Source organism: Tiliqua scincoides, chromosome 3, assembly GCF_035046505.1.
Source record: "Tiliqua scincoides isolate rTilSci1 chromosome 3, rTilSci1.hap2, whole genome shotgun sequence".
In the NCBI taxonomy this organism is placed as follows: domain Eukaryota; kingdom Metazoa; phylum Chordata; class Lepidosauria; order Squamata; family Scincidae; genus Tiliqua; species Tiliqua scincoides.
Window position 1 is genome coordinate 39,343,077 of NC_089823.1, and position 287,195 is coordinate 39,630,271.

The 287,195-nt window shown below is 43.3% G+C and overlaps 1 protein-coding gene and 2 pseudogenes across 12 annotated transcripts; 2 read left to right on the plus strand and 1 right to left on the minus strand.

The window, feature by feature from the left end:
• Positions 1–23,130: 23,130 nt before the first annotated feature.
• Positions 23,131–201,504, plus strand: BBX (BBX high mobility group box domain containing). 12 transcript variants are annotated; one of them, XM_066620461.1, is made up of 18 exons: positions 23,131–23,246; positions 26,784–26,856; positions 65,145–65,196; positions 103,706–103,759; positions 126,142–126,312; positions 128,094–128,336; positions 139,572–139,770; positions 144,315–144,382; positions 152,895–152,975; positions 156,270–156,350; positions 165,191–165,271; positions 170,547–170,627; positions 172,422–173,337; positions 174,404–174,542; positions 178,417–178,559; positions 183,933–184,052; positions 186,953–187,145; positions 194,234–201,504. In XM_066620461.1, exons 4-18 carry the CDS (start codon positions 103,751–103,753, stop codon positions 194,319–194,321), a joined length of 2,613 nt encoding a protein of 870 aa, XP_066476558.1. In that variant the 5' UTR covers positions 23,131–23,246; positions 26,784–26,856; positions 65,145–65,196; positions 103,706–103,750; the 3' UTR covers positions 194,322–201,504. The 12 variants fall into 12 exon arrangements, with proteins under 12 accessions (XP_066476558.1, XP_066476566.1, XP_066476567.1 ...); XM_066620462.1 differs by lacking the exon at positions 23,131–23,246 and adding an exon at positions 23,415–23,479; XM_066620465.1 differs by lacking the exon at positions 23,131–23,246 and adding an exon at positions 23,825–23,842.
• On the plus strand, positions 135,093–135,208 carry LOC136646787 (5S ribosomal RNA; annotated as a pseudogene).
• Positions 201,505–240,679: 39,175 nt separating the features above from the next.
• On the minus strand, positions 240,680–240,799 carry LOC136646894 (5S ribosomal RNA; annotated as a pseudogene).
• Positions 240,800–287,195: the final 46,396 nt, after the last annotated feature.

The following is a 287,195-nucleotide window of genomic DNA, read 5'->3' on the forward strand; positions in this document are numbered from 1 at the left end:
CCCATCTAGTCCAGCTTCCTGTATCTCACAGCGGCCCACCAAGCATGCTCTTGGGTAGCATGCGGCACCCCTGGGATAGTGCAGGCCTTCCAACTGGTGCGGCTTACTCACTAGGTGTTGGAAAGCACTTTATGGCTGTGTCGGGGTTCTCCTGCTCCCCACAGACCCTGACTTACCAGGGCAGGGGTCCCAGAAGGCAGAGACCAGCAGCCAGGGCCCCATACTGGGTCAGTGGATACCAGCGGCAGGGCCAGGAATGCCTAAGGGCCAGCAGCTGCCAGCAGGTGCTCCTTTTCAACCCCAGAGTGCCTTAACCCCCTCCCCCTGAAGCAAGTCTGAGCCCTCTTGCTGGGGCACGCCTGCCTCAAACCCCTACAAGCACTTTTACAGCACCCTCCACTGGCACTGTGGCTATAGTGCTGGTGATGCCTGCCAATAGGATCAGACAGCAAGTCTTGGAAAGACTGTCAAAGAGTTAGTAGTATCTATCTATACCTCTATCTAACTACATAGTAAAATGTCATTGGCATCCTTCAGTCTCGGAAGACTATGGTATCGAACTCTGAAAAGTGGTTCTGGGACAGCGTCTGGTGTGGCTAAAAAGGCCAATTCGGGAGTGGCAATCCCTTCCACACTGGGAGCAAATGTAGTCTGTCCCTGGTGTTTCTCAGTAAAATGTGTGTAGATATAATCATATGGAACTCAGGTGGTTGAATGCTGATCAGTTTGAAAACGAACAGAGGCCCCCTACAAACAAGATAGTGGTTTGGACATACCCTAGGCATGCAGAAGTACTGTAGATACTCACCTATAGTACTCACCTATAGTAAAATTTTTGCCAAGCAATCAAGCTCCAATTATCACTTTGCCTTATCTCCAGGTCAATCAGAGGGCAGAGCCTTTCAACTCTGAAAAGTTTCCTTTCTTGCTACAGCAGGCTCATTAGAAGCAATGCAGAGATCATTTGTTTCTATAGTAACTTTCCTGGGAAATTCCAGTCAAAGTTAACCTTTTATTCTCCTTCATTCCCTTTTGCAAATGCTGCTGCAACCTGGATTATTTTTGCAAATGCATGCATTTTGCAGAGGTTTTTTTTTTTTCTTCAACACCAGGATGGGATCCTCCTTTCCATTTGAAATAAAGTCCCAGGCTACAATTCAGTGCACCATTATTTAAGAATAACTCCCATGGCAAGCAGTGGGTCTACTTCTGAGTATAAAGGGTTGCAAATATATGCAGCTGCAACTCTCTGCTGTGAATTGAATTGCACACTCTCAATTATGTGTTATAAGTTGTATGTTGTATGTAGAGCTTCTGGCTTAACGCACCAGACACCTTAAAGGTGGATTTGATTCATGGTTCTCCTGCAGTGGTTCCCACCCTTTTTCACTTGCATATCCCTTGGCAGCCTATTTCCATAAATTGTACCCTTCATAATAGCAAAATGTTTGTAATAATACAAGCCCTCATCTTCTCTCAGACTTCATGTACTCATCACATATTTTCTCTTTTTATCTGTTTGAAGAACAGAAGACTTTGCGCTGTTTTGCACCAGAAGTGTACTGAGAAATTCTGGGTGATTGATCACTTTCCATATTATGTTTCAGCTTTTTACTGTGCTAGTTTTCAATCACTGGTTCATACATGAATTGATAACCAAAAACTAGCTATTGGTGGGGCTTTCACAGCCAACTACCTACCTCCCTTCCTGCCTTGCTGGCCCTTGCAAGGCATTCTGGAGCATGACCTGCCTTTTTCTGCCATTATTCCATTCTTTTTCAAGTACCCTAAAGGTCCTGTTGAGAGTCCCTGGGAGTACATGAATACCAAGCTGGGAACCACTGTTTACTGGTATGTTGCTTACAGTGCACTTACTCTGATAGTGTTTACAAAAAGGTGGTGACCAGAATTTAAAAAGAATAAAAATGTATCTTATGATCTTTTACTATGTTTTTAATAAATTAGAGACCACAGTTCTTAGGTAACAGTTAGTGGTAGGTTATTTTTCAGAATCTGGTCTCTGGTAAAATCAGACAAAACTATAGTCAGTTTAAGTTTAACCTCTGACTTATCCGAGAGTCATAGAAAATTCCATGATTTTTTTTTTGCTCAAAACCTACCCTCAACTTATCTGTGGGGTTGACTTATAGGGGAGTATCTGCAGTGGGTATGTTTGTGAATTAAAAGAAAAGCCAAATCACACTTTCTATGATAATCCATTGATGTAATTTCAAATTGGGAGCATACAGAGTACAATTCCCAGTGAATTGTCATGAAACACTGAAACATTCTCATTAAAATAGAGGACCAGAAGGTAAGGCTGATTGAAATGACAACTTGCTCAACTTTCACTTCAGATGCAGCACTTGAGTTGTAGCGCAAACCAAATTGGAATCATATGTGCTCAGTTTGGTTTTATGGAACAATTATCCAAAAAGACCAGACTAATTAACACAAATAATGGCACTGATCTGTTATGATAATGGAGATTTTTATTTAATTCTGTCCATCTTTACAAGTGTGTTTTTGCCCATTTAGAACTATTATTATTATTATTATTAACAGTATTTATATACCGCTTTTCAACTAAAAGTTCACAAAGCGGTTTACAGAGAAAAATCAAATAACTAAATGGCTCCCTGTCCCAAAAGAGCTCACAATCTAAAACTATAACAACAACATAAGACGTTTGCTTCACTTGTAGGACCAATGATAGGTGATAGGAAGTCCTAATGCATGCGGCATGGGGGGGGGGGGCAACAGAGAGTTCCCCAAGATGCCATTGTGTTATCTTTATACAGCAATTCTGTATCAAAGATTTTGAAAAGGGAAAAAAAATGATAAAATAGCCTAAGTAAAACACCATTCCATCCAAGTTTCCATATCAGCAGTGCATTTGCACAGCTGTGCAACCAAAAACACTGAACAAAAGCCTGTGCTTTGAAATAATGTTAACTCTCCCAACCGTAGCATTCCTCAGCTTTTAAACTGCAAACCAGACAGGTTGAATACCTAGAATGCTAATCATCTGCTAAGTGGGACCAGTGATAAGAATTTATAAACACTTCAAAAAGGGCCACGAGTCAAAACTAACAAGCAAGCATAATGTCACTTTGTCTTTTCCTCGCCCCAGTATTATTAACAATTATTGTAATTAAAATATTGATATACAACTTTTCAACCTAAAAAGTTGAAAGTGATTTACAAAGTGATTTACATAGAAAAAATAATGAAAAAAATGGATCCCTGCCCCAAAGTGTTCCCAATCTATAAAGCAAAAGGATAGAAAAGAGACCCCAGCAGACAACCATTGGAAAAGGTGCTGTGCTTGGATGAATGGATGCAGTTGCTCTATCCCTTCTAACAATAGGAGAACCACTACTAAATGGTACCTCTTAGCCCAGTTAGCAGGGTATGAGGTACACAGATTCGGAGTTCTGGAAGAGATGGCAAAAGATAGTGGATGTGATAGATAACAGCATTCTAGAGGGTTTAGATTTACAGCAAAATCATTGTCAATGTCCATCTTGTCATGTTGACAGGGGCACGGCATGTGAAGGTTATGCTATCAGGAACAGCATAATTGGGAAGGGTAAGATTTTTAGATAAGGACAGGAGTAGGTGCTTTTCAACGTGTGCTAGATCCATCTGTGATACATGGACTCCCTGTGGAGCTCTGCTGTCAAAAGTGCCATGTCAAGCATCTCAACTACACTAGACACCTGTCCCTCATTACACATTAAATATATGTACCAGTTCTCTCAGCTTTACAACTGTGCCAAGTGTGACACAGACAACGGATGCAGAACATTTTATTACAGGGAAAGGCTGAATGTCCAAAGTGAAAAAGTAAGGGGGAAAGGGCTAGGAATCATACAATATGAGTTGTCTTTGCCTTATAATAAGCCAGACATATTCTCCTATGTATTCTACCTGCTAAGAGGTTAATAGCCCAGTCCTATCTGAGATTGGGCTGGTGCACACAGGGGTTTATGACAGTGGAGCAGAGTCAAGCTGCTTTCTTTGCAAACCATAGTGACAACAAACCAGATTTGGATATCACAGCACATCCCAGTTTGATCTAAATCAGGAGCAAACAGTTAAAACTTTCTTCATTCAGACACAAAAAGGATGAGGGCGCACAGGAGCCCATGGACTTTGGACAGAACCTCTGAGTTTTTTGTTCAAAATCACTCCCTCAAACTTTTCTTTCCAAAGGGAGAAAGATGCAGGTGTCCATTCCAAGTGAGAAACTGGAGAGGAAATGGATAAGCATCCCTCCTCCACAGTGAAACAGCCTTTTGTCTATACCAGGGGTGGCCAAACATGCTTAACATAAGAGCCACATATGATAAAATTCAGATGTTCGAGAGCCACATGAGAGATGTTGGAGAGCCGCAATGTTTAAGAAGCATTTACATTTTTAAAAATATGTACTCACCATAAACATTAAACTTACCTTTTAATCCAGTGGACTCTTAGTTTATACCTGGTAAATAATTATAAAGCTTGAAATTTTTTAATTTACCTTTTACGTTACATTTTTTATTTACCTTTTACATTAATTGTCATTAATGTAATGCAAAAAGGAGCTCAGCCATTATATTTCTGAGCGCTGCACACTGTATGTCAAACAGCTGCATAGCTCATGAGCCACAGTTTGGCCACGCCGGTCTATACTAAAAATGAGAGACAGAGGGCGCAATCGTAACCACTTTCCAGCACTGACATAAGGGCAATGCAGCTCCTAGGTAAGGAAACAAGTGTTCTCTTACTTTGTGGAGGCCTCCATGAGTGCCTCCCAACTGCAGGATACAGAACACGTCCCATTGGAACAGCTATGTCAGTGCTGGAAAGTGGATTAGGATTTGGGCCAGAGACATACAAAGTGCCTTGTACTGAGTCAGATCCTTGATCCATCTTGTTCACTGTTGTCTTATCTACTTGGCAGTAGTTCTCCAGGGTTTCTTACTAACCTTCCCTGGAGATACCAGGGATTGACACCTGGGACCTTCCACATGCAAAGCATGCTCTGTACCACTGTGCTATAGCCCCAGTATCTACATACAATTGTGTGTCACCTTTAGTATGGGCTTACAGCTGTCTGAAAACAAGGTATGCAATCATGCACAGTTCAAAGGAGTGGAAGAAAATCAGCAATCAAGCCAACTGAAAATAGAGTGGCAATGAAAAGAGAGTGGCAAAGGAAGGGGGAAGCAATAGGCGAGAGCAAATATTCTGTGTTCTTGTTTGACTTGCTTTCTCTGTGGCATGAAGGGTCCTCTGTTCCAATGTCTGTGTGGGATGACTCAACAGAAACAAAACACAAGGACAAGTCAGCAAGACTTTTCTCACAAGGAATAATGTTTAAACCCATAAATCAAATCCAGTTATAATGAGCAACAGCATGATTAACAGAGAAATCCCTGGATAGGGTGTAATACAGAAGTGTTATGTTAGAAATTTTACCCAAAGGCATTGATTCTCTCACTCCCTGTCTCCATTTCAGGCAGCGAGCACAGAAGGCCAGATCTGCCATCATGGTATCCATAGTAATTCTTCTCCCACCATGCATAAATGTGAGTATCCAAATGAACATCCATACATCTTCCCAAGATCAGCGCATGTGAAGAACTGTTAAATTGTTCATAAATTTGATGTGCGCATAGGTGCGTTATTCCATCAGAAGATTTCCATAGGTGGTGAAAGCATTCTGGGAGGGAGGGTTCTCTGTGTGTATGAATGATTGGATAAGAGAAGGAGAGACCTCAAAGGCAGGTGAATCCAATTGTTAGATGGGCAAAGATTAACGTTGCCTCATTTATAACTGTAAGGCTGTCAGGTAAGACTACTTGCTCAGAAATCTCTGCAATGCCCTCTGTGCCACAGCGATAGAATTACACTGGCAAAATCAGATATAGAACAATGATTGAAATTACCTTCATCAAACTGTCTTCATCTTCCCCCAGCTAGCACATACATTGGTGTTCCAAATGCTCTCTAGAAAGTGGATGTGCACTGCAGGCACCTATTGGATAGTGCTTGTGACATCACCACTGATAAGCAGTAGACACATGTTGCTTTCCTGACCTTCTCTTTCTTGTGAACTTCAGAAAGCAGCAAGGTTTGAGCAAGGTGTATCCGTTTTTCCAATGTTAAAACTGCAGTGCTCATCCTGCCCAGTTTAAAAAAAAAACAAGTGTGAACACCAGCTGAGCTATCCTGCACAGCAAGGCTGTCCACTACCATCAACAGTATTAAGCTGTTGAGGATGGACAAAGGTGCTGGAAGCACAGTGGCAAGGACAAGATCCAGTTGCTGTTTCTATTGTAGTCTGGAGGCTCTCAGAGGTCCTTGTTAGATTTTGGAAGCAATCCTAACCAACCTTCCAACACCAAGGTAAGGGTAATGCAACTCTGAGGAAAGGGAACAAACATTGCCTCACCTTGAGGAGGCCTCTGTGACTGCCCCCCAACTGCAGGATGCAGCACATGCCCCACTGGCACAGCTATGCCAGTGCTGGGAAGTTGGTTAAGACAGTGCCCTTTATCACTAAACTGATTGTTACTAGCAGTCAATATCTGAAAAAGAACAGTGTGGAAAATCTGGAGTCTCCAGGACAAAAGGGACCAACCCCAAGTGGAACAAACTTTCAGGACAAAACACCAGTCCTCAGGACAATTTCATTGTTGGTCATGAACCAGTGTGACGTCACAGTCAGGAGTAGATGGTGGCTCTGCTCTTTCTGATACACAGAGGAGATGCATACAGTGGAAATGAATCTTCGCAGACACGTACTGGAGTAAAAAATCCAAAGATTCCAAGAAAAGTGCAATGCCACACACTGCTCTTTTTCCTCAGAATAAAACCGGCAGTCTTTTGTGGTTGAGACTGGCAGAAGGGTCCTCTGGGTAGAGCTATGGAAGTGGCAGATTGGTTTAAAAACACCATTAAAGAAACATGATAAGAAAAGTGGACCTAATCATTTACTGAAAATAAATGGAAAATAAATAATGCTATTTATAACTCTGAACCGGTCCATCCTAAATAAGTAGAGATTTAAAAATGGAATAATTAGACACAGGCAAAGACTGTAGGCAGAATTACATTGTCAGTTCTGTTTGTTCCCAACCTGAGCAGGGAATTTTTTACTGAATCTACTTATTTAAAATATTCTATTGAAGAATTACGTTGTTTTTATTTCAAGAAACAGAACACCTTTTCCAAAGACTTTGGACTGAGTCTGCAGTTTTTTTTAAAAAAAGGTCATGAATATCTTAAGGTCTGTCATATACTCCCACGGCACACCTGTGGACCACTACAGCCATGGCACACTGGTTGAAAATCGCTGGGGTAGAAGATGGAGTAGCAGCAGAACAGTTAATCAGAAAGTGTGTATGTATGAGGTGGAGAAATGGTTGCTGAATATTAGTCTCCCGTGCAGGTATGGATAAAAGCTGCAAGTCAGGACCATCAGGCAAGGAAAAGAAAGATGGCATTGCAGGAACAGATACTACTAGAATGAATTCTTTTACATTGCACATATTTAAAAACAACAACAAAAAACATTTAGCTCCTTTCTAGTCCCTCTGATATTTGTAAGGTCCCCTTCTTGATTATTAATATTCATCCTACCAAAGCATCATTTATGGATGCTGTTAAAATGGCCATGTCTACTGGGCTAAGTGATCTCACCTCCTAATCTTTTAGAACTATCCATAGATCTTTTGCCAGTGTTCCCCTCATGGTCCTGGAGATGTGGGAGACTCTTTCAGACTTCTCTCCCCAAAGGCAGAAGGAACTATGTCACTTTTGAGCAGGATCATCAGTATGGTGAACACTCTAATAGCATATCAACTGTACAACCCAATATATCCTAGCTCATTTCATATTTTGGGTTTTTATTTTTTTAATGGCTAACATGGTAACCTGAGCTACAATTTCTATAGCTTTTCATGGGTCTGAGCCATAGTTTCTGCATGTTTATTCAGAATTGTCTGAGCAACAGTTCTGAGCACCTTCCCAAAGATGCCACATTAGCACTTACCAATAGGGATGTGCATTTTTAAATTCGTTTGGTTCTAATTTTTCATTTCTATTTAGTGTTTTTCATATTTTTCTTTTCATGTTTATTTTAATTTGTTTACATTCTAAAAAAAAAATAGACAAGTGTAATCTCTTAGTTTAACATGTAGCTCCCCATAGGCAAGCCATCACATAGGTGCTTCCTTGTACAAGATATTTTAATTATTATTATTAATGGCAGGCCCTCTTCCTCCTTTTATTAAACCAATACTGCTCCATGATGACACCATGCCCCAAGGTGTATGGTTAATTTAAATGGCTGCCACAAGGAGGCAACTGTGCAGTGGAGCTACAAGTTAAAGTACCGTAGGTACTAACAGTACGTGAAATTTTTGCCAAGTAATCAAGCTCCAATTCTGATCTCTGGGTCAATCAGAGGGCAGAGCCTTTCAACTCTGAACAGTTTCCTTTCTCAGTGGAGCTGTTGCTCAGCTCAGGCAGGCACTTCCTTAGTTGCAATACTTACTTTCTTGGGACATTCCAGCCAAAGTTCACCTTTTATTCTCCTTCCTTCTGCTGCAGCCTGGTTCTGGTTCTGCTTGGCAAATGCTTGCAAAGCAAGTCTGATTTTGGAAACACCAGGATGGGACCCTCCTTCCCAGGCTACAGTTCAGTGCACCATTACTTAAGAATAACACCCATGGAAAGCAGTGGGTCTACTTCTGAGTAAAAAGGGTTGCAAATATCTCATATTTCTGCTGTGAATTGAATTTCGCACTTTCAGTTATGTGTTATGGGTTGTATGTTGTATGTAGAGCTTCTGGTTTAACACACCAGACACCTTAAAGGTGTCTTTGATTCATGGTTCTCCTCATGTCCACCTTAAAGATGGATTTGATCTCCTGCAGTTGTTCCCAACCCTTTTTCACTTGCATATCCCTTGGCAATAATAAATTGTACCCTTCATATTAGCAAAATGTTTGTAATTAATAATACAAGCCTTCATCTCCTTCATATGAAAGCCCAGACTTCATGTATTCATCACGTATTTTCTCTTTTCATCCGTTTGAAGAACTGCCTTTGCACTGTTTTGCACCAGAAGTGCCCTGAGAAATTCTGGGTGATTGATCACTTTTCATATTATGTTTCAGCTTTTTTACTGTGCTGGTTTTCAGTCACTGGTTCACAGATGAATTGATGACCAAAAACTGGCTATTGGTGGGGCTTTCACAGCCAACTAGCTACCTCCCTTCCTGCCTGCTGGTCCTTGCCATTGCCTCCATTCCTGTCTTGCAAAGCATTCTGGAGCACAGCCTGCCTTTTTCAGCCATTATTTCATTCTTTTTCAATTACCCCTAAAAGTCCTGTTTGAGTGTCCCTGGGAATACATGAATACCAGGTTGGGAACCACTGTTTTACTGGTATGTTGTTTACAGTGCACTTACTCTGCACTTACAGTGCACTTACTCTGATAGTGCTTACAAAAAGGTGATGAAGACCAGAATTTATAACTCTGAAAAGAATAAAAATGTATCTTATGATCTTGTACTATGTTTTTAAAAAATTAGAGACTACAGTTCTTAGGTAACAACTAGTGGTAGGTTATTTTTCAGGATCTGGCCTCTGGTAAAATCAGACAAAACTATAGTCAGACACCCCCCTAAGTTTAATCCCCAACTTATCCGAGGGTCATAGAAAATTCCATGATTGTTGGTTCAAAACCTGCCCTTGACTTATGTGTGGGGTCGACTTATAGGCAAGTGTCTGTGGTGAGTGATGCACTTTTTAAAAAATTAAAAATAACAAATGGGAGCTCTAAAAATGGAGCCCCCATTCATTCCTCAACACATGCGTTTTAGAACTAATACAACTGGATACAAATGGACTCCAATTAAAAAGATTCCATTTGTATCCAGTTCCAATTGTTTGGAAAAAAAAATGCCCGTGCCTACACAACACAATATCAAAGTGATTCTGATAACTGACTCACAGCCCAATCCTGAGTTGCCGGGCGTGCGAGATTGCATGAAAATGGCTGCTGCTGCATCCTGCGCGCTCCAGGCAGCCCCTGCCTCCTCCTTGGGAGAAGGGAACTTTCGTCCCCTTCCCCTGGGTAAATTGAGTAGCCCCGCAATGGGACTACTCAATTCTATGGCGACCAGAAGATCAGCATAGAATCAAGAGCCTCCATGTTGGGCAGCCAACCCAACTTGGAGGCTCTGAATCTGTAAGTGAAGGTCCACTGGTTCTACCTTCCTCCTGCCCTGCCCCCTGCTCCTGGAACACCTCCTCCCCTCCCTCTTCCCACTCTCTGTCTGCCTCCCCCTGCCCCAGAACACCTTCTTCTCGCCTCCCCCCATGCCCCCATCAACCTCTCTGCTGCTCAGCGGTCCGCACGACCCCTGAGCAGCGGAGCTGTGGTGCTCCACTGGCACTAGCCCAGTAGCAGCCAGCGCTGGGCTAGCACCAGTGGAGCACCAGCACTAGTACCCACAAACATGCCTTATGGCACTTTTGCAACAGTGTGAGCCAGCAGTAAGCCAACGCACACTCCTTAGGATTGGGCCCTCAAACACTGTCCTATTCCTAGGTTAGAGAAGTAGAGGGCACCTGAAAGTCAGACTGCATTATTTCATTTAAGAATACTTGACAAAGTTTGAGAAGAATTATACTTTAATCAGTGATGTCATTAGGCTTTCTGTCACTTGGTCAGGAGGCCAACACATCACCTCCATGATGAACCTCCACTTATGCAGTGGGTGGGACAATGCCCCAGGCAGTGGGCGTGGTGATGAACCATTGCCCCATCCCCACTGGTTTTTTGGCTATAACTTTTGATAGAATAGAGATATTTCAACATGGTTTGTTTAATTGCATTCTGCATGAAATTGCACATCAATTGATAAATAACATGATGGCATTATTCAAAAATACCAAGATTTAAAAAATCTTGGCCAGTAGTGGTGTCACCCCCCTGTGCATGCCACCCAGTGCAGCCCATACACCCTGCACCCTCCTGGCAATGTCACTGACGTTAATAACAAAATTTGGCTCTATCAATTTAAATAGGAATGGGAAACAATCCTTCTAATCAATTACTTTGGGCTCTGGACAAGAATTTCTAAGCTTGAAAATTACTTGATCACTATGCAGTATCGACAAGAGGGCAGAGAAAAATATTAGACAGGGCTGAAATTAGCAAAACCATGGTTTCGCCACATAACCAGGAGACAGTATTGCATATATAAAACATGTGTTTCTCTGGCAGCCTCATCATAACCTTCCCTCTCTGAGCACACAATGGCCCTTAATGTAGTTGGCCATAGTAACAACTCATACACAAGGCCTGCAGGCTCTAGCAGCAGCTGGATGGCTAATGCTACACATCTCTCATTGCAAGGCATGCGGCACTACCCAGAAAAATCATGGTACTACACGGCCACCAATGGTCACCACTCCCCCAGGCAATGGGAGAATGGGGTAGGATAATAAAGCATCTCATAAATGTCTCAATGAATTTAATAAGCTTCAACTGGAGAGGAAATATTTTTTAAAGAATCTTCTTTGTTCTAAAGGAAATTGATGTAAAGAAAAGATGACACAGATATTCTCAGCCTCATTCTGCCTTCCGAGGTCTACTCAGACCTGCGCCAGCTATAAAGCTGGCACAGGTCCAAGTAGATCCAGTGGGGCGGCAAGGGCTTATCCTGGGACAATGGAAATGTTCCCTTGCCTGGAGGAGGCTTTCGTGGCTCAAAACTTGCACACTGGTTGCAGTGAGCACTCAGTTGGCACAGCTGTATCAGCATGTGGGGAGTTAGTAGGATTGGGTTGCTCATCACTTTTGCTTAAGAAACTGAAATTTACAACTTTTCTGATTTCTATAGAATGCTATTTATTAGCTATACTAGTATTGTGAGAATGAAAAGGAGTGTACTACAGCTCACTCGTAAGTCACCTGTCCTGAATGTAAAAAAAAAGTTATTTTTCAGTTGCTAAAATATGCAATTAAAAGGCTTCATGCAGTTAGTCTGGCAGACACTTACATAAGAACAGCCCCACTGGATCAGGCCATAGGCCCATCTAGTCCAGCTTCCTGTATCTCACAGCAGCCCACCAAATGCCCCAGGGAGCACACCAGATAACAAGAGACCTCATCCTAGTGCCCTCCCTTGCATCTGGCATTCTGACATAACCCATTTCTAAAATCAGGAGGTTGCACATACACATCATGGCTTGTACCCCATAATGGATTTTTCCTCCAGAAACTTGTCCAATCCCCTTTTAAAGGCATCCAGGTCAGATGCCATCACCACATCCTGTGGCAAGGAGTTCCACAGACCAACCACATGCTGAGTAAAGAAATATTTTCTTTTGTCTGTCCTAACTCTGCCAACACTCAATTTTAGCGAATGTCTCCTGGTTCTGGTGTTATGTGAGAGTGTAAAGAGCATCTCTCTATCCACTCTGTCCATCCCCTGCATAATTTTGTAAGTCTCAATCATGTCCCCCCTCAGGCGCCTCTTTTCTAGGCTGAAGAGGCCCGAACGCCGCAGCCTTTCCTCATAAGGAAGGTGCCCCAGCCCAGTAATCATCTTAGTTGCTCTCTTTTGCTCCTTTTCCATTTCCACTATGTCTTTTTTGAGATGCGGTGACCAGAACTGAACACAATACTCCAGGTGTGGCCTTACCATAGATTTGTACAACAGCATTATAATATTAGCTGTTTTGTTCTCAATACCTTTCCTAATGATCCCAAGCATAGAACTGGCCTTCTTTACTGCCGCCGCACACTGACACTTTCCTCGACCTGTCCACCACCACCCCAAGATCTCTCTCCTGATCTGTCACAGACAGCTCAGAACCCATCAGCCTATATGTAAAGTTTTGATTTTTTGCCCCAATGTGCATGACCTTAAGTTGCTAATTAAGATGGGGAGAGAATGGGAGGAAAAAGGGGGGGGGGAGAAGGGAAAAGATTTCAGATGCAAGATATAGTTACCTGTCCCAGGGAGCAGATGGATGGGGGGGTGGAGAGTCCTATGGAGGACCCTCATAACACCGATGTGCTGTGTCCCTGAAGGGGGGGGGGAAGCCCAGAGAGAGAGACCATGTGGCCGGAGCTTTCTCTTAAAGGGTTGTTGCTGACCTAGAAGCTGGATGTGAATGACCCGGATGTGGCCTCCTGGATGCGCATGCTCACTACACACAGTGGGACACGTGGAGCATGCAAGAAAAGGATGACTGGGTATCAGCCATGACTGGGCTCCTGGAGGAGGGAGGCAGTTTGCATAAGGTGCTTAAGAGTGATAAAGCTACAACAATAGAACAATAGACTTCTTCCTCAGGAGGTGCATGCTTGATTTGCATAACAGTGATTGGATCAGGAGGCATCCCTGCATTGCTAGAGGTTGTGCAAACTTGTGACTTCTACCAGGGCCTTGGAAAAGTGTACTGGGGGGAAGGGTATCCTGTATTCTGAGGTTTGACCTGCATGAGTTTTAGTCCATAATACATACAAAATCACAACTTGGAAGGGAAAAGGAGATTTTCACGTAACACTTACACTTACTGACATTGAAGCGCGTCTGCCATTTTGCTGCCCATTCTGCCAGTCTGGAGAGATCCTTCTGGAACTCCTCACAATCACTTCTGGTCTTCACCACTCGGAAAAGTTTGGTGTCGTCTGCAAACTTTGCCAGACGACACTTCTGCCTGAAGTTCTGGAGAGCCACGACTACTCAAGGTGGATATGGCTAGACTAGATCAGTGTCTCTCAACGTTTGCCTCCCCCCTGCCCGCTATACCACTTTGCATTGTCGACCTATTGGAAGTACAGGATCTCAACTGCCAAGATTTTCTCCCTCCTGCCTAGCCCAATTCCTGCCTCAATTCTCCCCCTACCCACACCCTCTGCCACTGTATCTGCTCCAGTGGGCATCCAGGATCTGCTGGCAGGCAGACAGAGCCTCTGACCATTTGCACCAGTGGCTTTAGAGTGATGACAGCAGTGTGCTTTTGTGCTGCCGTAACAGGACTTATGGCAGCAGATTGCTATATCTGCAGCTGTAGGTTCTGCGTTGGCTATAAGATGTGCCTTCTGGATTCTAGGGAAATGTATGAAGTTAATGTTTTAGAAATTATTTGGCAGGGCATGTCACCAATTTACATGAAGATGGCTCATTTATTTGGCTTGCTCATTATTGGTTATATTTCTTTATCACTAGAGAAATACTTAATTTTCTTCTGTTAATGGTCACAGAGTGTGTTGATTGTGGGTATGTCCATTTCATTAAGAGCTGTTGTTTTAAGGCCCTGATTCTGCTCATGAACAGATGCCTTTTAACTAGCCAGAGCCTACCGAACTACAGTGCACACTTGATTTAATGGATGTCTGTATAATGAAATTTAGGAAATAATGGATGCTCTCTGCTGGGGCTGACAGTGGTCTGGCCATTGAGAAACCATCCCATATCACCTGCTCAACTGTTGGGCAATATCAGATGCTGTCTGCCCATGCCAATGGCTGTCTGGTTGCCAAAATCATTATTGTTTTCTGCTTGATTCCTGTTTGAATTAGTTCTTTGCTGCACATTACTTGGCTTTGGTATTTTATGTGTCATTATACAAAAGTAATTCATAAATATGACATTGGAATTAATTTTTTCATTGTAACAGATTTGCAATAAGTTCTAAAAATTATTTAACTTCTTTTAAAACTAGTTATATATATTTTTGCACTTGCACTGAGTAAGACTAGAAGGCTGTTCACTTATTCCTAGCCAAGTGATATAATTTGTTTCTTCCAGGCAAGTTTTGATATAAAAATAAAAATTTGTTTTTGCAATAGATTTTTTTATAAGTAGTGAACAAAACGAGCAACCGTGGCCTCTAAAGATAACAGTAAAAAAAGAAGAATAAATTTGAGTATTAATCAAAAGCTAATTCATTATCTGGAATCTGATGTTTCTGTTGCCTGTGTATTTCCTAAATATCATCGTTCCCAAGATATTTAGAGATAAAATGTGTGCATTTCCAAGTAGCACCAACAGAGCACCGCAGCCCTGCACCCGGGGCAAAGCTCCGCAATGGTGCCCCCCTGCGGGCTATCGCTGCCCCCCCCACTCACCAGAGGCTCGCGGATCCTCATGCGACTGCTACGTAGAGCTGCATTTTATAGTTCATATATGGTACTTTCATTAACACCTAGGTGTGCAGGTGCTTTTCCAAGTTTTTTTTTTTTTTTTGTATGGCACTTAAAACACCCACTATATTGGCACAATCTTTGCCTTTCTTTGCTGGAGTCATTCCACCTCAATCTGGTTACTTTTTCACACTCTTTGTCTTCAATTCACACATCTTCAGGTGTTACCACATCTAACTCCAGACCAGTAATAATAATAATAATAATAATAATAATAATAATAATAATAATAATAATAATAAGTCAGGTGGACTGGTTTGTTTTATCCAGACATCGAGTCCTTCCTATCATCATCATCATCATCATCATCATAGCATATCAGACATACTGGACTATCATAGCATATCATTTGAACTGGGATTTGAGGGTGCTCACTAGTTCGAAGTCTACCCAAGAGTTTAAGAACTGGTGAGATATCACCATATGTTTGATGTTCCTAGCAGTGTGGCTTTTGCAGTTGTTCAACTGTTATCTTGTCAATGACTATATTGACCGGACATTTCTTAAGGGCCTTGGAGATGGTGCTTAGTGTACCAATGACAATAGGGGGTGGTGGTTGTTTTCTTTCCCCAACAGTAGACATTTAAAAGATAAAATATATAATGTATATTTATATTAGTATTAAGACTATGGCTTAAATAAACAAGCTGCATAGTCACAAGAGCAAGGAAAATCTTTCAACCTGTTGCTGCTTCTTCCAAGTTTCCCTCGCCACAACTCTCTACTAATAAAAATCAGAGGAGGAGGATCCTCCTCAGAGTAAAAGTGACTCAGCACTGTCAGTCACAGCAAAATTAACTCTCCTATTAACCATAACCCATAGGTGACGTTATTTTTTTTTCTTTTTTAAATTTCATATATTTTTAATAATAAAGAAAAAAGGAAGGGAAGACACAATAAGAAAAATAAACAACAATACTGAAGATACATAAAATATATTAAAAAATAAGAAAAAAAGAATACGTCTAATAGTGTAGGATGGGCAAAATCGAATGTTCTAATTACTTACAGCTTTGTATATTAATAATCTAAATTAACATCCATATCTACTTTATATCTCCAACAGCCCTTCTTATCTATTCGTTATAAGTATTCCATTTCAGATTATTATTTCAGATTAATATTCTCTATTCCTTTCATTCTAATCTTCAAATCCACAGCTCATTAACTCATTGTTCTCTCTTTCATGCAGAAAGTTAATAACTGATTTCCAGTTCTTCATAAAATTTTCTGTTGATTTCTCTTTAAGTAAAGTAATAAGTTGTCCATTTGTGCGAAGTTCATAACTTTCATCCACCATTCTCCTATTGATAAAATGTCTGTAGTTTTCCAATATTGTGCATACAGTATTCTAGCCACATTTATCATATATAAAAATAACGTTTCAAATCTTTAATATACTGTTTTTCTGGTGTTTATTTTATTTTCTGTTTCCTTTAGACCAATGGTTCTCACACATTTAGCACTGGGACCCACTTTTTAGAATGAAAATCTGTCAGGGCCCATTGAAAATGATGTCATGACAGGAAGCAACATCATCAAGCAGGAAAATTTCAACAATCCTAGACTGCAATCCTACCAGGAGTAAGACCCATTTCATTGTTAAAAGAATATACATAGTAGCTTGTTAAAAGTACAGGTCTATAGTATTTCCCCAAATACAGTCACATACTATGGTAGCATTAAAAATTGGCATTAAAAAAATAAAATACACTTTTTTACTTAGGCTGCCTGGCCTCCACTGGGTCTCCTCAGATTCACTATATGCCAGAAGGTGTTTGATACGGTCCCTCACCAAAAGCTGTTGAGAAAACTACACAGTCAGGGAATAAGAGGACAGGTCCTCTTGTGGATTGGGAACTGGTTGAGAACCAGGAAAGAGAGTGGGTGCCAATGGGCAATTGACAAAAAAGGTGGAGAGAGGTGGAAAGTGGAGTGCCTCAAGGATCTGTCCTGGGACTGGTACTTTTCAACATCTTTATAAATGACCTGGAAACAGGGATAAGCAGGGAGGTGGACAAGTTTGTGGATGACACTAAGCTTTTCTGAGTGGTGAAGACCAGAAGGGATTGTGAAGTGCTCCACAAGGATCTCTCCAAACCGGGAAAATAGGCAGCCCAATAGCAGTTGTGTTTCAATATAAGTGTAAAGTAATGCACTGGTGATAGGAACCAAAGTGAAAGGACAGTGGCTTCACTATGCACAAGCAACCTCATGTCTCTGACAACTTGGTACATGTCCAGGTACAACTGGCAGCCGGCGCAGGTCTGTCAGCTATGTGCAGTGTGCCCACCTATAAAAACCCTTTCGAGCATGTGCTAGCAGGCATAGGGGAGAGATTGTCACGTCACTTCTTGCTTTTCCAAGATGGGACAAACCAGACAAAACACAGGCCCACAGTATTGCATTCAGTGGGCAACTTACGGAGCGTAAATTAATACTCTGTGCAATGGTTGACGTGGTCAAGATACAACTTACGGAGGTGGTCAATATAGAGAGGTTGGTCTCCCATAGTGTATATGCAGTGTCTGACCATACTGTGAAAATTAGGTCAACTTAAGGAGGTGTTCATTATAGAGAGGTGGTCAACTTTGGAGGTTCTATTGTATTGAAATGAATGGGAACCCACCTAAAATTGGCTTGCTATCCACCTAGTGGGTCCTGACCCACAGTTTGAGAAACATTAGAGTATGGTGTGGTTTATTAGAGTATGGTGTGGTAAACATTAGAGTATGGTGTAAACTCTATTTTACTCCATTAGAGTATGGAGTAAAAAGTATGGTGTGGTAAACATTAGAGTATGGTGTGGCTGTCTGCTGGTACTCATTTGCATTTTTTTTAGATTGTGAGCCCTTTTGGGACAGGGAGCCATTAGTTATTTGATTTTTCTCTGTAAACCGCTTTGTGAACTTTTAGTTGAAAAGTGGTATATAAATACTGTTAATAATAATAATAATAATAATAATAATAATAATAATAATAATAATAATAATAATAATAATAATAATAATAATCTGTGTATAGGTATCTCAACTTTTAGATGTAACAGACTTTTGACATTAATGGACATGCCTTCTCCACAACTGGTTCATTAAATTGAGGGGTCACTGCATAGGCATGTGAAATGGTCTCCATGAAAATCACAGTGGGGTATTTGGCACTTATAAAAAGAAAGTTTTACTAGACCTAACCAAAACTTTGAAACATATTTTAAGTTTGTATTGGTGCAAATATATGTGAATCCCAAAACCTAAAAGAAAAATGCCTTGAGGTTATTTTCCCCACTGCCACTCCCATAACAATCCCATAGCAGTTCCTGGAGCAATGGGGTAGATGTTTAGAATCCCAGTTACTGATTCAAAGAGTCTGTTTGATCTATGGAAATGAAGTAAAAAAAAGTCAAGTAAAAAATTCATGGATCCATGGAAGTAAGGTAAGGAATAAAAACATTTTTTATTGTGATTACTAACATTTCTATGCTACCCAAAGAGTTCAGAGTGGCATACCGGGTCCTCCCCTTTTATCCACACATGCAAAGTAGGTCAGGTTATGTGAGAAAGCAAATGGCCCAAAGTCACCCAGTGAACTTCAGAGAAACATGGGGATTCAAACCTTGACATCCCCATTCTAGTTCAATTTAAAAAGATAAATTAATAAATAGCAAAACGTATACTCCATATGGGCTGAGGACCACAACTAATATTTTCAACAGTGCTTAAAAATTTTTGAATGTCAAAATTTCTGAGTATCCAACCTGCGAATCTTAAAGAGATATGATTTGCAAAATGTAAATGCTCAAATAATAATTCTTATAAAAGTCAAGAATCTAAACATATAATTTTAACAGTCTCAACATATTAGAGCTTTTTGTCATGTGTCCTCTGGGATGAAGCCAGAGTAAATGTCTTGAAATTTATTTCACATAAATAATATAGCAAAAATGCATTGCTATGATGAAGTTTGGTAAAATATGAGAGCCTAAAAAATCTATACAATTATTTGAATGATTATGCTATAGTTAACAAGCCTGAAGAATATAAAAAGAGAGACAAAAAAATAGTGTCACTCTACACACACTCTATCTAAGCATTTTTGCAATGCACATAAAAAAGATACAATTTCAATGAATTTTTAGAACACTTTGTGTTAAACTTTGAGTTTATATATATAACTCATATAACTTTGAGTTTATATATATAACTTGAGTTTATATATATAACTCATATAATTTCTATATGGTCAAAATTATATCTCAGTCCTGAATTATATCCCAGCAATACTGTTTTGTTGTAGAAAGAACAAAAGTATAGTGGCATCCTAAAGACTAAGGATTCTATCTTACTAAACTGGAAGTAAGCCCCACTGAATTTAATGGAGCTTAGTTCTGAATAGACATGCATAGTGTTGTAAAAGATTTACCGATATGTAGCATATGCTTTTGTGAACCATAGCCCAATTTAAGTCTTTTTAAGATGTGATAAGATCCTAGTTTTGATCAAGAGAAGAACTGTATACCTTCAATATGTATATGAAGGTATACACCCCTTAGAAATTCCCTTACACATGGAACTTGCCATGTCCAATATTCTGCATAAGTGTGATCAAAAGGAACACACTAAGATAAATATATGAACGGAGAATTGCCATTTTAATTATTTTTACTGCTTCTAACACACAGAAATTTAGCAGGTTACATTTTTCTCACCACTTATCTCCCTACCAGGGAAAACTTCACTTGCCACATTTCTGTGGGTCATTAGTTTTTTATTTTATAATGCCACTAGAACACATCATATTACCACCCCCAAAACAAATGAACTAAAAACATTCTTTGCCCCAAAGTGCTTATAATCGAAACAGCTGTGTTATATAAGACATGCTTGTGAAAATGGTAGCTCATAGGTCTTAATCAGCTTTAATGTGACATGGGCTCACTTGTGTAATCTCTGTTTGCCTGTCTCTCTGTGGCCCTCATTGTATGTTGATAAAAGAGGAAAATCAGCTGACATGCTAAAAGCAGAAGGCTTGGATGAGACTTTCCCTTGGACAGAAGGATGGGGCTAATATTTTCATAATTCATTTTACAGAACAAGAGGTTCTGTCCTTCTAGGAATACCAAAACAGAAGATCCACAGATTTAGCTTCTCCTCTGACAGGTGCCTCACAAGTGAAATAATACATTTTTTAAAGGTTACAAACATATGCATGTAGGCTAGGATCCAAATGGCTGCTTTAGACATCCTCCAGGCATACCCAGGTTGAGTAGTGAGTTTATTTTTTATTTAAACTCCTGCGTCACATCACAAACTGCTTTTGATAGCCCTCTAGTTTCAAAAGCAGCTTGCAGCATGGCAAAATTCTGTCTGAGAAACAGAAGTCCAATGTTCCCTTGGTATGTGATTCTTTGGATGCCTGCCATAGAACATGCATGTTTTCCATCATGTATGTCATATAGGTATGCATGCTAGGGAGCTGGGATTAGTTGGAATCCTCTATTACTGTACAAACAGAATCAAACAATTCTTTGCTGGCACACAATTTGTTGCAGTTATGAGAAAAGTCCTGAATATAGGGCCTTGCATTTAGCCTAGGTATAAGCTCTTCCAGTCTTCCAATCTCTGTCTTCCTATCTCCGTCTTCCTATCCTTAGCTGCCTATTCCCCTCTGGCACTACTTTCTTCCTCTGCTGGTGAAAAAAAGAAAAAGGGGGGGGGGAACCTCAACACAAAATTATATATTCTGAAAAAGTACCCTATAACAAACATTGAGACTGGGCAAATCGCATAAGGCATGCAAATCAAGTAAATAAATACAATGCTATGCAGTATACATTTATTCCCTTTTCATGCTGTGTGACTGGAGAATTGAGTTTTCACATGGAAAGAAGTTGCTTCTCACATATTTTGTAAAGTCTTGGATGCACTTTTGTAAACAGAAAGTATGGGAAAATTGAATGGGAAGATCAGAATATCAAAATATGCATATATTTTCGAGGAACTGCTCAGAGCTTCTTGAAGTTGATTTGGACACTTGCTCTTCCTAGGTCTTTTCCTGGTGTGTGTTTTACCAGTTACACTCCTTCTTTTGTAAACCTTCAGATAAGAAGTGTGACTTTGGAGTACATGCCATCTTTAAAATGTGCAGTGAGAGAAGGCCTCACATGTTGAGATCAATGCTGGTAACTGATGAAGAACTGCTTCATATTCTCTTATATATATATATATATATATTCTCATTGTTAGCCTCAACTGTCATGCTAAATTTACAGTTCGACCATCTACGTTAACATTTTGTTTTCAACATTTCAATAAAGATAAGAAAATGTGATGCCCAAGCATGCATCTGTGGCAGGGGTGTCAAACATAAGGCCCTTGGGCCGAATGTGGTCCCTGGAACCAATTTATCTGCCCCCTCCCAGTTATAATTGGGCTCTCCCACCTTTCTCTCACATCTCAAAAATGTGAACAAGATTTGCACATTTTCTCTCCTGTCATTGGCAGCTAATGAGTTTCTATGTGAGAACCAAGTGCTTCTCTCAGGCCATCATCTGCTTAATGATGCCACTTTCTGCTTAATGATGTCACTTTCTGCTTAATGATGTCACTTCACTTCCGGCCCTCAGCAGGCAGCATGAACACTAACTTGGGTACTCTCTTTGAAATGAGTTTGACATCCCTGATCTATGGCACATGACCACACTGTAAAGTTGAACTCCGAAACACCCAATGTATGTCATGCTGTGCAACTGTGCCATGGTTATAATCTACTGTTTTATTATTACAGCCACCACCCAGATATAATAATAATAATAATAATAATAATAATAATAATAATAATAATAATAATAGGTAGTTGGCAACCTTCAGTCTCGAAAGACTATGGTATCGCGCTCTGAAAGGTGGTTCTGGAACAGCATCTAGTGTGACTGAAAAGGCCGATTCGGGAGTGACAATCCCTTCCACACTGGGAGCAAGTATAATAATAATAATAATAATAATAATAATAATAATAATAATAATAATAATAATAAGTGAATGAATGACTGAATGGAGTATTTCTGTTGAGATCATATGGGTCCTTCAAACGCACGTTTGCTCCATTTAGTGGATCACCAGTCTTTCCTAGGATCACTAGGAAGCTTTTGGACACACCAGTGAGTAAAGGAGCAGCATTTCCCCAAAGTGCTGGCATCCTCATCCCCTCCCTCTCTCCGGTCTGCATTCAGTGGCCCTGTAAGCAAGTGGGAAAGGAGAGCCAACTAGGCAGTGCCCAGTGTGGAGGCGGTTCAGGCTCGGTGAACTTCTCCGGGCGGCCTCCCCGTGGGCTCAGCCCAGCTCGGCGGCGGCAGCCACTGAAACGCCGCTCCGTGGCACTGCTCGCCCAGCTCTCCCCCCCGGGCAAGTCGTCACACAAAGCCCAGCTCTCCCGCGGGGCGCTGCAAGGCGGCGGCCCCCAGACCCCACTCCGGTGTGCGGCCACCCAGAGCCCTCCAGTGTCAGCCACTGGGCGCCCCCAAGCCAGCCTCCGGCACATATGTGCGCATGTGGCTTTGCAACCGGAGTTGGCTTTCTGTGCGCCACCTGCCCTGCCCAAGTCCAGCGAGAGAGAGCGAGGGGGCAAGATGCGCGACGAGAGTTGGAGACATAGATCTGCGTGTGCAAGGGAGTGTGTGCACGCGCGTCGAGGGCTCTCCGAGTGTGTGTGTGGTGCTGTGCATTGACTTGAGGGTGTAACAGGCGAGCTGTATGGCTGGCCGAGCCGTCCTTCAGCCCTGCGAGCCAATGGCAGGCCGTCTTCTATGGCAATGAAATGTTTTCAGTGCCTCTCCGGCTTTTGGCGTGCGTACTGTACAGTATGGGGAGCAGTGTACAGTGAGTGTGCGCTCCGCTCCGCTCCGCTGTGGCTGCCTCGGTCTCTCTCCTTCACTTTGCACATAAAGAAACACTGTGTGTGAGTGTGGGGGGCTGGCAGCCGCACACACTCCAGCACCACAACACACACAGGCGCAGCCGGAGAGGTAAGTGCAGAAGCAGGCAGCCTTCCTGGAGCTGCGCTTCCTCCACTTCCCTTCCTAGAGCCACTCACTTGAAAGCTTGGGGGCAGCCCCCAAGGACTCCACTGGCAGGCTGGGCTGGGGGAGGAAGGCGCAGAGCAATCGGCGTCCCCTCCTGCTGCTGCCCGTCCACTTTTCTCTCCTGCCTCCACCGTTCGGCTGAAACTTTGGCTGGGGGAGGAGGAGGAAGAGAGAAGGTCAGTGTGGGGCTTGCAACCTCCCCGGGAGTGGAGACAGTGGGCAGCAGCAGGGGCAGGCGGGGGGGGGGAGAGAGAGGCGGAGGCAAGAGGTGAGTTGCAATGCAATGCAATGCATGAGAGGAGGGGAGAGGGAGGGAGCCAAGCACCACCACCAACCCCAGGGTAGGCCAGCCAGTGCCAGGCTGCGTTGGAAAGCAGCACATCTCCCCGCACACACGCAGAGGCAGGAGCGGCAGCAGCGGCGAAGCTGGGGAGGGCAGAGCTGGAAGCAGCACCCGGGAGGAGGCATGAAAACAACTCGGCAGCCCCCTGCCCGGGCGCCCTCCTCTTGACAGGGGCGGCGGAAAGCGAAACTTCATTGTAAGACTGGACGTTGGAGGGAGCTGGGGGAGGGATGTTGTAGTGCGTTGATTTATTTGCGTTGTGTCACACGGTGGACGTGGGGGGGGGGAGGAAGGTAGGGTGTGCGGGGTGGAGAGGGACCCCGGGGAGTTGGGGGTGGGTAGGTGGGTGGAGAGTCTTTCCAAAGGGGCTCAGTGGTTCTCACTGGAGAGTTGGGGATCGGCATTTTTTCCTCCCGGTGGGGAAGATCAGGTCTTGCAAGGCACTTTCCCTCCCCTCCTCCCAGCTCTTCACACAAGACAACAACAAAATGTGCAATTATTAGAGGGGGGGGGGAGAGAGAGGGGGATAAAAAAGTGGTGATAGTGCGAGGAAGGAAGAATAAAAGAGGAGGGGGAAGGGAAGGGACGGAGGAGGAGAGAGGCTGTGTCAGGATTTTGCATGAATGTGGGATTATGTTGTGTCAATAAGTTTAAGGTGGGGAGAGAGGGGGGAAGGCCTTGGCACTTTAAAGTCCTATTTCTGAAGGTAAGTTGTGACATTGGGTGGTCGCGATGACAGAAAACTTGCAGCTCCTTTGCCCAGGGAGGGGGATGTGCGTCTTCCGGGTGGGGGCGACTGAGTCCCCGGCAAGCAGATGGGTGCTCCACTGTTATTTGCTGGCTGCGAGATCGGGTCGCTGCTAAATTACAGAAATCAGACTCTCCTCCTCCTGCTGCTGCTGCTCCTCTTCCTCTAACCCTCTCCTCCTCCTCCTCCTCCTCCTCTCTTCTTCCTCTCTGGGTTTTATTTGCAAATGTATGAAACTTACATGGCTGGATCCGGCTTATTTCTTTATTTGTTGCTCCCCCCCCACCAGAAAAAGAATCCACTACCACCACAACAACAAAAAAAGCCACCCCCCGGAATAATTTAGCCAGGAAAGGGGGGGGAGGGAGGGGAAAGAAACCTCATTAATCCTGGGATCTGGAAAGCGGTGGGTTTGTGCGTTAGGAATCTATATCTCTGTAACAATCCGCTGCCGCTGAATGAGGAAGGTAAAATGAAACGATGCAAAAAGAAGCTGAGACAACATGTACGACAGACCAGGGGGGGGGGGCGAGAGGCACACAGACTACTATCTGTTTTTTCCCCCCTTTCCTTTTCTGTCGGGGGAAAAAAAGAAGTGGGGGGTAATCAAGTGCCACTCTTGTTGCAATCAGCGTCTGGCTTCTTGATGTATGTGTATATATGTATATGTATGTATGTATTTAGCCCTCCCCTTTTTCCCCTGAAAAGTGTAAGGGGGCAAATGAGGGACTTCTCGCCGGTGGATCTTGTTGGAAAGTTTGTCAGAGAGAGGCGACTGTGGGGGGAGAGCGTGGGGGGGGGGAGCCCAGGCGGCTGCTGAGGATGGTCACTTGGCCTGGGGCTTTGAAACCATTGCCTGCCCTGCTGCTGACACGTTCAGAGAGCCCTTGGGCCACGCCAGAGAGAGGGCACAGCCTGACACCCCCAACCCAGATCCCTGTTCTCTTGGCCGGGGGATTGTTTCTCTCCCCCCCCCCCCAAGCTAGAGATGGAGCAGCCACAAGGATTCTGGGCTTCCATGTGGCTCCAACATAAGCAGAGAGCAGCACCTCCTCCTCTTCCCCGGTGGCAGCAGCAGCGGGATCATCGCTCGGGCCCGCGGGGAGGAGGAGGGGAACCGCGGCAGCAGGGAGGTGTTTGCTGCCGGTCTGATTCACCAAATCTCGCTGGGGAGGCAAAGGGTGTGGAGGAGGAGTGGGGCAGATCCTGCTTCCCCCCCTCCGCCTTCCGTGTCCCCTCTTCCTCCCTGCCTGCTTTCTCCTGCTCGTGGCTCTCCTACAAGGTGTTGTGCAGACTTTTCCCCCGGGGAGGTTGAGATTTGCACATTGCATTATTGCTCCTCTCCTCCCACTAACCCCCCCTCCAAGCAAGATGGACTCTCTCTCTCTCTCTCTCTCTCTCTCTCTCTCTCTCTCTCTCTCTCTCTCTGTGTGTGTATGTGTCTTGTCAGCCTCTAAGATCGACATTTTGTAACTAAGATGCAAACTTGATGGTGACCAGAACAGAGAAAAAACCCAAAGGAAAAGCTCTGGGCTGATCTTCCTAGCTGCACTCCATGTTTAATAACCTTCGCTTTCACCCCCAGACCCTGGTGGCCCTGCCTACACTTTGCATCGTGGGGTAGGTGGCTGGCCGGGTGGGGGTGGCTTGCAAGCCACTATGCTTCCTTCTCTGTGTGCTGGAGGGAGTCAGGTCTCTCTAATGTCTTTTTTTCCCTCTCTGGATTGTGATGGCGGGGGAGGGGGACCTCAGCCAGGAAGGATCTGCCAATGGGGATAACCTGGAACTGCGCTGCTACAATGTTTCAGCCTCTCCTGTACAGAGAGAGAGAGAGAGAACCTCTTATTTGCAGTCTGGGGCTCAGATTTTATGTGGAGGGGAGAGTGATGTTGCTTAAATTTGTCCCTGCGAGGGATCGGCCGATTACATGTGCTTAGCATCGAGGGGGCTTCCGGTTTTGATTCCCATTTGCAATTTCAGTCCAACTTTCTGTTTATTTGCCATCTTGAATGCCTTATATATGGAGGGGAGAGAGAGAGAGAGAGAGAGAGAGAGAGAGAGAGAGAGAGAGAAACCCACCCTGCTGATGCACCCTCATATGATTTGTTCCAATTGCTCAGCCCCAGTGTCCTTTTATAAACATGATGCATCTTTCCTTAGGGGTGTCAACTTGTCAGTGTGTTTTGTTTGTTTGCATGCTTGTTTTTTTTTTCTGACAAGGCACAAACTTGCTCACGTTTTAACAAGTTATTGTTGGGTAGGTGGGAGATGGGAAGCAAAATTAAGTTGCACGTTTGGGATCACCTCCAGCCTTGCTGCGGTTGTGGGTCAGTGGCAATATTGTAAAATCAAGATGTGCTGATGATATATCTTATTTGATACTTTATAGGTCACTATCACATGACAAAGACTTGGAGACAGCTTCATTTTCCTCTGCCTGTAATTTCCATTTGCTTTCCTGGGTAAGTATGTAAACTATGCACACAGGAAAAGAGGGTCATTGTTGATAATAAGATATAGGCTGCTTCCATTCTTTTCAGATGGAAGGCGTTTTCCTCAGGTTTTAGTCCTCTCAGAGAATATGTCTCCTTTGGGTGCTATTAACACATGTGCTATGGCAGCATACAGTGTTTGTGGGGAAGGGGTTGTCCTGTTGAAAAGTGGTGCTTATTGATTCAGAAATTTGGAGGTTCAAAACCATTTTAAGAAGAATAACTCCATAATTGTAAGCAAAAAAAAATGATTAACATGTTGGGGCAGACAATGTAGTTTAGGAAAGATGCAGCAGAGCTGATGAAATATGTGAAACCCTGTCAAACAGTGGCTAGCTGAAGATCTGAGAATAATAGAAGATTGTGAATATTTTTAAAATAGATAATCTAGAGAAACCTTGAGAAGTTTGGAACAAGTCCATCTAACTTTAAAGTTCAAAATACTCAATGGTCAGTTTTCCTCAAAAAATTTCCTTTCCATGCATTTATTTTTCTGCAAATAGTTAATATTGGTCAGTTAAATAATAATTAATGTTTACAATATGTCTATAATTTTTTTAATAATGTAGATAATTCAGGGAAGGTTTGAACTATGTGGAGATATTTTGTTCAAAAACAAGCTACTATAATCTGTGAAATCTAGATTCAGAATTAGTGAGTGATGGCCCAGAGGTTATTTTATTTTACCCTAATGAGTATGTCTGTGTACTTCCTTTGTTATGGTGCACAACAATCAAAATTCACCATGTCTTATGCAAATGATGGGGGAACGAATCATGGTTTATATTCAATGTTCATAAACATTAATGATTAAGTATAACCATCACCCAGTGGTAGAATCACTAGGGTCTTTTAGAAGTTTGTAGAACTGCCCAAAATAAGTTTGACCATTATGTTCTTTAACATGAGGGCATAGAATGGTTAATTGTGTCGTACTGAGGCCACTGCAGCCTCTGTGTCTTGGCGTTCCATTCTGGACTGCATACCTTGCTAGAAGTTTGAAGAAAGGACCGCCTTGCCCTTCTTCTCTGGGTTTCACACTTTTCAGCAAAACTGTGTCTCCAAATCTCAGTTATGAAGCTAGTTAGTTGCTGCTTGACTTCTGTCTTTCACTTTTGAAAATGTTCTCAGTTTAAAACTACTTTATATATTATGGACCATTTGTATCAGAGGTATGCATTTTCCTGGGTGTAAGTCCCACTGAACACAGTGGGACTTTTTTCTGAGTAGACACTTGTAAGACTGCACTGTTAAAACAGGAAAACTTCATAGTTTTAAGGACACATTGGAACAGACAATAGAGACCCAGCAGCTTGCTGATTGCAACCTGTGGGGCAGGGGGGGACACGACGACTAAAGAGTTTAATCTGTACCCCAGTCCCCATATTTGCAGAACTATACCTTCACTTCCCATGTTTTTATATCCTATGATGTAGTACAGTGGCTCAGAGCCCTAAGTTATGCATCAGGAAGTTCCTGATTCAAATCTTGCCTCTGCTATGAACTCACTGAGTGACGTTAGGCATGCTACTATCATTCAGCCTCGGCCTTGATTTGCAGTATAGAGGTGTTAAGCTCACCTACTGCACAAGGGGGTTGTAAGGACTGCAAGAAGGTAATAATGCATGTGAAGTGTTTTGAACACTTTAAAGTGCTGTATAAATGCTGTAATTGCTATCAACAGTAAATTAGATTGTGACTGTCTAATTGTCTGTGACTGATAAATCAGATTGTAACTGATTGTGGCTATATGATTGTGACTATAACATTCTAAAATAAATATTAAATAATCCTTCAGTATACCACTGAAGTTAAGTTCAACACTTGAGGTTGTGGAACTTATATATATGGTATATGGGGAAATATTTCTTTTTTTCTTCCTGTCATATTTGTGGAGAATTTCAAGAGAAGACTGAGTATTGAAAAAGTTATTATTGCCAATAGTGTTGTACAGGCTGGATCTAGAGTTCAGTACTAAAGGGATACATATACTTCTGATTATTGTGTGCAATAAACTGCAGATTGTGAGTGACTGCCATAAAGCCTTACAAAGAGGAGCGTTCTAATTTTGCCCATCATTGTAGAACAAGCCTGAGTTTGGCTCAGCTCTGGGTAACACTAAAGTGGTACCAATGATCATGAAGCAATGACATGTTAAAATGCCCTGTTGAAAAGGAAGAAACCATGAAATTCAAAGAAAGCAGTTAAGTAATTCGCTTTCAAACTGAAAAAGTCATAGACATAGATGTGTCCAAAAATTGTCAAATAAGAGTTTCATTTAATTTCAGTTTTGATCAGAGTTTTTGTGTATACTTTGTAGAACTGTGATTTTTTAAAGTTGAAATTTTGAATATAGTATTTCCATAGATATATTTGACTAATAAATTTGGTTTTAAGTAGACTTTAATGACAAAACCTTGAGATGAATCCCAGGATTGGATCTTGTCCTGACAACTTTAACATGCTGTTCTAGTTGGATAAATGGACATGAAACTGTAGGTTTGGAGCCACTGGCCTCAATTCCAGTGGCATGCCTGAAACTTTAGGAAAGTTAGGCATGCCTAAAACCTTAGTCCTGTGAACGCTTATCTAGTAAACACACTACATCTGAGTAAACATGTTTAGGATTGTACTGCATGCTACCTAAATTAATGGGCTCTGAGACCATACTTCAGAGATGGGCAGATTTCATGGAATTTCTTTGGCTTAATGCCACTTAAGTGTACATAAGATTGTGGCTTTTAAGCATTAGTTTCATTGGTACTTAAAAGCACCCTGATCTTGTTTCCATTGTGCCCAAGCAAAATCTGTTATTTTTTATATAGCTATAAAATCCACCATATGAAACCTAATATAAAATCTAAGTTAAGTTGTGTTGTTTTCATGTTAGTATTCCAAAAATGTTTAAAAGATTGGACCTGGTATATGAACATTATTCTGACACCACTGAGTAATGAACATCTTTAGGGGTTATGTCATTGCAGCCTTGTCGCAATTTACTCGCACTGACCAAAAGAATTCTCTTCTAGCTCTTCCTAACCAGAGTAGGAAAAAACTGTTGGGCTCAAAGACGTTTGATGGTATGATCCATAGTTCAATTCAAGAATTATAAGTGAAAATCCAGACATATTTTGGGACAATGTAAAACAGAAACAAATTGCACAGTCCTTATTGGGAATTTTTTGTCCTGTTTTTGTTTTCTTTTCAGTACTATAGCAAACCTGTTGTTTGTGAACCTATGTGAACTTATGACATCTGTAAAGTTCAAGGAGTCTCAAACCAGAGGCTTGAGCAACTAGATCTAGATGCTTTAATTTCTGTGCTACTGTTGCGGCTTGAAAAGGATGGAAGCTGCTAGCTTGTAGAACCACCAGTGTTGCATGCCAGAAAGTGGTAGGTGCAGTGAATAGCTCAGCAGTCGTCCAGCGACACATGAAGCCAATGGGGTTCCTCCTAACTTGGTAACATCTTGGACTTGAGCCTGATTCCTCAGTCTGAGCAACTTGTTGCTTGAGTCAGTAGTAATAGCCTGAGATAAATGTGCTCATGCTATACCTGTTTCTTTGTGTAATTGTGTGCTTGCTAGGGACTTGCTTTCCCTTCCTATCAGTACCTTGTTATGTATCATGGTAGCTTCTTTCACTGACAGGTGGTAATGCAGGGCCATACATTTAGGGATTTCATGATTGATTTTGGGCAGAGAAAAGAGTATGTAAAGAGTAAAACATGGGATTGATGATGCCAAGTGCAATCCAGTCCATGTAATTGGAACTAAGTCCTTCTTTGACCCAGTAAAATGTCATAGTCATACTAAATGGATATTAACTTAAAAAAAGTAGGAGCAAGTCTTAGGTTAAAACCGCCCCATAGAGCAAAAATAGACATACAGGTGACTGTGCTATGCAATTCACTAATTTTACAACTGACTGTCCTAATTGGACATAGACTCACAGATACCGTTGTATCCAGGAACAGAACAAGAGGATTTGCCTGAAAACTACCTTGTCCTAGTGCAGCAACTGGTTTTGGTGGGCAGCTATGGGATTGGACTGTGAATGTCTTTGTATAAAATGTCTTTTAGATAAATTGGTTCTATTCAATTACAATTGTTCATTTTTGGGCTGTTTATAGTGTACCTGTACTCTAAAAGGATTTTCAGGTAGTTTACAAAATGTGTTTTTAATTTAGCTTGTTTGTAAACTCAAATTGGGTATAACACTCCAACTAAAACGTAGATGATAAACTTCCATATTACACTTAAGGCATCTTTGGGCAACATCCCCTGAGTTCACGTATTATACTCTTGTCAGAATTCTTAGACAATTTCATGTACCTGCTGTGTTTTGTTCTTGTGTTCCATATCACCAAAGATCTATAAATTATAGTTTTGGAACTTTACAGTTTATGAACTTCCACTAACAGTGCAATCCTAAATAGTTTAGGATTATAACCTAAGCAACTTTTCACTGCTGATACAGCCTCAGTGAAGCTCTGAGTTATCTTATAGAGGCTTCAGTGACTGCCCCCCACCACAGAATGCAGCATACATCCATTGGCATGGCTGCATCGGTGCTGTAAAGTTGGTTAGGATTGGGCTGTAAGCATATTAGTTTGTAAGCTATTGATCTTTCTTAGTTTACTTTTCTATAATATACATTGTGATCTTGTATATATTATAATGGTTTCTGAGAGCCATCATTCAGATATATTTGAAATTTTCCCTTATAGAATAATTTAGTTCTTTGCACTATATCATTTTTCTACCTTTTGACTTTTGTACGCTTGCAAGTAGTTATCCTGGCAAGGAGCAATCAACCTGCTATGGGAGAAGTAACTTATTCTTTTTCTGTGGTGACAGAGGCACACTTTCAGCATGTCTGCTATTACTCCTAGATGCCAGAGGCAGTCAGAACCTCAAGGGGTCTCTCCTCTTCCCCAAACAGAAACAGGTTTGCATACTTTAAAGTAGTCTATTTTGATCCATTTTTAAAAGCAGTGCAATAGTTTTCATTTTTCCTAATGTAGGGATGCCATTGCATTTAATCTGCATTTGATTTTAATTTATTGTGCCATGGTTACAAAGTGCTTTGAGCATGTTAGCATTAGGACAATGTGAAAATAAAGCTACTGCCGCTATAGGTGATAGTCATACAGATCTCCCAATAGTTTACATTTAATTTATAGCTTTAAGAAAAACTGGTGAATCTGGAGCAAAACACCCAATTTAACCTTTCCTTTGGTGGAAGGAAAGTAACAGACTGCAATAAGCTTCAAGCTAATGTGAAGAAGAGTATGTTAATGAAGCACCCCCCCCCCCCCCAGTTATGAAGAATTTCAGTGGTGTCCCTGGCATTAAAACCAGGGGACCATTTGGTACTGGGCGTTGGGGTGCTGTATACCGGAATGTTTGGAAAGCCTTCTGAGCCTCTGGAGGGCCCTTTAAACAGTACTTTTGGCTTTCTGGAAGTACTGTAAGGGTCTTTCGGAGGCTCAGGAGGATTTCCGAGTGCTCTGGGGTGCCACACAAGGCTCCGGAGTGCTTAGATAAGCGAGGGGGACACCAGCCTTGGGGGCAGGCGTCAGCTGGGGGGGCGCACTCTGCAGTCATGGCCCTGGGTATGACGTCTCCCAGGGTTGCCGCTGAAGAATTTGAAGAAGAAACTGACTGCAGGGCACAGTAGTCAGATTTCTATCCTCCTCTATACCACTTATATCCTCTGCTATTTGGTTAAGATTTTTAAATTATATATATTATTTATATATATTTATATATAACATATATTATACGTTATTATTATTATTATTATATAAATTTTTTTTAAATTTTTAAATTTTATATTTTCTCCTTTACTCTTAGCGTGGAAAGCAACGTTTCCTATTTATCCCATTAAAATGTTACTTCCTGTAGCTATTGCTGGTGTCTGCCTTGTTTCTCCTTTTAAACTGTGAATCCTTTTGAGACAAGGAACCATTTTGTCATTTCTTTGCCATGTAAACTTCTATGAGAATGTTGTTGCTGAAAAGCAGTATATGTAGATGCTCTGAATAGGTAATAAATGTACCCTGTGGATAGAATCCAGAGCAAATGTGACTTCCCTAAGCCCCACTAAAATAATGCAGTTCCGCACAAGCCTAACCAGGTCTACTCAGAAGTAAGTCCTATTTTGTTCAAGGGGACTTACTCTCAGGAAAGTGTGGTTAGGATTGCAGTCTTAATAAGAAAAACCCTGCTAGATCAGGCCAAAGGCTCATCTGGTCCAGCAACCTGTTTTACCCATACTAGCCTACCAGCTGCCTCTGCGAAACCCACATGCAGGAGAGAAGGGCATATTTTTCTCTTACTATTTCTCCCCTGCAACAGGTATTCAAAGCACACTGAATATCTGAACCTGAACATAGTCATTACGACTAGGAGCTGTTGGTAGACATCTCCTCCATGAATTTGTCTATCCCTTTTAAAGCCACCCAAACTAGTGGCCATCACTCCTATTCCCAATTAAGTTAATAAGACTGAAATCCTAAGTACATTTCCTTGGAAATAAATCTCATAAAAGTCTGTGGGATTCAGGTATGCCTAAGTTTCTCAGGCATCTGTCCTGTGTATAAATACATAAATTGCACCTAATTGAGGCACAGGTGTAGGTGTGAATTGCTACATGTGAATTATTGTTCCCACACAGGTGTTTTTGATGCATAACTATTTAAGTAAAATATATCGTAAATATTCAGCCTAGAAAGTGGTTAGATTTCAGAGTACATAAGATCTGGATCCAGCCCCTGTTGTTGCTGTCAGGGATTCACTTCATGAAATAATTCTGAAAGTTACAAAAGTTTGTTCTGCTAACAACTAACTTAACTTTCATTAGCCTGCTATATTGTGAATTGTTAGTAATTTCAGCAAGTTGCATTGCTAGTCTCATATCTAAGTTGCCCGAGGACAGTGGTTCTCAAACTCTCTGGGAGAGTTTGAGAGCCACTAAGTTCTTGCGTGGGTGGGAGGGAGGAGGCAGCAGGGGCGGGGAAAGGCAACGGTGCGATCCCCAAGATTGCGCCACTCAGGGGGGCTGCAGGGGCTTGGGTACACGTACCCAAGCCCCTGCAGCCTCCCGGGAGTGCGGGGAGCCCGGCGCGACCTGCAGCAGGGCTCCCCGCAGCAGTGAAATTAGATGCCCCTCCAGCCCCCCTGAATGGCGCGATCCTGGGGATCGCGCCGCTTCCTCCTCCCTGCCTCCAGGCTGTCCGCCGCCCCTTAAGGGGGCAGGGGCTAGGGCCCGCAGGCTGGGGCGTCGCGATGCCCCAGTTTGAAAAACCCTGCCTAGGAGTTTACAAGTAAAGAGTAGCTACTTAAGTGGCTACTGTCCTGTTCTAACCATGTGGAATTAGATGGTTATGTATAATAACCTCTGTGTATAATGAAAATGTGAGTAGTTTTAGAAATAGTGGCAGTGATCCCTTCATATTTAGGATATTTTTCCAGATGTCAGAAAGACATCCATTCATTTTTAGGACCACCGAAGCCCAGGTGGATGTATCTTTTTGGGAGTATGGCAGAGGTTCCCAAACTGGGGTATTGCAGCACCCCAGCCAGTGGGAACTGGTCGCTGCCCCCTTAAGGGAAGTCATAACAGAGGTGACAGCACTTCCCATATTTTGCTGCTGCTGAGAGAAAAAGGGGTTTTCCTACATACCTGGGGGTTGTGCTGGCCTGATGGAGGGTGCAGGGGGTGTGGCCCCTTCTGTGGGCATTTCTGTGCCTCAGAACAGCACCCTGACACAATTGTGACCCACTTCCAGTTTTCATTGCGAAACCAGACGTGGGTTGCAATCACAACGGGGAGCCACTCAGAGGTGCAGGGAGGCCTGCAGAGCTCCCCACGCACCCTCCAAAGGGCCAGCATGACTCCCAAGCAAGTGGAAAATCCCCTTTTTTTCTTGGCAGCGATAGGGTTCTGTAAGTGCTGTTGCCACTGTCGCCCCCCACAACTACTTACAGTGGTCCCAAGTCTCCTGTAAAGTTTGGGAACCTCTGGACTATGGGCTGGACGATTTCAGGTGGCAGGCCGCATCTGGCCTGTGGGCCAAACGTTGCTGACCCCTGCCTTTCTCTCTCTGTATTATGGATTGCCATGAGTAGCAGGGAGCATTGGTTTCCAAACTGGTAGGTCGTGACCCACCAGTTTGTGTAAAGGGTTCCCCATTCCTTTAAGAAGTGGGGGAAGGGGTGAGGCCAGCGACATGATCCCCAGGATCACATTGCTAAGGGGGACGAGGGGGTGTGCGCCTTCACCTACTTTTACTAGTTCCTGGCTGCTGGAAGCTGTAGGAGGTGTGGGGAGTTCCGCGTAGCCCTCTACAGGGCTCCCTGATGCTTGGAATGTTGAGAAATAAGTGGGTGAGAAAAACTTCCTCTTTGGATTGCAACCTCTGCATTGTGACCTCATCTAGGGGCTTCTCCGGACCTCAGAATGCCTTATATGGCATAAAAACGTCATTTCCAGTTTCCCTTGGGAAATTGGAAATTGCGTTCTTTAGGTCAGGGGTGTCCAAAGTTTCTGGCAGGAGGGCCACATGGTCTCTTTGACACTGTGTCTGGGGCTGGGAAAAAAAAAAGTAATTTACATTTAAAATTTGAATAAATTTACATAAGTTTACATAAATGAATATCTTGAAGATGGAACTTATATGAATGAATGAGGGTCTTGCAATAGCTCAAGGCCTATAAAAGGCCTTGCACAAAGCAAGGCTGGCCTTTCCTTTGCTGCTGCTACTGCATCACAGACGTGAAACAACAAGCAGGGGAGGGAGCCCTTATCCCACAGCTCACACGAGATGTCAAAGAGTCGCCCTAATGCTGAGAGCAGTTGTGTTGGGCCAATGTGGGCTCCAACAAAACGCCAGAGGGCCAGAGGCTCATTGGAGACTGGGGGCTCTCTGAGGGCCGCATTGAGAGGCCTTGAGGGCCGCAAGTGGCCCCAGGGCCAGGGTTTGGGCACCCCTGCTTTAGGCCAAAACAGCCATTCTGAAGCCCGCAGAGGCAGCAGGTGGACGAGTGCTGCCTCTGCGGACTTCAGAAAGCACAGCTGTGATTGCCGCCAGAGCAGTGTTTCTCAAACTGTGGGTCGGGACCCACTAGGTGGGTCGTGAGCCAATTTCAGTGGGTTCCCATTCATTTCAATATTTTCTTTTTAATATATTAGACTTGATGCTACCATGGTATGTAACTGCATTTGTGGAAATGTTACAGACCTGTACTGTTAGCAAGCTACTATGTATGTTCTTTTTATAATAATAGCCAATGGGACTTACTCCTGAGTAAGTGTGGGTATGATTGCAGCCTAGAATTGTTAAAAATTTTCCTGCTAGATAATGTCACTTCCGGTTATGACATCACTTCTGGTGGGTCCTGACAGATTCTCATTCTAAAAAGTGGGTCCCGGTGCTAAATGTGTGCGAACCACTGCTCCAGAGGGTTCAGGTAAAGCAAAATCTGGCTCCACACAGGTCCAGGGGACATGGAGGCTCCACCTATACAGCGTTATCATGCCCTGTCAAACTGTGTAAGAATTCTTTATAATTGATTTTCCTGTGCTCCTTAATTATACTTAAATAAGTGCATGATAGTACTATGTTCCTTATAAATATATAACTTCAGCTGCTTTATAATGCCACTTACCTTGTTTTTTAAAAGTATAGTTAAATTGCATATTTGAAAATTTCTCTAGAATGCAAAGGTTAAATGTTTTCATTTAAGCTAGGTTATTAATTTAGCCCCTTTAGTGCTGTGAACAGTTTTTCTTGTATGTGATCTCTTTTTAAAAAATCATTTAAAGATTTTTATGATAAAACAGTAGGTTTATTAGATGTCGCATAAGGTTTTATTTCCTCTTAACCCCATGGTGAAGCGAATACATCTGTTAAAAGAACCTACATCAGTCTTAAATGGTTAATGAGTACCGTCAGTAGTTAAGTACAATTATTGGTGAGCATGAAAGCATTATTTTTTTTTTCTTTATGTACAGATGAAAAACAGCAAAACAACATAACAGGTCACCAGTAGAGTACTGGAGAAAGTTGCAGAATGCTGCTTGTACTTTATTTCCAAACACTTGCACAAGAAAAGGTACTTACAGTGTACCATCATGATTTCTGACACTGTACTGGTGTTATAGGTATGTTCTACCTGACTTGTAATTTATTTTAAATTTTAGTTGGTAAAATTAAACTTGTAGTTTAAATTTATTAATGCCCTGTTAGTTCCTAGAGCATGGTCTGAAGGCACGTATTATATCACCCTTGGTAAAGCTAAGCAGCACTGGCCAGTTTCTAGATGGGAAACACTCTGTCTGGAACAGTTGAATTCCACTGGAAAAAAAGAAAGGATGCAAATAGTTAGAGCCCAATCTTATGGATCCCACCCACCAACGCAACAACACCAAGCTGGTGAATGTTGCATCCATAGAGTAGGGGCAGGGCGAACCAGGAAGCTTCAGCAGGGAAAGGGGATTATAAAATCTCCTCACCTCCACATGAGCCTCCCAACCCACAGTGGGTCTCCTCAGACCTGCACTGGGAAGTTTGCACTGTTGGAGCGCCTTGTGTAGCAGGCGCTGGCTGCTTTATGGCATTCAGCACCGTCTGGGGAGCATCGTCACCATTGGGCGGCAAGGGAAGAATTGAGCCATTAGTTTTATTTATTAGTTTGCTCTTCCTTCTGCAAACCAGTAACACCAGTGTTCATGGTTGATTTGTTCCCAGTGACACCCGTGGAAATACTCAGGCTTAAGTGTAACTACTCCAGGGAAGCACTAGTGGTAACCCTTAGATATGTTTGCTGAAACTATTTTAACCCTGTGCCCACCACCACTGGTGTGGTGTGATAAAAAATCAAGGTGTGATAAAAATTAGTGATCACTGTTTAATTTTAAAGAAAAGAAAGTTGAACTGTTAGCCCTGAATAATTTACTGGAGAATAGAACAGCCTCCAAGATACAGAAGTTAGCCATCTCTATTCTCATTGTTCTCTATAACTGGTGTGTGTATCCTGATAGTCTGTAGTCTGGAACAGATTATTTTTGTACTATAGTCACCTGGACAGTCACCGAAATTCTCACTTTCTCACTTGCTTCTGGCAACCAAACAAGTGGCTGTTTGTCAGCCTGCATTAATTATGTAGTACTTTCAGTATAAAGTGCTTTCTGATCTTTATTTATTCTCATTATAGTCATGTAAGGTGGAATCTTAGCATTCACATTTTACTAATAGGGAATCGCGGCAGAGAGAGAGAGAGAGGCATCCCTAGGATTCTGCCAGTAAACTGGAATTTGAACGCAGGACCAGGCCTATAGGCCTCCTATAACTGACCAGATGAACAGGTCTCCTATAACAGATGTTTACTCACTGAATAATGTCCAGTTGTTATATTCAGATATTTAATATTTTAATTTGAAAAGTGTGTGTTTGTGTGTATGTACCCAACATACATACAATATGGAACAATTCCGTTTTTGTTAGAAGTAGAGTTACTGAGCTAAAAAATGTTACCAACCTATTAATACATATGAATACGACTATGTATGCATGCCCTTTTTGACTGGATTTTTACATACAGATTTTTTAAAAAGTTAATTACTGAATATGTTATTGTGCAGTACTTAAGCTACACTAACATTATCAGTTATTTTAAAATAATTTGCAATTTAGAATGAATCAAATGTAAAGTTTCCTTTAGAATTTATTTTGTATAAAATTAGAGTTATATTCATTCAGAATTTCTGAGATACTGAGACACGTTTTGTCATAAAAAATTCAGATGTCTGGTTAGTTTGTTATGAAAATGTGCATTGATTTGAATTTAAAATAGAGCTAATTGGAAAAATACACTGTTAAGTAGCTATAGGAATAACGCATAATTACAGAGATCGTATATTATTACTTTTGGTATTTGTAAACTCAGATATAGACAATAGAAATCAAGTAATCAGTATACTTTGTTGGGATTTTTCAACATTATTGCACATGCTGTGAAAAAAATATGCATACTGTAAGGGCAACTGCATTTTATGAACAAACATCTTTAATAATAATGCATGTATCCATACATTGATGGACAGCCCAATCCTATTCCCTGCAGCGCTGCCAGGTGCAGTGGAACCAAAATGGCTATCACTGTATCTAGTGGTGCTATTGGAGCTCTCCTCGGGGAAAGGGGACTTTCGTTCCCTTCCCCCAAGGAAAGCCAGTAGAAAGATGCCTAGGCAGAGCTCATGGACGTATTATATTTTCACAGTGGCATCTGAGCCATGTGGTTTTCAAACTGTTTGATATCATAGTTGAGGGATATCACAGGCAAATTCAGAGGGAGCAGATGGCCCTTAAGGTAACTCAGTCCCAGACTGAGAGGCCTTTAACAGCCTATGTCAACTCTTTGAATTGAGTTTGAAAATATTTGATGCAGTTGGGCAAGAACAGATGCAATATGGTCCAATTGGCCTTCCTTAACCAGTGCCTTGGCTGCTGTGTTTTGTGCCAGTTGAAGCTTCTGAACTCACTCTAAAGGCAGCCCAATGTACAGTGCATTGCAATAACCTAGCCTATATCTGACCAATGCAAAGATAACTGAAGTGTCTGTTCTTGATAGAGCCACTACTGGTATGCCAGCCAGAGCTGAAAAATGGTGCCCTTGACTAGCCGCAGGAATCGCCCAAATCTCATGTTTCTATTATTTTTCTTCTTATTCTTCTACTTGCAGGCATTCTATGTTGCAAATCCATGAGGGCTAGAAATGTACTTAAAAATGGCCCACCACAAACCCAATCTAGCATTTCCAAAATTCCAGAAACATTCAGTCTTGCTTTATGCTGGTCACATTCTATTAGAAACAGTGCATTTTAAAACTGCTTGTGGTGAGTTGCAAAAAAAAGGTGATGGCCAGTATTAAATTGGTACCCCAAACATGTTGGTTTAGCAATCTACTATATTTTAGGTGGCAGATAAAAGCTGTTTTGTTTGCTCAAGTTTTTAATGGAATATAATTGTCCATATGACTTATGTAGATGCTGTTCTACTGTGGATTTTTAATTTTCTGTAATGGTTTGGTATTTTATTCTCATATTGCTCATAATTTGTGTTAAACTATTTTGGTGGTAATTAGATCAAAAGGTGTGATATGAATCTCCAAAATAGAAAAGTTAAATCAGTGTTTCCCAAACAGTGGATTGGGACCCACCAGTGGATCGCAACCTGATTGTTGATGGGTCATGAAACTGAAATTGACAAGCAGATAACTGACAAGGAAAATGTATTGAGCCCTATGGAAAGTGAAACTGAACTGTGCATGTGTGTTTACTCATGAGTGGCTGTTATCGAAGACCAGGTGAAGGGGAATGCAAGGCCACTAGAATGGTCTTGATCCTATGTATGTGGAGCTCAATATATGCTCCAGAGGGTGGTCCATCCACCATACTAAAAAGAATAGAAAAGAGACTTTTTGTCTTGTAAAGCTAGGTGGAGTCCGATAGAGTGTTGTTTTAAAAAGTGGGTCTTGGTGCTAAAAAGTTTGGGTTATATGGTTTTTCAGTTGTTAGTCACGTGACCTTCCAGATAAGGTTCATATGCAGATTTTTATAGCATTGCTCTGCAGTTACAGAAATGGTGTGTTGATCTGTTTTTTCAGTCTTGTGTCACTTGACCATGACTTTCCTCAGCCCTTCCATATGTTGGTTCCCTGTCTGTTCCAACATGAACTATGGTTATTGCAAAACAGTGTTTACTAATCATGTAAAATCTCTACCCAGTTTTGATTCCTGTGACTTTCATGAGCCTTGTCTGTGGTTATGGACTGGCTTTTGCTATATCTGCACCTGTCCCTGAAAGCTTACTTCATACGTCTCCCCAAAGGGCTTTTGATTCCACCATTTGAATTAACCTGAAGCCATGCAGTCCCATGCCCTACTGTCCTTTTATTGGTGGCAGTGGGTGGGGAGTTAGATAGGATTGGGCTATTAGTGTATCAAGAAAAGATGCAGTATTAGTATCTCTTTTCTGCAGGGGGGTTTGAAAATGGTTTTATTTTTTCAAAGATTTTGTGATTTGAAAAAAATGTAAAAGGCAGAAAGCGGTGTTCTATGTTTTTAGTCTAAGTTCTTTTTCGAAGTTCTCATTTTTAAATTTTTTTTAACACTTTAAAAATGTACTAGGTAGGCGATATTGGTGATATAGGGTCAGGAATTGCAGCCACAACATTATTTCCAACAGGAAAAGTAATCTATTTTAATTTCTGCAAAACATCTCAAACACCAAAATGAGGTGTTCTATATTTTTATTTGGATATTTTAAACACAAAATGCAGTTGAGCACACACACTTCTGCCTTTTTGGTTGTAGAACAGTGGTTCCCAATGTTTTTTCACTTGCATACCCCTTGGCAGCCTGTTTCCATAAATTGTACCCCTCATAATAGCAAAATATTTGTAACTAATATAGATGCTGTTATTTCAAATTTATGTTTTCAACTACTGATCCATATCTGATAATACACATTTTGATGAACAAAAACTAGCAGTTGGTGGGGATTTCGCAGCAAGCTAGGTGCCTTCCTTTCTGCCTTGCCAGCCCTGCAGGGCATTCTAATACAGTCCTACCTTCCCCCCCCCATTATTCAATTCTTTTTGAAGTACCCCTAAAGGTCCTGGTAAGTACCCCCAGGGGTACAGGTACCCCAGGTTGGGAACCACTGGTGTAGAGGAATTTGCCCAGGCACAAGCTTATCAATCCTCTAATAGCCATTTTCAGCCAATGTGCCGTGGCCCCCTGGTGTGCCGAGAATGGTCCCCAGGTGTGCCACGGGAACTTGGGAGAGGCTCATTCATTCATAGGACCATTGGAGCATGTGAGCTACCCATTGATAGCACAATGTTCATTGTCCATTATAAAAAAAACTGATGGTGTGTCTTGACCATTTTATTGCCTTACCAGTGTGCCGTGAGGTGAAAAAGGTTGAAAATCACTACTCTAGCTGCAGTAGCAGTTTCTGAGGTAAAACCATTCCCCCCTGATGTTGGGAGTCTTAGCACCTAATTAAGTACATGGGGGAGAGAGGCAGAGACCTTTCTTTGGTGGAAAAGGTCACAAAATAACTTTAAAACAGTACTCACTTCCTGAGGGAAAGGGAGCAACGCAACCTGTGAAACCTTGAGGAACATCCTGTGGTGTATGTCAAGGGTGCTCTGCGCTTTTTGAGAAGTAGTACAGTGGCCACTTGAGGACTTGGGCTTCTTGTTAGGAGTTTCCTCCTGCTCCTCAGGTGTGGACCGGGCAGGGATGGGGGGGGGCTGAACCAGGATTGCAGCAGCTGACCTTTGTCTTTTGAATGGACTCTAGGGCAGCTGCTATGTTGGAGGAGATGCTAGCCTGAGCAATACTTTTGATAGTGCTGGTTAGCTCCTCTCAATCAATGGCACCAGAATCAGGTGCAGGGACAGGTGCATCAGTGAACTCCCCTGCAGGGTTGGCCAATATGGAGAGACAGAGCTGAAGAAAAAATGGACTGAGGGAGACCGCCTGGCTGACTCAAGACTCCTGTGCTGCACATTGTGTGAAACTGTGGGCTTGGATCCTGAACCTGGCACTGACGAGGATCGAGTGATGGCTGTGCATTCTATCAGGCTTGTGCTAAGGCACTTCTGTTTGGCGGGCTAAGGCTGTGGCGAAAGGTGGTGAACCCTGGCACCTGTCTGAGTATGGAGACGGTCAGGGACTTTAAAATAAACCGATTCTGGTAGGACCAGGCAATCTCCGTCTCCAGCCTCAACTGAGAGGGAGATTAGGATGCCTTACAGACCAACAAAATGGCCACCACTAAAGGCTGTCTGAGGGAGCGAGCTGCTGAAGGCCATCCAGCCAAAAAGGAAAGCATCACGCATCTCCATGCCCATTCTAGGCTGTCAAGGGAGACACAGACCGAGGACTGCTTCCAGTAGCTAAGGAGCCAGGCTTCCTTGTCTTGTTTGTGTTGTAAGTAGGTCAGCTGTGAGTTGAGTGAAGACTAGTGGCTTACCTGAGGGGGGTAGGGGAGACAAACGCCCCGGGCGCCAGGCTAGGGGAGCGCTGCCATGCCACCATCCACCCCTCCTTGCGCCGCCTTCCTTGCGCCACACAGGGCAAAAGACCAGAGGTGTTCTGAGGGCTGGGGTGGCAGTGTGCTGCCTCCTTGGGCCTCTGAAAGGGAGGCAGGGGCGTGGCAGCCTACCAGTGTGGGGCAGCAGCTCGGCGCGGGCATGGGGCGGTAACCTACAGTCCTGGCGCTTCCGGGGCCAGGATCGCCACTGCTTGAAGACTCCCAACTTTTCTGCCCAGAGGCAAGGTCAGTCTGGGGAATCGAGGCAGCCCCCACCTCAGGAAGACTTTATAACCTGATCTGCCTGCCTGAGAGGGAGGAGCTGCCTGGACAAGGACTGACCCTGCCATGGAGACTACCAAAAAGGGGGATTCACCCGTACACCCAAATCTCCCTGTTTTTATTCCAAGTTCTTATTCCAAGTTCTCAGTTTTATTAAACACTTTAAAAGTGTACTAGGTATATGATATAGATGATTTAGGGTCAGCACATGCAACCACAGTATTATTTCAAGCTAGAAAAGTCATCTATTTTAATTTCTGGAAAATATCTTAAACACCAAAATGGTGTGTGTGTGTGTGTGTGTGTGTGTGTGTGTGTGTGTGTGTGTTTTAAATCTCTGTACTTCTCTGGCTTTCCACTTGAAAATATGAAAAATGAAAAGGACACAGTATAAATTAAGAGTTGGGCTCAAATTATGCAAATCTACCTACTTGCAACATTTAGTGCTGAAAAACTTTATATATCTTTTTTCCAAATGGCCTAGGACAGGGGTATCCAAACTTTTTGGCAGGAAGCCCTCATCATCTAAGGGACACTGTATTGGGGACTGGGAAAAAAAGTATTAATTTACATTTAAAATTTGAATACATTTACATAAATGAATATAATAGAGATGAAACATATGAATGAATGAAGGTCTCACAATAGCTCAAGGCCTATAAAAGGTCTTGCGCAAAGCAAGGCCAGCCTTTCCTTCACTGCCACTGCTGCTTCACAGATGTGAAACAGCAAGCAGCAGAGGGAGCCCTTGGCCTGCTGCTCGCATGAGAAGTTGAACAGTCAGCCCTCGCACTGAGAGCAGTCATGTTGGGTCAGCATGGGCTCCAGCATGTCTCCAGTTGGGGCTCTTTGGAGACTGGAGGTTCTTCATTGGCCAGACTAGGGGTCCCTGAGGGCTGCGAATGGCCCCCAGGCTGAGGTGTGGGCACCCCCGGCCTAGGATACAAGATCCAGTAAAATTTAAGTTGCAGTTATGCCAGCAGTCATTTACAGTTACAGATAGTTTCCTAACCCTGGTAAATGAGGCCAGTCTACTGATACTGACCTTCCAAAAGAGCTATGCACAATCTTCAATGCTTATTTGGTTGCTAAGATCGTTAATTTTCTAATATCATCAAAATTAGAATACTCATAGTGTGGTCTACTTAAGGCTAAGCTTGAAGAGATCTAAGTTTGGAAACAGAAATTGATTTAAAACACAGCCCCAAGGAGTTTGTTGGACAGAACATTCAACTTCAATACTGTATCCATCTTAGTTGCTAGCTAGCTACTTCTAAGCTCAATTAAAAGTGCTGATTTTGACCTTTAAAGCTATGTAAATAGTCTGGGATCCAAACTGCTAACAAGTCACAAATTATCTCTTCTCATATGTACCTTAGTGCACAGGTAAAGTGAGTGTACAGTAAGTACAACAGCATTTTCTTTTTTGACCCACTGCAATGAGAGCTACAATAGCTGCATACACAAAGCAGGGCCTTCTTGGTTCTGAGATCTCAGCTGTGCAATGCCCTTCTTTGTGGGACCCACCTGGTGCCAAGACTGTCATATGTTGAGCAGTTAGATAACTTTCCAGAAGGGCTTTGTGGGTAATGGAGGTTTGCCACTGGAATTGTGTGTTTTTGCTGCTGTTTTGGCTGTGCTTCGCTTTTGCTTGTTGAATTCTTCTGTAATATATTTTCATTATTTTATCCTGCTTTGATTATCACTGGACGCCTTCACTATCCTCTGTGACAGAATGGCAAAGAAAAAATATTTAAGTTAATATTTAATAGATAAACTACTACAAAAGAGTCATCCGTTTCCCGGCTTCATATATATCATGCAAGTAGCATTCATACTCTGTAGCAAGAGGAAAAGATCAGCACACTAGTAGTGAAGGTTTTTAAGTACTAGATTTGTGTTGAGGCACCCAGTGAACAATGAATCATATTGCTAGGGAACATGGTGAACTGTTCATACGAACACTTGGTTATTATTGTTGTTGTGGTAATTAGAGGGGGGGGGCTTTTCAACAAAATGTAGTTCACATGGCAGTTTGTGCCATATTGCTAGTGAACAAGGTGAACTGTTCATATGAACACTTCGTTTTATTGTTGTGGTAATTAGAGAGAGAGAGAGAGCTTTTCAACAAAATGTAGTTCACATGGCAGTTTGCACCTTATTGCTAGTGAACATGGTGAACTGTTCATATGAACACTTCGTTATTATTGTTGTGGTAATTAGAGAGAGAGAGAGAGAGAGAGAGAGAGAGTTTTCCAACAAAAAGGAGTTCAGTTGGCAGTTTGCATAGCTAAATAAAGCAATGAATGATTCCCTATCCCCAAAGGGATCACAATCTTTAAGGAGAAGCAATCCCCCCACAAACAAACAAACAAACAAACAAACAAACAAACTAGCAGCAGTCACTGAAAAACACACTTTTTTCCCAGTGAGCAGTGGTATCTGGTTTGTTTTGAAATATATTGGTATCATGCAACATTAGAATGTGCTTAATAGCTTTTATTTTACAAATTGGAGCATAATGGAATACTGATTTGAGGCAGTGATAAAAATTAGAGAGCAACTTTAAAATGGGATATCAGTTTTCAGTTCTTGTATAGGAAGTAGTATGTGTTGGAAAAGGAATGTAAAGTTTGTAAGTGGAAAGTGTCAGAAGGTAAAAGAGGGAAATTGTGGCTATGATACCTGGCAGTGTGCAGCTATTGTCAGGTTCCTTGCAAGGCTTCCATTCCTAAGTGTTTGACACAATTAAAAGAAAATTTGCACTTGCAAAGCTTCTCTCAGCCACTTGGCTATTAAAAATACAAGCAAACTGGCTGTAATGGAAGCAAGCAGGAAGTTCTTCATTGGCAATCCCGCTTGCCCATAGGTGTTTCTCAGAGCATACATTTTAACTACAAAAATGGAAGAAGACTCTGCCATAGCAGACAAAGGGTTTTTGTCTAGCTCATTATTCTGTTTCCAACACTGGCCAGCCAGATGCTCTGGGGAAACCTATAAGCAGGGCATTTAAATACAAGACTATGAAACTTAGGTCTGGTAATTCAGATCATACTCAGTTATTTTGTGTTTGCCAAGCTGTAATTCTTATTTATGGTATACAGTCATTCCCTCCCTGTCCGTATCTGCAGGGCATATGTTCTTGCTATTACTGTGGATATCCAAAATCACAGATAGTGAACCCTGAGCTTGCTATTGCTCTGTGTAAGCCCTCCAGGTGGCTTCCTCTTTGTGGCTGCTTGTTATTTGCGCTTACGCTCCAAACTACTTTCTCTTTGCGCTTGGTGGCCAAGTGCCAGCAAGTGTTAACAAGCAAGCATAAAGAGGAAGCAGTTTGGAGGGCAAGCACTAAGAATGAGGCACAAAGAAAAAGTTTGGAGGGCTGCAAACTGACAAACAAAGCAAAAACAGATAAGTGCGATGAGGGATTTGTAAACCGTAGATATCTGAAACTGCAGAAACAGAGTTTGCGGATACAGGGGGGACTGTATTTGTGTAAATTCACGTGCTGTTTAACTACGTATATCATATCCTGATTATTATTACTGGTATGTCATTGGTGATGTTCAGTGGCACTGGGCACTTAACAGTGCAACTGGTTGAGTTTCTTTACAATTCCCGATGGTTTGATAGGTAGCTTAGTATGTCCATACAGCATTTTTAACCTCTGTGGAGGACTGAATGTACTTTTAAGATGCCCTTGTTTAAGGGCTCATTCTTGCCCTTGTTTGAGGACCTAGGACTCTTCCTGTTTCTTGGTGCAGCACTTGGTGCAATGCTGTCTCAGTTACAGTAGAATATTCTGAGATTCACTAGTGCAGAAATTATGTAATGAAGCATAAATATAATGATAATCTCAGAAATACTAAGGAATAAAAAGAGCAGATGCACCTCCAATTCAGTAAACAATATGAAGACTATTATAATATCGATGATGCATACTTACATGCTGCTTTTCAACAAAAAAACTGGTTTACAAAATGGTTTATATAGCAATCGAAATGAGGAGGTGGTTCCCTATCAGAAAGGAGCTCATAACCTATGCATAAGTACAGTGGAAAAATCAGCAAGTGGCAGCTGGTAGGGGCACTGTCAACGTTCCCTCTATTTTTTTACCGATTGTATGGAGCCCTACAGTGGCTATGTGGCATGGCTGTTGTCGTCAAAGGTGCTTGGCAGTCACATCATCATCATCATCATCATCATCGCTGTGCTCTGTGGCCATTGAGTTGTGGGTGATGCAAGGCAACATTGTTGAACTTTCCAGGTGTGCAACCACATTGTCTTGCAGCTTGCAAAGAGGCCTGAACGCGGTACCCTGGAATCAGGGGTGTAGTTGCATGGGAGCAAAACTCTGAGGCTTCTTCTACAGCAGGAGGTGCAACATCATCAGCAGAACTGATCTTGTGCTACCTTTGAACATTTTTTTCAAATGACCATAAGGAGTGATGGTGTCATGGTGAGCTCCTACACTTTAAAATTTACCATTACACCACTGCCTCAGATGAATAGGGTTGTTCTTCTCCTGCTTAATGTGATAGCCATCACTTTAAAAGGTATCGTTCTGTCCAATTATCAGGATTTATCAGCTTCATTGTAGAACTAGTCTATCCACGAGGGTTTTGGAATGTTTTAATCCCTAGAGTAGTGTCTAGGGAGGGGACACTAGGGGCAGGAGGTCTGGTCTAGAGGGTAGAGCCTCCATTTGCCTGAAGATTAACATCCACAAGGTCGCCAGTTCGAGGCCACCGGCACCGTGCGACCTTGAAGCAGCTGGCAAGCTGCAGCTGAGCTGTTCCATCTGCTCGGAGCGTGGGAGGATGAAGGCCAGAATGTTAAACCAGATCGGAGTGTAACACCTTGAATGTGGTGGTTCTTGAAAGAGAGAACCTTCTTTCAATTTGTAAAAATCCCTGCGTGGATTTAATAAGCCTGCCTGTGTAAACCGCCTTGAATAAAGTCTTGAATAAAGACCAAGAAAGGCGGTATATAAATACTGTATATTATTATAAATACTGTATATTATATTAAGGAAAATAGTGGCTCCTACAAATAGGAAAGATGATACCAGATATAGTTAAATGCTACATGCATACGGTATATTTCCTGTAATAGCCAATGCAGTATAGAGGGATTGGGGAAGTATGCAGTATATTAATGTCAGGACACCAGTCAGTTTGTACTAAACAGTACAGAACAGGAGGATAGAATTCTTCACAGGGATTTCCATTTGTTGCTGCAAATACATTCACTTGTAGTCTTCCCTCCGAACCAAAATTATGAGTGCCAGCCACCTAACATTTCCTGACTTTTGAAATAAATTTACATCTGTTTTCCTAAAAGTATCACCTGAAAATATATCTCATTGAACTCAACAGAATGGAAATTATTGGTTTTGTAGTTGAAGTATTATTCATACAATGTGTGTGTTCATGGTACGAATTTGATTGACAAGTCTGAGCCAACTTTATGGATTTGAGCTAATGCCAAATTGCAACTTGCCCTCGGTCAAGCTTAATCTCTGTAAACCAGACTCTGGGACACTTTGCACTGGAGAAATGATTCTTGACTACATTGTCCATGCAAACAGTGTCATTTGTAATGAGAACAGCACATACCTAATAATTTTGATTCACAAGATATACACACAAGCAGGTGCCCTATCCTTGTATGTAAAATCCAGAGATTGTGTGCACAATCTTGCTGGTGCTGTGTTGCATTCCTTTAAAATACCATACTGTTGTTGTAAAATCTGGATTTCTCTGTGTTGTGTATCCCATGTACAGGAAGCATTGTAAATTTTTTCCTGTTCCGGTGCAGTGCGAACTCTACGCTAAACAGAGTTTAAAAGAGCATTGTTAGAAGATTATATATGTATATAAGGCTAAAATCATAACCAAATCAGAAACATAGGTGGTAATTTTGCAGATCATCCAGCTCAGCCATTTTCAACCACTGTGCTGTGGCACACTAGTGTCTTGTGGATGGTTTGCAGGTGTGCTGTGGGAGTTTGGGGGAGGGTCATTTTTTAGTAGGGTCACTGGGGTATGCGAGCCCCTGCTGTCAGTGCAGTGTGCCTTGTCAATTGTAAAAAAACCGATGGTGTGTCTTGATGATTTTAGTGTCTTGTCACTGTGTCATGAGATAAAAAGGGTGAAAATCCCTTGCTCTGCCTAAGGCAAAATGCACACCAGAGCACAAAACCAAAACTAAAAGCCAAAACCAGATCCCCCCGGCTCCCCCCCCCCGGTCAAACAAAGCATTGAAATGAGCTGAATAAATTTGTGGAAGTTTTGTATAGTTAAGTTTAGTTCTGATGTTAGTTGTGGTCTTCCTCTGAAATTTATGAAACAGGGTGGTCTAGTTGTTTAGGTGTTCACCGCTGTGTAAAATTCTGTTTCAAAGGGCTTTGTTGATGGAACTTTTTTGCATACTTTTTGCATACTATGCATACTTTTGCATACTTTTTTGCATACTTGTCTTGCTAGCCTTATTTATGGTCCAGGATTTTTTTTCCTCTTAGCTTTGATTGGCTTATGACTCAGAGGTACTCGCCTTTCCCAGTCACTTGCTTGAGACGTTTATGTTTATCTAGCTAAGATTATTTCTTGTTCTACATGATCCTGTGATATGTGACGCGTTATTCAGTTTCACTTTTGGATTATAGTATTCGTTTTACCACAGAACCAGACACTGAATAAAAAAGATGATGTCCTATTATTTGCTGTACCTATATAGAATGGAACTAATTATACCAGTAATCTTAGGAAATGATGTCTGAAATTTAAACATTAAGCAAACCCCTTAAAATATTAAACAATTTAAAAACATTTGCAGATCACTTTAAAGTAAATTCTCCTTCTCTCCTTCTCACTGCTTCTATAATAGCAGTTGGTTTATTTACGTAGTAGTTACAGCAGTAGTCATTAATTTGCAGGACCATTATTGAATTGAATCCAAGTCCTCACTTGCACAGGCTTTGGAAGGTTGCCCCAACCCCCCAAATGAGGTTTTGCAACCTCACTGGGGTCACGACTCACAGGTTGAAGAGCACTGTTCTAACTTATAGTCAGTCTTGAACAGGCTTGCAGAGACCAGTAGGTTAGGTACTAGTCTTCCTGGAGCAAGTGACATAAAACTTTAAATAACAGCATAAGTCAAATGCATTAAGGCTGCAATTCTGTACACTCTTACGTAGACATAGGTCAGTTCAAAACATTGGGACTTACTTTAAGTAAACATATATAAGATTGCACTATAAATCTAATGTTTTGGATAAGTTGTAGAGATTCACACTGATTTTTATAGCTGCTGTTCAATTCGATAATACCTGCTCATTTTCCTGAACATTTTAAATGATTTTTTCTTCCTTTCATACTCATTCAAGTTCATATTCTAACAGCTTTTGTGATACATTTTGAAATTATAAAATAGACCTCAGTTCATTCATGTTCATTTCTTCAAAGTTAGATAGCAAAAAACTGTAAAAAGTTCCCACGACAAACCTGTTTTGATGCGCAGTGTACATTCCAAACAACGCACCTTCTTTGAGTGAAATTTTCCATGCTAGTTCCTGTTTGAAAGTCACTTTATCAACAGGAATGAGTATTAAATCTTCCCAGATTTCCTTAAGTGCTATTGAATTGTTTAAATACTCCCCAAATCATGCCTTCATGAAACAATTCATGAGCATTGCAGTTTGTGGCTGTAGATGTGTACAAGGAAATTTATTTCAGTACACAAAATTAATATGCTTCCTGTGGAAGTTGTATTGATCGTGCTTTGTATTAATACTAAATATGTTGATTAAGAATCTGAGTGTGTAGTTACATTAATTTGGTCAGATCTGTATTCCTGCAGCTATATTGTGGAAGCATCAGTGGTGGCTAACTACTGCAGAGGAATTGGGGGCCGAAGTCTTCAGTAGTCACTGCAGTTTCAGATCTATCCTTCCTTCTCCAGGTATTATGGAATGCTGGATATTCTCTTTTCATAGAGAGCATTTGTATCTTTGGACAAATTCTTCCCACAAGGAGAACACGAATCAGAGTGTGGTGATGGGGTGGGGTTTTCTGGAACACTTGTTGATGCTATAGCCTTGGATGTACAGTCACAATTACAGGTTTGCCTAAACAGGGTTAAGGTCCGTGATTTCTAAAATGTACACTAGTAGATACCTCCTATTCATCAAAGGGCACAATCCTAACCCCTTATGTCAGTGCTTTCCAGCACTGGCATAGTGGTGCCAATGGGACATATGCTGCATCCTGCTGTTGGGTGTCACTCATGGAGGCCTCCTCAAAGTAAGGGAATGTTTGTTCCCTTACCTCAGAGCTGCATTACCCTTATGTCAGTGCTGGAAAGCACTGACATAAGGGGTTAGGATTGCACTCAAAGTCTAATATATTTTAAATGTATAAAGACAGTATATTTAGAGAATGAACTTACCTCTTTACTTAGCATTTTTAGTAGCTCTTATAATATTGTGCCCTGTTTAAGAAGACATGTAAAATAGATGGGGGGGGGGGGTCCCATGGAGAAGTCCACAAACCTGTCACAAACCTCTGATAAGAAGAGATACAGAAAGAGGAAGTGGCAGCATAAACTCAGTCTAGCCAAAAATGTTGACAAGCTATACATTATTCTGAGACAAAATAATGCTTCAAAAATCACTTTTTCTTTAAATTGTTTGTTTTATTTTAAAGTTAATAATGTAAAAATATTTTTAAAGCCTGGAAGATCAAAGTTCAATACTGACACATAAATACTGTATTTGCAATCCAAATTACTGAAGAGTTAAAAGAGGCTGGAGAAAGTGAAGAAAATATTTTGATAGAGCTGTCAGCTGACTAAATAATATTTAGCTGATTAATCTTTCCCAGTTCTAAGTGATGTAATTGATAAATTACAACTGAAGTGACAACTTTTTAAAATACTGAAGAGTTTTTAATAGGAAAAAACCCTCATAATTTTTCCAAAAACATTTAAAGAAATGTTAAGTTTCATTTTAAAAAATCAACATGAAAGAATGAACTTTTAGAACTAATAATTGGAATTCCTAAGCTATAAACCACTAGCAATATTTGTTTGTAGGGTACAAGTTCTGGTTTTCACCTATGTATGTGCAGAATGGTATGCTGGGAGGAAAACCCCAGTACCTAGCACCTAAGGTTTTATGTTGCCATTCAAGATGTGATTGAAAAGTCTGAGAACCCAATCCTATGCATGTCTGCTCAGAAGTAAGTCCCATTATAGTCAATGGGGACTATAGAAGCGGGGAGGGAGGGAGGTGAGTTGTGGAGCTCTGCTCCTCCGGATCCAAGGCATTCATATGGGGCTCGGCACCCTACATGAACACCTTTACTTTACCGCCGATCTTTTGGTTGGTGGTAAAGTGAGTAGCCCCATTGCGGGGCTGCTTCCCTTACCTGGGAGAAGGGGACAAAAGTCCCCTTCTCCCAAGGTGCTGCTTGCATTAGCCCAAGGCACGCAGGATCTGGTGGCAGCTGTTCTCGGTGCCACCGAGGCTGGGTGCCCCGGGCAGCTCAGGATTGGGTTGCCCTGCTTTTAATAGTGGGATAATAGACAAAAACTAAGCTGCAAGACTGAAATCTTTGGGACAGGATCAGAATTTGTCTGGAAGAATCACTGACCTGCAAATTTGTCTTGGAACTTAATAAAAACATCATAATACAGTAAGAGCAAGCTGAACAAATGACTGCTCAGTTAAACAGAGTGTATTTAGAAAAGTATTTTGCTGGAAATTAATGAAGTTCAAAAACTTGAATTCTGCTATTAGCAGGCATAAAAGTTAAGCATTTTAATATGGTTAGCCATGGGACTTAATATTAAAAAAATACTTAAGTAGAATTTGGAAATTATGAGTTCTGGTCTACTGTGTGTCTACTTCATGCTTCTTGCTGAAGTCTGCAGCTCACTTACTCCCTCCAGTCCATTTAGATCTAAACCAGTGTTTGTCAAAATTTGTCCTGCGGCTATACCACTTCACATGGTCCACCTATTCAAAGTACCACCAGAAGTAACTGGCGATGACATCATACGACAAACACCAGTAAGCCATTAGTTATTTGATTTTCTCTGTAAACTGTTTTACATAACTGCTACACATTGATAAGAATAGGAATTTTAGCTTGTACTAACTGATGCTAAGCAGGGATGGGAACTCAAGTCAGGTGACTTGAGACTGAGTCACGAATAAGCACGTTTTTCACTGCCTCATTTACACTTGTGTCATGTGCATCGAAGACTTGGTAAAGCACTTGAGAAGGGCCCCTTGACTCAGCACTCGTCCCCATGCACGCAGCAGACTCAGGACTGGGCTCTGAGTTCGCTGGAACTTAGAAGTATGTGTTCAAGGATTGTAATCTTCACTTCTTTCCGGGGCAATTACCTATCCCAGAATCACATTTTTGTCAAAACCTCACATTTTAGTAGCAATCTCACTTTGTACTTTTAGGACATTATCAGTGGTGGACTGATGTATGATATATATATTTAAAAAAATTAATTACCAGTAACAATTTCCCCCATATATTACCCTTGAAAAACAGAATAACTTTGTATCTCAGCTACCTTTCATTAGTTTAGTACTGCTAACCCTAATTTCTCCCATCAAACTAATTTTTCAACCCCAGCCATACCATTCTATGTGCCAGAAAAGTACAGGATTCTAAATTGCTCATGGCTGTGTTTCTTTCAGACACAAACAATATGAATATGGATAAATAATCCAAAATGAACTATGTAAAGAGGGAGAATAGCTCTGATTTTTAGCCTTGCTGAACTTAGGCCTCCTTAGAGCCCAATCCTGAATGGCTTAGTAAGGATTGTAAGGCACGTTTGTGAGCCTTACCACTGGGCCAGCACCCGTGCTAGTCCAGTGCTGGCCATGCTAGTCCAGCATTGGGCTGGGCGGGCGCCCAGCCTCTGTCGCCCGGCGGTCGCATAGTCTGCCAAGCCGCGGCACGGTAAATGGGGGCGGGGAGGAGGCGTTCTAGGAGGGGGGAGGTAGGCAGAGGGCGGAGAGAGGGTGGGGAGGCGGGGAGAGGGCAGGTGTGAGGTGTGCCGGAGCTCAGGATTGGGCTGTTAGTTCTGTGTACACTTACCTTGGTGTAAGTCCAGCTAAAATCCATAGGACATTTCTGAGTATTGCACTGTGAGCGTACAGTACTTACGGAGTACAAATGTATGCCACAAGACATCTTTGTATGCATGTGTTTGTATATGTTTAAGTTTACAGAACATGTGATGATGTAGTGTGTATTGTGACACATACTGAGTCTACGGACAAATGCAATTGAATTTTCTTGGAGGTCATTTGTAAACACCACAAATCTAGCTAAGGTAACCAGTTATCCCACTAAACATTTTTTTCCCCTATTTCCAAATCAGGGTTATGATTGCAAGCCTAGCTTTAAACTGAGTAATAGGATAGCCATAAGACTTGGTCTAGCAAAGTTAGCCATAACTTACTTGTTCCTTTTGGTTTCAGCATGACTAACAATGCAGTCCTTTGCTAGAAGTAAGTCTTACTGAGTTTAGTGGGGTTGGTCTCTTGTATGTGTGGATAGAATTGTTCTGTTAATTATGACAAACATTAGTTGAATCATGGCTATAGTATGTCAGTGAATATTTCTTTGAATACTTACATAGTCACTGAGTGAGAGAAACACTTTTCCAAGGAAAAAATAAAGCTCATTATCTTAGTTTTTTTTAATGTATGCAGATACAGTATTTTTAAAATATGGTATTTGATGTTATCTCTACTTGAATTTGGGGGAAAAAAACTAGTGTTAAACAGCCCACAGATGCTCCATAATTAATGTTATTTTGATTTATCGAACCTGCTGACCTGGTGTGATTCTTACAAGGAGTCATACCTGAGTATGAAAAACAACTTATGATATAAGGAGTAAGGGAAGACCGTTTGATTGATATAGAATTTTGACACTTCTCAAGGGTGTTGTCCTGCAAACAAAAATGTGGAGTGATGTTGAAGTTTCCATTTTAATGTGCTTAGCTATGCATTTTAAGTCCCAATGAAGTTAATGGGCTTAAATAAACAAGTACAAGTTGGAACAGGATTACATCCTGAAAAAAATGTATGATCATTTTCAATATCCTATACAAGCCTTTGTCAGATATGTGGTCAACATGATTATTATTATTAAGAATATTTATATACCTGTAAGTGGTATGTAAAATGTTAAGAATCAGAAAAAAATAAGTGGAGATTTTTATTATTATTATTTGAATATTTATATACTGTTTTTCAACAGGAATAGTTCACAAAGCAATTTACATAGATTTTTGGATAGTTGGGAGGGGAAATAGTACACATGACAAAGTGTCATTTGAAACTGTTCTTCTTGTACAATTCCTATCGCTCAGCATAATGGAGTGGCAAGTGTTCATACAAAAATATATGAATTCCTTTCTGCGTGAAACGTGTTTTGACTTGGGTTCCCTTAAGTGAACCTATGAAATTGTCATATTACCATGTTTTAAGAATGCTTTAGTATCTACAAGAATTATTTTGGCATCCACAGTTTTCTTGATACAAACATGGCAAGTGTAGTTGACCCTACTATACACTGCAGAAACATTTTATGCATCCATAACATCAGGCATTGTCAGAGATAAGCAGTAGGTGAGCTCAGGACATGGCTTAACTTCTGAATCCAATAGAAATAGTAGTGCATCTAGCAAAGGTAGATCAGTTTGTACTTTTTTGTCTATAGGACTTGAATATAAAGTACTAATTTCTCATTTAAAATCTATTTTGACATGAAGCTGCCTTCAGAGCATAAATAAAATGTGTGAATCGGTAGCTGTTGTTTTCCTTCCATTCATTTATTCATGAATAAATACTTTGAAGTCTAATTATGTGCTTAATTCTTATTTGTGCAAGAACTTAATGTAGGAGCTGCCTCACTAGATGACACTAGTGGTTTATCCAGCCTGATATCCTGTCCAGGACAGCAGCAGGTACTTAATGCTTTTCAGAAGGAAACCAAGGCAATTTAGAAATTACTCATGCCTTGTTGTTCACTTCCAGATTCTAGGTGTCAGCTGTTTGGGGATACCTTGAGTATGAGCAGACAGCCTCCATCTATGATAACAGATAGCTGTTAGTGTCTTTCATGAACCTGTCTAATCCCTTCTGGATTTCAGCAATATTTTACAGCCCAATCCTGAGCTGCGTGGGGTGCGTGCCTGCAGCGGTGCCGAGAACAGCTCCTGCTGCACCCTATCTGCTTCAGTCTGCTGCAGGCAGTGCCTCGGGAGAAGGGAACTTTTGTCCCCTTCTAGGTAAGGGAAGCAGCCCCGCAATGGGGCTACTCACTTTACCGCTGAATTAGCAATACCTATTGATCTAGCGATCTATCTTCGAATTCCATTTATTTACCCAGTTTATTGTTTTATATTAAGCTGTCATAATATTTAAAATCTTCCATACAGAATCAGTTGCATGAAATTAATAATCAAATGCAACTAGAAAAAGCAAAACAATAAACGTTGTTTTTTTTCCACACTGGACAGAGGAATTGCCTTTTTATTATTATTCACCTCACTTTCCTTTACCATTTTAACTGGTATTTTTTATAATTAAAAATAACAGAAACATAAGAAGATCAACAAAAGTGAATCTTACACACTGGCGTAGGTTGAGGGGGGGTGCACTAATTTTTGCAGGGAGCCTCCCGCAGCATGCAAGCGGTTCCTCCCCTCCCTTTGGAGCCATGTGGGTGAGGGGGGGGGGAAACAGAGGCGAATAGTTCCCAAGGGAAGGGGGGAGGAGCTGCTTGCACGCTGCAGGGAGGCTACCTGCAAAACATAGTACGCCAACCCCCCTCTAGCTACGCTAGTGATCTTACAAGGTACAAAACTCCCTGCAATAGTAGTAATAAAAATTATAAATCCTCCCTTAATAGTAAAAGGGTGTCAAAATCACAGCAACAGCCCATCAATTACAGTTTTATTGTCAAAGATCAATTATAGAGCAAGATTAGCCAAAAGCTTTTCAGTTTTTCTTTTGATGCCTGAAGGAAAGCAGTGTTGCTGCCTGCTGTCCCTTTCCAGGAAGGGCGTTCAGTAATACGGTGGCCACTGGGGAGGTTTAAAATGTGAAGATATTTGATTTACGGATGGCATTTTTATCTCTTTAATAATGGTGCAACAGTAATCTGGAATTTTCACAGAGAGTTTTCACTGTTTTACTATAGACCTATAAGTTTCTGTTTGAAATATTTTACTAGAATAATAGTGTAACATGCAGGCATATTCCTTCGTTCATTCAGGCATATTATGAACCTGAATGAATAAATCTAAAATATTACTTTGGGCCCAATCCTTTCCAACTTCCCAGCACTCATACAGCTGTGCCAACAGGGCATGCATTGCATCCTGTGGTGATGGGGGGCAGTCATGGAGGCCTCTTCAAGGTAATGGAATATTTGTTCCCTTATCTCCATTCTGCATTGCGACTGCATCAGCACTGGAAAGTTGGAGAGGATTGGGCCCTTTGTTGACTTCCTGTGTACATTTTCTGAATGAAGAATGAGTATGTTGACCTAGACAAAATGGAATAGTGAACTGAAGTGAATATAGATGATGTTCAACAGGGAGAAATGCAAGGTTCTGCATTTAGGCAAAATAACCAAAGACTCAGGTATAAAACTGGAGATAACCTGGCTTGGCATCACAACATGTGAGCGGGATCTTGTAGTTGCAGTGGATCACAGAATGAACATGAATCAGCAATGTGATGTGGCTGCAAAGAAGGTGAATGCAGTTTTAGTCTGCATTAGCAGAACCGTAGCTTTCAAGTTGCAAGAAGTTGTGGTTCCGCTTTATTCTGCACTGGTTAGGTCTCACCTGGAGTACTGTGTCAAGTTCTGGGCACCTCACTTTAAGAAACTTGCAGCCAAACTTGAGTGGATTCAGAGGAGAGCAACGAAGATGGTCAGAGGGCAAGAGGACAAGCCCTACAAAGAAAGGTTGAGGAACTTGGTATGTTCAGCCTGGAGAAGAGAAGGCTGAGTGGGAATGTGATAGTGCTCTTCAAATACCTAAAGGGTTGTCATATGGAGGAAGGAACAAATTTGTTCTCAACTGCCTCTGAAAGTGGAACTAGAATCAATGGGTACAAACTGCAAGAGAAGATATTCTGATTAGATCAGTGGCATAGCTAGGGGGGTGCAGAAGGAAGCAGTTGCACCGGGCATCAAGATTTAGGGGGTTAACAAGCTGAGCTTGACACTAGTGACCAAAATTGTGAAAATCTTGGTATGTATGAATAATACCATCATGTTATATATCATTGGAAAGGTAATTTAATGCAGAGTGCAGTGAAACAAAATGCACTGGAATATCTGTTTTCTATCAAAAGTTATGGCCAATTAACCACAAAATGAAAACTCAACTGCCTTGTGGAACAAAAAGTGGATTTGCTTAACTCCAAACTGACCTATGAGACTGTTTGTTCTGAGTGCCAATGAGATGTTACGACACAGCATGGAATCAATAACTTTTTATTTATTTACTTAATTAAACTTGATTTTGTCATGTGGGGGGAGGGGGCTACAAAATGTTCTTTGACCCCAGGTTGTAGATAGATGTCTTAGGTATGCCACTGACTGGGGGGAGGAGGTGGGATCCTCCCAACTTTCACTTTTTAAAAAGCCTGGGTGTGATGTCACTTCTGGTTGTGAGGAAACTTTTGGGGCAACATTTTGAGCTTGGCACCGGGTTACCCAATCATTAGCTATGCCACTGGATTAAATATCAGGAAAAAATTCCTGATGGTAAGGGCGGTTCGGAAGTGGAACAGATTGCAGAGGGAGGTAGTGGACTCTCCCTCACTGGAGATCTTCAAGCAGAGGCTTGAAGAGGCTATCTATCTCCAGGAGCATGTGCAGCCAGCTAGTGTCTGGCAGGGAGTGTTTGTTTACACAACAAAGGCAAGATTGGGCTGAATGTTCATTTAATGACCTAATCGCATAACAACGGGAATTGGAGAACGTGTCTCCATCGTTAAGTGATGCACACTTGTATAGTTTCAATACTGGTGCATTCAGCCACTAGATGAGGTGAATAATGGAATCTAATGGAATAAAATTATTCCATTAGGAGCAGTGGAGGGGCAATAAAACTGGAAGTGGGTCTTTAAAGCTATCCACTGATTTTGTTTTTTTTTAAATCCCCTGGATTTCCAGAGTGGAACCCTAGTGGATAATGAGGCACGACCTGTACTAAAACATCAGTACTTCTCTGGGTCATCTGCGCTGCTTACCTTTTGGTATAGGTCTTGGAAAATTTGATATTGAAGCTTGCAATGATGATGATAGGTAGTGGTCAGACATTCAGTGGGGTGAGGTTATGTCATTGAGCATTCCCTCAGATAGGAGTGTTGTACTCTCTCCTTGCATGCTTGGGATACTCTTTTGGTTCACAGAGGAAGCTTTTAATAATAGAGCCTGCTGAGGGCCTGTGTGCTGTCCAATAAATATAGTGGCTCAGAGATAAAACTTATCATTACAGGGTTATTGGAAGGACTTAGTGGTGTTCCGGGGGGGGGGGCAAATCACTAAGCCCTGCGAAGTGCCTCAACATGCTCTGTATGTTGCTTTCCCCCTTGGCGGCAGTCCGAGCAGCAAGTACAATGTGGAGAGGTTGCTCTTGCCATTTGGAAAGGCTCCAGTGGCTAGGTGGAAGGACAGCTTTCAGGGCACATTGAGGCGCCTTGCAAAACAGTGTTTTGCCCCTCCTCTGGGAACTCCACTGGAAGGACTAGGGGCCCAATCCTATCCAATTTTCCAGTGCCGGTGCAGCCGTGCCAATGGGGTGTGCACTGCATCCTGTGGTAGGGAGGCAGTAACAGAGGCCTCCTCAAGGTATAGGGACATTTGTTCCCTTACGTCAGGGCTGTATTGTGGTTGCACCAGTGCTGGAAAGATGGATAGGATTGGAGCCTCAGTCAAGAAAAATACATATAGAATGATTTGCACATTGAGAAAGTGCTATATGAATGCCAGCTATCATTAAGAGACTAAGCCTTGAGTTGTAAAGTATCTGTTTGAATACTTTGCACAATCATGAACTCAACTGCTCACTTTTTTTATATCTGTATTATCAGTCTTTCACTTGTAATATGTAATATGAGGAAAACAATACTGGTGTATCTTACTGGGTTGTATCTTAACCAACTGTTAAAAGAATGTACATAAAGTGCTTTGTTATATTCAAGAGAGAACAAGAGAGGTGAACTGCCTTCAATTTGCAGGAAAAGTCTAAATTGTTCAGTAACTGTTATGTGGTTCATAGCAAATGAAAGAATGGAGTCAGATATCTTAATTTTGTCATACAGATTACATGCATGTTTGACTTTTGGCAGGGGTGGCCAACCTTTCAACTTTAGGGCTCCTAGACCTTTAACAGTTGTATAGAGGAGGGGATTTCAGCAGGGGCACCTGCTGAAATTTTCTCTTCATGCATGGAGGTGGCAGCTGACAGCTTGTGGTGGTGGCCAGATTATGCAGACTGATGCGTAGCATTTTGGGACAGCCATAAAGGGTCTTATGGCATAAGCATCATAAAGAGTTTAAACTGTGTATTCTCTCTCTCTCTCTCTCTCTCTTTCTCTCTCTCTCTCTCTCTCAAATGCACATGCACGCACACACCTTCTGAAAACAATGTTAATTCCCATAGAAGCAAAACTGGGCAAAAGGTTTACCTTGTCTTGATTCATATTTGACAGGACTGCCTGAGAACCAAATGCATGGTGGGCTTCAATGGGTGATGGCTGAACTGGACAATAAGTTCAGCATTGTCACTGCAATGAATCATATGTTAACCTGAATAAAGAATGAAGAATTTTATTGTTAAAAGGGAAAACCTCTAATTTTTTAAAAATCAATTTAAAATTGAATTTAATTGAATTAAAATCAATTTAAAAATTGAGAAAAGAGATGTCTATCTCTGTTCTCTTAATTAAAATCAAGCTCTCTCCTTCAATCACTTCTGTCAATCAAGTTCTCTCTATGTCTATAAAGAGAAATTTAGAAATATGGATTAGAATTCCGGGCTGTGTCCTGCTGTTTCGTACTGCTGATGACTCAGAGAATATAAGAAAAGCTCTGTTGTATCAGGCCAATGATCTATAAAGCCAGCGGATCACTTCCAAAGTGAGCAGTCAGATGACTCCAGGAAGCCCACAAGCAGAGTATGAAGGTGAAAACTTTCCCTCATTGATTGTTCCCAACATCTGGTATTCAGAGACAGGACCAGCCCACGACCTCAAAGCACCTGAGGCAACATTGCAATTGCTGACCTTGTGATATGCCAGCCTCTGCTTCTTTCACACTCTAGCTCACTATTCTCTTCTCCTTCTACTTTTTTCTTCTTCCTTTTCTAAGAGAGGATCAGTGGAAGCAAGCAGGTAGAAAAAAGTGGGCCAAACTGCTGCCAGTTTCAGTTGGCTTCATTGATTGGTTACTTATGAGTAACCTCTAAACCAGTGATTCTCACAGATTTCGCACTGGGACCCACTTTTTAGAATGAGAATCTGTCAGGACCCACTGGAAATGATGTCATGACTGGAAGTGACATCATCATGCAGGAACATTTTTAACAATCCTAGGCTGCAATACTACCCACACATACCCAGGAGTCTCATTGACTATCATTGTTAAAAGAATATTCATAGTAGCTTGTTAAAAGAACAGGTCTGTAACATTTCCCCAAATGCAGTCACATCCCATGGTAGCATCAAGTCTAACAGATTAAAAATAAAATATTGAAATGAATGGGGACCCACCTGAAATTGGCTCGTGACCCACCAAGTGGGTCCTGACACACAGTTTGAGAAACACTGCTCTAAACTATCCTCTGAACATACATTCCATTTATCAGATTTAGCCACTGATAAATCTATACTCCATGCATTTGTCTAATATTTTTAAAAGTTTTATCTAAAGCTAGTGGCCATCACCAAATCTTATAGCTATAAATTACATAAGTCAGGGTTGACATCCACTGGTTACATCCCAAAAGCTGGTGCAGGTCCGAGGTGACTCACTGCAGAGTAGAAGGCTTACAGTTGTATAAGGGGAATTCCCTTTTCCCCTCCGAAGCTTTCCAGCCCCCCCAATTGATACAGTGCATTCCTTTTTGACACAGCTGCATCGGTGGTGGTGGGGGGGAAGGATACCATTGGATTCTTACTTAGATCCCCTTCACTCCTTTTATTTTTTTTCTTCTAATGAATGTAGGGAGACGTATATGCACTTTCTAGATACGTATATATGGCATAGCAGACAGCAGCAAGATTTTCAGATGACATTGTACATAGATATACAAGATTATGTCTCTCTATATTTTGAACTCTATATAGGAAGATTGTTGTGAAAAATCGCACTTAAGGATCCTATATAATTTGCTGTTTCTCAGCTGCAGTTTGTTCTGTAAAATTTAAGTAGCTGTAACAGCATTGTTATAAAGATGAGTAAGATACAGATTATGAAGCGCTTTGTACATTTAGAAGTACTACATATATTATTCACATTACTCATAAGTTCATATAATGAATGTGTGTGGGACAGGAATAGAAGAGTTGCTCAGCATTGAAATGAAACATTGGGCATTATTAGCATATCATCTCTACACCATTTATTAATGATATTATAATTAACAGAATATATCTATGGTTATTGTAAATCCACACCTTCTTCTTTAATGTTTGTCCTGCTGCTCTGTTTTACCATTTGTAAAATATCTAGCATGTGGTAGAACCAACATGTCCTTTTTGAAAATGATCATGAGTTTGAGGCTTCAATTCTCAAAAAAGTTGGGAGAATTTTGTTCATAGGCATGCTGCCAAAAGAGTTTTCTACAATTTTTAATATTTTAGTCTCACCTAGTATTGGTAACTCAACTTTTACAGCAGTGGCTTCCAAACTGTGCTCCACGGTTCCCTCAGTGTCCTTGTAAACTCACAAGGGCACTGCTGGATGTCCATCTTGGATTGTGCGAGATCTTGTATTGATCTAGGTCTGGTCAGTGACTGGATTAGTGACTATCTGGGAATCCCATGTATGTTATCTTGAGTTCTGTGTTGGAAGAACACTATAATGTACAGGTGGGACCTCGGTACCCACTGATTCGACTCTCCACTGATATCAGGGTCCACCTTTAAATGCCTTGTAAGAAGGAAAACAGCACCAAATTTCCTATCTTTGTGCTGTTAAACTGCATCGGTTCAAGCTTCTCAGGGTTAAAGATAACTTTAAAGATCCACATCCTGGTTTCTTGCTCCTCCATTGTCACCCCAGAATGCATCCATATAGATGCTGTACTGCATTCAGCCACTAGATGGAGTGAATAATGAATCTAATAGACTCTAATGGAATCTAATGGAATTATTCATCTCATCTAGTGGCTGAATGTGGAAAAGCATCTATACCATGTTACAAGGCATTAAGGGGGGACCCTGGTATCCACTGATTTTGGTATCCACTGGGGTTTCTGGATCAGAACCCCAGTGGACTTTGAGCTCCTACTGTAAATGCAGAAATAAATAAATGTAACAAATGTAACAAAGAATGCTAACTCAAACTGGATTATGCTGAATTCAGTGAGCCCTTGTTCAAAAATAAGATAGCAGATTGACTCAGCATTCATCCATTACCACATACTGAGCTTCAAAATTTGTGAGTGAGTTCTCTGGTGTTAAGTTTCCTGCCACATTATTTTCTGCTTTGCCTTCATTACTCGTGTTTTTAGTGAAGTAGACATACTTTAAATTTCATTTTTAAAAAATTCTTTGTCTCATATGCTGTGGTAGATTTAACTAACACTGGGAGCTATCCATCAGGACATTTTCCTGGGCAGGCGTTGAAATGGAGAAAATTATGTAAAAACATCACTGTAAACTCTGCGAGGTTCAAAATCCTGGAATCATGAGAGAGGCGAGAGTTCAGATTTCCTCTGTGAAAGTGAAAATGACAACTGGAAGATTCTGATCCTCTGAGAGACTCAGAAAGGCCTCTGGAGGTGAGAGGAGCAGAGCTCCTCTCAGCTTTGGAGACTTGGGGGGTCCGACCTCCTGACCAGTGGTGGCCGTCACATATGTGACCTGTCACTGGCCGGAAGGTTGTTAAGGGGTGCACATCTGTACATAAAATGTAATCAGTAGGTTGTTCCCTAAGGGCTTCTTGTGTGGAAGGCATTTCCAATTATGCAAAGTGGGGAATTTTTGCCAGTCTTCCCATAGTCTTCTGCAGGGCTCTGCACCCCATACAATTTTGTGGCAGGGTTACTTGACACTCAGGGACAGATTTTCAGGGTGTACAGGAGCTACTGGGCTAACAAAGGGGCAAAGAAGTTTACTTGTACTTTTACCTGTTGTTCTTGTTACAGTACAACCCAGTATTTACATTATATGTTTGATAAATTGGAAAAAAGCCTATTCGTTTATATTTTCCAAATAATTGTGATATTTAACACTGATTAATAAACATTTAAGAAAATTTTAATAAACAAATCTTTTACTTTTTGAAAATGCTAGCTTAGTTTTTAGGTAGCTTTGTACCTGTTTTAAAATGAATGTTAACAAAAAATTATATCAGTGAAATGTGCTGGTATATTTAAAAACAATTATAGATACTATGTACTAAATTTCAGCAAATGTTCGCTATGATTTTATATAGCCTATATGATCTTTGACCAGAAATAAATGTTAAATGTGTCAATAGTGTTATAGAAATAGCTGTCTTTAAAATGGGAATTTAAGAAAAGAGCAGAGAGACATTATTGATTTTTGAATATATTTTTGCAAATTTTAGGAGGCGAAATTAAAGATGTGTAGAAAGGCTCTGCCAATCTGGTGAGGTGATGGTAAGTGATAAGTGATAAAGTACTGTACAGCAGTGAGGAACTGAATGTATTTAATAATCGTTTTTGTAGGAACTGATGAATAAATTTTTCCCTCCTTTTTAACATACCTGTTTTTACCTTTTTACTCTCCCCACTCCTATGCTATTTGCTGTCCCTCTTAGTCTGAACCCTTCAGTTGCCACTTTATTTTATGTCACCTTCTCTATTTCACTGTTCATGAAAAGTAACAGATTAGCATTCCCAAGAGAATTCAGGCCTGTTAGAATTCCGTCAAGCAGTTTTCGTTGTCCTACTTTTGATATTAATACTGAGACATTTTAGTAACTTCATAAAATCTTTGGGAGAAAAACCACTGGTGAGACTTTTATATTCCTTTCTCTCTCTTTACTTTTCCATAGCATTCTCTGTCCACACTAAGCAAATTTTGACCATTACTCATTAAGTGAAAATTTCCTACAATTGGTATTTTTGTAGCTCAACCCAGAAAGTAAGAGCCTAGTCCTATTTAACTTCAGCGCTGGCACTGAGCTCCAGTGCCAATACTGGGTATTACAAACGTGCCGTAAGACCCTTCTGCTACATCCAGTGAGGAGTCAACGCCGGCCCAGCACCAGTCAGCACTGAGCTCGGTGCCAGACAGATGCTGCCCAGAGCACAGTAGACGTTCTAGGCAGCAGTGAGGGCTTTAGGGGTGGGGGGAGGCATTCTGGGGTAGGGGGAGGGCAGGGCGGGGAGGAACCAGGGCGGGAGGGGGGTGGGATCAGCGGAGCCTTGCTCTGCTGGATCCTATGCTCTGTGTCAGGCTGAAAAGTCAGACACGGAGCTCCTTCAGTCTGCACCAGCAAAATAGCCGACGCAGCACGGAAGAGACTCATTGTGGCCCCTGTGCTCTTACTTGGGGGAAGGGGATGAAATTCCTCTTCCCCAAAGGAGACCTCCAGCAGCCTGGTGGTAGCCATTTTGGCGCCACTGCACCTGGTGGAGGCGCTGGGGATAGGATTGGGCTGCCCAGCAAATTGTTTAGAAGCTTCCTTCTTTCAAGGATTTCTGGTCACGTAGAGATGTAGTGGACCCTCATTTTACAGTGGGTTCACTTTACAATTGAACTCTCCATAGTAAAACAAGATTCACTATACAATGCTATTCACTTTACAGTGGTCTCAAGATTGTCATTGGGAGCATCTCAGACAATAGGTTTTTAGCATCATAGCTGTGGGTATAGAGAGAAGGATAAGGCTGATGCGAACACAAGCCTTTTAGGTAGTCTCAGCTGAGAGTAGCATTTTTAACATTGTGACTGTGTATTGTGGGAAGGATACAGTCGAACCCTTCCCCTTCTGGGCCCGACCTGCCCACCTTCATCCATCTTGTCCCCATTCCACCCACCCTGCCCGGTTCCAACCCCTCCCTCCTGACCTCTTTACCTGCTATGGTGGGAAGGCCTGGTCTGTCTTTGTGTGGACCTGGCCACCTGTGGTGGTGGTGAGGTCCGGTGTGCCAGCAGTGTCACGTTTACAACAGCCTCAAAGCATGTTATGCTAGCAGAACACACATTACGCTGGCCTAATGCACTCATTACGCATGGCCTAATGACTGGCCATCAGTCAGTGAATCTGTAATAGGGTGGCAGATTTACCTATTCATATATCTATGAACAGAAAATAGAATGTTTGCATGCCAGTGCTGGCTGGGCAATGTTAAAAAGTGAATATTCCATATGTTTAAACCAGCATAAGTCATAGGGACATTTAAACATTACTGTTGGCAACACGGATCACCTATGTAAGCAGAAAGGGTTTCGGTGGCAGCTGTTGTCATGAAGCAATGTCTGTATCAGCTCATAACAGGCCAATTAGAGATTTACAGCCCAATCCTGAGCTTCCTGGCACTCCCTGGAGCAGCAGCGCCAAAGTAGCTATCCCTGTATCCAGCAGGTGCTGGGAAGCAGCCGGAGGTCTCCTGGGGGGGAAGGGGACTTTTGTTCCCTTCTCCCAGGGAAAACCCCAAGTCCTGCAATTGGGCTTCTCCAATCTGCACTGGTTATTTTGCCATGCAGACTTCAGAGAGACTGTGTCACTCTTTGAGCCCAACACGGAGTTCAGGATCCGGCAGAGCCAGCACATTTTTCTCTGCTTTGGTAGCAGCAAGCTTGCTGTGTAGATCCTATGGTTTTTGCTGACACAGGATTGCATACTTCCTATGGTGTGAGGAAGGACTGCAGTAGCACTAAGTGTCTTTGTGTTTGTGGCAGCAGGTATAAAAAAAGAACGAAATACACTTAAAAGTTTTTTTCCCCACTTTTAAGACCTCTAGGCTTTTTGCATTTTGCTGCCAGCAGGATGGGAGTCTATTTGAATTGTCTTGAACTTAAAGCTGTTCATTTTGAACTTTAAAAAAAAAATCCTTTTAAAGGAATGTATAGTCAAGGTTTAGAAATGTTGAAAAATTTAGGGAAGAAGACTATTTCTTTTGAGAAATAGTCCTGTAGAAGTATGTTCAAAAATACTAAGACTCCTTTGTGTTTGTCTTTGTAAGACACGGGCCTTCTTGATTCTGCACCAGCAAAATAGCTGGTGCATCTCCAAGGAGACCCATCAGGGCCACCGGGTAAAGGGGGTACCTGGGGTAAGGGAACAAATGTTCCCTTACCCCAGTGGTTTTCAAACTCTCGGGGATTTTTGAGCCGCTCTAAGTTCTTGCAGGGGCGGGGAGGGGAGAGGCGGCTGGGGCAGGGGGGAAGGCTCAGGAAGCTGCAGGGGCCTGGCTGTATTTACCAGAACCTCCTGCAGCCTCCCTGGGGTGTGGGGAGCCCTGTGCAACTGTCTGCAGGGCTCCCTGAAGCTTCAAAAGTGAAAGTGGAGTGATCGCGCTCCACTTCCAGTTTTGTGGAGGTGGGTCGCGATTGCTCCACTTTCCCTTCTTAACCTTCTGGAAGCCCTGCAGTCTGTCGCGTAGCGCTCCCCGTACCCTCAGAGCAGGAGGCTCTGGTAAGTACAGCCAAGCCTCTGCAGCCCCCTGAGTGACGTGATCCTGGGGATCGTGTCGCTGCCTCCTTACTGCCCCTGCCCCTTAAGGGGGCGGAGGCCAGGACCATCAGTCTGGGGCGTCACGATGCCCCAGTTTGAAAAGCCCTACCTTACCCCAAGGAGCCCTCTTCCATCAAGTTGTTGGAAAACTGGCATAACCTCATGATTTTATTCTATCATAGCTTTGGGAACATTTTATTGTTAAGACTTATCCACTGTGCTACTAGACCTTTAAAAACAAGAAGATTTTAATGGAAATTTTGCAAAAGCATTTGTGGTATTTATTGTTGATATGAAACTTGGTTCCATAATTTCAAGTATGAAATAATATACGATGATAATAAATTAAATGCATTGATTCTGATATTCTTATGCAGATACCAGAGAAAATTGTGTTTGTAGCGAAACAGGTGTATGTATTTTATATGCTGATATGAATTTCTTTTCCTTCCTCAGTGTCTGTACCATATATGTTATTTTGACTTGGTACAGATGAAACTTTTATAATTTCCTTTTCATAAATAGGAGGATGGTTAGTCTTCCAAGGACTCCCATGCAGCCCTCTGCCTACTTTTTTCTGTATTCCACATGCTCCCCATCATAGTTTCATTTAACCAAAGTGTAGCATTACGTCACTATAATCATTAGCCATGGTTGATGCTAGCAGGATTCTGTCATAACAAGAGTTTCCAAATCTACTTTAAGACCTGATTTCAGACTGTGGTTATGAGGGCTATCGTGGTCCACGTTAACTGCAACTGGAAATATAGCAGTCTCTGCTATACAGTCTGCTTAAGGCAAACCTTAGGAAATTTGTGCAATTATGAACCTATGATGTACTCAGTCTGTCCTAAACATTGTTAGAAGATTCCAAGTGTTTCATTGTTAGAAGATTCCAAGTGTTTTTTTTCTGCATTGGGCCTTTGTTATAACTCTGTAGAGCATGTAGCTGGAAAATAGAGACTACTAAGGCCATCCAGTGAACTTAATGGGTGACCAGGAATTTCATCCAACATCTAGTAAAAGTACTATTGAGCCTTTTTTCTGCTCCTTGAAAAACTTAATCTGAGTTTTCTGGCAAAAGTAGCTCATACAAGTAAGAGTATCAAAACTTTTAAAAAGGAAGGAATTACTCAAATCTTGTTTTCTTTATCCAAAATATGTCTGAAGAATTAGAATTGAACCTTCATGATTCTTCATTTTCACTGTGCTCTTGTAATACTATTGATTTTAAGTAGGGACTTGGTTTAAGTAATTATGGGCACAATCCTAACCTTGCATTAGGCTGGCGCATGTCCCTTGCACCAGCCTAGGAGGATCGCAAACGGGACATAAAGCATGTTTGCACCTCCTTGGGACCAAGCCATGGCAGCGCATGGAGGTACACTGGAGCACAGAGGTTGCATCCATCCTCTGTTGTGGCTTGCGCCAGGTAGGTTGAGTCAACCAAGCTCGGCCGATGCAGGGATTTGAGGAGGAGGCAGGAGGGAGACAGGGAGAGGGCGGGTGGGGAGCAGGAAGCGGGGCTGGGACCCGGCAGTTATGCTGTATCCCAACCATGTTCCCCGATCAGCACGAAGTGGCTGAGCAGCACAGAGTGCCTCCTGAGGGGGCACAAGTCTGAGGAGACCCATTGGGGCTGTGATGGCTTCCTCGGGGGTAAGGGGAAGAGTTTCCCCTTGCCTCCAACTGAGTCACTTCTGTCCCCAATGTTGCTCCTGGCCTGCCTGTTCCAGCGCAAGATAGGATTGCACTGCAAAAGTGTTAACAACCTTCTAAAAGGCAGTAGAATTACTGTTTGAAACAGGTGTAGCCAGCTGGACTTCTGTGAAACTGTACCTGTGCCGCAAAGCGGTTTCATCAGAGTCCCGTTGGACTGCCTCAGCAAATTTTAATCAAGAGGTCTTGGTCAAATTTTCCCACAGTCTGCTTGTGAGAAATGCGTGTTTTGAAAGTATCACTTCTTGCATTGACTACATTTGAACACTTGTGCTCTTAGCTGTGAAGTTTTTCTGCCCAATCCTGTTCAAGTGTTCTGGTGGCATAAGACCCTTTAGTGTTGCCTGAAAGCATGACACGCGAGTCCACATGAACATGTTATAGAGCTGGTGCAGGTCTGAGCAGAACAGTAGGCCAGCATGGGCTTAGTCTGGGGCAAGGGAAGAAATGTCATCACCCCAAGGATGCCTCCAGAGGCTGAAACTCCCCCATGGGATATAGTTTAGCGTAGCTGCATTGCTGTGCAGGGAGTTGCGTTAAATTGGGCTGTTATTTTTGACCAAATGTCAAAGAGATGATTATGTGACATACATTTGGTCCCCAAGGCACAAAGTAGCCCCCAAGGATTCAGTAGTTCTTTTCTGACTTAAGACATTATTTTACTCTTACTAGTGAAATAAAATATTTTATTAAGCTTTATTTTATTTGTTTGCTCATCCTCATGAGAAAAACACTTGAAAGGCTAAAACTGAAAAATATTTTTCACAAGTCTTGTTTTCCCATGTCTTTACATGTAGTAAGTTGTCGGGCCAGGATATCTTTTTCCATTTTGCCTGACCACAAATTTAACCATTTGTGGATTACAGAGCTTTCTGTTTTCTCTGATATGAACAGGAAAAATAATGAACTATATACTATATTACGAACTTGACAAGGCTCAGAATTTGATCTGCATGTCATGTTGTCGTATTTGATGTTGGAAATGGCTTCTTGCTCATATGTGGTAGGGAAACTAGATTGGTTGTGTTAGTAATGAACCACTTTATCACTCCAAAACTGCATGGAATTTCTAGTGTTTGCCTTGAGTTATAACCAGTACAGTAGTCCATTTTTCTGCTGACATTTATGTTATGCAGTCAACCAGGATGGCACTAGCAGTCTCCACATAAGATGTGGAGGCACCAAGCCCTCCACAAATGGACAGGATCTGGTGGAGCTCCACCAGACCCACCTCCTGTCTCCCCGCTCCCCCCAGCACGCCTCCCGCCTGCCCTCTCCCTGCCCCCGCCTCCCCATTACACCTCCCATCCGCCCTCCCCACGCCTCCCCCCTCCCCGGAACGCCTCCTCCCCGCCCCCGCTTACCGTGCCGCGGCTTGGCAGTCTGTAAGACAGCCAAACAGCGGAGGCTGAGCGCCCACCCTGTGCTAGCCTAGTGCTAGCCCACCACCAGCACCATGGGCTAACATGGGCGGTAGCCTGGTGGTGAGGCTTGCAAACGTGCCTTACGGCACATTTGCGACAGTGTGTAGCGGCACAAAGCCACGGCACTGAGCCCAGGATTGGGCTCTTAGACTCTGCTGTATAACTAATGATTTCTTTTTTCTTTTTTCTTGTTGTCTATAGACAAATAGATAGTAATATAAATAATAAATAATATAAATATAAGCAATAAATTATTATTTACTAAACAATAATGGCATTATAGAAATTACCTTTAACAGATTTGCCAGACTTGGACTACCACCTGTGGTTTGGTGGCTCTGCTCTTTATATTCTTACTCTGCCCTTCTGCTATTTGCAATTGCTTCAGAATCTTTTCCCCCATTGTCTGCTCCTCAATTCTTGTCTCTGTTAGCCTCCACTCTTTGTAGCTATTTACTCACCTCCTTTGCTCCTCCTCTCAGCCTGTCTTTCTTGCTGGGCTCTTTCCTGCTACTCCTACTCTCCATTCATCAAACTCCTTCCTCTTTGCTGTCTTCTGTCTCCTCTTGCCCCAGTTCCTTCTGTTCCCACTTTGTTTTTATACTTAGTCCAGCCCTTCTTAAGTGCTGGGACCAGTATCCTGGCTCCTTGTTAGTACAGTGATGATCACAAAGTGTCATTGCACTGCAGTGGCTGCTGACACCTTCCTCCTGCAGTCTCCTGGTGCATTGGGGGTCTGCAGATTATTTCGGTATAATAATCTTGCTTGCCAAAGGACCTGTGCATTTGGGGGATAAGTGACAGTAAGATTGGAGATTGCAAACTAATGCCCGAGGCAAAGAATTGTTTCGATTGAATTGTTTGTGGCCCAACTGGAATTCTGCAAAACCGAACTGAGAACTTTTCTTTACTTATTTTGGCTATCTGGTATGGTCAGACAGTGTTTCAAGTCCCTATAACCCATTTGTAATGAGTACTTTCAGCTTCTCCTGGCCTCCTGCCCATAACATGGGTATTCACAAAATCAAAGTGGGAAGTGCAGCCTGCGCAGCCAACTTCCCTATTAACAGTGTAAAAATGCTTCTGTGGAAAATGTACTGTCTCTTTCAGAGATGCGTCCTTCTACATCATTTCATTGTGATTCATGGCTTAGGATCTGGATGGAAAACTCTGGTTCAGAATTCCTGTTTATCCCTGGATTTCATGGGGAAGTCACTGCTTCACTAACAGGGTTGTGGTATGCTTAAATGCCACTCTGAGCCCCTGAGAAGAAGGGCAGGATATCAATGTAATATATCAATTTTATTACTTGTTATCGAACCAAGAGTATGGAGAGCTGTGCCCTATGGTCATGTAGGCTAGAGACATACAATAGTTATTTCAGAGAGCTGGTGATTATATGAAACAGGCATCAATACCTGTGGTGTGTACCCTAATTTTCCTTTCTTGCTGGCTCTAGTCAAACAGGCTTTGTAGGTTTTGGCATACTACAAAAACCCAGTGAAACCAGTCTACGAGCAATAACAATGTAGTTCTTATCATCTTTAACTTTTCTGAAACAACTGTAATCTGTCTTCAGTACCCGAAAACAGCTATATTGGAAAACTACGTTATCTGTGGCACAAGCCATTCTCAGAACAGCCAGACTGCCTTCAGAAACTGTGTTGATGGTACAGCAATCTCAGGCCTCAGATTTGAAGTCATGTTTTCATGAGCACTGAAAATTCACGGCCGTGTGAAAGAGCGGGTAGGTTATTATTGTTTATGTTACCAGTATTACTGGTATGCCAGTTATGCAGTGCTGTTTGACTGCACAGCTAAGCACAGATGTCGAGCACCAAGTCGTGTTCCTGCTTCATTCTTCCTCTGCTCAATTTCTTCTGGCTCCGCCCCATTCTTCTCTACTGCTGAGATCATTTTCCTGTGTTTCATGAAAGTTGTTGTCGGAAGCTAATTTCGTAGCCTCTGAAATGATTATTTTCCTAGCTCTAGCAACCCTTTTTTAGTGTTGGAAACCAGGTGTTTTTTTTTTCTCCTTGGAGAAGCTAATACAAGAGACAGAGAGTGTAGTTATAATAATTAGTTTGAAAGGAATATCCTAATTATCACATTTACAATCTGAGCGGTAGAATGCTACACCAAAACAGTTCTAAGAGATGTGCAGCTGAAAGATTGACAGGTGGATGTTGGTTGCAGGTAATTTATGTCAGAGTATTTACTTAGAGATGGATATACAGGGTGACCCAAAAGTAGGTGGACAGTAGGTGGAATAAATGTTATCATTTACTATCCACCTACTTTTGGGTCACCCTGTATATTTAGCACTAGGAAGTTAGTTAGCAATTAGTAAATTTATGCAATGTATGTAAACATCAGCAGCAACTGTTAACCTGCACATGTCTGATCTCGTCTGATCTTAGAAGCTAAGCAGGGTCAGGCCTGGTTAGTACTTGGATGGGAGACTGCTTGGGAATACTGGGTGCTGTAGGCTTACACCATAGTCTTTCGAGACTGAAGGTCGCCAACCATGTAAACATCTTCAACATTCAGTGCTGCTTTGTTCAAATGTACTTATGGAAGTTCATAAGTCTTCTGTTATTATTTTGCTTTGTTTTTATCAGTGTTCACCACTGTTTGTGCACACATTCCTGTGCTAACGGAATTGGTAACTATTTTTGCAAATGTTCATAGTATAGAGCTTTTCCCGTTCATTTTCTCAAGCAGTACATCCCAACCAATGTTCTAGTGCAGTCTGCTTTTAAATACAGAAGAGTCACAAAGCTGTTTTTTGACAACTCAATCTATTTGCTTCTGCGGACTTCAGAATGGCTTGCAGAAGCAATTGGAAGCAACTTCCAGTTTGCAGGTGCAACTTCTAGTTGCACAAGAGGCAGCTTCTGTGGGCCATTCTGAGGCCAGTGGATTCCTGTAGAGTTGGTTCTGGTGCAACCCAGAAGAGACCTCCAGGGCCTCCCAAGAAGGCCTTTTAGTTCTAGAAGAAGCATTGCATCATGACTCACCGCAGAGGATGAGGTGGGTCGTGGCACTTTAAAGTTTGGGAACCACTGCCCTAGTTCAAATCTCACCTCCATTGTGAGCTCATTAGGCAGGCATTATTGTCCTCAAGTCTCCATCTGTAATATTGGGTAATATTGCTAAGTGAGATACTAACACTGTCCTGTTTTCCAGCCTTGTTGCAGTAGTAGTTGCTGAGGAAATGAATATCAAGGGCTTTGACCCCTGAAATATGCTATATGAGTAGTGCTAATTATTATTAAGTGCCATTTTTAGGGAATCCATTTATTTCAGCATGAAGTGTCCAAAGGAAGCAAATAAAGAAAAGAAAGGGAGAATCAGTGAAGTAGCTAAGAAAAAAGGAGCATGCATCTAGTAAAGTGCTAATTAGCCTAAAGTTAGTGCTGGAGTGGAAACTAGTGTTGTTAATAGGATTTAAAAAACAAAAACTGAAATGTGAACATGCTGTAACTAATTGTGAAGTAGGCAAACATTTATAGTTATATAATACATATAATTACATAATTAATTTATATTTATGAAATTATTTTTTTTGATTCAAATAATAAATTGGTAACTGCACCAGGATTCTGTGACCTTACTTATGACACTATCTTGTCCATCAGTATGTCATCAGAAATCTTGTCCAAAGCCTTATGGAAATCTGGTAAGCAAAGACGTGGTTGGATGAGGCAGGAGGAATTGGTCTCTCACAGTTCTGACTACCAGTTTCCAGATGCAACATCATTGATTCCAGAGGTAGGGAGGTGGAATTGCAGTGGTCTGTCATGATAATATTCCCTTGTCTAGGCATCCTGTCCAGCAGTTCTTTCAATCTGAGTGTTTGTTCCTCACAGTGGTGAAAGATTCCCTTTGATTCTGTTGATGTACTGAACTGTTTTACCCTGCCACTCTGTGAGAGCTGGCTGGGGCAAACTAAGGTGACGGGTTGTCTTTTGGTGCTGAAGAATTTCTGTGCCCATACCAAGTTGCCTGTTCTGGGAGCAGCTCAGAAATTCATGGTTGTCATATGGTCCAGGATTTGGTAACAAGTTGGATGGAAGGTTAAACATCTGAAATCAAATACAGATGAGACAGAGGTGCTCTTAGTTCGCATACCTGTGATCCAAGTTATGGATTTCTCTTCTGTATTGCTTTATATCTCCCTTGAAGAACTAGGTTTGCAGTTTTGAGGGTGCTCCTGGATACAGCATTGCTCCTAGATGTGCAGGAGGCAGCTGTGTCCTGGGGGAAGGGCACCATAAGTTGGTGCACCAACGGCATCCTTTCCTGTCTTGAGAAGACCTGGCTGTGGTTACTCATGCATTGGTTATATCAGAAAAGTAATTAGATTACTGTAACATGAACTTTGCGGGGCTGCCCTTGAAAACTATTAAGAAACTATAATAGGTGTAAAATGCTGCCACGTGATTCTTGACGAGTGTCAGGAAGTAATTGTTTTACCACCAGTCAGTATTCAAGTGGCAGTGGCAAAGGAAAGGATCTTTTCTGTTATTGCATCTCTCACGCAAGACTCCCTACCAGTGGAGATTGCAATGTCTCCCTCTCTCCCATCATTCTGACAGTAATGAAAGCCCTACATTTTAGAACTGCGTTTGAGGCTTAATTTCTTTCTTAGTTTGCTTACTTTTGTTAAGGATGCTGTTTTTGGAATATATTAATATCATATGTTCATTTTACAACCATTGTATCTTTATAAAACTGGAGTATATAGTATTCTGTGCTCGCATTTCAAAATGCTTTTATTCTGCTTAGCCTTTGATTGATGAGCTGTCTTTTTTGTTGTAGTGGTTTTGTTGATTTTTTGTTCTAGTTCTGTGATGCTATTACTATTTTTGTTTTCAATTTTTTTTTTTTGGTATTGTGTGCATTTTTGTTGTATAGTGAGCTTCCCATTGGAAAGGCAGGATACGATTTAAAAAAAACAAACATATTCTTGTTTTAAAAACCCAAGGCAACTCGGACTTGCCCTATTCCCCTGAGGAGCCACTGGCAGCTGCTGTGTTGCATGTCGGATGTTGTGGCAGCTGTTTCAGCCCCACAGCAGCCCCAGCGCAATGGTCAGCTCAGGATTGGGCTGTTAGGCATTTCACTAGACCAGCACTTTGTGGTAGGTGTCGGGCTTCTGGCATGCACACTAATTTTCACCATTACTACAAGGTCTGAAAGATAGTGCCATATTTGTGGTAAGGCATCTGCTGGAAGGAAGTCAGACATAGTATTAACTCTCCCGTTCAAGTTAGTGAAACTTTAGTGATTATCTTTGAGGTTCTTTTTCCTCTCTAGTTCTGTTTTCAATATATAGACCAGCGATTTTTAATCTTTTTCATCTCATGGCACACTGACAAGGTGCTAAAATTGTCAAGGCACACCATCAGTTTTTTTTAAAATTACCCTTGACAAGGCACACCAACTGCTGGTACGGGGCTCAAATCCCCCAAATGCCTTACAAATAAAAGACCGTCCCCAAACTCCTGTGGCACACCTGCAGACCATTCATGGCAAACCAGTGTGCCACGGCACAGTGGTTGAAAATTGCTGATATAGACAGTGAATTGTACGAAGGTGGTGTTCTTTGAAGCAGCCCACATTGGGAGATGATTTTTGCCAATTTTCCCCATGCCCATCCTTCATGCCATCTTGTTCCCAACTGTTTTGAGGTGGGCACAGGGAGTTTCAGAGAGAATGAGTAATTGGCAAAACAAAATATTTCTCTCCCCCTTTTGTGAATGGAATGGTGCAGGATGTTCATGTGACAGCATATAGGCACAGCCCATTACAATGTGAATGTCAGCTTTAATGAATGCCCTGTTTATATTGTTGCTAATGCCCCTTTGCTCCTGCTGTGTTTTAGTTTGCATTTAAAAAATAATAATGATGAGTTGTTTTACTTTTCTATTGTTTAAATTGTTTTTGAGTAATTGTAATGTGTGGTGTATACACTGTATGTATAGATCAGGGGTGTCCAAAGTTTTTGGCAGGAGGGCCATATCATCTTTCAGACACTGTGTCGGGGTCCAGGGGAAAAAAAGAATTAATTTACATTTAAAATTTGAATAAATTTACATAAGTTTACATAAGTGAATATATTAAAAATGAACTTAGATGAATGAATGAATGAAGGTCGTGAAATAGCTCAAGGCCTATAAAAGGCCTTGCACGAAGCAAGGCTGGCCTTTCCTTTGCTGCCGCTACTGAATCACAGTTGTGAAACAGCAAGCATTGGAGGAAGCCCTCATCCCACAGCTCACATGAGAGGTCAAACAGTCGCCCTCACGCTGAGAGAAGTTGCATTGTGCCAGTGCGGGCTCCAACAATTCTCTGTAGGGCCAGAGGCTCATTGGAGACTGGGGGCTCCCTGAGGGCCACATTGAGAGGCCTTGAGGGCCGCAAGTGGCCCCAGGGCCGGGGTTTGGGCACCCCTGGTGTAGATAAATGAATATGAACGAGAACTAGATAAATATGCATGGAACAGAATTACAGTACAATCCTGTGCAGTAGTGGCCCCCCGTGGGCTATCGCCACCCCCCCATGCAGAAATACGGCCCCCCTACTCACCTGAGCCTCACGGAGCCTAGCATGACCCAGGAGTGCAACAGGGAAACCTCTGTGAGGTTCCCCGACGCTTTAAACCAGGGGTGTCAAACATAAGGCCCAGGGACCAGTTCCGGCCCTTGGAAACTTTTTATCTAGCCCTCAGCTGCTGAGCAGTGCTGAGGTGTTATTTACTGCTGAAAGGGCAGCCCACACAAAAATTGGGCTCTCCCATCTTGAAATGTGATCAAGATTTGTGTATTTTCTCTTCTGTCATTTGTAGCTAATGAGTTCCTAAGTTCTAAAAATGCTTAATTTTGGTTATGACCTGTTTAATGACATCACTTCCTGCCTAATGACATCACTTCTGACCCACAGCACGCATCACAAATGCTGCTCGGCCCTTTGTATGAAACAAGTTTGACACCCCTGCTTTAAAGCGTGCTTCTGGAAAACCGGAAGCACAGTTTCCACCCCTATTGGGAGCCTCAGAGAGGCTTCCGCAGGGTCCTGGTGCCTCGCGCCTGGGGCTTTTGCCCCATCGGACCTGATGGTAGGTCTGCAACTGATCCTGTGCATGTCTACTCAGAAGTAATCCCCACTGAGTTCAGTGGAACTTTCTTCTAAGGTAAGTGTGCATAGGATTTCAGTATTACAGCCCAATCCTATCCAACTTCTCAGTGCTGATGCAGCAGCAATGTTCCCTTACCTCATGACTGCTCCCCCATCCCTGCAGGATGTAGGTGCGCACCCTGTCGGCACAGTTACATTAGCACAAGAAAATTTAGTTAGGATTAGGCTGTTAAATTCTGAAACCTTGCTCCTTTATTTAAAACATTTAGATTTTACCTTTTCTTACCCAATCTAGGCCTCCAAGATGGCTAACAACGATTATAAAACAGTCGATTGCAACAAAAAAGCAGATAATCAGTTGTAACAAAAGAAATAAGTGTAACAAGTTAGTTGTGATTAACTTGAGTCCCGTTAATGTCTGTGAGGGTGAAGTAATGACAAGCTGTCTTTGGATATAATTCAGTAAAAACAAGAGCCAGCTGCTAAAAGCAATAAAACTACAAACTTAAATACCAATCAAGAGCCACCAAAAGTTCTGCAAAGAGAATTTTTTTACTTGGGCATCTGAAAGCTTATTGTAGCTTATAGGCATAGCTGGCAAGGGTATTCCAAAGTCTGGGCATCAGGATGAGAAAATAATTCAGAAGAAGATAATACCGGTGCCCTGGCTTGCTGGAACTTACCAGTGCAATGGAGTGTCATTGAAACCATCAATTTATATGCAATTTATATGCAATTTAAAATGTTTTAAAGTAGTATTTGAATGGCTTGTATTTGAATCATGTCTAAAGATATGGTACAGATGATCAGTCCCGTCCCCCCTGCAGTTAGCAGTAAGTCAGCACATGGGGCAGAGAGCGGTCATGCATGGCTGTGTTCTTCTAGCATGTGAAAGTAAAGCTGGTTTTTGTTCAGTCTTGACTACATATCCTTGTTTTCTTACTTACACGCTGTTTTTCCAAGTATCTCTTTTTTCAATCATGTCAACAAGATAAATAGGATTTTGCATTTCAAGGCTGAAGTAGGATAATTTGTTTTCAAAGCTTCATATTGGGGAGCAGCATATTTGCTACTGCTTTTATGCTGCCCTTTTTCAGGGGAGGGGAATCTGTTTGCAAGCATGATGCTTGTAAAACCACTTTAGAAACAAATGTTTAGATCACTGGGCTCTCTTTGGAAATGTATATATTGTAGATCTTGTGATGTACAATGACAAGTAACTATTGTGTGAACTGAGGCAGATAAACAGAAGGTTCTTAACTTTTAAAGCAGCTTTAAAAAAAATGTTAAAGATTAAATGACACCTACTGCAACATGCAGACTGTAGAGTTGCCTAATACAGGATTTCTGCGGAAATATGAATTGCGTATACACAGATTCACTTATCCACAGATCAGGTCTGCGCCCCTCCCCCCCACCTCCAGAAGATCCTTTGAGCACAGCAATTTTGAAAATCACTACTTTTAAAGTGACATTAAAATGTAACTTTAAAATGGACAGACTGCACTTGCTCCCGGTGTGGAAGGGATTGTCACTCCCGGATTGGCCTTTTCAGCCACACTAGACGCTGTGCCAGAACCACCTTTCAGAGCGCGATACCATAGTCTTTCGAGACTGAAGGTTGCCAATACAATAAAATGTAACTTCCGGTTTCACAGAGAAACCAGAAGCGCTTTTTTTAACTGTCAGGCTCAGTCTGAGCCTGGAAGAGACCATGGACATCTGTCCCTGGCGTCTGCTGGCCTCCAGAGGATGGGGGGCATTCCCTGGTATCCACGGTTTTGGTTAACTGTGGGGAAGTTCCGTTTCAGAACCCCGACAGATCCCGGGGCAAACCTGTATATGCAACTCCTTTTTCGTGTTCTAGAGATAGAACATTCTTTAGAAGAGAATCCATGTTAGTCTACAGACAGAAAAAAAATTGTGGTACCTTTGAGAGTAGGCAATATATTGAGATAAGAGGTTTTATAGGCCCAGCTGTTTATGAGTTTTTACAAGATCAGAAGCCTTTAAAAAAAAATGTGACTGCTGGTACTGTGTATGGCCACTGGAGGTCTCCTCCTCCCTTCTATTGAAAACTACAGAATTGCAGAACATAATTCAGCTTTTTGTCCCTCCTGAGAAGGAATGACACAGATAAAGTGTGATGTCTCTGCTTTCCTGAATGATTCTGTTCAGGCATTCATGATTCATGTAGCATTGCTACAATGCCTCTCCTTTGCATCTTTTAAATAAATAAATAAATCTTGGCTGGAGCACTTGCTTCTTTCTCTCTCTCCAGCTTGCTGGCCCTGTATACCAGTAGAACTGACTTCAGCAATCTTGCTTCTCTGTCCTATCCACTTAATACTGGTAGGCTCTTTTACACATAGAAATATGCCAGTCAAATCTCTTGAGTGTGTTGATCACACATAAATTTAGTGGTGCTCAACCTCATTAATGGATATTTATGAAAGGTGGTTGACCTGTAGGAAGAGTAGATGTTACTCACTTTGGCCTGTCAGTTTCAGCTCATCCACACCAGATGCAAAGCTACTGTAAAGTGGTTTTCTCATGTTGGCACTTCATTATTCTTGAAGGTCCTGTTTCTTTCCTCTGAATTTTTTGTAACTTTTCTTCTCTTCCTTCATTGCCTCTTTCACTTTTGAGAGTCAGATTCTAAAGGCCTCTAACTTTTTGCCTTTATTGCTCTCCAATGCATCATATACATGCTGCATAAATAAATAATAATGATGCTGACATCCACTGGCTGCTAAGTTATATTTAAATTTTTGTGCCCTGCCAACTTAAAATACTCCTTTTTCTTCTCTAAGAGTTGCCAGATCTTTATTGTTCATGTCTTATTTCTTTCCACTTATAGACTTGCACACGGTTCAATACTATTGAAGTCAGTGTTGTTTAAGCAGCCTAATTTTACAACATTGTGTGTGTGTGACAATGAAACTCAGAATGCAGTAAATATTATTTTTAATTCAGTTGCCATGCTTATAGCACAATCTTGTGCATGATTACTGAGAAGTAAATTTAACTGTTATCAGTAGGGCCTGGGGCCTGACCCTATCCAACATTCTAGTGCTGCTGCTGCTGCAGTGCAGCCCTGACATAAGGGAACAAACATTCCCTTCCCTTCCCTGGAGGAGGCATCTGTGACTGCCTCCCCACCTCTGGATGCAGCACTCACTGCCTTGATATGGCTGCATCAGTGCTGGAAATTTGGATAGGATTGGCCCTTACTCCCTAGTAAAAGTGTATAGGACTGTAGCCTTAATTTTGTTCATGAAGAACTGATGGGAATGGTTAAGCATAAGTCTCAAATAAGGCACGTTACTTAAGGCACATTTGCGAGTCCTAGTGCCAGTGCTCTGCAAGGAGCCGCCAGCAGCTCCCTGAAGCATGCTGGATGCGGCAGCACCATTTTCGGTGCTGCTGCAGCCGCACGCCCTGGGCAGCTCAGGATTGGGCTGTTAGTAACTAAAGACCACTGAACTCTTGTTTCTGTGTTTCAGATCATGTACAGTGAAACTCAGATCCTATGCAAATGTACTTAGGAGTATGTCCCATTGAACTCAGAGGGACTTACTTTTGAGTGTGTAGGCACAGGAATGTGCTGCATGGATATATGTACACAGGTGAATCTTGTACTCCTATCAAAAACTGGAAAAAGAATGATTTCCTATCTTAGACTTATATCCAAAAAGTATGAAGTAACCATCTTATAATTAATCTTTCAGAGAAACATGTGGCAGGTTTGTAGAAACTGAAACAATTCCCAGGATGTTTTATAAAACAGCACACCTTCATTCCCTATAGCAGCATAACTCAGTGGTTCTCACATATTTAGCACCATGACCCACTTTTTAGAATGAGAATCTGACAGGACCCACTGGAAGTGATGTCATGACTGGAAGTGACATCATCAAACAGGAACATTTTCAACAATCCTGGACTGCAATCCTACCCACATTTACCCAGGATTAAATCCCATTGACTATCATTGTTAAAAAAAATATACATAGTTGCTTGTTGAAAGTACAGGTCTGTAACTTTTCCCCGAATGCAGTCACATACCATGGTAGCATCAAGTCTGATATTAAAAATAAAATATTGAAATGAATGGGGACCCACCTGAAATTGGGTCGCAACCACCTAGTGGATCCTGGCGCACAGTTTGAGAAACACTGGCATAATTTCCTATGAATTATTTTTAAAACTGGATTCTTTTTTAAATACATCAGTATTTTTTTTTTCCTTTTGGTGTAGTTAGAAGTTATGTATTGCCTGGTGTTGAACCTGTGTTAGTGAGAAAAAATGTTTAACGATTAAGTTTTCTTCGTCGTTTTCATTAAGGCTCAGTGGAAGTGCCTTACAGCCCAATCCTATGCATGTCTACTCAGAAGTAAGTTCCATTATAGTCAATAAGGCTTATTACCAGGTAAGTGAGGATAGGATTGCAACCATAGGCTGCAATCCTGTATACATTTACCTGGGATTAAGTGTCATGACCTCAGTGGAACTTACTTCTGAGTAAGTTCAGCACTGAGGATTGTACTGAAAGGTCCTCTCTAGACCTTTTTAAAAAAATGATTTGAACTTGTGCAGTTTTCACAATTTATGAATTGGAAAGTTTGAACAGGCCTCCTGTTCTGGGGCAGTGGTCAGCCGTGTCACAGTGCATTCAGTTCACCTGACTAAGCAATAAAAGGGAAATTAAAGGACTTGCTTGAGCCCTATGGAAATCCTCTCCCACACATACAAAGGGACTAAATTATGCCCTAACAAGGTTCTGAATCTAGTTTTCTGTCATTAATGTGGGAATTTTAAAGTAAGATTTTGCACATTCAAACATGGTAGTTTCATATTGTTGAAAAGTGATTAAATAAATATTCTTAATAATAAATTTGGTTTTGATAGTGGTGGAAAGTAGAGAGTCACTCATGATGAGTGTGAACTATTTCAGTGCAACTCCTTGAAGATTGCAAGAACGGGGCTTTAACTCAGTGGCAGAACATAAGCTTTGTGTTCAACCTGCTGCATCTTGAGGTAGAGCAGGGAATGACTGCTATGGCCAGGGAGCTGCTGCAGTAAAGGTCAACAACACTGAGCTAAGTGGGCTTTACAAGCTTATTGTCTTATACTGCATTGTGAAATGTAAGTTCACCATTATTGTTTTGGTTTGTTTTGGTAGTTGTAATAGCACCCACTAGCCCAATAATAAAGATCATTATGCTTGTTGGCAACCTTCAGTCTCGAAAGACTATGGTATTGCACTCTGAATGGTGGTCTGGCACAGCATCTAGTGTGGCTGAAAAGGCCGACTTGGGAGTGACAGTCCCTTCCACACTGGGAGCAAGTATAGTGTGTCCCTGGTCTGTCTCCCTGGCTATGGGCCTTCCTTCTTTGCCTCTTTGCTTCAGTTTGTTGGCCAAGTGTCTCTTCAAACTGGGAAAGGCCATGCTGCCTGCCTCCAAGTGGGCCGCTCAGAGGCCAGGGTTTCCCACTTGTTGAGGTTCACTCCTAAGGCCTTCCCTCTTGCAGATGTCCTTGTATCGCAGCTATGGTCTACCCGTAGGGCGCTTTCCCTGCACAAGTTCTCTGTAGAGGAGATCCTTTGGGATCCGACCATCGCTCATTCTCATGACATGACCAAGCAAACGCAGGCGTCTCTGTTTCAGCAGTGTATACACACAAGGGATTTCAGCTCATTCCAGGACTGTGTTGTTTGGAACTTTGTCCTGCCAGGTGATGTCGAGGATGTGTTGGAGGCAGCGCATGTGGAAAACGTTCAACTTCTTCTCCTGTTGTGAACGAAGAGTCCATGACTTGCTGCAGTACAGAAGTGTACTCAAGACGCAAGCTCTGTAGACCTGGATCTTGGTATGTTCTATCAGCTTCTTGTTAGACCAGACTCTCTTTGTGAGTCTGGAAAATGTGGTAGCTGCTTTACCAATGCGTTTGTATAGCTCGGTATCCAGAGAAAAAGTGTCGGAGATCGTTGAGCCAAGGTACACAAAGTCATGGACAACCTCCCGCTCATGCGCTGAGATTGCAATGCAGGGAGGTGAGTCCACATCCTGAACCATGACCTGTGTTTTCTTCAGGCTGATTGTCAGTCCCAGGTCTTGGCAGGCCTTGCTAAAACAGTTCATGAGCTGCTGGAGATCTTTGGCAGAGTGGGTGGTGACAGCTGCATCATCTGCAAAGAGGAAGTCGTGCAGACATTTCAGCTGGACTTTGGACTTTGCTCTCAGTCTGGAGAGGTTGAAGAGCTTTCCGTCTGATCTGGTCCGGAGATAGATGCCTTCTGTTGCAGTTCCAAAGGCATGCTTCAGCAGGACAGCAAAGAAAATCCCAAACAGCCCTGCTTCACTCCGCTTCGGATGTCAAAGGGTTCTGATGTGAAGCCATCAAAGACTACAGTGCCCTTCATGTCCTCGTGGAAAGTCCTGATGATGCTGAGGAGCCTGGGTAGACATCCGATCTTGGGGAGAATCTTGAAGAGGCCGTCCCTGCTGACCAGGGCGAAAGCCTTCGTGAGATCTACGAAGGCTATAAAGAGTGGCTGTCGTTGTTCTCTGCATTTCTCTTGCAGCTGTCTAAGGGAGACTACCATATCAGTGGTGGACCTGTTGGTTCAGAATCCGCACTGCGATTCTGGATAGACACTCTTTGCAAGTACCTGGAGCCTCTTCAGTGCAACTCAGGCAAACAGCTTTCCTATAGTGCTAAGGAGAGAGATGCCGCGGTAGTTATTGCAGTCACCCCGTTGCCTTTGTTCTTGTACAGCATGACGATGTTTGCATCCCTCATGTCCTGTGGTACTCCCCCTTGTCTCCAGCAGAGGCAGAGAATTTCATGCAGCTCAGTGGCGATGATCTCTTTGCAGCACTTTAGAACTTCAGCAGGGATGCTGTCTTTCCCAGGTGCCTTGCCAGAGGTGAGGGAGTCCAGGGCCACGTTAAGTTCTGCTAAGGTTGGTTCACTATCAAGCTCCTCCAACACAGGCAGGCACTCGATGTTGTTCAGTGCTTCCTTGGTTACTGCATTTTCTCGGGAATATAGCTCAGAGTAGTGCTGCACCCAGCGTCACATCTGCTGCGCCCGGTCCTGGATGACCTCGCCTGTGGCAGACTTCAGAGAGGCAGTTTTCTTCTGTGTTGGACCTAGGGCCTGCTTGATACCGTCATACATCTTGATGTTGCCCATGTCAGCTGCTATCTGTATCTGGGAACAGAGTTGGAGCCAGTAGTCATTAGCATATCTCCTGGCAGTCTTTGCTATGAGCAGCTCAGAGGACCTGCAGGTTGCGCTCACTGGGACAGGCCTTGTATGCTGCTAGAGCTCTCCTCTTTTCCTCAATGACTGGTGTCAACTCCTCAGAGTGGGCTTCAAACCAGTCTGCTGCCTTGTTGGTCTTCTTGCCGAATATGGACAAGGCGATGTTGTTAACAGCATTTTTGAAATGTTCCCATCTGTTGGATGCATCTGCATCAGCCAGGCCTGGAAGAGATTCCTCAAGCACTCGTGCAAATTCCTCCACTTTTCCCTGGTCCCAGGTCTTGCTGGTGTCAATGCGAGGTCTTCCTTCCTTTTTCATGTGATACAGTCGCTTAGTTAGCAGTTTCACTCTGCTGCACACCAGGGAGTGGTCAGTGTCGCAGGCAGCACCCTGATAACTGCGTGTGATCTTGATGCTGGGAAGGCTGGAGCGTCTGGTGAGAATCAGGTCGATCTGGTGCCAGTGCTTTGATCTTGGATGTCTCCAAGAGACTCTATGTTGGGGCTTCATGTTGAAGAAGGTGTTGCTGACGCAGAGACCGTGATGACAGCAAAGCTCTAGCAGGTGTTGGCCATTTTCGTTCATCCTCCCAGTGCCGAACTGGCCTAAGCAAGTGGGCCACGAACTGTGATCAGCACCAACTCTAGCATTGAAATCGCCGAGGGTGAACAATGGCTCTTTTTCGAGGATTTTCTTGATAGTGGTGGCCAGGGCATTGTAGAATTTGTCTTTAGCTTCTGCTGAAGATGACAGAATCAGTGCATATGCACTGATGAGAGTGACAAGTACTGCTGATGAGTGGAGCTGCAGGGACAAAATTCTTTCACTTCCTGCAGAGGGTGGGATGATGGATTTCATCACGGTAGTTCTGACCGCAAAGCCAACACCGGTCTTGTTTAGTGGTTTTCCCTGCCAGAAAAATGAGAAATTTCTCTCCCTGACAGATTCTGAATCCAGCAGCCTCGTCTCTTGAAGGGTGACAATGTCCATCTGTAGTCTACTCAGCTCCATGCTGATGACAGCTGTTTTGCGGGCATCGTCTATTTCTTGCAGGTCGTCAGAGAAGCCAGGTGTATTGTCCTTACGTTCCAGGTGCCCAGCTTTAGGGCAGGAGTTTTCTGTTTTCTGTTGCCTGGTGCAGAGTTGTCGATCCGCTTGTCGGTTTTCACCCTAAACCCCGCACACCCTGTGACGTTAACGGACCGTGGCGAGGCAACACCTTACTGGCTGGGGACTGCCCAGCTTAAGACGGGCGGTAGCTGCCCAATGAGATACAATGATCTCTCCCACCGTCGGAAGCAGCCCTGGCGTCACGCTCTACGCCAATCAAGCAAAGACTTATAACCGGTAAACTGCTGCTTCCCATGTTGTGCTGATGCTGTATAGCGAAGTAGGAGTGTCCTCTCCAGTGCGCGAGGCCTGGGTAAAGTGGGTATGGAGGATAGACTGTTACCCATGCAGCAAATCCCCCCTCTCCACGTTGCTGGAATAGTCCAATGGAAAGGTAGCAGCCAGTACGGTTGGTTCCAGCGGCGTCGCAGGAGTTGCCAGAGCGTGACTGTGTTCAGCCGCGAACTGCCTCAGGGACTCCAGCTCCGGATTTTGCCTCGAGGTTGACTCCTGAAGCCTTTGCCATAACTGGATGTAGCCACAAGGCAGTGGAGGTTTGAGGTCAGAGTTTCCTTCTCTTAGATGAGCTGCCTTCCCAGGCTGACGAGCCTCATCTACCCGGTGGCTGTTTAGTCGCCTCTTATGACAAGCACAATCCAGCCTGACCCCTCCCTCCTCCTTGTCCCACAACCCTGTCCTCCCTCTGCTTTCTGTATCCAGCACAATTCAGCCTGTGGGTGAGCTGGATTGTGCTGGATAGAGAAAGCAGAGAGAGGAGAAGACTGTGGGACATGGAGGAGGGAGGAGTCAGGCTGGATTGTGCATTATACTAGGCACTGCACAAACTGATAGTACTCTTCCCCGTTTTTAACCAAAAACAATAATGGTTTCTCTTTTTTCAGTGGTAAGTGAACATTTCTCATTTTACATGTGCCTTTTAAAATGATTCTGTGCACATTATTCTTGTTGTGAGTTTGGGTGTTTGTCCTGATGCTCTGTTTGATTGTCCTTTCTGGCCGGGGACAGCAACCGGTGTTGCTGTAATTTGATACAGCTGCTTCTCAGTTGGGTTTTGAACTAATTTTTGTCAGATCTGAGTTGTAGTAATTGGGATTGTAAAACATTTGTTTTTACCATAAATTGTCTTGGGAACATTTGTAACTGAAAGGTGCTATACATGCACATAGTAACCTAAATAATATTCTGATGTAGTCTAGAAGGCAAACTTGCTTCAAAACAATCTCTTAAGTTCACCTGTTAAAAGTACTTTCAACTCTAGTATAAATAGGAACAACTCCAGTCAAGAAAAACATTGGTTTGGTACAATTATTTTTCAATGAATTTAAAATCCTGGACTAATTCTGGTTCATTCAAATGTCATCAGTGCTCTTGCAGACCTGAACCTTTGGGTTCCCTTTTTTACCTCCAGGATTCAATGAAAATGGGTGAAAGAAGCTGAGAGAAACTGAAATGTTGTAGCTACAGCATCACAATGAAAACAAAATGATGTCAGAAAACCCTTTCAGGGCTCTTGCACCCATTTAGTTGGATGGAATGTATTGGTTAAACATTTTAGCATCAAATTCAGTGTTACACATAATGAAGAACATGACCCTGTGGGTTTTTGTTTTTATTTAAAAAAAATCAGCAGCTGGAGGGGAGGCACAGAACTGAACTGTTGTGGGAGGTAGTTCTGCTCCACTGGATCCAGAGCCCCATGTTGGGCCTTGTTGCGCACACTGGGAAGTTTAGGATTGGGCTGTTACTCAGTTTAATTTTCATTTTTATTGACTTAGTAATGGTTGCACAAAGTAAATAATAAGACAAAAGACTTGGGGAAAGGCATATGAGATCTCTAAAACTTTGGTTTAGCATTTAGTTTGAACTAGGACAGAGAGATTGTTTTGCTCATAGGTAGAAGTGTTTGTTTCCAGTGAGTAAGACAGGATTACAACCTAAGTCTTACTGATCATAGTGGGCTTACTTCTGAGTAAAGAACATCATTTTCAAACACCTCTACTCATAGGAAACTATCTTTTCCATAATGGTCTCTGTGTAGGCAAAATATTTTGAGGCTGAACTAAAATACAACTATCATTCTAGTGATGTGTAAAGCATGACATTATTTTGGGCCAATTAAGATGATGGTCGGATAACTACTATATCAAAATCCCATTTTTTTCCTTGGAATTTGCAGTGCATGCTATTATTTTTATTTTTACAAAAGACAGCATTATTCTCAAAATGAAGAAAAAGACCCAAGTCAAATACAATTCTGTGATGGCTGTTTAAGCTGTGAGTAAGCCCTACTGAAAATCTGTGGGACTTACTCCTTACTGAGTAAACATAGAATTGAGATGTGCTAGGGTTGAAAATTAGAACACTAGAGGGCAGACTGAAACTTAATAATTTAGGTTAATTATGAACTAGAAAAATAGTGGAATTAACGTGAGCCATGAAATATATTGTTATAAGTCTACCATAGGCAATCTTTTATATTTTTTATGTGCTTAGTTAAATAGAACACAAGTTCTTTTTAATAAAGTGAAAACTTTTTCCCTGTCTGTAAAGGCTTTTAATTGAAAATTATAATTTTATGTTTAAAATATATATTTTCAAATTCTTGGTTCTGTAACAGTCCTATTCTATTGGGCTTTAGCACTGATGGAACAAGCATCCAAGCCTACATGCACCAATGACTTTGCTAGGGCAGGTTCAAGTAGACCCCTCCATGCTGCAAAGGCTTACTCCCAGGTAAGGGAATGAATGATCCCTTACCCAGAGGAGACTTCTGAGACTGCTCCACCCTACAGGACACAGCCGTAGCCATTTTGGTGTCACAACTTCAGTGAGGGGAAACCATAGGATTGGGCTGTAAGTATCCAGGGGAGACATTAAACCAGTAAAGAATATTAAGGCTACCTTTTAAAATATACTTAACTAGAGCATAAATCCTAATGAATCAGTTGGACTTGCTTTTAAGTAAACATAGGGAGAAATGCACTACACATAGGGGTCCTAGGTCAAATTAAATAGACTTTGGTTAGTGTATACATAGTTTTCTTGGCTTATTTCAACATTATCTGTGTGCATGTTGGGATTTCTTCTGCAGCCCAACTGAATTGTGGATTGGGCTGTTTAGCACAGCCATTTACCACAAGGAAGAGGTTTGCTGTTGTAAAATGTCTAGCGGTGGGGCGCACGTTGCTCAGTCAACAGCCGTTTTGATATCACTGCCATAAGAGGCAGCAGCGCTCCTGAGATGTCGCCAGACCTGCTTGAACCCACCAGACCAGCAGAGACAAGAAGGGGGCAAAACAGTGTGGCTGCCCCAGTGGGGTGGGGAGGGGAAAGGATAGTAGTGGGTTCCTAATGTTGAAATCCATACCTACCTTTTGTTTAGACCCATGTAGTTGGTTCTAAGATGGCTGGAAATAAATCAGTTGAACGTCAAGTAGTAGGAGCTTGATTTTTCACTCTCCCTTTCTTAAACATCTTTTCAAAAGTTGGAAATGAAGTTTTAGGGAATTGTAAAATAACTAGCTGAGAGAGGCTAAGTTTCCAGAACTCATCTAGCAGTTGTAGTGTGGGATGACAGTGTCCAAATATCAAGTATCAATTTAGAAAGAAACAGCAGGAATTAGAGAATAAAACTTAAGATACAGTGCACTGAAAATTGTATTAGGGGCTTACAGCCCAGTTCTATCCAGGGCCGGTTTGCTCAGTGCAAGGAGCAAGCTGTCTGGGAGAGCTAAGTAAAGAAAATCTGCTATTGGCCCACTCAAATCTACACCAGTTCTTTTGCTGGCATAGATCTGTCACTGAAGAGGGGGAGTGTAAAGCCAGGGAAAAGGACTCCAGAACTCACAGGTCTCAACCAGCCTCCTGCCCAATGCAATCCCTGCCCCACTTCACGGCCAGTCTACTTGTGTTGATGACTGTTCTGTGGCCTGATGCAGGCTTACTGGCTGCTGCACTGTTAGCAGAAATCTCCATACCATTGGAGTAGCTGCAGCATGGCCACCCAAGTGATACAATACTGAACCACAAGATCCACCAGCGTATCATGCAGATAGGATTGGGCTGTTAGTCTCTCCTTTGAAACTTGTTGAAGGACTTCCTGTGACTTCAGTAAATTGCCAGGCTTAGACTTGGTTACAAATTGTAAAATGTTGGAATAGCCTGATAACCTGAAACATTTGTTTTTAAATCTTTTTTCTTTTAATTTAAGCATCTAACTTGCTGAAATACCTCACCCAGTCTATCATTTGATTTCTGAAACTGAAAGTTGTAAAAATCTAAAAGTGAATATTAAACTTTCCACAGTTCTAAAACCAACGTCACCTCTAAAACCAGCCTCACTTTGGAGTGCGCACAGCCGGCAATAATCTAATCAAAACAATATTTTTTTCTGTCTTCTCTGAAGACTTACAAAGTGATTGATGAATAATCACTCAAACTTAGTCTTAGAATTTCCACGACTATCTATGTGTTTCAAAGCGATGTTTTGTTTTTTCTTAGAAACAGACTTATTAATAAAATATGATAATGGAAATTGATCTTCCTAACTGTGTTCCAGGATCATAAAAGGGAACACTGATTTATTGTATATCACTTCAGAATATTAAAAGCAGACCAGCTGGTACTTGTATGAACAGAGAATGTGTTTAGCAAAATTAGACTTATACAGGGAAACATCTGATTAAGTTGATGAAAATAACAAATGATTGTAGTGGCTTTTAGCATAGCTGGTACTCAGAAATTATTAGCGAGTTGTGACACATTACATTTTAGTCACTGAAACTCTGAAATAAGCTTTGCAAGGGATACTGTTAATTTGGTTTTTGATAACTCTTTCTTACAGAATTATGTCTTTATTTGCTCTTTGTCAGGGGCTCGCTGCCGGACCAGCCCCTGTCTTACCCGGAGAGGCTGGGGGGGGGAGCAGAAGACAGACAGGCAAAGCCCCCGGAGGGAGGTGGGTGAGCCCCACCAGGTGCCTTGGCAGGCAAGCAGGGCTGCCAGGGAGGCAAGAGCAGGGGAAGGAGCAACCCCCGGCAAGGTGCCACTCCCTGCGGCAGCAGCCCCATGGCCAAAGCAGCCCCGCCGCCGGCTGCATCCTGCCTCGCCCGCAGAGACCCCGGAGGCGACACCCCTCCCCACGGCTGCAACGACGTGGGCAGAGTGACTCTGCCAGCCGGTGCGCCGCCCCCCAGCTACAGTGACTCCTGGGGCGGCTCCTCTCCCCGCGGCTGCGACAGGGTGGTCGGGGTGGCTTGGCCGGTAGCCAAGTCACCCCCTGCCGACAGCAACCCAGGAAGGGTGAAGGGATGCTTTGTGGCCAGCTCCAGCAGGGGAGGGCAAGCAGGGGAGTACCCAGTGAGCCAAGGCTGTCCCCAGGGAGGACGCCACCGGCCACAGCCACCACAGGGGCATCTCGCCCTGCAGCGGGGACCAGCAGGGCACTGGGCAGCAGCGAGCCTGGAAGCGGGGAGGAGCAAGAGGCAGGAAAGGCAGCAGATCCGTTCAAGCTGGTTGCAAGCTCCAACCAACACCTGCAGCAGGGCAGGGGCGGCCCCAGGACCAGCTGGGCTAATGGGCCAGGTGTGGCTGCCCTGAGAGAGAGGTGGGGCCAGGAGCTCCATAAAGGCAGGGGAGGCAAATGATGAGGGGGAAGCCTGCCGTGGCTAAAAGCCGGGGAGGAAGGCTGCACGCACGTGAGTCGAAGGCTGCCTTGGAAACCAAAGAGAGGGACCTGGGTGAATCTAACCACCCCTTTCTGACCGGAGACCCTTCAACCCCCCCTCCCCCCCGGGGTTTGACACTCTTCAAATAGTTATTTGTTTAGTAAATACTTTTTAAGCTTGCTGTTTGTCTTGTGGAGCGGGGGGAACTCTCTCTCTCTCTCTCGCCCCCTCTCTCTGCCATTATACTTACAACAACAGTGTTTGGTACGTTGGGCAGAAAGAATACGTCTGGCTCACAGTCATTCAGAAAACTTTGTGGCTGAGCAAGGATTTTAACCCAGTTCTATGCATTCTGAAACCAGCACTCTAGCAGGTATAGCCTGGGAAACCTTGTCGGTGTGGGAAAAGCGGGATTGAAATATTATAAATAAATAGTTTAGTAGTTAGTGTTAGATTTACCTGCAGTCTTATACACACTTACACTTACCCACTGAATACAATGGGATTTACTTCTGAATAAACATGTATAGGATTGCGCTGTTAGTCTGGGTGATTTCAGGCTTGTCACTGTGTCTCAGTTTAATCTACATTGCAGGAGTGTTGTGAGAATAGATTGGGGGGGTCCAGCAAACAATGCCGTACATATATATGCACGTGTGCTCACGTGTGTGAATACATACATACTTGCATGCACATATTGCAGCACTATACCTGAAACCTGCTTTGAACTATGCATTACCTGTAGTTATTATAGTAAATTCATCTAGGACAGCGCATCTCAGTGTTTGTCCCTCACTGTACCACTTCGCATGGTTTGCCTATTAGAAGTACCACTGGAAGTAACTGACAATGATGTCATCGCCAGTTAGTTCTCGATTGGGAGGCCAGATGCAACACAACAAACATTGTCCACCAGGTTTCTAGGTGTTGCAGCAACCAAGATTGCAGGGACAGGGACGGGGACCTGCAATGGTCTATCGTGAGTCCATCTCCCTTACCAGGTGCCCTGTCCAGCAGTTTGCTGGGTTCGAGTGCCTGCATGTTGTGTTGACAGGACCGGACAGGATTGGGATTCTGTTGGTGTACCGCCTGCCCTGCTGCCCAATAGTCTCCCTGCCTGAGCTGACTGGGGTGATCTCGGGGGTAGCATTGGAGTCCCCCCGCCTACTAGTGCTGGGGAACTTCAATGTTCATGCCGAGGCCCCTGTAGCAGGTGCAGCTCAGGATTTCATGGCCGCCATGACAACCATGGACCTGTCCCAGAAGGTCTTGGCCCCAACACATACTGCAGGACACGTGCTGGACCTGGTGTTTACAGCTGGGCACGGGGGTAGTGATCTGGATGTAGAGGAGATCAAGATCACTCCGTTGTCATGGACAGATCACTTCCTGGTAAGGTTTAGGCTTGTTGCAACTTCCTACCTCCGCAGAGGCGGGGGACCGTTTTCTATGGTCTGCACCCGGAGGCTAATGGATCCTGAAGGTTTCCTGAGGGCTCTGGGGGATTTCCCCACTGCCAAGACTGGCATCTCATCTGAGGCCCTGGTTGACCTCTGGAATGGGGAAATGACCAGGGCAGTGGATGAGATTGCTCCGGAGCGACCTCTGCCATGTCGCAGACTCGGAGCGGCTCCTTGGTTCACTGAGGAGCTGCGAATGATGAAGTGGCAGGGCAGACGTCTAGAGCGACGGTGGCAGAAAACTTGGAATGAATCCGATCGGACACGGAGTAGAGCTCATTACAGAGCCTATTCCGTGGCGGTGGTAGCAGCGAAGAGATCGTTCTTCTCTGCTACCATTGTGTCTGCTGACAACCGTCCGGCAGAGGTGTTCCGTGTGGTGCGGGGCCTCCTCCATCAGGCCCCTCCAGTAGACCAGGAGGAACACACGGTCAGCCGCTGTGACATGTTTGCACAACATTTTGCAGATAAAATCAATCATATTCATCACAACTTGGATGCCACATTGACAATGTCTGACGATGTCCCCTTGGCAACTGCTTGTCCAGTGTTGTGGGATTCTTTTCAGCTTGTACAGCCTGAGGATGTGGACAGACTCCTTTGAAGTGTGAGGCCATCTGCCTGCCTGCTTGACCCTTGCCCAGCTTGGCTGATAAGAGCTGCCCGGGGTGGACTGGCTGAGTGGACAGGGAGGGTGGTCAACTCTTCCTTGATGGAGGGGACGTTGCCATGTGCTTTGAAACAGGTGGTGGTTCGCCCCCTCCTGAAGAAGCCTTCCCTGGATTCCACTGTGTTAGACAACTACCGGCCAGTCTCCAACATCCTGTTTCTGGGCAAGGTAATTGAACGGGTGGTGGCGTCTCAACTCCAGAGGGTCTTGGATGAAGCGGATTATCTGGATCCTATTCAATCTGGTTTCTAGGCTTTGGAACGGAAACTGCCTTGGTCGCCTTGGTGGATGACCTACGCCGGGGACTGGACAGGGGGAGTGCATCCCTGTTGGTCCTGCTGGACCTCTCAGTGGCTTTTGATACTATCGACCATGGTATCCTTCTGGGCTGATTGGCCGAGTTGGGAGTTGGAGGCACTGTTTTGCGGTGGTTCCGCTCCTACTTGGAGGGTCGCTCCCAGATCGTGGTGCTGGGGGATGCCTGTTCGACACCCTGGCCCTTGAGGTGCGGGGTGCCACAGGGTTCAATTCTGTCCCCCAAGCTATTTAACATCTAAATGAAACCACTGGGAGAGGTCATCCGGGGGTTTGGAGTGGGGTGCCATCAATACGCCGATGATACCCAGCTCTATCTCTCCTTTCCTCCAGACTCCGGGGTGGCAGTTGAGGGCTTAGAGCACTGTCTGGAGGCAGTGAGGATCTGGATGGGGGCTAACAAGCTGAAATTAAATCTGGATAAGACAGAGGCTCTCCTGATTCGGAAATCCTCGATGCAGGTGCTGGACTATCTGCAGGTGCTAGCGCTGGTGCTTGCGCTGAATGGGGTTGCACTCCCCCTGAAGGAGCAGGTCCGCAGCTTGGGGGTCCACCTGGACTTGCAGTTGCTCCTGGATTCCCAGGTGGCGGCTGAGGCTAGGGGGGCCTTTGCTCAGCTTCGGCTGGTGTGCCAGCTGCGGCCGTACTTGGATCGTGCAGACCTGGCCACGGTGATCCATGCTACAGTGTCATCGAGGTTAGATTATTGTAACGCCCTCTATGTGGGGCTGCCCTTGAAGACAGTTCGGAAACTGCAACTAGTGCAGAATGCGGCGGCCCGTGTGGTTACTGGAGGTAGGCGGTTCGACTCTGTCAGTCCGCTTCTGCAGCAGCTGCACTGGCTGCCCATTTGTTTCCGGGCCCAATTCAAGGTGCTGGTTTTGACCTTTAAAGCCCTATACTGCTCTGGGCCAGGGTATCTTAGAGATTGCCTACTCTTGTACAATACGGCTAGTCCTCTTAGGTCTTCAGAGAAGGCCTTTTTACAAGTGCCACCGCCTAGGGAGGTACGTGGGGCAGTGGCAAGAAATAGGGCCTTCTCAGTAGTGGCACCACCGCTATCGAATTCCCTTCCTCTTGACTTAAGAATGGCTCCCTCTCTTGAGACATTTTGGCGAGGCTTGAAGACCCTTCTGTTTAAACAAGCCTTCTGAGTTTTCGGCCTTTTTAACATCTCTTCAACATCTTTTAATATTTTTTTAATACTTGGTTACAGGCCTGATTCTTTTATGATTTGTTGCTTTATGCTCTTTTTACCTGACTACTTTTTATCTGACTACTGTTTTTATGATATGTGTTAATATGCTTTTATCTGTTTTTAAATTATGTTTTTAATCTGTTTTAACCTGTTGTAAGCCGCCTTGAGTCCCTTTGGGGAGAAAGGCGGAATAAAAATAAAGTTGTTGTTGTTGTTATTCAGGGTGGACAGGAGTTTTTTTGAGTGGGTAAAATGCACACGCTGGAGCTCTGCCTGCCGAGCTGAAGCTTCTCCTGCCACTTGTCATGCTACTACATTGCTGGTCTTGCTGTCAGGCGGCAGGGTGACAGCAAGTGATGGTACAAGTGATGGTATGAATACCCCTGGTTGAGAAACACTGGTTTAGGGTTGTGAGTTTGAGTGCTTTTTAGTTAAAAGGGTTATGGATAAAAATGATTGAATCTTCAGCGAATACTTTTTTTTAACAAAGCAGCAGTCTTTTTTTCCCTAACAAGTAGAAAAGTGTTCTAGAACACTGAACATTAAATATTCTAGATCACAATGTACAGGGTACCAAGGGTTCCTGTACCTGACTGAATTCCTCCAGATAGCAACAGATCAAGGCCTGATGGTCATGATTTCGTCAGTACTGATGTGATCTGCTGAGGGGCAGATTCAGTAAGTTAAACCAAATACACTAGAAGATAGGAGTTATTTACATTTTATAGCATTAGTATTTGTAGGCATAGTTGCCAGTTTCTTGGAGTATTAACCATCAGATAGCTGTGAGTGTCTAATGCTCTTGTCATGGACAGTCTTGTCAGACATTCTTAACTGCTGGGAGTCCACTATCTGTCCATTGAAATATTTGAAATGGAAGATTTAAGACTGTCATTCACTAATTTAAATTTACAAATATGCAACTATATGTGTTTGATGTTTTCTAAGAGAATATCTAAGGTATTAATAACCCCCCTTAAACTGTCATTCATAATATGTGTGTGTCCAGAGTGGGTGCCCATGTTATTAAAAGTGTGTTCACAACAAAGTAACTCCAAATGTTGAGTGCATGAGAAAGAGAGAGAGAGGAGGAGGAGAAGAATTAGTACATAGAATTAGTACATAGAGATTATCTACAGAAATGATTGTTGCAGCTGACAGGAGAATTCTGAAAAAAGACAAAATTGTACTAGAATTTGTACTAATGAATTTGTACTAAAATTCTAGTACTAAGAGTGCTAGAATTTGTACTAAAATTGTACTAATGAGGAATTAGTACATAGAGAGTATCAACAGAAATGATTGTTTCAGCTGACAGGAGAATTCTGAAAAAAAGACAAAATTCCATTGCTAAGTTTCTCTAGCTCTTGGAACCATCAACAGAAACTATTTCTACATTGTTGACACAGATTGGTAGGAAGCTAAAATTAGAACTGTGTTTAAATGGAACCTATCACAGAAAAATGATAGGAATATTTGGTAATTAAAAAATGCCCCTTATGTATTTATTGTCAGTTTATGCATTCAGAATAGCACCTTGATGTATAACATTTAAGATTAAGCTTCGAAAAAGGTGAAGGTAAGGTTGTAGTGCTTGGCCAGACCAGATTATTCATTTGACTCAAATATTTTTGAGGCAGGAATAGGCTAACAAATGCATTGTTTCCTAAAGGTTTTTTTCCCCAATTTTATCAGATACAACTGGCAGAGTGAAATTTTGCTCACGAAGGCTTATACTTTTATACATTTTTAATTATTAAAGTGCCATAGGACTCTTTATTTTTACTAACAGCCCAACCCTACTAACAGCCCAACCCTACTTAACTTCTCACATTTTCCTATGTAGCTGAGCCAACATGGTTCATACTGAATCCTGCAGGTGCATTTTGGCCACTGGAGGTCGCCTCGGAGTAAGGGAACATTTGTTCCCTTACTCCAGGTTAGGCCTGTGCCCACGTACTGAATCTACTTGGCCCTGCACCAGCTCTATAGTCCACATGGGGGTTAGGGAATTGAAGCCAGGAAGTGGGATAGGATATTGTGTGTGCAGCTGCCACCAATACATCCCATAACATCTTTTTTAAGATCTTGAGGATCAAGTACGTTTTTTAGGGCTCACAGATTTAGGATCATGTTTTGCTCTGTGAACATGCAAATATGTCATACTTTCTACAAATACAAATCTACAAATCTATACAAACACAAATACAAATACAAATCTACAATCTTTCTACAAATACAAATCAACAAATCTATACAAATACAAATACAAACCATACAAATCTATGGTAAGGCCACACCTTGTGGCCTTTCTACAATCTTTCTACAATCTTTCTACAAATACAAATCAACAAATCTATACAAATACAAATACAAACCATACAAATCTATGGTAAGGCCACACCTTGTGTCCAGTTCTGGTCGCCGCATCTCAAAAAAGACATAGTGGAAATGGAAAAGGTGCAAAAGAGAGTGACTAAGATGACTACTTGGCTGGGGCACCTTCCTTATGAGGAAAGGCTACGGCGTTTGGGCCTCTTCAGCCTAGAAAAGAGACGCCTGAGGGGGGACATGATTAAGACATACAAAATTATGCAGGGGATGGACAGAGTGGATAGGGAGATGCTCTTTACACTCTCACATAATACCAGACCCAGGGGACATCCACTAAAATTGAGTGTTGGGCAGGTTAGGACAGACAAAAGAAAATATTTCTTTACTCAGCGTGTGGTCAGTCTGTGGAACTCCTTGCCACAGGATGTGGTGCTGGCGTCTAGCCTAGACGCCTTTAAAAGGAGATTGGACAAGTTTCTGGAGGAAAAATCCATTATGGGGTACAAGCCATGATGTGTATGCGCAACCTCCTGATTTTAGAAATGGGTTATGTCAGAATGCCAGATGCAAGGGAGGACACCAGGATGAGGTCTCTTGTTATCTGGTGTGCTCCATGGGGCATTTGGTGGGCCGCTGTGAGATACAGGAAACTGGACTAGATGGGCCTATGGCCTCATCCAGTGGGGCTGTTCTTATGTTCTTATGTTTCTGTAAAATGTCTTGGAAAGCAGTGCTGAGACAATTGTAACCATTCACCTGGCTCCCTGCATTAACTTTCAGACATCTTGAATACCCATTTTAGGTATGGTATCCTCCTGAATATTTTGACAGTGAACATTATTTGTATTCTTCTGTATGGATAATTTACTATAAAAACCTTTATAACCCATTGTGTTGCTTTCAGCTGGTATACCACATGGCACAGGTGGTACTTCTGCTTTCCGTCTGCCCTTTTGAACACATGGATGATATTCTGCAATAGTAATTTGCAGACATCTTTTAACCTATTTGCAGATAACAACAACAACAACAACAACAACAACTCCTCGGTATTTATATACCGCCTTTCTGGTCATCGGATTACTCCTCTGACTTTATTCAAGGCGGTTTACATAGGCAGGCATTTCTAAATCCCTCAAGGGGATTTTTACAATCATAGAGGTTCTCTCTTTCAAGAACCAACAAATGGATCTTAAGAACATAAGAACATAAGAACATAAGAACAGCCCCACTGGATCAGGCCATAGGCCCATCTAGTCCAGCTTCCTGTATCTCACAGCGGCCCACCAAATGCCCCAGGGAGCACGCCAGATAACAAGAGACCTCGTCCTGGTGCTCTCCCCTACATCTGGCATTCTGACTTAACCCATTCCTAAAATCAGGAGGTTGCGCATACACATCATGGCTTGTACCCCATAATGGATTTTTCCTCCAGAAACTCGTCCAATCCCCTTTTAAAGGCGTCTAGGCTAGACGCCAGCACCACATCCTGTGGCAAGGAGTTCCACAGACTGACCACGCGCTGAGTAAAGAAATATTTTCTTTTGTCTGTCCTAACCCGCCCAACACTCAATTTTAGTGGATGTCCCCTGGTTCTGGTATTATGTGAGAGTGTAAAGAGCATCTCCCTATCCACTCTGTCCATCCCCTGCATAATTTTGTATGTCTCAATCATGTCCCCCCTCAAGCGTCTCTTTTCTAGGCTGAAGAGGCCCAAACGCCGTAGCCTTTCCTCATAAGATCTTCCTGGTTTGGTCTCACTTCTGGCCTCCAGTTCTCCCGCGCAGGCTGACAAGCAGTTCCATCTCTCACATGGAGTGCAGCCAAGATGCTTCTTGCTCACACCAAGAGCAGGTAGAATCACTCAGCTCAGCTTGTCAGCAGCTTCAAGGTCTTGCCATTCTCAGTCGTGCAGGGAGCTGCCGTTGTCCTCTAACTGGCGACTTTCTAATGTTATCTTCGGGCTAACAGAGGCTCTATCCTCTAGACCAGACCTCCTGACCTGATGTGCCACTGAACTTCCCATTCTTGCAGGTTTATTTTGATTTGTCATGACATGGAATTTGAGGCTGCAGAGTGCATTTGTGTAGATATTGCCGTTACTTCTTGTGTACTCCATGGCTTGTGCCCTCTCTTTTTGGTCAAGCAAAATGTAGCTTGCCAATTCAGCTTTTTCTTTTTCTTTATTTAATATATCTCTCTTGGTCATTAAGATAGAGCCATGAAACTTGATGTGTGCATTTGGGACAACATTCTACCTTTCAAATTCAAAAAATAGTGTGATCCATCTGTCTATTTTTTTAAAGGAACAGGAATCATAAATGTACCCATGTACCCATGTACAATGAACCCTCAATTTAACAGACCAATGGAGGAAAGGATGTCCATTCATGCCTGAAGTCCATTAAATGTATTTATGACAATGCATATGGCATGAGCAAAACATATATGAATAGCTTTTAATGTAGACAATATCCATTATTTGTGAAGTCTGATAAATCAAGGGTTCACTGTATTATTGCTCAAACTGTCCTGCTTGCATAAAAATATTGCAGCCCTGTTAGAAAGAGAAATTAAAAGGAATGCAGTCAAACAATAGACACTAGAACAGAATTCTTTCCCCAAATTGTAAAAGAACTACACGGATGCTAGCTTTGGTGTCGCCTGCAGCACTGAACACTTGCAAACAAAAAGGACTGGGGTTGAATGATCAAGTAGAGAGTATGAAACCTGTTTTGTGAGCCATCACAATATGCAGGACTCTTTATTACTTGTGTGGAGCATAAATTAAGGCATGAGACTTAATTTAAAATTTCAGTGCTTTTTCAAATGAATGAATTGTAAGAACCTTTACTGTCACACCAAAGGTTTTTATCCTTGAATGTGTTCTGTTCAGATGAATCAGGAATGTTCAGAGTTCATTTATGCATTTGAACATAATAGCGTGATATCCTCTGCACAGAAAAAGTGCTTTTTGGAGTGGTCGTGTGGGTGGATGTCTACTGCTACTTGCTTTCAGTGATTTTCTGCTCAGCTTTTTTAGCCTTTATTATTGTCACTATTATTATGTTGTCATTTGTAGTTAACAGAGAAATTCACTCTGAGAATTTAATAGCATATTATGTCAAGTTTATTATTAATATTAAGTGTCTACAGTTGCTGTAGAAGTGTCTGCTGGATACTCATTTTCTGACTGGCAAAAGTTTTTAGACGGTTCTTGTTTTAATTCACTTTGTTAAGTAAGTTTGGATTCTTTGAAGGTAAATTGCTTTATATATTTCTTACATCTTTATTCTGTGATTCAGCCTGCCAGAGGTACTCAAAGCAATTAAAATCAAATTATACAGTAGAACAGCCATAAAAACGATATGATCAATTGCATTAAATAGTAATAAAAACAGCACATAAAGTCAGCATGAGATTTTTTGTGCTATCCCAGAAGTCTAGGAGACTGGGAACACAGACTCTTTCACCAGCTATCTTCAGAATCCCATTAGATCCCGTGAACTTCTGTATGGAGGGAGTTCCATGAGAAAGGGGCAATCACTAAAAATGTCCTGTACTTTGTGGTCACCACACTTGCCTCTGATGACACAGATGTTTGGAGCAAGACCTCACAAAGATCTTTAAAACAGGGGCATTTATATAGAAAGACATAATCCTTGAAATCTTACTATCTAATAAATTTTTTGTCCACTTTCCTATGAGACCGTAATTAAAGCTTCAGACAAGAATTTTCTGTTGTATTAATACCTCACTATCCCATGAGTCCAGGAAGGCTTACAGCAATTTCATCAGAACCCATGGGTTTTTCAGGTACATACCAGATATTAGAAGAATATTCTCTAATGTGGCCTGCTGCCCTTTGAGGCCAATTTGGTGGTGATGCATGAGAGGTCTTTCTTGGCAGGGCTCCCATGGAGAAGTGTTCCCATTGAGAGGCTCCCATTGAAGGGTGCTTCCCACACAGTGTGCATTTATCCCTCTCGTATTTATCCCTCTCCTTGTTGGTATTTTGTGAGAGGTTGAAGACTTGTCTCTTTCATTAACCTTTCCTGAATTCTCCTGATTTTTATTAGTTATCCCAAGTTGTTATTTGTTCCTCTGATTCTTATATTTTTGTTTTGCGCGCTCTCTCTCTCTCTCTCTCTCTCTCTCTCTCTCTCTCTCTCTCTCTCTCTCTCTTCTGTGTGTGTGTGTGTGTGTGTGTTATTCTGGCTGTCAATATCTGTAAGCCTGTAAGTTGGTCAATATCTGTAAGCCTTCTTGAATTCAGGAGGAAGATGGGATACAAATGTTCATTTATACATAAATACATTTCAGAACAAATATCTAAGGACCCTTTCTTATTTTTTAAATTCTTATCTTATATAAAGTTCCCTGTCCCCCTTCCTGTTTCAACGTGCCAGTCAAATCTGCTTTGATTTCTATTTTATTTTTTGAAGAAATGTTTGGTGAGAATCCTGTAATGAAATTAATTATTCCTGTGAACTCAGACTCACACCATTAAAACTCATGGAAATGTATTAGAAGGATCCTATGCACATTTGCCAGGCTCTGTTGAATATACCAACTGTATTGGCCTGGAACCAACCATATTGGCCTGTGCCTTTCAATTGGACCATTTCAGCGACGTGGAGAGGGGGGATTTGCTGCATGGGAAACAATCTATCCTCCATATCTACTTTACCCAGGCTTCATGCACTGGAGAGGACACTGTTCCAGAACCACCATTCAGAACGCGATACCATAGTCTTCCGAGACTGAAGGATGCCAACATGGATGGATGGTTGAATATAATGGGACCTATTTCAATGGTTTTCCTGAACAGCTCATCTAAGATGACTATGCACAGGAATGTTTTTAAACTATATTTACATATTTTAAAACAAGCTCATCTGAACATTCTGATTCAAGGTTTACAAATGCTTAAATTCTTACTGTACAGCTTATTCATTTTTGCTTTTAAAATTACTTTTTCCTATAAAACTTACCACTAGGTGTCACCTGATAGTTGTAAAATGAAATGGGTATTGTCTGCTATCTTTCTTACTAGTAGTATTTGCAGTTAATAAAGGAATTTCATGTTGTTTTGAATAACTGTAGGGGAGAAAATTCTTTTTTAATAAGCATTTCATGTTTTTCAGTGCTTCCTTATTGCTGTAACCAATTTGCAACTCTGAATCAACAGCATGAAAAATGTGAGTAGATTGATTTGCTGGCTCCTAAAAAAAGAAAAGAAAAATGTAGGAGTTTCACACAGGTGATGCTATTATTTCTGCAGTCAAATAAAGAATGAGTATAATTGATACAAATTACGTTAATATGTCATGCTTAATGAGGGTGCAGTTGTACCAAATGACTGTTCAGTCTTTGTAATGCTGAAGAATTTCATTGAGTAGTGGAATGGAGAATGGAGCAGTGGTCTGCCCCTTGATTCTGGGAGACTGTTTACAAGATTTCTATTCTGTTGTTCATAGTCTCTCGTTTGCACACTCACCAGTGCTCAGAGCTGCTCAGTGAATATACTGCTTTAGTGTGTTGCCTGTCTGCAAGTGTGTAGGATCCTGCCTCTCTATTTTGCCAAAGGCCATGTGGTATTATATGGCGCATACGCTTTTTGGCATTCATTAATTGCTGTTAGCATTTTTCTTGGTGCCATGTGTCCTTGCTTAATTTTCCTAGATTGCACGTACATGACTTTGTTGCTTCATTGTGTCTATGTATTGCAGACCGTCATGAGTATTCAGGCTGTGAGACATTTCAGGGCATGGTTGCTGGAACTAAAACTATTTTTTTATAATACAGTCTTCTGGAAATCAGAGATAGCACACAACATTATTTCTTACAGGCCTAAGGCATGCTCTTTTTGTCAGTGACCTCTGCCAACCTTCACTACTCCCATAGAAGAACATGTTAATGGAGGGATTAGGCAATCTGTCTCTGTGGGACAAGTGAAGCAAGCCCTCCAGAGCCATCAACCCAATTCTGTATCTTAAACTAGGAGATAAGCCATGTTATCATCAAAAACATAACAGTGATGACTTACAAACAACACTAGTATTGTAGGCAAACACTGGGTTCCATTTAGATATAACAGAGAATGGAAACTTATTATAAAGTTTGGTTTTATCTTGGATTTCAACAATCTGCCTTCCATCAGGCCTTACAGTTGTTCATGGTCCATGTCTCCCTCAACTGGTTTTCCCCAGAAGTAAGCATCTCAACAACAGGGGTGTGTGTGTGTGTGTGTGTGTGTGTGTGTGTGTGTGTGTAAGAGAGAGAGACAGAGAGAGGTGGGTCTATCAAGGAGTGCCTGTGCCTCAGACATTCTGTGATTAAACTGAAGTAACTGAATTCCCATGAAATTCAAGACATGATTAGGTTTTGGGAAATAATATTATTGACGGTGGGCCTGGCTACTGTCTTGTTGGGAAACTATCTGGAAGTCCCACTACGTTGTTTTCATTATGTTATTTAGTGGAATAAAAATTAAATGCACATTTCCAAACAATTAATTAGCTATTTGTTCACCACTTTTCCAAAACAGCACACTGAGAATCCAATAGTAGCAGGCCTCAGCAGTGGGATTATTAGATCGCCAGCTGAGATCTTGGACCCTTTAGGAAAGAAGTTAGAATACCTAATGAGCAAATCAGTCTTCTTTATATTTCAGCCATATGATGGTATGAGAGCAGTAGCGTTCTGTGTGTGGAAATAAGAAACAAGATTTTTACTACCCTCAAGGAAAAAAATCAAGAAAGGCTTGTTCCTTGCCTCTTAGTTACTTGTGGCAGCATAACTTATCATAAATTTCTGCTTGCAAACTGTACTCCATTTGCTCACAGCATGTTCCCCATTAGACCACTAATTCTGTGAAACTTAGAAATACTCATTACTAGTTCTCTGCTGTGAAACAGTACAGAATTGATTCACTGTCTGGCCAGTAATTAGTGCCAAGTAAATGAGCTATTTTTCTTTCTTCATTACATAGGCCAAAATTCCATAAAACCAGTTATCCAAGAGTTAAGAACCCAATTAAAATTCTTAACTATTTTTTTAAAGTTTAAATATTTTTCTGTTCACCAGTCAAAACAGTAGGGGGGAAAAGCCTCCTACATCAGTCTATTAATTCCAAAAGAAGTGCAGGTCAGAGGGCTTTGCGTTTTACCTCTGCCATATTATTCTCAATAGCTCTTATTTCCATTCAAAACAAACTTAAGTATGTGTAACTGCATTTCTTCACATTGATCCCTTTTAACCAGAGATGGGCAAGCTGGCCTTGTCTTGCAAGCGTTGCCTAATGAATAAGTTTCCCCACCTTTTCCCCACTGAAAAGGAACTTATTTCTGAGGCACATCAAAATTCAGCTCTTCCAGTGCCCCTCCCAGTGCCCTGCACCCAAAACTTCTTCTCACAAGCAAAACTTAGCTGCCTAGAGATGAGACAGCCATGAAAAGGAGGAACAAACCTCGTACTGTGTCTGATAATTGATGCAGGTAACTCAGTCTTGTTTACACTGATTGGCCAGGGTTCTCCAGAGGTTCAGACAGGAGTCTTTCCAAAACCTTCCTAGAGATGCATTTTGGGACCTTCTGCTTACAAAGCACATGCTCTACCACTGAGCTGTCTCTTGCCCTATCTGACATATTGCATGAGTCCCAGGAAGAAGAAGAATACCTAATGGCTCTAGGGCAGTGATGGTGAATTTTTGGGGTTCAGCATTCAGAAATTCAAAAAATGCTTAACTTTACTTTGCTGGTGTGTCACCCCCCTCCATGAACAACAGAGAAATTTTTTTTAACATACTCATTTTTTTTTTAAATAATACAGTCCAGTCATGTGTGATTCTATGTATTATTTAAAGAAATGATAACTAATTACAAAAATGACAAGTAAAACAAACTCTGTTGTGTTTGGATGTTGGTGAATGCTGGTCATAGGGTAATGTCACCATTGCTATAGGGCAGGGGTGCCCAAACCCCGGCCCTGGGGCCACTTGCGGCCCTCGAGGCTTCTCAATGCGGCCCTCAGGGAGCCTCCAGTCTCCAATGAGCCTCTGGCCCTCCAGAGATTTGTTGGAGCCCACATTTACCCGATGCAACTGCTCTCAGTATGAGGGTGACTGTTTGACCTCTTGCATGAGCTGTGGGATGAGGGCTCCCTCCACTGTTTGCTGTTTCACGCCTGTGATGCAGTAGCGGCAGCAAAGGAAAGGCCAGCTTTACTTTGTGCAAAGCCTTTTTATAGGCCTGGAGCTATTGCAAGACCTTCATTCATTCATATAAGTTCATCTTTAATATATTCATTTTTGTAAACTTATGTAAATTTATTCAAATTTTAAATGCAAATCAATTCTTTTTTCCCCGGCCCCTGACACAGTGTCAGAGAGTTGATGTGGCCCTCCTGCCAAAAGCTTTGGACACCCCTGCTCTAGGGTAGTGCCATCAGTGCTCTAGGCTAGAGTAGTATATTCTTTTCAACAGCTATTGCTGCTACTGCAGCCCTTGCCCTAAATAGGTAAGTTTGCTTGAAGTGAAGGATGGCTGAGGAACTGGAGGAGAGTGGTTGGCAACCTTCAGTCTTGAAAGACTATGGTATAAGCCTACAGCACCCGGTATTCCCAGGCGGTCTCCCATCCAAGTACTAACCAGGCCTGACCCTGCTTAGCTTCTGAGATCAGACGAGATCGGGCATGTGCAGGGTACCTGAGAAACCAGAACTCATTCTCTTAATTATGGGATTATGGCAACAGTTCCCAAACTTGCTGGGGCTGCAACGCCCCCAGAATTAGGAAGTAAATGCCGGTGATGTGTACCATGTCACACAGTTACGTCACCGCCATTCACTTCCAGGTTTGGAGGCCTAAGGCGAGCCTCCAAACAGTGGTAGCAGGGTCAGGGTGAACAGGAGGGCTTTTTCTGTGATGCAGCTCTGCCTGCTGCATTAAACCACCTACCACTGTTGGAGGCTCCTGCCACAGCTAGCCCACGATGCCCCGGCAAGTGTCTTATGATGCATAAATTGGGAACCTCTGGATTATGGTGTTTGCAGTTCTTGCACAAAACACATTTCTAGGCCCAAGCGTGACAAACATCACCATGATCTTTTCCTCTTGCTCTCTTCCCACTATAAAAATATAAATTCCATGTCCAGTGTGAGTTGGGAGGTATAAAGCATGGTAATGTCCATCAGTGTGGTTGGAAACTCCTGATGTTTTCCACATATTAACTGTCATAATATCATTTTTTAATTAGTTGTATAATTCTAAGCTTCAGCAAAGGTGAGTCTGTGTTATTATTATGTGAGCCATTCACGTCCTGTTGCAATCAATCGTAAACTCCAGTTGTATGGGCCTGGATTGCCTCTGAGAACAGAGTGGGTTCAAGCACATGGTTTATCTGTTTGATATTCATTGATGTAATTTTTTGTCATGTGTGATCTGTGTATTTTAAAAGAATACATAAAACATCACATTGAGATTATCTTTCTCAATGAATCAAGAATATCAGTCTTGACAAGAATATGCTGGTGATGTTGCACTTTGGTTCATTATAATGTCGAGTCTGCTTTTTTAAAAAAATAGGGAACGATGTAACAAGAACACAAAAGAAAAAGCAGAAAACTAATTTGACAGAACTTGAATTACACACTTCTGATTTAAGTAATGCAATAGGCTTGAAAATTTAATAAACGGCACCCTGTTTGTTTTGAATACTTTTATCCATACTTCTATTTGGTGGAACAGTTTTTCTTTCCGTGTTGTATATATTACTTATTGTGTATGCCCTTGACAGTTCCTTGATCTTTAATAAGATTCTAGGGGAAAATATGCTGTTTCTAATTTCCTCTCAGTGAACATATCAAAATGTCTTATGTATCTGATCAGGTTTTTGCAAAATTCATGTTTAGGAAGAACGGCAGGAATTTTGTTGTGGCTTTAGCTATAGATGTTTATCTTTTCTTCATTTGCATATATTATTGTAATTTATATTTTCTGCCTCATATGCACAATTTACAGCCCAATCCTATCTCCCCTTCCTGTTACTGGAAGTAGCCATCTTCAAAAGACCTTACAGAAGCAAGCATAACTATGTGCTTCCAACACACTGCTGGAGAGGCTGTGGAGACCTCATGTGTGACAGCAAGATCAGAAGTGGCTATAGCTGGCAGGAGTGGGGGCAGGGGTTGGGTGAGGAAGGTGTGGACCGGGGGTGTCACTTGTCAGGGGGTGGTGGTGAAAGGGGGTGGATCCGGTGGCAGTGGCACATGCAAGTTCCTATGCCCTTTTGTGGCTGCCCACCCCTTTCCTCTCTTTGGTGGCATATGTCCAAGCGGTGGCATATGTCCAAGGAGACCAATAGGCACACCAGGGCTTACTGAGAGGTATGTGTAAATGTTTTATACTTATCTCCCATAAGCATTCAGGTTGTCCCTCTCACTGTAGGATGCAGGACAGGCCTCTTTTGAGAGGCTGCATGGGAGGTGGATAGGATTGGGCTGTTTTTTGTTTGTTTGTTTGTTTGTTTGGTCAGTTGACAGACTGACATTGTCATTCATGTTTACCCAAGTGTCTCTGGTTGATATGTACCCAGCTTAGTCCTGAGTACAGTGCAGTATGGTAGTTTGGCAGTGCTGCTTCTCATTACAGATGAGCTCTCAGTTTGTATAATAAAAACCTTTCACAGAACTAGAGAAGGGATCATTGTCTTTGATCATTGAGAAACAAAGTATTATTCCATAAGACATTAGATTGAAAAAGATTATCCTTTGGATTGCTTCTACTTCTATGGGAGGAGGAAGTATGATATAGTAGTTAGACTTGGACTCTGGACAACCTCCAGCTTACTGATGGCCCAATACTATGGGCCTGCTACACCTCCGGAATTCATGTTCCAGTGGCATAGCATGCTTTAAAGTAATTGCAAAGTTCACCCTCCCATTCTGTGTAGCTGGCCTGCCGCTGGTAGCAGCAAACTGCCTGTGACTGAAAGCAGGGCAGGAGGGAGAAATTGGCCAAGGATGGATATATGCTCTGAAGCCAATTTATTTCCCATAAGAACATAAGAACAGCCCCACTGTATCAGGCCATAGGCCCATCTAGTCCAGCTTCCTGTATCTCACAGCGGCCCACCAAATGCCCCAGGGAGCACACCAGATAACAAGAGACCTCATCCTGGTGCCCTCCCTTACATCTGGCATTCTGACATAGCCCATTTCTAAAATCAGGAGGTTGCACATACACATCATGGCTTGTAACCCGTAATGGATTTTTCCTCCAGAAACTTGTCCATTTCCCTTTTAAAGGCACCCAGGCCAGGTGCCATCACCACACCCTGTGGCAAGGAGTTCCACAGACCAACCACATGCTGAATAAAGAAATATTTTCTTTTGTGTGTTCTAACTCCCCCAACACTCAATTTTAGCAGATGTCCCCTGGTTCTGGTGTTATTTGAGAGTGTAAAGAGCATCTGTCTATCCACTCTGTCCATCCCCTGCATAATTTTGTATGTTTCAATGACGTCCCCCCTCAGGCGTCTCTTTTCTAGGCTGAAGAGGCCCAAACGCCATAGCCTTTCCTCATAAGGAAGGTGCCCCAGCCCATCTTAGTCGCTCTCTTTTGCACCTTTTCCATTTCCACTATGTCTTTTTTGAGATGTGGCGACCAGAACTGCGATCCGTTTCGACATGCACGTCGAAGGAGTTAACTTGGCTGGTTAGCCATGCGGGCACCCTCCTGGATTTAGTGGAGCCCTTCTTTCTTTGTGGTATACACCTCTACTGGGCCTCTATTACTGTTGTTTTAAGCAGCCTCCATGCACTCTGGAGAGATTGAACTCTTTTTACCTTCCCTTTCAACCTCCTTCTAACAAACCTTCTCATTTGAGGGAAGTCCGCCCATTGGAAGTCAAGGGTTTTTGTGAGAGATTTGCCCGGTATTCTTCCCCCGACGTGCATGTCGAAACGGATCACAGCATGATCACTGTTCCCCAATGGCTCCATAACATTGATATCTCTAACCAGGTCCTGAGTACTGCACAATATTAAATCCAGAGTCACCTGTCCTCTGGTGGGCTTAAAAGTTTAAAAGTTGCTCTACCACCTTTTTAATGTTATGCGCCAGCAGTCTGGTTCCATTCTGGTTCAAGTGAAGCCCATCCCTCTTGTACAGGCCCCGCTTGTCCCAAAACGTTTCCCAGTGCCTAACGAATCTAAACCCCTTGTCCCTACTCCACTGACACATCCACGCAATGAGACCCCTGATCTCCGCCTGCCTAGCTGGCCCTGCGCGTGGAACAGGTAGCACTTCATAGAATGCTACCTTTGAGGTCCTGGCTTTCAGCTTCCTACCTAATAGCCTAAATTTGACCTCCAGGACCTCCCGGCTACACTTGTCCACGTCATTGGTGCCAACATGCACTACAACCGCTTCCTCCTCCCCAGCACTGTCTACCAGCCTGTCTAGACGAGAAGTGATGTCCGCAACCTTCGCACCAGGCAGGCAAGTCACCATGCGGTCCTTACATCCGTCGCAAACCCCCTCTCTATGTTTCTAATAATCAAATTCCCCACTACAAGAAGCCCCTGACCCCCCTCCCGCCAAGGAGTATCCTGAGTGCGTTCAGATATGAGCCCATCCCCTGGAGAAGAGGTTCCCCCTAGGGGATTGTTTCCCTCCTCTCCAGGATGACGTCCTCCAGCCCCGAGACTTCCCACCTGGGCAGCTGAGGAGCTGCACGCCTGAGGTTGGGACGAAGCCTGATCGTCCCCGGAAGTCTCTCCACGGTCCTTCTCTGCCTGCCTCTGCTTCTCCAGGTCGGCCACCAGGGCTTTAAGGGAGCGAATGCGTTCCCTGAGACCCTGGAACTCCTTGCACCTAGGACACACCCATGACTTATGCCCCAGAGACAAATAGTCATACATGTGGCACTCGATGCAGAACACTTGATAGCCCCCTCCCTGCTGCTGGCTGTCTGACTGCATAGCTTTTTTTGTTGTTTTTATTTAGGGGTACTTAAAAAACCCTACACTGGTTTGCTGCCCTCTTCTCAAAGGAAGAGAGGGCGGTGTCTGGGGTCCTGGCTTCCTCACCCTGCTGTTGAACTCACCCAGATGCTAAACTTGCGGTGCCTTACCTGGCACTTTGTCCCAGAGGCACTTGGTGTCCCAGAGGCCATGCGCGCTTCTGCAGAGAGGCTCACGCAGTGGCAGGCACTAGCTTTATACCCCTAGCTAGCTCCTCCTTCCTCCCTCCCTGCTGATTGAAAGGGGGGCTGGTCTTCCCAGGTGAGATCACAAAAACTCAGGAAGACAAAAGGCTGTTGATGGGCTTAATCCACTCTGCAGGCCCTGAATGGGTTGCTTGGATTAGCCTAATGGGGATCTTATCACCTCCAACAGGTCAATGACTATGCTAAAATTGCCCTGGCTGGGTGGGAACTGGCCCTTTCTAGGTTCTTACCTAGGTTCTAGTTCAGTTCTCTTAGGCTGGACTGTTTTTTAAGCATAAACTAGTTTTTATTTGAGTTTGTTTATTTATTTATTTATCTATTTATTTATTTATTTATTGTTCTCACCTAGATCCTGTGTCCCAATTTACTGAACTGTTTAGATTATGTTCTGGTCACGATAAGGAAACCGGATTTCCTGACGTGCTAAATGACTGTGGCTTAGATCAGCTAGTCACAGAGCCCACCAGAGGACAGGTGACTCTGGATTTAATATTGTGTGGTACGCAGGACCTGGTTAGAGATGTAAACGTTACTGAGCCATTGGGGAACAGTGATCATACTGCGATCCGTTTTGACGTGCACGTTGGGGGAAGAATACCAGGCAAATCTCTAACAAAAACCCTTGACTTCCAACAGGCGGACTTCCCTCAAATGAGGAGGCTGGTTAGAAGGAGGTTGAAAGGGAGGGTAAAAAGAGTCCAATCTCTCCAGAGTGCATGGAGGCTGCTTAAAACAACAGTAATAGAGGCCCAGCAGAGGTGTATACCACAAAGAAAGAAGGGTTCCACTAAATCCAGGAGGGTGCCCGCATGGCTAACCAGCCAAGTTAGAGAGGCTGTGAAGGGCAAGGAAGCTTCCTTCCGTAAATGGAAGTCTTGCCCTAACGAGGAGAATAAAAAGTAACATAAACTGTGGCAAAAGAAATGTAAGAAGGTGATATGGGAGGCCAAGAGAGACTATGAGGAACGCATGGCCAGCAACATTAAGGGGAATAATAAAAGCTTCTTCAAATATGTTAGAAGCAGGAAACCCACCAGAGAAGCGGTTGGCCCTCTGGATGGTGAGGGAGGGAAAGGGGAGATAAAAGGAGACTTAGAGATGGCAGAGAAATTAAATGAGTTCTTTGCATCTGTCTTCATGGCAGAAGACCATGGGCAAATACCGCTGCCCAAACGGCCCCTCCTGACCGAGGAGTTAAGTCAGATAGAGGTTAAAAGAGAAGACGTTTCAGACCTCATTGATAAATTAAAGATCAATAAGTCACCGGGCCCTGATGGCATCCACCCAAGGGTTATTAAGGAATTGAAGAATGAAGTTGCAGATCTCTTGACTAAGGTATGCAACTTGTCCCTCAAAACGGCCACGGTGCCAGAAGATTGGAGGATAGCAAATGTCACGCCTATTTTTAAAAAGGGAAAGAGGGGGGACCCGGGAAACTATAGGCCGGTCAGCCTAACATCCATACCGGGTAAGATGGTGGAATGCCTCATCAAAGATAGGATCTCAAAACACATAGACGAACAGGCCTTGCTGAGGGAGAGTCAGCATGGCTTCTGTAAGGGTAAGTCTTGCCTCACGAACCTTATAGAATTCTTTGAAAAGGTCAACAGGCATGTGGATGCGGGAGAACCCGTGGACATTATATATCTGGACTTTCAGAAGGCGTTTGACACGGTCCCTCACCAAAGGCTACTGAAAAAACTCCACAGTCAGGGAATTAGAGGACAGGTCCTCTCGTGGATTGAGAACTGGTTGGAGGCCAGGAAGCAGAGAGTGGGTGTCAATGGGCAATTTTCACAATGGAGAGAGGTGAAAAGCGGTGTGCCCCAAGGATCTGTCCTGGGACCGGTGCTTTTCAACCTCTTCATAAATGACCTGGAGACAGGGTTGAGCAGTGAAGTGGCTAAGTTTGCAGACGACACCAAACTTTTCCGAGTGGTAAAGACCAGAAGTGATTGTGAGGAGCTCCAGAAGGATCTCTCCAGACTGGCAGAATGGGCAGCAAAATGGCAGATGCGCTTCAATGTCAGTAAGTGTAAAGTCATGCACATTGGGGCAAAAAATCAAAACTTTAGATATAGGCTGATGGGGTCTGAGCTGTCTGTGACAGATCAGGAGAGAGATCTTGGGGTGGTGGTGGACAGGTCGATGAAAGTGTCGACCCAAAGTGCAGCAGCAGTGAAGAAGGCCAATTCTATGCTTGGGATCATTAGGAAGGGTATTGAGAACAAAACGGCTAGTATTATAATGCCGTTGTACAAATCTATGGTAAGGCCACACCTGGAGTATTGTGTCCAGTTCTGGTGGAAAGACATAGTGGAAATGGAATAGGTGCAAAAGAGAGCGACTAAGATGATTACGGGGCTGTGGCACCTTCCTTATGAGGAAAGACTACGGCGTTTGGGCCTCTTCAGCCTAGAAAAGAGACGCTTGAGGGGGGACATGATTGAGACATACAAAATTATGCAGGGAATGGACAGAGTGGATAGGGAGATGCTCTTTACACTCTCACATAATACCAGAACCAGGGGACATCCACTAAAATTGAGTGTTGGGCGGGTTAGGACAGACAAAAGAAAATATTTCTTTACTCAGCGTGGGGTCGGTCTGTGGAACTCCTTGCTGCAGGATGTGGTGCTGGCGTCTAGCCTAGACGCCTTTAAAAGGGGATTGGACAAGTTTCTGGAGGAAAAATCCATTATGGGGTACAAGCCATGATGTGTATGCACAACCTCCTGATTTTAGAAATGGGTTAAGTCAGAATGCCAGATGTAGGGGAGGGCACCAGGATGAGGTCTCTTGTTATCTGGTGTGCTCCCTGGGGCATTTGGTGGGCCGCTGTGAGATACAGGAAGCTGGACTAGATGGGCCTATGGCCTGATCCAGTGGGGCTGTTCTTATGTTCTTATGTTCTTATGTTCTAGCTTAGATTAGGTTTAACTTGGGTTAGGTATAGGGTTGATTTAAAACAAAGTAGAAAAACTTGCTTTCCACTTTATCCTCCTTTGTTTTATTTATTTTTCCAAGTGCCTGACCCTTGGGCTCTTACTCACGAGTAGGAGTCTGCTCCTGCCCAGAGTAGACCTATGTACATACCTACGTATTTAATTTCTATTGCCCTCACCTAGCTCCTGTGCCCCACCTCGCTGGTCCTTAGATTCCCTCCCTTAGGTTAGATTAGGTGCTAACTTAGCTAAAGCTTAGGTAAAGCTAAATTTCAAAGTTGATTTAAGGTTGATTTAAAGTTAGAAGACAAGCAGTTAGAAAGACAAAGAGAAAGAGTACACTTACCTTCCCCTTCTCGTCCTCCTCCTCCCCTTCTCCAAAACTCAGAGGTCCACTTGCCTTCTCCTCACCCAGATGCTAAACTCGCGGTGCCTTACCTGGCACTTTGTTCTCAGAGGCACTTGGTGTCCCAGAGGCCACGCACACTTCTGCAGAGAGAATAGGATCCTGTAAGTTATATGGGATGTCCGCCTTCCATTACCTACTCCCCCAGTATGTCTCCTAAACTGCTACCATAGGGACTCCTCTGACAGTGCAAGAAGTTGCAGTGCAGTTCCCTGTTTCCTGACCATTGGAGGAACTGGACTTGGAGAACCTACATTTTCCAAGTCCTCACCCACAACTTTAGTGAAAATGGCATGGGACTTTTCTCACTCCTCTTTTCCTCCTCAGTCTCATGCATCAATACCATGGAGGCTTGAGTACGTGGTTATGGAGATGAATGGGCCAAGGTCTTGGCCAAGGTTCTATGTAAGTCAAAGAACTGGGGGTGATCCAACCCATCACATGGAGTGGAACAAGGACATACTTTCCCTAGTCTAGTACATTGGCTCTACCCTACTAAGCCTGCACACCTACAAAATGCTAACCTATCTAAAGTCTGCCTGTGTACATAAAATGCAACATGTATAGGACTCAGTTGCACCATTGATGCCCCAGAAAATATTGGCCATGTACCTGAGGCCTACATGCTTTTACATGCTTAGGCTAACTTCAGACTTGCTGCATATGGCAAATGCATAGACTAACTTCAGAGTCTGCATGGATTGCAAATGTGGAGAGAACAGGCACACCTGCATTCACACAGTGGACTGGATTGGCTCAGTAGCGTAGCTAAAGGAGGGCCCCAAAAAGTAAGTACTGCAAGCAGCACAACGTGCCGTGTAAGTGCCCCTCCCACTCACTGAGCCATTTCAGGCAGCAACAGCTTTGATGGCGAGTGGGAGAAACCACTTACACGGTGTGTTGCAGTGCCTACGGTACTTACTGTACCCCCCACCAGCTACGCTACTGGATTGATTGGAAAATACCTTTGAACCAACCCAAAGACAAGCCTCTGCAATGACCACAAGCCAAGTTCTGGTCCCTGTGTTTTCCCAAAAGTCTTGTTTAATGGTTTCCGTAGGTGCAAACAGACCCTTAATTTGAGTTGGGGGTGGTGACTAATAGATTATGTAAGTCTTCCTGGAGAAGGATGATTGCAAAGGAAGAAAGAGAGGTGGGCAGGAGGTCTGGTCTAGAGGGTAGAGCCTCCATTTGCCTGAAGATAACATCCGCAGGTCACCAGTTCGAGGCCACCGGCACCGTGCGACCTTGAAGCAGCTGACAAGCTGAGCTGAGTTATTTCATCTGCTCTGAGTGTGGGAGGATGGAGGCCAGAATGTTGTGACCAGATCAGAACGAAACATCTGAATGTTGTGATTTCTTGAAAGATAGAACCTTCTTTCAAATTGTAAAAATCCCTATTTTTACAATTAGGGGATTTAATTAGCCTGCCTATGTAAACCGCCTTGAATAAAGTCCGAGGAGAAATCTGAGGACCAAGAAAGGCGGTATAGAAATACCTGTATTATTATTATTATTATTATTATTATTATTATTATTATTATTATTATTATGTATGTACTATTGTAGCCATAGTGCGCAGCATGGGAGAGCAGACTTTAGAGAGAAGGGGGAGGATTCGACAGTACAGGACAATAGATCTGAAGAATGAAGGTCACCAGCAGGGATATGACAGGAAGGAAGGATAAAAGAACAGAGTTTGGCAAAACCTTGGAGACAGTTGAATGTAAGATGAGTTCGTGATGGATACAAGTGTTGGAAAAAGGGCTACAGGTGTAATTTAAGAATCAGGAAGACCCTTTTTCTGATCACTTCCCACCACCCCCTTCTAGTTTGCTGCAAATGATAAAACAGAAGAGGAAGTGAAAGGGTTAAAAGAAAACACTTGATTTACTGTTTAAAATCATGTCAGTGTTCTAGACTTATGTTTAGACTTAGGAACATGGAACCCTAAAGGAGTGCCTCTTGCATTAGTGTGTGAGATCCAGGGTTGGCCTTCATTGCAGTGATCTGGGCAAGTTACAGTGATCTGGGCAAGATACAGTTGCATGGGCAAGATGGACTTTGAAAGAAGGGATAGGATCCCACACAAGTCATTGCTACTGGGATCAACCCTCTCCCACCCTAAAACAGGACAAATAAGGGAGAGGGGTAGGATGCAGCCACTCATGAGTACCACCAATCTCACCTCCTCCTGCCTCCCTCCTCGTCAAATGAATTAGATGGTGTGTCGTTTTTTCCAGTATTCGTATAAGAGAGCCCGTCAAAAATAGGAACGTTGTTAATCCTCATACATAGTGATAGAAATGTTAAAATACCCCAACTTCTCAAAATGAGCAGAGTAATATGTATGGGTAAGAAAACAAATGATTAGCCATACATTGCTGGAAGTGGAAGAACTGTTGCATCAGGATGGACCTACACATTATCCTAGTAAATGGGATTTGCTGTTTGCTGAAATAACATGGAGGCTGAGGGAATGTTTGCAGAAGAGAATAAGCATGACAGAGGAGTGTATAACCCTTCCCACACCTGTCGGTTCTTCCCTGCAAATGCCACCTTTAAGCCATTTCTCCCCAATCAACTTATTTTTAGTTTCAGAGCCTAGAGGGTGGAAAGGAGAATCATTTTAATTTGGCTGAAGCAGTGCTTACAGGGAAGAACTGACAATCTCTCACCCAACCGATTCTCGCTCCTGCAAAAGCTCCCCCTCCTGAGAAAAACATGGGATCCCTGTGTTTCTCCCCCATAACCTACAGTTCTTTACATTCACATCTAATGCAACAATATCATGTAAGTCAAATCTGTTTCTTAGGACCTTATAAGTGAGTCCATTGTTTTCCATTTTGCATGGAGACCTCCTTCTACGTTAACTATCAAACTGGCATGGACAGGACTTGCTGTTAGGCCCCACCTGCCTTGGTCAGTGATGGGCTTTCACTGCCGTATTATGTAATAACTTCTGTCTCAGAGTGTAGCCATGGTTTTTACTGGGGGGTGTGTGTGTAAAAACAGGGTAGTAGTCTTGTCTTTTTCCCCATCCCTGTTACAGATCATGACTGTGTTACAAACAATGTGTGTGGAACTTATAGCCGGAATTCCCATATTGGAACCTCAGTTGTAAGTTTCTTAGTTCCCATTGCAACATTCTTCTACTTCCAAAAGCAGTTTTCACAGAAGCAGTTTATTTTTTCTTCCTTTTGTCCAAAAAGCTGAAGAGAGCATAGTGACTAAGAGGCTAATACACAAATCAGAAAGTTACTGACTTAAATCTTTGCTCACAAGGGTACCTGAAAGATGGCCTTAGTAGGTCACTTTCTGTCAACTTTTCTTTACAGGATTGCTATAATCCTTGCAACAAGGTTACATCCAGTAGTTTGAACCTTCAAATGTACTGCATAAATGGCAAGTATTATATTATATGCAGTCAAACTCCTGACATTCATCAAGATATGTAGACTGCCACACTGACTCCAGAATTTATTTTCCTATATTTTTTTTGGGAAAAGATGTTCCCTGCCTTTCTAGATACCGAAGGCAGCTTCCAAATCAAAATATCTGCAACCATAAAAATGAAATAAAACGCTCACCATATCAAAAGTGCATGGCAAATACTTCAGTAGTAAAACATGAAAGCACCTTGAGAAAAGTTTTCTGACACAAAAAAGAATTCATGGTCTTTCCTAAATCTGAGTAAGAAGCTTGTCATTCTAAATTCATCACTATGGCATGCATTCCTGTGTCTCAGAGTTGCTGGAAAAGAGTTCCTGCTTCACTCTTCAGCTATCCATTGTCCAGACAACTGGAACATGCTGCTTTCTCTCACTGTCTCAACATTCTTTTGTCCCATTTTATTCTTGACTTGAGTCTGGTTTCTAACCACTGTACTCTACTGGGACTGCCTTCCCCAAAATTATCAATAATGTTCTCACTGCCAAATCAAACAGTCTCTATCTTGTCCTTCTTGACCTCTATATTGCCTTCTGTACCATTGATCCTTCTCTCTTGCTGAACTCCATCTGTGCCTTAGGTATCTGTAACACCATCCCAACTAGTTGTCTTCTTACCTGTCCAATTGTTCTTTGAGGTTCTTTCATGGGAAAGTTCTTTTCTTTCCCCCTCTCTTTTAGTCTTCTGGGGTTCTGTTCTTGTACCCTTGCTATTCTCCCATTACACACTGTCCCTGATCCTAAATGATTTACAGCCCAATCCTGAACGCCTCAGTGGCCAGGGCTGCAGTGGTGCCAAAATGGCAACCACTGCATCCTGTGGGTGCCAAGGCTACTGCTGGGGGACTCTTTGCGGTAAGGGAACATTTGTTCCCTTATCCCAGGTAACGCCCCTGAGGTGCCAATAGATCTCCTTACCTCTGTGCCTGCATTTGAGAGGGTGCCAAGCCAAGAAGATCTGTGTCTGTTCGCCAGGCTCAGGAGGGGGTTCAGGTTTCAGCAACAGATGCTGCCGTCTTCTCCACCCCCCTTTGCGGGCCCAGTCCTCTGCCCTCCCTTGCACTGTTCCGCCCACTTCCCACCCCCGAGCCCAAAAATATTCAGTGCAAGCCGGTAAAGGAGTGCATCGTCCATACAACACTGAGGCTCAGTGCCTACTAGTGCTGGCCCAGCTCTCTCCTCCCCCGGTGCCATAAGCGTGCCTTATGGGATGTTTGTGACCAGTTAGAGCCAGTGGTACATGTGTACTGCTGGTGCCCTGGACTTCAGAATTGGGCCCTTAATAAAGTTATGTGGTTTTCAGTGTTATTTCTCTACACTGACAATACACTGTCCCAATTGTGGACCTGGCTTCTCTGTGCTGCCCCAGGGCATAGGACTGTGCATGACCCCATGCACAACACGACCCCCCCCAGTATACTTACCCAGTCATACAGATCCTCATGCAATATTCCCAAGTGCTCTGAAAGCCTTCTGAGGCCTCCAAAGCACCATTAAACAGTACTTCCAATTTTCCGACAAAAACCAGAAGTATTTTTAAGGGTGCTCCGGGAGGCCTCAGAAGGCTTTTGGAGCTTCCGGGGACACATAGCAGGGCTTTGCCTGCCCATGAAATGGATCCAGAGGGTGGGCGGGGGTGGTGGGAACTGTGCCGCCCCCGTTCTCCACAGGACCACCTATTTCTCCTATTAATGCCCGTCCTATTTCTCTACCACAGAATTTTCTCCCTCCATCCAAACTCACATCTCCAATTGCCTGCCTTTCAGTTTGAATGCTTCATTGCCATCGCAAGCTCAAAATGTCCAAGACTGAACTTCTTAACTCTTGTTCCAAACTTTCCTCATCTTGTGCTCTGTCCCTACCTATTTAATATGTCACAATTCACCATGTTGAATAGACTTTAAGCTTTAGCTTCACCTATGATTTTGGCTCCCAAACCCCTTTTTCCAGGACCCTGGACCTCTTTTTGGGGTGCAGGATGTGCCCCCTGCACCCCCCGTCTCAGAGGCCCTGTCTTTATCTACTGTCACAAAGCTTAAGAATGTGTAACTGAAAGAACTGTGTATTTTAGTGTTGCAGCATTTTACTTCCTTGTGACTGAGCTGCCTTATTAAAACACTCTGAATTCATGTACCATCAGAGTAACATCTTTCACACTTTTGTCAAACAAATACGCTTAATAGACTCTAAGAAATATAATCTGCATTTTTTTGTCCATTCAGTAAGATATTTGACTCAAATGATTTGGCTAATTAGGTAATTAGCATTGAATCAACCTGTAGACAAAATGATAAACAATCATTTGCAAGTTAAAAAGAGTAACAAATATTTTAAAAACAAAACCGTGTCATTGTAAATATCTTTCTTTTGGATTTGAGATGTCCTATTAAAGTTCTGTTTTCTCTTGGTTTTAAGCTGCATGTCACTTTAGAAATTCTCTGTTACAACAGAGTGCTTAGAATCATGCTGTGGGATTATTTATATTCCTCGAAGATTTTCTTAATCCTGTTAAAGCTGTGGGGAACAGAATGGTGCCAGTTCTACTTGGTTGTGGAATAATAACAATTCTACAGTGATTTTTTTTGTGCCCTTTATGCGCCACTTTGAAAAAAACTTTCTTAAAGCCTCTGAATATTTCTTCATTGTGATTTGGGTACTTATAATTTCTGAATTAACTGAACAGAGCAATGAAACTGAACAAAGCAATCAAACAAGGAATATGAGCTACTGAACAAGTAGCGAGTATTGGATCTCTAGTTCAGCAATCATCTAATTGCTTCACCATGCATTCAGGCAGTGTTGTTCTAGAAGTTCTTCCATTTCATAACAAGACATGATAAACCATGGCACAGTTTAAAAAAAGAAAAACCACAGCCACATGACACAGCAATTGTTTGTCCTGTGTCAAAATCATCAATGGAAAAAGAGTCCTGGAGTCTTTTGTAAATATAGACATCCTCCCTAATGTTTTATGTAGAGAGTTGTGCCCTATTAAAAAAAAGCACATACTATGGTTCTAAACATCTTTTCTTGAACATAAAGTTATATTCTTAAGTTACAGCTGTGGTAATACTTGTTTCCACACAACCCTGTGTGACCAAAAAAAATTCTTGTTTTTTTTCTTACCTCTTGTCCAACTCTCCTTCATTGTGACCTGACTCTGGGACTCGGCAAAGAAGTGTGAAGGGCAGCTATTGCCCAGTTAGCAATCACCAACCAACGCAACCATTATCATCTCTCCTCCACCATGCCACAGTGCACTTTAGTTTGAGTAGTTGTATTCCACCCTGTACGTAGCTCGTAACTCCCACATTGAGGGAGAAACTGCACCTGGAGTTTGAAAAACACAGTATCCAAGTTGGTGTAATCTTCCTAACTTTTGAAAATCACATTACATTACTACTTGATTTCAATTAATAATATTGTGTATTTCCTCTTTAAAATGCCAAAAAAAAAAGAAAGAAAAAAAGAATGCAGTCTTGTAGTTTCAACATTCAATTTTCAAAGACAGGAGAATGAGTTATAGATAATTAACAGGCATATGGTAGTATAATGTTGATGTGTCAGAAGGATTACATTTAAATCACAGACAATGAAATGGTACAGTAATAAAGGTGGTGACACAAGTTAAAAGCAGCTCCTAGGTAACAGGAACGAGAGTCTTTCATGTGTTTTTATCTGGGAGTGAAAACCGTCATTCTGATGTGCACATATGGAAGTGCGAGCTTTCTGTATTCATCATGCTAGCATTTTGCAAGTTGCTGTCTCCATACTGGAACATTTCCCTCTTCATTGAAAGCTAAGACAGGAATATTTGTTCAGGTACTCCAGTGTTAATTACATGTTTACACTTAGCACTGGAGGTTTTTAAACCTGAAAGACCATGAACTAGACCAGGAAATCCCCAGTGCCATTATCAAGTTCAATAGGGAACTGAAGCTCTTTGCTTCATAGGGGTGAATTATAACTTAGCCAAGAAAGTAATGAGTAATTACAAAATTAATAGTCAACTATGCTTACAAGTCACCTGTGTATTTGTATGCTTGAGTAAATAACTTGGGGAATGTTCGATATTAAAAGATTTCATCGCAGTTCTGTTGGCCTCTAAGGCTGGGGGAATTAGCGTTCTGCCAGTGTCAACTGCCTTACAGCAGTCGTAAAACACATTCTGGCAGTGTGCAGAGTAACACAGTACTGGAGCCCTGGTGGGAAGGCCAAAGTCTTCCCCATGCACTGGAGAATTGTTGAAGACCCACTGACCCAGGTAGGACGGCAGGGAAGGCAGGAAGAGATTGGGGAAAGATGGAATGGGAGGGGGGGAGAACAGGGAGACAGCAGGATGGCCATGGGGTATAGATCAGGTCTGGGAAGGGGCTGGTTTGGCAGCAGTGATGGCTGCCAAATCCAAGTCCCCTTCCTGGATCCGAAGCCACAGCCTTGATCCATGTGGACCTGTGCCTGCAATTTTGCTTGCACAACTCTGAGACAACTCTGTGCCACAGAGACTACCCCTGGGTAAGGGAACAAATGTTCCCAAAGGAGGTCTCTGTGACAGCTCCCCCCCCCCCCCAGAATGCAACTCAATCCATTTCAGCATGGCTACATTGGTTGGAGATAGAATTGAGCTGTTAGGGTTGTATTGGGTATATTATTTGCACATAAACATTTAGTGCATTAGAACTTTATTGAGGGTGATTTTGCAGTGTCTGCATGGTGATATTTGACTGTAATTGTCATTTGGGGTTCATTTCTTAGGGCCGGGTAATTTTTCCAGCTACCTGACAATAAAGAAAGATCACACCAATGTAGCAATTCCTGGTCACTATCAAATGTACTGTTTTGGGGCAGAATGATTGAGCATGAGGTGGCACCTCAATTCCAGGCTTTCCTGGACAATACTATTGCCTTGATCCTTTTCAGTCTGATTTCAGTTTTAGAACTGAAACATCCTTGGTTACTGTTTGGCAACCTGCACTCACGACTTAACAGGACAAGTGTGATCTTGTTGGTTCTGCTGGGCCCTTCATCAGCTTTTGTTACCATTGATGATCATATCTATCCAGGCACCCTTCCTGAATCATTATCTGGGCCCAATCCAGCTCACGTTTCTGTCTCTCTTGAAATAAGCTAAGATAAACTATTCTCTTCATGAAGTAAAGAAAGATAAGCCTCAGGAAAGCCATGGGTGCTTCTTCTCAACGTCACATCTTTGACCTTCACCCATTGTCACTACTGCTCTTGGACATTATAGATAGGTGGAAGGTCTGTCACTAGAACTGGACTCCAGATGAGAGTGGAGGATCCACCATGTCTTGGCTTCCACAAACTAGTATCATCAGGAGAAGCAGAATCTGGTTGTTTCTGAGGACCTTGCAACTGTTCCACAAACTTCTACTGTTATAAAAATTGGTTGACCGGAGTACTTGCTAGGGCCTACTTATCAGAATGCATCTTTCTGGTTCTTTATCATCTTCTCTGGCTACAAGTGTGTTTCTGATCTCAATTCAAGGGGCTCATTATGGCTTTTAAAGTCCTGTGTGCCTTGGGATTTGGTCACTTAAAAGATTGTCTTTTCCCACATGAACCTGTCTGCTCACTGCAATGAGGTTTGTTATTTTATAAAAATGTTGTAAATCACTAACAGCCTGATCCTATGGGCTTGTAGCACTGGCAGAACTTGTATTCTGCCAATGCTATCATCTTTATAGCGGCTGCAAAAGGCACTTTGTCTGCACCAGCAGGAAGGCTAGAGCCTTCCCATGCCTGCTGGAGGAGCGCACTGGTCCCACTGAGGTAGGTCGATGTTGGGGGAGGGCAGAACAAGCAGAGAGGGACAAAACCAGGTCAAGAGGAGGAAGAACAAGAGGCAGGAACCTGTGTGAGGCTCCCTGACCTCTTTCTATCCTCAGATATGTGTCCTATCCTAATTTTCGACTCCTGCCGACTACGCCAATTTGTCCCGTCCAAATATCCCAACTCCCTTCTAATGCCCGCTTTTTGGCTAATTAACACCCTCCTTTTCCAAGAAACAACAGCTGTGGTGTGCAAAGGAATGAACACAGAGCTCCTTATCTATAGCAATTAACAAGAATTTATTGCTACAAACACAGACACTCCCTGCAAGTCCTCTTGTCCAGAGGCTTTCCCTCCCCAAAACTCCACTTAACTCAGTGGGTGAAGGTTTGATGCCTCCAGTCCAAGTCCACAGTTCAATCTCCAAAACAGTCCAAACTTCCCAGTCCAGTCTTCCCTGTCCAGTCTTCCAGTAGCAGTCCAATGCAGCAGAGTGTGTGTCCAGCAGAGTTTCAGCAGTCCCTTCCTCTATCTTCTCCAGAAGAGTGTCTCCTCCAGCAGGGTCCTGGCAGTCCTCTCCTCTGCGTGTCCTCCAGCAGAGTTTTGGCAGTCCCCTTCTCCCAGTGTGAGTCCGTCCAGGTGTCCCTCTGGGTCAGGGTCCTCCTTCTGGTCAGCGTCCCGCTCCTGGCTGGGTCAGCGTCCCGCTCTGGTCAGCCCTTTGCTCCTTCTGAAGCTGCCTTTTATCCTGCAGCCCCTTGTTAAGTCCAAATTAGGCTCAACTGAGCCATCTCGTCAGTCCATGTCCATTCAAAGTCCCATCAAGGTCCAATGACGCTCAGGTGTCCATCAGAGTCCCATTGGCCTTGATTGATTACAGCTGTGGAGCCAGCCCTGCCCTTCCCAGAGCTGTCAAACAGCTGTCAAAACATGGGATCACTATCAACACCACATCATCCACCTGATGATCTTCTGATCTTCCATTACGACATGCGCTAGTGAAATCGGAGAAGTTCCATTGTGGAGGTTCAGCACATTCAGCAAATGCATTTTGTTGTGGCTGAACCAGTGGAGGGGATAGCTGTTAGATAGGATTGGGCTTTTAGAAAGTCATTCTGGGGATGGAAAAGAGGATATAAATATTTTGAACAAATAAATAAATAAATAAATAAATAAATAAATAAATAAATAAATAAAATGCCTTTATGAAACAGACACTAACCTCTTTCATTAACAGTAGCTGGATCCACCAAGTTGTTTGTGTGATTGGCAAGAGGTGTTTCCTGTTTAGCTCTATGATAACATTTGAAATAATATGTGGTAAAGCATGATATTTCGATTTACATAACCTTTACTCTTTCTCCAATTCACTGAATTTTAAAGAAATTATTCCCTTTAATGTAATCCCAGAGCAAATGTCATTTTTCTATCTAGTTGACAAGAATCATAAAAAGACAAGAAACTTGAATCACAGACTCATATATTGCAAATGCTAGTCTATAATCTAGTAAAATACATCTCTGTATTGTATCACATATCTTGTGCTTGACTCCTCATAAAGCAGGACTAATGAAGTTTTCAGGATTTATCCCTTTGCAACTGTTAGTAGGACTGCACACCTGTCAACATCTTTTATGTACAGAACCATCTGCTGAGAATTTAGATTAACAATCAGCATTCATATTTAAAACCTGAGCAGTTGTATTCAAGAAAATATATTTTAAATACTAACAATTCCTTTGTTCTTTTTTTTAATTGCAGGTCACAGTTATGAAAGGCAGCAATAGGAATAAAGATCATTCAACAGACGGAGAGGGAACTGGAAAACGCCCAAAGAGAAAGTGTCTTCAGTGGCATCCACTACTTGCAAAGAAAATTCTTGACTTTTCTGAAGAGGAGGACGAAGAGGAGTACGAAGAAGATATTGATAAGGTAGATCCATACCATAGAAAAGTAGAATTTTTCATAGGTGCAGGTCAGAGGAGACCCACTGTGGAGCAAGATGTTTTTTGGGGAAAGGGGATACAAATCCCTTTGCCCTTCCATAAGCTCCCTGATGTGCCCTCCCCTCCAGATACAGCGATATGCCTTTTTAGTGCAACTGCACCCAGGGTGGGGTGGGGGGAAGGATAGAATAGGGCTGTCAGGAACTTATTAGCTGCAAATAACAAGAGAGAAAAATTTGCAAAACTTGATCATACTTTCAAGATACAGGAAAGCTCAACTATCCCACATGCCACCCTCTCAGCAGGGCCACTTCTGCTGTGGCATCACTCAGCAACTGAGAGGTCTTTGCAAAGCCTCAGCAGAAGCAGCACTGCTGAAAGGGCGACCAGTGGAATAATTGGGCTGTCCCAGTGCCTCAGCAGATTCTTCCTCCTCCCTTTCTCAACCCTCTTGATCTGCCTCTTCCTCCATAATGTTGCTCACCTTCTGAGGTCTCCTTCCATCTCCCCCTCCCAGCTCCTCAGCATTAGTGGTGCTGCTGAATGTCTGGCACTCTGAGAGCCCAATTATCATGCAGATCATCCTTTTAGCAGTGACACCTCAGCAGAAGTAGCTGCTGAAAGAATGACCTGCATGATAATTGGGCTCTCCCAGCACCCTTCCAGCAGTGTCACTTCATAGTTCAGCAGCTGAGAGCAGTTAATAGTGGTGCTGGGAGAGCCCAATTATCGGGAGCTGGATAAAGAGCTTCTGCTGGCTGTATCCAGGCTGTGGCCTGGTTTTTAAAACTCTTTCTCCAGCTATGAATTTGGTTCCCAGACATCTTCTAATATATATCTGGGAACCAAATTCATAGCTGGTGAAAGCATTTTTTAAAATTACTGAATGAGAATATGGTCCATTTAAACCTGCATAGCATTTCCAGGAGGAAATGCCACCTAATGGTTAGAAGCAGGGAAAAAGACAATAGTCTTAATTTCTCTTCCTGTAACTGCTCTTCAATTCTGTATTTTCCAGCCTGATCCTATCGGGCTGCCATTGCTGGCTGCTGAAAACAGCTGTAAAGTGCTGGACTCCAGTGCAAGCTGCCAGCGTGCCGGCAGGAAGGCCAGAGCCTTCTGCTGTGTGCCAGCAGACCTTGGAAAGCTGCTGGAGCCTGGCATGGGGTGGAACAGGTCAGGGGAAGGGTGAAGAGAGGTGGAACAGGGCAGGGGATGGACAGATCGGGCCTGGGAGAGGGCGTTCGGCAGTGGCAACACATGCTGAATCCAAACCCCCTTCCTGGGCTTAATCTACCTGGACGTGCTAGCTCTCTAGTTGGCACAGATTCGAGTTGAGTCATAGTGACTTCAGGGGCTTACCTTAGGGCAAGTGGGCAAGTATCCTCTTACCCCTAGGAGACCTCCATCAGTCAAAAATTCCCTGCAGGATACAGCAGAGCTGCACCACCACCAGTGCATCATGGCACAGGGAGTTAGGATTGGGTCATTAAACTTTTATCTTGACACTTGATCTCCTTGAGTAGATTCCATCTTTTATTTCTTGGTTCGTTGATCAGCTTTTCTTGTGAAATACTGATTTACTCAAAACTTCCACTGCATTTTAGGCAAGTTTAAAATGAAGGAATATTTCAGTGTTTATGTAGAATTGTTTATATATCTCAAAAATTTATAATTTGAAGTGAGTAGTTTTGTTTGTGGACATAACAAGCAGTACTTGTCATTTAATCATTTATGTGAGTAGCATTTCTATTCTGGTTAAAATAGGTCCATCTTCTTGGTGCTGAAGGTCTTGGTCATGATGCTGATGAAACAGAAGATGAAGAATCTTCAGAGCAGCGAGCTCGCAGGCCAATGAATGCATTCCTTCTCTTCTGCAAACGTCACCGCTCCCTTGTGCGGCAAGAACACCCCCGTCTGGACAATCGTGGTGCTACCAAGATACTGGCAGATTGGTGGTCTGTACTAGACCCTAAAGAAAAGCAGAAATACACCGACATGGCCAAGGAGGTATGTAGCATGATTATAAACAGGGCTTTCAGTTCATGTATTCTTATGGTTTGTACTTCATGTCTTAAAATTCCATATTACATTGTTTATTTTAAAACATTAATATCCCACTTTCTCTTTAAAATAGTTAAACAAAGCAAATAATAATCAAAATTTAAATAAATAGTTCAAAATTTAAAACAATAAAATACAATCAGTACAATCAATATAAAATAATCAATACATGTTGTATGTATTATGGGTTAAATATCCCATAATTGTACCAGTCAACAGCAAAAGGGTTTTTTGTTTGTTTCGTTTTGGGAAAAAAATGTTTTAACATTTTAGAAATAGCAAAAGCTTGCCAGGGACGACATCACATGTATGGGGCATATGCCTGTAGCTAGTGCCCACTCAGGGATGAGTCTGCCCTGCAACTGCCTGTCTTATGTATTGCAGCAGCTTAGAACTGCCTAGTAAGAAAATACATGCTGGCTTGTGTGTGTTTATGGCACCTTATAGGGAGATTATAATGCCATCCTTTACCTGGTGTATTACAGCCCAATCCTGAGCTGTCTGGAGTGCAGGGCTGCCGCGGCACTGAAACTAGCTGCCATTGCATCCTGAATGAAACTGGGCAGCTGCTGGTGGCTCCTCAGGGAAAGGGGACTTTCGTCCCCTTCCCCCCGGTAAGGCAAGTAGCCCCGCAATGGGGCTACTTGATTCTGCAGCAACCCTTAGGTCACCGGTAGAATCGAGAGACTCCATGTTGGGTGGTGGACCCAACACTGAAGCTCAGGACCCAGTGGAGCTCCACTGGTTCCACGTCCCTCCCTCCTCACTCCTTCCCCCAGCACGTACCCTCCCCATCCTCCCTTCGTCCCACCCTGCCCCAGAATGCCTCCTCCCCACCTCCCTGCAGGCCCCAACCTACGTCTCCACTGCCCCTCGGTTCGGGCAACTGCTGAGCGGCAGAGCACCAGTGATCCACCGGCGGCGGCCTGCACAGAGCTAGCACCAGCACTGGACAGGCGCTGAGGGCTGTAAAAGTTTTCACAGCATGTTTGTGACACTGCTGGCGCAGCACAGTGGTACGAGCTCAGGTTCAGGCTCTTAATTGTCTCAGGGCCCAATCCTGTCCAGTTTTCTAGCACTGATACAGCCATGCCAACAGGGCATGCACTGCATCCTGCATTGGGGGGCAGTCACAGGGGCTTCCTTAGAGCTGCATTGTGGCTGCATCAGAGCTGAAAACTGATCCCTCAGTTACTAATGTTTATAATATGCTCCTTCTCAAATGTAAAAGTCTGAACCATCCTGTTTTAAAAAGTAGAATTATTAAAATTTTAGTTCAAGAAAGCCTCGGTATCCTACTGTTACACAAGACTCATTTTTTACACAAGTAAACGGTATCCTACTGTTACACAAGACTACAAGGGGATTCATATTTTTTTTTTGAAACTCCAAATAGTTTTCTAGCTACCTTACTGCAGATGGCTCCTCAAAAGCAAAGGAATACCTATTTTATTTTTTTTACAATTTTCTTTTCAAAATTACTGCTAGTGAAATAGACCCAGCGGCTAGATTTATTTTAATTAAAGGTTCTTCTGACTACTTCAAGTTAAGTATTTGCTCAATATATGCTCAGAATGCTAATCAACTTTCTCTTATTTTTTTTTTTTTAAACCTTCTACCAACATGAGACTTTGGGAGAAAGTACCTTTTTAATTAGAGGTAATTTTCACTGTGTAATTGATCTGTGGCTTGATAAATCTAAACCACTAAAGACTCATCTTTCAGTAAGCTACTTAAGCAATTTTATAGATGTATGGAGACAAGAACACCCACAAGAAAAAAATTACATTTTTTTCTCCATAATTTTTTTCACATGCAGACATTCTTTTAATCTCCTTTTCTTTAGCACAGCATTTCTCAAACTCTGAGGGAGCTTTACTCACTCAGTAAGTGTTTGCAGGGGAGGGGCTAGGGCAGCGATGCGATCCCCAACGTCACATTGCTAAGGGAGGTAAGGGGGGTGCTTTGCACTTACTTTTAACTAGGTAGGGTTGCTGGAGGCCGCAGAAGGTGGGGGGAGCCCTGCGCAGCCTTCCACAGCAGTTCCTGAGGGTTAGAATCTTCAGTAAAAGTGGGAGAAAAGCACTTCCATTTTGCAGGAGGTGCTTTGCGCCCACTTTTATTGAAGATTCCAAGCCTTGGGGAGCGCTGTGCAGGGATCCCCGCACCTCCTGCAATCTCCAGCAGCCCTACCTAGTTAAAAGGAAGTGCAAAGCACCCCCTCTCGCCCTCCTTAGCGACACAATCCTGGGGGTTGCATCACTGCATCCCCCTTCCTCCACTCCTTAAAGGAACAGGGAAAGCGTTACACAAACTGGTGGGTCGAGACGCACCAGTTTGAGAACCACTGCTTTAGCAAACCAAATCCATCAAAATACAATAAGCACCTGAGATTTTGCACCAATCTGGTACAATAAGCACCAGATTTTGGTCAGATCACACTAGATATCTGGCTGTGTAGTTCCTTAGGAATTGAGTGATAAACAACCCAAGTGGAAATTCATTCCCCCACTTTCACTTAACAGACTTTGCAGATCAGCTTTGTGTGGAAATTATTGTTTAGAAAATTCTTTCAACTTATTTTTGCTGTTTCCTTAGAGACAGTCTGGAATGCATTCAGACTCATATCACACTACATTCAGATCAGACTATATGGCAACTAAACGGAACAGGAGGCATGTACATGATTTTACATGATTTTATTCCTCTTTCTCTGAGGAATAGTGGGATATAATTTCTTAAATTAATTTTTTTAATTAATTTGATAAATATTCATTATTTGAAATGTAAGAACAGTCCATTATTGTTACTATCATTAGATGTAGAAAAGCCTTTCGATTATCCAAAAAGAACTCACCTTCTAATTTATTTCCATCTATGATATAAACTTCCTCTGAATAATCAAGGCCCTTTTTAAGTGACCTCAAGCATGAGCAGACTAATATCAGAAGTGATGATTCCCTCAGAAGAAGGAATATCTCTCCCACTCTCTCCCACCTCCCCCTTTCTCTGCTTCTGTTCACTCTCTTAAGTTGTACCCTTTGCAAAAGCTATTAGAAACACCTTAGATTAGCACTTTTCAGCCAGTGCTGTGAATGCTCCTTGTGTTACTTCACAATGTATAAAGTGATATGTGGCTATCTAGGTTACTTCACATGTGCACAGTGCCACCACTGCCATGGGGACCACATGGCATTGCTCTGCTTGGCCCAGCCCTATTAGAGATAGCTATGACTGAGCAGCAGTGTACCGACAGTAAGGAATGTCTGTGCAGCAGCCTGCACCCATCCCTTTAAAAGATGGACCTGGAGGACCCAAAGTAGAGGAGAGACCAGAAGGCAGCAGCAACTGAAGAAGCTTTTCTTTTGCTGCAGAAATGAATGTATGGTGAGCTACCCACATCCTCACATAGCAACTATTCCCTAAAAAGTCCTTCCTTAGACAATAAAATAGTTCATCTAAGTAAGATCCATCACAAGATCAGTCTTTTTCTAGATGACAACACTACATTTAACTCAGGTTGAAATCTCTTTGCCTACTGTTGGCAACTAATTGAACAATTCAGCAAAGTGTCAGGCTTTTGAATAAATTATGCAAAAGCTGAGATATTGCCAGTTAATTTACCTGTCTGTACGAAGGATATAGTTCAGTCTAAAATTTAATAAAGTCCATTTAATTTGGCATCGTATATATATATATATATATATATATATATATATACACACACACACACACACACATATTTTAAAAAAAATCTAACCCAGATGGTCTTATTAAAAATGATGAAAGACTCCCTGTTTGGAGCTGGCATATAAAGCATCTGTTTCCATGCACAATTCGTCATACAGCTTGAAATATCTATGCAGAATCCATTTTCCTTGCCTAGTAAAGTCTTGGCAGAGGTGAACCAAGGAAGCCCTGATTCATAATTTAGGGCCCAGTCCTATCCAACTTTCCAGTTCTCATGCAACCATTCCAGAAGGGCATGCCCTGTATTCTGTGGTGGTGGGCCATTCATGGAGGCCTCCTCAAGATAAGGGAACATGACCTCAGGGCTACATTGCTGCTACATTGGTGCTGGAAAGTTGGGTAGGACTGGACCCTAAATCAAGAATCAGGACTTCTTTGGTTCTATCTATCCAACTTTTCTGCACTGATGCAGCTGTGCCATTGGAACTTCTACTGCATCCTGTGGTGGAGAGGCAGTCACTGAGACCTCCTCAAGGTAAGGGAATATTTGCATTGCAGCTGCATCAGCACTAGAAAGTTGGATAGGATTGGGCCCTCAGTCTCTTAGCCACTATTCTACAGCAGCTTTTGTAGATTTATTTTTTAATCTACTTAGAATATTTACACCACAGTATTCTTGCTTTTAGGCGTCTCAGGGAAGATTACAGTTGATAGAAATGCATCATAAACATAATACAAGACAATATTCCAAAAGATAGCTCAAATCACCCTAGTCCACAACAAAAGCCACAACTGTACCACCCTCAAACTCTACCATCCACAACTAACCATCACCCTCCTGCAAAAGCAGGCAAAAAAGGCAAGTCTATACATAGCTTCTGAAGGAGGATAATGTAAGAACCAAGAGCATATCAGTTAGGAGGGGTTTCCACAAGACAGGTGCCACCTCTGAGAGGTAATGCTCCTGGTGCAGTGGTCCTCAAATGTCTCGACCCACCAGACTATGTAACACTGCCCTTTCCCTTTAAGGGTCGGGGGCAGGAGGAAAGCAGCAACACAGTCCCCAGGATTGCACCGCTGCAGGGGAAGGAGGGCTATCTTTAAAAACTGCTACCAGGGTCTGAGGGGTGTTGGGAGCCTGGTAGAGCACTCTGCTGGGCTCCCCGCAGCTTGTAAAAAGTGAAAATTGAGATTGCAACCTACTTCTGGTTTTCTCACAATCACAACTCACTTTTTACAAGCCATGGGAAGCTCTGCAGAGCACTCCACAGGGCTCCTCTCACACCCCGGACATTGGCAGCACATAAGTTAAGTTTAAAAATGCCCCCCCTTCTCCCTCAATGGCGCGATCCTGGGGATCGCGTGGTGACCTTCCCCCCTCCCCTGCAAAGACTTACCTTGGGAGATTTACTCCCAAGAAGTTTGAGTACCAATGTCCTAGTGGCTACCCTAGGCAATGGTATCTTGAACAACACCTGGGATGATGATCAAAGTATATGGGAAGGCACATATGGGCAAGACAGTCCTTGAGGTAAAGGGTCTGTAAGCCATTTAGAGCTTTGAAGGTTCTAGCTAGCACCTTGAACTGAGCCCAGAAACAACTCTGTAAAGTTGGGGTGATGTGATCATTCCAAGCAGCCCTAGTTAAAAGGTTGGCTGCTTCATATTGCAAGTGTTAGGTAGTGCTTAAAGGTAACTCTTAGGAAGAGGATGGCTATAGTTAACAACTAATCCTGAAGCATATGTTCATAGATATATAATAGCAAGGACACAATGCATGACTTTAGTAAAGCAGGCAGAAGGGTGTTTTTTTTTGTTTTTTTTTAAATTAATATAAATGTCTGGTCTTAAATATTGAGGTATTGCTATTTTTACTCCAGCCATAAGGTGTAAGATCCATACAAGCATTAGTCTGTTGTGAGATTTTCCGTTTGATAAATACCTTGCAGAAAAATTCTGATTTTGTTCATTCTGTGTTGAAATTAGAAGACACACTTTACAATACCTGGACCAAAAATAACAACCTCTAATAGATATCTAGAAACACAGAAGTTGAATTACTTCTTGGGGGGAGGGGGGAGTCCCATGGGATATTTAAGTTTTTCTCTTGATGAATTAAACCTTTGTTAACAGCTGAAGGAAAAGAATTGCGTAACACTCCTGTGAAAAGTGACAGATCAGAAACTACTAACAATAGTGTGTTGAAAACCACTATTCCTACAGTGATATGATATCTCCCTCCTGCTCCGTCTGAAAGCAAGCTTCACATTCTCTATTGAAAAGAAACAATACAGCCAAGTGTGTTCAGTGCAGTAATGTTCATTCCAAGAATGTGTATGAGACGTGCAATTAAGCATATAATTTTTTATTCTCTATGCAGTTAGCTATGCAACAGCAGTAATTAGCAACAAAAACTTGCTGCTGGGTCCCCTTAACACTCCTTCATGATAAAATGTTGATGAAAATACACATAAGAAACAAAGCTTTTATTTTCAGTTGCATTACTTCTATTTTAGTTATACAGTAATCGGATTTGCTATGACCAGGCTGGGGGATAACTTACTGCCCATGTACACAGTCTGGCAGTGACCGTACAGTGTGGCCCTTAAGCTAGCTGTCAATTGTTTTAACACATAGAGCAATTGCAGAGCAACTCAAAATTTTGCAAGCCTTTGCTATTTTCAGTATTTTAAAGATCCCCCCTTTTTCCAGTTTTGGGCTGCAATCCTATATGCACTTACCTGGGAGTAAATCTGGTTGAAATTAGTGGGACTTACATTTGCCTAGACAGGCACAGAATTCCACTGCAAGTCAGTCATACAGAGATTACAGGTATTTGTATCTTTAACAGTACAATCCTTTTTAATTTTTTTTTACCTTTATCATAATAAAAGGAAAAGAGAAAAAAGAAAACACACAATAAAATGGAAAGAAAACCAAACAACAACATTAAAAATAGATAAAAAGTACACCTTTAATATTGTAGCATGACTGAAGTCGAATATTCTAATTACTTACAGCTTGACCCTGCGCATGCCCGATCTCGTCTGATCTCGGAAGCTAAGCAGGGTCAGGCCTGGTTAGTACTTGGATGGGAGACCGCCTGGGAATACCGGGTGCTGTAGGCTTATACCATAGTCTTTCGAGACTGAAGGTCGCCAACCATATAGCTTAATAATCTAAATTTCCCTCCTTATATAGTTATATCTCCAACAGCCCTTTTCAAATTGTTATTCCAGTATAATATTTTCTATCCCTTAAAATCTAATCTTCAAATCCACAACACATTAACTCATTGTCATCTCTTTCATGCAGCAAGTCAATAATTGGTTTCCAGTTCTTCATAAAATTTTCTGTTGATTTCTCTTTAAGTAAAGTTGACAGTTTGTCCATTTCTGCAAAGTCCATAACCTTCGTCCACCATTCTTCTGTCAACAGAGTGTCTGTAGTTTTCCAGTATCGTGCATAAACTATTCTGGCCGCACTTATCATATATAAAAATAAAATTTTGAATCTTTTTTCCACATATTCATCTATCATACCCAACAAAAAGACTTCAGGTTTCATATGCATGTTTGTTCTTAAATTTAACAGTATAATCCTATGCACTTATTTACTCAGAAGAAAGACTGACTGTGTTTAGTGGCTCTTACACCCATGTTAGTGTGCGTAGGATTGCAACCTAGCATGTGGAATCTCTTCTGATAATTTCAGCTTTATTAACTTACTATCAGAAGAGAAAATATATTTGGTAGGGCATAACAATTTCTATTTCCAACTGGATAAAAGTCGATGCAAGAGTCTATTTTTCTTGGTCACCTGTCACAACATTAAAAATCAGAATTAAGCGTAATAGACAGAGGCAGGACCACTCCTCCTCTCTCTATTTGCTTAATTGAAAAAGGATGAGGGAAATAGAACAGGTGAGAATAGTGGTATTGAACATCAGAGGTGCACCAGCACACTACAGGTCCAACCTCGTTATTCAGGGATTTTTTATACACAAATTTGACTCAACACGAATGGCTGCTGCAAATGAGAAGGAATGTACTGATCCCTGGAGAAGGGGGAAAATGCAACCCTTTAGTTTAAAAAACTACTTTTCTTACTGTTGTAGAGAGACAGTTTTGCAAGCGATTGTTCCATTCTTCAGCTGAGCCAGGCAAAGGCAGGGGGTCCTATGCATTTCTAATTGCTGACTGCCTTTCAACAACAGTAAGAAAAGCCGTTTTAAAACCACAGTTGTAAAGGGACGCGTTTTTTAATTTTTTTAAACAGCTTTTATTTAACACACTTTATGGTATCAGCAGGGAGTCCCAGAATCAAACCCCTGCAGATGTCAAGTCAGTGGCGTAGCTAATGATCGTGTAGCCTGGTGCCAAGCTCAGAATGTTGCCCCAGAAGTGATGTCACAACCGTAAGTGACGTCACGCCTTGTATTTTTTAACTTGATTGTTAGCCAATCAAGTTGATTGTTAGTCAACTTGATTGATTTTTTAATGTTAACTTGATAAACATTAAAAAATACAACACATTTAAAAACAATTAAAAACAGATAAAATACATGGCAGCAGACTGAAAGCACGCAGTAAAAGACATAAGTTATAAATTTATAAAAACAACCCTCGTGGTGCCTCAAAGGCTTTCCTGAATTTCCTGAAGGCTTTCTACATTAAATTACTTTTCCAGTGATATATAACATGATGGTATTAATCATATACTGTATATCAAGATTTTCATAATTTTGGTTACTAGTGTCAAGCTCAGCTTGTTGCCCTCCTAAAGCTTGATGCCCGGTGAAACTGCTACCCCCTGCACCCCCTTAACTACGCCACTGTGTCAAGGCATGACCTTATTCCATTAGGAGCAATGGAACAGCAAGAAACCTGGAAGTGGTTCTTTAAATCTATTTTTCCACTGTTTTTTAATCCATGGATTTTTTTTCTCCACTAGGAGTTCTGGAACAGAACCCCTGCGGATAATGAGGAATATCCTATACTTTCCTTTCCTCCACACTTCCTCTTCTGCTCCATTCTTCTCTTCTTTTTCTAATCAAGGAAGCAGAGGAGAAGGAATGGCAATGGGCATGCTCCTAGGTAAAAGGGTGGCATTTGGTGCAGTATCTCAACACCATGTTTGGCCAATCCTTACTGCAGACAAAAAAAATTATTGACTGTCCATGAACATAGAGAGTAATATTTTACATACTGCATCTTGTCCTACACTTTTCTGAATTGTAAAATTCCTGGAAGTATTTCCTGGTGGTATTACCCAGATGTCCTGGAGTCTGGAGCTCACTTTCTTCACTTATTTTTTATAGAACTTGCATTTGTTTTCATCTGTTGGTATCATGCAAGAGGTTAAAAAAGAACTGACCCTCTTTGGTGTACTGAGAAATGTTGGAGTAATTTAATCGACAGGTATTTCATAGAGTCACATGTCATAAAGAAAATGTTAGCCTCTCATATAAGAACCACGAGCAATGTGATTGCTCTTGCTCTCTCTCTCTCTCTCACACACACATACACACACATTTAGCATGTATTTATTTGGCTTAGAAAGCAAGAAAACTATTTCTTTCTTAAAAGCGCAATCCTATCTTGTGCTGGAACAGGCAGGCCAGGAGGCTTGCGCTGTATCCATCACAAGATAGGGCGCCAAAGTGGCTCAACCAGAGTCAAGGGGAAGCTCTTCCCCTTACCTCCGGGTAAGCCAGTGCAGTCCCTATGCGTCTCCTCTGACTTGTGCCTCCTGAGGTGGCACAAGTCCAAGGAGAGCTGAGTGGCTTGAAGCCACTCTGTGCTGCTCGGGAACGGGAGTTGGGGTCTGGCATAAGAGCCAGGTTCCAGCCCCGTCTCTCACTCCCCACCCACCTTGGAACCGCCCTCCACCTGCCTTCCCCCTGCCGTGGAATGCCTTTCTTCCACCCCCTTCCCACCCACTCCAGAGCTGGATTCAGCCTCCACGGGCCAGCACACATACTTTTCTAGGTCAGCTTACTCATGAGGAGGCGCAAACGTGCTTTACGGCAACTCAGGATTGTGCCCTTGGTTGGAGCAAGAAAGCTATTTATGCATTGTATATAGAATAAAAGAAAGCACTAGAATCTGTTTTTTGAGTAGTAGGAGAGCAAATAATAATTTTTTCCTCATATTTTCTAAGCAGGTATAACTTTTATTTCTCTTTTTGCAGAATGTTACGGCTGGATCACAAATGATCTTGTCCAGAATGTCACTGCATTTAAACCTGGCACCATTACAGTTGCAAATTAGTGTTTGCAGTCAGGTGCACCAAGTTTATTCTTTGTAACAGAGAAGCAACTTAATCCAGAGGTCAGAAAAATAACTATTATGAGCACTGAAAACATCAAATCCATGAATATAATTCAGGGAGATTAGACACCCAAGTTGTTAAATATAAATAGCCAACAGTACTGGAAGGTTTCAGTGAGGATGCAGAGGACATCACCAGGTCAGTTCTGAAGGTTATGGAGGATGGTAAACCTTATTAAAGAAACACTCATTTTCATCTCATGTTTTCATCCCATTGTTCAACCATTGTTTTTAGATCTGTAGTGGATGGAATATATAAGACAACCACAGATATAAGATATGATAATGGGACATAAAAGATCATTTAGTTTGGTGCTACATGCATGCATCTCAGATTCACTTGCATTCTCCTTATGTCTACACACCATGATTTCGGCACTAACTGATTCCTAGTTCTTGACAAACCATAGTTTTGATGTTTTGTCTAAACTAGGCAAATTATGGTTGGCTCAAATCACAGTTTGCCCATAAGCTAGAATGAAATTATGGTTTGCCTAGATTATAACAAGAAAGTAAGTGCAAAAATAGTGTATAAGGATAGGAGGGAAGGTAAAAGAGACCACTTGAGCTCAAGTCTGCTTGTGCACATAATACCAAACCAGAGTTTAGCTTTTCAAAGGAACTATCTCTGTGTGCCAAATTTAGGGTGTGATCCTAACCAACATTCCAGCACTGACCTAGCCACAATGCAGCCCCAAGATAAATGGTTGGCAACCTTCAGTCTCGAAAGACTATGGTATAAGCCTACAGCACCTGGTATTCCCAAGCGGTCAATTATTCCCTTACCTTGAGGAGGCCTCCTTGACTGCCTCCCCACTGCAGGATGCAGTGCACGCCACATTGGCACCTCTATGTCAGTGCTGGAAAGTTGGTTAGGATTGCACCCTTAGGGCACAATCCTAACCCCTTTTGTCAGTGCTTTCCAGCACTGGCATAGCGGTACCAATGGGACGTGTGCTGCTTCCTGCAGTTGGGTGTCACTCATGGAGGCCTCCTCAAAGTAAGGGACTGTTTGTTCCCTTACCTCAGAGCTGCATTGCCCTTATGTTAGTGCTGGAAAGCACTGACATAAGGGGTTAGGATTGCGCCCTTAGAGAGTTTGCCATGGTTTCATACCAGTCTGCTGTGCCATAATGTGAATTACCTTTCCTCTTTATAGTACAAAGATGCATTTATGAAAGCAAACCCTGGCTACAAGTGGTGCCCACCTACAAACAAACCTGTGAAAAATCAGTCATCCACTGTTACTAACCGGAAAAAGCTGTGGGCTTTCCCATCAGAAACTGCAAAGGATTTACCAAGTCCAAAAAAGTTGGTTAAGACTGAAGAAATGCCTCAACTGAACTTTGCAATGGCAGGTGAGTTTTAGACCACTGTTGGAATTAAGCACTGTTTTTCTAGCCTACAGATCACAGAAGCTGTTAGATTGATGATAGCATACTTCATTAGAATAATTGGAATTGATGGAAGTACATATTGGTTTTATAGTACCAATGTGCAGCGCAATTCTCACATTCATATTGTAATAGGATGCTTCAGGTCATGGAATGCTGAGGCTGGTCTGATAATTCTGCATGTTTAATTATTCACAACATAAATTGACATTGGAACTCATTAATGTAAACACTTCATATCCATTTTTCAAACACATTTCAAACAAAATCCAAACATATTTTTCATATCTATGATCAGTCCTATCCTCCCCCCCCCCACTTTGCTGGTGAGGCCATAACAAAAACAAATGGGGGGGGGTGGATTGAGAGACTTCGGCAGCAAAAGAGGATTCCAATCCTTACACCTCCATAAGCCTCCCATTTGCATTGGGTTTCATTGGAACTGTGCTAGTGGTTTTTCTAGCAGAAGTACGAAGAGAGAAAGGGGGAAGGAGAGTGCAGAAAAGGTGTATAGAACCTGGTGCGCACCATCGCTGCCAGATGCACCCCCTCTTGCAGCCTCCGGACCCAGTTTTGCCCCCTCCCGGCAGTGCACTACTTGCATGTTGCCCGAGTGCGCTTAACAGCAATCCCTGCCTGCAGAATGAGCAGTGAGGCTTATTGGGCTGTCAGTTTCAAAGATATGGAGAGGCTGTCTCTTTGTTTTCAAGATATGGAGAGAGAGAACTCTCTCTTGAGTTTTTTTTTCCCTAAGTGTGAACGCACGTTTTAAACACAGCATATGACGACCAGTAGTTATGTTAGATTTTTGAAAATTCATCTCTTGATTCTGTTGCATATTATGTACATCACCATGGGATAAGCATACTTCCCTGTGTCTTTTAATAAAATAGATTCCATGTTGAAAATACTTTTAACTTTTGTAATAGCAGACATTGTGCTACTGGTCACAAATAGTCACATATCAGTGTTTGCTTCACTGCTAATATTTAAGAGTCTGAGCAGCCCAATCTTAACCTTCCCTGGAACAGGCAGACCAACCGGCCTGCGCTGTTTGCAGTGCAGGGTTGGAGGCGGACCTGGCACAACTCAGAGTAAGGGAATTATATCCCCTTACCCACTTACCCTAAATCGCTGGCACAGATCCGAGCAGCCCAGTGTAAGACCTAAGTGCTGGAGGCAGGTCCTACTCAGCCCCGGCACGCCCACCACCCACCCTCACCCCACCCCAAAATGCTGCCCCCCCCGTCCTCCACAACTCCCTATGCCAGCCACCCATGGCCGGTGCTTTCTTACCAATCGAAGTCCAGGAATCGGCGCAGGGAGGCTGGTGCACATCCTTTGTGCTGACTTCTCCAATTCGAAAGGAGGTGCAAACATGCCTTATAGCTCGTTGCAACACTCCTCAGCCGGTGCAAGGGACTTGTGCTGGCAGATTTACTGCTCAGGATTGCACTGTAAGCTTCCTAGCAAACGTATATGCTTCTAATGGAATATGCATTTTATTATGATGGAACAATTTTGAATAGTACTTAGAATTTTAAATTATTTAAAATTTCTTCTTATGTTCTTAATACTGTATGTAGTACCTAAGCGCCAAAGAAAGTTACAAAGTTTTAAAATATGTGAGCATATTCAACTTCCTGTTTATCTTCCTTTTGTATTTGAAATATCTACTTTCAATTGTAGTCTTTATTATCACTAAGCATCTACCATCGCATTCTTCTCTTCCAGCTGTTCCATATTTGCTTATTCTTTTATTGTCTGTATCCTAACTGTTGGCTTATTTTTTTTTTTCATTGTTAGGCTTAAATATTATTCAAGCTACTGTGACTCTAATGGAGAACCACTTCATGCAGTAATGGGCTTTATTTTTTAAAAGTGCATTGCAGCTTACTTTCTGAATAAGGCTGCACGCTTGAAATGAATATGTTTGCAATGACTGTATCAGTATCGGTCTGTGTTGAGAAAGAGCCCAATCCTGTCCCATTTTCCAGTGCTGATGCAGCTGTGCCATTGGGCTACACACTGCATCCTGTGGTAGGAAGGCAATCACAGAGGTCTCCTCAAGGTAAGGGAATATTTGTTCCCTTACTTTAGGGCTACTTTGCAGCTGCACCAGTACTGGAAAGTTGGATAGGATTGAACCCAAAGAGATCCTTTTCTCTTGTCCTTTTTAATTCTCCTTTTCTTCAGTGCTGACACAATCTAGTTAGGATGACAGTAGCTGTTGCCATCACTGGTTTCTAGGGGAAGAAACACTTTACAACTCTAACTCAAAACTATAGGCCAGTGACACTGTGCCACTTTTGTAAGATGTCTTATCTACTATTCTTATGCTACCAAATGGTGTCAGCAGAATCTCAGTTTTTTTAAAATTAATATCAGATGCCACTGTACTTATGTATGTCATAAGGGTAATAATTTGTCCTTATTTAAAGCAATAAATATATGCTACTCAGCAGTATGTGGAACCCAAGAATTTCTTGATACATCTCTGTAATGTTTATGTATGTTTAGGGGTTTACCCTTGCTAATTGGGTAAGAGGCACTTTTGTGGGTGGTCCTCTTTTATTTAGCATGGGGAGAGTAACTGGCCCACCTCACCCCAGCAGTGTCTTTTCTAGTGGCTGTCTGCTACTGTTTTGCATCTTTTAGATTGTGAGTCCATTTGGGACAGGGAGCCATTCGTTATTTGATTTTTCTCTGTAAACAGCTTTGTGAACTTTTGTTGAAAAGCAGTATATAAATACTGTTGTTGTTGTTGTTGTTGTTGTTGTTGTTATAACTGGCTGATAGCTAAGGCTGCAATCCTAAACACACTTTCCTGGAAGTAAGTCCCATTGACTATAATGGAAGTTACTTCTGAGTAGACGTGCATAGAATTGGGTTCTGAATAGCTAAATTTTTTGTAGTGCACTTGAGGTAACATGGCAACATCCACCTTATATGGGTCTTACATGTTACAAAATGGCTCCAGAGACAATGTGGCCTAAATTGGGATCAAAGTGATTAAAGGCCCCATCCTATTCGGAAGCCATGCTGACGTTGCTTGGAATCAGCTGCAATATCCGTCATATCCTAAGCCCAGCCAACAGGAGCAGAGGAGTAGGGGAGACAGTGGTTCCTGATCCACATCCCTCCAGTACAGCCTGCCCAGCAGCAATGATACCATCCAGTCACCATTGCTGGCCATGGCAGCAATGCCACAATGGCCTGGTGACCAATTTATGCATGTGCAGCAGACGCCCTTGAGACCTGAGTCACAAATTTTGCACTGACATCCTTCAGTGAGGGACTTTTACACCTGTGGGGCTGTTTGTGCCGGCATACATGTTGGTGCGCTGGCATATTTCTAGGATAGGATTGGTCCTTTAGAAGACCAATGAGCTGAAATTCTATACAACTCAGTTTTGTTTCATTGGTCTGGAAAGGATAAGAAGATCCTTCCAAAGCGGAATCCTCTATGTGTTAAATCCTCATACCACACAAACAACAGCATATCACTAGCAGAGAGCACTGATAGACAAGACATACCACATTAGAGCAGGTAGCTTCAAGATGACTTAAACAAATGAGCCCAGATGTCAAGAGAGTAAGGTTAAGATTAAACACTTTGAATATTTTTGAGATGGAGATTTAGAGAGACTTTTCACTGGACACGGGCTTCCTTTTTGAAGGGGAATGTCCTGGATGCAACATGCAGAGAAAGGGTGCATGATGTCTGTTAGGTAAATGGGGAGATTATCCATACATCAAAGGCAACAGGAGCGGTAATTCTTTCCCTAGCTGTTTGTCTTCTTCCTCAGAGACATTTTTCATTTGGCATCAGGATGACCCAGAGAGAAGAAATCAGACCTTTGCTGCCCCAGAGCGTAGGCTATGGCAGTCTTTACCAGATTAGGAAGTGAGAGGTGTGAAAGTCCTGTTTTTTAAAAAAGATCATGAGACTGAACACCTGAACTGGTATACATGCCAAGGAACATGATTCAGTATTGCTTCATGCTTTTTTTTTGATGATTGGCTATCTGAGATATGAAAAGGATGAACTCCAACCTGGAGATGTGCCTTGCTCACCAGGCAATAGGGGGAAATGCTCCGGATAGATTTCCTTGTTCCCCTCCTGTCATCTTCTTTCATTAGCTATGAGAAGATGCTGAAATGCCTTGCTGAACATTCCAGTTAAATAGTTTAGGTTTCAATCCTAACCAACTTTCCAGTGCCGGTGCAGCTGCAATGCAGCCCCCAGGCAAGGGAACAAACACTACCATCTTGGATCACACGAGATTTTACATGATCCAAGTTGGTGGCGCCTGGCTGAGCCAGGAAGAGGAGGTTTTGGGGGCACTGTGAGCCCAGTAAATTTTGGAACCACTGCAGTAGACATTCCCAGGCTCACTTGAAATAATTGAATTCTCTGTCTCTATGTGTGTACTTTATTATTTTAACAGATTTATATCCGACCTCACTCTCACAATGTACACTTATATTTTGTCTCTCTGTGATAGATCCTACGCAAATGGGAGGTCTCAGTATGCTACTGTTAGCAGGAGAACACGCCCTGACTGCACAAGAGGTAAGCAATGATCATTTCACCTTAATCCTTTCATTATAGAAAGGCATGTTTGATATATATGATGTACAGTAATAAAGTAGATTTTATCAGCTACTTGATAGTTCTTTTGATGGGATGGGGATGAGGGATGTAATTTAAGTATTCATCATCATCATTCTGACAGCCAAGAAATGGAAAACCTGCTGCTTTGTGTCATTTGACACAAGTGAATCATTTCTATGGTGTAAGAGAGTGCAGAATCAAGTCTTTTATATCTAGCGTTACCTGTAGATGGAGAAGAGTGCGCTGTACACAAAGTCCCAACCCTTCACAGAAATTTCTGTTGGTTTTATACAGTACAAACATCTTCTGTTGGTAATTTAGACTTTCACTATACTGTCTCATAGTCAATAATGCTGTATTTTGCATTTTTACTAAAGCCATTTCTGACCAAGGTTGCATATGTGCAACAGGAATGAAAGAAGCTTTTTAGAAGTCAGGCAATTAGCAGAGCAATAACCCAGTCACCCTCCAATTACCCAACCGGCTTCTGGTGCCAATTGCTTTCTCAAACCAAGGAGCTCACAGACCATACAAACAGGTCAATTTACAGTTGCCCTCTAAAGCCTTGTCTTCCCAGCCAGAGTCCCCATTCGGCTTGCAACAGGGTGCCAGGCACACTTTATGGGCATCAGGCATAGGCATCATAGCCTAAGACCAAGTCACTGGTAACCAGTTCTAATTACCACCAGTTTCCCCCTTCCGTGGTTCCAATAATCCACATAGCTGTAAATAGGATTGATTATAGGATAGGAATAACATAAGACAGGCACTTTACTTAAGCATAGATTTAGGACTTTGCAGAGAGCCTACAATACACACCATAATTAAAATAATAAAAACTAACTCGCAACACTAATACTATCACTCACCAAGTCTCACACCAATAAATCTCAGTCCATCAGCCAGCCCTGCCGCAGTCAGGGTTGTCCATCTTGGAACAGAGCGATCAAAGCTCAGGCTCCACAGTCCGGACAAGAACTAAGACAAAGGATGTTCCTAACAGGTGACTCTTACACCAGACTTGAGTTCAACAGCCAAGTAGAATTCAGAACCAGTCAGATGTTCTAGTGGTGGACGTGCAGTCTGGCAACTTGCTCATGGAGGGTCGCCCCTCCCAACCTGCAGCTAGAACAGATTCATAACCAAGGTGTCCTTGGCCGGTCAGCCACTCTGGAAACTGCTGTCTTTTAGAGATGAGGACAGCTGCTCCCACATCTCCCCAAGAAGCTAGCTCCTCTCAAATTCCCTGATGAGCAACTTCCTCACAGCTGCATCTGGCTAACATGGCTTCAGGCAGAGGCCTGTACTTTACTTTTTACCCACTTGTGCCTTATCTGTGACAGGGACCAAATGTGTACACCTGTGGGCTGGGGGAAAAGGGGTTAAGTACCCAAAGTTGCTTAAATGTTTTATTTCAAACCATATCCCAGTTTTCTATTCAGCACCTGCAATGCAATGCAAGTCTTTGTTCAAAAGCTGAAAATACCATAGGAACAAATACAGTAGTTTGAAGTATATTCTCTTCATACAATGTACCACAGCTTTGCTAAAGCAGGCAGCGTTATTATCCCTGTATTACAGATACGGGTCAACTAGTTGAAACAGTGCCATACTTAAGGCTTCCTGGTAAATACTTGGCTGATTAAGCCAATGTGTTAAGCTCACAGCTCTTGCTTTCAATCACCATTCTGCCCTAGCTCAGTTTAAGGTAGAGAGATGCATTGTTGAAAGCTGGTGTAGCGTAGTGGCAAAGAGAGTGAGTGGCAAATCAGGACTTACCTGGTTCAGTTCTCATCTGTCATGAGCTCACTGGTTATCCGTAGATAGTCCACTCCCTCTCAGCTTATGCTCTTCAGTTGCAATGAGAGGTTATAATACTCACCTTATAGGAGGTTGTAAGGATTGTATAAAGATAGTTACATGGAAAGTGCTTTGCACACTCAAATCTGTGATCTAGGGCTCCATCTCAGTCTTGAAAAGCTGGTTATCTTTGCAGCACAAATATTTTAGTAACACATCTAATAAAAAAACATCTAATAAATAAGAGGTTACTATTTAAATATTTTAAAAAAATCAGTAGTGGCAGAGGAGCACTGTAGTAACCACTTTCCACACCTGACTACTTGAGGCTTGGTGAAGCTTGGCCATCTTGATTACCTTAGCGCAGAGGTTCTCAAACTAGGACGATGTGATGCCTCAGCCAGAGAGCCCTGGCCTCTGCACACTTAAGGGGCAGGGAGGGGGAGAGGAAGCAATGAGATTGCCAGAATTGTGTTGCTGTTGAGGGGCACAGGGGCTTGCTTCCACTTACCAAGAACATAAGAACAGAACCTGCTGGATCAGGCCATAGACCCACTTGTCCAGTTTCCTGTATCTCACAGTGGTCCACCAAATGCTTCAGGGAGCACACAAGACAACAAGAGACCTGCATCCTGGTGCCATTCCTTGCATCTGGCATTCTGAGGTAACCCACTTCTAAAATCAGGAGATTGCACATACACATCATGGCTTGTAACCCGTGATGGATTTTTCCTCCAGAAATTTGTCCAATCCCCTTTTAATGGCATCAAGGCCAGATGCCCTCACCACATCCTGTGGCAAGGAGTTCCACAGACTAACTACGTGCTGAAGTAAAGGAATATTTTCTTTTGTCTGTCCCAACACTCAGTTTTAGCTGATCTCCCCTGGTTTTAGAGTTATGTAAGAGGGAAAAGAGCATCTCTCTATCCATTCTATCCACCCCCTGCATATGTCTCAATCATTTCCCCCTTCAAGCACCTTTTTTGTAGACAGAAGAGCCCCAAACATTGTATGTAGCCTTTCCTCATCAGGCAAGTGCCCCAGCCCAGTAATCATTTTAGTCGCTCTTTTTTGCACCTTTTCCATTTCCATGATATCCTTTTTGAGATGTGGTGACCCGAACTGGATGGAATACTCCAGGTGTGGCCTCACCATCGATTTGTACAATGGCATTATAATATTTGCTGTTTTGTTCTCAATAACTTTTCTAATGAATTAGCCTTTTTCTCCACTGCTGCACATTGGGTCGACACTTTCATTGAGCTGTCCACCATTACCCCAAGATCCCTCTCCTGATCTGTTGCAGGCAGCTCAGAACCCATTAACCTATATGTGAAGTTTTGATTTTTTGCCCCAATGCGCATTACTTTACACTTACTTACATTGAAACGCATCTGCCATTTTGCTGCCCATTCTCCCAGTTTAGAGAGATCCTTCTGGAGCTCCTCACAATCTTTTCTGCGTCTTTACCACTCAAAGAAATTTTGTGTTGTCCACAAACTTGGCCACCTTGCTGCTTAACCCTGTCTCCAGGTCATTTACGAACAGGTTGAAAAGCAGCGGTCCCAGGACAAATCCTTGGGGCACACTGCTTTTCACCTCTCTCCATTGTAAAAATTGCCCATTGACACCCACTCTCTGTTTCCTGGTCTTCAATCAGTTCCCAGTCCATGAGAGGACCTGCCCTCTAATTCCCTGACTGTGGAGTTTTCTCAGCAGTCTTTGGTGAGTGACTGTGTCAGACGGCTTCTGAAAGTCCAGATATATAATGTCCACAGGTTCTCCCGCATCCACATGCCTGTTAACCTTTTCAAAGAATTATAAAAGGTTCATGAGGTAAGATTCTTAGAGAAGCCATGCTGATTCTCCCTCAGCAAGGCTTATTCATTTTTGTGTTTTAAGATTTTATCTTTATGAGGCATTCCACCATCTTACCCGGAACAGATGTTAGGCTGACCAGACTATAGTTTCCCTGTTCCCCTCTCCTTCCCTTTTTAAAGATTGGTGTGACATTTGCTATCCTCCAATCCTCTGGTATTGTGGCCATTTTAAGGGACAAATTGCATATCTTAGTGAAGAGATCAGCTACTTCGTTCTTCAGCCGGCCTCCACAGGACCCCCCGAAGTGCACAGACACTCAAAATAACTAGTGTGATCCACTTCCAGTTTTTGATCGCGAAACAGGAAGTGGGTCACGATTGTTATTTTGATAGTTTGTGTGCTTCAAGGGGCCCTGCTGAAGCAGGCACAGGGCTCCCTGCACCCCTCCAAAGCAACATGATTCTGGCGATCCTGTCACTGCCTCCCTTCTCCCCTGCAAGAAGTTGCAGCAGGGCTCAAACTCCATGAGAGTTTGAGAACCACTGCCCTAGCAGGTAACTTATGCTGGGAACTAAATGGGGGGAATGAATCTCTGTGAATTCTGCTGGTCTTTTCAGCATCTTTCACTACCAACAACCATGATATCCTTGCTGGTTTTACTTTAAGTAGAGCTTTGCAGTGACTCTGTTTCCAAGAGCTAGATCCCAGAAGGTGTTGCTAGCAAACTATTTAACCCCTTTGTCTTTGAACTACGGCAATGGTTCTAAACTTACTGTAGTCATGGTGCCCTTCGTTCGCAACAGCCGCTTCTTTCTGGCTCCCCCAGGTGCCACCATCTTGGATAACGTGAGATGTTGTGCAATTCTCGCAAGATCTCTTGCAATCCAAAATGACAATGCCCTGAAGAGCTGGGAAGAAGAGGCCACTGGGGACATCTTGTGGTGCCCCTATGAGTTCACCACGACACCTGAGGACACCACAGTGTACAGATTGAGAACCACTGGAGTATGGGGGTTATTCAAGGTTCCACTATGTTTCCTCATGATGTTCAACATTAACATGAAACTTCTAAAGGAAATGATCTAGAAGTTTCAGCTGATGTGTTATCGGTATGCTGATGATATCCAGGTCTATCTCTCATTTTTCTCTGATCCTGAAGAGGCAATGGAGTTTGTGAATCAATACTTGAGGTCAGCAATGGACTGAATGTTAGCCAGTAAACTGAGATGGAATCCAGACAAGTGTTGGTTGTCAGTAGGTGCTGCTTGTCAGTAGGAGAGTCAGTATAGATTTGGATGTACAATCTGTATGGAATGAAATACTACTCCCCCTGAAAATCAGGTTTGTAGTTGGGGATGCACCTTTATCCAGCCCTAGTCCTGGATGATCAGGTGGCAGCTGTGTCTGAGGGGCCTTCGCAATGTTTTGGCTCATTTTGCCTAGTGAAAAGTAAAGGTTTTCCCTGGCATTAAGCCTAATTGTGTCCAACTGTAGGGGTGGTGCTCATCTCCATTTCTAAGTCGAAGAGACGGTGTTCGTCCGCAGACAGTTTCCGTGTTCGTGTGACTGGCATGACTAGATGCCTAAGTGCACGGAACGTTGTTACCTTTCCACCAAGGTGGTACCTATTTATCTGCTTGTATTTTTACACGTTTTTGAACTGCTAGGTTGGCAGGAGCTGGGACAAGCAACAGAAGCTCACCCTGTCGCGTGGATTTGAACTGCCAGCCTTGCAGTCAACAGGCTTGTCAGCTTAGCGGTTTAACCCGTCCCGCCGCCACGTCCCTTAATTTTGCCTACTGCACCCCTTTTTGAGGACGTATTTGCCCAGTGTGACTCATGACCTAGTCACAGCTAGATTGATTAGTGCAGTGCGTTTTGTATGGGACTAGCCTTGAAGGGTACAGGAAGCTTCATCTTCTATAGAATGGAACTGTATGGGTTCTTTTTGAAGCTCATGCTCAGGAGCATATAACTTTACTATCTCCATTGATTACCAGTATGTTTTTGGGCTGAATTCACAGTGTTGGCTATGACCTTTATAAGCCCTTAACAACCAGGGATCAAAATATTTGGGGAACCACCTCACAGCCTCTAGGGTAAGAAATTCCCTCCCACTTGAGGCCTGTAGCCCCCTTGTCATCAGCCTTTCACCACTTAGCCAAAAATTATTTGTTCAAGCAGGCATTTAAGGTAAGTAGATGCCCCCATATTGTTTGATCTCTGAATTATTAACCTCAGTTGGGTTTGGGGTTTAAGTATTGTTTGAGTTCTGTTTTAATTACTCTTTCCTTTTTTTGTGTTGTTGATTATTTTTTTTCTTAATATTTTGTAAGCCACCTTGAGGGCAAATGTCCTAACTTTAAATAACAACTCTAAGTATTAGTGCCAAGTTATATGCCTGCTTTGTTAGTGCACTGCCATTCACTAGTTACAGTATGCTTGCACAACATTTTCTGCACTGAATTTTCAGTCCTAGTCTTCAGATCAGTCTGATACATTTCTTACAAAAATTCATGATACTAGTAACTTCAGGAACTTTTCCCAAAATACTCTGGGCAGCTCTTTAGCTTGCAGATGGTTGCATTGAAGCTTGTGGTGTGAAATATTTCTTTATAGATGGCATCAAAGAACGATTAGGCAGATGCTAAGGAATCAGAATAAGTTTGAGTGTTAATAACAGAACGAAGGCACTTTAAATTGACTCTACCCAGTTTACCTTCCTTCATTTGCATTTAATAATCCATCTTAAAGAATTAAGTACTATTCTGATTCAGATTGTTCTATTCTGATTTACTAACAGTCCAATCCTAAAGTGTACTGGCTCAACCAGGCCGCATAGCCTGCACTGCATCTAGTGCAGCTTAGGAGCCGGCTTGAGGTCATTCCTGTGAGGCTTCTTGGATCTGCGCCAGCCAAATCCGGGAATCCTGGTGTAATGCCAGGCTAGCTTGGAGGGAAGTTAGGATACGGTGTACATGACCGCAGCCAATTGCATGCCCTTCCCTGGGCAATCCTCCTCACCCAAAAATGTCTCCTCCCGCCTCCAAACCACCCTTCCACCACCTTCTCCATGCCTCTGTGCCACCCTGTGCAATCTTACCTGCTCCACCCATCACTAGGCTGGGATGTGGTACCAGCAGACTTGTGCTCACCTTTGCTCCAGCGCAGCCAGTTCTTGAGTAGCCACAAATGTGCTTTCTGCAACATTTGCGACACTCGAAGCTGGTGCAGGGACTGCCATGCCAGCTTAAGGTAAGGTCTGGATTGTGCTGTAAATCCATTGTCCTTGAGCATTAATCTGGTTGCGCTAATAATACTCAAACAGCTGTTAAATCTAAAAGTAGATTTACACTTGCTAACTTTGCTGTACTTTTAGGGGTGTTTCTTGTGGAAGAATTTCATGGTGCTATCAATGAGAATGCTGTTACCATGTCTTAGCAAGGAAAGGAAAATGAAGAATCGATGCTGGCTTTTATGTAGCATTTGTTAGTGGCAACTAACAACTTCACTTATTATTCGTAAAGGTTTTCTGTCTTCATTGTGTTGTCTTTTTCTTTGATCCCAACCTGTTTTCCACTTTAAAGGAAGGAAGAAGGATGAATGAAAAGCATTTCTGCATGCTTAGTTTTGACTGGGTTCCTGCCTTTATGCTTCCAGTTTTATGCTTTATGCTTCCAGTTTTTGCACACTGGACATACATGCCACATTAGTGCTGCTTCATACCATTGTCCACTTTGCATGTGTATTTTCTTGCATAATTAGAGTATCTAATGCTGTTGGAACTGACCTTCCTATTTCTTATCTTCAATGCTGCTTTTATTTTAAATTTAGCAGCTTGCTTGACTTTTCATGCTTCTCATCTCAAAAGATGCTTCTTTCTTTTATTCTGTTTTAAATTACTATAGGATTCAGTTTGAACATCTTACAAATCTTTTCATACTCTTTCCACTCTTTTTAAAAAAATCTTTCAGCTTTTTTAAAAATAATGTCTTTTATTCTTTATAGATTTCTCATCAAACCCAAAACCTTTGCTATGTTATTCTACATCTCAGGAATGCGCTGCCTCTGGGTCTTTGAGCATCTGTCAATTTTGGTCTTTAAACCATGACTAAAGAGCCACGCTCCCAGGCTTTTTCCTTGTTATTTAATCTTTCCTAGTTTTCCTTCCTCTGGCATCCATTTCCTGTTTGCCTCTCCTCCTTCTTTTTTAATCTGAAAGATTGTAAATCTTCAGGCAAGATCTGTCTTTACTTTTATCTGTTCTATAGCATTTTTATTTGAAAGTGCTTTATTAGTAATTATCATAATATATGTGCATATCTCTTGTCAGAAACTGTATAGAACTCTACAGGCATACATCTGGGCATAATTTAAAGCGCTGCTCATTATCAGTAAAGTTCTAAACAACCTGGGATCTGAAAGACTGATTCCATGCAAGGTTGCCCAGACCTAGCTTCCATCAGTAGACAGCTTCCTTTCAGTCCACGCTCCTACCACCATCTAAGGGATAGGGTCAGAATGGTGATGACTAGAGAAAGGACAGCTTCAGTTGTGAAATCCCGTATCTGGCCTGCCATCCCCAGAAAATTTTGTCTGGTGCCAAACTTGTTAGTTCCATTTTTGATCACCTTGAGTAGCAAATGTATTTATTTTATGGTTCTGCTGGATTTCATTATCTAATGATAGATGCTGCTTTGGTGTTTTGATATTGTTTTATTGGTTGAGTTTTTATTGTATTGTTTTTACCTTTTGATTGTAAACTTTATGTTGGGAATTTGTGCTGAAATTTGACTCATGATGGAAAGTTTTGTTCCTGAAGTTTTCTTTCCTACTATGTTTGCTTCAGGTGTCTTCAAATACATGCCATTCGGATGCATCCAACTCTAGTGAAGGATATTTAAAGTCGCCATTATTTCAGTTTGCTGAGGTGAATTTCTTAAAATAATTATCTGTATTAGAAAAACCTTTCAGATAACCTTGAAATACTTGAACTAAATTTTTCATTTGTAGAGAGGTCAGTAAGACAGCCTATCAAAACTAGAATGTGTGGGTTTTGCTCTGCTATCCTCCTTTTTCCCATATTCCCTGTTGTAAAGTTCCTATCTTCGCTCTCTTTGCAGTTCCCAAAACAGAAAGAGTAGGAAGGGAAGCAGAATCACGCTTGACTGACCTCTGTTGAGCATGAATAAACTGTTCAAAGGCACAGCGATTCATTGATTGCACAGATAGCCAACAGCTCTTTTCCCTGGTTCTAACCTGGAAGGTTACCATGGCTAACCCAATCAATTAGCCTTCAGTTAGCTATGGGGGGAAGTTTCCTGTTCAAAATCAGGGAAGGGAGCCATTTTTCAACAGGGGTTCCACCTCAGGGAACCCCACTTCCTTGGTTAAACATCAAGACTTGCTAACCAGGGGGAAAACGTCCCTATTAAAGTTGGAACAGGTTCATATAATAGGCCTGGACTAGGAAGTATGCTGGCCTCAGAAGGGCAAGCCCTTAGGGGGAAATTATCACTGTTTATAGGCTGTTGGAATACATGCTGACACAGGAAGGCTGCTGAAGGATGATGGGCAGCACTGAAGAAGGGACTAGCACTTTTCTTCCTACAAATTAACCTCTGTATTGGAGTGAGCATGTGGTTACATATCCCACATGGGTTGAAACACATGGATGTGATCCATGGATGTATTTTCCCAGGGAATAATTGTGCATTTGATCTGGGCCTTATATAAGTCTTATCAAAATTGATGAGAGTTAATTGCAACAAAATCTATTCTATTATTTCCATTGAGATTGTCATGTTGAGATTAACTCTTGTTGGATTGTGCCTCTTTTTGCCCTTTCCAGACATTTTCATAATAAATTATATTTGCTGTGTGAGTTTTTGAGTGTGTCTCCTTTTTCTTTTGCTGCCCTTTGTGTGACCATGACAGTGTGTTCCAAGACAAAGAATAGATTGTGAACCAGCTTTGAACTGCAGAATGATCCACATAAAAATGTTCTGCAATGCAAACTCAAACCTGACTGGATTTATTGTAAATAAATGTTAGCCTGTCTCACTCTAGGACTTAAGGGATGGAAAAAAATGTAAAAGCTTGTTAAAACTGTCCAGTAAAATCTTAGTAAAAGGATGTCTGCTAAAATCTCACACCCAATTGAAAAATTGATCTCAGCTACCTGTAAGTCCTGTTTATCAGTGTGAGGAAAAGAGACTTATAATACTTCTGAAGGAGAAGGCATTTGTAGGTACCCAGGATAAAGGAATTGAGAGCTAGAGAGAATGCCTCCCTTACGTGATTATATTGCAAGAAGATGGTGAACAGATGAGGAAATTCTAATACAGGAGGGTCCCCTTATCCACTAATGGAATATCTGTGGTTTCGTGTATCTGTGGATCAGGTCCACTCTCCCCCTCTGGATGGCCTCTCGTGCCATCCCTGCCCCCACCCAGGCTTAAACCACCCTCTCCCCCAGTTTTGCCTCTTCCCCACCTTTCTTCTACCCCAGAACCCCTCCCTACCACTTGGCAGGAACTTACTACCAATGCCTCCCTGGCTTTCACCAACTGGTCCAGTGCCCAGCCAGTGCCTTCATTATTCTGGCCGTAGCACGGTGCCTTATGGCACAGCCATTTCCTGGGCAGTGCACAGGAGATCAGCACTGGCCCAGGCTTGGATCACACTCTTAAGTATCATTAATTTCAATAGGAGAGTTCAGCCAGCAATTTTAAGCCACACTGGTTTCAGTTTGAATGTTAAGCATGTGCTTAAATATTATTCACTGAAACCAATGAATTGTAAACATGTTTTAACTTGGAAAAGGATTGGAAAAGGAAAGGATCGTGCTTGTGATTTCCTTCAGTGCAATCAGGAAATCTTAATCTTCCAGATTAGTAATTTGATCAGACAATTTAAAAATTGCCATTATATGTATGGCAGGGTGGAATTTTTAGCTAGCATAATGAAACATTTCCATGTCGAAAAAAGAAACTACAATCATCTGATCTTATATTCAATTCTGCTAAGTAGGTCGTTTTGAAATTGGGGGAGGGGAATTTACTTCCAACTCAGTATGTCCATTTATTTTTATATGGAAATTCCAACTCCTTTGTTCATGTCACTCCACCTGGTACCTGAGTGACTACTTTAATAATTTGTATGCAGCTAACATTTGAGATTAGATAATTTGCTCTCTGTCAACACAAGGAATCAAAACCTTTGGCCTAGCAGAAAACGGTAGTTTATTTTTTTATTACCTCTGACTTTTTTGATTGTTTGTTTTCTTTGTCATATTAATTCATAGAATTATAGAATCATAGAGTTGGAAGGGATCTAATAGGTCATCTAGTCCAACCCCCTGCCTTAGGCAGGAAATTCTCTTAGAGCATCTCCAACAGGTGCTTGTTGAACCTCTACTTGAATGTCTCTAGTGAGGGAGAGTCCACCACCTCTCTCGGCAATCTGTTCCACTGCTGAACTGCTCTGACCGTCAGGAATTTTTTCCTGATGTATAATCAAAATCTCCTCTCTTGACATTTGTACGCATTGGTTCTAGTTCTACTTCTACTGTCTGAGACAACTGAGAATAAATTATTCCCTTCTTCCATATGAAGCCCTTTAGGTATTTAAAGAGAGCTATCATATCCCCTCTCAGGCTTCTCTTTGTCAGGCTGAACATGCCAAGTTCCCTCAACCTTTCCTCGCAGGGTTTATCCTCCAGCCCCCTGATCATCCTCGTCACTCTCCTCTGAACCTGCTCCAGTTTGGCTGCATCTTTCTTAAAGTGGGGTGTCCAGAATTGGACACAATACTCCAGGTGAGGTCTAACCAGTGCAGAATAAAGTGGAACTACTACTTCTCGTGACTTGGAAGCTACGGTTCTGTTACTACAGGCTAAAATTGCATTTGCCTTCTTTGCAGCCACATCACACTGCTGACTCATGTTCGTCCTAGGATCCACCACAACTCCAAGATCCCGCTCACATGTAGTGCTGCCAAGCCATGTATCTCCCATTTTATACCTGCATCTTTGGTTGCCGAAGAATTTTTAGTAGCAAAAGTCATGTCAGTGTTTTTCACACTTTACTATTTACTAAACCCTTAGGAAAGAACTTTTCTATATTGCTTTGTAACTGGGAGTCATAAGTACGAAAGAAAAAACAGATTGTGTTGACATATGATCATCAAAGGTTGATATTAAAAAACTTTTTTTTTTCTCCAGATCTCCTCAAGCCCATCACAAACAGATGCCCCTGCAGATTCAAAAGAAAGTGACGAAACAGCACTACTTCAGTTTTCTGAGGTATAGCATTTCTAACTTTTTTGTTAGGAGAAGAAATACAGGGTAGTGTGACTAACAGTGCAATCCTTTGCATTTTTACTCTGAAATAAGTCCAAAAGCATTACTTACTTCCAGGTAAGTGGCCTAGGATTACAACTGAAAAATCCTTCATGGCAAGGTGCTTTAGGGCTACAATCCTATATACGCTCCCAAACCTGGGAGCAATCCCATTGAACATGACAGGGCTTACTTCTGAGTAGCTATGGATAGGAGAGTGCAGTACATGGTGCAATCTGGATGCAGTAGCAGGCCAATTTTTAAGTTGAAGAACCACTGAACGAGCATGTTGCCACCTCTCCACGCCCTTTCAAGGGCAGAGTTGTGACAAAGTAATCTGGATTTGTTAAACCACAGTTTTGTCTGTGATCCAAATACAGGAACTGTTGTTTAATTACAGCCTACAAGCTAAGATATTTAACCAAGATTTTTTATTGGATCCTGGCTTGTAGACTACAGACAAACCAGCACCTGAATTTGGAATAGTTTAACAAGTCAGACTTTCTTCACATGCAAGATCAGGGGGAAGGGGTGAGGTGCAGGCCATCACTCCTTCAGTTTGCATTCTGGACAACACCATACAGTGATCTTCTTGTTGTTGGCAACCTTCAGTCTCGAAAGACTGTGGTATCGTGCTCTGAAAGGTGGTTCTGGAACAGCGTCTAGTGTGACTGAAAAGGCCAATTTGGGAGTGACAATCCCTTCCACACTGGGAGCAAGTGCAGTCTGTCCCTGGTCTGTCTCCCTGGCTATGGGCCTTCCTTCTTTGCCTCTTTGCCTCAGTCTGTTGGCCAAGTGTCTCTTCAAAGACATACAGTGATATTTGACATATATAAGCAATAGCCTATGCAGGAGCCTAGACTTATTATGAACTGTTGTGTGCAATACTTATAAGCACTTGATACTCTAAGAGATTCTAACAAAACTCAAATTTCCAGGGTCTGGATGTGACTTTCAGTGACTTGTAAGAAAGAGATTCTTCTCCAGCTTGTATAAAATTCAAGTCATTTCCAAAATCATCCCCTCTCTGCCGTTGTTCTCTGTCTTCATTTCAAAACAATATTTTCCTCATAATTATGGTTTAAACCAGTGTTTCTCAAACTGTAGGTTGGGACCCACTAGGTGGGTCATGAGCCAATTTCAGATGGGTCCCCATTCATTTCAATATTTTATTTTAAATATATTAAACTTGATACTGCCTTGGTATGTGATTGCATTTGGGGAAATGTTACAGACCTGTTCCTTTAACAAGCTACTATGTCTTTTAACAATGATAGTAAGTGGGACTTACTTTTTGGGTAAGTGGGACTTACTTTTGGGTAAGCATGGGTGGGATTGCAGCCTAGAATTGTTAAAAATTTTCTTGCTTGATGATGTCACTTCTGGTCATGACATCACTTATGGTGGGTCCTGACAGATTCTCATTCTAAAAAATGGGTCCTGGTGCTAAATGTGTGAGAACCACTGGTTTAAGCAATTTGACAATAATATTAATATAGGGTGAATCAAAATGGTCTCCAGGATTCTGGCAAACCATAACACCTTAACGGTAAGGGATATGGAAACACAGTACATTGTGATAGAAAGAAAGAGTCTCCAAGTTTTGTATGTGCGCACACTTGGAGATTGGTACATCCTTGGCTGGTAGGGGGAGTTCCTGTCAGTCAGGATGGCGTCAGGTGCAGAGGCTTGCTGTGTTTTAGAGTATGCAAAAACGGATTCCATTATCATGGTTCAACAGCACTTTCATGCTCGATTTCTTCTGGAGCTATATTAAGAGCAAGGTGTGCCGTCCTGGTTCCAAGATTTAAAGGAATTGAAACAACACACTACCACAACTATCACGCAGGTGGGTCAGGCAATGCTGGTACATGTATGAGCTGAATTGGATTACAGGATAGACATTTGCACGCCATGGGCGGATACATCCAGGATTTGTAAGTTCTGTAAAAAACCTTTAACATTTCTCTTTCTATTAACATTAACTATGTTACCCTATCCTTTTCTGTAACGATGTAGTAGTACACTAAAATTCCAGAGACCATTATGACTCACCTTGTACAATCAAGTGATAGACTTAAATGGAAACTGTATCAGCCCCACAAACTGAAAACTTCACAGAAAATTAGCAAAACTGAAACTGAACAAGGATCCCAAGTCCTGTTGTGAAACTAGAATGCAGGGTGCAGTTAGGCAACTAACACATGACTCATGCTGTGAGTCATAACACATGACTCCCATTATACTGAAACGGGGTACCACTAGAAACAAGGTAATCTAGAACCAATAGGTATGTACCAGAACTCCTAAGACCTATTCAGGCGTTTGTCACTGCAGAAAAACACTGATCATGGAGGAAGGTGAGGACAGCTTGTGTGGGTCACCAGCAGAGGCAGGACTGAAGAAGTGCACTTGTAGGATGTCCCTTATTTCTCTCCATGGGAGAATAAGGTTCTAGAGAGTCAGCTAAGCTGGGTCAAAAGTGCTCCAACTCTCTTTGTGCGTGAAGCAGTTATTATTATTAATTATTAATAGTCTGTTCTTGGGGCGGGCAGCTTACATGTCTATTTACCACCTTTTTCCTCCTTTTTCTCCAATAACCATTCCTGGGACTAAATGTGAGCCAGAACATTCCATTATTTAGCTCTAGAATCTCTTTCAATGCTAAGGCCGTGGTCTAGAAGACAAAAAGTTGCAGCAGGAAGTACTGTGAATATATGCAATGTACCTTCCTTTGAACCCTGGCAATTCTTGGAGGAGGAAGAATGCATTGAAGGGGAAGAAACAAGGATAGGATTGTCTCTGACACATTGAAATTTCACTCAGGAATAGTGTCCAAGCTTGTTCCTAAGTCTTACAAAACAAACATATCTCTGGTTACTTGAATAAATGGAGAAGTGGTCTGGAGCAATATAAGACAGACCTTGTATCTTGGTACTGTCTCCAAAAGCATATCTGCTGAATCAGTCTTATTCCTCTTGTGAATAGCAGAAAATAGCATTTCTGTAGCCCTTATATTTCTTCAAGAAAGGAACTGCTTAGTTGTGGATTAGGAAAAAAAGTCATCCTTGTAAATTGTCCTTAATCCTTTGTGTAGATTTAAGGCTCTGTACATTTCAACCCTGTAGCTTTCTTTCTTCTGTTAGCGCAGGGGTGCCCAAACCCCGGCCCTGGGGCCACTTGCGGCCCCTGAGGCCTCTCAATGCGGCCCTCAGGGAGCCCCCAGTCTCCAGTGAGCTTCTGGCCCTCTGGAGCTTCGTTGGAGCCCACACTGGCCCGACGCAACTGCTCTCAGAGCGAGGGCGACTGTTTGACCTCTCACATTAGCTGTGGGATGAGGGCTCACTCCACTGCTTGCTGTTTCACATCTGTGATGCAGTAGTGGCAGCAAAGGACAGGCCAGCCTTGCTTTGTGCAAGGCCTTTTATAGGCCTTGAGTTATTGCAAGGCCTTCATTCATTCATATAAGTTCATCTTTAATACATTCATTTATGTAAACTTATGTAAATTTATGTAAATTTTAAATGTAAATTAATTCTGACACAGTGTCAGAGAGACAATGTCTGACACAGTGTCAGAGAGACAATGTGGCCCTCTTACCAAAAACTTTGGACACCCCTGTGTTAGCCGAATCCTCACATTATATAGTCAAGCTAGGGGGAATGAAATACAACAGCTTAATCTTTTCTATGTGTTTCATTTCTCTTAGCTTGGCTATATAATGTAGCTACTCAAGACTCAAATATATCTTGCGTGCTAAAAAAAGAAAAGAAAAGCAGTAGTTCTGGGCTTGAACATCTTTCTGATTAGCAGTATTTCAGTAAAAGATTAAATAGCCTTATAATACCTTGGATTCTGTCAATGCCTATGAGTTCTGCTAGAGAGCACTTGTCTCTTCATCACTAGCAATTGCTGCAGCAGGAGACGGCAAAAGATGCTCCAGCTTCACATATGTATCACTTCATTGTGTCATGGATCATGAATTTTAAAGGCTGCAAAAATATGTTAACAGCACTGTCTTGTTGCCATGCTAATGCAGCATGCAAGAGGGTGCTAACCTTATGCAAATCATCCAGGATATTGCACTATTGCAGCATTGTTACAAATTCTATTCTACTGACACGGCCCGATCCAGAAGAATGCGCGCTGGCTCACCGCCGGCGTGCACTTTTGCAAACATACCGTAAGGCACTGCAACAGTGTCCGCTGGTCCAGCACTGGAGCAGGCTCATCGGGAGCCCGTGCTGAATCTGCACTGGCTGGCAGACCAAGGACTGCCACCCGGAGTTCCAGGCAAGCACTGGCCAGCGGAGAAGTAAGTCTGAGCGGGGGGAAGGCATTATGGGATGGGGGAGGGTGGGAAGAAGGCGTGGGGGGGGATGGAGCAGGGAGGAAGGGGGCGGAGATGGTGGCAGGCTCTGCCGCCATATCCTGACCCTTCTCCAGGCCTGGGAGACCCAACATGGATCTCCTCAAATCTGTGCCTGCTCAATAGCGGGTGCAGATCCGAGGAGACCCATCAGGGCTGCCTGGGGCTTACACAGGGTAAGGGAGCATAAATTTCCATACTCTGAGTAGCCCTGTTGGTGCTTCCCAGCCCTTTAGGATGCAGCAGTAGTCATTTTGGCACCTCAGTAGCCCCAGGCACTTGGAAGCTCAGCACTTGGAAGCCTAACACACATCACACTTTGGCCTCCTACCCACTATTGAGTTGACTCAATTCAACATTTAAAGATTTTTTTTCTTTATTCCATCTGTTATCACAAGATGAACCTGATACCAACATTATTACCTTGGCAGCATTGGAGGATGTTTCCTTGTGCTCTAATAACATATATAAATAAGCCCCACTGGGTGGACAGGATGACTTGGCTACTTCTCATACTAGAACCATGTAATTAATGTTTAATGGGTCTTAAGTACAAGGTCTTGCACATTATCTCAACAAATACATTTTTCCCTTTCTCCTGTTTATTCAGAAAATGCAAATATGGAGCTTGGGAAGGCATTTATAAATGCAGGAAGGTGCTTAATCCTTCCTACATCTGCTGATGCCTCCCTGCAATTGCTCCTCCCATATGTTTCTCCCCCCCCCCCCACAGTAAGATTTATTGAGTCCAGTGAACCTTAGGGCACAATCCTAAGCATGTCTACTCAGAAGTAAGTCCTGTTGTGTTCGATGGTGCTTAATCTCAGGAAAGTGTGGATGAGATTGCAGCCTGAATCTCTCAGGTGAGAGTGAAGCCTGGTAGGTGGAAAATGAGCTACAAACAGGCAGCAGAACATTTTGCTAAGAAATATCAGCAGATAAGCCAACGTTTGAGCATCTTTCGCCCACCTCTAGAGGTGAATTCTCTCCTTCAAATGCCTGTCCTCTCCCCCCCCCCCATCTTGCACTATTAGGCAGAGAGCTTGTACATCCCACCCTCGTGCTATGCTGGGAACGGTAGCCTAATAGTGTGTGGGAGAGGGGGTCAGATGAACCACTCCATTTGATCAGCAATACCAGCTTACCGGAAGTTGGGTGGGATGTGTGAGCTTCCTAACGGTATGGACTGGGAGGAGGGGGTCAGCTAGATAAGCATCATCAAACCAGCACAAAGCAAACCTGGTACTGGGCAACAGATGTTTGTCTCATAACTACACAATGAGAAGCCAGCTGCCATGAATTGGTGTTAAATGCTGGTGTAGCAGCTATTTGCAAACATTCAACGAATTACGTTGATAATTGGAATTTGCTAATAAAAATCTGTTTATCACATCCCATAACTGATATCTGCAGTTAATTCACCTCTTGAAGATCTGGAATTACAAAATGTGCACTTTCAGAATTGCTGACTGCATAGCCTAAAGCAAAGTTTCACATTCTCCACTGTAGCGATCTATAAACTAGAGAAATTCTTTCTGAGTTTCCTCAAGGTTAATTAATAACAGAACAAAGATGAATGCTGTAGCTGTTAGCACATGGTTTGCCTTAGGACAAGCAGAATGAAAGCAAGGGTGGGAGAAAAGCCATCTTGTTCTATACAATGCTGTAACATGTGGAGGGGTCTCTCTCTCTCTCTCTCTCTCTCTCTCTCTCTCTCTCTCTCTCTCTCTGTGTGTGTGTGTGTGTGTGTGTGTGAGGAAAGAAAATATTAATATGAGATAGAGAATATCTCCACAAAGTTGGAAATTGAAGCACACCTGAACATTTTTCAAAGGAGGACTATAGGAAGGGTCTTTGTAGTATGTACCCTAATGATTGTACAGCTGACTGCTTGCAAAACATTTTAGTGCAGTATAAAGAAAAAACAGCAGGTACTATCTATGTAACCAGCAGTCCTAATTGAAGAATAATGTGTACTTTGAGAACCATGAGTCTGGAGCAGTGGTTGCCAAACTTACCATAGTCACAGCGCCCTTCTTTCATGGCAGCCTCTTTTCCCTAGCTTTCCAAGGTGCCGCCATCTTGAATTGTGCAAAATCTCACATGGTTTTCGTGAGATCTCACATAATCCAAGATGATGGTGCTCTGAAAGGCCAAGAAGACGAGGCCACCAGAGACATACCGCAGCACCACTAAGAGTTCGCCACAGCACCCTCAGGCACTACAGCACACAATTTGGAAACAACTGGTGTAGAGTATCCCACACATACCTGATACGGAATCTATGTGCATTGCAGAATACTTGAGGGGTTGGCCTACTGCACCCTCTCAGCTTACTCTGGGTGCCAGGCAGACCTGTTAGGCCTAGGCATTACCTGTCACAATTTGAGAGTGCTTTCTTGAACATGTCTGGCAGAAGATAGGCAAACAGTGTACTGCAGAGGATAGGCAACATTGAGCAAGCAGCCTTGCAGTTCTTCACCATTACTGATCTTCTGATCAGGCAACTCCTAATAATCATGCAAGGTAAGCCTCAAAGTACAGTTTTGGAAAACCTCAGTTTTTCAGTTTTGAAAAACTGACCTACAGCAGTTAGCATGAAAACACACATTAGTTATGGACAGGAGACCACAAAATAGTGAATCTGCCTGTGCTCAGCTAATTTTCTCAATACTCTGGAAATATACAAAACAGCAAAAACAAGAACAGGTGATGAAAACTAGAAGCTTATCATATATTTTAAAAGACAAAATATTTTCATATTAGAATGTTGAGCGTATAAGCCATTCTCTGCCATTCAGCAGTCCAGAGCTGTATGGTCATGTGAGAAAATCCTTTTTGTTTCCAAACTGGGCTCTTAGCACTATAACACATCTCTTCCAGATGAGGGCGTTTAGAGAGAGCCACAAAAACTCTTCAGTGCTAGATAGTATCTTGAGCTTATTCCCGTGTCAGACCCAGCACTTACCACATCAAGTAGTGTGAAAACTCGAATTTTTCTGCTCCCAGAGAAGTGTTTCTAATCCTGAAGATGTCAGGGTGCTTACTTTTAGATTATTCATGGAGGAAATAAGCATCAAAGGAATGCTGAATCAAACCACTGGGCCATGTAGCTCAATGTTATCTATACTGACTAGCAGTAAACCATCTCATACATAGCAGACACTCTGCCACCAAACTGCAGTCCCAGCCCTGTGTCCTGAAGTACCTTAGGGTTTTATTTTCATGACTAACTTCCATACCTCTTTTATCAGTACAAAGTAACTATTCCCTCAGAGCATCTTTTGGCAACTCTTCATGTGGCAAAACTACCTTCTTTCCTCCTCCTTTCTTTGTGCTACTCTTTACAAATTTCCCACTGAGGAAAGTATTGTTTCATTCTGAAATTGTAAGCAGTCAATAGCAAACCTGCCGAGTGAAACTGCCGAGTATCTGTAAACATACAAAAATCCAGTAGCACAACAGTCATGTGCGATGATGCTCATTGCACTGCAGTCCAGGATGCCTGGGGATTCTTGGCAGCCATCCCAGGCAGCTTTTTTGTTCAGCCTGGGTGTTCTTCATATGTTCCCTTTCTCTTTATTTCTTTCACAGCAGGACAGAATAATACTGAGTCTTTGTGAAAGCAATGATACCATCAAGTGTATGTGTCATTCATAATGGACAGCCTTTAGCCCAGGAATAAAAGTCCCCTGTCAGTCATACACAATTCATTATAGAGCATGACACACTTCAGTGTAGTCCCAGTATGTTTATCACCTCTTTGTTTGCCCAGTGGCTACACTTTTTTCAGTTAAATCTAATAATGTGGCTAATAAGGAAAGTTTCTTTCTTCTGTGGAACCATGAGTCTGGTTCGAAGATGATGTGCACAGATGTCTCTGTCTCCTGTGGAACCTTAAAAATCACAGCTACATTTGCAGGATGTTTAGGGTACCAATGACAGGAACATCATAGGTTATGATGCTCAGGGAGAGTTTGGGATGCTGTAAGTGTTTGTGGGGGTGGTGAGGGAGTGGTGACATGACTGCCATAATCGTGCTGCCGCAGGTGACAAAAGGGTCTTGGTTTTCATTGTGAAACTGGCATTGGTCTTTTCTTGCTGTTTACAGCAGTTTGAAGTGGGGATGCCTGTAGAGGGGGTTGTGGGCTTCCCGAACCCTCTGGAGAGCCATAGTGACCCCCAGGTAAGTTTTTTAAAAAAATTAAAACTCTATTGTCCCAGCTGAGGCATGTTCATAGCAATTGCATCACTGCCATCACTGTCGTCCCGCCACTTAAGGGGGCAGTGACAGAGATTCCCCGGTTGGGGTATCATGACACCCCAGTTTGGGAACCTCTGGGTTATGCTGTCCTAAAAGGGACATGTTTTCCTACATGCCTATCTCACCTATAACTAAAAAAGTTTTTTCTCTCTGCCTTGGTTTAAAATTTAGATCTCTTCAGTTGCTTCACAGTTGGGGAGTCCTGAGCCTGTAAAGCACTGTAGGAAGTCAGCACTCTTCCAGTTGGCTGAGGTAAGGCTCCCTTTTTGTGTCAAAATTTGTACTTTTATTAGTACTTTGCAATAAACAAAAAAATAGTTGCCACCAGAAGTGTCTTGAGCAATAAAGTGTTGGAAAAGCTATTGAACAGTACAGATGAGCATGGAAGCATTCAAAAAATTTATCGTAACTTTTTAAATATATAAACTAAACCAGCAATTCCCAAACTTTGGGTCTGAGGTCATGACCCAATTTTTGTCAGGTCGCAAAACTGACAGGGCAGTTTAGGCCATGCGCATCAAGGGTTAAACAAGCTGCTACTTGGGGTAGAAAGCACCGATGCCCAATCACCATTATAGCCACACCCCTTGGCATTTATAAATCAGGCAGCAGCCTCTAGGGCAGGGATGTCAAACTCATTTCATACAGAAGGTACCTGCTAACTGCCGGAAGTGGCATCATTAAACTGAAAGTGTCATTATTAAGCAGATGATGGCCAGAAATAAGTACTTTGTTCTCACATAGTAACTCATTAGCTGCAACTGACAGAAGAGAAAATGTGCAAATCTAGTTCATATTTTCAAGATAGGAGAGAGCCCAATTATCATGCTGGGGGAGCCCAATTATAATGGGGGCTGGATAAATTACTTCCTGGGGCCACATTCGGCCTGTGGGCCTTACGTTTGACACCTGTGCTCTAAGGCCTCTAAAACGTTTGGGAACCACTGAACCATAGATGCTCACGACCAAGGAAAAGTTAGGTCTAAATTTTCACAGCATGTCAGCCCAACTTTTTGTAATATTTACATGGGAAGCATTTGTACAGAAATGAGCATATTATCTGATCACAGCCCCTGGCAAGTGTTTCCTCCATGTTGCATCTCCCCTTGAAATGGTGCAGGAAAGATTGAGGTCCTAATCCTATCCAATTTTCCAGCACAGAGGCAGCCGTAATGCAGCCGTAACATAAGGGAACAAGTGTTTGCTTACCTTGAGGAGGCCTCGGTGAGTACTCCCCTACCACAAGATGCTCTACATACCCCTTTGGCACAGCTTCATCTGGGGAAAGTTGGATAGGATTGGGCCCTTAGTTGTCATACTGAAAGTTCAAGGATCTTTTCTGCAGAATGTGAGCAACCCTATGTTCTAACTGGACTTAAGTTCAGTTAACTGTTTTTGTATTATGCTCTCTGCTTCTGGAAATCAGATAAGGAAAATGATAAATATACTCTGATTAATTACTGTATTTTAATATGGAAACTATTCTGAGGACTTTGGGCCAAATCCTGTCCAACTTTCCAGCCCTGGTGTAGCCATGCTATTGGGATGGGTGCTGCATCCTGTGGTGGGAGAGTAGTTAAATTGAGGCCTCCTCAGAGTAAGGAAACATTTCTTCCCTTTACCTCCAAGCTACACTGCAGCTGCACCAGTGCTGGAAAGAACTGAGTCCTAAATCCCCCTATGAAGATTTACTGCAACACTGATTTGGACTGCATAAGCCACTAAAACACTGATTAATGCCCCTTGTCATTGTAAATGTGTGTCTAGGAAACTTACAGAGCAATCCTATCTAGCACTGGAACAGGCAGGCCAAGAGGCTTGTGCTGTATCCAGTGCGACATAGGGTGCCAAAGTGGCTCCACCACAGGTAAGGGGAAACTCTTCCCCTTAACCCGGATAAGCCACTGCAACACCTGTGGGTCTCCTCAGACTTGTACCACCTCCTGAGGTGGCACGTCAGAGGAGAACGAGCTGCTTCAAGCCACTCTGTTCTGCTCAGGGAACGAGGTTGGGATCCGGCATAACAGCTGGGTCCCAGCCCCGCCTCCTACTCCCCACCTGTCCCTGGGACCACCCTCTGCCCACCCCAGAATCCTTCCCTTCCACCTGCTTCCCGCCTCCTCCCACCCAAGAGCCTTGCGTCTGCTGAGCTCGGCCAACAAAGGCTCACTCACTCCACAAGCAACCACAAAGGCTGGATGCAGCTTCCATGTTCCAGCGTACCTCCATGCACTGGCACGACTTGCTCCTGAGGAGGCGCAAATTTTTTTTATAAGAACATAAGAACAGCCCCACTGGATCAGGCCATAGGCCCATCTAGTCCAGCTTCCTGTATCTCACAGTGGCCCACCAAATGCCCCAGGGAGCACACCAGATAACAAGATACCTCATCCTGGTGCCCTCCCTTGCATCTTGCCTTCTGACGTAGCCCATTTCTAAAATCAGGAGGTTGCGCATACACATCATGGCTTCTAACCCATAATGGATTTTTCCTCCAGAAACTTGTCCAGTCCCCTTTTAAAGGCATCCAGGCCAGATGCCGTCACCACATCCTGCGGCAAGGAGTTCCACAGACTGACCACACGCTGAGTAAAGAAATATTTTCTTTTGTCTGTCCTAACCCTCCCAACACTCAATTTTAGTGGATGTCCCCTGGTTCTGGTGTTCTGTGAGAGTGTAAAGAGCATCTCTCTATCCACTTTATCCTTCCCATGCATAATTTTGTATGTCTCAATCATGTCCCCCCTCAGGCGTCTCTTTTCTAGGCTGAAGAGGCCCGAACGCTGTAGCGTTTCCTTTCCTCATAAGGAAGGTGCCCCAGCCCAGTAATCGTCTTAGTCCAGGGGTGCTCAAACTTTCAACTTTAGGGATGCTGGACCTTTAACAAGTGCATAGAAGAGAGAATTTCAGCAGGTGCAGCTTGTCATCTGTGGGATGACAAGTTGCACCTGCTGAAATTCTCTCTTCTTTACTGCCACCACACATTGGGTTGACACTTTCATCGACCTGTCCACCACCACCCCAAGGTCTCTCTCCTGATCTGTCACAAACAGCTCAGAACCCATTAGCCTATATGTGAAGTTTTGATTTTTTGCCCCAATGTGCAGGACTTTACACTTACTTACATTGAAGCGCATCTGCCATTTTGCTGCCCATTCTGCCAGTTTGGAGAGATCCTTCTGGAGCTCCTCACAATCACGTCTGGTCTTTATGACTCGGAAAAGTTTGGTGTCATCTGCAAACTTTGCCACCTCACTGCTCACCCCGTTCTCCAAGTCATTTATGAAGAGGTTGAAAAGCACCGGTCCCAGGACAGATCCTTGGGGCACACCGCTTTTCACCTCTCTCCATTGTGAAAATTGCCCATTGACACCCACTGTCTGTTTCCTGGTCTTAAACCAGGTCTCAACCCAGGAGAGGACCTGCCCTCTAATTCCCTGACTGTGGAGTTTTTTCAGTAGCCTTTGGTGAGGGACCGTGTCGAATGCCTTCTGAAAGTCCAGATATATAATGTCCATGGGTTCTCCCGCATCCACATGCCTTTTGACCTTTTCAAGGTCTAAGAATTCTTTAAGGTTTGTGAGGCAAGACTTACCCTTACAGAAGCCATGCTGATTCTCCGTCAGCAAGGCCTGTTCGTCTATGTGTTTTGAGATTCTATCTTTGATGAGGCATTCCACCATCTTACCCGGTATAGATGTTAGGCTGACTGGCCTATAGTTTCCCGGGTCCCCCCTCTTTCCCTTTTTAAAGATTGGTATGACATTTGCTGTCCTCCAATCCTCTGGCACCGTGGCCATTTTGAGGGACAAGTTGCATATTTTAGTCAAGAGATCAGCAACTTCATTCTGTAATTCCTTAATAACTCTTGGGTAGATGCCATCAGCCCGGTGACTTATTGATCTTTAATTTATCAATGAGGTCTGAAACATCTTCTCTTTCAACCTCTACCTGACTTAATTCCTTGGTCAGGAGGGGCCGTTTGGGCAGCGGTATTTGCCCATGGTCTTCTGCCGTGAAAACAGATGCAAAGAACTCATTTAATTTTTCTGCCATCTCTAAGTCTCCTTTATGGCACATTTGTGACCCTCCTAACGCAAGGTTAGTATTGCCCCCTTAGATACTAGTTCACAACTGAAGAGGTACAAATTGTGGAGGTGGCTAACTCTTCCCCATCGAGTGCATTTCCTTCCACCACTCTTTTCCCTCAGTGCTTTTTACAGTCTAAGAAAGATGCACGTTTGCCATGTCAATAAGTGAAAAATGGGAAGGGGGCATGTGATAGAAAAGCAGTGAACAACAACAGTTGTGCATCCCTGATCACCATTTCTCCCCTGTACATTACTGCATATGCACATGTCCCAGTGGAGAAGGAGTAGGCAGAGTAACTAGGCAGATGTTTGCTTCCAAACGCATCTTCTAAGGAACCCATACAAATTTTGTTAGACTCTTTCAGTCTGCATCCAAAAGTTATATGTAGAAGGATAGATAGATCTATCTATATGTAGAAGGGAAGTGAGCCTTTATACTATTATTGCATGCTATTCAGTACATCAAATACATTAAGACTGTTTCATAAATTACATGGCATGCAATTATGTCTTTGCATATGTATATACATGTGGCAGGAAGCATGGTGGCAAACATGCATGGTTCTTGTCCTGATAAATGTGTTTGTCATGCAAAAACATATCATTTTAGTTTACTTGCAGTTGCAGTTTACTGACATGCAAAAACATGTCTGTGGGCAAGATCCTAACCAACTTTCCAGCACTGGCATAGCTGTGCCAGTGGGGCATGTGCTGCATCCTGCAATTGGGGGGCAGTCATGGAGGCCTCCTCAAGGTAGGGCAATGTTTGTTCCCTTACCTCGGAGCTGCATTGCCCTTTTGTGAGTGCTGGAAAGTTGGTTAGGATCGTGGTGTGTGTTTCTTCTGTATACAGTAAAACCATTATGTGTGAAGCAGCTCTTGAATTGGCTCATATTCTGGTGAGCATTAGGTTAAGGACATACATACCTTGTTTCGCAGCAGAACTATTATTTCACCAGATTTCAGGGTCAGGATAGCTAGTTCCATGTTATAAAATGACACTTGTAGATTTTTTTCCCTTCATTTTGCATTAAGTACAAAAGAGAGAATCTAAATTGACTGCCACACCAAAATTAAGAATATGGGCATGGTTTCCAGTGGTGTAGGCAGACACAGGTCTTTTAACTTGGGCAGTTCATGAAGATACATATGTTTGCACACGAGAGAAAACACTTGTCGTATGTTTGAGCAGTCTCCTTAGTGACAGTCTAATTCATTAATGTTTTCTCCAGAAACTTGAAAGCATTTCTCTGACACTCTCAAGATGGGTGCTGGTTTGCAGAACATTTCCTTAGATAATATTTTGTTCTCTCAAATGGAATTGTGGATTCCTACATTTCCTTTGATGTTTTGTGTTGAGCATGGCGACACAACATTATCATTGACATTGTGATATTATCTCATTCCACCCCTGGCTTTCTTTGTTTCTACTTTAGATTTCATCAAGTACATCCCATTCAGGCCCTTCTGAATTAACAAAGCAGTGTGGGACATCGGCATTGTTTCAGTTGGCAGAGGTAGTATTAAAATCCTGTGGCTTAATTACTACTGGTACATTTGGGGAAGAGAAGCTGAATGATATGGGTTGCCAAGGTCTGGAAAGCAGAGCAGTAGTACAGTCATAATTAGCATTGTTGTTTATAGAAGCATAAATTATCCCTTTGGTAGCAAGAATCAAAGTTTACCTTGTCTAACTATTAGGCACACAAAGCTTTGTAGAACCAAGCCAGTAAGTTAAGAACTGCCAACTTTCAGAAGGAGCCGCTGAAGATATAAAACATTCATTTTTTTTTTTTGAGAAATGTTTTATAACTTTAGTGATAGATGGCACAAAATAATGTGTATATGGTAGTAGCATTATGCTGCTTGTCACTAGTGATGTAACAGGAGCGTTCTAGAGAAACAAAAATACAGAACCTAGAATGGAACAATGTGGAAAAATAGATTTTATTCTCATCAGATGGGTCACTGGGCCCCCTGTGGATTATTGCAGTATACAAACCTTACAGCACACATGCGCGCGCGCACACACACACACACACACACGGGCATTCACCATCCATCGTCAGGAAGTTTGACATTTTGTTACTATTTAAGTCCTGTAATGAGAAATTAAGGGATGAAGGTTTACTTTATCTGAAAATGTGGAAATGTTTAAATATAACAGAGTTTATAATGAATTGATTGTTCTACAAGCGAATGGTCCCTTTTCAGAAATCCCTTAAGTGTACGTTCTTGTTCACTTGATGGTCACTTATCTACATGGCAGAATGATCTGTTAAAGTTGCTTTCAGATTCTCAAGATAATACTTAAAAAAAATAGTGCTTTGAGTAATGCACTTTTATTAAACTCTCAAGTACTTCCTTTTAACTGTGGTGATATAAAAAGGGACTGGGGCTTCATAAGACTGATGGTGGCTGTGCTTTGAATCAGTAAAAATCATCACTTTATTTTGGACGTTTTGTTCTTTGAGACTTCACAGCCCCAACATCTCTGTAGACCACACTAATGAGTAAGGTGAGCACTTCAGTGCAGCATGCTTAAAGATGTTCCAGGAGAATGTCTGCCACATTGCCAGTTTTACCTGTTCATTACATATGCATCAGAGTTTATGGTTCTAGAAAAATAAGTAAATTCAGTAGAAGCCAGATAGATTTAAAAAGAGAGGTAAAATTGTAATGCATGTTATAATCTTCTCAAGAGTTCATAGATCAAAATTGGAACAATATACTGTAAATAGCAACTTTTTCACACATTTTTATCAAACTGTAGCTGGTTGATACAAAACGTAGTTCAAGAGAACACACACACCATTGTTGGCAATTATTTCATTCTCTTAACAGCCCAATCCTGTGCAGGTTTACACTGAAGATCATTCATCTATGTTTTGTCTGTTTGGGTCTCTATCACATTTATATCCCTGCATTCTTCCAAAGAGATTAGGGCTGTGTTCATCTTATTAATAGGATCTACTCCTAAAAAAATGTTTATAGTAGTGGTTCTCAAACTGGTGGGTTGTGACCCTCGTCCCCTTTAGCGATGCGATCCTGGGGATTGTGTTGATGCCCTAGCTCCTCCTCCACAAGAACTTACTGAGGGCGTAAAGCTCCCTCAAAGTATGAGAAACGCTGGTTTATAGGATTGAAGCCTTGATCTTCCATGTTTTCTAATAGTGTTGCTGTGAGTACATGGGCTACGAAATGCAAAACTGTTTAAAATGAAGATGCTTTTCTAGCATATCTCATAGAACTCTTTTGCAATATTGCTCTTTCAAATGGGAAAGTGAAATTACTATTTTACACTTTTTCAGATGTGCCTTGCATCAGAGGAAGTAAAAGTGAGTGAACCTGGAAAAGCAAAACTAGAAGCATCCAGAGTTGTCAAAGCCTTAGAAGCAACTGAGGAGATAAAAGTTGAAGAACCACAGAAGGTGAAAGTAAAAACTGAAAAATCTCAGAAGTCAAGGGGCCAAGAACATGAAAAGGCAAAGACTGGAGTGTTGAAGGAGGTGACAAGATGCAGTCATGTTGCAGATCCTGTTTTGGACAGCACAATGTTAGTGGGACCTGATAGCACAAATGCAAATGATTCTGCATGCCATTCCCAAGAGCTGACGATGGCCAACATCAGCACCTTAGGATTAAGCAAGCCAGAAAAGCTAAAAAAGAAGAAGAAGAAAAATAAGCTGGACCGGCAAGCACTTGAAAAATGTACCCCTAAGAAGGCTTGCAAAAAGAGGCAGTCTTCTGAGTCAGACATTGAGAGTGTAATTTATACTATTGAAGCAGTTGCAAAAGGGGACTGGGGGGCAGAAAGACTCATAGAAATGCCCCGGAAAAAAGTCCGCCCTTCTTCAACTGTGAAGGGGAACATCTTGGACACAAAGTCACCAAAGAAAAAAGTTAAGTCAAAAGAGAAAAGGGCACTGAAAGAGAAATGTTTAGAAGCCACCAAAGAAACAAAACCCCCTGATCTGTTTGATATTGCAGACAGCAAGGAGCTGCTGTGTGAGGTTCCTGAAAACATCAGATCGGAAACGCTGACCCCAGTGGAGGAGGCAATGCCACAAAGCTTATCAGAGCAGGTCAAAACAGAGGATAGTGACTGTAACAAAAAGGCAGAGACCTGTGGCTCAAGAAAATCTGAGCGCGCTTGCAAAGGTGCCCTGTACAAAACGTTGGTGTCAGAGGGCATGCTTACATCCCTGCGTGCCAACGTTGACCGAGGTATGTGAATTTTGACATGCTCATCTCCAATCCCCAGCCCCAAATACCAGGAGAGTTAAATAGATAATTTTTGAAGATAAAACCTGTGATTAAATGGTTGGTATTTTTTCCTGTTCAGGACTGATTACTAGATTAATCTGGTAGATATACTCGTATTTCTTCACACGTATCTAAAATGTAATTCACTTCTATAAATTATCCTGTTTTTTAAATCAGGCACATACAATGTCCAGTACCTCTGGCATTGCAGTCCTAGGCTGAAATCCTATAACACTTACCTGAGAGTACGTCCCATTGAACTCAGTGAGGCTTATTTCTGAGTTGATTGGGCTGTCCATTTTTTAAAAAATAAAGCTGAACTGTTGGTTATATTTTATCAGACCAAGTAAAGGAGATAAAATAACTCTTAGCATTTGTGTAGTGCTTTATTTTAGCATGCAAAGTGCTTTCTGGTAATCCTTACAGCAACCCTATAATTATTATTATTGTCCCCATCTTGTAGCCGAGGATGCAATGTAGTGGCTTGCTTAAGGCCACCCAGTGAATTCATGACAGAGGTGAGATGTGAACCAGGGAAGTCCTGATTCATAGCTCAGTGTCTTAGCCACTGTACCACACCAGCTCACACATACCAAAAGTGTTCTCTCTGGTTTACATTATAGAATAAAAATTGTACATTTTATTGTAGTAATTCATTATAGTCAAATTTTAATTAGTACATTGTAATTAGTATAATTGGTAGAATATGAAACAAAGTCCAAAATGAGAAAGGTGAAAGTATGAATAAAAAATAGGCATTTTCCATTTCTTCTATCTTGGCATTCTCTTTCCTTAATTAAGTGGGGTTCTCTTGAGATTTTGGATAATTAATTTACACCAACTATATAAGGAGTTGCTTGGCAGTTGAAGTTTTAAATAGCTGTTTCTAACATACTATAGTCTTGCAAGTTCCAGTCTATGCAAAAAAAAAAAACAACCTAAACTCTCTGCCTGCTTTCCTACCGACCTTGTGACGCTTCATGGTGTGGTTTCAAATACTCTTCTTTCCTTGTAATATCTTTCCTAGGGAAACGGAGCTCAGGAAAAGGGGGCAGTTCTGATCATGAAGGATGCTGGAATGAAGAAAATTGGGCATTTTCCCCATGTGGGACAAGTGGGAACAAAAAGCTTAAGAAACCTAAGCCAAAGGAAGAAATAGTTTTGGGGTAAGTGCTATAACCTGCAGGTGCTCAATAAGAAGTGTACAGTACTTATTTTCAAGCTGCTTCTAAAATACATAGAACTGAATTCCATTTCATCGTCTAATGTTGAATGAAAGTGATTAAGAAAAATCTGTCTTCTAGTAAGAGAAATGCAACAGTAAAATCTAGAATTTACCTGTTAGGTCTGATTCCTTCCAGTCTGTGTGAGTTTACATAAGAAGTGACAAAAATCAACAGATAGCTAACACATACTGCTGCATACAGTCCATAGAAAACACTGTGCCTTGTAATGTACAGATAGTTGCAGTAATATATAGTCCCTTGGTTGCACATGTGTTATCAAGTTGCTGGTACAATTCTTTCTCTGATATACACCTGGTACAGTAGAATGGGCAGCAGTGCCCCTCTCCAAATAGCAACTTGTTTAACCTTTGATGCATGTAGCCTAATCTGCCATCTCAGTTTCATGAACCACCAAAAATTGGGTCACAACCCACTTGTGGGTCCCAGACCCACAGTTTGAGAACTGCTTCCACTGTATTTGTGAACTGTTCAGATATGTAGGAACTGAATAAGTCTAAACTGGGGCAGTGACTCAACCTATGAGCAAAGTGACTCCAATGCAGCAACTGCAAGCTTTGTGTGGAAACAGATATTCTCCATTATAGCCCCTTAGCATTTATAAATCAGGCAGCAGCCTCTCGGACGGGGGTGGCCAACCTTTCAACTTTATGGTCCTGGGTCTTTAGCAATCGGGTAGAAAAGGGAATTTCAGCATGTACATCCTGTCATCTCACAGAGTTGCGGAGTAGAGAAGGGTAAGTGAAATATTCCTTTAGTTCCCTTTTCACCCTGGCATGATTTCTGGCTATCAGCAGGCTGCAACAGAGTCCATGGCAGTGCCTCTGTACCTTTCAAGCAGCATTTAGTTAGGATGCGGCTATGAATTTGTCTTGGCAACCTTCAGTCTCGAAAGACTATGGTATCGCGCTCTGAAAGGTGGTGCTGGCACAGCGTCTAGTGTGGCTGAAAAGGCCAATCCGGGAGTGACAATCCCTTCCACACCGGGAGCAAGTGCAGTCTGTCCCTGGTCTGTCTCCCTGGCTATGGGCCTTCCTTCTTTGCCTCTTTGCCTCAGACTGTTGGCAAAGTGTCTCTTCAAACTTGCAAAGGCCATGCTGCACAGCCTGCCTCCAAGCGGGCCGCTCAGAGGCCAGGGTTTCCCACTTGTTGAGGTCCATCTCTAAGGCCTTCAGATCCCTCTTGCAGATGTCCTTGTATCGCAGCTGTGGTCTCCCTGTAGGGCGCTTTCCTTGCACGAGTTCTCCATAGAGGAGATCCTTTGGGATCCGGCCATCATCCATTCTCACAACATGACCGAGCCAACGCAGGCGTCTCTGTTTCAGCAGTGCATACATGCTAGGGATTCCTGCACGTTCCAGGACTGTGTTGTTAGGAACTTTGTCATGCCAGGTGATGCCGAAAATGCGCCGGAGGCAGCGCATGTGGAAAGCGTTCAGTTTCCTCTCCTGTTGTGAGCGGAGAGTCCATGACTCGCTGCAGTACAGAAGTGTACTCAGGATGCAAGCTCTGTAGACCTGGATCTTGGTATGTTCCGTCAGCTTCTTGTTGGACCAGACTCTCTTTGTGAGTCTGGAAAACGTGGTAGCTGCTTTACCGATGCGTTTGTTTAGCTCAGTATCGAGAGAAAGAGTGTTGGAGATCGTTGAGCCAAGGTACACAAAGTCATGGACAACCTCCAGTTCATGCGAAGAGATTGTAATGCAGGGAGGTGAGTCCACATCCTGAACCATGACCTGTGTTTTCTTTAGGCTGATCGTCAGTCCAAAATCTTGGCAGGCCTTGCTAAAACGGCCAGTCCAGGCCAGGCTATGAATTTACATTATTATTATTATTATTATTATTATTATTATTATTATTATTATTATTATTATTAACAACAGTAGTTATATACCGATATTCAACGAATGTTCACAAAGTGGTTTACAGAGAAAATCAAATAACTAAAGGCTCCCTGTCACAAAAGGGCTCACAATTTAAAAAGATGCAAAAGAACACTAGCAGACGGCCACTAGAAAAGACACTGCTGGGGGTGAGGAGGGCCAGTTACTCTCCCCAGCTAAATAAAAGAGGAGCACCCACTTGAAAAAGGGCCTCTTGCCCAGTTAGCATATTTTTCTATATGAAGTAATAATTTTTTTTGTTAATAAGCCACATAATCCTCTCCTCACCTCCCAAAATTGTATTTTGTGTGTGTGTACCATTCCAAATTCTTTGGCCCATAATGCTATGCAAAAAATCTTTAAGATTTTGCATATAGGAGTCTAGCAGCCAAATCCTGAGCTGCCCAGGGGGCAAAGCTTCAGTGGCACCTCAAACAGCTGCCACCACATCCTACACGCCTCAGGCTGCCGCAGATGTGCCTTGGGAGAAGGGGACTTTTGTCCCCTTCTCCTGGGTAAGGGAAGTAGCCCCGTAATGGGGCTACTCAATTTACTGCCGACTGAAAGGTCAGCGATAAGGTAAATGCGTTCGCGTAGGGCGTCAAGCGCTACACAAACAGACAGTATCCGGTGGAAACAGAGCTCCACCAGACCTGCCTCTCTGCCTCCCAGCTCCCTCCCCCCCGGCACACCTCCTGCCCGCCCTCTCCCCACCCCTCGCCTCCCTGTCACGCCTCCTCCCCGCCCTCTCTCAACCTTTTGCCCCCCTCCCCCCTCCCTGTCATGCCTTCTCCCCACCCCCCTCCCCGCCTCCGCTTACTGTGCCACGGCTCGGTGGTTTGTGAGAGGTTCATGAGAGGCCAAGTGGCGGAGGCTGGGCACCCGGCTGGAGCTAGTCTGGCGCTAGCCCAGCGCCTGCCAGCATTAAAAAATTTAAAAATGTGTTGGGTGCCAAAAGGCAATCATGCTGGATTCCTCATTCCATTGCTACATAATGCATCTCCTTTCCTAAATTTAAAGCCTGTGTCATAAAAAAGTGTTGTAGTGTTGTATTTAATTCTAGGCAATTCCTACCATAATTACCTACTATCAAAGAAGTCAAATGCCTCTGTTAAATCCATAAAAAGCACATAAAACTCCTGATACTGTCTGACATGTTAAGTTATATTTGAGGGGCCCAGCATGATTGTCTTTTGCACTGAAAAAGAAAGGTAAAAAGAAAACCAGTTCCACACACACAGGGCAAACTTGCTTAGACCTAATTCATACATTGCTACTGCTACCACAGTAGCAATATGGTAACCTCATGAAAACGGAACTGTGTGGGCATTATTCCATGTGGGACACCTGTTTAAAATGACTTCCCACATGATCTTGCCTTGCCCATGGTCCTTTAGTTTGATTTGCGGAATCCAAAAAGGTTTTTCCCCAGGGCCACACACGTATGCTGCTCGTGTTCAGCGGTGGCATCAAGGATTAGCCAGGTTAGGCAATGAGTGCCCATGCTCAGATGGCCCATCTAGCTGGGTCTGTCTCTAATCCTACAGTACAAATGACCATGATAGCTCCCAGTGGCAGATGAAGGATGCCATGGGGGCCCAGTGCAGGGCTTTTCCCCAGGGCCTTCTGTAACTTAACACTGCTTGTGCTCCAGATGTTCTGTGAATAGAATTGAACTGCATAATCTCACTACAGATGTACCGGGGAGGGGGGTCTCCCATTGCAGGTCACAGCCAGAGCAGAGTTAAAGTTTCATTTCACATAAATTGGCCAGGGTGAATCATATTTCTTCTGGGCATGCCTAACTGCTTCAGGTGATAAAATACATAAATTCCACTGAAGATTCTCCCATCATGTTTTTTAAAACCCATCTGAATCTGTTTGGTGTTGGTTTTCTACCTTCCTCTCCCTAGCTTAGCAAAGCTTGAAGAAGAATTTGAGAAAAAATTCAACAGCCTCCCTCAGTACAGTCCTGTCACATTTGACCGAAAAAGTGCATCTGCACCAAGAAAAAAGAAGAAGGTTAGCTCAGCAGATCAACTCAAATCTAATAAAGGTAAAATGTGTACATTCCAAATCCATAGCAGCTGCTGTGCTAGTTCAGAAGCTGTTGCAATCACACTTCAGTTAAAGTATGCATGTATAAGGGTAGGGGCAGTATAGATTTTTTTTTTAGCCTGACAGGATTTTCACACATTCTGTTCATTGCTTTTCCGTTGACGTAGGTGGGGGACAAAGAGAAAGCATATTATCTCTCTGAAAAGTGAGACGCTTGTTTATTATTACGTATACTTCTGCTTTGCAGGCTTTAAATTTTCCATTGCAGAAACTTCCAAAAGCAATAGGTTTAACGTATTTCATTAGTGCTGCTTTTAAAGACAACATTCTTTTCTGTTATAGGATAAGGAAGTAATAGACTCAGACTTTGGCCCATTAGGTGGCCTTGAACAAGCTTTTATCTCTCATCCTGAGACCTAATTTGTGACATACGAATATAGACCTTCTTCACATGGATAAAATTGTACTGTAAAAAGTGCAGGTGGCAGAAGTGCAAATGAATTAAAAAGAAAATACACTGGGCACAGTACAGCTAAAGTCTTGACTAAATCAGCAGCACAAGAGGTTGCTGTTACATTAGAGCCTTTCAGGGCAGGTGAGTCATTGCTTTCCCACCTAACAGCTAGCAACAAATTAAAATAAACATTTCACACACTACTTAATACACTCCTGTATTACCTGGCAATTCCTGTTGCTATAGCCAAGAGCCTTGTATCACAGTCATTCAGAAGTAAATTCTGTTCAGTCAAAGACCTGCAATTCTAAATTGAAGGCTTTTCATTGAGAAGAAACCAGGAATGATAGTTAGCTTTTTCTTCCATGAGGAGCAGGAACTAATTAAAGGGAGATTAATAATAATGCCCTGGCCGTGCTGAACAGTAAGCAATTACATTCACAGGAATCTTCTGGTTAAAAGCATGATAGCTGTGAAAAGCTTCAATTACATTTTGCCATCCTAAAATAGACAGGCTGGTGTTATGATTGCATTTTGGTAAAAATTTTGCAATAAATCACGGTAAAACTAGGGGGGGGGGTGGCGGGGAGGACAGCCCTAAAAAGGTTGGATTTGAGCTGTGTGTAGAGTGAGACCTAATTCCAGACTAAAATATATTGTGAATATATTGTGAAAGTAACCAGCATTAGTCACGAAGGGCAGCCCAATCTTAAGGTGCCCTTATGCCACCAGAAAGAGTGTTCCAGTGTGATAAGGCACTGTACAGCAGTTGCAAACACGATCTGCCATTTGAAGTAGCCAGGTTGCTGCCGCAAGTAGTGAGCAATGCTGGCAGCCTGCCAGTGGATCCGTCTCATTCCCTGGCACTGGTAAGTCAGCGTGGGTGGCAGAAAGGAGGCAGGAGATAGGCAGAATTTAGCAGGAAGAGGGAGAAACAGGGAGCAGGTGGGCAGAATGAGAGGTGGAAGGGAGCAGTATTAGCAGTAGTGGCACCACCAATATCATATCCCCCTTCTGGGCCCTTATCCACTTTCCCTGGTTCCACTCGGTCTTGCTCCTGCAAAATTACTGGTGCAGGTCCGAGTAGACCTGTTCTGGTGTCAGACACGTACCCCCTGATAAGGGAACAAATGTTCCCATACCCAGAGGAGACTTCTGGGACTGGCCGCCCCCATGGGATGTAGGGCATCAATACCATGATAGCATCGGGGGAGGGCAGAAAATGAGGCTGTGTCCTAAGTCCCTTTCTTGCTTTCAGTGGGGCTTGGAGCCCAATCCTGGGCTCGATGCACCGGCTTACCACCGGTGCACACTGTCGCAAGTGTGCTGTAAGGCTTAACGCAGGGCAAGCCCCCATGCTAGTCCAGCGCTGGCTGGTGCTGGGCTAGTGTCGGGTGGGCGCCTGGCCTTCGCCGCTCGGTGGTCACATGAACCACCGTGCTGCAGCAAGGTAAGTGGGGGCGGGGGGAGGCAGGAGGGAGGTGTTCCGGGAAGGGGGAGGCAGGGAGAGGGTGGGGAGGATGCGTGCCGGGGGGAGGGAGCAGGGAGGGAGGGAGGCGGGTCCAGTGGAGCTCATTTCCACCCGATCCAGAGTGTTCATGTGGGGCTCAGCACCCTACATGAATGCTCTTCCCTCACCATTGCGGGGCTACTTCCCTTACCCGGCCCGAGGTGCCACCCACAGCTGCTGTGGGCTTGTTGGATGCAGCAGCAGCCGGGCTGCCCATCATTACTAATATTTGCTGGATTGTGCCTATTATTTTTAAAGGATCAACCAAAAACAGTCACTTATATAATAACAGTAGCAATTCAATAACAGGGAGCCCCACAATTGCAGTGTATTGCGATAGCTGCTTTGCTTAAGTGTTGAAAGATCAGCAAGCAGAAACAAATGTCTGCTTACTCATCTCTTGTCCTGCAATCACAAAAAGATCTACAAGTTATAAACAAAAAATGGGGAGGGTGATTAAATTACTCTCCTTAAATGTAAATGGTTTGGCTTCAGACCTTAAATTTAAAAATGTGTTGGGTGCCAAAAGGCAATCATGCTGGATTCCTCATTCCAGCTTTTGGGGATTGATGTGTATTCAGGAAAATCATAAAAGTAAGAGGGATTTAAGACCATTGGTGAATAATCCAGTCTGGAGTTTGCAAATAGAATCAAGGGGAACAAAGAGAGCAAGGGGTGTGGCTATCCTTATACATTCTAGAATGAATATAACTATGTTGGAGATATCTAAAGATAAAGAGGGAAGATTTATTTTTTTGAAATTTAGTATGAATGGTAAGAAGTATACCTTGGCAAATATTTATGCACCTAATAAAGGTCAAACTTCTTTTTTGAATCAAACTTTCCAAAGATTACAATCATTTTATGAAGGTGATTTGATGGTTGTAGGTGATTTTAATAATATTATGAAGAATAGGAAGCTGAAGTTAGATAAATGGAGATTGAAGGAGGTATTTAGTCTCTTGCAAGAAGAAAAGCAGCCCACTTTTTTCGAAAAGGTATAAAAAATTTTCTTGTATTGATTATATTTTAGTAAAAGAAACTAATGATATGGAAGTTAATAGAGTGGAAACAGGGCCTATATGGATTTCTGATCATGCATCAATTATTACAGAGTTTGGTTTGGAGGAAGAACGAAAGGCTAAACGCTGGAGGTTTAACCCTAAAATATTTTTGCAACAGAAGGATAGGGAGGATTTAATAACAGGGGTACAACATTATTTCAAGGAAAATAAAGGGTCTGCAGAGGAAGATATTGTATGGGATGCTGCAAAAACAGTAGTTAGGGGAATATGTATTACTAAAGAAATATATTTTAGGAAGGAAATGAATATTAAAAGACAACAAAAATTAAAGGAGATAACAGAATTACAGAACAGATTACAGAGGAAGATGAGGAGGCAAACTCAAGATAAGCTGAATAAGTTGAAAGATGAATTGCAAGAATTAGACAAATTTGCCCTATAGAAAAAGGATCTGTTAGTGAAGAATGAGTATCAGAGAATAAATATAAGCTCGATGAAGACTTTGGCAAATTATCTGAAAGAAAAGAAAGGAAAGACAAAAGATAGTGTGCGTGAGAAATGAAATGAGAAAGAAGGTTTATAAGGATAGTCGGATAAGAGAGATTTTTGAAAAATTTTATAGCAATTTATTTAAAGCGGAGGAGGGGAAACAATTTGATGAAGTTATAGTCAATAAAATCAAGGAAGAGGATTTGTTAGTATTAAATGACAATATTACACAACAAGAAATGTTGAGTGTTATACAGAAGTTAAAAAATAGGAAGTTACCAGGTTTATATGGATTGACAGCAGAGGATACTCAATTTGAAAAAATATATAGTCTTAAAGAGGATAATAAAAAGGGTATGGCGAAACAGTTATACAATTTAATGAATAAAGATAGAGACTATATGACTAGGTTAATATAAATTAAATGGGAAAGAGAGGTGGGAATGTCAGTACAGGAGATAGACAGAATAATGAAAGGAATATTGGAGATTAGAATGGAAAAATTTAGAGAATTGGAGATGAAATTAATACTGAAATGGTATAGGACACCTGCCCAACTGGCTTATATGATTAAGGGAAGGAATTCAAATTATTGGCACTGTAGGAGGGTAAAGGGTTATTATGCCCCTCTTTGGTGGGAATGTTCTAAGGTAATTGATTTTTGGCAATTGATATTTGAAAAGGTGGAGGAATTATGTAACCTTAAGCTGGCACTCTCTGGGAAAAAGTTATTTATGGGAGTTTTGGGAAATAACAAGTAAAAAAAATAATCAGGATTTATTCAAAGCTATGATTCTAGCTATCCATGCAGTTGTAGCATATGGGTGGAAAGATGCATCAAAATGGACTGTGGAAAAATGGAATTGGTATTTATATGAATGGATATAATCAGACATAGTATCAATATTGAAACAGGATAAGACATGGGAAGATAAGAAAATTGAGATAAAAAAGAAATGGTTGAGATATACAAGATGGGTAAGGGAAGGGGAGACCAATACTGTTATAATGGATAAAATCCAAAAGGTGTGCTTATGGCTGCAGATATAAATACTTAATGTTAATGGTCGCTGTTCAAGGGGGGAGGGGAAAAAAGATTGTTGATGTATGATTATGTAAATATAAGTGGAATGTATACTTTAAAATTAAACATCAATTTTAAAAAAAAATTCAATAACAGGGAACCCCACAATTGCAGTGTATTGCGATAGCTGCTTTGCTTAAGTGTTGAAAGATCAGCAAGCAGAAATGTCTGCTTACGAATGTCTGCTTACTCATCTCTTGTCCTGCAATCACAAAAAGATCTACATGTGAGGCTGCTACATTACACTCAACTCCTGACAGTTGATCAGTGGTCTCTGCTCTTAGGAGAAGAGAAAGTAGGAGACAGGTTTGGTACAGGTAGTTTTTACAATGCGCACCGATTGCCCAGATCAATGCTATAACACTTGACAACATTAATTGCTAAAGTCTGGGGAAAGCGAAGCCACTGCAACAGCAGTCATGCAACCCATGCGTTTGCTGTTACTAATTAGAAGTCTTCTTTAAATTCTGGCTCCGATGTTACATTTTTGTACTCATGTCCTAAAGAGGTTAAAAAAAAAAAAAGCCAAATATATGAAGCTCCACCATACCCCAAAGGCTACTCCAGCATGATGAACATTTGCATCTTGGACTGTTTTTCATCTTGCTCTTTACTAGAATCTTCTAGACTTAACCCTGCAAAGAACTCTTTTATTATTTCCACATATCCCTAGTAGTATGCACCAAAGGACATATATACTGCTAGCAACTCAAGGGGCTTGTTCCATTTTAGTCATATTCTCAGAAGAAAACAGTCACAGGAGCCAGAATAGAAGAATAAAAATTGTCTCTCTTTCCTTAATGCTCCAGAATCTGCGATAATGCAAGAACCTTTGGTTGGCAGCCAGAAGAGAAAAGCAAGGAAAACCAAGATCACACATCTGGTCCGGACTGCAGATGGCCGAGTCTCACCTATAGGAGGGGTTTTGGGTAGGAATATGACTGGATTTCTATAGGTGGTTCTGGAAACTTATGGCACAATCCTAACCCACTTTCTACCACCTACATAAGGGCAATGCAGCTCCAAGGTGAGGGAACAAACATTCCCTTACTTTGAGGAGGCCTTTGTGACTACCACCCAACTGCAGGATGCAGCACACATCTTATTGGCACTGCTATGCCAGTGCTGAAAAGTTGGTTAGGATTTGGGCCTTAATCATGCAAAATACATGCATTGCCCTGTCAACGCTGCTGCAGAGCCCTGGCCGCCAGCAGAGAGAAGGTGAACGCCAAGCGGCATGGGGGATAGAAAAGGTGGGCGTGGGGGAGGCATTTCTGGGCAGGAGGAGGGCAAGGGGAAGGACCAGCCTAGGGGAGGGATGGGACCAGCGGAGGCCTCTGCTGGATCCTATCCCCTGTGTCAGGTTCAGAAGCATTTTTGCTGGCACAGATTCAAGAAGCCCCGTTGAGCAGGTCAGGGCTTTACTCAGGGTAAGGGGACAAATGCCCCCTTCCTCTGAGGAGACCTCCAGCCTGCTTGTATCCAGCACAGGATACAGCGATGGGCATTCAGCGCCACTGCTTCTGTGCTGGATAGGATTGGGCCCTAAAAGGAATACAGTCACAATGGTTTCCAGACTATAGTACAAATTGCATCTTCTTTGCCTGAAGCCCAGTGGCATGTTGAATGAAAGTAGCTGATGTAAACATATCTTGTGTTGCTGAGTTTCTGAACATTGGAAAAGGCCACAAAAACATAAACCCCACTACATGTTGAAAATAATGAGCTTTTTACACTGTGGGCCAAAATCTCTTTTAATTTCACCTTGGCTTGAAAAAAAAAAAAAGTTCCAACCTATTTCAAGTCACCTCTGCCCTTTTCCCCTTCTCTCAAGCTTACCTCCTAATGGCAGTGGGGCAAAGGGGACACGATAGAGCAGAGGACCTTCATTAGAGGTTCTTCCAGTTTCTAGGACCCTCATTATATCTACACCCTACCAGCAAGAGGTTCCCAGTGAAAGCAACCTTGTAGTTTTCCAGAGCGCCTGAAAAACATGAGCTTTCCCCAAAAATGATCTGAAAAATTTGGGAAAAGCAAGCCTATTCCAAATCAAGATGGAAAGAAGTTGCCTACCTCCACATATGTGAAGTATACAAAGAGTCCTGTTGTCACAATTCAATAGCTCAATAAACTATTATAGAATTTAGCCTTTACTATGTATGAATAGAATTAATGTAGAAAATCGTGTATTTCATACTGGACATTTTAGTGACATGTTCTAATTGTTGATTATATTTATTTTTATGAATGTACTATTCATTTTTCTGCTAAAAAGCTCTTAAAGCAAGCTATGTGTTTTAAAAAATGCTGATTTAAAAGCTACAAAGCATCACACAAAATATACTTAATGACTCTCAAAAGTATAACTATTTAATAGTTTATAGAAATCTATGCTAAAGCTACAATCCCATACACACTTACACCAGGACTAAACCCCATTTAACACCATAAACTTACTTCCAGGTAAACATGTATAGATGGTACTGCACCAACATTTTTTAAAAAGCAGCAACATCAAGGTCAGTATGAGTAGCAGGAAAACCTCTGGAATTCAACTAAAGTGCCCACCTGCCAATCAAAAGGAATGAGGGAAATGGCTGAGTGGGTCTCCTTGGAATACCCTCTCTGGTCCAGATGTTTCCAGACTGGGTATTGCAACACTCCAGCCAGGGAAGCCCTCTCTCTGTCCCCTTAAGGGGACACGATTGCATCACTGCAAGGGACAAAAGATTTTTTTAAAATTTTTTACTTACCCCTGGCAGCACCAGCCCTCTGGAGAATGCAGGGAGCCTTTGGAACACTTTGCAGGGTTTCCCAAGTCTCAAAAAAGCTAAAAATAAAAATCACAACCCACTTTATGTTTTGCAATTGCAATTTTTAGCTTTCTGGAGGCTTGGGGAGCCCTGCAGGGGTATCCGAGGCTCCTTGCACTCTCCGGAGGGCCAGTGCTATTAGGGGTAAGTAAAAAAAAACTTTTTGTCCCCAACAGCGGCACAATCATGGCAATCGCCTTGTTGCCTTCAGCCCTTCCCCACAAGCACATACATCAGTTCCCAAACTCCCAGAGTGGTTTGGGAACCACTGGGGTATTCCATAGGGAAAAAAATTATCTCTGTGTCCCAGAACATGCGGCAACAGGATATGTTTTAAGGCCCCCATCCTATCACCCATTAACAATGATGCAGCTGCACTGACAAAGCAGGCATTGTATCCAGTGGTTAGGGGTGTGATCAGGAGGCCTCCCAGAGGCATTCTGGTGGCAGATGAATTTCCTTGAACCTATACTAGCTGTACAGCTGGCATAGGCCATAGGAGAAAAACGGGGTGAGATGGGTTCAAGAAGAAGGGAAAGGATCCTAGTGCATTCTGGTGCAGCGGAGATCCATTCCCTCCCCTGCCCCATCCCCTCTCATCCAGGATGACATATCCTGCTGCCATCTTACCAAGAGCAGCAGAGTCTCCAGGAGTCATGTGCACCCAACCTCTGCCTATTGGGCAGTGACAGCTGCCCAGAAGCATGCAATGACTGCCCACCTTTCACACCACCCCAGAGGGCTTTTCCATACTGGAATGCAAATTCCAGCATTATAAACCCAGATAGGATGGGGTCATAAGTGAACTGCTATGGTGGTTGACTAATGATCACAATACATTGAAGTTTTGCCTCTATCTGAGTGTTTTCCCCTACTGAATCCACTGATTTCATTTTTGAGGAGGACTGAGCAAGGCCTCCCCAGCTAATATGGGGGTTTGGTAAGGAATTTATTAATTCTGTTATTGAAGCCTTAGAGTTGAGTTATCTAAAGTTTACTTTTTTCTTCCCTTGTAGAAGAGAAACCAAAAGAACAACTGCAGAGTAGTCTCCAGAAAATATCAAGTACAGGGACAGGCTGCAGTGAGGAATCCTTGCAAAACACTGGATTGGAGGAAGGTCATAGTATTACACCAGACATGCCATCTGTATCTGCATTCTTTAGCCTAGCTGCTCTGGCAGAAGTAGCTGCAATGGAAAATGTACACAGGTTAGTATGTGCTTCCTTTCTCCTTTTTCACTGAAAAGTATTAATAGCAACAGCATTGCAACATATGTTCTTGAAGTAAGCATCCAAATTGCACAGCATTTATGAATGATTTTATCTAAAAGTGTTCCATCCCTGCAGGAATATTTGACGTGCTACTTGCTCAAGTTGTTTCCTTTGACCTAGTGCAGGGGTGCCCAAAACCCAGCCCGCAGGCCACTTGCGGCCCGCTGCAGGTCCCCATCTGGCCCCCAGGGGGTCCCCCCACCTCCAGTGGACACTCGGCCCACACCCCAGCCCGCACTGGCCCACCGTGCAAGCTCTGCGCCTTGCTTTCCCTTGCTGCCGCTAAGCTCAGTGGCAGTGAAGGAAAGACGAGCCCAGCCAGCGTGCAGGGCCTTTTATAGTGGGAAGATAATGTGAGACTTGCAGGTCTCACATTACTTCCCATTATAAAAGACCCTGCGCGCTTGCCTGCTAGTCTCTTCTTCCTTGCCCATGGGCTGGACTGGGCTGGGATCAGCTCTGTTTGGCTCGGCTCCCCTCCCTCCCCTCCTGCAACCTGAGCCAGGGGAGAGAGAGAGAGAGAGAGATCAGGAGGGAGGGGAGCCCAGCCCAGCTCGAAGCACGTCTCCCTCCCAGGAGGGAGGGAGGGAGAGCTGGTTGGCTGGCCAGCCAGGCAGGCAGGCAGGCAGCAGCAGCAGCACATGGGCAGGCAGGTAGGCATGCAGCTGAGCAAGCAGGCAGGCAGCCCAAGCAAACAAAGGAGGGGAGGGAGGGAGGGTGAGGGGGCAGGTGAGCAGGCGTGTATGTGTCTGAAAGTGTGGAAGATCCCCCCTCCATTTGTGTGTGTGTGAATGAATCATAAACTGGCATGAAGATCCCCCCCTCATTAGGGTGAATGTAATCATAAACTGGCATGAAGATCCCCCCTTCTTAGGGTGAATGGGATCATAAACTGGCATGAGGATCCCCCCCTTATTGGGGTGAATGTAATCATAAACTGGCATGAAGACCCCCCCCCATTAGGGTGAATGTAATCATAAACTGGATTGAATTCATTCATTCATTTTCCGTCTCTAATATATTCATTTATGTAAATTTATTCAAATTTGAAATGTAAATTATTTCTTTTTTTTTCCGGCGCCCAGAAATAGTGTCAGAGAGATGTTGTGGCCCTCCTGCCAAAAACTTTGAGCACCCCTGACCTAGTGGATCTGGCCAAGCACTGCCAGACTTTTTGGTGTCACTTGCCTATTGATTTGTAACATGCTCTCTCCTTTGAATACAGGCATGCCCCATATCTGCAGGGGTTCAGTTCAAGGAAATCCCCCACCTGCGGATACCTAAATCTGTGGCTATAAAGGGACCCCTATTCCACCCTCCCAAGGGAAGCAGAGCCAGCGGTCCCCTGTACTATCAGAATGACTTTTGGTGTACATGTTCTTTGTTTAAAGTTGGAGTAACAGCTCAAAACTCACACCATTTCCAAAAGAATGACGAAAATGCAAAATATATTATAAAGCATTATCTGCCTTGGAGAGTGAAATGCCAGAATAAATGTTTGTGTGAGCAAATGTACATTTCATGTTTAGAGTAGAGCTTGACCCTTCCACTTGTACTCGAAGAGTTCTGGGAAGGATTGCAAAGCAACTCTGTGGAAAATGAAGAGGAAAGGCTTTTGTCTTTTCTAGATTCAATGGACAAAATTTCTTTGAGCACTGAGATATCACAATAAAATTTAGTGTGTATGTTTACAGCCTATTTCTCTTTTTGAAAACTGGACAGAAGTTTGACTCTCACCAGAAAGAGAAAAAGAAGAGGGGAAAAATATGTTACAAAATTATGCATGAGAAGGGTAGAGTGGAAAGAGAGATGCTCTATACCAGGGATGTCAAACATAAGGCCCGGGGGCTGGATGCGGCCTCCAGAAACTTTTTATCTGGCCCTCAGGCTCTCAGCTGCTGAAACAGCAGTCCACATGAAAATTGGGCCCTCCCATATCTTGAAATATGATCAAGATTTGCATATTTTATCTTCTGTCATTTGCGGTTAATGAGAACAAAGTGCTGATTTCTGGCCATCAGCTGCTTAATGATGTCACTTTCTGGTTAATGACGTCACTTCCGGCCCTCAGCAGGCGTCCTGAATGCTAACTTAGGCCCTCTGAATGAAACGTGTTTGACACCCCTGCTCTATACTCTCACATAAAACCAGAACCAGGGGACATCCACTAAAATTGAGTGTTGGGAGAGTTAGACAAAAGAAAGTACTTTTTTACTCAGCTTGTGGTTGGGCTGTGGAACTCCTTGCCACAGGATGTGGTGATGGCATCTAGCGTAGATGCCTTTAAAAGGGGAATGGACAAATTTCTGAAGGAAAAATCCATCACTGGTTACAAGCCATGATGTGTATGTGCAACTACCTGATTTTAGAAATGGGCTATGTCAGAATGCCAGATGCCAGATGCAAGGGAGGGCACCAGGGCGCTGGTCTCTTGTTATCTGGTGTGTTCCATGGGGCATTTGGTGGACCGCTGTGAGATACAGGAAGCTGGACTAGGTGGGCCTATGGCCTGATCCAGCAAGGCTGTTCTTATGTTCTTATGTACAATTAATTACCTGTACACCCTGTACAATTAATTACCTGAACAAAACAAGCTTCTCAAATGCTGTGCTAATATGCATGATGGGAACTCTGTTTTTCGGTCAGCTAATTGAGGCATATTTGTATCAACTAGACAGCATTCCATTTCTTCTCCTGTGTGTTTGTTAGGTGTTAACTCTCTTGAACACTGATGATTAGTGAGCAGAATGTAATTTGGTACATATGTTTGGGACATACTTCCATGCAGAAGTTTGAATACCAACTTACAACCCATCCTGAGCTGCCCGGCACAGAGGGTTGCCGCGACTCCAAAAATGGCTGCCGTGGTATCCTGTGCACACCAGTCAGCCACCGCTGGCTCCTTGGGGGAAGGGGGCTTTCATCCCCTTCCTCTGGGTAAGGGAAGTAGCCACACATCTGACTACTCAATTCTGCTCTTTGACTGGCACAGAATCAAGCAGTCCATGCAGCCCGACACAGGGCTCCGGATCCGGCAGAGCTGAACTCCACCAGTCCCGCCCCATTCCCTCCCCGCCACACCTTCCCACCACCTGCCCAGAACGCCTCCCCCTGCCCAGTCTTACCGCTCTGCTGCCCAGCGCTTCACAAGGAGCACCTGGCAGCAGATTGCCAGCCTCCCACCAGCACTGTCCCAGTGCAAACTCACTTTACAGCATGTTTCTGACAATGCGTGCTGGCGGTGAGCTGGTGCGCACTGCTTAGGATTGGGCCCTTAATCCCTCACAAGGAAGATGGGAAAGATGCATAAGGTACAACAATAAAATATTTGTCTTGAACATCTAGATATTAAAATTAGCACTGATGGGCATGTTAAGGAACAATTCTGCACTTCAGGGTTGAACCCCAGCTTAGATACTGTACCCATTTTCTAAAGGAGGAGAAAAGCTGCAAACTAGATTATGATACTTGAAGCAGTGCCTGTCTCACAAACAGCCCAAGCCTAACTAAACCCCTCCATCCATCTGAATTAATAGAGGGTGTGCTGCATCCTGCAGGCAAGCAGTCGTGGAGGTCTTCTCAAGGTAATGGGACAAAAATTTGTTCTCTTACACTGGGGCAAGCATCTGCTGAACCAATGGTTCTCCTCAGCCATCCGTTGCAGCCATTTTGCTGGCATATGACAAAGGAGAGTAAGGGAGAGAGAATGGGGGAAGAAACAAGCTAGGATACTGCCACCAGTCACTGCCACCAGTATCCACGTCTCCCTCTCCACTCCACATCTTGCCTGCCCTCCTCTCCACCAGGCACTTCCCTGTTTCTCTCCCTTCCCACGCTGTTCCACCACCTGTCCATTGCATTGGCTTACCTGCAGTCCTATGCATAGCCGGCTTCAGCAGTGGACTGCCCATCCTGCTGCCATTCATGGCAACTGTTCGCTACCAGGGGCATGTGCAACGCACTGCCATATGGTCATTTCTGACAGGGGGAATCTCTGTTCTGCTGTTATAAAGCCTAGTTAGGATTAGGCTGTGTAGCTGCAATCCTATACACTCTTACCTGAGAGTAAGCCGGATTGAAATAAGTGGAACTGACTTCCAAGTAGGCATGTATAGGTTTTCACTGTGAGATAGAATGAAATTGAATGTGATGAATACATTTATTTAAAGCATTTAATTGGATAATGAGTGGTGGGAATCCTGGTTCAGTGGACAAGATCATCATCATTTCCTTCCCATCTTGTGGATCTGTGATTCTCCAAGTGAATTCCCAAACACATTCTGCAAATGCAAATGTTTGTGCTTTTGAAGGTTTTATACAGCTTCGAGAGTATATGATCTCCTTGAAGAGCATGTAGACATGCCTTAGTCATCATTGCCAAGACAGCTTTATTTAGAAATAAGCCTGACTTACGTTCTCATGTGGCAGGTTCTCTCAATTTATTATTGATCATTTTCAACATTTGCATGTATTACACATCTTCAGATTACATCTGGAACCTTCCAAATGTTTACATAATGGGAGAGCATGAAAAATATGCATGTACAGAAGAGGGGAAAGAGCTTGAAAAAGAGATTAGGAAGAAGATAGGAGTACATCAAGGAAAGCAGAAGTGGTGGGTCTTCACTGATGCATATTAAGGCAAGGAAATAGGACTGGATTGATTGCCCACCAAATTCCTTCTTCCTTTTTCTCTGACTGCTGATCTCCAGGGAAGGAACTCAGCAATTGTCTAAGAGACTTTGCTTCCAGTTTAAATCAAGAGTGCCCTGGCCTCTGGAAAGTTTTTTGTTTGTTTCCTTTTCTTTTCAGAGACAGGTGGTGGGTGGGAGTGTTTTGTTCAAAGTTTTGCATTCCTTTAAACTGGCAATCACACAGAGCCTTCCCTTGACTTAAATCAAGTTGCTGGCTTCCAAAAATATATGAAGCAATCCAGGGAATGTTTTACCACCTTCACTGAAGCTTAAATAAAAGATGAACAGCTTCCCTCTGCTGTACCCAAAGACAGAACATGAGTCACTGGGGCAAATACCAGAAAGGAAAAAGATATAAAGTCTTGTCATAAAGTGAAATCACAAAGCAGTTCAGCAGGAAGAGAGAAGGCTTCATTTTTTTTTTAATTCCGTTGGAAGAAATTTGCATTCATCTCCATTCTCAGGAACCATTCCTGATCAACAGCATAGCTCCCTCAGCCTCCTACTTTTAAGAAAACAGCAGCAGTTTAGCCTCTTCAGATAGCTCTGTTGCTACTAAATATTTGACAGAAGGTACTGAAAGAGGAATGGAAAGGAACACCAAAGTGGCCAACCAGTGGACTAAAAATCCTCATAAGTAAGTATTGGCAACCTTCAGTCTCGAAAGACTATGGTATCGCGCTCTGAAAGGTGGTTCTGGCACAGCGTCTAGTGTGGCTGAAAAGGCCAATCCGGGAGTGACAATCCCTTCCACACCGGGAGCAAGTGCGGTCTGTCCCTGGTCTGTCTCCCTGGCTATGGGCCTTCCTTCTTTGCCTCTTAGCCTCAGACTGTTGGCAAAGTGTCTCTTCAAACTGGGAAAGGCCATGCTGCACAGCCTGCCTCCAAGCGGGCCGCTCAGAGGCCAGGGTTTCCCACTTGTTGAGGTCCATCCCTAAGGCCTTCAGATCCCTCTTGCAGATGTCCTTGTATCGCAGCTGTGGTCTACCTGTAGGGCGCTTTCCTTGCACCTTATACAGGTGCATAAGTAAGTATATAAAGACAATCACATATTTTCAACTTAGAAAGGGAAACACTCAAGGCAACTAATATGATAAATATTAAAAACAAATGTATGTAATAGAGCTGCTTAAAGCACAGTGAAAATAACAAAACTGCAGCAAGTCAGAGAAACCGTGTGCCACAAAAAGCAAAGAAAATTCACCCAGAAGACAGGCAAAGGGCCTGCCAGAACAAAAGAAGAAAATGACAACAAAAGAGACTGGATGAATCTCCAAGGGTAACTATTTCCACAACCTGGGCACTGCAGAAGAAAAATCCTTTATCTTAATCCCACCAACTGATCTTCAGATGATGGGACATAAAGAAGGACCTCCCCTTCTAAGCTCAGTGGATGAACAGGATCATATGGAGAAGAAAGTCCTTTAGGTATTCTGGTGCCAAGCTTTACAGTAGTTTAAATATGATACTAATAACTGACTAATAACTTGAATTTTAAATTGAACCTGAAACCAGCTACCATCCCTGTTGTAAAAAGACTGATTCCAGCCAAGAATTTTGCTTTTCTCTTTTGAACCAGCTGCAGTTTACAAACACTCTTCAGATGTAGCCTCACACAGAGCATGTTACAGTATTCCATTCATGCACAACCATGGCCAGATCTCTCGTGTTCAGAATCAGACACAGTTGGGACAGCATCAAAAGCTGTGTGAATTTAGTGCTGGTCATTGCCACCTCCTGGGAATCTAGGTAGGATCCAGGGACAACCACAAAACCAAGAACCAGATTTTTCAGAGGAGTTGCAGCTCAATATAAAATAGGGCAAATTCCTATTATTGGATAAATAGTTCCTACTGACCAAAAGCACTTTTGTCTTGACTCAGTGTGATGACATCACCCATCACACTGTTAAGATACATCCAGGATTGTGACTGTGGCAGTTACAAAGCGTAAAAGTCCCCCACCTTGGTTCCACAGTCCTGATCTGGATACCCCCCCCCCTCCACAAAGCTGCTATTTTGAGAAGAGCATGTCAGCAATAAGTATATGCTTAATGGAGCATGTAGTTTAGCCTTTAAAATAACCTAAATTAAGTTAGTCTACCTGTGGTGTTTAACTGTACCTATCTTTTGTTGACTGTAGTGGTATTTTAGTGATGATTTATTATACTTGTACTGGATTATTTATATAAGCTACTTTGGTATAGAAAGATGGTACTGATATGGAAAGAGTAATAAATAATCATTATGCCCCATCTCTGCATAGGCTTAGAAGTTTAACTGTTTTTTAAAATGAATTCTGAGTTAGTGTGCATCTGTGCTTCCTTTCCAGGAATCAAAGGACAGCACCACTCCCATGTGATGGACAGCCAAAAGAAATGTCTCAGGCTCCAGTGCTTATTTCCTGCGCTGACCAGTGAAGCTCTACCCTGTTGTAAAACGTTGTGCTTTACCTAATATCCTAGCCTTGTCTTTACCAACGGATGCTAGTCAGTCCATGTGATGGAGGAACCCATAGACTGAAAATGAGTGGTTCACATTTAGTATGGCACGGATTTCACTTATAGCCTGGGCCAGGTCCTCACCAGTTTGGGACCCAGAATCTACTATAAGGGTGACTTTGTTTATCTGTTAAGGAACAGAAATGAAAAGGTCCCGGAGCTATTGAAGGTTTTTCAAATGGTAAATGCATATTGTTACATGGAGGAGGCAGACTTTACTGTAGCTCTCACAGCATCTGTTCTATCAACCAGAGTAAGGAAAGTAATTTCATATAATAACTAGCTACTCTAAACAAACATACAAAAGAGGATATAAAAAACTGACGCACTGCACTAGTTACTAGATATTCTTAGTCCTTTTTGTACATGAAGATTTAAGTTCTGAGATGGTTTATATAATAGGTTATGCCTACATTTATATTTTAGAATGAATTTAAGAACCTTGTTTGGGAGAATCCAAGAAAGCATGGGCAAGTGTACCATTGTTAGTGGTGTATGCGCAGCCATGTGGTCCAGAAGTTCTGCACTTTTGTATTTGCCACCAGGGTGGTAGAGTTTATTGGCAAAAAAAAAATATTGACAGGCTGTATTTTGCTTGTTTTTGTTTTAAATTAAGCATAGAATAATGAGAATGATTTGCATTTGAAACAAAGGTCTGGCATATTGATAAGAACAATTCTACGGATTACTGATCTCATGCCTTGAAAGGTTCGTTTATTTTTGGATAAAAGATCTAAAGTGACTGTGTGGAAACTAAAGCAGTGAAACAGGAAAAGAAAAACTATAAATACATTGTTCAGAAGTGACCTTAGTATTACTTCACTCTTTCAAAAAAAAAATCTTTTCAATTGACATGCACACTGATGTACATATTTTACATTTTACAGACACTGGAATTGTCATAATTACTATGCACAGTCTAAATTGGCTTCATAGATTGTATGATGTGCCAATGCTAGCTTGGGATGGTAAAGTGGTGAGTGTTGCTCAAATAAGCGATGACTGAGAAATAATGTTACTGAATTTAGACTGTCAAACAGATCACTTTCCAGTTCATGTTCTTTGTCTTTATTCTCTGTTGTTACCTTACTCCCATACACGCATCTCACGCCAGCACAGAGTTCAGCTTCTTAAATTTTCTTTTTATTTCTTAACCACTTCACTTATACCAATTGCCTATGATCCAGCATAGCATGCACGGACCAATCAGGGTTCCATATGTAGAGCCCTTTTGAAAAAGCTTAAGTCCTGTGGAAGGGAAAGCTGGGAAACTGAATCCAGACATTGGCACCACACACATAAACACACACACACACTCTCTCTCTCTCCTTCCCTGAACAGATGTTTGGTAGGATTTTAGCTTTTGGGACTAGCTCCATGAGGGCACCTCAGCTATTGGATCATGGAGGGGAACTGTGCATGCCACACATGCTGGCACACACAGTTCCTCATCGAGCTAGGGATACACAGGCAGAAGCCTGTTTCCACACACATAACAGTCCCTGGCTGGATCGGGGCAATACTGTTCCTAGCAACATGATTAATTTTTATTAGAATTTGACATGAAGCTCAACACAGGGTACTTCTTCCACAGCACAAGATGTCCCCCTACACATTTTGCATCATAGCACAAAAGATTTAACCAAATGCTACTGACCAGACCCCAGCAATAATTTTCTATGAGTCTTCTTCTCTGGTGGAATTTTGTGATAGTGTTCAGTTCAGTGAGACCCTTTTTTATTGATTAGGTCTCTAAATGATGAGAGTTTACACAATTTTAACAGGCTTTCTTAATTTATACTTGACAGAATTGATAAAGGGTGTGTTCTGGTTTGTTTTTTTAATTTGTTTTGTTTTTTGTAATTGGATTTAATAGCCATATGAAAAGTGACTCTTAAAACTTACTTGGCTTAGCCTTTAATTGTTGGCTTAGCCATTGATGCATGTCTCGCACTGTCAGAGCTTGGCTTAGCCATCCATGGCTTAGTACATGCTTAGCACTTGGTTTAGCTTGGCAAAGCCATCGATGCATGTCTCATGCTGTCCATGTCAGAAACAACCTCAGACAGATCACACACGTTGTAACAACAACAGCGATGATGATTATAAAGGAAGTGTCACTTCAGCCCCTGTAGAAAACAGAGACTCTCTCAAAGATGCAAATGTTGAAGAAGTGGAAGAAGGAAATACCCAACTTCAACAGGAAAGAGAAAGTTAAATGCTTTTTAGAAAATTCAGGTAGAAGAATCTTCCACATGCCATTCCAGCATGCAGCGCTATTTTTAATAGTTCAATTTTGTTAGCATTTTCTAAATTATTTTAACAAAACAAAAAAATGCTGCCATCATGCCAAAATGTTGGGCATATGTTGTTGTGGTGTTGGGAGTATAAGGCCATGTACTAGCTATGGTTCAAACATTGTAAGTAGCTGAAATCCAAATATGGTGCAGCCTCTTCACTTTGACAGTAGTACTAACATACAAACTCTTATCAAACCCATTAGAATAGATGCATTTTAGCTGGAGTACCACCATCCTTCTGCCATTTAAATTTCAATATTGTTCCTAAAATATTTCTTTATATGAATGGTACCTTTGTAAAAGAAGCATAAAATTAGATTTTTTCTATGTAAATTAATACCTTCTCTTTCTTTCCTAAATCTCATTGACTATCCCTTAGACAGGGGACTGATTGGGTCAATTTACTAAATATGAGTGTTTTCTGATGCTTATGAACTTTTCTGTAGATATGCTTAATTTTTAAGCGATTAGGCACTGAGAGTAGCAGAAATCCTGCAAAGCTTTATAGTTCATTAGGGACATAGTCCATGTGGATATTTTCCTGCACAAGCCCCACTGAAATGAACACTACTGTGTTCCCGTATGACTCCATTCATGTCAATGAGAAGGCTTGCCTAAGAGAATTTCCAGGTGGCTTGTGCCCTATGGCTTTTCTTTTTTCTCTGGTTCTCTGAATAATGTCTTGATTTCAATAGCGAGATTTGCTGTAGCCCTGAACTTGTTAGAATGGGTATCCCTAATTTCAGGTAGAAAGAGATATTGTTAGCACAAGAAAATTTCAAACCAACAATGTACTGTTTAATTGTGTTTTTAATTCCTAATATTTTGTGTGTGTGTTCTTTAAAAAAATGGAATTGCTGTGGCGTGTATTTTCATATACCAGCAATGTCATCCATCAGTTTATGTCTATGTATTCATCTAGAGACAGCAATGTTGCACCTTAATTATTTCAAACAAACCAAAATATTATGTTTTCTCTACTTTGATGTTTATTCCAATTACTGTTGTATAATAGTTTACCCAGCCCATTCTAACTTAGCAAAAGCTACCAGTATTTATGCATTTAACCATATTCTCTAGATTTGAACCTGTGTATGTCTTTTTTTTTTTACATTTTTAAAATAAGATAAACATATGATTCTTACCCTCCTCTATGGTTTCTTCATGGAAATGAGGATGTATTTCTCAAGTGTAAAATTTAGCACTGTCCTGGTTTCTTTGTTTTTGTTTATTTATTTAGTGACTTTTTGATATTTCATATAGTCTTGAGGTATGCACATAGTATCTGAAGCTACAAGCATAGAATCAGCTGGGAAAAGGATACTGTAATGTCATTTTCATGTAATTGTGTTAGTACTGTATTAGAAGGGGAAGGGGTGGGAGGGGAATTCTGCAAAGTATTTAACATGTACATTTGATTTTGATTCTCCTGTTAGGGTGTTTTCCAGTTACAAGACCAAAACTGATGTAAAATCTTGTGGAGCTTATATCATGCTGTTGTACTTATGACAGTATTTTTCCCTGGATTGTACTGTGATTCCAGAAATAGGATATATTTATTTAAGAAGATATAGTGTGCTTTTTAAAAAAAATAATAACTAATACAATATCCCAAAGTTAAGAGCAAAGGACTATTTGTCTCACTTTCCAGCTGACAGTTCAGTCCCTGACTTTCAGAACTGACTTCAAAGTCAGTGGACATGGGATGGGCAGCAGGGGATACTGGTCTCCAAGTTCAATCTTTTAGTTTGGCAGCAAAATTCGCTACTTTCCCGAAACAGCATAAGTAGCATAATGTAGCTGCTAGTTATTTGATAGTCACTTGATAGTCTCTGACTCTGTATATTCACTTGCAAACCCACAAGAGTTGTACATTGTGCCACAATATGGGGAACATACATGGGTGGATAATGTTTGCCCTTGCAAATATGGTTGACCCCCTAAAGGTGGAGTCAACCAGTTGTTGTTTTTTTTCCTAAATGCATGATGATCTTGTCTCTATCCAGAGATTAACAAAAGGAATACACAGTACTTCTCCCCATGCTCCCCACTACTCAGAGCTAGAGAAGTGATGAGAGAATACGTGTTGAACTCATACATATGGAAGAGGGGAGAGTACAGGTGCAGCAACTGTCATGTTGCCACTGCATTTGCAAGTTTCTGGATCAAGGCAAGAACTGCACATATAATCCAGTCTCCTTAGGAGACGGGATGATCCACATGCATGGAGCCCCTAATACTAGATGGGGGGGCACTGCATGGTGAGAATTTGACACGGTTCTCTGAAGTCATGTAGCATTGTGTGGATTTTTCTCCAACCATATTTGAAACAAGACTGCAAAATTTTGGTTTTCTAAAACCATCATGGCAGCGCCATCCATTGCACGTTAGATCTGTTCAAAAACTAAGAATCACTGGACTCTTGTGACTATAGAAACTGTCACCCTTTGGGGTTGTTTGAATACATCCTTAATACAAAGCATTACTATCAAACAATTGCTCAAGAGTGCTGTGTGTTTAGCAACTATATGAAGAGTTGGTGTGCTGGAAGAAATGGCAAAGGAATTAGGTTCATTAAAGAGCAGAAGAGGGCATTATTCCTGTGTGATGGCAGGAAGGAGTTTTATTTTTTTTTTCTTATTCTCTGAAAGGAAAAAAATGTGGTAAAGACTATAATGATTGTTGGGTTTGCCTTGTACTATTGTGTATTTATGCCTCTCAGCTGCACTCTGTTCTACAACTAATTCTAATAATGCTACCTCTATTAAAGGCTACTGCAGTTGACTCCCATTTGCTTTCAAGATTCCTCATGCAGTCTTTTCAAGTTAGGGGTCTCTGTTTTGGGTCACAGTCCGTTTTATTTTTTTTTTAAAGCAGCAGTTTGGAAGAGGGAAGAGCATCCGTCTCAAAACTGCTATCAATTGTGTTCATACCATCACTGCCTGATGAGCATTTGTATGATTTTTGTGAGGCATTATCGGGTTTTTCCCCCTGCAAATAAGTCAATTTTTTTTATTTAAAATGCTGCATTCCAGAAAAGAGCATGCACATCATGCACAGATAACTTCCCTTCCAATGAGAAGAGAAATGACTGCACACAAAGGTATTTACCACTGGATTAAGAATTTCTCTTCTCATTAAATACAGTGAGGCAGTCCCCGCACAAGCAGAATTCCACATGTACAATGGGATTATCTTCTATGATACTCTGATTGTGGCCACATAGAATGAGATAATATTCATGGGAAATCACCATTAAATGTTCCTTTGGAGAGTTTTTAAAGAGCTAAATTGGAGAGATTTTAAATAAGCATGTCATACTGTGCATTTGGTTTCTTTGCCCTGCTTAAGTACAACATTGGCACCTGCAAATATCAAGACATTTGGACATGGCATTGAACAGGCAAATTAAGACAGCAAGTGACTTGTACCTTTCAGTCATGCTCAAACGTCACTAAGATTACAATTTTATTCCTTAAGTATTGTTCTTTCATTGATTGTAGAGCACCCACAACTTGTCTTATTTTTCCCCAAGCATTTTGATCGTGGATCTTGCAAACAACCGTACAGCTAGTCAGGCTTCTGCACAGTAATGGAAGTGATAAGCTGTGAGGTGGCATTCAGATGCATTTACTGTGCTCTTCTGAATAAAGACAAGTAAGAGCCTCAGTTCACACTGGATTGTTAAAACATGGACTAGTCATTTTTGCTTTCATCCTGTTCCAAAAATTTTTTTTATGTGTATCTGCATTGTGCTTTAATACCAAGTTAACTATCTACACTTATATTGGGGAGGGGAAATAAGCTTTACCTATAAATTATTTGGGAGTACTGTGAGCCCTCCTTATCCATGGTTTCAGCAGCCATAGATTTGACTCAGTGCAGGCACCAACCTGCACTGGAGTCCTCACATTACCTCCGTCAGAAAACCTCCAAGCGGTGTCTGAAAGGCACTTCTGATTACATCCAGGAAACCCTTTGAGGGTCTTCTGCAGATTTAATTATTCATGGAAATCCGTGTCTGTGGGGTTTCCTGGAACAGATCCCCACGGATACTGAGGGCCCACATGTTTTCTAAATAAAGATATGATCTTCCCCTTCAAACACACATAGATGAAGCAACTTTTTCTTTTCATTGTCCTTGTTGAGTCAGCATGAAAAGCTGATAAGTATACTCAATATACTTCAATTGAATGCGCATTTTCTGCCTAAATTATTTCATTCTTGTGCTCTGAGGCTTTTTTATGTCAGTCTAGACTTCATCGACACATAGAGCATAATCAACCTGGAACTTTGCTTGCACAAGTCCTCCATTGAGATGAGCACAGCAGTGTGCTTTCACAACATTTCTGCTGTTCAGTAGGGGTTGCATGGGAAAAATGTATATGAAATGGATTGTACTCCTAGGCTCCAGCCATCTCTTTAGATAATGAGAGGCACCATAGTTTTTCCTCATTAGGTTTATCTTTCTGCCAGTATTTATCATATACCTGAAATAGGTTTCTTTTTATCTGTCTCCTCTCCAGGTGATTCCATTCAATTAGATTCTGACTCAGAACTCAGTTGAATTTTTCTTAAAGCTTTGGTGTAAAAGATGTTTTGTAATAAACTCTTTCCCTCCAGTGGTACAATGGAGTTATTGCATCCTTAGCTTTGTGTAGTGTAGTTAACAACTACAAGCAAAATGCAATTACTTTTTCTTAAACACTTTATACCTAATGATATGCCGATATATAGCTATATTAGAAGTACACATGTTAAGCTGTGTGTGTACAATGCTGAAGAATATTGTGATACTGACTCTGGAGAAAATATTTAATAAAATATGCAAAATATTTTTTAAAACTTTCAAATAGATTTCCTTAATTTTCAGATTTTCCTCTGTTGAGTGCATACTGGGAAATTTAATTTCATAATTGCAAATGCTGTAAGAGAATTTTATATTATGTTCCATTGCTAGGAGATGCAACTTTTGGTTACAAGATGGAGATGTGTTATCTCTTTGAAAGAACAGAATTCATCACTGAAACCTTAAGGGCACAGACAAATGCATTGGATGACTAAACACCATTGGAATAAGAACATAAGAAGAGCCCCACTAGATCAGACCAAAGGCCCATCTAGTCCAGCTTCCTGTATCTCACAGTGGCCCACCAGATGCCTCTGAGAACACCCAAGACAACGAGAGACCTGCATCCTGGTGCCACTCCCTTGCACCTGGCATTCTGAGGTAGCCTGCTTCTAAAATCAGGTGGTTGCACTTACCCATCATGGCTTGTAACCTGTGATGGATTTTTCCTCCAGAAATCTGTCCAATCCCCTTTTAGAAACATCTAGGCCAGATGCCATTATCACATCCTGTGGCAAAGAGTTCCACAGATTAATTACACACTGGGGGAAAAATATTTTCTTTTGTTTGTTCTAACTCTACCGACATTCAGTTTCAGTGGTTCAATGAAATAAGTTAACTATGGCTGTCTGGCAGCAGTTTTCCCAGACCCTTGCACACCACAGGTGGACCTTCTGTGCTTACAGTCTCCAGTCCTGGTTTCATCAGGAAAATGGCACACTGCTCTGTCCTTGGACAGAGAACAACCTTTAAAGAAATTACTATGAGAGGGGTCAGCAAGAGGCCCTGAAAAAACCCTGCTTCTCCAGAGGCCTCTAATGTAGTTCCTTGGGTTGCTGGGCAACAGGTGTAGCAACTCAGCCTGAGCAAGGAGGGATGTGGAGCCACCCATGCTCAAGGGCCAGGACGGTTTTAAATCCCAGCTATCAGTGAAGAAGCAGAGAAGGCAGGGTACAAAGCAAAGGGCTCTGGCTAGACTTGAGAAAAACCTGAGGCCCCAGCAGACTGCCCTGTAGAGCAGGCGGGTGAATTTGGTGCTGCTCACCCCACCCCACCCCCTTATTCTTGCATTAAAGGCACCCAGGTCCTGGACTTGCAGAATCCCAGGGAGCAGAGGCATCCCACTTGGCCACCGCCCTACCCATCTAGACCAAGGGGAAGGACCTCACTCATCCAGCAGGTGATCTCTTGGCAAGTCAAGAGCCAGTTACTCAGGGGCAAATGATTATTGGCATGAGTACTGCAACCATCCCCTAAAGGCATGGGGCAGGAGGGAGTCCCTGCACTGACTTCAGTTCCATTAATTCATAGCAAAGGTTCAATTTATCACCATGGCACAATGTTGTTGTACAGTAAAATGAATAGAAAGGGAATCCTGTAGGCCAGTGGCTAAACTTAGGTTAGCTAAACTCCCCTATATGCTATGCTGAAGACATTCTGGCACTCGCAAAGCCAGTTATAGCCATGTCACCCTATCCACCAGGTTTTTTTAGTAGTCACCTCATAATCAAATTGCAACTAAGGAACAATGGAGCAGTGTGGATTGTTTTGTGTTCTAGTGGAGAGTGTGGATCCTAGTAGCAGGACCATAGCTCAGTGGTAGAGAACATGGTTTGCATGCAGAAAGTCCCATAAGAACGTAAGGAAAACCCTGCTGGATTAAGCCAAAGGTTCATCTATTCCAGCCTTGTGTTTCTTGCAATGGTTCACCAGCAGCTTCTGAGAAACCCACAAGCTGGAGAAAAAGGCGCACTTCTCTTCCATCATTGATCCCCTGCAAATGGTATTCAGTGGCATTGTGCTGCTAAACCTGGAAGTAGCACCAACTCATGACTAGTAACAACTGATAGATTTGTCCTCCATGAATCTGTCCAACCCCCTTTTAAAGTCATCCAAACTAGTGGACATGGTCATCATGATATCCTGTAGCAATGAAATCTATAGACTAGATATGCACTGTGTAAAGTACATCTTTTTGTCCATCCTAAACCTTCCATCACTCTTGGATGACCCTTCAGTCTACTACTGCAAAAGAGCAGGAATGGGAATTCAATTCAGAAAGTTTTGACTCGTCATGAAAACACAATTTTCCACGACTTGTGAACTCAAGTCACAGGTGTCACTGACACGGAAACGACTTGCGACTCAGGGCCAGGGAATTGGAAGAGTCATCACTTGAATTAACTCAAGTGATGACTCTCTTTGTATGTGTGCTTGCAACTCAGTTTTGTGTATGTGCGTGCTTACTTACTTTTTTTGCCACTTCTGTGTCACACCAAAGACCTTGTGGGGTGGTCCAGAAGCAGCAGCAGACATGGGGGAGGAGGGTAGATTGGTTCAGGGGCAGTTGTGGAGGGGATGAGGGAGGCTCAAGGGTTTTTTTTTTGTTGCTAGCTGCATGAGGCTGGTGGGAGGAACCAGAAGAAGGTGGGGGCAGCCAGCCACAACACAGGGAAGGGGTTTTTGGACATCTGGGAATGGACGATTAGACAAATGATGGATGGCCTGATTTTTTTTTCTGGACAAGGGAGGGAAAAAGGAAGAGCCCAATGGAGGGGGCTCTTGTGATAAGAACATATGGATGAATACAAGCCCAGACGGGGGCAAAGGAGGCAGGCAAACCTGGGGGGGAAGGCATTTCCTAGTGATAGAAGAACAACACCTTCCAACCTCATGGTTCACTTTTCCTTCTAGGCCTCAAATGAGAACTCTTACACACACACACACACACCACCAGCACCACTGTTTTTTTTCTGTGGCTTGACTCATGCTGTGACTTGTTTCTCGTAGACTCAAACTTGAGTAAAAAATGACTCTACAAGTGGTTCAGGCCAAGTCACGACAGCCACCTGTTATGATTCATGAGTCAAGTTGAGTCATGGGGTCGGTGACTTGCAACGTGACTTGTGACTCGGGCACAGTGACTCTAGCACATCCCTGCAAAAGAGGCAAACTTCCCTCCACATAATTTGATGTTGCAATGATATTCCCACTTAATTGCCTTCTTTCCTAAGCTGAAAAGCGTCAAATATTGTAGCCTTTCCTTGTGAGAAAAGTTTTCTAGCCCTCTGATCATTTTTGATTGCCTTCTTGCACCTTTTCCAACTTCTCGGGTTTAATCTTTGGCACCTCCATGAAGGGCAAAGAAAAAGTCCTGTCTGAAACCCTGGAGAGCTGCTGTCAGTCACTGTAAGTAATACTGAACTGGATGGATCAAGGATCTGAATCTGTATAAGGAAGATTCTTGCATCCCTCTGGATGTGCCCCTTTCACCACACACGCACATACTGCTGGCTGCTGCAGTTCAGGTTGATTGTACTATAAAAGCTTTTCTCATTTTTAGAACTTGATATTGCAAAAAAAGTCTGCTAGTTTCTTTGCAGTCTTTGGAGCTCTTTGGTTTACAGCAAATGTTAAATAATCCACCATTTAGATTATTATCTGATTCAAAAAAATTCTTTTTTTTAATTTATTCTTTGATTTGTGTCTCATATGCTAGCATCATAGCACTTCTGGAAATTAAGGTTGCTTCAAATTGACTTTTTTTTTTAAAGTGGGTAAGATTTTTTTTCTGTAGAGGCTATTCCATCTGTGATAATGTTAATATTAAGTAGAACAAAGATGTGTGGGTGTGAGAGAAATTTATTCTGATTTATGACCGATGAGTAGAATTCTGAATCCATATACCCGGCAAGGTGCAAAATACCACAAGGTCTTGTAGCCTGACATCATGAAGTATGATGTTATGTCATCAGTGACTTATCAGCCTCATTATCAGACACAAATAGTTGACAAATCATAATCAGTGGCTTCCATTTATTTCCACAACCTCAGTTCACTGACATAGGGCCCAATCCTATCCAATTTTCCAGCACTGATGAAGCCATGCCAATGGGGCATGTACTGAATCCTGAGGGGAGGGGGGTAGTCATGGAGGCCTCCCCAAGGTAATTTATTCCCTTCTCTTGGGGCTGTCTTGTGGCTGCATTGGCACTGGAAAGTTGGATAGGATTGGGCCCATAGTCATAGAACCGTCATGCTGGAACAACCTGTAGTCCAACCTATGCCAATTGGCTGTAAAATCAAGGGTGATCTTTGCTCCTACAACTTATCTAGGAAGACTGTCAGGAGTCATTGAACGGCCTTGTGATAATATCACTTTAATGCTGGCACAGGCCCTGTTTGCCACTGCATCCCCTGTGTAGTCACTCATTTAGATTGAACATGGAATCCAATGGCATATGTTTAAGTGTGATTGTTGTGGGTCGCCTTGGGTATTGAGAGGAAAGGCCAGACAAAATGTTTTAAATTAATAACAGTGAAGATTGTTTTGGCTGCATCTCCTACCTGGTTATTTCCACCAGTGTATATGAGCCCTGTAAGGGTACATCCTGCCTGGTATTTTCTTCATATACTCCAGTTGCTACTGATTATTGGACAAGAAGCATAGTCTATTCTAGATCTCCTATCTTTGATCTTGATTAGCATTCCCAGGTGCAAACATTTCTATGAATGGGCTGAACATGGAAGTGTTCTGTCAATCCATCCTTCTTCCTCCATCATCAGAATCTTTTTTTTTTCTTTTCAAATTCTATGAGCATGTGTGTGAATTCTCATTTTTCCATTCAATCATCTAATCATAGAAAACTTGTTGATTTGATCTGCTAATTCAGCCACTTTCAACCACTGTGCCATGGCACATAGGTGTGCTGTGAATGAATTCCAGGTGTGCTGCGGAAATTTGGGAGAGGGTTGTTTATTAGTAGGGTCATTTGAGATGTGAACATCCCCACCAGCAGTGTGGTGTACCTTGTCAATTGTCAAAAATCTGATGGTGTGCCTTGACCATTTTAGTGCCTTTCCAATGTGCCATGAGGTGAAAAAGGTTGAAAATCACCGCACTAATTCTTTTTAAGCACAAGTTAGATTTAGTTCACAGTCTCTGAACCTAATCTCTTCATGATCATGGCTTCATATTCACTGTTCCCTTGGGTGATTACTTTTATTTATAATACCATATCTAATTTTGGGGGATGGAGGAAGGCACACAGTTGCAATTATTCAAGTTTGTGTCACGTTTGACATTCTGATTTATGCACAGTTAAAGAAATTCTAAAACTATGCTTAACATTGAGAGTATCATAAGCTATGCCAGCCTATTTTTTGCATTTAGAAAAATAGAAGCCTGGAGTTTGGAAGAAAGAAGCATAAATTAACAAAAATGTACTGGGAGAGGAGGGGGTTGATGTCAAACTGAACTCTTACGAGAGGTCATGCTAAGCAAGCCTATTAAGAGGAAGGAAGGCTCTACTGCTGCAGGGCACCTGTGTTTCTCCTTTCTTCCACAGTCTTGCAAATTTTGGTGTGCCATCATGATAGAATTTTGCTGCAAAACAAGTCCTACTGTATAATAAATGAGGTTTCAATCTGCCCAGTGATCAGGTCTCCTGGACAGTCTTTTGTCCCTCAGGAACTTCTCTGATTAGGGTACAATCAAACCTTTTGTGTGCTCTGGGAGGTACACACTCTGGCACACTCAAGTCTAGGAAATTCTCAGCTGCATACCAAAGGAGATGCTCTATTATATTGCCTACCCAGAAACACTTTTGTTTCCTATATTCAAAGCCATTTAACTATCCCTCCTCTGGAAGCAAAACTTTTATCATCTTTCCTACACAGTAAAGGTGTTCACACTGCATTTGGAGGTTTCTTCCCCAGTGGAAACTTGCTGTATTTTAGGTACTCAGGCTGCAATTCTATATACCAGTGTTTCCCAAACTGTGCATCATGATGCCTTGGGACATAGCAAGGCACTCACAGAGGCATCACAAACTGCCCACCTGCCACCAGCAATACCATGCAGGACACCTGCAAACAGCAGTAGGAGGTTTGGCATGATGGTCAGTCATCCTGCACGTGGTTTTGAAATGCTGATAAGGCCCACCTGCCCTTAGCCTCTTACCTGTGTTCATAAGCCTCCCACATGCCTCCAAACTCGGCGCCGATGGCCCATTGGATTGACCATAAGTCCCACTGAACTCAGAGGGGCTTACATCTGACTTGCTGCATAGGATAGTACTGTTAGTCATCATCCCTACTGCCAGTGTGTCCATGCTGCACAACTAGCAATGTTGTGATGTTCTTTCCTCCTTTGACACCTCCACATTAGTCACTTTGCTGGACTGTTCCTGAAGTCAGGAAGTCCCTCTCTCCATGCTGTCCACCTGTTAGACTGTCTCAAGGTCAAGAAATTTCTCTGCTTTGATAAGCTGTCCCATGGTCGAGAAGTGTTTTGTGAAGACACCTTCATCCTTGTAGGAGTTACACAGTCAGCCTAGCCCAGCCCAGCCCACTGCTGCTTAAACAGACCTTGTACACTAATTCTACCCAGCAGAATAGGATTGGTAATCTCTCCCTCTCCCTCCTCATGATCCTCATAACAACCTTCATTTTCTTCTAAAAACCTCCATTTTTCATGCATATTTCCAAGTCTCCCACTAATTATCTCTTTCCACTGGCTGGCTGGCTGGGGAGGCAAACCAGTACAGTACAGTCTCATTCAATTGCTTTCTCTCTTTTCTTTCTGCATTTAACTCTTGCTAGTTCAAAACACAGCTATTTTACAAATACTCCTTTCACTTGCAACCTTTGAAAGCTCTGTAACTGATCTAAGCAAAGTAACTAAAAATGAATGTGCCTGTCCTTTTACTTGTCCTTTTTAATAAACTCCATTTTCTTTTAAAAGCTCAGTCATCTGGTTACTGATAAGCTAATATTGGGGCACTTTGAGGTTGTTTACCTGGTTGTCCACGTCAACAATCTCCAGACAGTCAGACTGCTGAATTTGACCTCTCGCTCTAGAACAGGGGTGGCCAACCTTTCAACTTCAAGGCTCCTGGACTTTTAACCATTGGGTAGAAGAGGGAATTTCAGCAGGTGCGGCTTGTTGTCTCACAGATGACAAGCTGCACCTACTGAAATTTCCTCCTCTAAATGTTAGGTGCTGAATAATATGCTTGTCACAGCCAGCACTATTTTAGACAAAGTTATTTTGGACAACTATTTTAGATAGTTGCTCCCAACTATCTTGGAAGCAGGAAAACCTCTACTAAAATTGTACCCGTTAAGCTTAGAAAAGAATGCCTCTTCTAAGATAATAACCAACTGGTTTAGAAGAAGGAATGTCTACTCCAAGATGGTGCCTGCTTTGCAGGGATGAGCAAGTCCAGAGCGGCTTGACTCGAGTGGAATTGTGAGTCTCTGCCCTCTGTGACTCATCTCGAAAATGAGTCATAATGGGCAACTTGCCCAGAACATTTTCATAACTTGAAAAGACTCAAGTCACAGGTCATTCCCTTTAAAAAGCCTGCTGTTTCTCCACAGAAGAAAAGGGACTACTGCCGGTGTGTGTGTGTGTTTTGGTGTTCCTGTTAAACACTCCCCTGCTGTTCCTGCCCATCCCATCTAAGGCAGCAGTGCAGAACGTGCCAATCCCTTCTCCCCTTACGATCCCACTCCAGCCATGATGAAGGAAACCCACACCCCTTCACATCACAGGCACGGCAGAGAGGGAAGGAGGGAGGATGCATCCCAGCTCAGCAAGGTGGGAAGGGACTGTTGCAGTATGGGAGTGAGCAATGTGATGAGCATGTAAAAATCCACTTGTCCCGATGGCAAAAAGTGGCTTCTCCTGTCCCTGACCCTCTCCTGGAGACACATCTTCTGTTGAATGGATGCACTATTCAAGAAGCACATCCTCCCCTGGGTTCTGAATACATGCAGGACCTTCACCTGGATTACTGAGCCAGCTAAAATTGATACTTCTGCAAAAGTTGTTACATGTTCTGCATCACGAGACCCTTAAGCCCAAACCAAAAAAACCATTTCGATCCACCACCTCCTACCCCTGTCTCTGAACATAACCTATCCTGCTGCTGCTGGAGCTGCTTGTCACGCATTCAAAGCCTGGCTTCTAAATTGACACAAGAGCTTTTTCATGCAAGACAGAGGCAGGGCAACCCCTCTCCATGTGTGGGCGACTCGAGTTGCCCAAGCCCATGGCAACTCACAAGTCAGGAGCCCCTGACTCATGTGTTTTGCCAAGTCTTTGACATGGGTGACTCGAGTCTCCATGAGTAACAGAAAAAACACGCATCTTCGTGACTCAAGTTCCCATCTCTGCTGCTGTGACACATACTGTGTGTCATCTCAAAACAAAGAGAGAATATTTATTCTTTGTTTTGAAGATGACTATACACTCCATGATTGGACCAATACATTTTTATCTGGGTGTTTTTAAAAAAAATTTTTATTTTATTTTGTTTTTGTTAATTCCCTTAGAGTTTTCTGATCTTAAATGAAAGACATAACCTGTTCTAGCCAAAGAACGAAAGCGAAACTTGTACACTGTCCAGAAACAGCTGCTGTAGTTTTGTTTCCGTGCTCAAAGCAACGACTTGTCCATCAGAAGGACTGCCGAACATGGAAGTGCAGCACATAGTCTAAGGAACACTGTCGCTTCGTGATTAAATATGTATTTGACTCATTGAGTGATTGCAGTTAACAAATGCATTTGTTTGCATATTTCATAAGCAAATCGAGTGCTTACTGTGGTTTTAATTACAGCCTAAGCAAATTCCATTCAGCAGGCTTCTGAAAATATGCCACGCTTTCCTGGCAGATGGTCCCTGACTTCAGATGCATGAGGTGCGGACAGTCTGCCATTTCTTATTGGTCTCCAATTAGAACTTGGCTCGCAACAATGGAGCACAAGGTGCAGGGCACATTTACTTGAGCAAAAAAGGAAGCAGAGGTGTTAAAGATCAAATGACTTTAATGCATCCTGGTGTTTCCACAAGATGCACAGGCATGGCAAAAGAAAATGTAGCATCTTCAGAGCATTTTCTGGCAATTGCTGTAATAAGTAGGAGTAGAATAATCAGAAGTAACTACAGATCATCCATTTTTGTACCACTTGCTTTGTAGTAACTTCTCCTTTCCCATTAACCGCCATGATGTGTGAGCACCAAGGGAAGAACTACCTGTTATAAAAAACACAGGGAATGCCCCGCAAATGGCACAGTGGTGTCCTCCTAGCGTTCATAATATGTGACTTGTGTGCCCATGTTTCCTGATGTCACTATGCTAAGCATTTCCTCACCTCTCGCATTCCACAACATTGGCTGGCAAGGCTGGAGAACCACTTAGCACAATGGCAGCAAGACACAGTCATGACAAACTACGCATTATAGAGAGAAATGGGAAACTGAACATGGGGCTGCCATTTGTATATAGTTCTGCAGAACATAGAATGTGAGGTTCTGCCTTAATTTGACTGCAGTGTGCTAGTCACAATGTAGGGAATTTCACACTAATATGACAACAAGAATGAAGTTGTGTTTGAAAATGAGACTGGAACTACTGAAAACATTCACACTCGCAATATATTAGCCATGAATCATAGAATTCTAGAGTTGGAAAGGCCCCACACAGTCATGTAGACCACCCTGTAGTATCAGGAAATCCTCCTAGAGAAGCCATTTTCAACCACTGTACCATGGCACACTTGTGTGCTGCGAATGGTCCCCAGGTGTGCTGCAGGAGTTTGGTGGAGGGTCATTTATTAATAGGACCACTGGGGATATGAGCCCCCCACCAACAGCAAGGTGCCTTGTCAATTGTCCATAAACAGATGGTGTGCTTTGACAATTTTAGTACCTTGTCAGTGTGCCGTGAGATAAAAAAGGTTGAAAGTCACTGTCCTAGAGCATCTCCAGCAGGTACCTGTCAAGCCTCTTCTTGAAGGTCCTCAGTGAAGGATAATCCACTACCACTACCCTTGGTCATTGGTTCCACTGCCGAACCACCCTTAGTCAAGAATGTCTTCCTGATATCCAACCAGAATCTCCTCCATTGCTGTTGGAACCCATTTGATCTAGTTCAGCTTTTTTCAACGTTCGCCACTCATTGTACCTCTTTGCATGGTCCACCTATTGAAAGTACCACCGGAAGTAACTGATGATGATGTCATGGCCAGTTACTTCCTGATTGGGAGGCCAGACACAATGTGACAAACATCTGTAAGAGGCTCAGGGCAGACAGGAGTGTATGAAAAGTGCATGCTGGAGCTCTGCCCGCTAAGTTGAACCTCCTGCTGCTTGTTGCTTTGCATTGCTGGTCTCATTGCCAGGCGGCGGGGTACTACCAGACACCACCTCAAGTACCACTGGTTGAGAAATACTGATCTAGTTCTACGCTCAGAAGCAGAAGAACAAATTTGTTCCTTCTTCCATATGACAGCCCTTCAGGTTTTTGGAGATTGCTGTCATATCCCTTCTCATACCTTCCCTTCTCCAGAATCGTACTGCACCAGATACAAACCACTATCGTTCTAATCAGTTAATTTTGGTTTCTCAGCCAGCCTAATAGTTTTTCAGTCACGAGAGAAAAAATACATGACACATTTTACAGTCAGGTTTAGATACGTTCCTGAGTGCGACTGGTTCTTTCTCCCTCCTTCCCAATCTGAAGATTATTAAGGCACACAAAGGGGCCATGCTTTGGTGGCCGGTACTATTTGTAGCCTTACATTCAGAGCTTTTAGCTACTCTCCCAACCTGATGGCTGGACTTCATACAACCTGAGGGCTGGACTTCATATTACACTTGCCACACAGACACGCTTCCACATGATTTGTCCCCACTGCCACTGTAACATGTCGTAATAGTAAACATATCTTCGGCAAAGAGGAAGTCACGCAGACATGTCTGCGTGACTTCCTCTTTGCCGACGATGCAGCTGTCACTACCCACTCTGCCAAAGATCTCCAGCAGCTCATGGATCGTTTTAGCAAGGCCTGCCAAGATTTTGGACTGACAATCAGCCTGAAGAAAACACAGGTCATGGTTCAGGATGTGGACTCACCTCCCTGCATTACAATCTCTGAGCATGAACTGGAGGTTGTCCATGACTTTGTGTACCTTGGCTCAACGATCTCCGACACTCATTCTCTCGATACCGAGCTAAACAAGTGCATCGGTAAAGCAGCTACCACGTTTTCCAGACTCACAAAGAGAGTCTGGTCCAACAAGAAGCTGACGGAACATACCAAGATCCAGGTCTACAGAGCTTGCGTCCTGAGTACACTTCTGTACTGCAGCGAGTCATGGACTCTTCGCTCACAACAGGAGAGGAAACTGAGCGCTTTCCACATGCGCTGCCTCCGACGCATCCTCGGCATCACCTGGCAGGACAAAGTTCCAAACAACACAGTCCTGGAACGTGCTGGAATCCCTAGCATGTATTCACTGCTGAAACAGAGACGCCTGCGTTGGCTTGGTCATGTCGTGAGAATGGATGATGGCCGGATCCCAAAGGATCTCCTCTATGGAGAACTCGTGCAAGGAAAGCGCCCTACAGGTAGACCACAGCTGCGATACAAGGACATCTGCAAGAGGGATCTGAAGGCCGTAGGGATGGACCTCAACAAGTGGGAAACCCTGGCCTCTGAGCGGCCCGCTTGGAGGCAGGCTGTGCAGCATGGCCTTTCCCAGTTTGAAGAGACACTTTGCCAACAGTCTGAGGCTAAGAGGCAAAGAAGGAAGGCCCATAGCCAGGGAGACAGACCAGGGACAGACTGCACTTGCTCCCAGTGTGGAAGGGATTGTCACTCTTGGATTGGCCTTTTCAGCCACACTAGACGCTGTGCCAGAACCACCTTTCAGAACGCGATACCATAGTCTTTCGAGACTGAAGGTTGCCAATATATAAACATATCTTGCTTCCTCACCATGGGAAGCATCTTCATGTCATGTCACCACTGCACATTCCTTGGAAACTGAAGCTTAAAGTAACTTAAGTGCAGTTAGTATGAACAACAATAATGAAGAAAAATTTTACTTACCTCCCACCCCCCTTGTTCCCTATGGACCTATTTAGATCTACACCAGATACGAGGGCTGTTTGGAAAGTAACCTCAGTTTGGCTTTTAAAGAAACAAGAATAAAGGAAATCCATTTAATACTGAATTGAGACCACTGTTGTATCCTGGAACAAGCTTCTGTCTCCTCTTGTCAAGAAAGTTGCTGCTGCCTGAGCATGTGCTAGGGAGCTCTGCCAACTTGCATTTGTGTCCACCAGTATTTCTCAAACTGTGGGTTGAGACCCACTAGGTGGGTCACAAGCCAATTTCAGGTGTGTCCCCATTCATTTCAATATTTTATTTTTAATATATTAGTCTTGATGCTACCATGGTATGTGACTGCATTGGGAGAAATGTTACAGACCTGTACTTTAAACAAACTACTATGTATAATATTTTAACAATGATAGTGAATGAGACTTACTCCTGGGTAAGTGTGGGTAGGATTGCAACCTAGGTCTGTTAAAAATTTTGCTGCTAGATGATGCCACTTCTGGTCACGACATCACTTTGTTGAGGAAGGAGCAGCTTCTTATCTGTTGCTGCCTGCGGAATGCAGCCTCAAGGACACAGCCCACAGAGCACTCAGACGCAATCCTTCATTATTTCAGTCTGTATTTACAAGGTAACGGAAAATAACAGCAGCATAGCAAAGAACATAAAGACAGCACAACGTACAATATACATGACCACCAGCCTCCCCTGACTCAGAGAATGAATTCCGTAAATATTTCCATCACTTCCCACACATGAGGGCACTTGCAGTCCTTTTAAAGCACTGTGCGTGAATTAGGAAGGGTGGTGTCTCCTCCTCCTGGTGCTAGCTCAACACCTGTTACAATTAGTGAGCTCTCTATCCACCTGTCTCTTGGTGACTCAGCATTTTACACAGCTTAGGCCCTACCTTATCCAGGTCAAATTTCCCTGGGTTATTTTCTAACCTGACACACTTCCGGTGGGTCCTGACAGATTCTCATTCTAAAAAGTGGGTCCCAGTGCTAAATGTGTGAGAACCGCTGGTGGAAAAAAAAGCATGATTCTTCTTCATGACAATGCATTGTCCCCTGGGACAAGGGGAGACAAAAGCTTGTCCCAGAATACAACAGTTGCCTCAGTTCTGGTGGACATTATGTGGAAGTGAAGTGCTGGCATAGGATGTAACTTTTCAGCAGTATTAATTTTTTTTAAAGCCAAATGAAGGTCCGAATAGCTCTGTATTTTGCTGGCATTGATCTGAAGCACCGCCCAGAGTGTGTCAGGCCCAGGATGAGGGCTCTGAATCCTGTGGACATCATGGTTGCAGAGATCTACCTTGTCCCACCACCAATCCACTCCCACCTAGGCCCAACCTGCTCTGCTCCCAAATTTACTGTACCTCTCTTCCGGCCACAGTCCATCAGTGGCTGATCTGTGGGCCGTTGTTGCTGACAAGCAGCCTTCTGGGTCTTGCGCTGGCAGATGCACTCTGCAGAATGGTGGAGAGACTGTTCTGCAAGTGCCCCACGTAGTGTGCTGGTGTATTCAGTAATGGGCTGATTCAGTAGAAGGATGAAAGCGACTTTAGTACAGTTAGTAGGAACCTCATGCGTTCCCTGCCTTTTGACTTTTGAAAAGCTGCTTCCAAACATTGCAAACTTCCTTTTGAATAGATTGACAGTCAATTATCACTGCTCACTATAGAGGAGAGTATTAGAATCCCCTTAGCGCTAGAAATGTCTGTGTATTTTGCCAAGCAAAAGACAAATAATGGCAGTCTTGTTTGGGCTGTAGCATAAACTTTACAAAGGTCAGCCTTTCAACTCAAATTGGGGAGGAAGCGACCTCAAGTCATGCAAAATAATATGTTCTGGCCACTGGTTGTGAGAAAGAACCACTTCACCTCACTTTTCAATCACTTGGGTGGTGAATGACATTTTAAGATTTTTTTTTTACCCCATCCCTGTATATTTGTCTGTAATGGTAAGGCTGTCTCCATGTGCCTTGGTGTTCTCCTCTCCCCCACTGCACAGCAGTATTTTATCCGGTGGTTCTTCACAGAGAAAAAACTGAACTTACTTTGTTTTGAAATTGATGAGGAAAATGTGATTGATGGCAAAAGCCTGAATGTTCTTTAAAATATTTTCGTTCTTTGACAACAACAAAAATACTTCTGTTCTTCTGCTGTATTCAGCATCTCCTGCCTGATCTCCAAAAAGTGGCCATTAATTAAAAAGGATTGTTTGGAGGGGAAAGGGTACCAATGCATTGCACATATGTCACATCAGCACATTGGTACAAGTCAGGTTCCATCCCTATACCTCTTTTGAGATTTTTTTTCTGATGAAATACAGGGATAAAAAGGTGGCGATGATCTGCTTGGTATTTCTGACTATTTGTTATTCTATAAAGATATCAATGCAAAGGGCATGGAAAGGGGCAGAGACTTATGACCAGCTGTTAGGTTATGGACTGTAACCTTTTAATATTTGCACTGAAGAAGTTCTCATCTGATCTTGGAAGCTAAGCAGGGTCAGGCCTGGTTAGTACTTGGATGGGAGACGGCCTGGGAATACCGGGTGCTGTAGGCTTATACCATAGTCTTTTGAGACTGAAGGTTGCCAACCATGATGAAGAAGTTTTGAAGGGCCTTCCAGTGAATCTGGCATGGCAAAGGGTGTTGCCAGCACTGCAAGGTCCAGCCTCATATCGATGCTACACCTCTACCACTTTAGATGTACATCTTTGCTTTATTACTGCCTGCTTAGGACATTCCTAAGAAGAGATGAAACCACTTTGGTGGTCAGCCAAATGCCTCTCACGGGAGCTGTGTGTGCATGAGGGTCATGCCATGAAAACCAGCATATTGAAATCACTGTCTCTCTGATGGCTCCTCAGGAACATAACAGAGCAAAAAGCGGTCAGTGGATTACAGCATCTGGGAATGGCAGATGTTCTCTCCTGTGCTTCAGCTATGCTTCTTACCTTGACTAAGTGAGTTCTGCTGACAACAGGACCTACTGGCCTGCAGTACTGGTCGTCAAGTCAGCGGTGGCTGATTGTCCAATTGGCTTTAGTAGAATTGTATCAGTTTGTGGTTTTGTAGGTAGGAATGGTTTTTCATAGAGAAGTATTCCCTCCTGTGAACCCCAGCGGCAGTCTGTCATGATATTGCTCAACACTGACCAGTCCTCAGCTGTCACCAGATTGCTGAGGCCTGGGCAAAGCCCTGCACTGGGCCCCCAAACTGGTACACATTTCAAGTTATTGGTGGCAGGCAACAACTCTTCCAATTTTCTCTGTCCACAAGTAGCAGTGCCAGCGCCTTTCCTCCTACCCTGGGATGACAGAAGGAAGCGGAGCTCTTGCCGCATCTCCCTCCCATTCACTAATGGGAGAAAAATGGAACGACAAGGCACTGCTGCCACTGTGGGGTGGTTGCAGCTCCTCCCACCCTGCAGCTCACCTGGTGCAGTGGTTGCAGCCCCTCCCTATGGGAGCAGCCCCGAGCGCCTCATAGTGACCTCTGGGGCATTCTGTTTGTAGATGGGGGCTCTAGGCTCAGCGGAAGCACATGTCTCTTGGCCACCTTGTGTCACCCTTGTCACCAGTACCGTAGGGTGGCACTGCCTGTGCCCTCTGGTGCCAAGAGGCAGGGACCCTTGGCCAGTGCTCAAACTGACTGAATCTCACTTTAGTTATGAGAACTAAATCAACATTCCCACTTAGTTCAACAGATGGTACTCCTCTGCACCAACCACAGTCTTAAGCTCTCTATAGAGCTGGGCTGTATGTTTCTTAAACATGTAACCCACATCTGGCTGGAATTTTTGGTTTACGTCATTGCTTTTAAAAAGGGGTGCAAGTTTTCTTTTTTTCTCTCCTGAAGCCTACTAGCGTTGTATGCATTTAAAGCAGGTGCTTAATATCAAGAGCCTTTATATTCTGGCCTGAGAGATGATTGACACCATGATCTGCAACATTTGTACTGATGGGTCTGCCAGCAATATCGGCACAACAGGACTTGTCATGTTTTGAAATGTTGCTGCACAGAGGTGTCAGCATGACCCATCGTGTATGCTGTGTGCTAGACTGTTGGATCAATGAAAAACATCTTCATTGGATTCCAGTTTTAATAGCCTTCCAGTGCTGTTTCAATAATTTCCATTTGGAAATATCTGAGACCTGGAATTTTCTAACAGCTCGATCCAATACTGCCCTAGCACTGGTGTAACGTACGACTGCAGCACCAACGCTGGGTGTCGCAGACATGCTGTAAGGCACATTTGCACCACCCAGAGAGTAAATGGCACCAGCGGGGAGGCCCACAGAGGAAGCCTGACCACCAACAGAGCAGAGGTAAATGCCAAGTTGCATGAGATTGTGGGGAAGGTGGTGGGAGGGCATGGGGGAGGTGTTCCTGGACAGGGAGAAAGTAGAGAAAGGGCAGAATGGAGAAGGGACAGGCCCAGGAGAAGGGGGACCAGCGAAGACCTCCTCTACCAAATCCTGTCCCCTGTGCTGGGTTTGAAAGCCCGACACAAGACTTGAGCAGCCCCACTGAGCAGGTTAGGGTTTTACTCAGGGTAATGGGACGAATATTCCCTTACTCCAAGGATACCTCCAGCCTGCTCTATTGCAGCAGAGGATACAGTAGTGAGCATTTAGTGCCGCTACTCCTGTGCTGGACAGGATTGGGCCGTTTAAGTTGGCCCCAGAATGCTCAGTACTGATGGTACCAGTAGGTATCAAGAAACCATCAGCAGTCAATGTACCATCAAAGGATGGGCAGGAGAGAGTTTTTTTGTGGGGCTTTGTCCCAGATCCCTAGCAAACCAGAACTCCACTGCACTTCACTGTGAATGAAATGATGAGCTACTGCAGTCTAGGTTGCGGAAAATATAATTCACCATGAGCAAAGTGGTTGTGAAAATTGACATTATTACTTTGTGCTCACTTCTTCTTTGGCTTTTCATAGATAAACCTGTGTGAGAGGCTGCATCTCACAGCATACATGACAACATTCACATTGCATAGGAACACTTTTACCTGATAGCCAAAGACCAACAGAGAATCTTTTTGAATCATGCCGTAGTGCAAAAGTCCAAGGCTGACTTTGTAAAATGCTATGTACTTCCTGCATATGGCTGAGCACTTAGCACTTCCTTTGAAGCCACTTTGCACTTCCTTTGAAGCCACCAGTTCACACAAGATTAAATCTGAAAAGACAAGAGAACTGAAAGAGTCCAGTCTCACTCTGAGTGGTGCTGGGATTGCATCACTGGGTACCCTTCTGGGTACGCACCTGTTGTACACAAACAGCCCATCTGGCTACAATGAAAGCAAAATCATTCATTACCTTGTAGCTGACAAAATTATAGTACAACAGGTTCTCATTTCCCATATCTAGGCTATCACACATGAAGCTATTCAGAGTTCAGTATGTGAAGAATTTATTAGGATGAGTCACAGAACACTCCAGTGTTGCTATATCAAGCAAAGTGGTTGATGAATCACTCCTTTAGTAAGATATTTCTTTTTGTAGATTGCTACGAGTCAGATACTCTTTGCAAGTATTCTGCTTTGAGTGAGCTGTGTTAAGATTTAAATAAAACTCGGCATGTAGGTATGAGATATATCTGCCTCCATAAAGGTGTCTGGAAAGCCATTCCCCTTTTATCTCAATGACCCATGGAGTTAAGCCATCACAGTTATAACCAATAGAAATTCAAATGCCAGGAAGTATTATTAATAATGTTTAATATTTGTATTCTGCTTCTTGAATGCGCAAAGTACTTCACATGAATTATGTTGTCGTTCCTACCATCCTGTAAGGCAGTGTTTCTCAAACTGTGGGTCAGGACCCACTAGGTGGGTCACAAGCCAATTACAGGTGGGTCCCCATTCACTTCAATATTTTATTTTTAATATAGTAGACTTGATGCCAACATGGTATGTGACTGCATTTGGGGAATGTTACAGATCTATACTTTTAACAGTCTACTATGTATATTCTTTTAATGATAGTCAATGGGACTTACTTCTGAGTAAGCGTGGTTAGGATTGCAGCCTGTTAGAAATTAGAAATTTTCTTGCTTGATAATGTCACTTCCAGTTATGACATCACATCTAGTGGGTCCTGACAGATTCTCATTCTAAAAAGTGGGTCCCAGTGCTAAAAGTTTGAGAACCACTGCTGTAAGGAAAGGAAGCATTATTCCCCTATTACAGCTCAGAAAGCTAAAGCTTTCTTAAGGCCACCTATTGAGTTCACAGCAGAGGCAAGATTCGATCCAGAGAAGTTCTGATCTGCACTTCAGGCTCGTAACCACGACACTGCACCAGCTCATTATTGCCACAGTTGGCAAACTGTAGCAACAGAAATATGTTTGAAGTAGAGGGATGAAAGTCTTGTCGTTGGGCAAGGATCTATTGGACTGTGCATATGATCTTCTGAATATATTTTAAATTTTAATGCTGTTCCTCACGAAAAAAGTTCAGAAAGGTTCATTGCCTCTTTCAGAATAAGTGTTAGAACTACAGGTAGTTCATTATTTTTTAAAGTTTCGTATAAAGCATGCACGCACCTAAAATTGACCATCTACACAGTCTGCTGACACGCTCCTGAGCAAATGCTACTTTTTGTTGTATTAGTTTTGTAGATCTGTTCGTAGAGCACTTTGTTTTTGCTCTGCAGAAGGTGCCTGTGTATATAGCTCATTTGTATTGCTTTCTGCAGTCTCTTGTATATTTGTTCTGAGAAGAAAAGCTGTGGAGAATATAAAATACAAAGGTTTTACTACTGACAATCTAATATTGCCCCTAGCAAAATAAAAGTTGATGTGCGTTTTCTTAAAAAAAAAAATAAATCTCATATTTATATCATGGCCTGAATTATTGCCTGATGAATACTGTGGAGCCTTATTCTTTCTCTCTGGCTCTTCTGCAACATGGTTTACTCTTTGCTAGAGACCCCTGCATCATTTCAAGGCCTCTATGCTGTCTTTGGGTTGTGAACAGGGACATACCATGGTTCATCACAAGCATGCAGGGGTGTATGTGCATGATAACCAGCCCAATCCTAGCCAACATTCCAGCACTGATGCAGCCCCAATGCAAAAAGTTCCCCTATCTTGTGGAGGCCTCCATGACCTCTGCTGGCATGGCTTCATTGGCCCTGGAAAGTTAGGGCCCAATCCTGAACCGTGCATGCTGGCTCACCGCTGGCAAGCATGGTCGCAAACATTCCATAAGGCACGTTTGTGAGCCCTTATCATGGACCCAGCACCAGAGCTAACCCAGCACAAGCCCATGCTGGGCCAGCTCCAGCGCTGGGCCCACTTTTTGCCACCAGGCAGTCGCCTGGATCACCAGGCAGTGGAGAAGTGAGTTGGGGTGTGAGAGGGCGAGGCGTAGGCGTGGGATGGGAGAAGGGTGGGTCCCTCACCAGAGCTCCAGTCCACCAGATCCTGAGCCCCACGTTGGGCCACATGGCCTGACACAGGATTCTCCAATTCTGTGCCAGTTCCAGAGCTACCACGGAATGGAGTAACCCCATTGCAGGGCTACTTCCCTTACTCAAGGAAAGCGGACAAAAGTCCCTTTCCCCCAAGGAGGTGGCAGCAGCTGTCCAGGGCATGTTAGATGCTGCAGCAGCCATTGTGGCGCCGCGGCTGCCCCGCGCTCCGGGCAGCTGAGGATTGGGCTATCCATTAGGATCGGGCTGTGTGATTGCAACTGTGACAGAGGCAAAATGTGAAAATTCCCCTACCCCCGCAGCAGCTTCCCCATTTCTCATACTCCCAGAATGCATTGTTTTGTTGTTTTTTTCAAGATGAATACTCAAGACTGAGTATTCCCATGTTCTCGTAATGTGTCGCTTGGCCCTTGGGGGTTGTCCTTCTGGAGCAATTTCTCCTCCCTGTTTTTCTTCCTTTGCATTTTTCAGATTTCACAATCCCAACATTCTGTATGTAATTATAATAATTTAAATAATTGCTGTTTTCATGAGGTGACATTTCTTTCGGATGTATGATTGATTTTGTTTACTGGTAAATCTTAATCTTTAAACTCACCAAATTTGTTTTTGCTGTACATTGTGAGGAGCAGTGGCATGGTTAATATTTGTGGTGGGTTTTTTTTTTTTTACATCACAAAATTAGTACAGAAACACACACACACTAACTACATAAATCTTTTAAGGAAACAAAAACATTAAGACAAAAAGCCACGTTCCTGTGTGTGTAAAGAATGTGCATGAAACCATTATAATTATGCACAACAGGTACTAGTTTTAACCTCTCCCCCACACCCTTCACAGTCACCAAAAAAGAAAAAGTATCGCCTTAGGAAAGAAAGAAAACTGTTTTGTTGAAAACAGCATCTTTTCTTCTAAGAGTGAACTCAAGTGGTTGAATTCCAGTTAGTTTGTGCATGAAGCAGGACCACCTAGACAAGGTTGTGGCCCCAGCATTCTTGGGGGACTTCCAGGATACACAGAAGTAAATAAATTTGGAAATTAGAAGAAAAATAATAGGGAAAAGTATAGGATTGAACATATTTGGTGGCAGTGCTTTCAGGGAGGTTGGAAGCAGCCTGGTATAATGCTGGGCTGGCTGGGAGGAGGGATAGAATCTGGCCTGTGAATAATCCCACCCCCCTCCCAGGCCTGGTTCGCTCAGTGGCCCACACTCCCCCTGCCCAGAAATGCCCGTTTCAACATTCCACCACCCTCTCCTACCACCTACGCCCCAGTCTCCCTAGGCTGGCATTTATCTACCCCCTCTGCCGCTGGATCTTGCACTAGGAGACTGGCACATGACCTTGCATCGGCCTACCCGGCTCACAAGTTGTCGCAAATGTACTTTAAGGCAGGTTCATGACACTTGTAACCTCTGGTTACTGTAAGTTAACTTTTAACACAATAAGAATACTGGAGCCACTATGGTTGGACTAGGGCTGTGGTGACCCAGACTGAATGTCCCACTCAGCCATGAAAATATTAGAGTTGGAAGGGACCTTGGAGGCCATCTAGTCAATGCCCTGCCCAATGCAGCTGGGACAGTATATCTCAGTTTATTTCACAGAGTTAACGGGGAAAGGATATTCCAGAAATGCCTCCTTGGAGGAAAGTACATAATACACTTTAAGTTTAAAACAAGTTTACGTCCATAAACAGTTAGCCTGTAAATGACAAAGTACTGCAGCAATGCATGGAGGGATAGACAGAGCTAATGTATTTGTGCCATAGCAACAGGATGAGTCACTAATGAGGGGGAGAGCAAAACCAGCGATGGAATAGTACAAATGCAGCCATGGCCATCACTGTTGCAGCACTCTGGCTCATATTTAAGCAATGAGCAAGTTCTTCACATTTCTGTGCAGTAAGCTGCTTGTCTGTATTTATTCCACATGCTTGCCAAAAATAGAAAAAGTGGTTGAAAGGCTGGTGGCATATTCCTTATAGAAACAGAGTCTGATTTCTGTCCTGCAGAGAGGCAGTAACAGTGTGCCAGGTCTAGCATTATCTGAACATCACTGTCTTCACGATGTACTGTCAGAGCTTATTCATAGTATTATGTGTGTGTGGAGTGCCGAGTTTGCTATTCAGAAGCTAGGTTCTTGATTAAAAGGACTAAGGGCGCAATCCTAACTCCTTATGTCAGTGCTTTCCAGCACTGACATAAGGGCAATGCAGCTCTGAGGTAAGGGAACAAACATTCCCTTACTTTGAGGAGGCCTCCGTGAGTGACACCCAACTGCAGGATGCAGCACACGTCCCATTGGTACCGCTATGCCAGTGCTGGAAAGCACTGACATAAGGGGTTAGGATGCGCCCTAAATTAGGTAAGTCCAAAGTCTGTTTCAACACAAAATGAAGGAAGTAATCTAATGGATGTAATGGAAGATCAGAAGATCCTCAGGTGGATGATGTGGTGTTGACAGCGATTCCATGTTTTGACAGCTGGTTGACAGCTCTGGGAAGGGAAGGGCTGGCTCCACAGCTGTAATCAATCAAGGCCAATGGAGACTCTGATGGACACCTGAACTTTATTTGACCTTGATGGGACTTTGAATGGACATGGACTGAAGAGATGGCTCACCTGAGCCTAATTTGGACTTAACAAGGGGCTAACAAGGTAGCTCACAGGTGAGCTGCATTTTGGATTATGGGTTTTGGATTAGTGGCATTTTGGATTATCCAAGGATAAAAGGCAGCTTCAGAAGGAGGCAGAGCTACCCTGACCCAGAGGGAGACGCTACCTGACCCAGAGGGAACCAAACCAAGAGGACTACCTGACCCAGACCTATGGGAGAAGGGGACTTCCAGGACTCTGCTGGAGGATACAGAAGAGAGAACTGCCAGGAGGAGACACTCTGCTGGAGGGGACACTGCTGGAGAGGAGGGACTCTGCTGCAGAAGACTGGGCTGGGAAGACTGGACTGTGCTTTGGAGATTGTATTGGACTTGGACTGGAGGCTTCAGACCTTTACCCACTAAGTTAAGTGGAGTTTTGGGGAGGGGAAAGCCTCTGGACAAGAGGAATTGCAGGGAGTGTCAGTGTTTGTAGCAATAAATTCTTGTTAATTGCTCAACTGATAAGGAGTTCTGTTCATTTCTTTGCACACCACAGCTGTTGTTCTTGGAAAAGGAGGGTGTTAATTAGCCAAAACTGGGCATTAGAAGGGAGTTGGAATATTTGGACGGGACAAATTGGTGTAGTCAGCAGGATTGCAAGACACATTGGCGTAGTCAGCAGGATAGGGAAAATTGGGATAGGACAATGGAACAGGTGTGTCATTAAGGAGTAAGTTCAGGATCCAGATTGCCTTATGGACATGCTCCAATGCTGCCATAGATACAAAATGTTCATATTCCAGCACCTTATGCTAATTAAAGTCTGCCTCATGGCATTTTACAACTTTTGGAGGGCATGAGGTCTTGCAATAAGGAGGAGGACCTCAAAAGACCCAGAGCATGACCAGATGTTCCCATGTGTGGGACAAGCTACACTCTGAGCCCTGAACATCAGATGTTTCCCAAACCATGACTACTGCCCCTTTTCAGTGTGAACTCATCCATTCCAATATGGGAATACTAACACTAGGTCTGTTGTAATAATTACTGGCCAAATGCACGTGAAGTGTTTGAAACCTGAATGTAAAGGTAAAAGTATTATTTTTTTGATGAGTATCAGCCTTCTGTGTTTGAATATCATAACCACACAGGTGTTAAACTCACAGACCTAATAGTGCTTACTCTGGTTTAGCTTGGTTAACATTCATTGAACTATTCCAGACCAAGAATATCCAAGGAATGGCTTTCCAGGGTTGCTTATACCATAACATTTTTTTTTCTTCCAGAATAGATGATCTGTCCATCTAGGATTCCACAAGTTCAACCTAGACTCCGGGGATTTTGTTTTTTATCATGATTAAATCAGAAGTTTGTTTAGGAACTTGTTGTTGAGTCACATTTACTATCATTTAGTTTGGGGTAGAGATGATCTGTTGGAGAAGCTCTTGTAATGATAACTTGTTTTTGCAAAAAAATAGTAGCACATATAGAAGCTAAGGATTCTCATAGTTTAGTCCAGAGGTGCCCAAACCCCAGCCCTGGGGCCACTTGCGGCCCTCAAGGACTTCCAATCCGGCCCACAGGAGGCCCCCAGTTTCCAATAAGCCTCTGGCCCTCCGGAGACTTGCTGGAGCCCACGCTGTTCCAACACAACTGCTCTCAGCATAACGGTCAACTGTTCAACCTCTTGTGTGAGCTGTGGGACAAGGGCTCTCTCCATAAAAACATAAGAACAGCCCCACTGGATCAGGCCATAGGCCCATCTAGTCCAGCTTCCTGTATCTCACAGCGGCCCACCAAATGCCCCAGGGAGCACACCAGATAACAAGAGACCTCATCCTGGTGCCCTCCCTTGCATCTGGCATTCTGACATAACCCATTTCTAAAATCAGGAGGTTGCGCATACACATAATGAATTTTTCCTCCAGAAACTTGTCCAATCCCCTTTTAAAGGCGCCTAGGCTAGTCGCCATCACCACATCCTGTGGCAAGGAGTTCCACAGACCGACCACACGCTGAGTAAAGAAATATTTTCTTTTGTCTGTCCTAACCCGCCCAACACTCAATTTTAGTGGATGTCCCCTGGTTCTGGTATTATGTGAGAGTGTAAAGAGCATCTCCCTATCCACTCTGTCCATCCCCTGCATAATTTTGTATGTCTCAATCATGTCCCCCCTCAGGCGTCTCTTTTCTAGGCTGAAGAGGCCCAAACGCCGTAGCCTTTCCTCATAAGGAAGGTGCCCCAGCCCCGTAATCATCTTAGTCGCTCTCTTTTGCACCTTTTCCATTTCCACTATGTCTTTTTTGAGATGCGGCGACCAGAACTGGACACAATACTCCAGGTGTGGCCTTACCATAGATTTGTACAATGGCATTATAATATTAGCCATTTTGTTCTCAATACCCTTCCTAATGATCCCAAGCATAGAATTGGCCTTCTTCACTGCCGCTGCACATTGGGTCGACACTTTCATCGACCTGTCCACCACCACCCCAAGATCTCTCTCCTGATCTGTCACAGACAGCTCAGAACCCATCAGCCTATATCTAAAGTTTTGATTTTTTGCCCCAATGTGCATGACTTTACACTTACTGACATTGAAGAGCATCTGCCATTTTGCTGCCCATTCTGCCAGTCTGGAGAGATCCTTCTGGAGCTCCTCACAATCACTTCTGGTCTTCATCACTCGGAAAAGTTTGGTGTCATCTGCAAACTTACATCTGTGATGCAGCAGCAGCAGAGAAGGAAAGGCCAGTCTTGCTTTGTGCAAGGCCTTTTATAGGCCTTGAGTTATTGCAAGACCTTCATTCATTCATCTCTAATATATCCAATCTCTATAAGTCCCATCTCTAATATATTCATTTATGTATATTCAAATTTGAAATGTAAATTAATTCCTTTTTTTCCCTGGCCCCCGGCACAGTGTCAAAGAGATGATGTGGCCCTCCCGCCAAAAAGTTTGGACACCCCTGGTTTAGTCAATGTCATGGTTTGTTGTAATGCGCTTTTCACTATTATTAGATGTTATTTCTTTAATTTTGGGGTTAAACAGCTCTTATATTGCCCTTGTCTTACAGGACCTAGGATAGTGTAAAACAAGAAAGAGCAACAATTTAAAATAAAATCAGGATCACTTGAAGCTGTAATCAATAAGAGCCCACAAAGGAGAAGGAATGGGGGTTGGCAGCCAAATTGCAAAGCTGCCGCCACCACCATCACTTCCTCCTCCTCTTCTGGGAGAACCCGGAAGTGACATCGCAGCATCACATTATGTCTTCACCCTGAATGCTGCTGCCTCTAGTGATGCCACTGCTATCAGATGAATATGTACACATGCAGTATATTGGAACTAGTGTTCATTGATTACTTGAGCTAAGCAATGAATATTCATCTAATTATTTGTCCATCGACTCTTGTGTTTTGCAACTTCTTTGTGGTCTTTCTCTAATCTGATAGGTGAGCATAGATGTGTGAGGGTTCAACCAGGTTGGGTGTGTTGGTCCACTCCCAACACAGAACTCATCTGGCTGGACCAACCCTGGAATTCGCAGTACCTCATGTGTCATTAGGGGAAAGGTGGGGAGTGGCATGGAGGGTCCAGTGCAGGGCTTTGCTCTGCGGCCCCCGGCAAGTTGGGGCCAGTGCTATGGATTATAAATGACCAGGCACCAGTGATTTCTCCATTGACTCTAACTTCTTCATGGTCTTTCTCTGTGCACTCATGTAACAATACATGAGATTAGTCAGGTGACCACACATTAGTGACAGGTAAGCAATTTGTTCTTTTAGCAACTGTTTGTGAGCATCACTGAGGCCCATTTCAGCCCATTCTTAATAAGGTAATAATTTGTGGTGGAAACAATGCACGCCACTTCCGCCTGTTTTCTGCTAACTCCTGGGTGAAGAGAAGCAAGGAGAGATTTTGTGGTAGATACACAATCAAGGTAACTCCAGGTTTTCAGGACCTTCAACAAACCACCTTCCATTGGACCTTCTCCTGACTGCATCTTGAAAGAGTCATTTTACCACCACCACATGAGATGGCCTCAGGTATCAGCCACAGGCCATTCTTAGAACCTAGTGCATTGATGCCTTCCCCAATGCCAACATTGTACATGGTCTTTCCCCAAATCCCAGCACAGACTCCTTCAAAACTAACAATTGCAATGTGGCCCAGTGCATGTGTTGAAGGCCTTTCATGTGTGTGACCCAGCGTGGGCATGAAAGAGCATCAGGTTGGGTTGTCAGATAGTCACTTACAAGCCTGCTTCAAAACAGTTCTAAGTTCTCTTTAGGTTTATCCATTATTTTAATAAAAGCACAGCTAGTCCAGAGAAAATGGGGAAGATCTGCCTGGTTCGATACCTTCCATGGATTCAAAGACGTGAGCGCAGCTCTGAAGAAATTCGTTGTCCTGACAAGCAGATGAATTATTAATGTCTTCACAATTCAAGTTTGAGAGAGATCTTCTTACATCCTCTGACACCCAGAAATATAATGAGTCTTTCTGACAAGCAGCCATAGCAAAAGTAACAGCTCAAACACGCGGCACATTACAACCAGGTATAAATAAAACATGCCTATTAAAACTAGAGGCAAACAGCAGAGCGTACATATCGCCAGGAAGATTACGGTAAACCCGTATTCATCCAGATCTCCCATTTGTGATGCCTTTGATGCAAGAGGCCTGTTTTATGGGCCCTGGAAGCTGGGGAAAAGTAATCTTTCTGTGTACTGACCGTGCTAATTGTGGAGCTTGATGTATTTCTCTATTTCTGCTTCATTGGCTGCTCAGCTTTCTTGTGGCTTCTAGATTTTTCTCTTGAAGGCGGCTTGTGGGTAAATTATTTTGGCTCATTCTGCAAATGGGAGCCTACTTGTATTGGCATCAGCGTTTTCACGGGAATTCTAGAGGATAGCTGAGGCCTCTCTCCCTCACTGGAGATCTTCAAGCAGAGGCTTGACAAGCACCTTTTGGAGATGCTCTAGGAGGATTTCCTGCTATAGGCAGGGGGTTGGACTAGATGACCTATCAGACCCCTTCCAACTCTATGATTCTATGATTAGCCTCTGTATTAGAACACCTGCTTTGCACACAGGAGGTCCCAAATTCAATTCCTGGCATCTCCAGGTGCAGCCAGAAAGACTCTTGTCTGAACCTCGGGAGAGCAGTTGTCAGTCAGTGTAGACCGGGGTCTCCAAACCCCGGCCCGGGGGCCAGATGTGGCGCACGACAAGTCTATATCTGGCCCGCAGCCAGCCTCTTGTCCCCTGAAAGCCTCTGGCTCACTCAACTGTACACAACCAGAGCTGTGCTCTGGTTGTGTCTGGAGGGTGTTCTGAAGGCCAGAGAGGTTGAGTGAATGAACCCATTCATTCATTTATTCACTCATCTAAGTTCCATCTCTAATTTATTTATTTATTTAAATTTTATATTTAATATTTTTTTTCCGGCCCTCAACACCACGCCAGATACTTGATGCGGCCCTCTGGCCAAAATGTTTGGAGACCCCTGGTGTAGACAACAGTAAGCCAGGTAGACCTAGATTCTGATTCCAATTAAGGCAACTTCGGGCACAATCCTAACCAGGTCTACTCAGAAGTAAGTCCTATTTTGTTCAGTGGGGCTTACTCTCTGGAAAGTGTGGTTAGGATTGCAGCCTTCCTCTATTGATTAACTAAATGTATATTTCACTTTTCACATAGAACAACCAAGGTGGCTTACATTGTAATACAATACAATTGCTTACATTGTAAAGCAATACAATGCAGCAGTTCAACTCTCTCTTTTGCAGTGCTGACACTAGGTACAGGGGTGGCCTTAAGAGCTGCAGGGCCCAATAAAAAATATTTTTTTCAGGAGGGCTCACCCCCCACACCCACCTCCTACTCACCAGGATGAGCGGTAGCGGCAAAGCAACAGGCAGCAGTATCACCACCAACAGCTGGGGGGGGGTCAATTTCAAGCTAATTGGACCCAGGGCTTGTGGGAGACTGGACCATCTAGCAGCAATGCTCTGCTCGCACAGTGCCAGCTGTGGCTGCAGGCACTCCGCTCACCGCCCCATTGCAGGGCAGCTCCAGAAGCAGGGCCAAATTTGACCAAAATGGTCAAATTCCTCTAAGACCCACCCTGTCTAGGTACAACTCAACAAAACTCTCCTACCCCCAATTCAGAGTTACTTAAGGAAGTACAAGGACTTATCTGCACTCATTGCTGACCTCAGGTTCCTGTGGGCCATGGGGCAAGGTCCTGCACTGGGCTCTCCATGGCACAAACCTACTATATTGCTTGCCTCCTGAGAATGCACTGGGCACTATCACTGCCACAGTTTGTGAAGCCTTAAGGGTCAGATCAGCCCTTAGTCAGTGACGCGACCAGCTGTACATGGTGCCAACCCTTCCGGAAGAGGTTAGCTGGGTCAAAGCCAAGAAATTATAATTATTATCTTAATTTATTCTAACCATGGATTTTGCTTAAATATACTTAAAGAGCCCAATCCTAGTCTCCTGCCCTCTGCCAATGCAATGGCGCCAAAAAGGCTACCGCTGCATTCTGTGGGTGGGCAGTTGCAGAGGTCTCCTCTGGGTAAGGATCCATTACCTGGAGTAATCCTCTGTGGTGGGGGGAGGGCTCTATTTGGACCTTTGGTAGTTAAATAGCGGATGCGGGTCCAAGTAGACCCACACAGCTGGATTGGGTCCTGGAAGAGAACTAGGATTCGGTGGCCACCGCTGCCACCAAACCTGTCCCTTTCCCCTATTTGCCCATCCCCTGCCCCATTCTACCCTCCACCTGCCCCATCACCACATCGTTTTGCCCTTCCCTGCACCTGTTGTGACCTCCCCCACTCCCCCCTCCCCCACCACCTTCTGCAGCAGATGACTCCAGATCTGCTGGCTATTTTCCTGCCAGCGTTCCTGGCAACATGCTACTGAGTGCACTGCTGGAGTGCCTTTTATGACTGGCAGAAGAGGTGCACTGGTAAGCATGGGATTAGGTTCAAAGCTACTTGCAAAATTAAAACAAAAAGCAAGAGAATTACAGATCTGAGAGGATGAGTAGCAGTGGAGGGAAAATTCTAAGAATGACATGGTCTTATAAGAGAGGTGACAGAACAAAAACATCTGCCATGTGTCCATTAAGGACTCTGAAAATAGGAGCGCACAAAGAGAACACAGGCGTTGGCTGTTTATTAGTAATGATGTTGTCAGATTTGCTGTTGGAGCAAATCTGACAACATCATTACTAATAAACAGCCAACGCCTGTGTTCTCTATTACCCGTTTTTCTTCTGTCCTATCTCATTCAAACCACTGCCCAGTGATGTTTCTCCTCCTCACCTAACTGATGTCACTACCAAGCAGGCAAAGGGCAGAGTTGCTGAAAAACAGTCATTCTTACAGTCACCATTTAAGAAAAATGAGCTTAAACAGAATGAGCAGAATTTAGCCTATAGAACTGGCACGATGAAATTTTCAGGGTGCCGAGGTCTCCATGGCACTAGGCGTAGAAGAGGTATGACATGCACGTGGTCCCTCAAACCATGAATGCTCAAGCTTTGTTTTTGTTTTTCTAATTAAAAAAAAAAAGTAGGCTTAATGAATGTATTGTGTTGTCACAGTCAATCAGGTGCTGGATCACTTCACATACATTGGTCCGCTGCGAACTGCACTACTCCGTGACTGCAAAAAAGAAACTAGTGCTTTCTTAATCTGTGAATTTTAACATTCTGCTAGATTAGATTTTTCTTGTCTCAAACAAAGGGTAACGGCAGCTGCAAAAATCCCAGTTAAAAGCCTACATCTCAAAAATACGCACAGAAACTAATACGAGCAGCTCACAGAGCAAAGCCTGCTGCCTTGTTGTATGAGATACTGGTATCCAGTAGCATAGCTACTGAGGGGGCACTGCAATGCACCGTGGAAACCGACCCCTCCCACTTGCCTTTAGAGCCCATTCTGGGCAGCAACAGCAGCATGTTGCCGTCACTGTCCAGAATGCCTACAACACTGTGGGAGGGGCATGTTGCGAGGCTTGCGATATTTACCATCCTACCCTGTACTGCTTTTCCAGACTCACAAAGAGAGTCTGGTCCAACAAGAAGCTGACGGAACATACCAAGATCCAGGTCTACAGAGCTTGCGTCCTGAGTACACTTCTGTACTGCAGCGAGTCATGGACTCTCCGCTCACAACAGGAGAGGAAACTGAATGCTTTCCACATGCGCTGCCTCCGACGCATCCTCGGCATCACCTGGCAGGACAAAGTTCCAAACAACACAGTCCTGGAACGAGCTGGAATCCCTAGCATGTATGCACTGCTGAAACAGAGACACCTGCGTTGGCTCGGTCATGTCGTGAGAATGGATGATGGCTGGATCCCAAAGGATCTCCTCTATGGTGAACTCGTGCAAGGAAAGCGCCCTACGGGTAGACCACAGCTGCGATACAAGGACATCTGCAAGAGGGATCTGAAGGCCTTAGGAGTTGACCTCAACAGGAGGGAAACCCTGGCCTCTGAGCGGCCCGCTTGGAGGCAGGCTGTGCAGCATGGCCTTTCCCAGTTTGAAGAGACACTTGGCCAACAGACTGAGGCAAAGAGGCAAAGAAGGAAGGCCCATAGCCAGGGAGACAGACCAGGGACAGACTGCACTTGCTCCCGGTGTGGAAGGGACTGTCACTCCCGAATCGGCCTTTTCAGCCACACTAGATGCTGTTCCAGAACCACCTTTCAGAGCACGATACCATAGTCTTTCGAGACTGAAGGTTGCCAACATGACCCTGTACCGCTGGTATCTAAACTGTTCAGAACATTTCTGAAAGGAAATGATGCTGCTCTCTCTGGTTGAGCTGCAGTAAGAGCGATTTGGAGTGACTGGGGTGGGAGGAGTTGGATAAGAGTGGGAGTTTCTCAGTCAAATGAAGAGACCAGATTTTGGCAGGAAGGTGAACAAAGAAGGTCTAAGAAGATGTTCATTAAACCACCCAAACAGCTGGGGCTGCAAAAATGGAAGGGGATGTGCATGATCGCTTAGCTTAACTGACCATATTCTCTGAGAGGAATGCCTTTCAAAATATGTGTGTCTCCACTGCCAAAAGCATTTCTACCAGCCTCAGGCCTGCTAATGAAATGTATATCATTAGAGTAATAGGCACCGCTGTGGGAGACAGAGATGAAGCCAAACTAGATGTGTGATGGAGTATGTAGCTCAAGAACACTCCTTTGAGCAAAGCTTGAAGAAGCACACTTAATAAGGCATATAATTAACTTTGTCTTTCGCTATGCTCATTGGTACGCTTTTTTCTTTAAGCATTGTCAACCAAGGTAGTTGGTAAACTGGTCTTCTTTTCTAGGTAATGGACCTCTTCCACCTGCTATTGTTAGTTCACATGCCAAGGCAAAATGGTAAAGCATCTGTTTCACACATCAGTTGCCTCATGCTTAATCCACAGTATTGGTAAGAAAAGGGGCAGGAGAGATACCTGCTAAAGAATCAGGTCCACTCCAAGCCCCTCTGCACATGAGCTGATGTGGTGTGACGGTGCCACTTTCATAGTGTGCAGCGCATGTTGCCTGATAATTTTCTCCCCACTCTGCAATGTATTAACACATTGATTTTCCCCCTACTCCATGCTGACCCCCTCCTTCCACAGATCTTCCACTGGAGACTCTCAAGGTCCTCCACACTTTGCCTGCTCTATCCCCACTCTCTGCTTTTGAAGTGCAGCATGGTGTCAGTGGTCAAAAAAACTGATGGTGTGACTTGACAATTTTAGCACCTTGCCAGTGTTGCATGAGATGAAAAAGGTTGAAGATTGCTGGCGTAGGGTATCCTAGTTCAGTGGCAGTGGTTCTGGCAGTTGCACCTACAGTGCAGTGCCTCTACTCCTGCTCTGGGTCCAATGATATACGTAAAAAGATGGTAACCACCATTGTGATCGATCCACCCAACTGCCAATGCTAAGAGAACCACAAAAGCAAAAGGCCTCCACAAACCTGGCATTCAGATTGCATGATTGTGAATCTGTGTAGAAATAATTTATAACATAAGCTTTAGACCTCTGTTTCAAATAAAACTATTAGAAAAAACACTGTTGAATCAGACCAAAGGGCAATCTAGTCCAACATCCTGCTTCACACAGGCCCTTTGGTCTGATTCGGCAGGATTTTTCTAATAGTCTTACCATTAATAGTCTTGTGGTCCACCAGCTCTTCTAACAATCTGACCATCATTTCCTAACACCCAATGTTAATGTGTGTTGCTATGTTTTCCTAACACCCAATGTTTCCTAACACCGAATGTTAATGGTCATGCCTCTTGCATTGTATATTTCTTTCTCTGTAGATGCTGTTGACATGCCAGCAATATTGGTCTTGTGTTCTTGTTATATTGCTTACATTAGTCTCCCACTGATAGTGGCTGCAGTAACCCTGGTCAATTGAAATGTACACTCTGTACTCAGTTGTTTATATCTGAGACATTTTTTTTTTCTAGGAATTACTGGACTATGAAGCATGCCTCTACATGAGAACAATGTATTATTATTAATCTCTGACCATTGTCTAGAATCAGATCAACGTTATTTGTCAATAATGACAAAATAAGGCAGCGCTATTGTCTACGATGTGGAGAACAGGAAAGAGAACAACACTTACAGAGCTGGCATAAACCACAATTTTTATTTGACACTAAAGTTCAACAGCTAGCAATGCAAGGGAAGGCACCTAGGAAATATGCTGGGGAATGAGATAAATGCCTGAGAATATAATGGGAAGGCACAGCACAAAGCAGAAGCATATATGAATACATGACCATCGCCTTTGATCACTACCTGGGAGTACCAATGAATGCTTCTCTCACAGGGCAAATGTGATGTTTAAAGATTCACTGCGTGTTTTTCTATTAGCTCTAGTCAAGGATGTAGTCGAGGGGAAGCAGAGCTCTGGCACTCTCCTACAGCAGGAGCAGTGACATCATCAACAGGAGTGTTCAGATGCTGCCTTTGAAACATTTTTCAAAGGACTTTAGCCAAGAATTTAGCCATCAGGCTCCGCAGGAGGCAAACTGAAAAATTTGCTTATGGGCATATGTCCATGTCTAGGCCATCATCTTTCTGGAGAGACAGTTTGTAACTCATATTACATTAAGGCTATATTCCTGTAAAACACAGTGAGACTTCTAACTGGCACATGGAAGTATATTTCTAGGTAGACGTATATAGGCTTGTCCTGTAAATAAAGTTTACAAACTTCCTGGGTTGGCGATTCATCTGATGCTCTGGCTGCCCTTTGGTATGGGGAGATGGCTGGAGTCGTGAATCAGATCACTCCCACACAGCCTTGGCCTTGTCATAGACCAGGCGGTTCCTTGGTTTATTGAGAAGTTGCGGGCACTGAAACAACTCCTGAATCTGACAAAACATGGGCTAAATCCCATTCTAGGGCCTATTCCAGTGGTACTCAAACTTTTCCGGCCAGTGACTCCCTTGACCACCATGGCTGTTGGCCATGACTCCCCATCATGTTCCTGAGGGCTGGAAGTGACATAATTAAACAGGAAGTGGCCAGAAATATTAACTATATTAAATATAATATGCGTATTATAATATTATATTTATTATAATATTAAATATTAAATTAACTATATTAATATAGTTATTAATAATATATATTATTAATACACAGCAATATACATGCTTTATAAACGATCAGCTGCTGATCACTGTTGGAGACAGGATGGTGGAGTAGGTAGATTTCAATTCTCACTTCGCCTTATCTCCGGGTCAATCAGAGGGCAGAGCCTTTCAACTCTGAACAGGTTCTTTCCCTGCTAAGCTTAGGCAGGCAGCTGGTTAGTTGCTATAGTTACTTTCCTGGGACCTTTCAGCCAAAGTTAACCTTTTATTCCCCTCCGTTCCCTTTTGCTGCTGCAACCCGATTCCCTCTTGCAAAGGCATTGCATTTGGCAGAGGTCTTTTTTTTCAACACCAGGATGGGATCCCCTTTCCATTTGAAGCAACAATTCCCAGGCTACAATTCAATGCAGCATTATTTAAGAATAACACCCATGGAAAGTAGTGGGTCTACTTCTGAGTAAAAAGGATTGCAAATATATGCAGCTGCATCTCTCTGCTGTGAATTGAATTGCACACTCTCAGTTATGTGTTATGGGTTGTATGTTGTATGTAGAGCTTCTGGCTTAACACACCAGATACCTTAAATGTGGATTTGATTCATGGTTCTCCTGCATGGTTGCCAACCTTTTTCACTTGCATATCCCTTGGCCATAATAAATTGTACCCTTCATATTAGCAAAATGTTTGTAATAATACAAGCCCTCATCTCCTCTCTATGAAAACCCAGACTTCATGTATTCATTACAGTGTTTTCTCTTTTTATCTGTTTGAGGAACAGAAGACTCTGCCTTTGCACTGTTTTGCACCAGAAGTGTGCTGAGAAATTCTGGGTGATTGATTGAAGCAATGAAGCAATCAAGACACACTCACATGTTTAGGGTTCATGAAGGGAGCAGGACAGGCTGGCAAGCTTCAGGGAGAGAGCACTCACACATGGGAGTTGCACTCACACACACAGCCAGCCTCCTCACCTTCTTTTATTCACCTCCCTCTCAGCCCAGTACAAAGTCCATTAGGTACACACTGTAAGTTCCACTCTAGTCTAGTACAAAGGTCAGTCGGGCAACAATGCAAGTTCCTCAAGGGATTTGGCACTTTGTGGATTCAGCCTGTTTACTCAGTCTGCTTCCGAACTCAGGCATCACCCAGACCGGAGCTCAGGCATCACCCAGACCAGAGCTCGGGCATCACCCAGTCTGCTTCCTGACTCAGCCCTCACCCAGTCTGCCTTGTGACCCGGGCGTCACCCGGAGTGTGCCCCGAGGGGGTGAGTGTGCTCACTGGCCTTTGTCACGTAAGCACAAAGGGTAAGGTCCGGGTAAGGTCTGGTATTCCGTGATTAATTCCTTCAATTGATCACTTTACATATTATGTTTCAGCTTTTTTACTGTGCTGGTTTTCAATCACTGGTTCATACATGAATTGATGACCAAAAACTAGCTGTTGGTGGGGCTTTCAAAGCCAACTAGCTACCTCCCTTCCTGCCTTGCTGGTCCTTGCAAGGCATTCTGGAGCACGACCTGCCTTTTTCTACCATTATTCCATTCTTTTTCAAGTACCCCTAAAGGTCCTGTTGAGTGTCCCTGGGAGTACATGAATACCAGGTTGGGAACCACTGATTTACTGGTATGTTGTTTACAGTGCACTTACTCTGATAGTGTTTACAAAAAGGTGGTGAAGACCAGAATTTAAAAAGAATAAAAATATATCTTATGATCTTTTACTATGTTTTTAATAAATTAGAGGCTACAGTTCTTAGGTAACAATTAGTGGTAGGTTATTTTTCAGGATCTGGCCTGGGGAAAAATCAGACAAAACTATAGTCAGACACCCCTCTAAGTTTAACACCCGACTTATCCGAGGGTCATAGAAAATTACATGATTGTTGGCTCAAAACCTGCCCTCGACTTATCTGTGGGGTCGACTTATATGCAGGTGTCTGCGGTAAGTCCCATTAGAGTCAATGGGGCTTACTCCCAGGAAAGTGTGAATAGGATTGGGCTGGCAGTCACTTCATCAATGGTTGATAAGTATTCCCTTCAAATAGCAAGATTCATCACTTTAAAAATACAGCCTTTCCTCTTCAGTCAAACAACAAGATTAATAAATCACTTTAAAAACACTACCCTTTTTCTACTCCTGGGCAAGTAAAGTGTGTGCTTGTCTCTCCCCTCCCCTTTTGCCAACTGCATGGAAGCAACTTTAAGACCCCTGGTGACTGGTAAAATAGGAAGTTTTATTTGGGGAGGAAAGCAGGAAGTTTTGGAGATCGAAAGGGGGGAGTGGAAGAGGGAGGGGTTGAAAAGAGAGATTTCACTTTGATGAGAAGCGATCCCAGGCTGGGAACTAGGAACCAACCAGACAAGGATCAGCGAGGGTTAAGGACTGCAAGCCGAGCATGCTCAGAAGAGGGCAGGGTGGCAGCAGCCATTCTTGCAGCTGAGCAACTCCCGTTTCTAATGCTTTAAAAAAAATCGCAGAGGACGGGCAGAAGATGGGCTCGTATTCTGCCCAGGAGTGTGACTGTATCGCTGCAAGAGGACATCCCGCGCCTCCCCTTTGAGTTCCTGGTGCCGCCCTAAAGAGCTGCGCCTCACAGTTTGAATAACACTGGCCTATTCCATAGTGGTGATGGCAGCAAACAAGTTATTTTTCTCTGCCACCATTGAATCTGCATGGAACTGACCAGTGGAGCTGTTGTTTGTGATCTGCTCTATTCAGCTCCTTTTGCAAGCCGGTTGAAATGTTCAACTGACCACTGCAATGAGTTTGCAAGGCAATTTGCAGATAAAATCACTTGTATTACTTTAATGAATCAGACCAAGGCCCTTCAGGTCCAGATCGTATTTCAAAAGAAACACACCCTCTCTGTTGAAATGATTACTGAGCGCTGAAGATGTGCTCATCCTTTCCCTTGAGGCCAAACAGAACAGGGACCGCTCCATGAGACTGAAGCTGTGTAACTAAAACAGAGATTCAATTTGTTAAAATGTCAACTATAATTAGCAGCTTATTGGTCCAACATTTGTAAGTGACACTTTTACACATTTAAAACATACTGGAGCAAAGCCCTGTGTTATTTCCCCAGGTTCTTGGATCTGGTGTCTCATCAGAGAGTTTTGCAGCAAGAGAGAAAACTGCAGACAGGTGTGATGCAGCATCCACAACACATCCAGGCTGATGACTGCACCACAGTCTATATGCTGCTTGATCATTAGCCAAAGCCTGCTTTCTGAGCTCCTGTCAAAGGCAGTACTGTATGTGGGTTCTGAAATAAGACAGGCAGAATGTTGTCTTCCAGTATGCTTGGCCGTGCAACAGCACCAGCTTCTGTTCCTTATAATACTGAATCCGGCAGCTGTTATCAAGGAGTGGGACTACAACTAGAGATTGGGGGGAGGGGATCTGATCTTCAACCAGATTTTTCAAGTGGGAGCTGATTCCTGACCCAAAAAATAAATCATTAGCAAATGTGGCTATTGCAAAGAAGGAATAATATGTAATGTGAAAAAGCCAGATCCACAGAAAGCCATTATAAGGATAATGCAGAGATACACGTAGGGCCCAATCTGAACTCCGCCAGTGCTGACGTAGCCATGCCAATAGAGTGCAGGCTGCATCTTTTGATGAGAGGGCAGTTTTGAAGGCCTCCTCAAGTTCTCTTACCTTGGAGTGAGCCTCCACTTCCCCACTGTGTCTCCTTGGACCTACACAAGTTATTTCATTGACATTAGTTGAAAAAGAGTAAGGAAGAAGGAGCAGGAGAGGAAACAGGGTTAGGATCCCAGCACGGGTCACTGCTGCCAGGATCCACCCCCTCTCTTCCCCATTTCATCTCCCACCCTCTCTGCCCAGAAACTCCCCTGTTCCTCTTCCTACCTACCCTAAACCCCCCACTGCCTGTCACTCTGCACCAACTTACCTGCACTCCCACAGGTAGCCAGTAGAAGCAAGTAGCCCACTGACAGCACCACCACTTGGCTCCTTAAAGGTCATTGCTGCACTGCTGTATGGCCATTTGTGACAGTAGAACAGTGTTCTGCTGTCGTAAGCCAATGTTTGGATCAAGCTGTGAGTACTGCAATTTCTGCCCCTATATAATGAATGAGGGATAACGGTACTATAGGGTACAACTGCAATTTTATCCAGCTTTGTTTGTCAGACATGCTATCAATCGATTGATCAATTGGTTTAATGTATTTCTATCCCACCTTTCCCTCACATTGTAAGCTGTGAAGGCAGCTGCGCATTGGGTCATTGGATAAAGGGAGCCCAAACAGCTGGGAGAAAGACCCTCCCATAAGACAAAGAGTTGAGCAGAATCATGAAACATGGGGGGTGGGGGTTGGTGGGAAAAGACTAACATTGCTACTGTTTGTCATGATTTTTGTTCCTTTGTGGTGGCTGGAAGGTGATCCTTCTTTTTTATCTGCAGGTTTGCTTTCTTGCTTTTGATGGATGCTGTTTCTCCTTCATTTTTCATTTTTCAATTTGTTCTGTTTATTGTGATTTGTTTTTCTTTATAATATTGGAATTTGATTGCTTCAATATATGAGCGTGAGCCACCTTGGATGACTCTGTTGGATGGGGAATGGTAGGCTAAAAATATTTTAAATATATTCAATACATGGCTAAGTACTGTTGAGTTAGAATGGTGCAGAAGGGGAGCACTTAGTACTTTAAATGCTAATAAAAATAATAAATGTAAAACTATTTTCTAATTGACAAAAAATTGTGCCTAATAGGAGGGTGTAGTAGGTTAGTGATGTCACATGCACGAACCAACAGATATCTGTGATATTTACATAAACACGCCTGCAAAACTATGAATGATTTAGGACGCAATCCTAACCAACTTTCCAACACTGGCATAGCTGTGCCAGTGGGGCATGTGCTGCATCTTGCAATTGGGGTGCAGTCACGGAGGCCTCCTCAAGGTAAGGCAAAGTTTGTTCCCTTACCTCGGCATTGTATTGTCCTTATGTCAGTGCTAGAAAGTTGGTTAGGATTGCAGCCTTACTTGCTGTGTGTAGGGAACAGGTGAGTGCATCTTCCCCTCAGTGGAGCAGATCTAATTTTCTTAGCTACTTTTTTTAAAATGTTACAGGCACCATGATTCAGCCCAAACTGGGGATAGTCAAACTTGTAAATTTCTTGACTGGGGCCCCCATGGTACCCCTGTCTGCCACTTGATGATGAATTGAACACTATCATTGCCACTGATAGTGAAGATTAAGGGGCAGGGGCAGCCCAAGGTGATTCACTGCCGGACACAAAGCCTCCCACCACTGTGTTTCATTCCCACCCACCCCCACCCCCAAAATCTGCAGGTTTGCAGATTACCTTACCTTCTCACCTCACCTTCATGTAGGCCTTTTCAACAAGCAGGAAATGCTGGATACACTGGGAGTGCCTGTACTTCCACTTTTGTTGAAAATGCCTATGCAAGGCAGGAGCAAGGTGAAGTGGTAGGGGGTTGGTTGGCAACCTTCAGTCTCGAAAGACTATGGTATAAGCCTACAGCACCCGGTATTCCCAGGCAGTCTCTCATCCAAGTACTAACCAGGCCTGACCCTGCTTAGCTTCCGAGATCAGATGAGATCGAGCATGTGCAGGGTAACAGTTGCTGTAGGGGGTTGGATTACCCATTTCCAAGCAGTTTTTTTTAAAATGCAAATAGCAGTGGTGATCCACTTCACTACAGCCTTACCTTGTATACTTCACTTGAGCAAGTCATTGCTATTATCCTGCGTGTATCCCCCCAACATCAGATCAAACTGCTCTCTCTCTCTCTCTCTCTCTCTCTCTCCTTACATCAGCCCCTCCTCTAAATTCTTGCCACATTCCACAATCCTCTCTGTACCCCAAGACGCCCACTAAGGAACATTTATGAACCATTAAGAAACATTAACATTAAGAAACTGACATTAACTAGGCATCCTGGACAATTCACTAGTTTCTGCCTAAAGCGAGTAATAGTTGGCCAGTCACCATTACAATATGGTGCTTTGTCTCTCAATGGGACTGTGAAACAAGATCCCAGCTACTTGGGCTTATGAAATAACCATTAAGCGATTTAATTTTGTTTTAAGTGTTCTGGCAAACTTTCAGTGTGACTAAGAACAGTTTATTTAAACTTCTACATATCATTTCATTCTGATGCTATATATTATCTTATTTCCATGGTTACCATGTAGAGGACTGCCATGACACATCTAGCAGATTTTAATGAAGAGGTAGCTGCATTTCATTAGTGAGTATAAAGACCTTCCCTGTGTGATGCAGCTCATTACTCTATAAAGTGCACTGAGAACCCTCCCACAATAAAAATCCTGCATCGGCTTGTCTTTATGAACATTTCACAAAGCCATTTGGTTTTACTGCAATGGGGCCTGAGTAGGATTCTCAGTGGAAGGTTCCTCAATGGAAGAGCATGTGCTTGACATACAGAAGGGCACAGTGGAAATCCTGGCATCCAGATAGGTCTGGGAAAGACTGCTGCCAGTGAGTGTAGACAGTTCTGGCCCAGATGGACCACTGGTCTGATGCTGTTGAACAGGGACATCAAACTTGTTTCATACAGAGGGCCAAAGTTAGCTTTCATGGTGCCTGCCAAGGGTTGGAAGTGACACCATTCCACAGATGATGGCCAGAAATAAGCACTTTAGTTTCACACAGAAGCTCTTTTGCTGCAAATGACAGAAGAGAAAATGTGCAAATCTTGTTCATATTTTCAAGATATGAGAGAGCCTAGTTATTAAGCCAGAAGTTTATAATGGGGGTCATTATAATTATTAAGCCAAAAGATTATAATTTCTTCCGGGGGCCACATTCAGTCCATGGGCCTGTAATGGAAATGCACAAGATCCCTTAAGGATCTGGATGTTGTGTCAACAGTGATCCCTTGTTCTGGCAGACAAGCATAGTGTCAACACCAGGGCCTTAGATTGCAGTGAGTGTGCTGCACAGCTGCAGCCACTTGAAGGCAAAGAGGCCATCAGAGTTAAAAGCAGCACCTTTTATGGTGGAATGCGGAGAATCAGTGGGATACCGCAATCCCGGGCTATAAACTCTACAGGAGGGACAGGCAGGGGCGTGTTGGAGGTGGGGTGGCCCTTTATGTTAAGGAAGGGATAGAATCCAGCAAAGTAGAGATTGAAGGTGGGTCCGACTCCACCGTAGAATCTCTGTGGGTTAAATTACCAGGCTTGAGCAGCGATGTAATACTGGGGGTGTGCTATCGTCCTCCAGACCAGAAATCTGATGGGGACCTTGAAATGAGGAAACAGATCAGGGAGGTGACAAGGAAGGACAGGGTTGTAATCATGGGGGACTTCAATTATCCTCATATTGACTGGGTCAATTTGTGTTCTGGTCACGATAAGGAAACCGGATTTCTTGACGTGCTAAATGACTGTGGCTTAGATCAGCTAGTCACGGAGCCCACCAGAGGACAGGTGACTCTGGATTTAATTTTGTGCGGTATGCAGGACCTGGTTAGAGATGTAAACGTTACTGAGCCATTGGGGAACAGTGATCATGCTGCGATCCGTTTTGACGTGCACGTTGGGGGAAGAATACCGGGCAAATCTCTAACAAAAACCCTTGACTTCCGACGGGCGGACTTCCCTCAAATGAGGAGGCTGGTTAGGAGGAGGTTGAAAGGGAGGGTAAAAAGAGTCCAATCTCTCCAGAGTGCATGGAGGCTGCTTAAAACAACAGTAATAGAGGCCCAGCAGAGGTGTATACCGCAAAGAAAGAAGGGTTCCACTAAATCCAGGAGAGTGCCCGCATGGCTAACCAGCCAAGTTAGAGAGGCTGTGAAGGGCAAGAAAGCTTCCTTCCGTAAATGGAAGTCTTGCCCTAATGAAGAGAATAAAAAGGAACATAAACTGTGGCAAAAGAAATGTAAGAAGGTGATAGGGGAGGCCAAGCGAGACTATGAGGAACGCATGGCCAGCAACATTAAGGGGAATAATAAAAGCTTCTTCAAATATGTTAGAAGCAGGAAACCCGCCAGAGAAGCGGTTGGCCCTCTGGATGGTGAGGGAGGGAAAGGGGAGATAAAAGGAGACTTAGAGATGGCAGAGAAATTAAATGAGTTCTTTGCATCTGTCTTCACGGCAGAAGACCTCGGGCAGATACCGCTGCCCGAACGGCCCCTCCTAACCGAGGAGTTAAGTCAGATAGAGGTTAAAAGAGAAGATGTTTCAGACCTCATTGATAAATTAAAGATCAATAAGTCACCGGGCCCTGATGGCATACACCCAAGGGTTATTAAGGAATTGAAGAATGAAGTTGCTGATCTCTTGACTAAGGTATGCAACTTGTCCCTCAAAACGGCCACGGTACCAGAAGATTGGAGGATAGCAAATGTCACGCCTATTTTTAAAAAGGGAAAGAGGGGGGACCCGGGAAACTATAGGCCGGTCAGCCTAACATCTATACCGGGTAAGATGGTGGAATGCCTCATCAAAGATAGGATCTCAAAAAACATAGACGAACAGGCCTTGCTGAGGGAGAGTCAGCATGGCTTCTGTAAGGGTAAGTCTTGCCTCACAAACCTTATAGAATTCTTTGAAAAGGTCAACAGGCATGTGGATGCGGGAGAACCCGTGGACATTATATATCTGGACTTTCAGAAGGCGTTTGACACGGTCCCTCACCAAAGGCTACTGAAAAAACTCCACAGTCAGGGAATTAGAGGACAGGTCCTCTCGTGGATTGAGAACTGGTTGGAGGCCAGGAAGCAGAGAGTGGGTGTCAATGGGCAATTTTCACAATGGAGAGAGGTGAAAAGCGGTGTGCCCCAAGGATCTGTCCTGGGACCGGTGCTTTTCAACCTCTTCATAAATGACCTGGAGACAGGGTTGAGCAGTGAAGTGGCTAAGTTTGCAGATGACACCAAACTTTTCCGAGTGGTAAAGACCAGAAGTGATTGTGAGGAGCTCCAGAAGGATCTCTCCAGACTGGCAGAATGGGCAGCAAAATGGCAGATGCGCTTCAATGTCGGTAAGTGTAAAGTCATGCACATTGGGGCAAAAAATCAAAACTTTAGATATAGGCTGATGGGTTCTGAGCTGTCTGTGACAGATCAGGAGAGAGATCTTGGGGTGGTGGTGGACAGGTCGATGAAAGTGTCGACCCAATGTGCGGCAGCAGTGAAGAAGGCCAATTCTATGCTTGGGATCATTAGGAAGGGTATTGAGAACAAAACGGTTAGTATTATAATGCCGTTGTACAAATCTATGGTAAGGCCACACCTGGAGTATTGTGTCCAGTTCTGGTCGCCGCATCTCAAAAAAGACATAGTGGAAATGGAAAAGGTGCAAAAGAGAGCGACTAAGATGATTACGGGGCTGGGGCACCTTCCTTATGAGGAAAGGCTACGGCGTTTGGGCCTCTTCAGCCTAGAAAAGAGACGCTTGAGGGGGGACATGATTGAGACATACAAAATTATGCAGGGGATGGACAGAGTGGATAGGGAGATGCTCTTTACACTCTCACATAATACCAGAACCAGGGGACATCCACTAAAATTGAGTGTTGGGCGGGTTAGGACAGACAAAAGAAAATATTTCTTTACTCAGCGTGTGGTCGGTCTGTGGAACTCCTTGCCACAGGATGTGGTGCTGGCGTCTAGCCTAGACGCCTTTAAAAGGGGATTGGACGAGTTTCTGGAGGAAAAATCCATTATGGGGTACAAGCCATGATGTGTATGCGCAACCTCCTGATTTTAGGAATGGGTTAATTCAGAATGCCAGATGTAGGGGAGAGCACCAGGATGAGGTCTCTTGTTATCTGGTGTGCTCCCTGGGGCATTTGGTGGGCCGCTGTGAGATACAGGAAGCTGGACTAGATGGGCCTATGGCCTGATCCAGTGGGGCTGTTCTTATGTTCTTATGTTCTTACCTGATGAAGGGAAAGTCTTGGTGGGTAGTAGGAGGAGGAAAGCTTTGAGGGAGGGATGGAAGAAAGAAACTGAACTGATGGATTAATGGACTGAGGAACTAGTGGCTGATGGACTACTGGAACTGCTGATGTACTAACTGACTAAAGGACAGATGGGTGAATGAACTTTGGAGACTGCTGGAACAGAGACTGCTGGAGACACTGGAGAATGGTGTGTGGCTGCAATGCCCAAGGCCTGCAGAGGACTAAGGTGTTGCTGTGGTGGCTGGAGAAGCTGCTGGCAGGAGAGAGGAGGAAGGAGGACCTCTGCAGGTTGAACAGGTGAGCTACCCTGGTGGTGGGGTCTAGCAGTGTAGACCTGGGGCCGTTGTTAGGGAACACAGAGGAGCAAATTAGCTTAAAGGGGGCATAGGTTCTCTAAGCAAAGTTTGGATCAGGAATTTGGCAAAACAGTCTTATGTTTGACGCACCTGCTATAGAAAGTATGTGCGGTCTGTGACTGTAATAAATGCTTGATTTGCTGTACAAGGTAGCTTTCTCTGTTCCTCTAACTATAAACTTCAGGAGCATGTGATTTCCCATTTATATGAGTTTCATGGCTTTTGATCAATTTCTAAATACCTTTAAAGCATCATTTCTCAACCAGTGGTACTCATACCACTGGTGGTGCTTGAGGTGGTGTTCAGTGGTACCTGCAAGGTCCCCAGACTCCTATCGCTTAGCAGCCAGACCAGCAACACAATGTGACAAACAGTGGTAGGAGTCTAGGCTTGGTGGGCAGAGCTCCAGGGCGTGTTTCTTATGTGCTGAAAAAGCCCTCTCATCCACCCTTAGCCTCTTACTGATTTTTGTTGCATCACATCACATCTGGCCTCCCAATCAGGATGTAACTGGCAATGACATCATCACTGGCAATGACATTGAAAGTGGTACTTTCAATAGGTCGACCATGCAATGTGGTACAGTGGGGGACAAACATTGATAAATGTTCCTTTAAAGCCATTAAAGGCTTATGAGCAGTATGCCTAAAGGACCATAACTTTCCATAGGAAACTACTCAACCATTAAGGAAGCTCTCCTGCATGTCCCAACATCAGCTGAGGTGAAATCTGCAGGAATGTAGGAGAGTAGTTGCGAACCTACTATTGTATTCTGTGGGGCAAATGCCCCGGGTGTGAGGCTGTAGAACCCCACAGAAGCCTCTCTGAGGCTTCCAATGGGGTTGGAAACTGTACTTCTAGTTTTCCAGAAACACAGTTTATAGTGTTGGGCTTCCCTGACGCATCCTTGGGTTGCGCGAGGATTCGTGAGCCTCAGGTGGGGGGGGGGGGCGAACTTACACACGGGGGGGATGGAGACAGCCCATGGTGGGGCGCCATCATGGCCCTCTTCCCCTGGGCGCAGGGCTGGGGAAGTCTGCTACTGTAGGCGAGGGCTTTCTCTATGGCTCTGCCAAGGCTGTGAAACTCTCTGTCCAGGGAGAGTCATCTGGACCCCTCCTTAATGAGATGTACTTTTCATTCCAGAAGCCATTTGGCCTGGTGCTGGTCATATGATGGATTTATTATGGTGGCTCTTGCAAATTTAACAACATGATGCTAAGCTCTATGAACTCTATAAGTGCCAAGTTGTGTTCAGCCTTCCAACCTGCTTCCTGTTAGAATTTGCAAACAGCACAGAAAGACACAGGAGGGGGTACAATAAGAGACCAGATAAGTCATTTGCATGATGGGGCGATTTGTGAACTGTGGATAAGTGAAACTGTACATACAGAAGCCGTGGATACAGGGAAACGCATGCACTGATTTATAACTTATACTTTCCCTTTTGATCCAAATAATCGGGGGAGGGTTTTACAATAACAATAAAAAATAAGCCAGGAGCCCCTTAGTTCCCTGGGTGATGCCCAAGGCCTGGAGAAATCAGTGAAGGTAACTTGCAGTGGGAGCCGAGTTCTTCTTCAGGCAAGAAGAGGGAGGCAAAATCCCTTTAGCTACCCCATTCTCCAGGCAGTGGTGGGGGTCAGGCTCTTACCTTGGTGTTCATCCTGGCAGACACAGGCTCCTGGGGGACCTCAATGCTCAGACCAGTGGCAGAGGCCAGAAGAGTCCTCCATTCATTTCTCCAACTCCAGTGCAAATGACAGTTGGAGTAGAGATCTCTTCCAGCAGGGATAAGGAGGTGAGCCCCTAAACACACTTACTCAAAAGGAAGTTCTACAGATATTAGTAGAGCATATTTCTAATGTCTAACAAAATTATTCTTTGTATTTTTTTTAAGTGACTGAACTACATGTCCTGAAAATGCAGGATCTAAATGGAGAGTCAGTCACAAAAGATTTTTCTGTTGTTTCTCACACAGCTATTACCAAAGCTCCTGACAACACCTTCACACTGGTTCTCACACCTCTGAGCATTTTACTAGTTGGAAGGTTTTCACACAGTATTTGTTACAAGATTCACAATTCAGCACAATTCAGCTGTTCTCCTTTGAACCCATCTCTGGAAGGCTAGAATTCACAAAACTATCAGTGAGTTCTAGGGATCCATGACAGAGAATTCAAAACGTTCTTACTAAATTGCAGTTCTCACACTTCTGAGAACAGCTTTCTGTGTTAGTGTACAAACTCCTGCCTGCTTCCAGAGAACTGGGAAAGTACGTGAAAGTCCCATTTTCCTCCTACATAAGCTTTCTTCCATTCATCATTGGAGGCCTTGCTGAGCATCCTGGTGCCTTTGGGGGCCCATTTGGCTAGGACTCTTGGTGATAGCACCCGGATTGTGGAACTTTTCCCTGGGAGGTCCCTACAGATCCCTAGTTCATGGCATTTTGGTGGGTAGCAAAGAAAAATTTGTTCTGCCAAGGATCCAGTTAGAAATGGTTTCAGCCCTTCATTGCTATATGGCTTTTAACAAGTTGTGGTGTTTATTTTTTATTTTTTTATTTTTGCAGAAGTGTGGATTTCACTTTAATATATTTTTAATGTGGGGTGACCTGCCTTGAGGGCCCATTATAAATGTTTTCAATATCTAAAAAATACACAAATAAAGCAATTTGTTTCACAGCAATAGAGACCTAACCTGTGTGCACCATGTAGCCCAAATGTTCCTGGTAATTTTGGCAAAGCCCAGACTGACATCCTTCATCTCAACTATAATCCTTGGGTGCATGTCACATTGTGTTCAGTGGGGCTTACTCCCTGATAGTTAACATTTCAGCCTTAAGCACTGTATATCTGATCTGTTTTCTTATCAATATCTCTATCATTCCTCTGTTGTTGTCACCTTGACTGTTGGCAACCTTCAGTCTCGAAAGACTATGGTATCGCGCTCTGAATGGTGGTTCTGGAACAGCGTCTAGTGTGGCTGAAAAGGCCGATTCGGGAGTGACAATCCCTTCCACACCAGGAGCAAGTGCAGTCTGTCCCTGGCCTGTCTCCCTGGCTATGGGCCTTCCTTCTTTGCCTCTTTGCCTCAGACTGTTGGCAAAGTGTCTCTTCAAACTTGCAAAGGCCATGCTGCACAGCCTGCCTCCAAGCGGGCCGCTCAGAGGCCAGGGTTTCCCACTTGTTGAGGTCCATTCCTAAGGCCTTCAGATCCCTCTTGCAGATGTCCTTGTATCGCAGCTGTGGTCTACCTGTAGGGCGCTTTCCTTGCACGAGTTCTCCATAGAGGAGATCCGGCCATCATCCATTCTCACGACATGACCGAGCCAACGCAGGCCTCTCTGTTTCAGCAGTGCATACATGTTAGGGATTCCAGCACGTTCTAGGACTGTGTTGTTTGGAACTTTGTCCTGCCAGGTGATGACGAGAATGCATTGGAGGCACTGCATGTGGAAAGCATTCAGTTTCCTCTCCTGTTGTGAGCGAAGAGTCCATGACTCGCTGCAGTACAGAAGTGTACTCAGGACGCAAGCTCTGTAGACCTGGATCTTGGTATGTTCCGTCAGCTTCTTGTTGGACCAGACTCTCTTTGTGAGTCTGGAAAACGTGGTAGCTGCTTTACCAATGCGTTTGTTTAGCTCGGTATCGAGAGAAAGAGTGTCAGAGATCGTTGAGCCAAGGTACGCTAAGTCATGGACAACCTCCAGTTCATGTGCAGAGATTGTAATGCAGGGAGGTGAGTCCACATCCTGAACCATGACCTGTGTTTTCTTCAGGCTGATCGTCAGTCCAAAATCTTGGCAGGCCTTGCTAAAACGATCCATGAGCTGCTGGAGATCTTTGGCAGAGTGGGTAGTGACAGCTGCATCGTCGGCAAAGAGGAAGTCACGCAGACATTTCAGCTGAACTTTGGACTTTGCTCTCAGTCTGGAGAGGTTGAAGAGCTTTCTGTCTGATCTGGTCCGGAGATAGATGCCTTCTGTTGCGGTTCCAAAGGCATGCTTCAGCAGGACAGCAAAGAAAATCCCAAACAAGGTTGGTGCAAGAACACAGCCCTGCTTCACTCCGCTGCAGATGTCAAAGGGGTCTGATGTGGAGCCATCAAAGACAACAGTGCCCTTCATGTCCTTGTGGAAAGAGTAACATCCATTGCCTTCAACTTTATACTGAAGTGTGTTTGAACACTCTATATTGGAAAAGAAAAAGGGAAGAAAAAAAACATCCAGACCATGTAAAAGTCATTGACAACCCTAGTCTAGTGCGATCCCTGGAGTGTGGGCGTACGGCATCAGGTATATTCAATTGCAGACCTGAAACTGAATTGCATACTTAATCTGTAATCAAGACTGCTATTTTTTTGTTTTGTTTTGTTCCCAGAATGCTGCATTAGGATAACATCTGGAGCATAAGTATAGTGTTTGAGTTTAAAAATGATAGTAATTTTTCACTAGTCCAATGTGCGTGGGCTGGTCAAAGTCTCATCTTTGGCACCTTCACTATTCGAAAGCTACAGATCTGAAGCTGTGTTCATTTTCAGTGGAGCCTTCAATCTTTTTGTCAGTCAGCCCTCCGACTCCCCCTCCCTCTCTCTGTGTACGCGCGCACACACACACACAATTTCCAAATACATATTACTCATAACTGGAAGGGAAACGCTTTCAATTTCATATACATTTTAAATAACCAGAGTACAGCTAACCTGAGATTATTAGTCCGCAGCAAGAGATACAAAGAACTTTCCAGCCCACAATCATTTTCTCATGACTCACAGTACAATACTATTTCTTTCAACAGAAAGATCAGAAGATCACAGGAATGGAAAATCATTTTATTACTGTTTCACCACAGAGTGCCTGACATAGTTCTGATATAATGGGAAGCTGAGGTTTCTCAATACTAGAACAAGCCTTTGAGAGCCACAGGTGCATGCACTTCCCCCTCCTCCTCTTTCATGCACGAGGGCACAAGATGTACTTCAGCTCTGCGCTACATCCAAACTTGGGAACTGTGCGTTCCTTCTAATCACAGGTGGGGAGCAGACCAGGATCTGAAACCATGGTTTACACACTAATTAGCTTAGATGAGTTTGAGGAAAAAAGGATAGGATCTATTCAGGTAGAGTCATACTACCAATGACAACTGAATGAAACCTCCATGCTCAGAGTCTGGGGAGAAAGAACTCCTTTGTGATCTGTTTAAAGAGAAGTGAGAGACATTTCACTCCCTGCTGAGGAAACAGTGCTAGGAAGAATGATCTTGAGTTCAGCATTTACATAGGAAGCTGCCTTATACTGAGTAGGACCATTGGTCCATTTAGCTCAGTACTGTCAATACAGATTGACACAGCTCTCTAGAATCCCAGACTGGGTCTTTCAGAACCTATGACTGCCTGAATGCAGAGTATTTGCTCCATCACTGAGCCATGCCCCTTCTGGTGATTTGGCATCACCAGAGTATTTCTATAGGTCAAACACGAGGTCTCCAAAAGTCCCAATTTCATTCCTGGATTTAGATTGGTCACCTACAAGTTCTGAGGGCCAATGACATGGCAGCTGCCTGTACTTTTTGCTGTATAATCCAGTGCAGTTCCCTTGTCCTCACAGTGTGCTTGTAATTGCAAAAATTTAGCAAGAAGAGAGTACCTAGTTTGGTCCATCAATCAGCCTTGCAGCAATGGATGAAGAACACCTTAAGAATCTGAAAATGAGTACTGTGGGGACATGCAGCAGTAGGCTACTGTATTAAATAATTACACTGTATGTTCACTGCAGTGGCTTACAGCTCCTGCTTTTCAGCCCCATGGCTTTTTCTGTCTCTCTGCTTTGCCAGTGATGTCACCTAAGGCACTTCACATGATGCTAAAGTGCCTTTTCAACATTTTGCAACGTAACGGTAAAACCTAAACATATATATTGTTTTAAGAAACTCTCTTCTACTTTTCATCTCACAATAACATACACACAACATACAATTTGTGGGAAAGAATCTCAAAAGACTATTTAGTGTCATGTGGGAAATCACTTTAAGTTGTTCTCTCCAGGAAACGGTGTACTGCTTGAGAGTAGATCGAGCAGTAGCACCCCTGCTGCAGTGCCTTGCACTACCCTTTTTCATAACCATGTACTGCATGTGGTGAGAACTTACCATGTTCCTGTGTGTGCCATTCAAGGGGCTGGAGCACAAGCACAGTTTGAGACCCCCAACTCAGGGCTTGTCCCCAGGGCCCCCAACAACCTGGTGCCAACCATGTTTCAAAGTGTCTGGCAGCACTCTAGGTCTTATGGTAACAGGTCCCTAACAAGAGACCTCCAATATCTTACTCCCAAATTGGATCCCACCAAACACAAAGGGCCTCAAGGGCTTGAGGACATCTGCTATTAAGAAGTGGGCACAAACCCTGGAACCACTGTGTAACCTGCACACAAGGTCACTGCCAGGCATTCAGAGTTCCCTCCCAACTCCTTCCAAATGGTTTACAACCAGATTTTTGTAGCACCTTAACGGCTAAACAATTTATTTCAGCATAAACTTTTGTGGATCACTGACTATTTTGGATACACGACTGTGTCTGCAGAAAGCTTGTGCTAAAATAAATTGGTTAGTCTTTAGTCTTTTCCCTACAGCTGTATTTGCATATGCATGCTAAAAAAACTTCCTGACAATGGTCATTGTTATCCTTCTAACAAGTGGGATCCTGCCACAAAACATTATAGGATTCTTGTCTCCCTGTAAGTATGGCTTCGATCACACTGATAGGACACACACACTTCTCTCCCAGAACTGCAGTGGTGGTGGTGGTGAATGATGATGATACACGATCAACATTCTCAGAGTGAAAAGACAGCCACTAAGCCTCAGAATCTCTCACACTCCAGACCTGAAATGTCAAACCTAAGACCCATGGGCCATATCTGGCCTGCGGTAACCTTTTATCCAACCTCCATGATAATTGGGCTCTTCCAGCATCACCATCAGTTGCTGTGAGCTGCTAAGCTGCGAAGTGATGCATCGGCAAAAATGGCGCTGCTGGAAGGGTGGCCCTGGGACAGCCCAACCATCATGTGGGCCACCCTTTCAGTACTGCCACTTCTGCTGAGATGTCACTGTTGAAAGGGCAGCCCACGTGACAATTGAGCATCACCTTGCAGAGTATATCTATACTGCTGAAAGGGAAGCCCAACATCTGCTGCTATTTGGGTTTTCCCATATCTTGAAAATCTGATCAAGATTTGCATGTTTTCTCACCTGTCATTTGCAGCTAATGAGTTCCTAAGAGAGAAAATGTGTTTATTGCTGGGCATCACCTGCTTATTGACATGAATGATGGTATTTATTGACATCAGTTCCTGCTTAATGACATCAATTCCGACCCCCAGCAGGCACCATGAAAGCTATTCAGCCTGCTGGATGGAACAAGTTTCGACACCCCTGCTCGAGACGCAGTGCTTTGTGAAGAAATGTAGCATGCATACGTACATACCAACAGCTGCTCACAATGCAAAACAGAGAAAAATGGGGGGAGTGTTTTACTGGGGACAGTTTTCAGAAAATAAGGGAGTGTCCCTGCTCAGTGGGAACAGTCAGAGCACACACCTGTAAGCAGCTAAAAATATGAGGAGAGTATTGCTGCAGTTTCTGTTGCAAACGCCTGTGGAAAACAGCACAATGTTACTTCCCACTTCTGAACATTAGAATAGCCTTTTTTGTTTCTTGCTGGGCTTCTGCGTCTTTCACAGCAGACTCTCAAGGAGGCAAAGCTTCTCCTGGCACAAGGTACAACAAGGGCGAAGGTTTCACTTGCTAAAAAGAAACACCAACTCTCCCGTGGAGACTTGAAAGGCAAAGGCAGGGAAAGAGTCACCATTGCCATGACTGGACTGGTACCTTTTTAAGCCTCTCTTCCCACATCAATCCGAGAGGCATACCATACCCCTCCTTTACTTTTATATTCTGTATACCAGTGCAGAAGGGCCACATCATCTCTCTGACACTGTGTCTGACACTGTGTCGGGGGCCAGGAAAAAAAAGAATTAATTTACATTTAAAATTTGAATAAATTTACATAAATGAATTTATTAGAGATGGAACTTATATGAATGAATTAAGGTCTTGCAGTAGCTCAAGGTCGATAAAAAGCCTTGCACGAAGCAAGGCTGGCCTTTCCTTCACTGCCACTGCTATATCACAGACGTGAAACAGCAAGCAGTGAAGGGAGTCCTCGTCCCACAGCTCAGGTGAGAGGTCGAACGGTCGTCCTCAAGCTGAGAGCAGTTGTGTCGGGCCAGCACGGGCTCCAGCAAGTCTCTGGAGGGCCAGAGGCTCATTGGAGACTGGGGGCTCCTCAAGGGCCGGATTGAGAGCCCCCAAGGGCCACAAGTGGCCCCCGGGCTGGGGTTTGAGCACACCTGTACCAGTGCTTCTCAAACATTTAGCACCAGGACCCACTTTTTAGAATGAGAATCTGTCAGGACCCACCAAATGTGATGTCATGACTAGAAGTGACATCATCAAGCACTATAGGCTGCAATCCTACCCACACTTACCCAGGAGTAAGTTCCATTGACAGTATTGTTAAATAGTATTGTTAAAAATACAGTTTTGTCACATTTCCTCAAATGCAGTCACATACCATGGTAGCATCAAGTCTAATATATTAAAAATAAAACACATATTGAAATGAATGAGGACCCACCTGAAATTGGCTCACGACCCACCTAGTGAGTCCTGACCCGCAGTTTGAGAAACACTGCTGTATACTATAGCAGTGATTTTCAACCTTTTTCATCTCATGATACACTGGCAAGGCACTAAAATAGTCAAGGCACACCATCGTTTTTTGGCAATCGACAAGGAACACTGTACTGCCAATGGGGAGCCCACATCCCCAATGGCCCTACTAATAAATGACTCTCTTCCAAATTCCTGTGGCACACCAGTGTGCCATGGCATAGTGGTTGAAAATGGCTGTACTATAGAGTAGGGAAAAAAAATACCATATACCATCCTGGACACCTCCAAAAGGGACAGGGAAAGACAGGACAGAAACATTTTAAATTAATAAATTTTTGTGTCTGGCACAATTGGGTTTTTTTTTTTTTTTTTTTTTGCTAATTATAAAATCTAAAATTGCCTTGGCAATCAAGAACATGCACAGAGTGTGCCTCTCTTGGGCCCTTGAACTGAATGCATCCAGTTCAGAGAGCATAACTTAAAAGCAAAAACGGCAGCACCAAACTCTGGCTTTGAGAATGATGGGCAACTTCTAACAGTCGGGTGTCTGCCTCGGTGCCAGTAGTGCCACTCCTTAGAAGTTCATCTCAGAGGCGGATTCCCCCATTTTCTCTGGTTTTGTGACTTCCAAACACTGTTTAATGGTTACAAATTCTTACTTAATGCACTTTTTAAACTATACAATGAAAGGGGGGGAGGCCTTCACTGAAGAGCCACCTGCCTATTTTTTGAACATAATTTAGTCCTTAAACTCCTTTAATCCTTCCTTAACCAGTTGGTAGCTAACAGCATTTGACACACACATTTAAAGCACTATAATACTACAAATAGCCATGATTTGTTTTTTTTATATGTCTTTACCAACCATTTAACTACATTAATGGCTTGCCAGGAGCAAGGTAAGTAAAGTGAAGCATCTCAGTTCTTACCACCCACTGCCCCTGAAAAGGTAGGTACACTCCTCAGGTGATCTCAATAATTTGGCAAATAAAGGACAAGCAGTCCTATTAATCCATTCTGCCACAGAGTAGCTACTACTCTGTTAAGACAAGGGGCCATTTTCCTTTTGCTTTGACTTAGGGCCCAATCCTATCCAACTGTCCAGCACTGATGATACTTCCTGACGGTGGGTCAGTCACAGAGTGCTCTTCAAGGTAAGGGAACATTTGTTATCTGCATTGTGGCTACATCAGCTCTGAAAAGTCAGATAGGATTGGGCCCTTAACAGAACTTCCACAGGTGTAGCTTCTTGTATCACTATGAAGAAAGTTTGCCACTCAGTTGTTTAAAGGTGTATGACAAGGTTGGGCTGCAAGAGAACATTATTTGGGAAGGGTGATGAATGTGACTTTCCAGGAGGACTCTAAGCTGCAGTCCTAATCAGTTCTAGCTTAATGAACACCTTTGAGAAATATCCACTAGTTCAAAAGCAATTTAGAAAGCTACCCTGTAAACACAGTAGATCAAGTTAAGCCATTTCTGCTCAATGTTGCATAAGCAAACAGGGACCAAATTTGTGCACCTGTGGGCCAGGCAAAAATGGGTTAAAGCCATTTCTGCCCAACATTGCAACAGGGATCAAATGTGTACATCTGTGGGTTGGGTTAATGCTGGTTGATCACTGTTTTGTGAAGCTCATCATTCAAGAGACCTATTGATGTTCCTTAACTGGAAATTGCTCTAAAACAGTGATTTTCAGCCGCTGAGCCATGGTGCACTGTGGTGTGTTGTGAGTGGTCTGCAGGGTTGCCATGGGAGGGTCATATATGAGTAGTGCTATTGGGAGATGACAGTCCCCAGCTGGCAGTGTGTTTGCCTTGACAAATGCCCCCCCCCCCCAAAAAAAAAACCTGATGGTGTGCCTTGACAATTTTAGTGCCTTCTCAGTGTGCCATGAGATGGAAAATCTATGCTCTAAAGGAACGGGGTATTTCATTGGATGCTTGCAAGACTTTACATCTCCATCACCTGAGGGTCAAGCTGAGATTCAAGTATTGTGACCCATTTTCTCCCCTCCTCTTTTGTGTGGTTAGTGTGTAAGGAAGCACAAAGGAAACAGAGAGGGAGAATTTTTGCTGGCAGCTTACTAAGGTACTGTAGATGAGAGAGCTGGTCTGATCTGAGACACCTTCCATTCCATATCCCTAAGACAGCCAGAACTAGAAGCTGAAATGCCTTGAGGTCCAGAGCTGTTCTCTGTGAAACGATGTGACCTCCTGGTGTTTGGAAGGCATGCTAAACTATCTGTTTCCCTCTTACGTTCAGCCTGCACATATTGTATCTCTAGCTTCACTGCAACTATGCCATAAACCAACTGTGATCTCTTCTCAAAGGAGGCTAGAACCTGGGCAACACCACCCCTGGAACTTATTGCTGTTTGGGGAAGTAGAGGAAGTATTTATATGACAACACTAAGGGTTAAGTGAGTGGTTTGGCCCTTCATTAAAAAAAAATAGATGTGGCATTTTTAAATAGCAGCTGCAGTGGGACCTGATCAGAATGGGCATACAGAGATGGGTTCCTTAGATGCCAAGCTACTATCCTGAGGAATGTGTTTCCCCTGCTACTAGCTCTGGGGAGGAAGCTTTCATTGATGCCAACTGTAGAACAGGAGGTGCCAGACCTTACGAAGCAGAAATCAATAGGCTCTCTTAGCTTGCTGCAGATGATGGGCAAAAGACAGAAGCATCTGTGCAGAGATAATAGTACTTTAGTTTCTAATTCAATTGCAAAAGGTCTTGCTGAAATTCAGTCTTTGCTAGTACAACACTGGACTGTCTGAAGGATTCTTCAATAGAGATTTTGTTGCTGAGCCCAAGGGGAAGGTATGGGGGGAGTGTCTCCAACCATTACTATTACTGTAACTCGTATGCTGATGAAAGGAGACCAAAAATTCACTTATGGTGCAATCCTAACCTGCGCCGATACAGCCAGGCAGCATGACCTGCTCCTAATCCTATGAAGATTAGGAGCAGGCTAGAGGTCAGCTTGGGTAACGGGATATTTTTCACCTTACCCCAAGTAACGCTACTGCCTACCCTTACTTGCAACTCTGCCAGCTATTTAACTGGGGCAACTCTGAGAAGCCCAATGTAATGCCAGGTTGGCTAGTGGGGGTTTAGGATACAGCAGAGACCTGCTATATCCTGTCCCCTTCCTGGACCTGATCCTCCCTGTTCCTCCCTCCCCTGGTCAAAAATGACCCCTCCCTCTCTCCTCCCACCACCCCCTGTGCAGGGTCAGAATCCGACCCTGGCCAAGCCTATGCTGGCCACTGCGCTGGCTCCCAAATGTGCCTTATGGCATGCTTGTGACACTCGGAGCCAGTACAGGGAGGCCTTGACTCAAACAGGGGGGTTGGGATTGGGCTGCTCATTTCATTACAGGTTTCCAAGCAGGAGGGTAGTAATGAACCATGGGAATGCATGAATAATTTGACGGTTGTCTCTGCACTTGTAGCAAGAAAGGGAGGGGTGACATAGGAGGTGGGCCAGGTGGGGTACTGGCTGAGGGACCACGCCCATCAAAGGGCCCACCAGCCAACCTCTGAACCCTCAGAGCTGGTAATAATAGTAGCTTCCAAAGTGCCATTGGAGGGTCGAGTGCCATGGGGGCAGCAAGGAGAAGAAAAAAGGTTTTGTTGTAGGTATAGCAGTGGCTGATTATAGCATTGGGTTTGGCCTACTTGTTGTAGACCTTCTGTTGTACTGTTGGGTTTGGCCTACCTCTGTTGATCAGTTTGGCATGAGCTCCTGGAAACTGTAGAATGACTTCAGTAATGTTACACTCTTGTCATGATTGAAGAGTGTTTCCTTTTACCGTGATAGAGCTAATGCTGCCTGTTGTCCAGCGAATGAAGGCACAATTCAAAAAGTGCAGCTTTTTATAACCAAAAATGGAAAGCGCTAATCAATTTTTGGGTCTTACAGACAGATAAAAACAGAGGAATATGAATTGAGGAGAGCAAAAATTTAGCTCGTAGTTTCCTAGCCGCAAGGGCAAAGATAGCCACATTATAAGTAACATCAGGATCAGAGTCAGCAAGAAGCCAACAAATCAAAGCTGAGGTGGATCTCTCTTGAAACAGGGCAATAGTATTAAATAAGTATTTTATTCTGGGAAACTCTATAAAGGTCATTTTAATAAATAATGGACGATATCCTCTATATCACCTGAATTGCAGATACAAGTTCTAAGATGGTATGGAATGTTTTTATATCTACCTTCAAGGACCATAGACTGCATGCACTGAAAATGTAACTCACTCCATGGTATGGAAGAACTGCACCTTTAGAATTTCAGCCTGTCCTACAATTAGTAAAGGCACAGAATCTGCATTGGGGAATATGACTACCCTAATGCTGCAATCCTATACACATTGACCTGGGAGTAAGTTGAATTGAATACAGTGGAACTTACTTTTGAGTAGGCATACCTAGGTTTGTGCTATAGGTGAAATTATCTGAGGGGCACTACTGGAACAATGACTGCTATGTTGGGAGTAGAGTACGGGGGTTTCTGCAGCAGGGTGGAGCAAAAGGAGGGTTAAAATTGCTGATGGAGGTTTAGAGTATCACTAGAATATTCTAACATCTCTAGCTGTCATGATTATTTCTAGTAACACTTTGGCTCAAGACTTGCATCTTTTGTAATGTATGGGACTTCATTTGCGACTTTGCACAAATGAGAATTCAGGTTTGACCTGAAAGTCTGACATTACAGCAGTATGATGATTGAACCTCCCAGAAATAGAACGGAAGTGAGGAGACCCCGAGAAATTGAAGATGAAGACTTTAAAGATGAAGAGTTAGCCAAGTTTACTTTACAAGTGGAAGGCCTGAAAGTGTTATGATATTGTTTAAAACAAGAGACTTTGTTGTCTGGAGACAGTATCAGAATGTTAGAATAGAATCTCTGGCCCTTACTTGTAGTTGTAGTCACTGATAACTAGTCATTCCGAATGGCAGTGGCTCTCAAACGTAGCATTGTCACAGTGTCCACAAGGCGGTCTCTTCTTCCTGGCTCTCTTGAGTACCGTCATCTTGGATGCCACCATCTTGGATCATGTGATATCTTACATGATCTAAGATGGCAGTGCTCGGTAGAGCCGGGAAGAAGAGGCCGCCAGGGACATCCTGCAGTGTCCTTGTGGCGCCTGAAGACACCGTGGCACACGGTTTGGGAACCACTGCCATATGGGAATGCACGGCCCTGTTTGTTGCAGAAGCATACCCAGGCAATTCAGTAGGGGTCAAGTGAGCATTGCAGCACAGATGGAAGTGTGCGTCCAGGCACACATTTGTTAAAGCACCACATTCATTGATGCGTTGGCTAGTTGTTAGTATTGCTGATGTTAACTTAAATGTTGAGAGAGGTTGGCTGCGCAGTAATGTAAGTGAAAACCTGCTTGTGTATTTGGGCTTCCCTGCCCCTATCTCTCCACAGCAACTCTTTGCATACCCAGAAATTATCTCTTGAGGATCAGGAGACCCTCCAAAAGAGTTGAGATGAAGTGCAGGGATGGGAGGGGGGAGGGAGACTGCTGAAAAATAGGACTTTGCATCTGCAAGCAGTGTTGTGTCTCCAACCTGATACGTTTGTTGAGTTGCTCACTTGTTTGTTTGAAATGAATTTCAAACTGTCATTTCATAAAAATGAAGCCATCACTGAGCCATGGAGCTCCTCCTCTACATGCAGAGAACCCTAGGTTGAAATTCTGGAATCTCCTGGTAGAGCTAGGACAAATCTCCTTCTGAAAACTTGGAGAGCTGCTGCCAGACAGTGTTGATGGACCAAGGGTCTGACTCAGTGTATTAAACATCTTCTCTGTTTACGGAATGTTTGATTCTGTCTTACTATGATGATTAGTACGTCAGTGAATTGTTGATGTGTATTGTTAATTTGTTGACTTGTGTGAGCTGCTTTTAACACTATCTAGCAGAAAAATGTTGTAGAAATGAAGATCAAATTGGTACCACGTGGAGAAAGCTGCTTACCTGAGCAGATCATTATCTTTGTTTTTCCATTTACTTACCCTTTTTCTACCTCCAGGAGAAGAAATGCCAGGAAAAAAAAATGTTTTTCCTTTTCAATGCAGGAGGATATTTTAATAGCGCCATGCGTGGGTTTTTTGCCGAAACAATAATTAGGAAACTTAAGTTATTCTGGGGATTTTGTTTTGGGCTTTTGGCAGCTGCAAAATCTAATCTAAAATCAGCCTTTTTCATCAGATCCAGATCCTGCACTGTTGAGCGCTTCTCTAATGTCATGTATGGCTGACATTTTGTATATAAATACATTCTAGGACCTGAGCAGAGCCAGATGGTTGGAGTTGCAGGACCAATAGCAAAACCTCTCTGTTCACCGGAATGTCCTTATAGCCCCCCTGAGCCCAAGCGGAATAGCAACACATCCCAGACTTCCTTCTCTGGAAAAATGAGTTATTGGTTACAACTCACTGGAAGGGCCCAGGGCAATAAAACTTGGATAGTGTTCATTACCTCACCAGTCTGAAGATTGCTTGTGGTGATGGCTGATCCACCTGGGCGTAGTGCCGATCAAAAATTTTGAGGAGATCACACAGGTTCAACCAGTCACACAAACTTCTGCCACCAAAATTCCTCCACTTCTCTCACTTGGCCTGTCTCATCCTGAGACCAAGTCTTATTTTGTTCAATGAGGCTTACTCTCAGGAAAGTGTGGTTAGGATTGCAGCCTCAGTGGCTTATATATGCCAGACTATACATGAGAGGTTGCTGTAAGAGATTCCCATGTGCAGAGCATGTTGAAGCGGGTGGGGAAGATGTGGCATGAGATTGGATCGTGCTGAGAAGTTTTAATTGGCTATCTTGTTTTTACTGCAGTGTTTTTTTTAAACTGTTTTCCGTTCCTTGCCCTTGGGAAGAGGTGAGACAAATTGTTGCCCTGATCATTCTTTTTTAAGTTCAAAGTAAAGTGTTTCTTTAAAAAGAGTCTGTAAAAATTTTCAGATCTTCCATCATTAAAAAACCATCATCTCTTTTTCTTGTTATTGCTAGAGGTCTCCCCTAGTGTATTCATAGAAGCAAGTGGAGTGAGTTGAATGATGCAATGGGGGGGGGGATAAAGAGCATCTTTATTGTTAACAAACAATCAAAGTACATTGCCTCGAAGCCCTGTTCCAAAACACCTGCAGATATACTGAATTGTAGCATTATCAGGTCCCTTCCAACCCTTTGGGCCACCACTGTACATCCTGTCACTCATCATAGTTCTCCAATCCAAATGATACTCTCTGTGATGTTGCCACCTCATGTCACAAGGAATCACGATGCTCATGATGTGCCAGCCGCTTCTGGGTGTAAACATGCCAGCCTCACCTCTGGTTCCTTACTGGCTGGTTTCCTCAGGCGATGGAACCAGAATTCTTCAGTAAAAGCGATTGCGATAGGACTTCTGATAATGAGGAGAGTAGTCAGAGGGCCAGAAGCATGAGAATCAAAGTGCAGAACAGGCTTAACAAATGACTGCTATCCGTCTTTCTAGAGTTTTCCATTTCTGGTTTAACTCCTGGGATGAGGGCCAGCCCATTTGTGAGGCCAACTGAATTGGTTGCCTCAGGCAGCAGCTTGATGCGGGAGAGGGAACACATATTGGTCCACCTACTTGCCTCCACTGTTCCACTCCCTGGACTGGAAAAGGGAGAAGGGGACAGAGATGAAGAGGAAATGTGGAGAAGAGTACTGTGCTAGAACACTGGAGAGTGAGAGGAGCAGAGGCTGGCACCGGTAAGGGGGGGCCAGTGTTCAGCATGCTGTGTCAGGAGATCTTGGGCCAGCCTTGCCTGGGGTGAAGGACCCTGTGAATAATCCAAAGCGTTCTGCAACACTTGCCTGGGTCAAGGAAGGATTTTTCACTGTGTCACACTGTGTCCTTCTGTGAGGATGCACAATCTTCCTGTTGGGTCCGAGTAGCCTCCCGACTTTGCTCTGTCTTTTCCCGTGTAATTCTTAGAGTTTGCCCTCCCTGCAATGTTCACGGTCACTCACTGCTAGGTGTCTTTGTGGTGTTAAGCAAACTTTCTGAGCTCTTTGCTGTATATTTGTCTCACCTGCTCACTTGGACTGAATCCCACCCTATTTATTGGGCCATTTCTTTTCCCAGTTCCTCGGCCAACTGGAGACCCTGGAGAAATGCATTCCAATTCCTGCTGCCATTCATCCTGGAGGGCTTTCTTAATAAGGTCCCCAGAGCCTTGAAGCCAGGAGCAGGGTAACTGAGGCCCACTTTGAAGATGGGTTTCTCTGTCTCCATGCCTTCCCCTTTCACTAGTCATCCTACACATGCCTCGCCAAACAGATTACGCTTCTGATAGTGCTGACAGCATTGCACATGTCATGTGCCTTCAGCTGCACTGTCAATAATGTAAGAGTTGAACATCCATAACTTGATTTTGGTGTTTTTAAAGGTGAAGCATATGGGGAAGCTGTGCAAGGCGGCATGAGAAAAAGCCACAGGATGGGGCTTCTGCATTCTTTACTCGGCAGTGACACCGTCGCTGGGCAAAAAAGCCTGGCTATACTGGCTAGCAATGCAACTGGCATGGCATGGCATGGTCTTGCTCACTGAGAGGTTTACAAGGAGAGAGCGGAGGCAAGAGGGATGCAGAAGACAGAGTGGGGTTAAGAGGAACAAAGCACAGAGGGAGCACTAGCAGTTGGTTGCCAGGCCTGGCTCCTCCTCAGAGAGAAGTACAACTGGTGGGGGGTGGTCAGGGAGGAAAGCTGGAACACTGTGAAAATGACCCAGAGTGGAAGAGGCCAGGAAGAGGCATTGGAGAAAGGGAAGAGTGGCAGAGAAGGTTGGAGGGAGTTTTCTGGAAGAGAGAAGGAGGAAAGGGTAGAAGTAATAGAGGGAAGACCAGGAGTCCCAGAATTCTGCCCTTCTGGGCCTCCCAAGGCTACCACTTGTGCACCCTGGAGCCAGCCCCCCACCTGGACTTTGGCCCCAAAAGACACACAATTGATTCCCAGGGGAGGCACTTTGGCAAGTGGACCATGAGCCTGCAAAGAGCATCCATTTGAGCAGAGGTAGACATGCATCCCTTGACTTCTGCAGGAAGAGAACCAACAGTGGCAGCTATTTCTAGGACAGGGATCCTTTCCCAGTACAAAGAAGGCCCCCCTTCCTTTGTCCCCCTCCCTCTGTAAATACTGTATTCCTTTCAACTAAACCCTTTCAACTTGCACTCTGAGTCACCACATCTCTTTATGCCTCATCCCTCTTTATAATGTAATTCCCCACACCCAATGATGTAGATCTCCCACTGTGGGAGATACATTAAATTCCTTAGAAAGCTTAGAAATAATGTAAAATCTGTGGTGTTTTTTTCTTCTTCAGATTTCTTTGTTTGAAGGGGGTGGATCCAGTGGCAATGGTGTGTGTCTTATCCTTGCCTTATCCCCTCCTTTTTCTTCTTCTTGGATATACACCACTGAAATAGGTGGTGATATCCAAGGAGACTCATTGGCAATTGGACAGCCTACCATGAGGTAAATGTTTTTACTTGCCTCCTACAGCCTGTCTGGTTGCATGCTTCCCTCCTCCACATCACCATAGGGTACACCACATGACTTTTTGGTGCAACTGCATCAGCGATAGTTGGAGGGATAGGATTGGGGTCAAAGTAAATGAGTTGCAACATGATGAGACACATCTGATTTTGAATGTCTTAGGTACTCCTAAAGGTGCCTCAATGAAACATTATGCTAAATAACTCATTAAAGGTGCTTAGTTTCGCTGAAATGTTTCAATTAAAATGAATTAATATGCCATCAAAAAATAGACCTTGAAAAATTTGCCAAACATTCAACTTTAAATTCATTCCGGGGGGCAGGGGGCGGAATGAGTTAATGTTTAAAGCATTAATTTCTAAATTAATTCTAAAACAATAATTTCTATATTTTTAATATAATTGAATAGCAATAATTATAAAAAATGATTTCAAAAATAGTTTTTTTACTTCTGTTACCAATTAAAATATTACATTAAAATGAGCTTAACTAATTTACATTAATGAATTAACACTGCATGAACGCATCAATGAGTCGCTAGTGCTGAATATTTTTGCTGAATCCACCCTTAACGTGTCAAAGGTGCATTTGGTTCAGCTGCCTTTTATACTGATAAGTTTCACTACACTAAGGAGAAGTACTACAACAAAGGATGCACCCAGATCACAGCTTCCTTGCATTCAGAGTAACCCCTGAGGATCAAGGGGGAGCTCCATAAGGGTGGATCCAGAAAAAAAGTAGAACAGGGCTCCTTCCTGTGTTGTTGGCTACCTTCAGTCTCAAAAGACTATGTTATCGCGCTCTGAATGGTGGTTCTGGAACAGCATCTAGTGTGGCTGAAAAGGCCAATTCGGGAGTGACAATCCCTTCCACACCAGGAGCAAGTGCAGTCTGTCCCTGGTCTGTCTCCCTGGCTGTGGGCCTTCCTTCTTTGCCTCAGTCTGTTGGCCAAGTGTCTCTTCAAACTGGGAGAGGCCATGCTGCACAGCCTGCCTCCAAGCAGGATGCTCAGAGGCCAGGGTTTCCCACCTGTTGAGGTCCACTCCTAAGGCCTTCAGATCCCTCTTGCAGATATCCTTGTAGCGCAGCTGTGGTCTACCTGTAGGGTGCTTTCCCTGCAGAAGTTCTCCAAAGAGGAGATCCTTTGGGATCTGGCCATCATCCATTCTCACAACATGACCAATCCAATGCAGGCATCTCTGTTTCAGCAGTGTATACACGCAAGGGATTCCAGCTCGTTCCAGGACTGTGTTGTTTGGAACTTTGTCCTGCCAGGTGATGTCGAGGATGCGTCGGAGGCAGCGCATGTGGAAAGCGTTCAGCTTCTTCTCCTGTTGTGAGCGAAGAGTCCATGACTCGCTGCAGTACAGAAGTGTACTCAAGGCGCAAGCTCTGTAGACCTGGATCTTGGTATATTCCGGCAGCTTCTTTTTGGACCAGACTTTCTTTGTTAGCCTGGAAAACGTGGTAGCTGCTTTACCAATGCATTTGTTTAGCTCAGTATAGAGAGAAAGAGTGTTGGAGATCGTTGAGCCAAGGTACACAAAGTCATGGACAACCTCCAGTTCATGCGCAGAGATTGCAATGCAGGAAGGTGAGTCCACATCCTGAACCATGACCTGTGTTTTCTTCAGGCTGATTGTCAGTCCAAAGTCTTGGCAGGCCTTTCTAAAATGATTCATGAGCTGCTGGAGATCTTTGGCAGAGTGGGCGGTGACAGCCGCATTGTCGACAAAGAGGAAGTCACGCAGACATTTCAGCTGGACTTTGGACTTTGCTCTCAGTCTGGAGAGGTTGAAGAGCTTTCCGTCTGATCTGGTCCGGAGATAGATGCCTTCTGTTGCAGTTCCAAAGGCCTGCTTCAGCAGGACAGCAAAGAAAATCCCAAATAAGGTTGGCACAAGAACACAGCGCTGCTTCGCTTCGGATGTCAAAGGGGTCTGATGTGGAGCCATCAAAGACTACAGTGCCCTTCATGTCCTCGTGGAAAGACCTGATGATGCTGAGGAGCCTGGGTGGACATCCAATCTTGGGGAGAATCTTGAAGAGGCCGTCCCTGCTGACCAGGTCAAAAGCCTTTGTGAGATCTATAAAGGCTATAAAGAGTGGCTGTCGTTCCCTGCATTTCTCCTGCAGCTGTCTAAGGGAGAATACCATATCAGTGGTGGACCTGTTGTCTCGGAATTCGCACTGCGATTCTGGATAGATGCTCTTTGCAAGTACCTGGAGCCTCTTTAGTGCAAATCAAGCAACCAGGCGACGTTTCCTACAATGTTAAGGAGAGAGATGCCGAGGTAGCTATTGCAGTCACCCCGTCGCCTTTGTTCTTGTACAGGGTGATGATGTTCGCATCCCTCATGTCCTGAGGTACTCCACCTTCTCTCCAGCAGAGACAGAGAACTTCATGCAGCTCAGTGACGATGATCTCTTTGCAGCACTTTAGGACTTCAGCAGGGATGCTGTCTTTCCCAGGTGCCTTGCCAGATGCAAGGGAGTCCAGGGCCACGTGAAGTTCTGCTAGGGTTGGTTCACTGTTAAGCTCCTCCAACACAGGCAGGCACTCAATGTGTTCAGCACTTCTTCGGTAACTACATTTTCTCTGGAATACAGCTTAGAGTAGTGCTGCACCCAGCATTCCATCTGCTGTGCCTGATTCTGGATTACCTCGCCTGTGGCAGACTTCAGAGGGCCAATTTTCTTCTGTGTTGGATCTTGGTCTCTTGAAGGGCGATGATGTCCATCTGCAGTCTGCACAGCTCCATGTCGATGACAGCTGTTTTGCATGCATTGTCTATTTCTTGCAGGTCGTCAGAAAAGCCAGGTATTGTCCTAATGTTGCAGGTGGCCAGTTTTAGGGCAGGAGTTTTCTGTTTCCTGTTTCCTTCCTGTGACTCTGAACATTAGGGAGGGGCTGCAGCTCAGTCATGGAGCACATGTTTGCATGTCCACAGTCCCAGGTTCAATCCCTGACATCTCCAAGTAGGACAGAGAAAAATTCCTGCTGAAATCCTTGTAAACAACTACCAGTCACTGGTGACAATTCTGAGCTACCCAGGCCAATGGTCTGATTTGACTTAAGGCAGCAAGCAATGATCTTTAAGTGCATGTACCATCTTAGACTGATTGGTGGAGTAGGGAAAGGCATTGCATATAGATTACAGTGTTGCATAAGGAATCTTCTGCCCATCAAAGGTATTCAGTGCTCATATGATTCCACTTAGACTTCATGTTCCTCTTAGAAAAAAAACCCCCCAAAGGGTATCATCCCATCAAGTGCATTTGATAAATTCTCCTTTTCAAGCAAATTGAATCCCTGCCTAACATGAACGCTACCTTGTTTTCTCACTAGAAAATCAAACTAGACTTCTCTAGCAGAATATAATGATTATATCAGTCTTGGTTCCAAAAGTTGTAAAAAAAAGGAATATATTTAGGACAAGATAATGGAAGATTCAGCTGTTATCCTGGAAACAAAACCCCCACACTGATTAACTGGCTTGCACACTGGATGAATGTACTAATCACACAAAGCCAGAATGATATTTGGACACAGTGGGTTTATGTTGCTGCAATTCTCTGAACAAGGCACTATTGAACCTTAACATTTTTTGTTGCTTGTGGCTTTGCTTTTCATTCAAGGGGCTGCATTCACAGCCACATTTGCATAATGGCAGTTGACCACCCCCACATGGCAGCTCCCTAAAAAGCCATATCTGAGGCCCCTTGAGAATGTTGTGCGATGTGATACTGGAGACTACAGAGCATCCTGTTTCCAGGGACTTCCTCTTTTAGCCCCTAGCACCACTTTGCACAACATTCTTGCAGGTTCCCTGACGCTGAGGAGTGACTTTGTAAAGGGCGGAATATTATGGCCACTGCAGTGGGGAGGAAGGACTCATGCTCTTCCTCAAACTAGGCTGCGGATTCAAGTCCATCTGGGTTGGGGGGCATTGATTTATGGTAGTTTTACTCCAACCTGGCAGGTTAGTTCTGGTAAGTGGTGCAGGGAAACTATAGTTCTGTTCTGTGGCAGTTTAACTATTGGAGTTTCTGAAGGGCTTAACTCTTCCCCCTCACTATTTAACACTTACATGAAATTGCTGGAGAGGATGCCTGGGAGGTTGGAGTTTGGTGTGACCAACTCATTCTGTCTCTGTTTCATCTGAGACTGGTATGGTCATGGAGGACCTGAACCAAAGCTTGGAGTCAACGGTAATTGGATGAGGGAGAAATGGCCTAAAGCTCAATCCAGACATAAGTGCTACTGATGAATAGTCTATCAATTTAGGCTACTGTTATTCAGCCTGTTCTGGATGGGGTTGCACTCCTCCTTAAGAAGCAGGTTCACAAGTTTGGGGAGCTTGATCTGTCTGCTGCTAGATGCTCATTGCAACACATTTTTCCCCCCAGCTTTCAGCTAATATTTGCCAACTGCTTCCATATCTGGAGAATGCCAATCTGGGCACAACCATGCATACTTGTGATGCTCAGGATAGATCAGAAATTACAGCTGATTCACAGCCCAGTCCTATCCCTGGTGGCTTCATCAGCTGCAGCAGCACCAAGAAGGCAACTGCTGCATCCAGTGGCAGTACTGGGGCTGCCAGGCCTCCTCAGAGGAAGAGGACTTTTGTTCCCTATTGCACAGGGGCTGCAGTGGGCCTTCTCCATTCTGTGCCAGCAATTTTGCTGGCGCAGACTGAAGGAGCTTTGGACAGAGGTCCAACACAGAGTTCTGGATCTTACTGAGCAGAGCTGTGCCAGTACTACCCCCTCCTGCTCCGCTTTCTCCCCGCCCCTGACTTCCCTCCTCCACCCCAACAAACCTCTCCACCACCCAGAGCTCTTCCCTTGCTCCAGTTGACTTGCCAGTGTTGACCCAGCACTGAGTACCACAGACATGCCTTACAGCACGTTTGCAACACCCAGTGCCAGCGAAAGGCCAGCACAACAAGCTCGGGATTTGGCTTTTAACTACATCAGCCAGGCTGTTAATGGGGATTTGCCATCAAGATCATATCAAGTTACTTCTCAGTGAGCTTCATTAGCAACCAGAGCTTAATACTTAATGCTTGGCTTTTACCCTGGTTCTGAGCCACTTAGGGCTTCACAACTTATTTGAAGGACCATGGGGCAGGAAGGCAATGCCATGATGGCTCCAGTAAAAGGCTTTGCCCTAGGCCCCCAACAAATGGGTGCTATGACTGACATGCAGTGAAGGTGTGGTTTCCTTATGCTAAAGCAAGCAGCTCATTACTGGCACATTCCTCCAGCCTCTGCTATAAAACCAGCAACAGTGAAGCACAGGGATGTTGTTCAGGCCAATGTCCTTTATACTGATTTAGCTTGACAGAAATTGATTAACCTGTACTCAGCCAGGACATGTTTGTGGAACAACAGTCAGTGAACATTTGGAAAAAGAAGAACAGTGTGCTCAGCACTGAATAAGGATGATTAAAATGCAAGACCTCGGGCTTCTGGTATATGTATGCAATCAGGATGACAATGCTTTATAAACACTATAACTGGCAGTCCCAGGTGTGTGTATGTGTTGCTTTTTTTAAAACTGTAAAAATAAAAGCAATTCAAAGTGTAGGTGAAGAATAGCTGAACTTGCGTGCATAAAAACAAATGGCAGGATAACAATATGGCAAGAAATGAGAGTGTACAGGTGCATCTAAGAACAGTTACCCACAGCTTTATTCCACATTTTAAATGCTTCACTGTTCCTTTCAGAAGGTGATGAATTAACACCCAGAACCAGTGGTGGGCAAACTCATGGTATACCACAAACCCCCAATGGCATATTTGAGTGCCACATTGCCACCAATACTGGGGACAGTGTGGCATTCCGATGCACCTGCGCCCTCAAGCTAGGACCTGATCTGACAAGCCCTTATGAGAATGATTGATATAAATGTTACATTTTTCATAAAGTTTATGAATTAAGGCCAAGACTCATGGAAAGTCCCTCTGCATCTTCTCCCATCTTCCAAATGGACCCCCATCTGTTATAATTTCCACGGTTCTCCATGTTGCAGCCCGTCAGAGCTCCAAAGAAGAGAGCGTTGCAAGTTGGTCAACTACCTGCCCCAACAAGCTTGAAAACCGTTAAGCTTTCAAATCAGTTTTTTCCCCTTTTTAGTTTACAAAAGCTGTATCTCAGGTTTCTCTTCACTCCGTTCATACTAATCCAGTGGTTCTCACACATTTAGCACCGGGACCCACTTTTTAGAATGAGAATCTGTCAGGACCCACCAGAAGTGACATCACCAAGCAGGAAAATTTTTAACAATCCTAACCACACTTACCCAGGAGTAAGTCCCATTTACTATCATTGTTAAAAGAATATACAGAGTAGCTTGTTCAAAGTACAGGTCTGTAGCATTTCCCCAAATGCAGTCACAAAACATGGTAGCATCAAGTCTAATGTGTTAAAAATAAAATATTGAAATGAATGGGGACCCACCTGAAATTGTCTCACAACCCACCTAGTAGGTCCCAACCTACAGTTTGAGAAACACTGCTCAAATCCAAAAGCCTCCTGTTGCATCGGGGATGCTAATATACAGTATGCAAAGCATCCATTCCTTCCATAGGAGGAGGGAGCACTGGTGGTGTATGCTTTGCATGTTGTCCTTGACTATAATGAAAATGCTCTCCCTGCTATTAGTGTCTGACCCATTTAAACATTTCTGACACTATCTCTTTTGTGATAGGTATATATCTGAATGCAAGTTAATTGCAAACACTTAAATGGTAAGGCTTTGATAAATATCCTTCATGCTTAGCACAGAAATGCAAGTCCAAGCAAGTGCAAAGAATGGTGTGGGTGGAAATGGTACAATAACAGCAGATAGAGGTTTACCAATATGAGGCAGTGGGTGTTTTATTAATAAATCAAAAGACAACCCGAGAGTGATTCGAAGAGGATTTAAAAGAGGACGAAGAAACTGAAGGCCTGGCAGGTGGTATAGTTCTATGAAGCCTTTCGTGTTTTATTAGAGAATCTCAAATGGCTAGATTCTTTCTGTTGCTGCTGCAATGCCATCCTGATATCCATGCTTAAGAAAAACAAGACGTCTAATAATAAGAAGACACTTTGAATCTCAGCCAAGTTAATAATCTTGCAGAGAAAAGCAAAGCAAATCACTTCCTCCTTCTATAATTATCTTGTTCACGTAAAAGAGTAAATCGGAGCAGAGCCAATAGGCATTTATAAGAGTCAACATAACTACAAGGCAGCGGCTTCACTAGGGTTTGCATCACCCCCAATGGACCTCTTCCCATGCAGTGGGCATGGCAATGCACCATCGCCCCGCCCCTGCTGGGTTTTTGGCTATACCTTTTGATAGAATAGAGATATTTCAAAGTGGCTTGTTTCATTGCATTCTGCATGAAATTCCACATCGGCTGATATGTAGCATGATGGTATTATTCAAAAATACCACGATTTAAAAATTTTTGACCAGGGGTGATGCCACCCCCCTGTGTGCGTCCCCTGGTGTGGCCCGCGTGCCCCGAGTGATGCCACTGCTACATGGCAATCCTAGACCATTGTCTTGGTCAGCATTTGATAGAGGGTATTTCTGAAGAAACAATGAAAGTGGCATTCCTTTTTAGATCTGCCTTGGAAAGAACAGAGGTCATGACGTCAAATGCTTTTGGAAGCAAGGAATGGCCAATCAAGGATCCCAGCAGACTGCATGTGGGGCAGATTGTTTCTGATATTCTGCCCTTCTTCTCGGGCTTTTGCACATGACTCCTCTCCAGCAGAGGAGCTTGCTAAACAAATATTTGGGCTTCATGCATTGCCATTGAGTCGAGCTCTGCAACATTATGGAGAACGGCTTTTGAATGATTGATAAATGACTCCTGAATTATTAAACTGTGCAAATTATAACACATTTGAGTAAATTTAATAACGAGAAGTCTAATATGATAAATATTTTCAGGGGCTCCATTAGTATTTGCACACGTGAGGCTAAGAAACCGGTGCGTCTTGTGCATTTTAAAAAGGAGATTAATCGCCAGAGCACCCACCTGACATTCTGCTGCTTCCTTGATGGCGTTCATCAACTTGTAAATTACTAAGCTGCTGCTTTAACTCTTGCTATATTAAAGTTTATTTCCACTAATGCTGTTGAGGATTTGCTGTGCAGTATATTGTAATCTTATGCATATGACTGAGAAGTAAATTCTATTGAGTTTAATGGGGCCTTCTCCCTGATACCTCTGTAGGACTGCAGCCCCTTTAGAACACACTGGCCACAATCCACACTTTCCTGGGAGTAGTCTCCATTAAACACAATGGGAGTAGACCTGGAATTGTTGAGTAGACCTATGTAAGATTGGGCTGAGTGGGATTTACTGTTGAGTAAATATACATAGGATTACATTGTGTTAAATGGTCAGAGTTACCTCTTTTGAGCAGAAATAATTTTCTTGGCTCTTTTAAAAACAAAATGTATTTTGATTGATCCCAGTCCAAAGAATTGTACAGCAATCCCCTACATGTACCATAAGAAGTGGCCTGCTGGAGAGGCCAGCAATCAGTCTAATCCAGCTCTGTTTTCAGTGGCCAAGTCAATACTCCTGAGAAGTACAGAAATGGGCATGTAGGAAGAGCCCTCTCCCAACATGTGTGTGAGTCTAGGACTCCTTAGCTTCCTATTGTTACACTTTAACCTTTCCTCTATGGAGTTGTGCTATTGACTATTGCACTTGGTCCCTGCACACACATACACCAAATACTGTATGTACATGTTTCAACACCTTGTAGCAGCAGGTTTCACAGATTAAATGTGTGCTATGTCACATAGCCTATATGAAGATGTACTCCCTTCTGTCCTTCCAGAATCTTTTGTCAGTCAGTTCCAATGAACCCATAGGATTCTGAGCTTGTGTCTCTTTTTGCATGTACGGTCACATACTGCCCATGGCACTTGGCAAACAGACTTGCTTGAGCTTGAGCTATCCTATATGTGTCAACATCCTATATGTGAGATGATCTGGGTCATAGATGGATCTCTTCCCAAAGGTTGCTTGCTTCAGAGTAGTTGGTCAAGAAGTCTTCAGATAGTGGAATGTGGTCTTACTTTCTTTTCTTCCTAGATAGTTTTTCAATAACTGAAGGATTTCTCAGTGTACTTCTGTTAGTTCTCCTGAGCATTCAATAATGCATATTGTCGATAATTCTTAGAAAGTAAATGGTACCAATTGGACAAGAGTATAAAGTCCTGTTTGAAAATCAGAACGTTGATAGTATGCCCTGGGTCAGATGTGCATCTGGAGTAAATCAAAGCTATTTAGTGCCACCGTGGGCAGACTTCAAGCTTGTAGAATTTGATTTGCTTTTGCTAGTCAAAGACTGAGGTTCACCAGCCAAATGAAAAATAGTGGCAGGGGAATAGATGTACGTTTAGTATTTAAGGAACAAAGGATACCTTTGAATGCAAGCTCATCCCAAGAATCTTGTTTTCCATACCAAATCTGAACTGAGTCCCTTCACACAAATACACACCTGGTTTTTCTTCCACACTGTCTTCATTTTTATGTTCCCAGTTTAGGAGGGAGCCTCTTAGTTAAAAAAAAAAAGGGGGGGGAGTCAAAGCCCTTGCTGACCTACCTGTAGATTCTAGTCTACCTTCTAGACTAGGCAGGAGGTGTGGTTTGAGAATGCTAAGCAGGAGAGGTCCTGGTTGAAAATTGGATGAGAGACTGGAAGACCAGAAAAAAAAGGAAAAAAAACAACGGAGAGAGGACAGAGCCAGGAGGAACCACTGTTGTGACCTGTGACTGTGAGAGAGTGATGGACTCACAATTGATACTGTAGGAATGTGGAGGAGTATGGAGAGTCACCTTCCAAGAAAGAAAGATTAACAGCTTGGTCATCAACTGAAGCTGCTCCTGCTGGAAGCTCGGAAGGCCAAAATGATTACTGGGCTGAGGTACCTCCCTTATGAGGAAAGGCTATAGCGTTTGGGGCTTTTAAGCCTAGAAAAGAGGTGCCTGAGGGGGGACATGACTGAGACATGCAAAATCATGCTGGGGATGGACAGAGTGGATAGAGAGACACTCTTTTCCCTCTCACATAACACCGGAACCAGGGGACATCCACGAAAGTTGAGTGCTGGGAGAGTTAGGACAGACAAAAGAAAATATTTCTTTACCCAGCGTGTAATTAGTTTGTGGAACTCTTCGCTACAGGAAATAGTGATGGCATCTTCCCTGGATGCCTTTAAGAGGGGATTGGACAAGTTTCTGGAGGAAAAGTTCATTACGGGTTACAAGTCATAGTAGGTATTGTAAGCTCTTGGTTTTAGAGGAAAGCTGCCACTGATTGCCAGATGCAGGGAAGGGCACCAGGACACGGGTTGTGTCTGCTGTCTGGTGTGCTCCCTGAAGCATTTGGTGGGCCACTGTGAGATACAGAAAGCTGGACTAGATGGGCCTTTGGCCTGATCCAGGGGGCTCTTCTTATGTTCTTATGTAAGGCATATCCAGATGCCAGCTATGATGACCACACCATGAAGGATTCCATCTGAAAGTGAAAGGTTCTACGAGTATTCATAGAACAATTATTGTAAAAACTCATTTGAAGAAAAGATGAGCTTAGTATAGCCTGCCCTATGTGAACCGCCTTGAGTCTATAAGACTCTCACAATGTTTTATGAGAGTCAGTGAGAAAAGCAATATAAAAATGCTTTTATTATTATTATTATTATTATTATTATTATTATTATTATTATACCCATGTGAGATTTAGCATATATAAAAACAAAACCCCAATGCTGATTTACAAAACTTGCATTTCTGAGCATTCTTAAATAGAAAAGCTATTGCTTACTCTTGCTTACTATCCTTACTACTGTAGCTATTGTATCTTGGTTATCTACTAATATATCCCAGTGGGTCTTGTTGGAGTCTTTCTTCAGTCTTCTGGAGTCTTTCCTAATTTATTATTAGGAGCGTGAGCCTTTATGGGAAAGGGATTGCTACCTTAATGGCCTCTCTAGTGTATGCAACACATTTGACCCCAGGTTCCTGAGCATGGAGACTGCTCTCGACACTGCTGTGATCCCATGACTGGAAAGAGTAAGGTATGAACTGCCTGTCAAAGTGCATCTTATGTGCCTTCACCTAATTCCAAGTGGAGAACAACCCAAAGAGTTCATACCATGTTTTTGATATTGCACAAGTTCATGTGATTATTCAGGCTTGGATGCTTAAGGCAACAACTCGCTTATCTCTGACAAATGGATTCAGCAGATTGTCTGGTCCTGTGAGTTTTCTTTTAGCTCTTTGGAGGTATGTGCATTGCTCAAATGGCCCATTAACTCATGTCACACACCAGTCCTCTTCTATCCTTTGACACACCTAGGGGCCGTGTGGAAGTTGTAACAATGAAACTTCTGCCATGTGTTGGCTGGTCTCTTGGAATGCTCAAATATTTTAAAGAGTCTCCCAGGCAGTACAGAATCTTCACAAGCTGTCTTCTCTGAATGAACTGAAAAATCACTTTGGTGGAAATGAAAGCTTCACATGGGCCCCAGAAATCAAAAGAATAGCTGGCAGATAACTGAGATACAAGAATCTTAGAAAAAGATTGTGCGGATGAGTCAGAGCTCTGAGAAATAGCCAGGGGGCAGAAGATGGAGAATTGAAGAAAAAAGTATTAACCAGACAGTGTTGAAAAAGTTCAGACAAGGCTTCAGGAGCAAGCTGTGTGATGGTAACTGGAACAAAAGTTAGAGGAAACCAGAGTGCTTGGCATCAGGATGGTTGAAAGGAAGACTTGGATCAGGTTCAAATGTTCTTGTTCTTCTCCCTTGACTGTCTGTTTGGCAGCATGACCAGTGCTGAATTTCAAAGTGCAGGAGCTCATCAGGACCATCCTGTAAAGTCTTGACTCTGAAGCCACATCCCACTAAGACTATCCAATGACATCACCCTTGCACTTCTTCATTCCTGTGTGTTCTTCTCCTACCTACTATTCCTACTTTGAAATTTATTGTCCATTTATGATGTAGCTCATTTCAAACTCTTGGAGTGGGTTGTAGTAGTATAAAGCAGTGGTTTTCAAACTTTGCAGCCTATGACCCACTTTTTAGAATGATAATCTGTCAGGACCCACCGGAAGTGATATTAACCTGGAAGTGATGTCATGGCCAGATGTGACATCATCAAGCAGGAAAATTTTTTAACAATCCTAAGCTGCAATTCTATCCACATTTACCCAGGAGTAAGCCCCATTGACTATCATTGTTAAAAGTACATACATTGTAGCCTGTTAAAAGTACAGATCTCCCCAAATGCAGTCACATTCCATGTTGGTGTCAAGTCTAATATACTAAAAATAAAATATTGAAATAAATGGGGACCCACCTTCCAGTGAAAAGGCAACGCTGGAGCCTGGAGCATTCCTGCTGTGGAAATAGTCCTGGAGCTTTGCTCCTCCCATCACGCTGAGTTTTGCCCTTTCAGAAATAGAAGCACTGTCATGGGCAGAAAGGAGTTGGTCAGGTCAGGTGCTGCCTGAGGACCCATCTGGAAGACTCCAGACAGCAGTGAAATTCAATCCACTGATTGAATTGTGCCATTGCTGTTTTCTCTTGCCTTCTCCATCAGCAGTTGGGTCTCTATGCTGGTGAGGAACAGGGCCAGCCTTAGGCAATTCGGTCCAAGTGGCCAAGTTGTTCCCCACACCACAGCCACCACCTCACACTGCAGCTGATGCTCCAACATGGAATCGTCCATGTTAAGCATAGTGAGCAGAGTGTGGGAAGCAGAGCACTACTGTGTGTGGCCCTCCTGCCCACGTCTGGGTCTGCAGGCCCCAAATGGGCCTTCCAGAAGCATTTGGAGGATGGCAGTGATGCTTCTGGCAGCCTACTTCTGGGTGCCGTGCTTCATGTGAGGTGCAATCAGCCCCACTCTCATTGCTGCATTTGTTCCAGTGAGTGGGGGCCTGTGGGGGAGGTGGGGGCTGCAGAAATATTTAGCATCAGGCCCCACAGCTCCTAAGGCTGGTCCTGAATAGGAAATCCATTTGCAAGTGAGTGGCAGAGAAGATATGACAGAGTATACCACTTGGTCATCAACCCTCTAGGAAGTTGCAGTCCCTGGTTGCTCCTTCCTTGAAGGGCTGAGGAATGACCTTGCAGAGGCCACCCCCAGTTACTTTCCCACATTGCTCCTGGAGCAATCCAGGAAGTAAAAGTGAGCAGATTGGAATGGGGGGGGGGGGTGGAGTAGAAAGTAGTTACATGAAAATCCATTGACCCCAGTGGCCAATAGGACTTGCTTCTGTGGTCTTTGCATTATTTCACGAGTCTGTGGCAGCGAGCCCAAGAATAATTCAGGGGAGGAATGCCTTTCTACCCACTCGCCCAATTAACCCATTTTTGCCTGCCCTACAGGTGTACACATATGGTCCCTGTTGTATATATGCAACGTTGGGCAAAAATGGTTTAAGGAACAGCAACAGCAGCAAGAAAGCCAGAAGGCGGGGGAGAAGAAAGCTATGGGGCAGCTGGCAAAGTCCTCTCTGCTCAAGAGCCCAGCACAGGCTAGTACTGGCCCAAAGTACCACTGCTATAGATATAGTGTGGGAGCATGAACCTGAGTAGGCTTTCCCTCATCACCTATTCATTTTTTGACCCTATCGTCCACAGACATGCTACCAATCTTGGCCTCAGACCACTGTATGATGTCTTCATAAATTCTGTGTATGTAGAAACTGTTTCTCAGTAGACTGGACCTGCCCCTACTTCCTGCCACTGGTTTCAGCCAGGCAACAGAAACCGGTATGACATCTGAGCAGCATTTGATTCTCTCTTGCTGCGTTGAGTGTCATTTCACACAAATCATTAAAGCCTATTCACTCCTTGATACCGTGTAATGCTTTCTGCACAACAGTAGTCATCAATATTAGATTAGTAACTTGCAACTTTCAGTTATCTTTTCTTCACACTAATTGCTTTCTATATTAATTTTAAATAAATAAACCTCACTAGGCACTTGGAGCAACTCATCTGGGGACCTAATTTAAGCTTCTAATGCAAGGTGTTACTATAGCAATTGTGCAATAAATTGGGGAACTGCTGCCAAATATTTGGATTGCCACTTCAAATTGGTGCATGACTTTGAGCAATCCAGCTCAACCCCTTTGGCTTCTTAAGTCCACAACCTTCCACTCTAAAGCTTAATTGTCTTTCCACTCTCATTCTACCAGCGGCATACAGAGTGTCTCCTATGCCTGAGCTTTTTGGATGCTTTGCATAACCAGTGGTGTATTTTGAAATACAAGAGCTTATCATCATCATCATCATCACACACACACACACACACACACACACACACACACACACACACAGCCACTAAGAAAATACAACAGCAGCAAAGATCTACTTTAAGGATCTTCATTTAAATGCTTTCTTCTCCTGCCACTGATTATACTTTTGAAATGCATTAGGCCCTCCATATTTGGGTGTTTGGCATTCGTTAATTTGAATATCCAAGGATGTTGAGTCTGAGACTGGAGGGCATCAGAGGACCTCCTGGATGGGACCAGAAGTGGCCTCCCCAACCATAGCCTCCCCAAACTCAGAAAGCCTCCCAGACATGATTGCCTTTCAGTCACATCCAGGAGGTTTCTGAGGAGGCCAGGTGGCTACAGAGAGCTGGGCGCAGTACCCAGGTGAAGAATTGTGGTGGCATGCACCCCCCTGCAGATTTCATTATCTGTGGCATTTGGTATCCACAGGCAATCTTGGAACAGATCCCCCATAGATACTGAAGGCACACTGTACTTCATTTAAAGATCAAGTTAATTTTATCCCAAACCCTGGCACATTGGGTTGCAGTTGTTTAAAACAAATGTATAAAAACTGGTTTTAAAACTATCAAAGGTATATTAAAGGGGTAGCCTCTGCGTGTTTAACTTGGAAGTCAGTGCCATTGTGTTCAAAAGGATTTACACCTCCAAGTATATTTGCACAGGATTGTAGCCTTACTGCATCACAGGCCACACAGCTCTTGGGTAACCTTTGGAATGACGATGGCCTCGACATGAATGGATGTCTTTAGACAAATTCCTCAGTTTGCATCTTGCTAAGCTTGAAGCTAAGGTCCTTTGAGAAATCTTTCAAAGATAGCATCTGAGCACTCCAGCTGTAGGAGAAGGACTGGAGCTCCACTTTACTCCCTTTGTGTACACACATACTCTTAACCCCTTTTCTTTGTCTCCATATATCTTCCACTCCATTCCCTCAAGTCTATCCCTCCTCTGTCCCTTGCCTACGTGACCTCATCTCCATTTGCTTCTCAGAAGTCTGCTTCCCTGTGTGCCCACACAATGCTTCCTCACCCTAAGACCCTGTGTTCCAAACACATTTTAGTTAAACATTGTCATAACTCCTTTTAAAAAGGTGTTCAAGGCAGCCTGCACCATAAAGTCATATTAACCCAGACGTTATATGGGTTAACCCATATTAACCCCACCATAAAGTCATATTAACCTAAACTATAACAATTTCAAAAAATAGTAAAATGTAAGCTGCAGATAAAGGAGATGTCAGAGCAGTCCAGAGTAACAAACTAAGAATAATCTTATGTCAACCCTGGATCCAATTGGCTTGAAATCCACCCCCCACCCCACCCCCCAAAGCAGTTGGTGGGGTTCTGCCAGATGCCTCGCTGCTGATGCTCATCCTGGAGTAAGAAAGTGATGCTCATCCTTAAGTGTAACAAAGCAGGAAACTGAGGAAAATTCTCAAATAAAGATGTTTCACTACACAGTTAGTAAGGAGGTTAAGGGTGCAAGCCTAACTCCCTGTTAGACCAGCGCAATCCCTTGTGCTGGCCCAGAAGGGTCGCAAATGTGCGGTAAAGCACGTTTGCACCTCCTCAGGAGTCGGCTTGGCCAGCAGGGGTCCATGCTGGCCCATGGAGGTTGCCTTCAGCCTCCACGCTGACTTGGGGGGGGGAGGGTTGAGTTGGCCGAACTCAGTCGATGCAGGTGTCTGGGGAGGGTGGGGAGGAGGTGGGAGGGAGGCATTCCAGGGCAGAGGGAGGGTGGGTGGAAGGCGTTCCAGGGGGCGGGCGGGCGGGCGGGTGGGGAGTGTGAGGTGGGGCTGGGACCTGGCAGTTATGCCGGTTCCTAACCCCATTCCCTGAGCAGCATGGAGCAGCTTCCATTGACAGTGAACCAATCCTAGAAGAACTTCACATGGCCCTGGACTCCCTTGCCTTTGGCAAGGCACCTGGAAAAGACAGCATCCCTGCTGAAGTCCTAAAATGCTGCAAAGAGATCATCGTCACTGAGCTGCATGAAATCCTCTGTCTCTGCTGGAGAGAAGGTGGAGTACCTCAAGACATGAGGGATGCAAACATCATCACGCTGTACAAGAACAAAGGTGACAGGGGTGACTGCAACAACTACCGCGGCATCTCTCTCCTTAGCGTTGTAGGAAAGCTGTTTGCCCGAGTTGTACTAAAGAGGCTCCAGGTACTTGCAGAGAGCGTCTATCCAGAATCGCAGTGTGGATTCCGAGCCAACAGGTCCACCACTGATATGGTATTCTCCCTTAGACAACTGCAGGAGAAATGCAGAGAACAACGACAGCCACTCTTTATAGCCTTCATAGATCTCACGAAGGCTTTCGACCTGGTCAGCAGAGACGGCCTCTTCAAGATTCTCCCCAAGATTGGATGTCCACCCAGGCTCCTCAGCATCATCAGATCTTTCCACAAGGACATGAAGGGCACTGTTGTCTTCGATGGCTCCACATCAGACCCTTTTGACATCCGAAGCGGAGTGAAGCAGGGCTGTGTTCTTGCACCAACCTTGTTTGGGATTTTCTTCGCTGTCCTGCTGAAGCAGGCCTTTGGAACTGCAACAGAAGGCATCTATCTCCGGACCAGATCAGACGGAAAGCTCTTCAACCTCTCCAGACTGAGAGCAAAATCCAAAGTCCAGCTGAAATGTCTGCGTGACTTCCTCTTTGCCAACGATGCAGCTGTCACTACCCACTCTGCCAAAGATCTCCAGCAGCTCATGGATCGTTTTAGCAAGGCCTGCCAAGATTTTGGACTGACAATCAGCCTGAAGAAAACACAGGTCATGGTTCAGGATGTGGACTCACCTCCCTGCATTACAATCTCTGAGCATGAACTGGAGGTTGTCCATGACTTTGTGTACCTTGGCTCAACGATCTCCGACACACATTCTCTCGATACCGAGCTAAACAAGCGCATCGGTAAAGCAGCTACCAAGTTTTCCAGACTCACAAAGAGAGTCTGGTCCAACAAGAAGCTGACGGAACATACCAAGATCCAGGTCTACAGAGCTTGCGTCCTGAGTACACTTCTGTACTGCAGCGAGTCATGGACTCTTCGCTCACAACAGGAGAGGAAACTGAGCGCTTTCCACATGCGCTGCCTCCGACGCATCCTCAACATCACCTGGCAGGACAAAGTTCCAAACAACACAGTCCTGGAACGTGCTGGAATCCCTAGCATGTATTCACTGCTGAAACAGAGACGCCTGCGTTGGCTTGGTCATGTCGTGAGAATGGATGATGGCCGGATCCCAAAGGATCTCCTCTATGGAGAACTCGTGCAAGGAAAGCACCCTACAGGTAGACCACAGCTGCGATACAAGGACATCTGCAAGAGGGATCTGAAGGCCTTAGGGATGGACCTCAACAAGTGGGAAACCCTGGCCTCTGAGCGGCCCGCTTGGAGGCAGGCTGTGCAGCATGGCCTTTCCCAGTTTGAAGAGACACTTTGCCAACAGTCTGAGGCTAAGAGGCAAAGAAGGAAGGCCCATAGCCAGGGAGACAGACCAGGGACAGACTGCACTTGCTCCCGGTGTGGAAGGGATTGTCACTCCTGGATTGGCCTTTTCAGCCACACTAGACGCTGTGCCAGAACCACCTTTCAGAGCGCGATACCATAGTCTTTCGAGACTGAAGGTTGCCAATACTATACTATGGAGCAGCTCCAAGCCACTCCAAACTCCTCAGACTTGTGAAACCTCCTGAAGTGGAGCAAGTCCAAGGAGACCCTTAAGGGCTGTAGTGGCTTACCCAAGAATAAGGGGAAGAGTTTCCCCTTGCCTCTGGCTGAGCCACTGCTGGCCCAAATCTTGTGCTGGATTCAGTGCAGGCCTCCTGGCCTACCTGTTCCAGTGCAAGATAGGATTGCGCTGCACATGAATAAAGAACAGCAATAGGTCACATGCTGATTTTATAGAGACTGCAGGAGGTGGTTTGATTTTCCAGCACAGGGTTGCCTCCAAAGAAATTAGTCATACATCACATGGAAATTAAGGGGATTAAACTAGTCACAACCAATGCATCATGCTGATTTCAATCGTGCAGCATCATGACTAACTTTTTTGGAATACAACCCATCATTTCTTTCATGCTCATTTTCCATTCTCTTTCATAGTCAACCTGATACTTAACCACTGAAATGGATTTGAGGGTGATGCGTACAGAATAGAGAGTCATCACTGAGAAGTTTAGCCGAGTTACGTAAGTTGGTCAGATCCAAAAATAACTTTGCTAGAAGGGTTGGAGGATCTCCACTGCATTTTTCCATGTAGTAGCACCAAGTGAAAGGCAGAGGGTATTACACACAAATGTGTGCCGAAAGTCTAAAATTACAAAGCAAACACTGACTCTTGAACCTTTGTCTTTCCTTGACTCAATTTGTTGGCTAGCACAAGGACCTTCTGCATGAGGGCAAGTTAATTCTACAATGGTGGTGGCTGTGCTAGAAATAATCCATTTTGGGGCATCTACCGTGCATTGATCTATTGACTTGTGGTACAAAAGAGCTTGCATGCTATGTTCACCTGCTAAGTCAGGCGCTTCTATATTATATAGCAATCACATTACATTAGTGGTAGTTCCTTTCAGGCCTCCCCCTTCCCTCATATCAGACAAGTAGAGAAAAATGAGCTTGGATTATTCTTTCCTATGCTTTCATTTCTTTTCTTGACTTGTAGTCATTACTGTTCCTTCTGTTTGTCACTGCCATGATTTCTTTTTGCTGACTTCCTTCATTGGTTATCTTTAGTGCTTCACTTTCATCAGTTATTACTTAAAGATTAAATTGGCAAACTCTCCCAAAATTATTTCTGTACAGAACAGGTGTGCACAAGTCATGATCCCTCAAGCAAAACACAGCCATGTAGTATTGTATTATTAACAGTATTATTAATAGTATTATTAATACTATTGTATTATTGTAGTCTGCCAGGTGCTTAATAGTCTCCTCCCCCTCCCAGTACTAGGTGGGTTTATCAAGTCCCTGTTAGGTCTCCATAGACAGCTACAGTTTTAGCTGGTTGGGGTCCCCTGTTGTGCAAATCTGATAACTAGAAAGAAACAGCCTGTTTTAGAACTTTGTAAAACCACTCAGGAAATACAAAATTAGAATCTCAGTAGATTTGCAGCACCAACTTTTAATTGTCGTTGAATGTCTCTTGATGTTGGCAACTAAATAAAAACAGTTTTACACAGCAGCAAAACAAAATGGCAAACAAGGACTTGGGACTTATGCATACCTGCCAAGCTACCCAATGATGTATCTCTTGACGGCTCACAACTGAAAGTATTGTGTAGCATTGTTCTGGGACAAAATTGTTGCAGGCAACCATCTGGAAGAACATATAAGGTTTTCTTTGCTGGTGGTCCACAGCCATTGACAGCAGGTCCCAGAGGTGTGTGGACAACGCGTATCAGGAAGGGGGTGGAACATTCCTTTGGATTACTTGTGTTCCAAATTTCAGCTATCAGGTGAAATCACCCTAAGAATTTTGATAGCCCATGCCTGAGCCAGTCAGGAAGGAAGGAAGGCCCACGGCCACATTGTGTAATTCACTGGTTCCCAACCTGTGGTCCGTGGACCACAGGTGGTCCACAAGACCCTGAGAAGTAGTCCGCGAGGAGAAAAATTACCTTTGATCACTTCCAGCATACTGCTGAGCAAGCGCTCCCTTATGGACCACCAGAGAGAACATAAGAACGGAATGTTTACAGCCAGCACTGAAGTGATGGCTGCAGGTGGTCCTTTCTCCACCCTCTCTGGTAGTCCATGGGGGTGTGTTCACTTGGGAGATGCTTGTCCATGGATCATGAGAGAGGGCGGAGAACAAACTGGCCACAGCTGGCATTGCATGTGGTCCATGACGATTCCAATTTTTGCTTGTGGTCCACGAGCTCCTAAAGGTTGGGAACCACTGGTGTAATGTGTGTCTGCATTACACACAAACACAGGTCCCCTTTTGTCAAGTCTTAGCTAGAACAAAGAGAGATGCTCTGGTGTTGAACTCTTCAGGAGCAGCCCACCCTTTCCAACAACTTATAAAATAATTTGACACTATTATCAGAGAAAAGTTTTAAGAAGTCTGCAAAAAAATGGATACCATCCCTTTAAAAAGTCATAGAGATGCAACTTTTATGCCAGAGCTGAGTCATTTATTTCTACTGTTCTTTGAATGAATTCTCCACTTTGCATTCTGCTGAACAGCAGAAAATAACTGCGGCTCAAACCTCAGATGATTCCATTATTCAATATGACATTGTCACCCTACTGGGACAGACTAAGCAGAGCGTATTGGCAGTTGAATTTTCAGGTCTCTCAACAATTGATTTACTGTTATTCATGCAACACGTGCCAGACCCCTCTTGTGACTGCAACTAATAAAGTATGCAGAAAGTTATCATATAACCGGGAAAGTGACTCATTAACAGTCAGTTTGGTCATCTTATAGATGCACACTTCTTTCTGAATTTAAAGTAAGGTTCAGTTTAATCAGGTGAAATTTAAACTTTGCTCAGCATAGATTGAACTTAAGTAACATTCCAATCAATTGTTTAGCTAGTAAATATTCTATGTTTGAATCATCACTGTAAGTCAGTGGTTCACAAACTTTTTTTGACTGGCAGCTCCCTTGACCTACTGGGCCATTGGCCGTGGCTCCCCATTAGGGCTACAACCTGGGATGGCGGGTTTTTCCCTGGAGAACTACAAATCAGTAGTGCTATATGTGAAAAAAGGAAGTACATCACTGAGTACTTAGAGATGTGATTTCATTTATCTTTTACAGAAATATTGGATGGGTAAGAATGGTGGTTCCTCACAAAAGCAATTTAAAATACCTATTCTGAAGATAACGTTTATACCACTAACATGACTTCCAGCTATAATATTTAATTCACTGAAACAGGTGAAGAATGGAATTCAGAGTGGATCTGAACAGTGTATTAACTGCTAGAATCAGTCCCTGGAAGCACACACAGGTTTTAATAAGGCAAGCGGTTGACTGTATGAATAAGCTGAAACAAATCAATGAAGTACATACTGTATATTTCAAGGCAATTCCTGGGACACACCATTTGAAATGCAAACCATTATAGAATGGCTTTGAAATGGGAACTGTTTTTGATCAGCCTAGTCACTTTCCATGTAGGTTGTAAGATGGTGTTACATATCATTCTCTCTCAATTAACTAGGTAACCACAGAAAAACATGACTCAGCCTACATTATACTATCTTGGCAAAAGCATATTTAATTATCTTTTCTGCTCTATTATCATTAATTGTGCTTTCTTGTTGAAAGAACCTTATCTTTTAATACTTGGGATTGAATGGATTACACCCATTCTATCACTTCCAACACAATGTAGACAAAACTGCTTGATTTCATGCTTCTCAAGAGATTTCATGCTCACTGGTAATATCTCAGAACTAGAAAGGACACTTGATGATCTGTAGACCCTCTGCAAAACATGGAACTATCTGACTGCAGAAGAGAACTCATCAAGAGAAGGTTGGAGCTGGATGTGCACAACCTCAGTTCAAGCACTGAAGATCTTGAAAGAGATTAGGTCATCGCTCTCCAGACCTGTTGACATATCATCAAGTCTGGTGAACAAGTGGAAGGAGAGCACTCCAAAAGAGAAGGACAAAAATGTAATACATATGGGATTTCTACAGTTCCATCAAAGCTTAGTGTAATACTGCAGACTGACAATCCACACAGCTTTAAAGGAGAAAAATAAAGAAATATAAGCCACTGAAATGGTTTTTCAGAAAAATGCAGCACAAGAGGCAAGCTTAAATAAAGGCAGAACCATTAGGTAAGGATTGAAAGCTGACGAACCCAGCTGAATTTTTAAAAAATATATAAACAAGTGTTATTTTATAGCTCTTTCCTGCAAAGTGGTTTTTTAAAAACCCAACAGATTTGTACTAGCAGCTTGTTGAGTATTTTTATTACTAAAGTCACTAGCCTCAAGCAGTTTGTAAAAACTTATGTTTTGTCATTTGAATTACAAAGTGTACTGTACTTTCAGTCTGCGTACCCTTCATATAACATGGCAAGAGCCCTCCTCAAAAAGATGCCTGAAACACGAAGCGGGGCAGACTTTGAAATTTGTACTATACTTAGAAATCAGTGTTCTAACTATTAGGGTCACCAGGACAAGACCGTTGTCACAATTCTGCACTTTACTGTGAAAGTATGTTGATGGATTCCAAAAACCTTTGAGACTGTTTCTAGTGACTTTGTGTGATGTATGCGGAAATGTTGAAATGGGAAGGAGTGGACCTTTGCCACTGAAACTATCTCCTAGAAGTGTTCTCTGAAAGCTCTGTGGCTCCAAGCTGAGCTCCATGCAGCATGGAGCTCAGCATGGAGGTTTAGCAATGGATGGACAGACACAAGAAGGGATTTGTACTCTGGTGTGGGCCCCTTAGATTGAATAATGCTGCCTATGCTTAAGATGCGCAGAACATCTGTAGACCACCCTACTCTTGGACAATTGTGCCCCAATACTATGCTTGATCTATATTAGAAGCTAATCCAACACCCTACTGTGCTTGACACTCTCATCTCAAAACCCATTACAGTATCAAAACTTGAATTATGCTGTAGAATTTCTGCAAAATGCTGCTCACTGCTTGCTGTCTCCATTAACAGATATCTTCTCTGATGCAGTCTATCATAAAATGCATTTAATTGTCTGCATTTCATTAAGGTAGTTACCCAAGTTGAAGTGAGAAACTCTCTTGCCCAAAAAATCTGTCCATTGGTATTGTCTACTCATGGAATGGGCATGTTTGAAAAGATGTGAGTGGCCAAACTAGAAGCCAAGAAAGACTTGCATCAAAAAGAACTGCAGCACTACACACTTCCAGTTCTTTTCTTTTTTTAAATGTGCCTGTTGTGTATCAGTGAATCAAATAACTACTTTGACTGGTCACTCTGTCAGGGCTACTGCCATCACCACCACCATCTTCCCAATGCAGAAAGAAGTGCTTACAGTTGGCTTACAGTTAGCTGCCCTGGGTCCCTTTAGGGAGAAGGGCGGGATATAAATAAAGTTTATTATTATTATTATTATTATTATTATTATTATTGGCTTCTATCTCA

Excerpts from the sequence above, each read along its gene's own strand:
- BBX (XM_066620461.1), top strand. Across the intron at positions 128,337-139,571 it reads ACACCGACATGGCCAAGGAG|TACAAAGATGCATTTATGAA; the intron begins GTATGTAGCATG and ends TCCTCTTTATAG. Across the intron at positions 165,272-170,546 it reads CACTCTTCCAGTTGGCTGAG|ATTTCATCAAGTACATCCCA; the intron begins GTAAGGCTCCCT and ends TTTCTACTTTAG.